At 47.9% G+C, this 243,793-nt stretch overlaps 4 protein-coding genes across 17 annotated transcripts; 2 read left to right on the forward strand and 2 right to left on the reverse strand.

Moving 5' to 3' along the window:
* Positions 1-25,107: 25,107 nt before the first annotated feature.
* CREBBP (CREB binding lysine acetyltransferase) lies at positions 25,108-178,409 on the forward strand. Of its 7 annotated transcripts, none has more exons than XM_084817900.1 (31): positions 25,109-26,011; positions 29,235-29,947; positions 51,026-51,202; positions 72,293-72,542; positions 81,543-81,656; positions 91,616-91,855; positions 97,070-97,166; positions 97,476-97,625; positions 98,025-98,142; positions 100,151-100,343; positions 109,043-109,096; positions 119,060-119,184; positions 119,687-119,875; positions 121,950-122,369; positions 131,542-131,727; positions 131,853-132,027; positions 132,512-132,630; positions 135,479-135,718; positions 137,625-137,713; positions 146,985-147,065; positions 147,924-147,980; positions 149,856-149,933; positions 161,605-161,672; positions 165,971-166,121; positions 166,678-166,824; positions 167,423-167,536; positions 170,873-171,038; positions 171,715-171,882; positions 172,914-173,075; positions 173,310-173,591; positions 175,126-178,409. In XM_084817900.1, exons 1-31 carry the CDS (start codon positions 25,927-25,929, stop codon positions 177,247-177,249), a joined length of 7,332 nt encoding a protein of 2,443 aa, XP_084674026.1. In that variant the 5' UTR covers positions 25,109-25,926; the 3' UTR covers positions 177,250-178,409. The 7 variants fall into 7 exon arrangements, with proteins under 7 accessions (XP_084674023.1, XP_084674026.1, XP_084674024.1 ...); XM_084817898.1 differs by having other exon boundaries at positions 25,110-26,011; positions 121,947-122,369; XM_084817893.1 differs by having other exon boundaries at positions 25,110-26,011; positions 119,090-119,184; positions 121,947-122,369.
* Positions 177,413-207,536, reverse strand: SLX4 (SLX4 structure-specific endonuclease subunit). Of its 5 annotated transcripts, XM_084817903.1 has the most exons (11): positions 206,970-207,211; positions 206,260-206,465; positions 205,610-205,893; positions 204,166-204,418; positions 203,660-203,748; positions 203,177-203,323; positions 201,013-201,182; positions 199,005-200,845; positions 198,315-198,612; positions 197,735-198,169; positions 177,413-181,626 (listed from the first exon to the last, which is right to left on the reverse strand). In XM_084817903.1, the coding sequence occupies exons 1-11, from the start codon at positions 207,113-207,115 to the stop codon at positions 181,296-181,298; spliced, it is 4,200 nt and encodes a 1,399-aa protein (XP_084674029.1). In that variant the 5' UTR covers positions 207,116-207,211; the 3' UTR covers positions 177,413-181,295. The 5 variants fall into 5 exon arrangements, with proteins under 5 accessions (XP_084674029.1, XP_084674028.1, XP_084674027.1 ...); XM_084817902.1 differs by lacking the exon at positions 206,260-206,465 and having other exon boundaries at positions 198,315-198,420; positions 206,970-207,536; XM_084817901.1 differs by lacking the exon at positions 206,260-206,465 and having other exon boundaries at positions 206,970-207,536.
* Positions 207,537-208,418: 882 nt separating this feature from the next.
* On the reverse strand, positions 208,419-230,048 carry TRAP1 (TNF receptor associated protein 1). 4 transcript variants are annotated; one of them, XM_084817906.1, is made up of 17 exons: positions 229,161-230,046; positions 228,926-229,008; positions 218,301-218,441; positions 216,693-216,764; positions 216,034-216,194; positions 214,862-214,971; positions 213,796-213,869; positions 212,798-212,953; positions 212,480-212,600; positions 212,326-212,395; positions 211,522-211,669; positions 211,239-211,424; positions 210,801-210,939; positions 210,391-210,476; positions 209,676-209,821; positions 209,481-209,553; positions 208,419-209,116 (listed from the first exon to the last, which is right to left on the reverse strand). In XM_084817906.1, the coding sequence occupies exons 1-17, from the start codon at positions 229,933-229,935 to the stop codon at positions 209,015-209,017; spliced, it is 2,643 nt and encodes an 880-aa protein (XP_084674032.1). In that variant the 5' UTR covers positions 229,936-230,046; the 3' UTR covers positions 208,419-209,014. The 4 variants fall into 4 exon arrangements, with proteins under 4 accessions (XP_084674032.1, XP_084674034.1, XP_084674033.1 ...); XM_084817908.1 differs by lacking the exon at positions 211,239-211,424 and having other exon boundaries at positions 229,161-230,048; XM_084817907.1 differs by lacking the exon at positions 218,301-218,441 and having other exon boundaries at positions 229,161-230,047.
* FAM234A (family with sequence similarity 234 member A) lies at positions 229,508-241,335 on the forward strand. The gene is made up of 12 exons (XM_084817911.1): positions 229,508-229,568; positions 230,034-230,325; positions 231,389-231,520; positions 231,632-231,811; positions 233,636-233,766; positions 233,889-234,021; positions 234,185-234,326; positions 237,572-237,712; positions 238,109-238,187; positions 239,080-239,232; positions 240,016-240,127; positions 240,205-241,335. The coding sequence occupies exons 2-12, from the start codon at positions 230,067-230,069 to the stop codon at positions 240,414-240,416; spliced, it is 1,674 nt and encodes a 557-aa protein (XP_084674037.1). The 5' UTR covers positions 229,508-229,568; positions 230,034-230,066; the 3' UTR covers positions 240,417-241,335.
* Positions 241,336-243,793: the final 2,458 nt, after the last annotated feature.

The raw sequence follows: 243,793 nt of genomic DNA on the forward strand, positions 1-243,793 counted from the left end.
CCCCCTACAACTACGTTGGGATTGTTCCAAAGCATGAAGCCCGCATGAGAGTGAGGGTCAAATTTCAGTCCCAGTCCCAGTTGTGCCCAAACCTTCCTTGCCTCTGCGATGGTGCGGAACTGGTGATGCTGAGGGCTCACATAAAAGGAGCCCAACGCCTGCGGCGCAGGCATGGGTTCCAACGCCTGCCCCTCCACCACCACCCAGATTGGGGTTTCCGATCCTTTCTGTTCAGCCCAGTGTAATGCCTGTGTTAAAATATGGACAGTGTGGTAAGTGCCCAGGTCTGGCAGATTCTCCTGCGCTGAGAATCTCATTTTTGCAATAGAACACCTGGCCTTTTTTCCTTCCCATAAGAACATCCTAAATAATTTATCCACAAGATTAAAATAAGTTGAGGTATTTTAAAGGGGTTTCCTAGAATCCTAGAATCATAAAATAGTAGGGTTGGAAGGGGCCTACAAGGCCATCGAGTCCAACCCCCTGCTCAATGCAGGAATCCAAGTCAGAGCATCCCTGACAAATGGCTGTCCAGCCTTGTCTTGAACGCCTCCAGTGTGGGAGAGCCCACCACCACCCTAGGTCATTGGTTCCATTGTCGTATTGCTCTAACAGTCAGGAAGTTTTTCCTGATGTTCAGCTGGAATCTGGCTTCCTGTAAATTGAGCCCATTATTCTGTGTCCTGCACTCTGAGATGATCAAGAAGAGATCCTGGCCTTCCTCTCTGGGACAACCTTTCAAGTACTTGAAGAGCGCTATCATATCTCCCCTCAGTCTTCTCTTCCAAGGCTAAACATGCCCAGTTCTTTCAGTCTCTCTTCATAGGGCTTTGTTTCCAGTCCCCTGATTCCTCTTAGCACGTAAATCAGCCTGGGGAAGATATTCATTTTAATGGCATTCACTTTAGCCCACAAACTTAATCCAAGTCCCTTCCATCTTTCAATGTCATAGAATCATAGAATAGTAGGGTTGGAAGGGGCCTACAAGGCCATCGAGTCCAACCCCCTGCTCAATGCAGGAATCCAAGTCAGAGCATCCCTGACAAATGGCTGTCCAGCCTCGTCTTGAAGGCCTCCAGTGTGGGACAGCCCACCACCTCCCCAGGTAATTGGTTCCATTGCCGTATTGCTCTGACACTCAGGAAGTTTTTCCTGATGTTCAGTCGGAATCTGGCTTCCTGTAACTTGAGCCCATTATTCCGTGTCCTGCACTCTGGGATGATCAAGAAGAGATCCTGGCCTTCTTCTCTGTGACAACCTTTCAAGTACTTGAAGAGTGCTATCATATCTCCCCTCAGTCTTCTCTTCTCAAGGCTAAACATGCCCAGTTCTTTCAGTCTCTCTTCATAGGGCTTTGTTTCCAGTCCCCTGATCATCTTTGTTGCCCTCCTTTGAACCCTCTCCAGCTTGTCTGCATCCTTCTTAAAGTGTGGTGCCCAGAACTGGACACAGTACTCCAGATGAGGCCTAACCAGTGCTGAGTAGAGGGGAACTAGTACTTCCCGGGATTTGGAAGCGATGCTTCTATGAATGCAGCCCAAAATAGCATTTGCCTTTTTTGCAACCACATCACATTGTTGGCTCATATTCAGCTTGTGATCGACAACAATTCCAAGATCCTTCTCGCTCATAGTGTGGTTGAGCCACGTATCCCCCATCTTGTAACTGTGCATTTGGTTTCTTTTTCCTAGGTGCAGAACTTGGCATTTGTCCCTATTAAATGTCATTCTGTTGTTTTCTGCCCAGCACTCCAGTCTATCCAGATCACTTTGAATTTTGTTTCTGTCTTCCAAAGTATTAGCTATCCCTCCCAATTTTGTGTCATCTGCAAATTTGATCAGCGTTCCCTGCACCTCCTCCTCCAAGTCATTAATAAAAATGTTGAAGAGCACTGGGCCCAGGACTGAGCCCTGCGGTACCCCACTCGTTACCTCTCCCCAGCTTGAGAAGGTCCCATTGATAAGCACTCTTTGAGTCCGATTCTGTAGCCAACTGTGGATCCACCGGATCGTTGTTTCATCTAGCCCACTTCGAGCAAGTTTGCTCATCAGGATATCATGGGGCACTTTGTCGAAAGCTTTGCTGAAGTCGAGGTATATGATGTCTACAGCATTCCCACGGTCCACAAGGGAGGTGACTTGATCAAAAAATGAGATCAGATTTGTCTGGCAGGACTTGTTTTTGACAAATCCATGTTGGCTTCGAGTAATCACGGCGTTGTTGTCAAGGTGCTTCCAGATGGATTGCTTTATGATCTGCTCCAGAATTTTCCCAGGGATTGATGTCAGACTGACTGGTCTGTAGTTCCCAGGTTCCTCCTTTTTACCCTTTTTGAAGATAGGGACAACGTTAGCCCTCCTCCAGTCATCTGGCACTTCCCCGGTCCTCCATGATTTCTCAAAGAGAATAGACAGCGGTTCTGAGAGTTCTTCTGCCAGTTCCTTTATTACTCTAGGATGCAGTTCATCTGGCCCTGGAGATTTGAACTCATTCAAAGTAATGAGGTGTTCCTTGACCATATGCCTGTCGATCTCAAGCTGCAATCCTGCCCCTTCAGCCTGTACTTCGCCTTTGCCAGGGGGGTCATAGACCCTCTTTTGGGAGAAGACTGAGCCAAAGTAGGAATTGAGCACCTCTGCCTTTTCTTTATCCTCTGTTATCATTTTGCCATCCTTATTTAATAGCTGAACAACCATTTCTTTCCTCTGCCTTTTACTATGCACGTAGCTGAAGAAAGCCTTTTTGTTGTTTTTAGCATCCCTCGCTAACCTCACCTCGTTCTCCGCTTTAGCCTTCCTGACGCCATCCCTGCAATTCTGTGCTACCTGCCTGTACTCTTCCTTTGTTACTTGGCCTTCTTTCCACTTCCTATATGTGTCCTTTTTTGTTTTCAGGTCACCCCTAAGCTTTTTGTGAAGCCACATTGGCTTCTTCTGTTGTCTTCCACCTTTTCTTCTTGTTGGAATTGCTTGTGATTGTGCCTTGAGAATTTCCTTTTTTAAAAGTTCCCACCCATCTTGGACTCCTTTTCTCGCTAGCATTGCTTGCCATGGGACCTTACTGATCATTGTTCTGAGTTTATTAAAATCAGCTTTCCTAAAATCCAGGGTACGCGTTTGAGTACACTCGGCTTTTGCTTCCCTTAGAACCAAGAACTCAAGTACAACATGGTCGCTTTCCCCCAGAGTTCCTGTAACTGCTACTTTCTCCACTAAGTCATCTCTGTTGGTTAGGATCAAGTCAAGGATAGCCGATCCTCTAGTTCCTTCCTCTACTTTCTGTAGGAGGAAGTTATCCGCCACACAAGTCAGGAATTTCCTGGAGGGGCCATGTTTTGCAGAATTTGTCTCCCAACAAATATCGGGGAAATTGAAGTCCCCCATTACTACTACATCATGCTTCCTTAAAACATTGGCTATTTGCTTTTCAAAAGTTTCATCCTTGTCTTCTCCTTGATTGGGTGGCCGGTAGTAGACTCCGACCACCAGGTTCCTTTTATTCTTTGCTCCATTTATTTCAACCCAGATGCTCTCGATGGGGCTACCAAGCTCCTCCTCCTGTATTTCTGTGCAGAGATATGTATTTTTCACATACAGTGCAACCCCGCCTCCCTTTCTGTTCCTCCTGTTCTTTTTGAACAAGTTATATCCTTCAATTGCTGTATTCCAGTCATGAGAGTCATCCCACCAAGTCTCAGTTATACCTATCAAGTCATAATTTCCCTCCTGTATTAAGAGTTCAAGTTCGTTCTGTTTGTTTCCCATACTCTGGGCATTAGTATATAGACATCGAAGACCATGTGCTTCATAGTCTGGCTTTCTTCCTACCTGTGTCTGAAGACTATTATTGGACGCTATCAGAGCTGTTCTCTCCATTGCAGTGCATGCGCCTACGTCCATTGTTACCCCCAACATTACATCTCCCTTCCCCGTAGGATTCAGTTTAAAGCCCTCCTGATGAAGTTCTTCATGCTGTGGCCAAACACATTCTTCCCAGCCTTTGTGAGGTGCAACCCATCCCTAGCCAACAGCCCATCTTCCAGGAAGTATAGCCCGTGGTCCCAGAATCCAAATCTCTCTCGTCGGCACCACCTTCGTAGCCAGTCATTCACCTGGAGTATTTTTCGTTCCCTTTCTATCCCTCTTCTAACTACTGGAAGGATGGATGAGAAAACTATCTGGGCCCCAAAGTTCTTGAGTTTCCTTCCCAAAGCTTCAAAGTCTGACGTGATCTCTTCGTAGCTCCGCTTGGCTACGGATGTGTTCATGTGTTCCATTGGAGGAACTAAGTTATATGGGATTACATTATTTTATAGTTTAGGGATTGTTGTTGTTCAGTCGTTAAGTCGTGTCCGACTCTTCGTGACCCCATGGACCACAGCACGCCAGGCCTTCCTGTCCTCCGCTCTCTCCCGGAGCGTGCTCAAGTTCATATTCTTTGCATCAGTGATGCTATCTAGCCATCTCATCCTCTGCCGTCCCCTTCTCCTTTTGCCTTCAATATTTCCCAGCATCAGGATCTTTTCCAGTGACTTCTCTTCGCATTAGGTGGCCAAAATATTTGAGCTTCAGCTTCAGTATCTGTCCTTCCAATGAGCACTCAGGGTTGATTTCCTTTAGGATTGACTGATTTGACCTCCTTGCAGTCCAGGGGACTCGTAAGAGTCTTCTCCAGCATCACAGTTTGAAGGCATCAAATCTTCAGCGCTCAGCCATAGGTTTGCCATAGGTTTCCTCGCTGGAAAAGGCAAAAGTACAGGCTGAAGGGGCAGGATTGCAGCTTGAGATCGATAGGCATATGGTCAAAGAACACCTAATTACTTTGAATGTGTTCAAATCTCCAGGGCCAGATGAACTGCATCCTAGAGTCATAAAGGAACTGGCAGAAGAACTCTCAGAACCGCTGTCTATTCTCTTTGAGCAATCATGGAGAACAGGTGAAGTGCCAGATGACTGGAGGAGGGCTAAGGTTGTCCCTAACTTCAAAAAGGGTGAAGAAGAAGGAACCTGGGAACTACAGACCAGTCAGTCTGACATTGATCCTGGGAAAATTCTGGAGCAGATGATAAAGCAATCCATCTGGAAGCACCTTGAAAACAATGCAGTGATTACCTGAAGCCAACATGGATTTGTCAAGAACAAATCCTGCCAGACGAATCTGATCTCATTTTTTGATCAAGTCACCTCCCTTGTAGACCGTGGGAATGCTGTGGACATAATATACCTCGACTTCAGCAAAGCTTTCGACAAAGTGCCTCATGATATCCTGTTGAGCAAGCTAGCTCAAAGTGGGCTAGACGAAACAACGATCAGGTGGATCCACAGTTGGCTACAGAATCGGACTCCAAGAGTGCTTCTCAGTGGGACCTTCTCCAACTGGGGAGAGGTCACGAGTGGGGTACCGCAGGGCTCAGTCCTGGGCCCAGTGCTCTTCAACATATTTATTAATGTCTTAGATGAGGAGGTGCAGAGAATGCTGATCAAATTTGCAGATGACACAAAATTGGGTGGGATAGCTAATACCCTGGAAGACAGAAACAAAATCCAAAGTGATCTTGATAGGCTGGAGCGTTGGGCAGAAAACAACAGAATGAAATTTAATAGGGATAAATGCCAAGTTCTGCACCTAGGAAAAAGAAGCCAAATGCACAGTTACAAGATGGGCGATACCTGGCTCAACAATACTACAAGTGAGAAGGATCTTGGAATTGTTGTCGATCACAAGCTGAATATCAGCCAACACTGTGATGCTGCAAAAAAAGCAAATGCTATTTTGGGCTGCATTAATGGAAGTATAGCTTCCAAATCCTGTGTAGTGCTAGTTCCCCCCTGCTCAGCACTGGTGATGTAGCAGCCATATCGGGGGTCAGACTAAGTAGCCTCATGCAGTCTCATGCTTCATGTTCTTGCTGAGCTCTTTCTCCCTTGAATATATTGTTGTAAGCTGACGAGACACAGGAATTCCTTATCTTGTCAAAGGTCATACAATTGTATATCTTGTTCTCTGCTGTTCTCTTCTGTTCTCTCCTTATCATGGCTACCCTATAACCCAGTTCTTGTATTATAAACAATGGTGCTAGGAGAAGAAATGTTGAGGACTGCAACCCCACACGGGAGGGGGAGGAGGAGCTGTTTCATATGTGTCACAATGTCTATAAAAACAATGTGCTGATGTATTTCGGGGCTTCTGGCTCTTTGGAAATGATTCCAGCCTTAAGCCCGCGCGTTAAATAAAGAATCTCTTTTTCCTTCACTCTGTGGTCTCTCTGACTCTGGGTTCTGCAACAGTGAGGCCCCATCTGGAGTACTGTGTCCAGTTCTGGGCAATGCACTTTAAGAAGGATGCAGACAAACTGGAGAGGATTCAGAGGAGGGCAACAAGGATGATCAGGGGACTGGAAACAAAGCCCTATGAGGAGAGACTGAAAGAACTGGGCATGTTTAGCCTTGAGAAGAGAAGACTGAGGGGAGATATGACAGCGCTCTTGAAATACTTGAAAGATTGTCACAAAGGGGAAGGCCAGGATCTCTTCTCCATCATCCCAGAGTGCAGTACATGGAGTAATGGGCTCAAGTGACAGGAAGCAAGGTTTCAGCTGAACATCAGAAAAAACCTCCTGACTTTTAGAGTGACTGTTAGACAATGGAACCAATTACCCAGGGAGGTGGTGGGCTCTCCCACACCGGAGGCATTGAAGACAAGGTTTGACAGCCACTTGTTAGGGATGCTTTGACTTGGATCCCTGCACTGAGCAGAGGGTTGGACTAGATGGTCTTATAGGTCCCTTCCAACCCTACTATTCTATGATTCTATGAAGAATTTCAGGGACTATTTAGTTCATTCTGATAATGATTCACCTAGTTCATATGAATCCTCAGTTCAGGATCACTTTAAATGTAGTGAATGTTCTATATGTCCTTTATCTGTCTAAACCAACATTTTTGAACATCTAATTGATCATCGGCATTTCAAGTTACACCATTTTTCCAGTTGCTCCACTAAGCAGGTTATCTACATTATTATCTGCCCATGCGGATTACTATATGTAGGAAAGACTTTGTGCAGCATCAGAACCCGGATCACTGACCATCAAGCTAAATTACAGAATCAGGTTTTGGACCCTCCCGTGGTGCAGCATTTTGTTGATCATTCTCATCATTATGATGATTTTAATTTTTTGGTAATTGACAGAAAGTATACACATAAGTATACTATGTGACTATGATAATTTGCTTTTATGCAAGGAAGTGGAATGGTTTTTCAGACTGGGTACTGTGATCCTGAAAGGTTTAAATATCTGTCTAGAGTTGGTGTCCTTTCTTTAATATACATTCCAAATGTGTATTGTAATTTTGTGAGAATCTATATTTACCTGTAAAGGGGTGTACTTTATATGGAGAAATTATTGTACCTTTAAGGGAGTTGTTTTATATGGATGAATCAGCAGTACACAACACTGTGAACACACCTGCCTATGCAACTCAGCACCACCAGAGTGAGTCAATTTGCTGCCTGTGGTTTGAGGCTTGTTCTGACTTTTAGCTTCTTATCCTTGGCAGGATTGTACTGCAATTATATTGTTGAAGGTTTTTCTTCTCTTTCTTAGCCTTATCTAGCTTAGGAGACACAAAATGTTTGGCAGTGACTGGTAATGCAGTACATTGAGAGAATGCTCCCTGTTGTTGGCACTGCTCCCACGATGTGAGTTGTTTTTGTGGCACGGAGTTTGCAAAGCTCCTTCTTTCAGTCTTTGTTTAAAGTAATGTTCGGAAATGTGCAACTACGACATGGTGAACATGAATTTTGATATGTATTCAGTAATCAAGTCCTTATACCAATGTTTTAAGATATGTCTTTGTTGTAAATGTGTAACTTTATATGGACAATAAGGCACTTTTCACAGTTTTTCAGTCTAAATTCTGAAGAAGCCATCACTGCGAAACAGGATTCTACCGGGATCCTATAAAGATCAAAGTCATCATCTCTGTGTATATCAAGAGCACTGTCTATATCTTTGTACTCCATATTCATATCTTGGTGTGTAGTATTTTCATCTATGCTTTGTATGTTCTAGTCAGGCCATGTTGGAGTGTCCCCACAATCATCTTCTTGTGACTTTATCATTCTCCAGTTGTGTGCTTTATTAGCATTGCGTTTTTTCTTTTAATCCCCAGCACATGCCAGGCACCATTTCCCTAATTACCTGCCCGGGCATGACTTGTCATGTTATCTGAACCCGGGTGGCATGGCTTGAGGGGGAAACAGCCTTCAAATAGCCCATGGGCTGCTGTTGGGTTATTTGAGGGTCATTTCCCCCTCAAACAAGCCATGCCACCTGGGTTCATATGACACAACTAGCTGAGAAATTGGGGAAACAGTGCCCAGCGCATGCTGGGTATTAAAACAAGCCACCGTGCCTTATTTAAGGCACGGTGGCTTGTTTGATCATGCAAACTGGGTCACAGTCTTAAATAATACACCAATAATGTAATTAAAACTTTTCATTCATCCTCCCTCCCATCATCCAATTGATTTTGGAAAAGCATTGTGTGAGAGCCACCTCTGAAAAGGGTTTTTGCACATGCTCAGTGTGTCTAGTTTGAATTTTCAGAACTCCCAGACCATGCTCTTCATTGGTCAGGACAAAGTGAGCTTTTCCTCCAATTGGGCAGAGCTCAGTAGGGCCTGCCAATGATGTGCCAAGAATGAGTTTTGATTCTAAGCTGTTCTGGGAGACTTTCAGCAGAAGAAATGTGTAAAAATTCTTCAAATAAATAAACCCATGACACGATTCTTCAAGAACTCTGTGCTGATCCAGAGCAAACTTACCACGTACAGCTTAACCATGCATACAATCACTTCTGACAGAATTGTGAAGAGCATTCTGGGTCTTACAGGTTCGTGTGAATTCCCTTTTGTGAACTTTCTGTCAAGGACTTGAGATTTTCCAGACTTGCCAAGACTCCTAGCTTGGCTTTTGGCAGAAGCCCAAGAACGAGGCCAGGCCATCCTGGGCAAAGAGCAACCAGGAGCCTCTGCAGGTTTCGTCTTTGCTGCGGAGGTCCAACTACTGCTCAGGTTCACCTTCCATGCCAGACAGTCTTGCAGAGGCTAAATGGACCATGAAGCCCTGGCCTTTCTAGGTTTTCTACTGGCTAGCGCCACAGAGCTCTTGACAATCAGCAGGAAGGCCTGTGCTGCTGAAAATTCCAAGAACACTTCTGCAAGCTGTCTGAACATATTCTCTGTGCATGTCCAAAGTGGATGCTCAGAGGCTGTTCTGGAATGAAATTCTTCTGGAGAGAAACTAAGTATATCTAGGTTAGTTGATAACTTCCCTCTGCAACACCGTATATTATATAAATGCTACACAACAGCAGCAAAGATGGCCAAGAACCAAAGTTACTACACAACTTTATTCTAGATTCCCAGAAAGCGTTCACAGTGGGCTGTTACCTTTGGTAAGCCATGCTATGCACTTTGTGCTTGGAGCATTTGTGAGGTCACTGGAGAGAGCGACGGTGCCAGAGAAGGTGGTGCAATTGCATGATTCATCCACTAGATGGCAGCAGGGAGAAACCTTGAAAGCAGGCCAAAAAGTTTAGTCTGCTGCAGTCACCTAAGTGCAGGTGCAGCGAGCCTTGCTTCCTCTCCGGGGCCCTGCCAGGGAGTGCATGTCTTCACTAGGCTCTGAAAAATAGAGAGGGAAGGGGCTGGGCAGACCTCCCAAGGAAGGGAGTTCAAAAGTCTGGATGCCACCCCCAAGAAAGCCATGCTCTGCACAGCCACCAGCCATACTCCAGGCGATGGTGGTATAGGGGCTTGCTGCCAGATCTCAGTGGGTACGCAGGACCGTGTGCGTGAGCAAACGTGCCACGGTCTTGGGCAGGGACTACTTGTGCATGTCCAGATCTCACCTGCCATGGTCATCTCCAAACATCTCAGCAGCTATTTGGAAAGGCAACACCGTTTTGCTGGCCATCTGGAGGGTGATGTAAACAAGCAAGCGCTTGCCCCAGCGCCAGAGGTGGTGGCAGCAGCCTGCCTCCGAGCAACGCCTGTGGGGATGCTGCTCTCAGGCTCTGCCTCTGGGCTTTGCCTAGGCGTGGAGTGTGCCACTGTGGGAAACAGACTGCTGGGCGAGAGGCCTTTGGCCCAATACAGGATAGCACTTGGGGCCAGCACTTGGCTGTGGCCATTCTTAAGGTACTGATACATCCGCATCGCTAGGCAGTGCGTCTCCCCGTGAGCATCTGAGTCCTAGGCATGCTTACCAAGAGTCAACTTCAGAGCTTGTTGGGCTTAGTCCCAAGTAAGTAGGCTGCAATCATATGAACTTGCGCACTCAAAAACAACCCTGAGTGAGCTGAGACATATTTCCAAGCAAACATGCTAAAGATTGGGCCCAGGCATTGGGTGGAAACAGACATGAAGCAGGAAATCCACAACTGGAACTTCTGAATTTTGTTTTACTTTAAGGCAGCAATGGGGCGAGAGGCACCAACTGTGATCACCACAGCGGTGATGGAGAAGGAGGTGCAACTATTTCCCCGCTGCACTGTGTTCCCAATTCAAATTCTGCCCTTTACTGAAGCTGCTATTATGCTTGTATATTTTCTGCTGAGGGATTGGGGGTGGTGCAGTGGGGCGTAGCACGCTGTGGTGTAGATTGGGAAGTGTCCCCTAGCACCACTGCTCCAGACAAAGTCACCCCCACCCCCCGCTTAAAGTTTAAAAATAGATGGGGAGCTCGGCTCACACATCTCTTACATCTGTTGCCTACAGACAAGAAGACAGTGTTGCTCATTCACGTCCTGTCAACGAGATAACCACTGAGATTCGCTGTGCGCATTCCCTGTGATTTTGTTCCTGGAAGTACCTATAGTTTGTGACAGTGCAGAGTCCAATTGGCAGAGAAACCAGTCTTGAGTCTGCTGAAAAATGGTTTAGACATATAGTTCCGTCAGGGGTGGAGCATAGCAATTATTCATATTCTGCTCTTCTGCTTCTAAAATCTGAGCTGCTTTCAGCAACACAGAGTACAGCGTAAAGCACAATAGGGTGGATCTGGACTTAGCCATTCTTCAAGCAGACCCATCACTTGAGTTAGTCATTACTCTTCTAGATCCCATTGTTTGTGAATGGTGCACTCTCAGTCTGGATTCAGCCCAATAAAACCACCCTCAGCACTATGCCTGGGAGATTGTGATTGGTGGCTACTAGACACCCATGTAGGCATTTTCATTATTTCCCTTCTCTTAATCAAATTAATTTTCTCTTGTGCATTTTCCCCATGTTTTGAGGCTGGTTGAAGGTAATTTGTTTTCTTAAGCATGCTGGTAGCTTCCAAAGCCACTGTTTGCCATTCTGATGGTGTTACAGTGCCAGCCAAATGCAGGGGCAGGCTGTGCTGGGTGTGCCTGGATGCCGTTTAGCTCACTCATATGGGAAATTTGGAGTTCTCAATGCCTCTTTCAAATTTTAAATGGATCCAGATTTTGTATTCTGATGATATATCCAATGTAATGGTGGGATTATTTTATAATGAAAAGTGGGTAATACAGTTTTAGTATTTATTTTATTTTACCCTGTCTTTGTACCAAAAATGGCACTCAAGGTGGGTTACAAGCAGAACTAAAATCTATTAAAACAATAAAACATTACATTAAAAACATAACAATTATAGAATAAATAAAATAAACAACACCCAACCCAAGGGACCCACCTACAGGCCAAAGGCCTTCTTGACTAAAGCAGTCTTTGCCTGCCGGCAGAAGGATAGCAAGGAGGGAGCCAACCTAGCCTCCTTTGGCAGGGCGTTCCACAGCCTAGGAGTGGCCACCAAACAGGCCCTCTCTCAGGTCACCACCAACCACGCCTTTGAAAGTGGTGGCTTCGAAAGAAGGGCCTCCCCAGAAGATCTTAAGACCTGGGAAGGCTCGTATGGGAGAAGGTGGTCTTTCAGGTAGCTTCGTCCCAAGCTTTACAGGGCCTTATAGGTCATAGCCAGCCCTTTGAACGTGCCTGGAAACAGACCAGTAGCAAGTGAAGCTGCTGTAACAAGGCCTGTAACCAGCCCTGGTCAACTGACTACAGCATTCTGGACCAGCTGAAGTTTCTGAAGTTTTTGAAGGTATGTAGCTCCACATAGAATGCATTATAGTAGTCAAAATGGGACATAACTAAGACATGCATGACAGAACGGATGCAGTTGATTTGATTTAAATCAAACTGATTTAAATCATGATTTAAATTGCTTCTCTGGAGGACTCAGTTTTAATCAGCTTGAGTCACTAATGAGGAAGATTCTATTTAGTCATTTTTTTTGTAGAATAATGTAGTACATTATTGTTTAATATAACCTTAATACATATTCAGAGATGTAGGTTTCATTAGAAAGGTAAGTACACAGTGGAGGATACAAGCAGCAGAAGTTTCCTCAGGAGTCAGGACTGCATGAATACGTTCTGTTCACTTTTGGTTTCACTTTCTATTCCTCTCCCCATCTCTGGCATTTATATCCAGACTCCTCCTCCTCATTCAGATTTACTCCATCTCCCCAGATTCTCTATTCATTGACCTTCTCTGTCTTTGCACGTAGGGAGAGGTGAGGCCTTGAGACAGCGTGTGCAAGAGAGAGCATGCGCCTGCAGTGCAGAATATGACTGATCAGGGAATCTCCCATCTCCATAAACTGCTGTTAACGTATTTATAGAATATAATTAGAAGTTGTGTAATTAGTATTCATGATGATACCTTTGACCTAGGCTCTTTTTTTACTAATAGTTTTAAGAACATTTTGAAATCCACTTGCAATTTAAAAAATCTGAATTTAAAATTTAAAAATCATTTAATTTTTAAAAAAACATGGATTTTTATCAAGCCTGGTTGGCACACTAGCCTAAGCTGTGCAAATGCACTCTGTGCAAATGTCACTGCTGAGACCTAGGTGTCCAGGTTCAGGGCTGAGTCCAAGAGTACACCAAAATAAATAAAAATGTCTGCTCTATTGAAAACCAGTAAAAACATCCTAGCACTCCACCATCACAAGTGGACAGTGTGTGGAGACATGTCGTGCTCATGGAACCTCATATACCTGACAGACTTACTAAGGGTACTAGTAAGGGGTCTTACTAGGGGTCATATCACAGAACACAGCTGCCTCCACAGACTGAACCAGAAAAATCAGGGATCTACTGCCCGTGGGCACAGCCATGGGACAAAGACATGGGTCAGAGGCAGGGATCCTCATGATTTTTACAGGGAAAAGCCCCCCAAACACCATCATATTGCAGAACACATCTATGCCCAGGGAATGAATTACAAAAAACATAGATTTCATAGAATCATAGAATAGTAGGGTTGGAAGGGGCCTACAAGGCCATCGAGTCCAACCCCCTGCTCAATGCAGGGGGTTGGACTCGATTTGGGGCTTCATAGCACCATCATGTTATAAAACCATGGATAAGACGCACAATTCAATACGGATCCTCTGAATTTTTATATTGGTTCCCACCCCCACCCCCAGAACTCATCTTTGTCCAAGTATGTACACTAAGAATCCAAGATCTGCTGCTTCCCAGCAGATCCAAGATCTGCTGCTTCACCTCAAATGGTGTGAACCATTTATGCAGGGCATGGATCCTGATGGACCATCTGGATTTCATATGTAGGGCATCCAAAATCATAGCTGAATCACAAAGCAAGTCCATGTCAGTGGCATGGATCCTATATTTCTCAGATCCAGGATGGCAAGAAAAAAAAATGTTTTCAAGATGCAGTTACTTATGGTTCCCTGGATTTTCATATAGTGTTCCCACAAATGCAACATTACATTACAGATCACATCCATGGCCACAGAGCAAAGTATTAAAATTATTGATCCTGTACTTCATGGAGCAAGCGTGATGTAGAACCACGAATCCATAACAATCACACTCCCATGCTTCATGGAACCACCATGGCATAAAAACATGGATTTGGGGCATGGGTCCTATGGATTTTTTTTTAACATAAGATGCCCACAAAATAACCAGCTAATCACAGATCATTTTTGTGTCCATGGATTGTATTATGAAAATCATGGATCCACTGATTTGTGATGCTGCCATGCCACAAAACATGGATCTGAGGCACAGATACTCATGATTCCCCTGGATTTTTATGGGGATGCGTCCAAAATCTCCATCAAATCACAATCATATCTGTGTCCAGGGACTGAATCATAGAAATCACTGATCCAGAACTTCATGGTGCAACTATGGTGAAAAGTCTGGGTCTGAGTTCTGGATCCTCATGGATGTTCCCGATTTCTTCGTGGGATCCCCCACCATCAAAACACAGATCACATCTATGTCTGTGAAGCTCACCATGAAAATTAGGGATCATTTGTCTCATGGCTCCCCCATAGCACGAAAGCAGGGACTCGTGTGATCCTCACAGGGTCACAAATTAACCACATGATAATTGGCTACATCACTGTTGAGAGACCATATTGAAAAAAACTATGGATACAAAACTTCAGTTAGGTGACTCTTATGATTTTTCTACACAGACCACAAAAATCTTTTCTAAACCATCTCATTGAACTTAAGCCATAAAATTTCCAACTCGCACCATTCTCTTACTTCATTCTCTTCCCATTCCTAAAACCTCTACTCAATTACCATTGTCTTTTTTCTATTGCCTAAAGGCCCCTCACACTTCACAACCATTTCTCTTGCCTGAAGCACGGTGCAGGTTCTATACTATATGCTACGTGATACACACATCGATGTCTGCCGATGCTGGTGGCTGGGAAACGGAGTGTGATGGCTTGATTTCAGGACAGGGGATGGGGTGGAATGCCATGGAAGGCATGCAAAGGCCTATGCCACAGGGATCAGGGTACTGACTCCCTTTTATATTTAGAGGGTTTATTTTGGTGGCAGCAGTTAAAAGATTTTATAGCTGAGGCAGAGAGCTTCGGCTATTGGGTGGTATAGAAATAAATAAATAAATAAATAAATAAATAAATGGTCTCATTGTAAAAGTTATTACAAATTGTGGCTGTTGTTCAGTCGTTAAGTCGTGTCCGACTCTTCGTGACCCCGTGGACCATAGCACGCCAGGCCTCCCTGTCCTGCACTCTCTCCTGAAGCGTGCTCAAGTTCATATTCTTTACATCGGTGATGCTATCTAGCCATCTCATCCTCTGCTGTCCCCTTCTCCTTTTGCCTTCAATCTTTCCCAGCATCAGGATCTTTTCCAGGGAGTTTTCTCTGTGCATTAGGTGGCCAAAATATTTGAGCTTCAGCTTCAGTATCTGTCCTTCCAATGAGCACTCAGGGTTGATTTCCTTTAGGATTGACTGATTTGACCTCCTTGCAGTCCAGGGGACTCCTAAGAGTCTTCTCCAGCACCACAGTTCCAACGCATCAATTCTTCGGCGCTCAGCCTTCCTTATAGTCCAGCTCTCACAGCCATACATTACTACTGGGAAAACCATAGCTTTGATTAGACGGACCTTTGTCGGCAAGGTGATGTCTCTGCTTCTTACTATGCTGTCTAGGTTTGCCATAGCTTTCCTCCCAAGGAGCAAGCGTCTTTTAATTTCATGGCTACAGTCACCATCTGTGGTGATCTTGGAGCCCAAGAAAGTAAAATCTGTCACTGCTTCCATTTCTTCCCCTTCTATATGCCAGGAAGTGATGGGACCAGATGCCATGATCTTAGTTTTTTTAATGCCGAGTTTCAAACCAGCTTTTGCACTCTCCACTTTCACCCTCAACAAGAGGCTCTTTAGATCCTCTTTGCTTTCTGCCATTAGGGTGGTATTGTTTGCATATCTGAGGTTGTTGGTGATTCTTCTGGCAATCTTAATTCTGACCTGTGATTCATCCAACCCGGCATTTCTCATGATGTACTCTGCATATAAATTAAATAAGCAGGGCAACAATATACAGCGTTGTCGTACTCCTTTCCCAATTTTGAACCAATCGGTTGTTCCATGTCTGGTTCTTACTGCTGCTTCTTAACCCTCGTACAGGTAAGGTGGTCTGGTAGTCCCATCTCTTTTGGAATTTGCCAGAGTTTGTTGTGATCCACACAATCAAAGGCTTTAGTGTAGTCAATGAAGCAGAAATAGACGTTTTTCTGGAATTCTCTTGCTTTCTCCATGATGCAGCGAATGTTGGCGATTTGATCTCTAGTTCCTCTGCCTCTTCGAAACCCAGCTTGTACTTCCGGTAGTTCTCAGTTCACATACTGCTGAAGCCTAGCTTAGCATAGTGATCCCCTTCATTGATCACTGCCTTGTTGTGGCGAAGGGGCTTGCGTAACTCAGTGAAGCCATAAGCTATGCTGTGCAGAGCCATCCAAGACGGATAGGTCATGGTGGAGAGTTCTGACAAAATGTGGCCCACTGGAGAAGGAAATGGCAACCCACTCCAGTATTCTTGCCAAGAAAACCCCATGGAACAAATTGTGGTAGAGAGTTCCATAGACCTGAGTCTCAATGTGTAGTAGTATGTGTAGTAGTTGTAGTAGTAATAATAAATGTTCACTACTGCCATAATTGTATGGTTTAATTGACAAACTGCATACCCCTGGGATCCAGAACAAACTTGTCCTAAGTGATACTTTAAAAATGGTCTGTGTATATACACAGAAACCCCTTCTCTCCATTTTATCCTCACAACAACCCTATGAGGTAGGTTTGGCTAAGAGTCAGTGACTTCACAAAAAGCTTAGGGATGCCCTGAAAACAAAAAAGGACACATGTAGGAAGTGGAAAGAAGGCCAAGTAACAAAGGAAGAGTACAGGCAGGTAGCACAGAAGTGCAGGGATGGCGTCAGGAAGGCTAAAGCTGAGAACGAGCTGAGGTTAGCGAGGGATGCTAAAAACAACAAAAAGGCTTTCTTCAGCTACGTGCATAGTAAAAGGTAGAGGAAAAATGGTGGTTCAGCTATTAAATAAGGATGGCAAAACGATAACAGAGGACAAAGAAAAGGCAGAGGTGCTCAATCCCTACTTTGGCTCAGTCTTCTCCCAAAAGAGGGTCTATGACCCCCCTGGCAAAGGCGAAGTACAGGCTGAAGGAGCAGGATTGCAGCTTGAGATCGATAGGCATATGGTCAAGGAACACCTCATTACTTTGAATGAGTTCAAATCTCCAGGGCCAGATGAACTGCATCCTAGAGTCATAAAGGAACTGGCAGAAGAACTCTCAGAACCGCTGTCTATTCTCTTTGAGCAATCATGGAGGACGGGGGAAGTGCCAGATGACTGGAGGAGGGCTAACGTTGTCCCTCTCTTCAAAACGGGTAAAGAGGAGGAACCTGGGAACTACAGACCAGTCAGTCTGACATCAATCCCAGGGAAAATTCTGGAGCAGATCATAAAGCAATCCATCTGGAAGCCCCTTGAAAACAATGCCGTGATTACTCGAAGCCAACATGGATTTGTCAAAAACAAGTCCTGCCAGACGAATCTGATCTCATTTTTTGATCAAGTCACTTCCCTTGTAGACCGTGGGAATGCTGTAGACATCATTTACCTCGACTTCAGCAAAGCTTTCGACAAAGTGCCCCATGATACCCTGATGAGCAAACTAGCTCAAAGTGGGCTAGATGAAACAATGATCCGGTGGATCCACAGTTGGCTACAGAATCGGACTCCAAGAGCACTTATCAATGGGACCTTCTCAAGCTGGGGAGAAGTAACGAGTGGGGTACCGCAGGGCTCAGTCCTGGGCCCAGTGCTCTTCAACATTTTGTGAATGACTTGGAGGAGGAGGTGCAGGGAATGCTGATCTCATTTGCAAATGACACAAAATGGGGCGGGATAGCTAATACCTTGGAAGACAGAAACAAAATTCAAAGTGATCTGGATAGACTGGAGCGCTGGGCAGAAAACAACAGAATGACATTGAATAGGGATAAATGCCAAGTTCTGCACCTAGGAAAAAGAAACCAAATGCATAGTTACAAGATGGGGGATATGTGGCTCAACAACACGACAAGCGAGAAAGATCTTGGAATTGTTGTCGATCACAAGCTGAATATGAGCCAACAATGTGATGTGGCTGCAAAAAAGGCCAATGCTATCTTGGGCTGCATTAATAGAAGCATAGCTTCCAAATCCCGGGAAGTACTAGTCCCCCTCTACTCAGCACTGGTAAGGCCTCATTTAGAGTACTGTGTCCAGTTCTGGGCACCACACTTGAAGAAGGATGCAGACAAACTGGAGAGGGTTCAGAGGAGGGCAGCAAAGATGATCAGGGGACTGGAAACAAAGCCCTATGAAGAGAGACTGAAAGAACTGGGCATGTTTAGCTTTGAGAAGTCTGAGGGGAGATGTGATAGCACTCTTCAAGTACTTGAAAGGTTGTCACAGAGAAGAAGGCCAGGATCTCTTCTTGATCATCCCAGAGTGCAGGACACGGAATAATGGGCTCAAGGGACAGGAAGCCAGATTCCAGCTGAACATCAGGAAAAACTTCCTGTTAGAGCAATACGACAATGGAACCAATGACCTAGGGTGGTGGTGGGCTCTCCCACACTGGAGGCGTTCAAGACAAGGCTGGACAGCCATCTGTCAGGGATGCTCTGACTTGGATTCCTGCATTGAGCAGGGGGTTGGACTCGATGGCCTTGTAGGCCCCTTCCAACCCTACTATTCTATGATTCTATGACCTAAAGTCACCAAAAGGGCTTCATGGCTGAGCAGGGACTAGAACCAGTCCAACACTCTAACCACTACACCATACTGTTATCTCTCATCCCCCCCCCCCTAAAAAAAGAAGTTAAGGTAGAGGAGGAAAACTGACTCCATCTTGCCTGGGGATCAGTACCGTAGTTCTCCAGAAGATACCACCATGTGTGTGTGTTAATTTTTCTCTCCTCCACCACCCCTGTACAAGGGGGCTGCAATCCTCCTATAGTATAGTTACCCAGGACTAAGTCCCACTGAAGTTGATAAGCTTACTTCTTGGTAGACATACATAGGATTGCAATGTAAATAAAAGGGTGCAGGGTTACAATATTCCAGCCTTCCATGCACTGCCAAAAGAGGGTGTGGGTGGGATTCAATTTTGCTGTCAACCCCCCCTCCCCCGGGATACACACAGATGCTGGTGGTTTTGCTGGCTGGAGTGGCTTTGCTTACCCCTAGCTCCTTCTGACATCCAGTGATGCTTGAGAAGAGGGCGATATGGAAAAATATGATGGCATTTTTATTTTTGAAACACAACTTTGGCTTGATACAAATAGGCTCCTCTGCACACAGCACTTCCACCTAGGAAAACATATCTCATCCATATCAAAGGGACATGCATGCAAGAACTAATTTGGATCAGGATTGTTGCTGGGGAGGAATGGGTTAATCCCCTACCCATGAACTGTGGAGGGGAGTAGTAAAATAACCATTGTCATTTGCATCCCAAGTACAAGAACAACAAAAATTCTTTCTATTTTGACAATTGGTGGTACATTAGCAAAACAAGAGAGAGCTGGTGGATGAATGTTTGAGCGGTGGGTGGTTATCCTCTCTCATTCAAAAAGCAATGGAGTACAGATTGAATAAACAAAGGATACCAGCGCAACACAAAGGACCCCTCCCCCCTTCAGTTCATCAAGACAAAAAAGAACTAGATTTCCCAAAGATGGACATCCCTATCAAAAACCCAGACATGGTTGATAAAGATTCATGTACCATCATGTCTATTTTGACCCTTAGACATGAAAAGAAATTTTCTAGGAGAAACTTCTTCCACAAATGCTAGTTGTCTATTATTTGTTTACTAAGGGTGCAAATGGATACAACACGAGCCCCATTTGGGGATTGTCCCTCAGGTGAATACAATTATGAGAGGAGGAAATCAGACGCATGCTTGCTGGTCCTGCCCCCTCTGTTGCATAGTCCATATTGGACTTGGTGGGATTGACTTCTGGGAACATTCATAGGATCATACTACAGTAAAAGCAGCATGATGGCAGCCCTTTTCTTTTTTAGGTTCAACGGTAATGAGTATGGGTTTGTAGTTTAACATGTAAATATTGAAAGATTGTATTGACATGACAAGGTATGGTTAAATAGTAACCTTTTCACATTTCATGATGTTCTCAATGGACACTTAAATGTTTTGGGTTACAGGGTACATTCAGGATGTTTAAAATTCATGTTACATTCCGGGTTAAACTTTGCATTCTATTTGCTTCACACCACATTTGTTACATTTCAAAAGAAGACAAGAGATCATTGTGGCGCCTGAAGTCTACAAGGTTATCTACTAGGAGCAGGGAGAGAAGTTACAGAGGGAAGCAATCTTTATTGACAAAAATCAAGTGAAGAAAATTTAAGAAATGATAGAAATTAATAAAAAAGTTAAGATATTAAAAGTAAGATATAAACTTAACTATTTATGGGAAATATATGTGGATGTAAGGAGATATAGGGAAAACAACATGAACAAATAGGAAAAATAAAATCACACTATGTCAGCCATCCAGTTATATTGGTGGACAGCTCCCAGGCCACTGTCAGGATCCAATTTTCTGGGGCAAATTGCTCCTGTATTTTTTTAATATAGCATTGGCTCCTGGTATGTTTCCGTGCCAAATTCAAAATGCTGGTCTTGATGTTTGAAGCATTACCATCCTCAACCAAATTTATGTGAAGGACCATGCATCTCCATGGGATCAAGCCCGCTTGTTTAAAATCTGGAGGGAGGATTCTGCTTCACATTCTGCCACTGTCAGAGGTTAGATTCATTGGTACAGTGGACAGGACCTTCTCTGTGTTGGCAACAAAGCTTTGAAACTGTCTCCCATGGGAGATGTGTCTGGCCTCCTCTCATTCCACCTTCTGAGAAATATTGAAGAACAACCTTCTTCACCAGGCTTTTAATGATAATTGAAATGTGGTTTTATCCTGAATCTATATATTTGCTCTCTTTACAGACATTGGTGCTGTTTTGTATATTATTTTATGTTGAAATTGTTGATGTTGTATTGCTAATTTATGTTGTATTGCTAACTGACTTGGCGCTTCTTAGCAGGAAATGAGGAGAGAAATAAAACTACATACTTTTAGTTAGGGATGTTGGCAAAATCTGCAATGGATTCAAATGAGTTCAGATGTCTATTTCTCTGACCTGTGGATTCAGCTGCAAACCAGCTTCTTCTGCACAGATTCTGTGGACTTCCAGGCCATTCTTTTCTTTTTGGGGGAGATTTCATAGAATCATAGAATAGTAGGTTTGGAAGGGGCCTACAAGGCCATCGAGGCCAACCCCCTGCTCAATGCAGGAATCCAAGTCAGAGCATCCCTGACAGATGGCTGTCCAGCCTCGTCTTGAACGCCTCCAGCGTGGGAGAGCCCACCACCTCCCTAGGTTATTGGTTCCATTGTCATATTGCTCTTACAGTCAGGACGTTTTTCCTGATGTTCAGCCAGAATCTGGCTTCCTGTAACTTGAGCCCATTATTCCGTGTCCTGCACTCTGGGATGATCAAGAAGAGATCCTGGCCTTCTTCTCTGTGACAACCTTTCAAGTACTTGAAGAGTGCTATCATGTCTCCCCTCAGTCTTCTCTTCTCAAGGCTAAACATGCCCAGTTTTTAGTCTCTCTTCATAGGGCTTTGTTTCCAGTCCCCCTGATGATCTTTGCTGCCCTCCTCTGAACCCTCTCCAGTTTGTCTGCATCCTTCTTCAAGTGTGGTGCCCAGAACTGGACACAGTACTCCAGATGAGGCCTGACCAGTGCTGAGTAGAGGGGGACTAGTACTTCCCGGGATTTGGAAGCTATGCTTCTATTAATGCAGCCCAAGATAGCATTGGCCTTTTTTTGCAGCCACATCACATTGTTGGCTCATATTCAGCTTGTGATCGACAACAATTCCAAGATCTTTCTCGCTTGTCGTGTTGTTGAGCCACGTATCCCCCATCTTGTAACTGTGCCTTTGGTTTCTTTTTCCTAGGTGCAGAACTTGGCATTTATCCCTATTCAATGTCATTCTGTTGTTTTCTGCCCAGCGCTCCAGCCTATCCAGATCACTTTGAATTTTGTTTCTGTCTTCCAAGGTATTAGCTATCCCGCCTCATTTTGTGTCATCTGCAAATGTGATCAGCATTCCCTGCACCTCCTCCTCCAAGTCATTAATCAAAATGTTGAAGAGCACTGGGCCCAGGACACAGCCCTGTGGTACCCCACTCATTACCTCTCCCCAGTTGGAGAAAGTCCCATTGGTAAGCACTCTTGGAGTCCAATTCTGTAGCCAACTGTGGATCCACCGGATCGTTGTTTCATCTAGCCCACTTTGAGCGAGTTTGCTCATCAGGAGATCATGGAGCACTTTGTCGAAAGCTTTGCTGAAGTCGAGGTATATGATGTCTACAGCATTCCCACGGTCTACAAGGGAGGTGACTTGATCAAAAAATGAGATCAGATTTGTCTGGCAGGACTTGTTCTTGACAAATCCATGTTGGCTTCGAGTAACCATGGCATTGTTGTCAAGGTGCTTCCAGATGGATCGCTTTATGATCTGCTCCAGAATTTTCCCAGGGATTGATGTCAGACTGACTGGTCTGTATTTGCCTCACTGCTCATTAGTGCTAATGTGTACTTGTAATAATGTGTTAACGCACATTAGCACTCATGAGCATTAGTGAGAATGTGCATTCGCACAAGTGGAAGTTAATTCTTGTAGAAAGTCATCCAATTCCATCAATGAGTGACCAACGGAATTAAAGTCACCTGACAAACACAGATGGAAAGGATCTAACAAAATCTGTACATCCCTACTTGTATTGGATTACCTGCAGATGGATGTGAACTGTCATTAGATGGTGGGCATGCCTCCAAAAACCATGAGGATCTATTAGATCTTGTGCCTCAGAGATAGATTTTTATATCATTATGATTACACGGTGGGGCTTGTGTGCAAGAATCATGAGGACTGCGCTTCTGAGCAAAGCTTGTGCAGCATGGTGTGGCAGAGCACGCTGGATCCATGCTGATTTTTACGGTGCACTCCAGAGGCAAGGGTGCAAAGTATGACTTAACATTTGATTTTAGGTGTTCCATGTGAAAACTATTAAGATGATTCATGAGGAGCCATTCCTCATATACCTGTTGTTGTTGCTCTGTGGGAACATCTTGCTCCAATGGATACCTCCTTTTTAGAGGACAGCAAGTATAGAAGGATGAGAGCTGATTTAATTATGGATTTGGAGAAAGAGGCCTGGTAAACATATCAAAGCAATCCTGGGTTGTGAGTGTGAAAACGTGCTGGTGAACACTGCCTGACTGCCTCTGCTGTGAGTGGGGGCACTGAAACAACCCAGGGATGTTCTGTCCCCTTGCTAGTTTCTTGTGACGTGAAACCAAGAACTCTGGTTTGTCTGTTCACGGTCAACCCAGAGAAATAAGCCACAGTTTGGTTTGGGGTTATTTCTCAGGCTTGTTCTGGAAGAGACAAGCCAGACTTTCTTGTTTGCACATTACGACAAACAACCCAAGGATGAAACATTCCTGGATTATTTAGCTGCTCAGCGGGAGATCAGGTGGTATGCATCAGCATGCTCACTCACTCCTAAAAACCCAGGGTTTTAAAAAAAGTGATTACAGGATCCATGATTTTTAAGGTTCAGTTCTGAGGATACATGCCTTGAATCAGTCCTTTTGTACTGTAGCGGAATGGTCAAGTAGAGGTTCAGTAATTTGGTTCAGTACATGGGCATCCGTGTGATTTATGGTTTGACCACGGTTTCATGTGAATCTCATATAAAATTCCTATTTTTGTGCCATGCCTGTGTCCACAAGTAGCGGATCTGCAATTCTTCTGGTTCAGTCCGTGGGGGCAGACGTGCTCTGTGATTTTATTGTGGTGTGGGGGGATTTGCTCTGTAAAAATCATACGCAATCAAGAGGATCCCTATTTTTGTGCCATGGCTGTGCTCAGGAGCGGCGGATCTGTGATTTCTCTGGTTCAGTCCGTTGAGGCAGATGTGTTCTTTGATATGATTATGTTTTGCGGTATGTTTCTTGTACACATCATGAGCATTGCTGGGGATCTCTGCCTCGGATTCATTTTTGCGCTGTGGCTGCACCCACGAGTGGCAAATCAGTGATTTTTCTGGTTCGGTCGGGGGAGACAGATGTGCTCTGTGATCGGATGGTACTTTGGGGGATTTGCTTTCAAATGGATCCGCCTCAGAACCCTGTTTTTGCGCTGTGGCTGCGCCCATGAGTGGCGGATCCATGCCTTTTTCTGGTTCAGCCCCTTGAGGCAGATACACTCCGTGGTATGATGGTGGTTTGGGGGATTTGCTCTGTAAAAACCGTATGAAATCAAGCAGACCCCTGCCAAGGACCCCTGTTTTTGCACCCTGGCTGCGCCCAGGAGTGGCACATCCGGGATTTTCCTGGGTCAGTCCACGGAGGCAGATGTGCTCTGACTGGATGGTGGTTTTGGAGGTCTCTCCTTGACAAACCGTATGGAAGCGCGAAGATCCCGTCTTGATTTCATGGACCCGCTTTACTTTCTTCCTCTGCAGACACTGACAGAGCCCCTCTAGGCCGCCTGGGCAGCAGGTCCGCGCGGCGTTTCCCGGAGGACGTCAAGATCTGCCACCCGGAGCCAGGGCGAACGCCCGGCGCCGAGAAGCCCGCGCGCAGAGCGCCTCCGCGCGCGTCCTCCGCGCCTGGCGCCGCTCCGGGGGCCAGAGGGGAAAGGAGCGCGCGGCCGCCCGACGTCTCACCCGGTCGGCGGCGCCAGGGAAGGGCCCGGCCGCAGGGCCCCGCGCCGCTCGACCAGTCGCCTCCCGCAGGGCTCCCGTCGCCCGCGCGGGCGGGCGGCTGCGCAGCGCCGGGGCCCCGCCGCCGGCCTCCTCCGGCTCGGGCGCAGCGGCCGCGGAGGCGCCCGCGCGGGGCCCTCCGGCGCGCGGCGCTCCCCCTGCTCACCTGCTCTCGCGGCGCCGGCAGAGGCGCCGCCGCGGCCCCGCCGGCGGGCGCGGCGGCGCTCGTGCCTCGGGAGGCGCCGACGGGCTCGGCTCAGGCCGCCCGCGCTCGTGCCTTTCCGGCGGAGACGACGAGGCACGTCCGTGCACGGTGACGCAAACGCGCACGCCCCGCCCGGCCCCTCCCCTTCGCCTCTGGAAAAGAGAAGAGAAAAAAAAACTTTTTTTTTAATTGAGGAATCAACAGCCGCCATCTTGTCGCGGAGCCGGAGCGCGTCGCGGTCGAAAGCCGAGCCGGGCCGGACCGGGCTGGCCCGGGCGGGAGTCGAATCGCGCCGCCGCCGGGCGGGGACAGAACCGCGGGGACGCCGCCCCCCTCAGCGGGCCCGCCGCCGCCGGGACGTGAGGAGCTGCCACTGCTGAGGGGCCGCCGAGGCCACCCCGCCCGCCGCCGCCGCCGCCGCCGCCGCCTTCTTCCGCGGGCGCTCGGTCGGCCGGCCGGCCGGCCGGCCAGCCAGCCAGCTGCCGCGCCGGGCCCGACACGAAGCGCCGCGGCGCGCCGGGAGGGGCGGGCGGCGAGCCTGCCTGGGGGGGGCGCTCTGACGGACGGACGGAGCGGAGCGGGCGGCCGCCATCCGGGCACCTCCGCGAGGGGGAGGGGCGCCGGCTCCCTCCTCAGCCGCGCTCGCTCCGGCCTGCCCGCCTGGGCCCGGCCCGGCCCGGCCCGCCAGCGCCGCCGCTCCGTCCCGTCCGCGGCCTGCCCACCCGCCCGGCCGCCGGACATGGGGCATCCGCGGCGGGGGCCGCCGCGCCGGCGGCCGTGAAGCGTTGAGCGGCATTGCCGGCCGCGGACAGGCCAGTCTCCCGGCCGCCAGCACCGCCACGGCGGCGACGCGGAAGGGGTGGCTGGCGGAGCGCGGAGCCCCGGCGGCGGCGGCGGCGGCGGCGGGTGAGCCAAGCGGCGGGAGCCGGAGCAGGAGGAGACCATGGCGGAGAACTTGCTGGACGGGCCGCCCAACGCCAAGCGGGCCAAGCTCAACTCTCCGAGCTTCTCCACCCCCGACACCACAGGTGAGCACCCGCCCCCGGTAGGCCCAGCCGGGCGGCCAGCACCGTGTGGCCTGGTCAGGCTGGGCCGTCATTCAGGGCCTGAGACGCCCCCTCCCCGTGGGCGCCTTGGCGCTTCCCCCCTCGGGGGTGCCGAGCAGCATTGTCCGTAGGGTGAGGAGAAGAGCCTGACCGCGGGGGCCTGTCAAATGTCCAGCCCCTGGACGGTGCCGGGCGGCGAGAGGCTGAGCGGCGGCACCCCCACCCGGGCACCCTGCCTGCCGGCTTTCCGCCGAAAACCCCGTCCGCGAGCGAGCAGACTTGGCTGGCTGGCTGGGAAGCGGAGTGGGAGAAGGCGGGCGCAACTTAGTTGCCGTTGGCAAGGCTGGATTCAGCTTTTCCGTGATGACTTCTCCAAAGTGCTTTTAGCACCTTTGCTATCTTGTCAATTGTCCCTTTTGTAGTAAAAAAGAAGAGTGTTAGTTGTTCCAGCAAGTGTGTTAAAGTGGCTGGTTTTCTTGAATTTGGCTTACGCTTTTAGTAGGTGCCTTTGAGTGAGCAGGTGTTTGCAGTGGGACCTGAGGCACAGGACAGTGCTAATCCACTGTAAGAACATAAGAACTGTGCTGGATCAGACCAAGGGCCCATCTAGGCCAGGCATTCGGTTCACACAGTGGCCAACCAGCTGCCCACGATCCCACCCAAGTTCCCCACAGACTGGTGTACATAGACATAATGCCCCTAATATCAGAGGTGGCATGGAGCCTTCAGGACTAGTAGTCATCGATAGCTTTATGCTCCATGAATTTGTCTAAACCCCTTTTAAAGCCATCCAAATTGATCTTCCTATGGACAGTTCTTTCCAACTGGCAAGGAGGTAGACCATTTGCTGGCATGGACCATACAATTTTGTCACACAAAGTTTGCTTATGTTCTGCAGTGGCTTCTTTGTGAGCTTCTACTCCACGCATCACCACAGTAGGTGGTTTTAATAATTTGGGGTAGTTGGTATATATCAAATAGTATATGTGAACGATGGCTGTTACTATAATATAGAGGGTGAGGGTTGCATCCACGTGGTCACCCACATTTTTTTCTGAGATTCCCTCTTAGCATCTTGCCCCAAACAGCTTTCTAAACTTGGGAGCTTGGTGGTAGGAGGCAGCCCATGAGGGCAGCTTCACTTTTTTTCTAGGATGTTCAGTGTTTTGGAGTGTCTCCAGAGACAGTGTTATTGGAAGCAAAGCTGTGGGCATGTCAGCATATCTAATACAGTCTATAACTTTTTTTTTGCACATGCTGTTCACTTCTCAGTCTTGTGCCCATGAAACAAACACCTGTGCAGTTTTCTGTTTACAGGATGTTACGCAGATGTCAGTCTTGCCTATACAAGAGTTGAGTGTTAAGTATGAAATCCCAGGTCATGGGCTAATATTTTAGCTTGATGCTGAAATATCAGTCTTCTGTTTTCTGGCATTTGGATGGAGTAATAGATTACCTGAGGTGCTTCTCCAGGGAGTCTTTACTGTTATGGTTAAAGGGGTTTCAGTAAATTGTTTCCCTCATACATGGTTGTATAGGGAGCTATACCTATGATAGTTCATGACGTTCCTGCTCCATATTCAAGTAATGTGGCTTTTCAAAAGCCCTAATGCATGGAAATATTTATATTTGTTATGTTTTTCTATTCCCTTCCACCATTGTAATAAGTAGCTTGTATAACTCTCAATAACCTGTATAACTCTTAAATGTAGATGCAGGTTGTTTTATTATTTATTCATTATTTATGTAATAAAGTCATATACTGCTGAACATATTTAAAATATTGCTAGTTATATTCAAACTGGCAAGCTATGGTTTGTGTATCTTGGAAACCACAGTTTGAAGATGGTTTCCAAACCATGGGCTGTGCTGACTATGATTTGGTGTCTTCTCTGAATTCACAAATCATATTTACAGCTACTCCTGTGCTTTTGGAGATTAAAAAGTGGAGCAAATGGAAAAGGAAAACCAGCAAGCATCTATACTCTAGACCATGGTTTGTCTTCATGTTTGGAAGTTCAAGTTCATGGCTTAGATTCCAAAGAATACCTTGGTATGTGATAGATTAGGTAGAGTCATAGTCTGAGTAGCTTTTACAATTTAAATGGCGTTAGCTTGCATTGCCCATATAGAATTTAGGCACTTCTTTTTTGGTATGATAATACAAAATGAGAATACTGCAGATAATACAACATTATATAGTTTGTTGTGCTATGTACAAATCATGCTATTAAAAAGTGGAGCAATTGAGAGAATCAGCCTGTCCAGCTCAGCAGAATGCTCTGTACTTGAGAAGTATCCTTGTGGGTGCCCATTTGAAGATTTTTATGGTGAGGTGATGCATTTTCTGTTCCAACCCCATTTGTCCATTGGTAGTTTTTCTATATAGAAATCATATTATTGATTTTATTTGCGTGCCACCTTGAAATACAATAAAAACAGAGCAACAACAGAATAAAAACGGCACCCAACCCAACAGACCTGCTTATATGCCAAAGGCCTTCTTGAAGGACAGCAAAGATTACTTCACTGAAGTTGATGAGTGCTGCTTCATCCTTGATAGTCCTATTTCTTTTGTTATTACGTGGAAAGTACATCCGTTCTTTCCATTTTTATCTCATGCGTCCTGCAAGCAGCTAGCGTAGCTGGCCTAAGTTCTCCCAGTATCAGTCCAACTGCCCATCCACTCCACTGGCTCTCAAGGTTAACAGGCAGATTTAAGCCCTATGTGCAGTAGTTCAGCTGTGGGGGGAAACTGACAGCTCTTGTGCATGTGGGAGCTATCTTTCAAATCCTTTACTACGGTACAGAAAAATGTTTGACAAATGGGTGTTAAAGATCTTGCTTCTCAGTCATACTTCAGTAGAGATAGTAAAGGGAAGACAATGTAACAATTTTTTTCCTTGCTCCTGCATGTACATAATTCACTGGAATGATATTTCTGGAATACAGTTTACTTTTGCTTTGTGCTGAATTTAAGCCATATGGTGGATGGGACTGCTTAACAGAGTATTGGCATATAGCAGGGCTTCGTGTTTCTCTGGTAACTGCCTTTATCTGTTTGTTAGATAGAGACACTGTAGCCCTTGAAAACAGTTGCACAGTGGTTGCCTTGTGTTAATAGTTCTTACGCAGCTGCATCAAGAAATGAATTAACTGGGTGTGAATGTTTTGTGTCTTATACCAACCTCTGTTAACTTTGCAGATTTTGGAAATTTCTTTGATTTGGAAAATGATCTTCCTGATGAGCTGATCCCTAATGGAGAGCTGAATCTTTTAAACAGCAGCGGGAACCTTGTTCCAGATGCAGCTTCCAAACACAAACAACTTTCCAAACTTCTGAGGGAAGGCAGTGGCTCTTCTGTCAACCCAGGAATTGGGAGCGTGAACTCCAGTAGCCCTGTCCCACAAGGTGTCAGTAGCCAAGTCCAGGGGCAGCCGAACAGCGTGAATATTGGCAACCTGGCTGTGATGGGCACGAGTCCTTTAAGTCAGGGAGACGCTGCTGCATCAAGTCTGGCCAAGCAGGCAGCCAGCACACCTGGGCCCAGCACCCCTGCCACTCAAGCCCTGAACTCTCAAGCACAAAAACAAGTGGGGATGGTGACGGGCAGCCCGGCAGCCTCCCAGGCAGGAGCTGGGATATGTATGAACACTGGCTTCAACCAAGCTCATCCAGGTCTTCTCAATAATAACTCAAGCCACAGTTTAATAAATCAGGCCCAGCAAGGACAAGGGCAGGTAATGAATGGATCCCTTGGGGCAGCTGGAAGAGGACGCGGTACCGGAATACAGTATTCTACCCCCACCATGCAAGGAAATGCAAGCAACGTGCTGGCAGAGCCCTTGACGCAAGTGTCTCCTCAAATGACAGGTCACACAGGCATGAACACAGCCCAGGCGGGAGCCATGGCAAAAGTATGTAGTAATCACTTTAATTCAGATAGTTTTGTTGAAGTGTTGTTTGAACTGATCTTAAGAATGCTATACTGGAAGGCATTTGCATCCTTGGATCTTATTTACATACCTGATTTCAATAAACATCTATCAGAATTTCTGTAAAAAAAGGTTTAATTGAATTGTCTAAGCTGGGGGTAAGCAACCTGGTGTTCTCCAGACATTTTGCACAACAAATGATCCCTGAAGATTGGCCATACTGACTGGGACTGATGGGAATTGTAGTCCAAAACATCTGGGGGGCACCAGGATGCCTGTTCGTGGACTAAGCCATAGAGGAGTTAGCTGGTAACTTTCTTTGGTCATTAAATGACCTCCATTAGTCATTAAATGTTTGGTTGAATGTTGCTTTTGTCCCTCTATAGCTTACCTATTATACCTGATGTATTATTCAGTGTCCTTATAGTACTGCAGTAAAAAAAAAGTATAACAGTACCAATTATTGCCAACTTTACAGCTCAGACTCCTGTCTGAGTCTTGCTTGAGACGTCGCTGCAGCCTCTTATACCTGGTAAACTTATTTTCTTGAAACTGCACTTAATAACCTCAGGCATGATGTTGTCGATGTTTGGTGTAAGAAACCCTTTATTCTGTGGCTGTTAATGACAGGTTTTCGTTGAACTGCTGCCAGTGGCTGGGGAAGAGGAAGGGTTGTATAGATAGAAAGCTTGCAAGCCTGGTTTAATGAATGGCATAGAGCAAACTTTGCTAGGGAACAGAATACTCCAGACAAGCCAGAGCATTCCCTCAAGAAGTTTTGAGAATCATGTCATTACAGCTGAGGGATCAAATGTTAATGTCCACTACTAATATGGGATTGGCGTGTGTGAGTTTGTGTATGCAGGAGTGTGGCTGTACAACAAAATGAGAGTATAACAGCAGGTGGGAGACCTTGTCTTCAGAGGATCTAGGAAATAATCATGTGTACAACTATAACACTGGATTGTTCTTAAAACCAAAAAGCCCCAACGGATCTTTTCTTTCCTATCCAAAACTTTGGAGAGTTGACAACTGAAAATGTAACGCGACTAGTTCCAGATGGTCATGGCTCAGGATCATCATCAGACGTATTACAGAGGTCATGGGTGGGTCAAAAAAGAGTTAGTTCTTAGTTGTCATCTGCCATGAGGGAATGCATCAGTCTCAGATTTCATTGCCTTTTGGTTTTCATGTGGAATTAAAAGTTTTGGCTTTAGGAGATCAAATTAATGTGGCAAAAGTAAGTGTGTGTGCGGTGGTGGTGGTGTGATCTGGTGCCCTTCTTGCACAAAAGAAAATATTTAGTTGACTCTTTTGCCTAATTGTAGCTATTGGTCAACAACTAGTTTTGCTGATAGGCCACTTTGATGGTGGTGTATGACCCAAGTCTCCCCACAGCCTAAGGTTGCTTGCTTGCATGACTGACCAGTCAGATACATGCAGGAGCTAGAGGAAGGAAGACACATGGTGGGAGGCATATTGTGCTTAGGGACAAGCACAGTAATGGTCAGCAACTGCCCTCAAATGTTTTAAAATCTTAATTCAATGTGCAGAGGGAAAGTATGATGGAGGAGAGTATGCTCCTTTACTCAATGGGCAACAAAAGAAAAAAGGTAGCGATGTGTTAGGTTGCTTAAGCTAGTGGCAGAATTAAAATGTGCCAGTATCTGGACACCTGAGGGATAGTGCTACTAAGTTACCAATCCAGAGGCAAATAGTGGGTCGCTTCTGACCATGGTGAGCTAGGGTAACTCTTCTATGTTAAGCAGGGGAGTGGAATCTATTCAAGTACATGCAAAAGAATGAAGTAATGCGCGAAGTTCCAGCTGATGTGAGAAATTCAGTCTTAGTGCAAGTTAGAGCTGTTTCATAGTGACACTTTTTTCTACTTGGGTGTACATGCACATGAGAACACGGGAAATTAGGATGCTGCCTTACACCCAGTCAGACCTTTGGTACACCTAGCTCAGCATCGTCTACAGCAGGGTTGCAGAACCTCAAGCCCGGGGGCGAAATCCAGCCCTCTGAGGGTCTCAATCCAGCCCTCCGTGGTTCCCCAGAAGGCCACACTCCTAACCCCTGGTCCCACCCCCTTTCCCCAAACCACTGGACATTCAGTGGTTTCCTGGTGTTTCTGCAGTTTTTTCCCCATTCTGGAAGTTGAAATCCCTCTCCTGAGGCTTAGTTACTGGCAGTAAGAGCTTTAAGCTAAAATGTGCTGGTATTTTTGGCCCTACCCCTTTTTCCTCTGGCCCAGCCTACCACTGGAATGTGGTCCCTGACAGCTTCTCTGAAATGGACTTTGGCCCTTGAACTGAAAGAAAATCTGGACTCCTGAGAGCCAGTGTGGCGTAGTGGCTAGAGTGTTGGACTGGGAGCCCAGAGATCCGGGTTCTAGTCCCCACTCGGCCATGGAAGCTCACTGGGTGACTTTGGGCCAGTCACAGACTCTCAGCCCAACCTACCTCACAGGGTTGTTGTTGTGAGGCTAAAAGGGAGAGGAAGAGGATAATGTAAGCCGCCTTGGGTTCCTTGCAAGAGGAAAAAAGGCGGGGTATAAATGCAACAAATAAATAAATAAATAAATAATACATTGACAAGCAGTGGCTCTCCAGGGATTCAGACAGGGGTCTTTCCAGGGGATTGAACCTGGGACCTTTTCCATTCAGAGTAGGTGCTCTACCACTGAGTTACAGCCCTTCCCTGATATACACCACTTATGAACAACGTATGAGCACTTTGAGCATCATGTTCACATACAATAGCGTCCATAAGCATATGTGTCTTGGTTTTGCATAATTCACAGAATTTATAGCAGGAGGCATTTTACTTGAAATAAGAAGGTTGTAGGTGTTTCAAAAAGTAGATTAATCAAATCACCCAAATAATAGATGTAGGCCAAGTGGAATTCCTAAATATCAGAGTTAAGGTAAATATTTGTGACGAATTGGGCTTATAACACTGCCAGATTACTCTGTCTCACAAGTGAGAGTAGAACTCTTCAGCCTGGTCTCATCTAATAGTTTAAGGCAACTACCCTCTGCCCAAACAAAAAGTAGCTTGTCTCAAGTATAGCTTTGAGAAGCAATTTGTCTTGGCTTGCAAATGCACATGGGCTTTATGGAAGCATTCCATGTGCGGGCTACCTTCACAATGTCCATTGCCTAGTCACAGATTAAACTTCCTCATTGCTACTTGTAATTTAGTTTTCAGACTCCTGCCCCTAGAATTCTAAAAATTTAGCTGTAAATACATAAGCTGTCACGCTTAGGGGTTACTGTAGAAACAAATGCGGTCTTGTAGTTTGTGCTAGCTAATGTTTGTTTTTATATACACTACAGAATTCTTCTTTGAATAGATTCTGATTCTCCAAAATGTTATAAAACCTTGTGAAATTGTATAAAAAGGGTGAGTAAGAGGGACCATGATGCCTGGTATGGAGAAAGACGTTTTTCTCCCTTTGTCATAATACTAGAACCTGATGTGGTCATCCCATGAAACTGAATGTTGGCAGAGACAGGAGAGAAAAAAGGAAGTACTTATAGAGCATAGGGTTAACTCAGCCTTCCCCTATCTGGTGCCCTCCAGATATGTTGGACTGCAACTCGCATCATTCCCAGTCAGCATGGTTGATGACGGTACTGCCTGGGAATGATGGGAGTTGCTGTCCAATACAACTGGAGGGCGCCAGGTCAAGGAAGGCTGAGTTAAACTGTGGAATTTGCTTCTGTGGGATGTGATGGTAGCCACTAACTTAAAACAGCTTTGAGAGAGAATTACAGAATTTCATGGAAGAGAAGATGGTCAGTGGTGACCAGTCATGATGTCTACATGCTACCTCCAGGATCAGAGGCATGCAGTTGCTGGGAAACAACAGCGAGAGAGGGCAGTTCCCCTCATGTCCTGCTTGGGAGCATCTCATGAGCATCTGGGTGGCCACTGTGAGAAACAGCATACTGGACTAGATAGGCTTTATGTCTGATCCAGCAGGGCTCTTCTTATGTACTTGATATTTTATTTATGGATCTGTCTAAGCAAGCTCTTCCTAGATCTAACTTAATTCTTCTCAAAACTTCTAGAGATGGTTGTGGTGGCCACCAAAATGACAGTGAACAGATCTTTGCTCAGCTACATGCTTTGCTTGGCTCCAGTTGGAGGACAGTAGGGAGGAGATACCACCAGCAGTCAACAGCAGTGCCTGCTGTTGAAAGAAGCTGTTCTCCAAATGAATCCAAAGCACCAGAATTTTTAAACAGTCTGTAACATTTTATTTACTTATTTCTTACATTTCTATCTTGGCTTTCCTCCAAAGATCCTGAGGTGTTGTGTATAGCAGGGGTGGGCACCGTGTGGCTCTCCAGATGTTTTGGACTACAACTCCCATAATCCCATATCATTAGCTATGCTGGCTAGGGCTGATGAGAGTTGTAGGCCAAAACATCTGGAGGGCCACAAGTTGCTGAACTCCTGATATCCTTATTAATCACCTAAAGTTTGTTCTGAAATTTGAAAACATGAGAATATAAAGTGGTCTAAGGACTTATGAATGCAGTTCAGAAAGACAAGTAGATTGGCTGAGTGCTGCCTAATAGGAAACCACCTGTGTAGGGAGGAGTCCCTATTTGTACTGAAAGCATGGTATAAGTGTCATATACAAGCTATTTCATTTAACTGGTTAAATAGATCATTCTATTTAATAGACATTCAGTTCAAATAGACAAAGTCACTTAGGGTTGCTTCACAGCTTCAGCACACACTGATTGACTGACTGAATCTCTTAGGCATGAGTTTAGTGCGTGTCTGTGTGTGTTTTAGGCATGAAGATATTCTTCAAGTGTAACAGAACCGCCCAGAGAGCTTCGCCTATTGGGTGATATAGAAACGAAATAAATAAATAAACAAACAAACACATTTATTTATTTGTTTCATTTCATTTCTATACCGCCCAATAGCCGAAGCTCTCTGGGCGGTTCACAAAAATTAAAACCAAACAACACACAATAAAACAATTTAAAATATATAGAACATTAAAACCACAATATAACAATACAACCACAATAAAACCTAGCAGCAGTGCAGGTGTTTAAAATACAAATTTAAAACAGGAAAGCTAAAAATTTAGAAAACTAAAATGCTAAAATGCCTGGGAAAATAAAAAGGTCTTCACCTGGCACCGAAAGGAATACAATGTTGGTGCCAGGCGAACCACACTGGGGAGCTCATTCTAGAGCCGGGGTGCCACAGCAGAAAAAGCCCTCCTCCTAGTAGCCACCCACCTCACTTCCTTTGGCAGGGGCTCACGGAGAAGGGCCGCTGATGATGATCTTAAGGTCCGGGCAGGCACATATGGGAGGAGGCAATCCTTCAGGTAACCTGGCCCCCAAGCCGTTAAGGGCTTTGAATGTTAACACTAGCACTTTGAATCGGGCCCGGAAATGGACTGGCAGCCAGTGCAGCTGGAAAAGTACTGGCGTAATATGAGCTCGCAGGCCAGTCCCTGTTAACAATCTTGCTGCCCTATTTTGGACCAGCTGAAGTTTCTGGACCGTTTTCAAAGGCAGCCCCACGTATAACGCATTGCAGTAATCCAGATGAGAAGTTATCAGAGCATGGATAACTGTAGCTAGGCTATCTCTGTCCAGATAAGGGCGTAATTGGTATACCAGCCTAAGCTGATAAAAAGTGCTCCATGCCACTGAGTTCACCTGTGCCTCAAGTGACAGTTCTGGATCCAAGAGCACCCCCAAACTACGAACCTGATCCTTTAGGGGGAGTGCAACCCCCTCCAGAACAGGTTGAATATCACCTAGCCGGGCAGACGAACCACCCACTAACAGTACCTCCGTCTTATCTGGATTGAGTTTCAGTTTATTAGCCCTCATCCAGTCCATTACCGTGCCCAGGCACTGATTCAGAACAGTCACTGCCTCACCTGGTTTTGATGAGAAAGAGAGGTAGAGCTGGGTGTCATCCACATATTGATGGCACCTCAGCCCACACCTCCAGATAACCTCCCCCAGCGGTTTCATGTAGATGTTAAACAGCATGGGAGATAAAATAGAGCCCTGTGGAACCCCATGGCACAATTGCTATGGCACAGAGCAATAATCCCCTAGCACCACCTTCTGGAATCGGCCGTCCAAGTAGGAGCAGAACCACTGTAGTGCAGTGCCTCCTACTCCCAACCCAGACAACCTATCCAGAAGGATACCATGGTCGATGGTTTCGAAAGCTCTTGAGAGGTCCAGGAGAATCAACAGGGTCGCACTCCCCCTGTCCCTCTCCTGGCAGAGGTCAAACACATGGTTGAACCAAAGTGGGGACTTGTCTTTTGTTGGAGCATATGAAGCATCCCTTAGTCACATGGTCCAGAGGTAGCCCAAAATATATGGGGTAATTGGATTTGATGCTCATATTCCTTCTTTACTTGCCAAGAAGAAATATGAGAAGCAAAGTGGCTAAGGAGATAAAACTAATTACAGACATTTCTTGAAATATGTCAGAAACAGGGAAACAGTACTAGGACTGCTAGATGACCAAAATCAATGATTCAGGCATAGTTTGGTCTCCAGTACCTGCTTATGCAAAGAATGGATGTAATTTCTCTGCAATTTCCCTGACTTTGGGCAGTGCTTCTGAAGAAGTGTGAAAATTAATGTAGAAATGAAAAAGTGGCATCAACAGGGCCAGATATCAATGTGAAATTGATCTTTTAACCAAAGCATGTTAAAATCAACCTCATCAGAAAATTAGAAGGTAGTCAGTGTGACACCAATGTCTTTAATGCCTACCAGTATCAGGAAATTGGAGACAGCGTAATTAAAGCTTAAATGTTTATACATAAAAGAAAAAGCCTTGTTTAACAAGAATCAGCATGGTTTTTTCTGTGAGGAAATCTTTTCTCAATGCACTTTTAGAATTCCTTGAGGGTATTAGATAGATGGGATGATCTGGTAGAAATGATGGCATTGATCCAAACACCTGTGTAGGCTTGTGCTAGGGAATTGTGTTAGTAGAAATCTGCATTTGATCAAAAAGTATATGCATAATGTTAATGAAATAAAAATTGGGTGTAACTACTAATGAAAGATATCATAGGCATATCAGCTCACAGTAAAATTCAATGTCAGAAGTTATTGGGAAAAATAAATGACCGTCAACATGGATGGCTTTAAAAGGGGATCAGATTCATGGAGGATAAGGCTATCGATGGCTACTAATGATGACTGTATATTACCTCCAGTATCAGAGGCCATATATCTCTAGCTACCAGTTGCTGAGAAACAAGAGCAGGAGGGTGCTGATGCACTCATGTCCTGCTTGTGGGCTTCCCAGAGGCATCTAGTTGGTTGCTTTACAAACAGAACACTAGACAGGCCTGTTGTCTGATCCAGTTCAGTTCTTCTTGAAAAGGTATGATAATCATTGCTTCTAGTAGCGAATGCACTTGGTCAAGTTGCTGTCATTAGTCATACTGAGCTACGCCAGGAAAGGTGGGATATAACTATTTCAAATAAATTTAAACTTGGAATTGGAACAGGGACACTACAAAATAAGGTGTAGTTTCTGGCAGGGTGGATAAAAATCAATGATTTTTTAAAAATCACATTTGTTTGATTTAAATAGATTTATTTTTTTTAAAACATCACAAAATCCTAGATTTCTCTCTCATTTTAAAAATAGCATAGTTACAATTACATCACATAATGAACATGCTGAACCTGCAGTCTATTAAAGAATTAAGTTACCCACCAATCAAACATGGGCAATAATTTCAGTTTTTCATTTCATGAAAATGGCTCTGTTCAGTCTAACAGCTCTTGCTTCTTGAAAGTTCTCATCTTCCAGTTTCTCTGACCAAAATCACATGTGCAGAAACATAGGCCTAGTTCACACGTAACAACAACCCTGAGTATGGGTTGTCATTAAATCGTGGGTTGTCATTACATGCGAGCCCTACGCTATGGTTTAACTATGGATTGTTAACCATGACCAACTCAAGAAGAGAATGTTAACCATGAACAACCCGGGAAGAGAATCCATGGTTTGTTGTTGGGTTGTGAACTCTGGGTTTTCTGTAGTTAACAACCCATAGTTAAACCATAGTGCAGGTTTTGTGCATAACGACAACCCGTGATTCAACAACAACCCACGATTCAATGACAACCCATTCTCAAGCTATGTTCAACCCATACTCTCGGTTGTTGTTATGTGTGTAGGCTAGGTAGGATTGTTGTTCTGTGCTTATTTAGTTAGGCCAGGCAAGGCAGAGGAGTTCATTAAGACAAACACGATGAAAAACAATATAGCAGGGTAATAAAAATAGATGCTTTTAACAATCCACAAACATAGAATCATAGAATCATAGAATAGTAGGGTTGGAAGGGGCCTACAAGGCCATCGAGTCCAACCCCCTGCTCAATGCAGGAATCCAAGTCAGAGCATCCCTGACAAATGGCTGTCCAGCCTCGTCTTGAAGGCCTCCAGTGTGGGAGAGCCCACCACCTCCCCAGGTAATTGGTTCCATTGCCGTATTGCTCTGACACTCAGGAAGTTTTTCCTGATGTTCAGTCGGAATCTGGCTTCCTGTAACTTGAGCCCATTATTCCGTGTCCTGCTCTCTGGGATAATCAAGAAGAGATCCTGGCCTTCTTCTCTGTGACAACCTTTCAAGTACTTGAAGAGCGCTATCATATCTCCCCTCAGTCTTCTCTTCTCAAGGCTAAACATGCCCAGTTCTTTCAGTCTCTCTTCATAGGGCTTTGTTTCCAGTCCCCTGATCATCTTTGTTGCCCTCCTTTGAACCCTCTCCAGCTTGTCTGCATCCTTCTTAAAGTGTGGTGCCCAGAACTGGACACAGTACTCCAGATGAGGCCTAACCAGTGCTGAGTAGAGGGGAACTAGTACTTCCCGGGATTTGGAAGCGATGCTTCTATGAATGCAGCCCAAAATAGCATTTGCCTTTTTTGCAGCCACATCACATTGTTGGCTCATATTCAGCTTGTGATCGACGACAATTCCAAGATCCTTCTCGCTCGTAGTGTGGTTGAGCCACGTATCCCCCATCTTGTAACTGTGCATTTGGTTTCTTTTTCCTAGGTGCAGAACTTGGCATTTGTCCCTATTAAATGCCATTCTGTTGTTTTCTGCCCAGCACTCCAGTCTATCCAGATCACTTTGAATTTTGTTTCTGTCTTCCAAAGTATTAGCTATCCCTCCCAATTTTGTGTCATCTGCAAATTTGATCAGCATTCCCTGCACCTCCTCCTCCAAGTCATTAATAAAAATATTGAAGAGCACTGGGCCCAGGACTGAGCCCTGCGGTACCCCACTCGTTACCTCTCCCCAGCTTGAGAAGGTCCCATTGATAAGCACTCTTTGAGTCCGATTCTGTAGCCAACTGTGGATCCACATGATCGTTGTTTCATCTAGCCCACTTCGAGCTAGTTTGCTCATCAGGATATCATGGGGCACTTTGTCGAAAGCTTTGCTGAAGTCGAGGTATATGATGTCTACAGCATTCCCACGGTCTACAAGGGAGGTGACTTGATCAAAAAATGAGATCAGATTTGTCTGGCAGGACTTGTTTTTGACAAATCCATGTTGGCTTCGAGTAATCACTGCATTGTTGTCAAGGTGCTTCCAGATGGATTGCTTTATGATCTGCTCCAGAATTTTCCCAGGGATTGATGTCAGACTGACTGGTCTGTAGTTCCCAGGTTCCTCCTTTTTACCCTTTTTGAAGATAGGGACAACGTTAGCCCTCCTCCAGTCATCTGGAGGATGCGTGTGTGTTTGTTTTATTTTTTCAGCCCAATAACTATCAAACCTTGCTTGGACGTATCAGTCATTGGCATTTCCTTTTTGTTTGCTACTTTGTGTTTTGTGAGGGCAAGGCTGAGACAAAACAGAATGAGGCAGAAAGGGGCAACACTGGAAAGAAAAGAAGACAAAATTGTCCAGTGTCCATGTTCCTCTATTCTCATATTAAGGCTGCAGTCCTATACTTGCCTCCCTGGGAGTAAGCCCGAACTCAGTGGAACTTATTTATGAGGAGACATGTATAGGATTGTTCTGTTGACCACTGTCATGGGTGCTGGTAATAAGAAAGACCCTGTAAAATAGGGTCTTTCTTATAACCAGCACTGAGACAAAGACCTCATTAGCACGTAGGGGTGGTGTTCAGTGGCAGATTGTGGGTTGCTTAACCTACGAATTGCAGGGATGCATGCTGCATGCGAGCCACTTCCATTTTCCAGCAACAACCTATGAATGCCTCATTTGTAGGTTGTTAACCCAAAGTTAACCCATGGTATGTTCTTGGGTTAACCTTGGATTGTTTAACCCACAAACAACCCAGCCTGGGTTCAGATGTAACTGTAGCTTACGAATGCAGCATTTGTACGTTATTGCTGGAAACCAGAAGCAGCTCATGTGCAGTGCACATTCATGAGTTTCATGAATGTGCACCAATTCCGGGTGAATGACTGGCTACGAAGGTGGTGCCGACGAGAGAGATTTGGATTCTGGGACCACGGGCTATACTTCCTGGAAGATGGGCTGTTGGCTAGGGATGGGTTGCACCTCACAAAGGCTGGGAAGAATGTGTTTGGCCACAGCATGAAGAACTTCATCAGGAGGGCTTTAAACTGAATCCTACGGGGAAGGGAGATGTAATGTTGGGGGTAACAATGGACGTAGGCACATGCACTCCAATGGAGAGAACAGCGCTGATAGCGCCCAATAATAGTCTTCAGACACATGTAGGAAGAAAGCCAGACTATGAAGCACATGGTCTTCGATGTCTATATACTAATGCCCAGAGTATGGGAAACAAACAGAACGAACTTGAACTCTTAATACAGGAGGGAAATTATGACTTGATAGGTATAACTGAGACTTGGTGGGATGGCTCTCATGACTGGAATACAGCAGTTGAAGGATATAACTTGTTCAAAAAGAACAGGAGGAACAGAAAGGGAGGCGGGGTTGCACTGTATGTGAAAAATACATATCTCTGCACAGAAATACAGGAGGAGGAGCTTGGTAGCCCCATCGAGAGCATCTGGGTTGAAATAAATGGAGCAAAGAATAAAAGGAACCTGGTGGTCGGAGTCTACTACCGGCCACCCAATCAAGGAGAAGCCAAGGATGAAACTTTTGAAAAGCAAATAGCCAATGTTTTAAGGAAGCATGATGTAGTAGTAATGGGGGACTTCAATTTCCCCGATATTTGTTGGGAGACAAATTCTGCAAAACATGGCCCCTCCAGGAAATTCCTGACTTGTGTGGCGGATAACTTCCTCCTACAGAAAGTAGAGGAAGGAACTAGAGGATCGGCTATCCTTGACTTGATCCTAACCAACAGAGATGACTTAGTGGATAAAGTAGCAGTTACAGGAACTCTGGGGGAAAGCGACCATTTTGCACTTCAGTTCTTGGTTCTAAGGGAAGCAAAAGCCGAGTGTACTCAAACGCGTACCCTGGATTTTAGGAAAGCTGATTTTAATAAACTCAGAACAATGATCAGTAAGGTCCCATGGCAAACAATGCTAGCGAGAAAAGGAGTCCAAGATGGGTGGGAACTTTTAAAAAAGGAAATTCTCAAGGCACAATCACAAACAATTCCAACAAGAAGAAAAGGTGGAAGACAACAGAAGAAGCCAATGTGGCTTCACAAAAAGCTTAGGGATGACCTGAAAACAAAAAAGGACACATATAGGAAGTGGAAAGAAGGCCAAGTAACAAAGGAAGAGTACAGGCAGGTAGCACAGAATTGCAGGGATGGCGTCAGGAAGGCTAAAGCGGAGAACGAGGTGAGGTTAGCGAGGGATGCTAAAAACAACAAATAGGCTTTCTTCAGCTACGTGCATAGTAAAAGGCAGAGGAAAGAAATGGTTGTTCAGCTATTAAATAAGGATGGCAAAATGATAACAGATGACAAAGAAAAGGCAGAGGTGCTCAATTCCTACTTTGGCTCAGTCTTCTCCCAAAAGAGGGTCTATGACCCCCTGGCAAAGGCGAAGTACAGGCTGAAGGGGCAGGATTGCAGCTTGAGATCGACAGGCATATGGTCAAGGAACACCTCATTACTTTGAATGAGTTCAAATCTCCAGGGCCAGATGAACTGCATCCTAGAGTCATAAAGGAACTGGCAGAAGAACTCTCAGAACCGCTGTCTATTCTCTTTGAGAAATCATGGAGGACCGGGGAAGTGCCAGATGACTGGAGGAGGGCTAAGGTTGTCCCTATCTTCAAAAAGGGTAAAAAGGAGGAACCTGGGAACTACAGACCAGTCAGTCTGACATCAATCCCTGGGAAAATTCTGGAGCAGATCATAAAGCAATCCATCTGGAAGCACCTTGACAACAATGCCGTGATTACTCGAAGCCAACATGGATTTGTCAAAAACAAGTCCTGCCAGACAAATCTGATCTCATTTTTTGATCAATTCACCTCCCTTGTAGACCGTGGGAATGCTGTAGACATCATATACCTCGACTTCAGCAAAGCTTTCGACAAAGTGCCCCATGATATCCTGATGAGCAAACTTGCTCGAAGTGGGCTAGATGAAACAACGATCATGTGGATCCACAGTTGGCTACAGAATCGGACTCAAAGAGTGCTTATCAATGGGACCTTCTCAAGCTGGGGAGAGGTAACGAGTGGGGTACCGCAGGGCTCAGTCCTGGGCCCAGTGCTCTTCAACATTTTTATTAATGACTTGGAGGAGGAGGTGCAGGGAATGCTTATCAAATTTGCAGATGACACAAAATTGGGAGGGATAGCTAATACTTTGGAAGACAGAAACAAAATTCAAAGTGATCTGGATAGACTGGAGTGCTGGGCAGAAAACAACAGCATGGCATTTAATAGGGACAAATGCCAAGTTCTGCACCTAGGAAAAAGAAACCAAATGCACAGTTACAAGATGGGGGATACGTGGCTCAACCACACTACGAGCGAGAAGGATCTTGGAATTGTCGTCGATCACAAGCTGAATATGAGCCAACAATGTGATGTGGCTGCAAAAAAGGCAAATGCTCTTTTGGGCTGCATTAATAGAAGCATAGCTTCCAAATCCCGGGAAGTACTAGTTCCCCTCTACTCAGCACTGGTTAGGCTTCATCTGGAGTACTGTGTCCAGTTCTGGGCACCACACTTTAAGAAGGATGCAGACAAGCTGGAGAGGGTTCAAAGGAGGGCAACAAAGATGATCAGGGGACTGGAAACAAAGCCCTATGAAGAGAGACTGAAAGAACTGGGCATGTTTAGCCTTGAGAAGAGAAGACTGAGGGGAGATATGATAGCACTCTTCAAGTACTTGAAAGGTTGTCACAGAGAAGAAGGCCAGGATCTCTTCTTGATCATCCCAGAGTGCAGGACACGGAATAATGGGCTCAAGTTACAGGAAGCCAGATTCCGGCTGAACATCAGGAAAAACATCCTGAGTGTCAGAGCAATACGGCAATGGAACCAATTACCTGGGGAGGTGGTGGGCTCTCCCACACTGGAGGCCTTTAAGACGAGGCTGGACAGCCATTTGTCAGGGATGCTCTGACTTGGATTCCTGCATTGAGCAGGGGGTTGGACTCGATGGCCTTGTAGGCCCCTTCCAACCCTACTACTACTATTCTATGATTCTATGAGTTAACTAACCCACAATTTGCCGCCAAATGCCAGAGTTACACGAGAACAGCCAGAAAGCGATACAAAGCCTGCTTGTAAGGATGAAACAGTAAATAATACTCTAGTTGCAAATTAACATGGCTTAGTGTTCACATTTGCACCATTGATCAGGAAATATGTGAAAAAGTTTCAATGGGAACCTATTTTCTTGTTGATTTAAATCAACAAGAATCACCTTGATTTAATCACCTTGATTAAAATCAATCTACCTTGCTAAGAAAGGGGTTGACATAAGGCATTGTCATAATGCCATTGTGTAAATCTGTGGTATCTGGAATAATGTGTACATTTCTGGTGTCCCCATATCAAAAAAGCAACTGAAAAGAACGATGAAAATTATTGAGGGTTTGGGTTCCAGCACAATACCTTGGAGGAAAAGCAAAAGTATTTTGAGAAGTTTAGTTTAGAGGAAAATATGACCAAGGGGGACACATTAGAGCAGGGGTAGTAGATATTATGGACTTTATTTTATTTGTACCCCACCTTGCTACCAAAAATGGCACTCAAGGCGACTTTAAGAGACCATTAAAATTGGTTAAAACAACACATTAAAATACAATAAAAACATAACGATTGCAGAATAAAAAACAGCACCCAACCGAAGGGACCCACTTACAGGCCAAAGGCCTTCTTGACTAAAGCGGTCTTTGTCTGCCCGAGGAAGGATAGAAGGGAGGGAACCAACCTAGCCTTCTTTGGCAGGGAGTTCCACAGCCTGGGAATGGCCACCAAAAAGGCCCTCTCTTGGCTAGCCACCAAACACGCCTCTGAAGGTGGCAGCCTCGAAAGAAGGGCTTCTCCAGAAGATCTTAAGACCTGGGCAGGCTCATATGGGAGAAGGCTGTCTTTCAGGTAGCCTGTCCCTATCCATTTAGGGCTTTATGGTCATAACCAGCACTTTGAATTCTGCCCAGAAATAGCCCAGTAGCTAGCAAATCTGCTGTAACAAGAGAGTCAAATGCTCCCTGTAATTGGTCCTGGTCAACTGTCTGACTGCAGCATTTGGACCAGCTGAAGTTTCTGAACAGTTTTTAAGGCAGATCGACATAGAACACGTTACAGTTGTCTGAACTGGATGTAACTAAGGCATGCACGACTGTGGCCAGATCAGACATCTCTCAGAACGGGCATAGTTGACACACTAGCCTCAGCTGTGCAAACACACTCCCAGCTACCACCAAGACCTGCCCCCCCCGCTTTCACACAAGTCATAATTAACTTATAGAGTTCATTAGCACAAGATGTGATAGCCACTAGCATTTCTGAATAATGTGTACATTTACACTAGGCTTTAAAGTTATTTAAAAAATAATGTGGGATAGGGTTCTTGACAAATCCATGTTGGCTTCGAGTAATCACGGCATTGTTGTCAAGGTGCTTACAGATGGATTGCTTTATAATCTGCTCCAGAATTTTCCCAGGGATTGATGTCAGACTGACTGGTCTGTAGTTCCCAGGTTCCTCGTTTTTACCCTTTTTGAAGATAGGGACAACATTAGCCCTCCTCCAGTCATCTGGCACTTCACCTGTCCTCCATGATTTCTCAAAGAGAATAGACAGTGGTTGTGAGAGTTCTGAGAAATACTGCTCTGCTTTGTTGTGTGGGATGCAAAGTACTTAGGGTATATCGAGGAGTTTGACAGTATCACAAACTGCTTTTGAAACTTTGCCCAGTTTCAAAAGTGGTTCACATCATGACGCTATGGTGGGCCAGCTGCTATGTTGAGAAATTTAAGCCCGAAGTCCCTTTCGTCATGTAAAACAGGCTGTAGGGTTTGAAGCCCTACCCTAATTATTAATAATCCAGTTCATATCAAATCATTTCATCTGTTTCTAGCTTTTTCCACTGATTGATTCAAAAGAGAGGCTTATCCATTAACAATTCAATATTTCAGATGATTTTATTCAGGGCTATCTATTAACTGAAATATGAGGTTAGTATTATGATGATTACGTACCGATGAACCACTAATCACTTCAGCATCCAACATTGCAGTGTCAGCAACACTTTTTTCCTTCCTCAAAATCTTCACGTAATTACCCTTGGAGATTAGTAATTAATAAATGAATAGTTAATAAATCAGGTCCATCATGGCAACCATGGACCTGTCCCAATTGGTATCTGGCCCCACACATGCAACAGGGCGCACACTTGATTTTGTAGTCTGTTTAGGTGGAGTTGGTGTTCTGAAGGTGGAGGAGTTTCTTGTGACTCTGTTGTGGTCAGATCTCTTTTTGCTTTGTTTTGGACTGGCTGCCAGTATGAACGTTCGCAGAGGTAGGGGACTGGTTAAAATGGTCTGCTCCAGGCTTCTGATAGTTTCCTGAAAGTGCTTGTGGAGTTTCCTATCTCATTTGTTGGTGGTAGCATCGTAGCCCTGTCTGATCGGTGGAATATGGAAATAACCCAGGCCCAGGTTGACAAATGCCCTCTCCTTACCTGGTGGAGCCAGGTCAGCCCCCTGGTTTAACAGGGAGCTGAAGGCAATGAAATGGGATGACAGTAAGAGCACACATGGAGAAAAACTCTGGATGAATCACACCAAGCATGACCTGGAGGAGACCTACTCCAGGGTGGTGAGGGCAGCAGATAACGTGTACTTCTCTGTTGTCATCATATCCTCACAGAATAAACCAGTGATGCTTTCCCATACTATGCAAGGTGTTCTTCATGAGAATGCTGGAGAGGGGGAGCCAGAGGCTTGGTGTGAACAATTTGCTTCATTCTTTACAGATGGGGCTGATTCTCACAATCACAGCGAGGGAATTGAAGGCACGGCAGCCCATTTCCTCCGCCATGCGTGCTGGCCAAATTTCCATAGTTACCCTCGCTGGAACAGCTTGCCATGTCATCCAAACCCAGGTGGCATGGCTTCTTTGGGGGGGCAGCAACCTTCAGATAACCCATAACAGCCCATGGGGCTGGCACGGGTGGTGGGGTTGACAAGCCACGGTGGCTTGTTAACCACGCTGTGATCCTGTGAACCGGGTCAATCACTGGCTTGGATTTGCCTTAATTTGGCAAAGTGGATGTAACCTTGGTAACCTCATGTCCAGTTGGTTTGGATTCTTCTTTTGGTAGTGCAGCCCCCTCCCCCCTGCTGGCTGGGCCCTGCTCCAATTTATGTCCTTCAGGCCCCATTGTTGCAGGCCTTCAAGTGGGTTCTAAAGACTTAATTATTTATCTTGACCTATGCTTGGGAGGACTTTATTGGGTTCCATTGTGTATATGGTGTTATCTGGTTTTAATGGTTAATTCTAATTTTATTATTTGTTGTGATTTGTTATAAATCTTTAAAATGAATAATACATACATTTTCTGCTTGTAGATCTTGAGAATGTGGACAGGGTGTCTGGGGGTTGAAGGGTACCACCTGCTTACTTGACAATTGCCTTTCTTGGCCAGTTAAATTGGCCAAGGCAAGATTGACCCCATAGTTAAGAAAAGTGGTTAATACCTTCTTGTGTGAGGGCTTGTTCCTCCTTGTTTAAAGGAAGCAGTAATAAGATCTTTATTAAAGAAACCTTCCCTTGACCCAGAAGGCTTGGGAAATTATAGGCCAATCTCAAACATACCAATTTTGGCCAAGGTGATCAAGAAGGTGGTGGCCTCAAAACTCCAGGCACATCTGGTTATCTGGACCCATTTCAATCAGCCTTTTAGGATATTATTATTATTTATTAAATTTATTAATCACCCATCTGGTTGGTCACCCAGCCACTCTGGGTGATGGACAACATTAAAAACCGTTCAAAACAATAAAATTCAACATTAAAATATCACATTTCTAAAATTACCCAAATGCCTGCCTGAACAACTACGGTTTTAGTGCGTGGCAGAAGCTCATTAAAGAGGGGGCATGGCGGAGTTCCCTAGGGAGAGAGTTCCACAGAGTGGGGGCCACCACAGAGAAGACCCTCTCCCTCATCCTCACCAGCCTAGCTGTCCTGGCTGATGGGACAGAGAGAAGGCCATCCGAGGCTGATCTTGTTGAGCGGCCTATCTGGTGTTGCTGGAGGTGCTCCTTGAGATAGGCTGGGCCGGAACCATATAGGGTTTTAAAGGTCAAAACCAACACCTTGAATTTGGCCTGGAAAACAACTGGTAACCAGTGCAGCTCCTTCAGCACTGGAGTGATATGATCTCGCCGGCGGCTGCCTTTAATCAGGTGAGCCGCCGCATTCTGTATCAGCTGCAGCTTCTGAACCATCTTCAAGGGTAACCCCACGTAGAGCGCATTACAGTAGTCTAAACGAAAGGAGACCAGGGCATGTACTACTGATGGGAGCAGATGGGAAGGTAGGGGCGCAGCCGCCGTATCAGATAGAGTTGATACAGCGCTGTCCGGCTCACAGCTGACACCTGAGCCTCCATGGACAGCTGGGAGTCTAAGATGACCCCCAAGCTGCAGACCTGGTCTTTCAAGGGTAGCCGTATCCCATTCAACAACAGGTCACCATCCCCCAACCTCCTCTCGTCTCCCACCGAAAGTACCTCGGTCTTGTCAGGGTTCAGCTTATTCCTCTCCATCCAGCCACTCACTGTCTCCGACATTTGGACAGGGACTCTGTGGCCAACCTTGGTGAAGATTTGAATGAGAGGTAGAGCTGCGTGTCATCTGCATATTGATGACACTGCACCCCAAACCTCCTGATGATAGCCCCCAGTGGCTTCACATAGATGTTAAATAGCATCGGGGAGAGGATGGAACCCTGTGGCATCCCACAAGTAAGTGGCCACGGGTCCGAAACCTCCTCTCCCAGTGCTACCCTCTGGTACCTGCCGGAGAGGAAGGACTGGAACCACCATAATACAGTGTCTCCAATGACCAACCCCTCCAGGCGGTCCAGGAGAATACCATGGTCAACGGTATCAAAAGCCGCTGAGAGGTCAAGGAGAACAAGGAAGGAGCATTCGTCCCTATCCAGAGCCTTCCTCATATCATCCACCAAGGCGACCAAGGCCGTTTCTGTCCCATGCCCAGGCCTGAAGCCCGACTGAAATGGATCTAGATAATCAGCTTCTTCCAAGTGTGCGTTCAACTGCATCGCCACCACCTGCTCAATCACCTTGCCCAAAAATGGCATGTTCAAGACTGGGCGAAAGTTGTTTAGGACTTGGGGATCCAAGGAGGGCTTTTTTAAAAGCAGTCTTATCACTGCCTCCTTGAGGGCTGATGGCATCACTCCCTCCTCAAGTTCACCACCGCCCTGATCCCCTCACCCAGCCTCTCTCTGCAGCTCATAATGAGCCAAGTTGGGCAAGGATCAAGTAAGTAGGTGGTCGGCCTTGTCCACCTCATCAGAAGGAAGAAGCTGGAACCGATCCCACAAAACTGGTTTGCCACAGACCGCCTCTTGCTCACTAACTGTATCCACAGCGCACGGAATCACACTCCTAATCTGATCAATTTTATCTGCAAAGTGCCTTGCCAAGGCCTCACAGGAGGGTTTAGAATGCTCCAGCGGTTCTGTGTATGGGACAAATTGCTTTGATTGCCTTGGTGGATGAACTATGACAGGAACTGTTTGGGGGAAGTGCAGCTCTATTGGTTCTCTTGGACTTCTCAGCACATTTAAATACTATCAGCCATGGTATCCTTCTGCACCGTCTCGAGTGGGTGGGCCTTGGAACAATTGCCAGTGATTCTGGTGCATCCTGTCAGGTCATGTCCAAAAGCTGGTGCTAGGGGACAATTTTTCAGCACCACGGCTGTTGTCCTATGGCACAGGGGGGTGGGGGCAACTTCTCTTGGTCTGGAGGCCATATTGTTCCCTGGACCAAGCCCAGAAGCCTGGATAATATCAAAGGGGTGGGGCCCTGCAGCCTCCTGTGACATCATCAGCACTGCGCCACCCACTTCTTTTTCCATGCAGGCAAAGGCACAGAGCTCCGAGTCTCTCTCTGCATGGAAAGCGACTCAGCCGGTGCTTGCAGGAGTTGGCTCCTTCAAGTGCTGGTTGAGCGCCTCCTTTGTGTCCTGAAGGGTGGGAATCGAGTGGCTGCTTCCCACCCTGCTTTCCTCCCAATCAGGGTGGAAAGAAGAGTTGGAATTGTGCAGGAAGGGATGTGATGTGGGGGAATCCCCAGCTTATCTCTAATCTGATAACAAAGGAATTCCCCTTTGCAGCACTCTGTCTCTGATGGAGGATGAGTGATGCACAGGAGAATCCCTTTATTATCTCCAATGGGGGAGAACATGGGGATTCCTCTCTCCAGGGGGCTTCAGGAGGGTAGGGGCTGGGGCCCACAAAGGGTGCTCAACCCTGCACAGGCCGAATTGGGCCTCTGGGCCAGAGGTTGGCCTCCCATGGCCTATGGTATCTCACAGGGTTCTGTCTTGTACCCTATTAGTATCTACATTTAACCTCTCACAGAGGTCATTGGGAGATTGAAGTGAGGTACCACCAATATACCCCAGCTGTGTTGCTCTTTGTTGGAAGAGCAACAAAGAGCAGCTGATACCCTTGAATGTTACCTAGGCTCGATAATGAGTTGGATGAGGGTGAACAAGCTGAGATTGACCTCTTGCGCCTCATGATGAGCCAGAGTTTCTCCTGTTCCAATTGCTTCTTTGTTTGTTAACAAAGGCACTTACCTTTTAAAATTGTTTTAGTGGGTTTTAAAAGCTCTTTTTAATATTTTATTTTGTATGTTAGCATTGTAATGGTTTATTATGTCATTTTTCTTTTCTTTTTTTACGGTTCTATACCACCTTGGTTTTCAGGAAGGCAGTATATAAATACTTTAAATAAATAATAGTTATTAGGGCATAAATATGAAATACGTTACTGTGACAGCAAAGTTCATCTCAATCAAAACATCCATAAAACTTTTACGATGTGCAACTGTCATTCTGAAGTTCTTTGCTAGCATGTACAGTACTTCAAAATTGACATGGCCACAAAAATGTGGGGCAGTAGCGGGCACCTATCTAGTCACAAGAGCTGTGGACAGCTGGTTTGGGTATTGGTGTGAATCACCAACTCTTAGGAGCATCTCACCAGTGAGTTGGAGAAACTGAGTTGTTCTTTACTCGGTTGCATCCCAAACTATTTGGGTGGAGGTTTAAATCCTATTCATACTTGTGCCATCTTAAAAGGTGCAGTTTGAAAGTGGCAAATCTCACTCCTACAGTGATGCGCAGTATTTCTTGAAAAGAAAGATTTGAAGATGGTAGGTGGCTGGTTACAACAAAAACCATGCACACGGGTAACAAACCTAACTCTTAAGCTAGGAATAGATTATGAATTCAGCCAACTGTACATCTTTATCTGTGACTCAGAAAATTAGCTAACCTTCCTTCCTGTTTGTACCTGCATTTAGTTGAATGCAAGACACTAACAGTCATAATCTTGCTTTCATTCCAGATGGGAATGTCCAGTAACCCAAGTCCCTTCGGGCAGCCATTTAGTCAAACTGGAGGGCAGCAGATGGGAGCAGCAGGCGTCAACCCTCCATTACCAAATAAGCCAGGCATGGCAAATAGCTTGTCACCCTTTCCTTCAGACATCAAGAGTGTTTCCGTTACCAGTGTGCCAAATATGGTGAGTTGACTATAGCTCACTTGAACTTTCTCTGTAGTTCTTGTGCGTTTTCCATTGACACAAACTTTCCAAGTTGGTAAAAAGGGAATTTCTCTGGAAGGGTTTCTTGTATTCAGTTGAAATGATATTAGATCTCTTATATGATCAGAATGGAATATGTAGAAGGATGTACCCTAAATGGCTTTGCTCAGGCACGTGAGTCTATATGATACTCTGGACCATCTCCATCTTATCCAGGCTGCCTGCTAAGAGACAGATGGGCTATCATGCTTGTGCAAAATTCATTTCAGAAATTTTGAAGGAACAGTTCTGATGGATTTTGCCTCTGGGATACATTTATTAGTAACTTTGGGGGAAATTGAGGAAGCTAACTCATCTGAGCAAAGGGCTGGATGCACCCGATCTTGTCTGATCTCGGAAGCTAAGCAGGGTCAGCCCTGGTTAGTACTTGGATGGGAGACTGCATGGGAATCAGGCTTCCTGCACTGAGCAGGGGGTTGGACTCGATGGTCTCGTAGACCCCTTCCAACCCTATGATTCTATGATTCTAAGGACAAAATTTAATTTCTGTGTCACCTTTATGCTCCAAAAAAATGGACTGTGAGACACTTAAAAAAAGGTGTCCCCAACCAGTCGTGTCCGACTCTAGGGTGTGGTGCTCATCTCCATTTCTAAGCTGAAGAGCCAGCACTGTCCGAAGATGCTTCCGTGGTCATGTGGCTGGCATGACTGAACACCGAGGTGCATGGAACGCTGTTACCTTTCCCGATGAAGCGGTACCTATTTATCTACTTGCAATTTCTTGCTTTCGAACTGCTAGGTTGGCAGAAGCTGGGACTGAAGATGGGAGCTCACTCCGTCTCGCAGCACTTGGGTCTCGAACTGCTGTCCTGCTGACCTTCCGGTCTGCAGTTCAGCGTCTTAACCACTTACCAAGTTATAAATGAAGGAGAATTGGACTTTTTTCAAACCTACAGTGCATAGAATCTCTACAGTATGCATGCCAAGGAAGGAAGCTACTTTCTGGAACATGTCGGAGAGCTTGATGTGCTTGTATTTTGAGGAGCACAAACCCTTTTTTTGCTTCTGAAACCATTGAGTTAGCTGACAGTGAAAGACTAATCAGGATTTGGAAATCTCAGATTATTGCCCAAAAGTGCAAATTAGAACCAGCGATCAAAACTTTTGAGTCTTATCTGTCTTCCTTTCTTTCCTCCTCATCTACCAGTTGTCCCTCGGATATCTCCCTCTAATCTTTCCTCCCCCCCCCCCCCGCTTTCTTGCTTGCTGAGTTGACTGCCCTGGTCTACCATCTTCACATGTCCCCTTGATCTTCTCCCCTCAGGTTTCAACCTCTCTTTCTCTATCCTGGTTCTTTCCCTACTAGGAACATAAGAAGAGCCATGCTGGATCAAACCAGGGTCCATCTAGCCCAGCATGCTCTTCACACAGTGGCCAACCAGCTGTCAACCAGGAAACCACAAGCAGGACGTGAGTGCAACAGCACCCTCCCACCCATGTTCCCCAGCAACCAGTGTACATAGGCATATCACTTCTGGTGCTGGAGGTAGCACATAGCCCTCAAGCCTAGTAGCCATTGATAGACTTCTCCTCCAGGAATTTGTCTAACCCCCTTTTAAAGCCTTCCAAGTTGGTGGCCATCACTACCTCTTGTAGCGAATTCCATTGTTTAACTATGTGCTGTATGAAGAAGTACTTCCTTCTATCTGTCGTGAATCGCCCACCAATCAGCTTCATAGGATGACCCCGGGTTCTAGTATTTTGAAAGGGGGAGAAAAAAGTCTCCCTATTCATATTCTTCACATCATGCATAATTTTGTATACCTCTGTCATGTCTCCCCTTACTCCCCTTTTTTCCAAGTTAAACAAGCCCAGCTGTTGTAACCTTCCCTCATAGGGGAGTGACTCCAGCCCCTTGATCATTTTAGTTGCCCTTTTTTGCACTTTTTCCAGGTCTACAATACCATTTTTAGGTGTCGTGAGCAGAACTGTACACAGTATTCCAAGTGAGGTCACACCATAGATTTGTATAGGGGCAGTATGATATTGGCAGTTTTATTCTCAGTTCCTTTTCTAATTATGGAGTTTGCCTTTTTTACAGCAGCCATACACTAGGTTGACATTTTCATTGAGCTGTATACCACAACACCAAGATCTCTTTCTTGGTTGGTCACTGCTAGCTCAGATCCCATCAGGTTATACTTGAAATTGGGATTTTTTGCCCCAGTGTGCATCATAGAATCATAGAATAGTAGAGTTGGGCCTACAAGACCATCAAGTCTAACCCCCTGCTCAGTGCAGGGATCCAAGTCAAAAAATCTCTGACAGATTGCTGTCCGGCTTCATCTTCAGTGCCTCCAGGGTGCAAGAGCTCACCACCTCCCTAGGTAATTGGTTCCATTGTTGTATTGCTCTAATAGTCAGGAGATTTTTCCTGATGTTCAGCTGGAATCTGGCTTCCTGTAAGTTGAGCCCATGATTCTGTGTCCTGCACTCTGGGATGATCGAGAGGAGGTCCTGCCCTTCCTTTCTGTGACAACCTTTCAAGTACTTGCAGAGTGCTATCATGTCTCCCCTCAGTCTTCTCAAGGCTAAACATGCCCAGTTCTTTCAGTCTCTCCTCATAGGGCTATGTTTCCAGTCTCCTGATCATTTTCAGTGCCCTCCTCTGAACCCTCTGCAGCTTGTCTGCATCCTTCTTTAAGTGTGGTGCCCAGAACTGGACACACTACTCCAGATGAGGCCTAACCAGTGCTGAGTAGAGGGGAAGTAGTACTTCCCGGGATTTGGAGGCTAAGCTTCTATTAATGCAGCCCAAAAGAGCATTTGCCTTGTTTGCAGCCACATCACATTGTTGGCTGCTATTCATCTTGTAATCTACAGCAATTCCAAGATCCTTCTCACTTGTGGTATTGTTGAGCCAAGTATCTCCCATCTTGTAACTGTGCATTTGGTTTCTTTTTCCTGGGTGCAGAACTTGGCATTTATCCCTATTAAATTTCATTCTCTTGTTTTCAGCCTAGTGCTCCAGTCTGTCAAGATCTCTTTGATTTTTGTTTCTGTCTTCCAAGGTTTTAGCTATCCCACCCAATTTTGTGTCATCTGCAGATTTGATAAGCATTCCCTGCACCTCTTCATCCAAGTCATTAATAAAAATATTGAAGAGCACTGGGCCCAGGACTGAGTCCTGCGGTACCCCACTCATTACCTCTCCCCAGTTTGAGAAGATCCCATTGAGGAGCACTCTCTGAGTCCAGTTCTGTAGCCAACTGTGGATCCACCGGATCGTTGTTTCGTCTAGCCCACTTTGAGCTAGTTTGCTCATCAGGATATCATGGGGCACTTTGTCGAAAGCTTTGCTGAAGTCGAGGTATGTCCACAGCATTCCCATAGTCCACAAGGGAGGTCACCTGATCAGAAAGTGAGATCAGATTCGTCTGGCAGGACTTATTCTTGACAAATCCATGTTGGCTTTGAGTAATCACTGCATTGTTTTCAAGGTGCTTACAAATGGATTGCTTAATCATCTGCTCCAGAATTTTCCCAGGGATTGATGTCAGACTGACTGCTCTGTAGTTCCCAGGTTCCTCCTTTTTGAAGATAGGGACAATGTTAGCCCTCCTCCAGTCATCTGGCACTTCACCTGTCCTCCATGATTTCTGGAAGATAATAGACAGTGGTTCTGAGAGTTCTTCTGCCAGTTCCTTTATTACTCTAGGGTACAATTCATCTGGCCCTGGAGATTTGAACTCATTCAAAGTAATGAGGTGTTCCTTGACCATATGCCTATCGATCTGAAGCTGCAATCCTGCCCCTTCAGCCTGTACTTCGCCTTTGCCAGGGGGTCATAGAGCCTCTTTTGGGAGAAGACTGAGCCAAAGAAGGATTTGAGCACTTCTGGCTTTTCTTTGTCATCTGTTATCATTTTGCCATCCTTATTTAATAGTTGAACCACTGTTTCTTTCCTCTGTCCTTTATTTATTTATTTCGTGTCCAGATCAAACTTTGCTCTGCCAAAATGTAGCCACCGCCACAGCTTTGTCATAAGCTTGCTGTAGATCGTCAACAGTACGAGACTCCGGCAGTAACTGACACACCATCAAATGCGCTGGGTCTTGGGTTTCTCCACATTCACATAATGTATTTTTACTATGTCTTTTACTATGCACATATCTGAAGAAAGCGTTTTTGTTGCTTTTAGCATCCCTTGCTAACCTCGGCTCGATCTCAGCTTTAGCCTTCCTGACGCCATCCCTGCAATTCTGTGCTACCTGCCTGTACTCTTCCTTTGTAACCTGGCCTTCCTTCTACTTCCTGTATGTGTTGTTTTTTGTTTTCAGGTCATCTCTAAGCTTTTTGTGAAGCCACATTCTTCTGTCAGTTCCTTTATTACTCTAGGATGCAGTTCATCTGCTCCTGGAGATTTGAACTCATTCAGAGTAATGTCTCTAAACGTCTCTAATCCGTCCTCCTAGGAGACAGCATACCTGGCGAGTCTATGGGTCTTCGCGACATATTTGGGTTTCGATCCCATGCAGCAAGGAGTCTCCCACAACTACTACTCTTCTCTTGTTGTTGTTGTAGGCCTTGGTTTCATTGCCTCTACCTGATCATGTGGGGTCCCCTGTAATTCTTCCTCTGCAGGCTGTCCTCGAGTTTCATCCTCAACTACCTGAAAAAGTACAATGGAATGGCATAGTTCCACTGTTGCAGAATGGCTTCTAGTTCTTTTGCTCCTGTCACCCTTTTCCAAGGAGTGTCCTCTACTTCATTTTTCCTCACCTCAGCATTTTCTTTTTCTGCCTCAGCTTGCTGTTCCTCTTCTAACTTCTGTACTTAGCTTTCCTGCTGTATTTTAACCGTTCTGTCTACGAACTCTTCGTCTTCTCTTATTCCCTGGTGGGTTGACACTTGCCGCTCCAGTCCCAATTACTTTTTCTTCCAACAGCGTAATCAACTTGCGTTTGTTGCACATTTAGGCAAGTTGATCTCAGGCAAGAAAATAAACATTGCACAGACCTTGCAGGTCACCATGACTGGAAAGTCTTTTCCTTCCGTAGTCTCAATTCCCTTTATGTTTCTAGCTTTCTGATTGTACTGGGATAGCCTGTGCTTTGTTGTCTCTTCACTGGAGGTTAACAACAGAGTCCCACTGGTATGGAAGTGTGTGTTACAAGAAAGAGCAATTTTAAAAAAATTGTTAGGGCCTCCCCCTTGACCTCCCCTGCTGAACTCCTCTTTGCTCTCCCTGGTTGCTCACTCAGATCACTCTCTCTCTGGGAGCTTGCTTGCTTGTATAGCCCCTGAACCAGCTGGAGCAGCTTCTTGCTCCAGCTTTATACTTCACACTTGCTTTCATTGAATCGCATTTGCCATTTGGATGCCCATTCTCCCCGTTTGGAGAGATCCTTTTTGAGCTCTTCACAATCCCTTTTTGTTTCAACCACCCAAAATAATTTGGTGACATCCGCAAACTTGGACCCTCACTGCTCACGCCTAATTCCAGATCATTTATGAACAGGTTGAAAAGCATTGGTCCTAATACAGATCCCTGTGGGATCCCACTGTTTACTTCCCTCCATTTGGGAGAATTTACCATTTATTCCTCCTGTCTGCTTTCTGTTCTTTAACCTGTTATTGATCCATAAGAGGTCCTGTTCACTCATTCCATGACTGCTAAGTTTGCTCAGAAGTCTTTGTTGAGGGACTTTGTCAATTTAAATACTACCTTCAAACATGCCACTATTTCACATATTCTCAAAAATCCTCACTTGATTCATCTTCCCTCTCTAATTACTGGCCCATTTCACTTCCACCCTTTGCCTCCAAACTCCTGGAACATGCCGCCTACTCCTGCTGTCTCGACTTTCTCTCCTCAACTCCCCTCTCTTCACCCTCCAATCTGGTTTCCACCTCCTGCACTTCACTAAAGCTGCCCTCACAAGAATAACTGATGACTTTCTCAATGCAAAATCTAAAAGGCTTTATTCAGTCCTCATTCTTGTCTCTTTGGTTTCCATCATTCTGTCCTTATCTGGTGGCTCTCTTACCTATTTCTCTAATAGTTTTTCAATGTGTCCATAGGTGGAAGCTCTTCCAGTGCTTTCCATCTCTTTCTTGCGGTCCCTCAGGGATATGTTGTTGGCCATCTGCTCATCTCTTGGCCCTGAGTGACGTCATCAAACCCCATTGGTTTCAGTACCACCCATACACAAACGACACCCTATGTACCCCTGAACTCTTCCCCTTACTCCAATCCTACATCTCCAGTTGTCTCTGATATTTCTGTTTGGAATCTTTGTCATAATCTCAAACACAGTATGTCCAAGAACTGAGCTTCTAATTTTTCCACCCAACCCTCTTCCCCACTTACGCTTTCCTCATCCATTGTCAAAGTTATTACCCACCTTGTTGAGTAGGCATATAGCCTTTTATTTTTGTCTCCTCTTCCCTTTTTTCTGCATCTTCAGGCTGTTGTTAAGTTGTGTTTCTTCTCCTTTTATGACAGGGTGGGCAATCTGTGGCTCTCAGCCTAATTCCCAAATCCCTCTGTGTGTGATCAGTTTACACCTCTGACAAGAGCACTCTGTTCCCTGGTAGCCTGCAGGCTGGGAAGAAAGAAAGAGAGAGAAAAGGGAATGACAGAAAGAGAAAAGGAGGTTGCAGAAAGAGAAAGAGGGTGGTGCACCCACTTTTGGCTCTGTCCTTGCCCATCATGGACATGTGGCCCTGGACTGATTATGTACAAAGGACCACAACAGAGAAAAGGTTTCCCACCCATGCTTTATGTCATTGCAGAAATACGGCCATTTCTTTCTGTCATTTTAGCAAAAATTCTGGCTTGTGCCCTGGTCATCTCTTGCCTATAGTACTGCAATCTTCTCTCTGGTTTTCCATTGTCCCACTGTGGTCTCTTCTTAAATTCCTATGGTTTTTGCTCTTATATCCTGATTCATCTCTGCCTGGGATCTTCGCTTCTCCAGCTTGACTACCCTCTGCTGCCCGAAGGCCTCCTGCTCCCTCAGAAGGCTCCACCATTTCTGACTTGCTGTCCCATATGCTGGAACTGCCTTCTGGAACACTCGCGTGATTTCACCTCTCTGACTTTCTTCTGATCCCTCCTCAAAACCCATCTTTTCCATGAAGCCTTTTGCTCAACATCCTAATTCCCACGTCCTCCTACAACTAAGCCTATAACCAAGCCTGAGCACATGTAAATGTGATAATGGCATATTTGTTCCCTGTTTATCAAGCTCACCCTCCACCCCATTGTTTCCCCTCTGATGGATTTTAGCTTGTAATCTCCTCAGGGCAGGGACCTGACATTTTGTATTCTGTAAAGCACCATAAACGCTGATGGCATGATAGAAATACATAATAACAATGCAAATTTGATCTGTGTTTATTTCTTGAGTTCATATACCTCCAGCTTATTTTTTAGATTGGATAAGTTAAGTAAATCTACATTGCTGAGATTTTGTAAAATGGGATTTAACAAATCAGGTTAGATGAATGAGATTATTGAACCAAGAAATTTAGGTTAGGTCGCTGAGATTCCAAAATATACGGAACCTGGTAAGTGTATAATTCTGCATGCCTCTCAAGAGTGGATATTGCCTCTCATCTGAATAGGTTTTGCTTTAATAATTGCTGTGTGTTACTTTGTAAAAGTGTAGAGTGAAAATGTAGTTGGCACGGGGGGGTAGTAACCTGGTTCGCACAATATGGCAGGCTCATCATGGGTTATTTAATCCATGAAGAACTGCAGTGCGTGCTGGGTGTGTGTGGCTGCTGTTTTGAATACGCATGCCCCGATTGGAGCTTGCGGCATATCATGTGAACCTGGCCCTTGTGGGTTATTCGAGGGTTAAACAAACCTTTGTTAGTAGTAGGATTATGCAAGGGTTGTTTTAACACTCAAATAACCCATGATTGTTCACACAACAAGCCGCAACCTCTGATCGCTGTGATTGGGGATTGCATATTCAAAATGATGGCCACATGCACCACAGCTAAATAATCCACCATGTCGTGCAAACCAGCTCATTTGTGTTACATAGGTTGAATTTCTAGAACATAAGAAGAGCCGTGCTCAATCAGACCAAGGGTCCAGCTAGTCCAGCGTTCTGTTCACACCATGGTCAACCAGCTGTCAACTGGGAACCCACAAGCAGGACACAAGTGCAACAGTACCGTCCTACCCATGTTCCCCAGCAACTGGTGTACATAGGCATACTGCCTCTGATACTTCTAATTTTATTTATTTATTTATTTATTATTAAATTTATTAATCGCCCATCTGGCTGGTCACCCAGCCACTCTGGGCGATGTACAACATACAATAAAAACAGTTTAAAACAATAAAATTCTACATTAAAAACATTTTCTAAAATACCCTAACCCACCCCAAATGCCTGCCTGAACAACAACGTTTTTAATACATGACGGAAGCTCATTAAAGAGGGGGCATGACGGAGTTCCCTAGGGAGGGAGTTCCACAGAGTGGGGGCCACCACAGAAAAGGCCCTCTCCCTCGTCCCCACTAGTCTAGCTGTCCTGGCTGATGGGAGAGGGAGAAGGCCATCCGAGGCTGATCTTGTTAAGCGGCCTGTCTGGTGCTGCTGGAGGCGCTCCTTAAGATAGACTGGGCCGGAACCATATAGGGTTTTAAAGGTCAAAACCAACACCTTGAATTTGGCCCGGAAAACAACTGGTAACCAGTGCAACTCCTTCAGCACTGGAGTGATGTGATCTCGCCGGCGGCTGCCTTTAATCAGGCGAGCTGCCGCGTTCTGCACCAGCTGCAGTTTCCGAACCGTCTTCAAGGGTAACCCCACGTAGAGAGCATTACAGTAGTCTAAACGAGAGGAGACCAGGGCATGTACTACCGATGGGAGCAGATGGTCGGGAAGGAAGGGGCGCAGCCGCCGTATCAGATGGAGTTGATACAGCGCTGTCCGGCTCACAGCTGACACCTGAGCCTCCATGGACAGCTGGGAGTCCAAAATGACCCCCAGGCTGCGGACCTGGTCTTTCAAGGGTAGCCGTACCCCATTCAACACCAGGTCAACATCCCCCAGCCTCCTCTTGTCTCCCACCAAAAGTACCTCGGTCTTGTCAGGGTTCAGCTTCAGCCTATTCCTCCCCATCCAGCCACTCACCGTCTCCAGACACTTGGACAGGGATTCTACGGCCAACCTTGGTGAAGATTTAAACGAGAGGTAGAGCTGCGTGTCATCCGCATATTGATGACACTGCACCCCAAACCTCCTGATGTTAGCCCCCAGCGGCTTCACATAGATGTTAAATAGCATCGGGGAGAGGATGGAACCCTGTGGCACCCCACAAGTAAGTGGCCACGGGTCCGAAACCTCCTCTCCCAGTGCTACCCTCTGGTACCTGCCGGAGAGGAAGGACCGGAACCACCGCAATACGGTGTCCCCAATTTCCAAGCATACAACTGTTGCCATTGTAACGGCCACATTTATTTTCACGTTGGCAGTACTTGAAGATCACTGTCCTAGTTTTGTTCCTTTGAATAATTGATCACTTGAAATTAGGAGCCCTGAAAGTTTTTTACTGTTGGTGAAAAGTTTGAGAGTCCTTGCAAAGGATGTGATTCGACTGAGTGATTGATTAATGTGTGTACTACTTTCTCCAAAAGTATGAAATTACTTCCTTAGTCATTATGAAATTGAGGGCAAAAGATCAGTGGATCATGACAGCCCCTATCCTATCATATAGGGTAGTAATTTTGGCTGGTATTTTAGACGATTTTACACTCCCAGCTTAACTGATAAAAATAACCATTAGGAAGGGAATATTTCTCAATAACCATAATTCTCTGTGGTCTAAATATTCAACTTGGCTTGAATAAGACAAGCTACTTCATTTTGACTGCTTCTAACATTAAAACAAAAGAGGGAAGGGACTGGCCCACAGAGAGATTGCTAGAGGGGTTTGTGTGTGTTGTTAATAGCAGTAAAAACTAGCTGTAGCTCACAGAAGTGAAATCTCTGAGTTTAAGCTAAATGACCAAGGTATTATCCTTGAGAGGATAATAAGAGATGATGAAGAAAGAGGCCTAGTGGAGCAGAAAGCTTGGATATGACTTTTGAGAGGCAAAAAGTGGGGACCTATCTGCCATTCCTTTTGCAGGGCTCATGTGGGGACCTATCTGCCATTCCTTTTGCAGGGCTCATGTGGTTTGTATCCGTAGAATGCCAAATTTCATTATGGATCAGCCATGCGATTCTCTTTTAGTGACGTTGAAATTTCCATGACAGCATGTGCATTTTGTTGGGCAAAAATTATGAATTCACTATATCAAACATTTATGTTAAAGAAATTATGATTATGAATTACCAATAGTTTATCCAAAGAAAAATAGTTACAGGTATTGCGCTACTACTGTGAATCAAGAGCATGGGGGCGGGGGGGGGGGGTTAGACCCTCTCTCAGTCCTAGAGATGTGAAGGCCCAGAAAAAAAACAGAAAATTTTCGGTGAGGGGAATTGTTCTTTTTCTAACGGCTGTTTCCCCCCCCCCCCCAAAATGGAACAGCTTTGGATTATGAAATATTTTCTTTTAGAATGATGAATAAAATATTTAAGACACGGTGTTTATATATTGCTACCCAGCCTGTACTCCCCCCAAAATGATTTCTAAAAACTATGTAATAAAATTTTTATAGGAAGACTAGAGATGTAAAAATTCTGGAATATTGAAGCCATGGGGGATTTCGGCTTGTTCTGGTTAGGTGCTGTAGCAGTCAATTAATGTAGTTCTAATCTAAAACCCATATGTGAAAGAAACATTGTAGGTTATCCCACCACAGCCACCAGATACGATGGAGCACCATGTGGGTTATCCCACCAATTGTTTTTTTAATTAACTTTGAAGTTTGGGTCTGTGGAAGTCACTGCCACAGTTTTTAATAAAGTGCCCAATTAGACCTCACCTCTAATGAGGTCTTACTACCGGCCACCCAATCAAGGAGAAGACGAGGATGAAACTTTTGAAAAGCAAATAGCCAGTGTTTCAAGGAAGCATGATGTAGTAGTAATGGGGGCCTTCAATTTCCCCGATCCTTGTTGGGAAACAAATTCTGCAAAACATGGCCCCTGCAGGAAATTCCTGACTTGTGTGGCGGATCACTTCCTCCTACAGAAAGTACAGGAAGGAACTAGAGGATCGGCTGTCCTTGACTTGATCCTAACCAACAGAGATGACTTAGTGGATCAAGTAGCAGTTTCAGGAACTCTGGGGGAAAGCGACCACGTTGCACTTGAGTTCTTGGTTCTAAGGGAAGCAAAAGCCGAGTGTAGTCAAACGCGTACCCTGGATTTTAGGAAAGCTCATTTTCATTAACTCAGAACAATGATCAGTAAGGTCCCATGGCAAGCGACGCTAACGAGAAAAGGAGTCCAAGATGGGTGGGAGCTTTTAAAAGAGGAAATTCTCAAGGCACAATTACAAACAATTCCAACAAGAAGAAAAGGTGGATGACAACAGAAGAAGCCAATTTTATTTATTTATTTATTTATTTATTAAATTTATTAATCGCCCATCTGACTGGTCACCCAGCCACTCTGGGCGATGTACAACCCACCATAAAACAATTTAAAACAATAAAATTTTACCATAAACATTTTTTTTAAAATAACCTAACCCACCCCAAATGCCTGCCTGAACAACCACGTTTTTAATGCACGACGGAAGCTCATTAAAGAGGGGGCATGACGGAGTTCCCTAGGGAGGGAGTTCCACAGAGTGGGGGCCACCACAGAAAAGGCCCTCTCCCTCGTCCCCACCAGTCTAGCTGTCCTGGCTGATGGGACAGGGAGAAGGCCATCCGAGGCTGATCTTGTTAAGCGGCCTGTCTGGTGTTACTTGAGGCGCTCCTTAAGATAGGCTGGGCCGGAACCATATAGGGTTTTAAAGGTCAAAACCAACACCTTGAATTTGGCCCGGAAAACAACTGGTAACCAGTGCAACTCCTTCAGCACTGGAGTGATGTGATCTCGCCGGCGGCTGCCTTTAATCAGGCGAGCCGCCGCGTTCTGTACCAGCTGCAGCTTCCGAACCATCTTCAAGGGTAACCCCACGTAGAGCGCATTACAGTAGTCTAAACGAGAGGAGACCAGGGCATGTACTACCGATGGGAGCAGATGGTCGGGAAGGAAGGGGCGCAGTCGCCGTATCAGATGGAGTTGATACAGCGCTGTCCGGCTCACAGCTGACACCTGAGCCTCCATGGACAGCTGGGAGTCCAAAATGACCCCCAGGCTGCGGACCTGGTCTTTCAAGGGTAGCCGTACCCCATTCAACACCAGGTCAACATCCCCCAGCCTCCTCTTGTCTCCCACCAAAAGTACCTCGGTCTTGTCAGGGTTCAGCTTCAGCTTATTCCTCCCCATCCAGCCACTCGCCGTCTCCAGACATTTGGACAGGGATTCTATGGCCAACCTTGGTGAAGATTTGAACGAGAGGTAGAGCTGCGTGTCATCCGCATATTGATGACACTGCACCCCAAACCTCCTGATGATAGCCCCCAGTGGCTTCACATAGATGTTAAATAGCATCGGGGAGAGGATGGAACCCTGTGGCATCCCACAAGTAAGTGGCCACGGGTCCGAAACCTCCTCTCCCAGTGCTACCCTCTGGTACCTGCCGGAGAGGAAGGACTGGAACCACCGCAATACAGTGTCTCCAGTGCCCAACCCCTCCAGGCGGTCCAGGAGGATACCGTGGTCAACGGTAGCAAAAGCCGCTGAGAGGTCAAGGAGAACAAGGAAGGAGCATTCACCCCTATCCAGAGCCCTCATCATATCATCCACCAAGGCGACCAAGGCCGTTTCTGTCCCATGCCCAGGCCTGAAGCCCGACTGAAATGGGTCTAGATAATCAGTTTCTTCCAAGTGTGCCTTCAACTGCACCGCCACCACCCGCTCAATCACCTTGCCCAAAAATGGCAGATTTGAGACTGGGCGAAAGTTGTTCAGAACTTGAGGATCCAAGGAGGGCTTCTTTAAGAGCGGTCTTATCACTGCCTCCTTGAGGGCTGATGGCATCACTCCCTCCTCAAGGGAGGCGTTCACCACCGCCTTGATCCCCTCACCCAGTCTCTCTCTGCAGCTCATAATGAGCCAAGATGGGCAAGGATCAAGTAAGCAGGTGGTCGGCCTTAGAGATGAAAGCACCTTGTCCACTTCATCAGGAGGAAGAAGCTGGAACCGATCCCACAAAACTGGTTTGCCACAGGCCGCCTCTTGCTCACTAACTGTATCCACAGTGTGCAGAGTAACACACCTAATCTGATCAATTATATCTGCAAAGTGCCTTGCCAAAGCCTCACAGGAGGCCTTAGAATGCTCCAGTGGTTCCGGAGCCACAGGACCGACCAGGCTCCGGACCACTTGGAACAGCCTCCTGGGGCAGGACTCTGCAGACGCGATGGAGGCAGCATAATATTCCTTTTTTGCTGCCTTCACCGCCACGTGATAGGCTGAAGATACAGCTCTAGCCCGTGTCTGATCGTCTTTGGAGCGAGACTTCCGCCACCGGCGCTCTAGCCATCTCACCTCCTGTTTCAGAGCTCGTAACTGCGGATTGAACCATGGTGCAGTCCGAGCCCTGTTCAGGGGGAGAGGGCGTTTCATAGCCACCCGATCTAATTCCCCAGTGATTGCGGCATTCCAGCCACCCACCAGTGAATTTGGTGAATTTTGTGAATTTGGCTTCACAAAAAACTTAGGGATGACCTGAAAACAAAAAAGGACACATATAGGAAGTGGAAAGAAGGCCAAGTAACAAAGGAAAAGTACAGGCAGGTAGCACAGAAGTGCAGGGATGGCGTCAGGAAGGCTAAAGCTGAGAACGAGCTGAGGTTAGCGAGGGATGCTAAAAACAACAAATAGGCTTTCTTCAGCTACGTGCATAGTAAAAGGCGGAGGAAAGAAATGGTTGTTCACCTATTAGATAAGGATGGCAAAACAATAACAGATGACAAAGAAAAGGAAGAGATACTCAATTCCTACTTTGGCTCAGTCTTCTCCCAAAAGAGGGTCTATGACACCCTGGCAAAGGCGAGGTACAGGCTGAAGGGGCAGGATTGCAGCTTGAGATCGATAGGCATATGGTCAAGGAATGCCTAATTACTTTGAATGAGTTCAAATCTCCAGGGCCAGATGAACTGCATCCTAGAGTAATAAAGGAAGTGGCAGAAGAACTCTCAGAACCGCTGTCTATTCTCTTTGAGAAATCATGGAGGACAGGGGAAGTGCCAGCTGACTGGAGGAGGACTAATGTTGTCCCTATCTTCAAAAAGGGTAAAAAGGAGGAACCTGGGAACTACAGACCAGTCAGTCTGACATCAATCCCTGGGAAAATTCTGGAGCAGATGAGAAAGCAATCCACCTGGAAGCACCTTGAAAACAATGCCGTGATTACTCGAAGCCAACATTGATTTGTCAAAAACAAGTCCTGCAGGATGAATCCGATCTCGTTTTTTGATCAAGTCACCTCCCTTGTAGACCGTGGGAATGCTGTAGACATCATATACCTCGACTTCAGCAAAGCTTTCGACAGATTGCCCCATGATCTCCTAATGAGCAAACTCGCTCAAAGTGGGCTAGACGAAACAACAATCCGGTGGATCCACAGTTGGCTACAGAATTGGACTCCAAGAGTGCTTATCAATGGGACCTTCTCAAACTGGGGAGAGGTCACGAGTGGGGTACCGCAGGGCTCAGTTCTGGGCCCAGTTCTCTTCAACATTTTGATAAATGACTTGGAGGAGGAGGTGCAGGGGATGCTGATCACATTTGCAGATGACACAAAATGGGGCGGGATAGCTATTACCTTGGAAGACAGAAACAAAATTCAAAGTGATCTGGATAGACTGGAGCGCTGGGCAGAAAACAACAGAATGACATTGAATAGGGATAAATGCCAAGTTCTGCACCTAGAAAAAAGAAACCAAATGCACAGTTACAAGATGGGGGATACGTGGTTCAACCACACTACAAGCGAGAAGGATCTCGGAATTGCTGTCGATCACAAGCTGAATATGAGCCCACAATGTGATGTGGCCACAAAAAAGGCCAATGCTCTTTTGGGCTGCATTAATAGAAGCATAGCTTCCAAATCCCGGGAAGTACTAGTTCCACTCTACTCAGCACTGGTGAGGCCTCATCTGGAGTACTGTGTCCAGTTCTGGGCACCATACTTTAAGAAAGATGCAGACAAGCTGCGGAGGGTTCAGAGGAGGGCACTGAAGATGATCAGGAGACTGGAAACAAAGCCCTATGAAGAGAGACTGAAAGAACTGGGCATGTTGAGCCTTGAGAAGAGAATACTGAGGGGACATATGATAGCGCTCTTCAAGTACTTGAAAGGTTTTCACAGAGAGGAAGGCCAGGATCTTTTATTTTTATTTTATTTTTTTAACTAACTTTTTCCCATTTATTTGTCTTGTAACACACACTTTCACACCAGTGGGAGTCTGCTTTTAACCTCTACTGAGTAGAGGAGCAGGCACAGGCTAGTCTAGAACAATCTCAAAGATAGACACAAAAAGGGAAAAGAGGCTATGGAAGGACAAGACTCTCCAGTGGTGGTGACCTGCAAGGTGTGTGCAGTGTTTGTTTTCTTGCCTGAGAACAACATGGCCTACACCTGCAACAAGTGCAAGTTGATCACGCTGCTGGAAGAAAAAGTAAGTGGACTGGAGTGGCGACTGTCGACCCTCCGGGGAATAAGAGAACACGAAGCGTTCTTGGACAGAATGGTGGAACTACAGCAGCAAAGGGAAGACCAGAAGCTTGAAGAGCAACAGCAAGATGAGGCAGAAGTGGGAAATGCTGAGGTGAAGAAAAATGGAGTAGAGGATACTCCTTGGAAAAGGGTGACAGTTAGGGGAAGAAGAACTAGACGCCACTCTGCACCAGTGGAAGCAGTGGAGCTGTGGAACCGATTCCAGGTACTTGCGGATGAGACTGGAGGACAGCCTGCAGAGGAAGAATCACAGGGGAACCTGCATGAGAGTGAGCAAGAGGCTGAAGGTCAGTCAAACAGAGGCGATGAAACCCAGACCTACAACAAGAAGAAGAGAAGAGTGGTAGTAGTGGGAGACTCCTTGCTACGTGGGATCGAGACCCAAGTATGTTGCGAAGAACCGTGGACTCGCCAGGTATGTTGTCTCCCGGGAGGACAGATCAGAGACGTGACTGAAAGGTTGCCTGCACTCATAAAGCCCACCGACAGGTATCCCTTTCTTCTCATCCATGTGGGAACAAATGATACTGCCAAGCGGAGCTACGAAGAGATCACGTCAGACTTTGAAGCTTTGGGAAGGAAACTCAAGAACTTTGGGGCCCAGATAGTTTTCTCATCCATCCTTCCAGTAGTTAGAAGAGGGATAGAAAGGGAACGAAAAATACTCGGGGTGAATGACTGGCTACAAAGGTGGTGTCAACGAGAGAGATTTGGATTCTCGGACCAAGGGCTATACTTCCTGGAAGATGGGCTGTTGGCTAGGGACGGGTTGCACCTCACAAAGGCTGGGAAGAATGTGTTTGGCCACATCATGAAGAACTTCATCAGGAGGGCTTTAAACTGAATCCTACGGGGAAGGGAGATGTAATGTTGGGGGTAACAATGGACGTAGGCGCATACACTGCAACGGAGAGAACAGCTTTGATAGCGCCCAACAATAGTCTTCAGACACATGTAGGAAGAAAGCCAGACTATGAAGCACATGGTCTTCGATTTCTATATACTAATGCCCAGAGTATGGGAAACAAACAGAACGAACTTGAACTCTTAATACAGGAGGGAAATTATGACCTGATAGGTATAACTGAGACTTAGTGGGATGACTCTCGTGACTGGAATACAGCAATTGAAGGATATAACTTGTTCACAAAGAACAGGAGAAACAGAAAGGGAGGTGGGGTTGCACTGTATGTGAAAAATACATATCTCTGCACAGAAATACAGGAGGAGGAGCTTGGTAGCCCCATCGAGAGCATCTGGGTTGAAATAAATGGAGCAAAGAATAAAAGCAACCTGGTGGTCGGAGTCTACTACCGGCCACCCAATCAAGGAGAAGACAAGGATGAAACTTTTGAAAAGCAAATAGCCAATGTTTTAAGGAAACATGATGTAGTAGTAATGGGGGACTTCAATTTCCCCGATATTTGTTGAGAGACAAATTCTGCAAAACATGGCCCCTCCAGGAAATTCCTGACTTGTGTGGCAGATAACTTCGTCCTACAGAAAGTAGAGGAAGGAACTAGAGGATCGGCTATCCTTGACTTGATCCTAACCAACAGAGATGACTTAGTGGATCAAGTAGCAGTTACAGGAACTCTGGGGGAAAGCGACCATGTTGTACTTGAGTTCTTGGTTCTAAGGGAAGCAAAAGCCCGAGTGTAGTCAAATGCGTACCCTAGATTTTAGGAAAGCTGATTTTCATAAACTCAGAACAATGATCAGTAAGGTCCCATGGCAAGCGATGCTAACGAGAATGGGTGGGAGCTTTTAAAAAAGGAAATGTCCAGTTCTGGGCACCACACTTTAAGAAGGATGCAGACAAACTGGAGAGAGTTCAGAGGAGGGCAACAAAGATGATCAGGGGACTGGAAACAAAGCCCTGTGAAGAGAGACTGAAAGAACTGGGCGTGTTTAGCCTTGAGAAGAGAAGACTGAGGGGAGATATGATAGCACTGTTCAAGTACTTGAAAGGTTGTCACCGAGAAGAAGGCCAGGATCTCTTCTTGATCATCCCAGAGTGCAGGACACGGAATAATGGGCTCAAGTTACAGGAAGCCCGATTCCGGCTGAACATCAGGAAAAACTTCCTGACTGTAAGAGCAATACGACAATGGAACCAGTTACCTGGGGAGGTGGTGGGCTCTCCCACACTGGAGGCCTTCGGGGCGAGGTTGGACAGCCATTTGTCGGGGATGCTCTGACTTGGATTCCTGCATTGAGTGGGGGGTTCGACTCAATGGCCTTGTAGGCCCCTTCCAACCCTACTGTTCTATGATTCTATGATTCTATGATCTCTTCTTGATCATCCCAGAGTGCAGGACACGGAATAATGGGCTCAAGTTACAGGAAGCCCGATTCCAGCTGAACATCAGGAAAAACTTACTGACTGTTAGAGCAATATGACAATGGAACCAATGACCTAGGGAGGTGGTAGGCTCTCCCACACTGGAGGCGTTCAAGATGAGGCTGGACAGCCATCTGTCAGGGATGCTCTGACTTGGATTCCTGCATTGAGCAGGGGGTTGGACTCGATGGCCTTGTAGGCTCCTTCAAACCCTTCTGTTCCATTCCGTTCCGTTCCATTCCAGGTGCCTCAGCTACTGCTGCCACTAGAATAAACCCTCTCTATCTGAAAGAGTCTCAGTAGCCTTAGAGGCAACCTTTCAGAAAGAACAAAAAATAAGATGTTTATCAACAGATATTACTTACAGACAAGAATAAAATGCCACTCTTCAATTAATAGTTTTAGATGGCTTGAAGGTTCTTAAATTAAATATGGTTGCTTACCATTCCTAAGCTGAATCTTTCCCAGCTAAATAAAATCTCAATAGCTTTTCCTTCAGATCAGATTTCACTAAGCTCCACCCTGCAAACAGGAACAGGTTTAGGAATTTCCCTAAACTTCCTTACAAACAGGAACAGATACTGTACACCAGTCTTCCACTACCTCCAGTTCTTCTCCCTTCTTCTGGCTTCTAGGGTGATTCAGATGTTTCAGGGACTGCTGAAGTTCCCTCTGGTCAGACATAAAATAGGAACCTAAAAGATATTATGTATAATTTGGTTTGCTTATAAAAAAATGGTTTCATATAATAAATTTCAAAGTATCATTTATTCAGACAGTAATTACATATTTAGTAACTGAGTTTACTTTTTGGCGTTTTTAATTTTAATGATAATTTTATGAGCAAACCAAGTTATGCATAATATTTTTTGTGTGCCTACAGCAGTCTTCCCAAACCTGGTGCCCTACAGATGTTTTGGACTACAACTCCTAGTATTCCTGACCATTGGCCATGCTGCCTAGGCTGATAAGAGCTGAAGTCCAAAACATCTGGAGGGGACCAGGTTGGGAAAGGCTGCCGTAAAGCAACCAAGTAACTTTAGATCTGTAAAGAGTACTACAAAAATAGATATTTGTATTTTTCCATTTTTCCCAACATTCCCATGTTTTTCCAGAAAACCCCTGGAAACAAACCCTTTTTCCCCCTGGCTTCAAAATGTTCAGAAGTGTTACATTTGTACTCAGTCCCCTCCCCTCTCTTAATATTTAGTCCATCTGTTCTACTTTTGATCCAGTCTCATTGCAATGGATCCTGTCAATAATGGTTGGGGGCAAGGCCTGCCTAGAGAGGTTTCCTGAGGAAGGGACTTGGCTTTATACATGGGACCAGAAGCTGTTGAATGAATTCCTGCTGCTTGAAGATGCTGCCCTTTTAGCCGCTGGTGAGCCTCTTTGAAGAGGAGGAGGAAGCTGCTAGAAAAGCTGCTGCTTTTATGGGGTGCTGGAAGAGGGGCATGGAGGTCTTCCTTCTTGCATTTGGGAGAAGAGCATTTTCTTGTCCTGCTGCCACATGATGGGGAGGAGGGAGGTTTGTGCCTCTAGCAGAAAAAGAGCAAGGGGGCAGTTTAACAGATGGTCACTCAGCGCATTAGATCAGTAGTATCTAGTACTGCTGTGGAGCTCATTTCGCATCTCATTTATTTGTCTGTCTGTCTGTCTGTCCGTCCGTCCATCCATCCATCCATCCATCCATCCATCCATCCATCCCATTCCTGTATGGCCCTTTAGCCAAAGCTCTAAGGGTGGTTTACAAGAGACATGGTTTTCATGGTGTTTTTTAAATATATCTTCAGAAATGAAACTGGCAGGCTTCTCATAAAAACTTTGAGTTTTTACTATTTTAACTTTACTATTCTATGATTCTATGACTTCATTTTACAAAGAAAGGTAGGTGATATTGCTTATTGGGCCAATGCCACTTCTTGCAGCCTTTAACGTCATACAGAAAACAAAGTCTTGGGAAATGAAGATTACTAAAACACAGGCATGACGATTATTTCCATTCTGTTGTTTCTGTAACAGCAGTTATCAGCCCCATACAAGCATTGCATTATTTGTTTTCCAGGATCGGCATGGCAGCAACTTTCTCTTTCTTGTACAAATGTGAATGCTTTGCCCATTTTCCAGTACTGCTCCTTCTATAGCAGAAATAGAAAATGATTTTTAATATACTTTTTAAACTGGCATATATGGTATGAAGATGAAAGAACTGAAGTCAACATCTGTGGTGGTACCACCAATTATGCTAGTGCTATTTAGTATTGGGTGCTAATATAGCAGGAGAACAGAGAGGCTGCTGAAATGTTCGCTGCAGAGATGAAAGGAAAGCAGCAAATGCTGAACAAGCCAGCCAGAAATGCTTCCAGGAGTTGGTAAACTAGTTTAGAATGAAAGTCATTCTCATCTAACCTCTGAATATGTTCACTTGGACATAATCTGCAGTGAGATGAGCGGGACTACCATGCATTATGTTTAGGATCATGTGTAACATGTCTGATACGAAGCATTCTTAAGAATTTCTATCGAATCCAATAGCACTTCAGAGCACATGTGTCTAGAACAGAAGTGTAGAACTAGGACTTCTGGATGCGCCTGTGTGGTCTTAAAGTCTTTGAATTTGTTGTTTTTAATCTTTTTGTTTTTAATCTTTTTGTTTTTAAATGCTGAGCCTTTATTCCTAGACAGTATATTGTAAATATTGTAACTTCTCTGGCTAAGTAAATGTTAAAAGTTTACAATGAAAATAGGTGCATTTATAAAGGTGGGTTTTGGGGTGGTGTTTTTTACATGTTCATATCTTAGTAGCAACTTGTCATGGCAAAGAAGTTTGAGTTGATGGTCAAACCACTACTATTTAATAAGCTTACATTGCAATCTGTGCTGCTTTAAGTAAAACGTCATAACCAGGCCTTTTGTTTCATGAAATGCACAAATGTTTTCTTTTCTAGTCTCAAATGCAAACCCAGGTACAGCAGGTGGGAATTGTACCCACACCGGCAATGACAACAGGGCCAACAGCTGATCCTGAGAAGCGCAAACTTATTCAGCAACAATTAGTTCTGCTACTCCATGCTCACAAGTGTCAGAGACGAGAACAAGCCAATGGAGAGGTGCGGCCTTGTGCTCTTCCCCACTGCCGAACCATGAAAAATGTCCTCAATCATATGACACATTGTCAAGCTGGAAAGGCCTGTCAAGGTAAGAGCAGGTGGTTGAAATGTCCCAAAGTCCATTATGCATTCTTTTTTCCCCAGCTTCTGCATGATTGTGTGCCATGCTTGGATCAGTGAAGCTGGGCAGAGGGTGAATGTGAAGCCTCCTTTATGTATGGGTGGCATGGCCAAGGTTCATCATAACAAGAGACACTCCCCTACTTCCAGACTGGGCTGATCAGGGCTTCTGGCTTGGGGATTAAAGTAATATGTGGTTTAGTCCCATATTGCTTTGATAATACTGAAGCTCTCATCATACCTTCTCAGAATAGTCCCAGGTGCTACTCCGGTTAGTGGGAAGCAGGCTGTTTAAAAAATACTGATTTGGAGAGTGCCTCAAGGAATACCATGCAGCCTAAGCAGGAGGCTTTTAGAGTTTCTCTCAGAAGGGTTCAAAGCTAGTAACAAACTTGCAGCTAGAAACAGGTGGAAGATTCATCCAGATCATGTTGGGAATGTTTTGGAAAAATGAGCCAGTTAGGGTGACTCAGCCCCACCCGCCATCACAGAGTTGGAGCGGGGCTTTGGAGGCCATCTGGTCCAACCCCCTGCTTTATGCACTAAATCCAGAGCTAGAGCAAGCTCAGCAGAAGGCTCTCTGGCCTCTGTTTGGAGGCCTTCCGTGAGGGAGACCCCCTCCCCCGTCTAAGTAATTAGCTCCATTGTGGCACTGCTCTTACCATTAGGAAGTTACTCCTGATGTTCAGCTGAAATCTGCCTCCTCTAATTTACTCCCATTAGCTCCAGTCCTGCCCTCTGGAGTAGTAGAGAACAAGTCCTTCCTCTTTTCTTTGTGGCAAACCTTCAGATATTTGAAGAGTGCCATCATGTCCCCTCACCAAGCTAAACATACCCAGTTCCTCCCATTTTTCCTCACAAGACGTGTTTCCCATACCTCTGACCATCTTCATTGCCCTTCTCTGAATTCATTCCAGTTTGTCTATGTCCTTCCTGAAATACAGTGCAGAGAGCTAGATACAGTACTCTAGATCAGAGGTGGGCAGAAGGTAGATGTCCACATGTTTGGGACTTCATCTCCCAGAAGCCCATGCCAACATGGCCAGTGGTTAGGAATGATGGGAGTTGAAATGCGAAACATCTGGGGATCTGCTTTTTGCCCACCCCTGCTGTAGAAGAAGTGTAACTTGTGCAGAATAAAGTGGATCTGTTTGTTACTTTCTGTGACTTGGAAACTATGGTTCTATTAATGCTGCCTAAAATCACATTATCTTTTTTGCAGCTGCATCACACTGCTGACTCATATTCTGCTTGCAATCAACTGCAATCCCATGAACGTTTTCACATATACTACTTATTTTTATTTAGTCATTTATTACATTTCTATACAGCCCAATAGTCGAAGCTCTCTGCAACAGAACTTTACATTTGAGTCTGTTGAATTGCATTTTATTTTATTTTTTTAGTTTCAGTCCAGCTTTTGGTTCCATCACGGTAATTTTAAATTTTATTTGTCTTCTAAGATCTTAGTTATCCTTCCCAGTTTTGTGCTGTCTGCAAATTTGATAAGAATATTAACTAATAAGATAACTTGCAAGCTCTTCCCCCTTTCACAGGAGAAGAAAGATATGTTCTCCATTCAGTATGTATATGCCTGAGCTGGAGGTCTTTTCTGGAAGACTGCAAGATGGAAAGCACTCTTTAAGATAAATTTTGAAGCTCCATCTAATGTCCTAAATTTATATTATATTAATTTATTTGAAATATTAGTAGGCTGCCATTTAAGGTTAAAAAAGTTCCCAGGGCAGCAGGAGGCAAGCCCCCAAGGAAGTCATAAGATAGAATTATAGAATCATAGGGTTGGAAGGGATCTATAAGACCATCGAGTCCAACATTGAGATAGGAGGCTGCAGTGGAAAGCTTTTATGTTGTTAGAGCCATATTATTCTGAATAGGTGACGCTGAAGATCAGACATGAGATGAGAAGAAACTAGCACCAACCCTTGAAATAGTTGAAGGGCTGCTGCACAAATAATGGAGCAACCTTTTCTGTTGCTTCAGAGGGGGCGACCTGAACCAGTGGTTTCAAAGTACAAGAAAGGGGATTTTGTCTCAACATTAGGACAAGCTTTCTGGTGGTATGCACTGTTTGACAGACTGCCTTGAAAGGTGATGGACTCTTCTTCATTAGAGGCTTGATAGCCACCTATCAGAGATGCTGTAGCAGTGGATTTCTTGTGTCAGCACGGGGTTGGACTACATGGCCTTTGAGGTTCCTTCCCACTCTGTTCTAAGCAAGATGTCACTGACATATCTTGCAAGTGGCAGTGGTAATTCTGGTGAAATTTCTGCTCAGCCATTGCTACAAAAATTGCAGCTAGGGGACACCTCTTGCTCAGACGGTGGAGCACTGACTCGTCATATAATAGATAGGCTGCAGGGGTAGCTTTTTCTTTGTTAGAGCCATATTAATCTGAATAGAAGAAGGTGAGGATCAGACATGAAATGAGAACTTCCATCTTTTGTCACCACTATTTGCCTCAGTTCCTCAGACTCCCTTTCTGAAAACATCAGTTCAGGCACAGGTATCTGTCCTGTATCTTCTGCAGTGAAGACAAATGAGAACAACCCATTCAGGTTTCCCTGCAATCCTTTTGTCCTCCTTTAGTACTCCTTTAACTCCATTGTCATCCAAAGGTCCAACTGCCTCCTTAGCTGATTTCCTGCTTCTGATATATTTAAAGAATGTATTGTTGGCCTTGATGTTGTTAGCAATATGCTCCTCAAAAGGGTTTTTTGCGTCTCTTATTGTCTGCTTGCATCTCCTTTGTGCAAGCTTGTGCTCCCTTTTGTTTTCCTTACTTGGGCAAGACTTCCATTTTCTGAAGGAAGACCTCTTTTCCATATTAGCTTCCGTGACACTGTTTGTTAACCATGCCAGTGACCTCTTGGATTTGGTACTACCTTTTCTAACCTGTGGTATACATTTTAGCTGAGCCTCTGTTGTTATGGTTTTGGATAACTTCTAAGCATTTTCAAGGGATTTAACCCTCTTGACTCCCCCTTTCAACTTCCTTTTCACCAGGGGCCTGTCTACATGGGAGGTTTTCCCCAATTCTTCTGTGGCTTAAAGTTGTTAGGGACACATCATCATCATCATCATCATCATTATTATTATTATTATTATTATTATTGCATTTATATCCCGCCATTTTTCCTCTTGCAAGGAACCCAAGGCGGCTTACATTATCCTCCTCCTCTCTGTTGTATCCTCACAACAACAACCCTGTGAGGTGGGTTGGGCTGAGAGTCTGTGACTGGCCCAAAGTCACCCAGTGAGCTTCCATGGCCAAGTGGGGACTAGAACCTAGATCTCCCGGCTCCCAGTCCGTCACTCTCACCACTACACTCACTGGCTCTCCATGATATCATCATGATATCATGATACCATGATATCATCATCATGATATCCACATGATATTGTGGCCAATCCTCAGCCAACCGGCTGCATCTCTCCTGAAAAGCTGCACTTTCTGAAAGTCCTTTTACTCTGTAGTTTTTACTTAAAGCGGCTCCCAAGCAGTTCTCTTGCAGTATGCCCCATCCCGCTGCGTTAAATCCTGGCCATGCCTCTGTGACGTGGCTGTGACCTGGCAGTGAGGTGGTCAAGGGGAGAGGCCGCCCTTTCCCCCTCCCCATTCACTCTTTTTCCCCATCGGCACTACTATCACCAGTTGTATCTACTCTGCCGTTCTCATTCATAAACGCTTCTGGGCTTGCTAGGAGCCAGAAACCCTTCCGCTGTCTGGTTAGGAAAAGAAGAAAAGAGAGAGAGAGAGAGATGGGAGTGGGGCGAAGTGAGACATTGGCACTTCCTTTAGTAGACATAGGAAGCGGAATTTTTTTTTCAGAACTAGTGGTCAAACGTTAAGTAACTCCCCACTTGTATCCACCTCCTTGGAATGAACTTCAGTAACCCCTCGGGGTGCCTGAGGAGAACCACCTACTCCAGACTCTTCTTCCCTCAGCTGCTGCTGCCTCGCTTCCTCCATTCTTCTTGCTCCCATCACAACAGTGCCCACAGCTCTTCTTCCCTTCACCCCCCTCAAAGCAACAACAAACACACCAAAATACATGCTGGCTCCATCTCCTTAAAAAAAAGGGGAAAAAAGGCACCTTTTCTTTGAGAATCTGTAGCGTCTTTTTCCCATTGAGAAAATCGGAGCCATGCTGCTATTTTCTCCCTTAAAGGCACAGTTTCACCATTGTGATGGGTCAGGATAGTGGTTTGACTCATTCATAAAATGCAGGCTGTTTTCTCCATTCATAAAAGCACAGTTTTAATCTTACATATCTCAGTGCTGGATGAGAGTCTCTGTGAAGCCACCACTGTGTGCATGTTCACTCAGAAGTGAGTTTTGCTCCCCAGTAAGAAGTAAAACTCGCTCCCCTGCAGTCTCAAGCAGGGGAGTAAGCCCCACTGAATTCAGTGGGACTTACTTTCAAGTAAGCCTTCATGGGGATCATGCTGCGAGGTTTGCTTTTTCTTGAGATACAGGACAGGATTCACCTCAGTGCTGGATGAGAGGGGAGAGGTGTGTGGTAAACTACAGGGTCTTAATTCAGCACTTCCAGTAAACTTCCCCGAGCAAGGGACCAACTCTCTTATTCGCTGAGCAGCACCTACAAGGTTGATGATATTTTTCTGGATGAAATCAGCTTTGGCTCATCAGGGGCACACAAAGCAAGAAAAGTCAGGGTTTAGGTAGAGCATACATGGCTTTTCTTGCTCCATGTGCCGCTGACGGACCAAAGCCGATTTCATGAAAAACTGGATAATACTCCAGTGTACTTCTCCCCCAGTTCCCTCATTTTCGAGAAGTTTCCTCTTTTGAAGTCAAATGTGACTGTGTTGGACTTCCTTGGCAATTTGCCACTTAAATATATATTAAATTTGATAGCACTGTGGTCACTGTTTCCAATTGGTTCAAGAACATCTACATCTCATACTAGACCTATCCACAGAGACTATGAAGAAGCAGAATAGGGTCCCTATCGCCAACATTTGCTGCATCATGGAGAAAGCAAGAGAATTCCAGAAAAACGTCTATTTCTGCTTCATTGACTACGCTAAAGCCTTTGATTGTGTGGATCACAACAAACTGTGGCAAATTCTTAAAGTGATGGGAGTACCAGACCACCTTACCTGTCTCCTGAGAAACCTGTACGAGGGTCAAGAAGCAACAGTAAGAACCAGACATGGAACAACCGATTGGTTCAAAATTGGGAAAGGAGTACGACAAGGCTGCATATTGTCACCCTGCTTATTTAACTTATATGCGGAGTACATCATGAGAAATGCCGGGTTGGATGAATCAGAGGTCGGAATTAAGATTGCTGGGAGAATTATCAACAACCTCCGATATGCAGACAATACCACCCTAATGGCAGAAAGTGAAGAGGATCTCAAGAGCCTCTTGTTGAGGGTGAAAGAGGAGAGTGCAAAAGCTGGTTTGAAACTCAACATTAAAAAAACGAAGATCATGGCATCTGGCCCCATCACTTCCTGGCATATAGAAGGGGAAGAAATGGAAGCAGTGACAGATTTTACTTTCTTGGGCTCCAAGATCACCGCAGACGGTGACTGTAGCCATGAAATTAAAAGACGCTTGCTCCTTGGGAGGAAAGCTATGGCCAACCTAGACAGCATAGTCAGAAGCAGAGACATCACCTTGCCGACAAAGGTCCGTCTAATCAAAGCTATGGTTTTCCCAGTAGTAATGTATGGCTGTGAGAGCTGGACTATAAGGAAGGCTGAGCGCCGAAGAATCGATGCTTTCGAACTGTGGTGCTGGAGAAGACTCTTACGAGTCCCCTGGACTGCAAGGAGGTCCAATCAGTCCATCCTAAAGGAAATCAACCCTGAGTGCTCATTGGAAGGACAGATAATGAAGCTGAAGCTCCAATATTTTGGCCACCTAATGCGAAGAGAAAACTCCCTGGAAAAGACCCTGATGCTGGGAAAGACTGAAGGCAAAAGGAGAAGGGGACGGCAGAGGATGAGATGGCTAGATAGCATCACTGATGCAATGAATATGAACTTGAGCACGTCCGGGAGAGAGCGCAGGACAGGAAGGCCTGGCGTGCTATGGTCCATGGGGTCACGAAGAGTCGGACACGACTGAACGACTGAACAACAACAACAACTTATAACTGATACTCAAGCGATCGTCGGTCCAGCCACACAAACAGCCCACTTAGTCCGCTGCAGGGGTCCTTATTTTTTCTGCAGAGTATCGTTTTCTGCAACAGTCAAGGAAGGACTGAGTGGGAAGGCACTTGCCTCACTCCTCTCAGCATGTGCACAGTGCAGGAACCTTGAGGGAGAAGGCTGTGAGCAACTGGCGCTCGATTTGTGCAGTAGGAAGTTTCCACCGACCTCAAGATTTGACATGGGCCCTGATTTGGCACTTCAGAAAACAGCCTGATTCAGCGGCTGTCCATTTCAACTTGGGTATCTGTTTGTCAAAGGTGGATGAGGTTTGTATGCATACTACCCCTTGAAGAGGGGATTATGTCTGCCAAATTTCAGAAAATTGCAGTGGTTTTTGCGCTGTGCATCTTTTAGTTTTTTTTCTAAAGGGACTGCCGATAACTTTTTAATCTCTTGGTAGAATTGGGTGAAATTTTCAGGGGTTCTTGCCCCTCCTGAGATGATCAAGCTTGCCAAGTTTCAAATGAATAGGTGCAGGTATTTTTGTGCAAGAGCAGCGTTTACATTTTGAGGATATCCCACAAAGAACTTATCCCCATATGTTCCTTGTGGACTGTTGTTCTGAAAATGACAGCATTTTCAGCGATTTATTAAAAGTAGGTGCAGCCATTTATGTAGAAGGGCAGTCCTCAAATTGTGTGTGTTTGCTTCCCTTTCCCTCCCCCTGTGTTTTTTTGAGAAATTTGTATAAAAATGGCACACATTTTAGAGGTGTCTCCAGGCAAGAACCTGCAAAGTTTCAGAAGGATAGGTAAAACCTGGTAGCATTGGAAGAATGGGTCCCCCAAAGCATAGTGATTGGAGAGCCCCTGGTAAAATGTGCCCTATGATTAGAAGATAGACTGTCATTCAACCCCTCTCCCTGCCATCAGCATTTAAAGAAACAAAAGCAAAAGGCGCTATTTTTTGGAACATGCCTTTCCAAAGCCAAATTGCAAATAAAGCCTTGTGCAGCATCCAGCTTTGTTTCTAGTCACTTTGGAGGGAAGTCTGCTTCACCTTGGGAAGCCTGAGAAATGGTTCAAAGGGGCCTGATTCAGTTGGGCTTGGGCCACATCCAGTGCACATCCTTAGTTTCCCAGTTGTGTTCTGTACAGGCACAGAATTCATAAAAGACCACTTTAGAGAATATAAGTTACAGGTCATCCACCTGCCTTTTCTGTTTCTATTAGCAATAGCAGGATAAATACTGGCAGCAGGAAGGCTTTGAGAACTTCTTCTTCACAGTCTATCTCAAAACCTGATTCTTTTCCCACAGTGCACTTTACAGTCCATCCTTCAAGGGGGACAGAGGGAAGGGGGAAACAGGTCCCTGGCCCTGCATTCCAGGACAGCCTCTTGGGCATAATTTCTTCCTCCTGAGGCATTCCAGAGTAAAACCCCTTGCCTCAGCTGAGGGTGCATTTCCGCATATGTTGTTCTGGACTAAATTGACTTGTTCCATTTGGGAGGCTGTTGGTGAACTTTAATCAGTTCAGTCCTTTTCTTTAATGCAACTTATTGTCCCTGCATGGTGGGGGAGTACTGCTTTGGTATGACCTGTCTTGTGGAGTGGCACCTAAGACAGTTTGGAGCACAGCCAGCTGGGAACTCGTCTGTGAGTTGTCCTTCTCAGATTCTCTCCAGCCTATGCATTTTTAACAGCAGGGTTTGGACTTGTCATAACATCTTGGAGTATTACCCAAGCATAGTGCTTTTCTCTGCACTGTAGTTTTTGGACTTGAAAATGATACTTCTTCCTTCGGGCTATTCCTTGCTCTGGAACTGTTTGTCTAGGAGCATCAAGCTTGGGGATCCTGTGGAGGGAGGAGAGTCTCTCCACGATATCCACACCGTTCTACTTCACAATATTCACCTTCGTTTTCTCAAGTTATACTTATTCAGGAATTAATAGTTAATGCAGGGTGTTTGCTGCTTTGGATGAATGGGAGAGTCAGAGTTTGCAGGAGGGAGCATGGTGTTCTGAGAGATGGCCTCCAGTCACTTTTTGTTGTGCACTCTGCTTTCTGTTGTGCAGCTGCAATTGCAGTATCAGTGGATTTAAGATCAGTTGATGTTTTTATTTATTTTATTTATTAAATTTATTAATCGCCCATCTGGCTGGTCACCCAGCCACTCTGGGCGATGTACAGCATATAATAAAACAGTTTAAAACAATAAAATTCTACAATAAAAACTTTTTCTAAAATACCCTAACCCTAAAGTGTTCTCTTGCTAATAAGTCTGAGGTTTAATTTTTCTGTTGTGGGTGGCATCTCTGGAACTTAAAAGTATATATCTTAGTTCTTCAATGTATAGGAATTAAATGTCTAGACATTTCTGTCCATCATCAAGTTTATGACACAATGATCATGGAGGGTGGGGTTAATGTTAATGATTTTCTTTAATTTTAATTTTGCTATTTAAGTGTCTTTACATGTGATCTTTTCCTCCCACTGCAGCTTTAGAAATTAGTTGTTTTGTGAATTACATACCTCTGCTAGGAGGCCTTTGGGGCACAGGGTCCTTTTTTAGGAAATGCAGGAATTCAGGTCATCTTACCTAGTGTAGCAAGTGAAACTTATGACTTCTGCACCAATGCGGAATGCCTCCTGCTTTATTGTCTTCTGTTTTCTTCTCAGTGATATTCTTTGTTCACAGACATGAGCTTTCCAGCGACTACTGCAACATTTGGTGAATAGGTGACTTGGAACGTGGAATTGAGATTACTGAAATGATAAAAGGGTTAGCTTATGGCTTTTCTCCTTATCCTAGTTGCCCATTGTGCATCATCACGTCAGATCATATCCCACTGGAAGAATTGTACACGGCATGATTGCCCCGTGTGTCTCCCATTGAAAAATGCCAGTGACAAGAGAAACCAACAACGTAAGTAGTCAGTTCAGTTGAAGAACTAATGTACAGAGAGGGAGAAATGCTCTTTAAATGTTTTCCTACAGATTTACGTTGGCAGACATACTTGCGATCTTCTGCCCTGAATAATTCCATTGTAAAGATTTAGTGGGCTAATTCCCCTTCTGAAAATTCTGATTTGGTATGTAGTTAACCTGCTCTAATAAAATGAGGTTATCAGAGCAAGAATGCATAAAACTTGAGTATTTAGAAAGCATTTGTATTGGCCATACATAGCCTTAAATATTATTTATTTATTTATTTATTTAAAGTATTTATACCCCGCTCTTCAGTCAGAAGAGCTCTCCAGGTGACTTACAGATCACAACCCCTGCCCTCAGGCTTACGATCTAAAAAGGAACGACACAAAAGGAAATGGATAATGACCCCATCCCATGAGCAGATGGTCCTGCTGTTCTTCCTCACCAAGCAGTTTGGTTCCAGTGGTCTTGGTGAGGGGGGAAAGATGGCCCCGCCCAGCTGGTGAGAGCAGCAGCAAGTAGAGGTGACAGTTCTTCTTTGTGATCTCTGTCCATCACACAGATGGGCTCTGCGTCGGTGTGGAGCCTCGATTTGGGAAACTTCTAAAGCTGAGAAAGTTTTGGCGGGACCCCTCCCCCACCATTCCATCGCGCATGTCCGGAGGGATTCCCGCCTATTCCCTCAGTTCTTCAACCACCAACTGTGGTGCCTCGTTGGGTCTTCGTCTGTTTTGGACTACATTTTTGGCAAGCATGCGGGCTGAGATTTTATTCTGTCTGTACCTCTTCCTATCGTTCTTTCTTGCTTTTCATTATTATTTTTATTTGCTGTTATTTTTCTTCTTTCTGAAGAGAGTGATCCGTAGATCGCGCACTATCTGCCCCAGGGCGTATGGCCTTGAAAGCACCCTTTCGGAAGTGCTCGCAGTGTGGGAGTAAATTCCCACCTTCAGATTGGCATTCCCTCTATCTTCTCTGCCTTGGAGAGGGGCACGTAGTGGAGGCCTGCTCATTCTGCCAAGGTTTTTCTAAACAAGCCTGTAAAATTGGGCCGACAGGCTGCGAGCAGAACTTTGGAAGCGGATGTTGGCTGCTGTTGAAACCTCTAAAACTATAATGGCGCAACCCTCCACCTTGGGGAAAGTGTTTCACAGGGGAGAGGGGACAGAAAAAGCACAGCCTCCTGTTTCTCCCTCTGTGCCAGCTCTAACCATGGGCAGGACAGAGAAGCCACTTACTCTCGGGAGATCTCTAACGCTGTCTACAGTGGAAAAAGTTGTTGAAAAAGGCTCGAAGGCCTAAGACCACGGAGTCAGAGAAAAAGAAGAGAAAGAAGGTGACAGATGAGAGAACGTTTTTAACGTAGAATTTTATTGTTTTAAACTGTTTCTATGATTGTACATCGCCCAGGGTGGCTGGGTGACCAGCCAGATGGGCGATCAATAAATTTAATAATAAATAAATAAATAAGTCGCATATGAAGCGTTCAGACCTTCTTCCGCCACTGCCTCTGCTGAACTCATCAATACCGATAAGATCCGAGTTGGTGCCAAGACACGGTACAGAGGAAGTGTTGATACTGAGGGTCGACATTGTACAAATAGCCTCAACGTCTGAGGGTGAAATCTACCATTCCACTCCACTGTGTGAGAGACGGCAAGACACTACCCTACCTCCTTACTTACCTCGGCATTGGGACTCACCCGATTCTAGAGCTTCATGCTATCCTTGGGACCATAGGTTGGACTCAGCTTGTGCACCTTGTCATCGATCTTGTTCATCGATGTTGGATTGGGAGAGATGCTCGGAGTGGTTGCTCCCTCCTAGACCTACCTATTACTGGGATGATTGGAGACAGAGACAAGACAACCGCTTCTGTCCTCATATGGACATGGACTCTCGTCGCCCTAGATCCATCCTGACAGCGACTTTATCATGTCCCCCTACGGAGGCAATGCCTCAGGCTCAACACTAAGAAGACTCTGATTCACTTCAGCAAATGCCGCCACCATTACTGCCAAGGCAGACCCAGCTTTTCACCGTTCCACAAGATGCCCTTTCAGCACTTTCTGACAGGCGGGAGGAGGCGGTCCCTTCTCTGCCGGGAACATCACCATATTCTGCTACTGATGACTATCAGTCGGATTCTGCCTCATACTCCTCTATTGCGCCATCAGTTTCTTCTCTGGGTGGAGCAGTAGGATCGCAGTACCCGATTTCACCTTCTGAAGATTTAGGCCATTTCTCTGAATAAATCTTGAGAATGGCGCAGTCTTTAGGGACAGAAACGCAACAACCCGTTGAATGCCTGAAGGACCCGGTATTTGATGTTGTTAATGTTGCGACTGCAATGCCAGTCGCCATCCCTTCCGACATTGTTGCAGACTGTGAAACAACCGTGGAAGACCCCAGCATCTATGACACCCACTTCAAAAAGCTGTAGGTTGGCCAATTTGTCTCTAGAAGCCAGATCGTGTATTGAAGATCTTCCATTTTACAGCACTGGTTTATTTAATGCGACCACGATGAAGCTACGGACTTGGTCCAAAAAGCGAAGGCCACAGCCAAGAAGAGGGGACTTGCTCAAGCCCCAACTTAGTTCAAGCCTCGGCGCTGATTTCGTCAGCCCGTTTTTCAACAGCAGAGGCAACAGGGAGATCAGTACCACAGACAACAAGGCTAACATCCCTCTGTCCTGAGGAGACAATATCCACCATCCAAGTTCTGCTCCACTCGTTGCAAGTCCGATCCGGGTGGCAAGAATCATCTTTGACTTGAGGACAAAATGCCTCCATTCACCGACCACTCCTCAAAAATTTGGGACTCGCCTCTCTGTTTTTCCCAGCATGGACATAAATCACATCAGATTTTTGGGTACTGTCAATAATCAGCAAAGGATACAGGATCAAGTTCAACACCCTCCCTCCCTTCGTTACGGTCAGGTCAATGCCACCATCGGCTGTCTTGGAAGCAGAGGTGGCATTACTACTGGAGAAGGGTGTGATCCAGCTAGTATCACCTCATCAACGTCTCCAGGGTTTTTATTCCCAATACTCTGCAGTACCGAAAAGGGATGGAGGGCTACGCCCAATCCTGGACCTGCGGGACATGAATTCCTTCATTACACCAAGGAAATTCCATATGGCCACGTTGACTACAATACTTCCGATGTTTCAGAGAGGAGACTGGTTTGCACCCGTTGACCTCAAAGACGCATATTTTCACATTGCAGTTGCAAAATCGAGTCAACGTTACCTTCATTTTACCGTTGAAACACAGGCGTACCAGTTCTGCTTCCTCCCCTTCGGCCTCTCCACAGCACCGAGTCTTTACAAAGTGCATGGCAGTGATTTGTGCTCACCTTTGACTGTGAGGAGTGACTCTCTTTCCTTATATTGACGATTGGCTCATAGTGGCACCCTCATGATGGGACCTCCTCCATTCTGTGTCCCTCACTTGCGATCTCCTAGCTGCCCTTGGTCTCTACATACATTTTCAGAAGCCTTCTCTGAACCCAACCCAAACCATTCAGTTTATAGGTGCGGTTTTGGACTCCACTCTAGGTCTCGCATTTCTCTCAAGGAACTGGGCGGACGCACTCATGACCTTGGTAGCAGACGTTCTTTGTTTGGATATTGTAACCGCTTCTTTCATCCAGCGGCTACTGGAATTTATGGTGGCTATTGCTGCAGTGATCCCGTTTGCCCGCCTCCAAATGAGGAATCTTCAGTTGTAGTTCAATGATGCGTTCGATCCCTTAAGTGATGCGAGACGCGTTCACCTTTGCATCCCAGAGAAGGTTCAAGAGTTGCTTTGGTGGTGGATCGCCCACACTCTTCTCCTCCCAGGAGTGCCTTTTCACCGAGCTTTGCCTTCCAGGCTTCTCACGATGGACACCTCCCTACAGGGGTGGGGGCACATTGCAGGTCCCTCAAGGTGCAGGGCCTTTAGACTGCATCGGAGAAAGGAAAACATATCAATTATCTCGAGCTGCTCGCAGTCCAGAAAGCACTGAAGGCCTTCGAAGTCGATGTTTTGGGCAGGGTTGTACAGATCGCATCCGACAACATTACCATGGTTTACTATTTGAATAAGCAAGGGGGAATGAAATCCCCTCCTTTAGTCAGACTTACACTGAACCTCCTCAACTGGTGCATTGCGAAGGGAATCTCCTTGATAGCAGTACATGTGGCAGGATCCAACAACGTTCTGGCCGATATGCTCATTTGGTCATGTCAGGTGTCGCACAAGTGGCAGCTCTACTCCGAAGTACTACAGACTCTAACAAATCAGGGGGGAGACCCCCAAATAGACCTGTTTGTGACACAGGACAACAAAGTATGCCGGAAGTATTGCAGCAGAACAGGCATAGGTCAAGCCTCATTGGGGACGCTTTCCTCCTGACGTGGAGCCAGGGATTCTACTTCCTGTTTCCACCGTTTCCCCTACTAACTCGGGTGTTGACGAAGGTCCTGGATGACAACACAGACTGCATAATTAATATGCCACAGTGGCTGAGGCAGGGATGGTTTGCCCCACTGTTCCGTCGCTGTTGGGGCCAGTATCTCCGGCTCCTGATGAGAGCAGATCTCCTGTCCCAGCAGAACGGTCACATTTGACATCCCGATCTCCAAACACTGAAATTGACAGCATGGAGGCTCCAAACCTGCAGGATCTCTCACACGTTTCGGAACTGATCTGGACAATCTTAGAGGTAGCTAGCAAGCCAGCCACTAGATGTTCCTATGCCCTTAACAGGGGAAAATTTTTGGCATTTGTGATTTCAAGAGAGTTGGACCCTGTTACTTGTTCCATTTCCAATATTTTGCAGTTCTTGTTCCCCTTATTTGAAAGGGGGCTTAAGTTCTCATCTATTAAAGTGTGCTTGGCGGCTGTTTCTGCATCACTTGCTCTCCTACAAGGATTTACTGTTTTCTCACACCCGCACGTTCGACAGTTTCTCCATGGAGTACAGAACCTCCTGCCTCTGGTAAAAACTCCTATTCAGAGTTGGAGTTTGTCAGTAATCCTTCCAGCTTTGACAGTTAAACCTTTTGAGCCTCTCTTCGTCTTTTTTCTTGGAAGGTGGCCTTTTTAGTAGTGATTACTTTAGCCCATCAGGCTAGTGAGTTAGCGGCTCTTAGGGTGGATGGTCCTTCTATGGTCTTCCATAGAGATAAGGTTGTACTCCCCCTAGATGTGCAATTATTGCCAAAGGTGGTTTTGGCATTTCATGTCAATTAAGACGTCGTTCTGCCTGCCTTTTTTCCATCCCCAGCTTTGGAGCTGGAGTCGAGACTGCATGCTTTGGATGTGAGGTGGGCATTGGCCTTCTATAAATCTAGAACAGAAGTTTTTCACAAATCACCAAGACTTTTTGTGTGCTATGGCAGAAGAAAAAAGGGTCTCCCGTTGTCGGCTCAAAGACTAGCCTCCTGGGTTACACAGACCATTTTCCTTGCCTATGAACTGGCAAACCTGGATTTAGGTAGAGTGACGGCACACTCCACAAGGGCTATGGCAACACCGACAGCATTCGACAGGGGTGTCTCCATTGCAGAATTGTGCCATGCTGCCACTTGGGCAACCCCACCGACATTCGTACGGCATTATCATTTGGATGTGAGGTCTCGAGCCGACTGCTCTTTTGGCCGTGCTGTTCTCTCATCTGTATTACATTAGGACACTGACCCACCTCCAGTAAGTGAGCTTGTTACTTGCCCATCTGTGTGATGCACAGAGACCAACAAGAAAGAGGACAGGTTGCTTACCTGTATCTGTGGTTCTTCAAGTGGTCATCTGTGTATTCACACAACCCACCCACTGTCCCCACTTCAGTGTTCATGCTATGATGTTTGTCTGATAATGAAATGATTGCTCATTCAGTTTCCTTCAGTTTCGAGGCCACATGGGGTCTCATCAAACTGAGGGAATAGGTGGGAACCCCTCTGGACATGTGCAATGGGACAGTGGGGGAGGGGTCCCACCAAAATTTTCTCAGCTTTAGAAGTTTCCCGAATTGAGGCTCTGTGCAGGCGCAGAGCCCATCTGTGTGAATGCACAGATGACCACTCGGAGAACCACAGTTACAAGTAAGCTACCTGCCCTTCCTTGCGGTCTCAGTCTGTGGGATTCTTTGGTATGGGGTTCCACAAGGGTTGGTTTTGACCCCCATACTATCTCACATCTACATGAAACAGCTGAGCAGCGTCATCTGGAGTTTTGGAGTGTGTTGTCATCAGTATGCTGATGACACATAGCTCTATTTCTTCTTTTCATCTTCATCAGGTGAGGCTGTGGCAATGGACTTCATGAGGAATAATAAACTGAAATTTAGTCAAGCAAAACTAAGATGGTGTTAGTGGGTGATTCTTCTTACCAGATGGAGAGTGTTCATCCTGTTCTCTATGGGGTTGCAGTCCCCCTGAAGGAGCAGGCTTGTAGCTTGGGGGTTCTCCCAGACTTAGTGTGGTTACTTGAGGCTGACGTGGCCTCAGTAGCAAAGATGGCCTTCTACCAGCTTTGGCTGGTGGCCCAGCTATGCCCCTATGTCTGGAAAGGGATAACTGGCTTCAGTAGTCTGTGGTCTCCAGTAACCTTCAAGTGAGATTATTGCAATGTGCTCTACGCGGGGCTGACCTTGAAGATGGTTCTGAAGCTGCAGCTTGAGTAAAATGTGGCAGCCAAATTGATAGCAGGGACCAGAAGGCCTGAGCATATACTTGGCCTTCACTCATTTTGGCCTGCTTGCCCTGACTGCCTGTATGTTTCCGAGCCCAATTCAAGGTACTGGTTCTGAAAGCCTTACATGGCTTGGGACTACAAAATCTGATGTAGCACCTCTGCTTGTATGAACCTACCCATACACTACAATCAACATCTGAGGCCCTCCTCCGAGGGAGGGTTGGAGGATGGCAACAACAGAGACGGGGGGCCTTCTTGGTGGTGGCTCCCCAATTGTGGAATGCTGTACTCAGTGAGGGCTTTCTGATGCCAACATTGTCATCTTTTTGGCACCAAGTTAAGACTTTCCTCTACTCCCATGCATCTGATGGCATACAATGGGGCTTTTTCGTTTTTTATCAAGTTCTGATCATTGTTAATTATTTTTACACATTACACATTTTAAACATTGTTAATTGTTTTTAACTTGTTTTTAACTTTTCGAAGTATTTTAATTTTTGGAATGTTAAAATGTTTTATATTAAGTTTTATCATGTTATGAACTGCCCAGAGAGTTATGGCTACTGGGCAGTATAAAAAATGAATGAATGAATGAATGAATGAATGAATGGGCTCCTGCGTGATGACAAACAAATGAAAGACACAATTGCTCTTGGTCCGTAAGACTGCAGCACTGGGATTCGGAGCTTAACTTGTGTTGCATGGGGTAGCACACTTCTTGAACCCTGGGTTACATGCAAACAGCCACACACAAACAGAAGAGACACTCATACTCCGGGAGTACTCATGGACCAAGATTTGTTCTTGGATGCTTAGGGGGTGGTCATGGCCAGGACTGCCTTCTCCCTCCCAGCTGAAGCCAGTTGCATCCATTTATAGAAATGGCAGATCTAGTCATGGTGACATCTGCTGCCTTAGTCATATCATGATTGGACTGCTGCAAAATGCTCCACAATGCCCTGCCTTTGAAGAGTGTTCAGAAACTGTGGCTGATCCAAAACGCAGCAGCTAATGTGGCAGCGAAAATGTTGACCAGTGCCAGTTATTGGGATCATGCAATCTCATGGCTCCAGCAGCTTCACTGACATCTGATCCATTTCCAGGCCTAAAGACTATCACTTGTTACCTTCACAGCCCTAAATGGCTTAGGACCAGGTAACAAAAAAAAGAAGCCTCCTCCCATATTGAGCCTGCTTTTGCATCAAGAGCTACTGAGCACTTGAGGCTGAGCACTTGAGGTTCACTTGGCCAGGAGGCAGCCTTTTCAGTGGTCACTCCAGGATGGGAGAACTCCCAGATTAGGGAGGGTCAGTTGGCCGCCCTTGATGGCTTTTGACCAGCTTGTGAAGATCTTTTTATTTCTGTATTCATTTAATATTCCAGGCTGCTGATGTTTTTAGTGTTTTTGTAAAATTGTATTAGCTTGCTGTCTCTACTCTTCAAATCTGTTTTAATGGTTATATTGTTCTATTATTTTGCATTATTCTTTATTGTAAGCTGCCTTGTGTGTCTCTTCTGTTTGCATGTGGCTGTTTGCATGTAATCCATGATTTGCCGGATGTGTGCCACAGCCTTTTTGAATATTCAACCCCCGATAGGCAATCTAACTACTAATTGTAGGTTAACTGTGGGTTGTTTAACCCGCAATTAACCAATAGTGTCCAGGTTTGGACATCATGTAACAAGCTCTGATTGGCTCAGTCTGAAATTATTTGTGGTTTTTGGCTACTTGACAGTCAGCCTCTTAGACCAAAATGCTGGGAAGTAGCTAATACCCTTTAAAAGGGTGGGCATAAAAATGAAAGACCACAATGCCTAACTTTTTACATCAGAATAAAGAACAAACTAGAGGTACCACATCCAGAATAGCTAACAGATTTATTTTACCAAAGGAAGTTGAACCTTGCCAATGAAATATTATTATTTTCGTTTCTATACTGCCCAGTAGCTGAAGCTCTCTGGGCAGTTCACAACAGTTCATAAAAAATACAACAACAGGAATATATAACAATACATTACAATAAAAACATAGTCTAAAATGTTTTTTAACATACACAATTTAAAACAATTTACACAGCTAAAAAAATATCAGTAAACAATTTTTATAGACCTGTTCAAGACAGCAGACATACATGCACCATCATATGTCATTAAATGCCTGGGAGAAGAGGGCAGTCTTAACCTGGCACCAAAAAGATGACAATGTCGGCGCCAGGCTGGCTTCAGTGTGGAGCTCATTGTGGAGTCGGGAGGTCACCACTGAGAAGGCCCTCGCCCTTGTTGCCACCTTCCGAGGCTCCCTTGGAGGTGGCACTCTGAGGAAGGCCTCAGATGTTGATCGTAGTGCCTGGGTACAGTCAGGTTGGGAAAGGCAGTCTGTCAGGTATTATGGTCTAAAGCCATGTAAGGGTTTATGGGTTAAAATCATCACTTTGAATTGGGTTCAGAAACATACAGGCAGCCAATGCAAGCGGGCCAGAATTGGTCTTATATGCTCAGACCTTCTGGCCCCAGTTATTAATCTGGCAGCCACATTTTGCTCAAGCTGTAGTTTCTGAATGGTCTTCAAGGGCAGCCCCACATAGAGTGCATTGCAGTAATCTAACTTGAAGACTACCAGAGCATAGATTACTGAGACCAGGTTATCCCTGTCCAGATAGGGGCGTAGCTGGGCCACCAGCCAAAGCTGTTAGAAGGCACTCAGTGCCACTGAGGCCACCTGAGCCTCAAGTGATAGAGATGGCCCCAGGAGAATGTTCAAGGTTCATTTAATGAACCTCATTTAATAAAATAGCTGGATTTTTGCTGACAGTCTAAAGGGACCTAAAATGTGACTGAAATATATCTTTGATGACAGATGTCCTGAATGAAGACAAACTTGTGTTTTTTTTAATTAACCAAGGAGCAAAGCATTCATGTTGCTCAGTACTGTGTCACATGAGAGCCATTATAGCGCACTGGTTTGACTCTTGGACAAGACCTGGGTGCTTATCCTCACTCAGCAGTGAAGCTCACTGGGTGATCTTGGGCCAGTCACTCACTCTCAGCCACAGGTGGTTGTGAGGATAAGTGGGGTGGAGAACTGTGTGAGCTGCCTTGAGCTCCTGGTAGGAAAGGTGGGATATGAATGTCAGAGCTTCGGCTTTGGGGTGGTATAGAAATGAAACAAATAAATAATTCAACAAGTAATAGTAAAAGTTGATCAGTTCTTTCCTATGTGTTGATTTGTGCTGGAGAAAGTGATTTTGTATGTGTTTCTCTTTTTTGTAGCGCTCCTTGGATCCCCAGGTAGTGGAATACAGAATTCAATTGCCTCTGGAACAGGCCAGCCAGCAACTCCTTCCCTAAGTAACCCTAACCCAATTGACCCCAGTTCCATGCAGCGCGCCTATGCAGCTCTTGGCCTGCCCTATGGCAACCAGCCACAGGCCCAGTTGCAGCCACAAGTGCAAGGCCAGCAACCTGCCCAGCCTCAGTCCCATCAGCAAATGAGGACCATCAATGCACTGGGTATGTGGGGAACTTAAAATAAATTATTTCTTAATGAATGGTAGGTGCTTTAGGCATCCCCCATTTGAGTTAGGCAGGGGAAGTTGCTGGGGAGCATGGGCAGGAGGGTGCTGTTGTACTCGTGTCCTGCTTGTGGGTTCCTGGTCAACAGCTGGTTGGCCACTGTGTGAGCAGAATGCTGGACTGGATGGACCTTTGATCTGATCCAGCAGGGCTCTTCTTATGTTCTTATGAAGAGGCAGGGTATTCAATAACAAATCAGCAACAAATATAATGGCAGCCTTGTTCAGAAACTGGAAAACATTCATTTACTCAAAGGAGTTTGTATTGTGCTCAGTTCATCTAGAACTTTGAGGGACATCGAAAATAGCACATCAGGGCGTCATTCTGAGTAAGTTGGATTGCTATTTATGCACAGGTATGCTGCCATAGGGCTCTGTGAGGTGCACAGTGATAAGTTAGGAAGTTTGGATAATTGTGGGGAGGAGGCAGGTCGGCATCTTATGAAAAATGTGGGCTAACTTTTTGCTTGTGGTATTGGACACCTGCTTTCTAAAATGCGTGTTGCTTACGGAGCCATGTCTGTTTATCAGTTTGTTTTAAGTCACATACTTTAACCATTTATTTGAAAGTGTTCACTTCATTAGGTATTGAATAGAAGTGACTGAATAGTTTTCTCACTATTTTATACTCCCAGATTGGGAACATCTTTGCTGATATTTGTAATAAACATTTGAGCAAAAATCATTACGCTAAGATATGGTTACAGACAACTAATTTACTAATTGTACCTTTTGCTTCATTTATCCTGTTGTTGTTGTTCAATTGTTAAGTTGTGTCCGACTCTTCGTGACCCCATGGACCATTACACGCCAGGCCTTCCTGTCCTCCACTCTCTCCTGGAGTGTGCTCAAGTTCATATTCTTTGCATCGGTGATGCTATCTAGCCATCTCATCCTCTGCCGTCCCCTTTTCCTTTTGCCTTCAATCTTTCCCAGCATCAGTGACTTTTCCAGTGACTTTTCTCTTCGCATTTGGTGGCCAAAATATTTGAGCTTCAGCTTCAGTATCCGTCCTTCCAATGAGCAGTCAGGGTTGATTTCCTTTAGGATTGACTGATTTGACCTCCTTGCAGTCCAGGGGAATCGTAAGTCTTCTCCAGCACCACAGTTTGAAAGCATCAAATCTTCGGCGCTCAGCCTTCCTTATAGTCCAGCTCTCACAGCCATACGTTACTACTGGGAAAACCATAGCTTTGATTATGCAGACCTTTGTTGGCAAGGTGATGTCTCTGCTTCTTACTATGCTGTCTAGGTTTGCCATAGCTTTCCTCCCAAGGAGCAAGCGTCTTTTAATTTCATGGCTACAGTCACCGTCTGCAGTGATCTTGGAGCCCAAGAAAATAAAATCTGTCACTGCTTCCATTTCTTCCCCTTCTATATGCCAGGAAGTGATGGGGCCAGATGCCACGATCTTAGTTTTTTTATTGTTGAGTTTCAAACCAGCTTTTGCACTCTCCTCTTTCACCCTCAACAAGAGGCTCTTAGATCCTCCTCGCTTTCTGCCATTAGGGTGGTATCGTCTGCGTATCTGAGGTTGTTGGTGATTCTCCTGGCAATCTTAATTCTGACCTGTGATTCATCCAGCCCGGCATTTCTGATGATGTACTCTGCATATAAGTTAAATAAGCAGGGCGACAATATGCAGCCTTGTCGTACTCCTTTCCCAATTTTGAACCAATCGGTTGTTCCATGTCCGGTTCTTACTGTTGCTTCTTGACCCTCGTACAGGTTTCTTAGGAGACAGGTAAGGTGGTCTGGTACTCCCATCTCTTTCGGAATTTGCCAGAGTTTGTTGTGATCCACACAATCAAAGGCGTTAGCGTCGTCAATGAAGCAGAAATAGACGTTTTTCTGGAATTCTCTTGCTTTCTCCATGATGCAGCGAATGTTGGCGATTTGATCTCTAGTTCCTCTGCCTCTTTGAAACCCAGCTTGTACTTCCAGTAGTTCTCGGTTCACATATTGCTGAAGCCTAGCTTGTAGGATTTTGAGCATAACCTTGCTGGCATGTGAAAAGAGCGCAGTTGTATGGTAGTTTGAACACTCTTTGGCATTGCCCTTCTTTGGAATTGGAATGTCAACTGACCTTTTCCAGTCTTGTGGCCACTGTCGAGTGTTCCAAATTTGTTGGCATATTGAGTGCAGCACTTTAACAGCATCATCGTTTAGGATTTTAAATGGCTCAGCTGGAATACTGTCATCTCCGCTAGCTTTGTTGTTAGTGATGCTTCCTAAGGCCCACTTGACTTCACTCTCTAGGATGTCCGGCTCAAGTTCAGTGACCACACTATCATGGCTATCAGGGACATTCAGATCTTTCCTGTATAGTTCTTCCGTGTATTCTTTCCACCTCTTCTTAATCTCATCTGCTTCTGTTAGGTCCCTGCCTTCTTTGTCCTTTATCATGCCCGTCTTTGCACAAAATGTTCCCTTGATGTCTCTGATTTTCTTGAAGAGATCTCTAGTCTTTCCCATTCTATTGTTTTCCTCGATTTCTTTGCATTGTTCATTTAAGAAGGCCTTCTTGTCTCTCCTTGCTATTCTCTGGAACTCTGCATTCAGTTGGATATATCTTCCCCTTTCTCCTTTGCTTTTTGATTCCCTTCTTTCATAGAATCATAGAATAGTAGGGTTGGAAGGGGCCTACATGTCAAGGGCTCCTTGGAGGTCTCTCTCTGTCTAAACCAGTAGCCAAGTCCAGACACAGACAAAGGAATTCCTTTCAAAGCTTTATTCTTCTTTTACAACTTAACAACTATACCGATTGCAACTAGATCTGAGCGGCACAGTACCTATGCCCTAAGTTGGAACAGTTGGTCCCCATTTGAAAGGGAATTACTGGCAGACCCCTGATCTTAAGGACTAGGGAGAGTCCCTCCCCTTTTCCCTTGGAGCCTCTGGGCGCAGCTGTTGTTTGCGCGCCAACCTGGCACTTCGCCTCCTTTCTGCGCCCTCCATCTGGCGCCGCTCTCTGTGTCTGCATCGCGCATCCACCAAGTCTGCTATCTGTGCTTGGTCACTCCCTGGACTGCTAACTAAACTAGGAATACTGGTGGGAGGAATCTCCGTCAGCTGTTGGTCCTGGGAAAGAGGAGCGCGCTCCTCTCCCAGGAGCGACTGCTCTTCCTCAGAATCAGAACTACTCTGGGATTCTATGGGCTCAGTGTCCACCCTGACACTACAAGGCCATCGAGTCCAACCCCCTGCTCAATGCAGGAATCCAAGTCAGAGCATCCCTGACATCCCTGTCCAGCCTCGTCTTGAACGCCTCCAGTGTGGGAGAGCCCACCACCTCCCTAGGTCATTAGTTCCATTGTCGTATTGCTCTAACAGTCAGGAATTTTTTCCTGATTTTCAGCCGGAATCTGGCTTCCTGTCACTTGAGCCCATTATTCCGTGTCCTGCACTCTGGGATGATTGAGAAGAGATCCTGGCCTTCTTCTCTGTGACAACCTTTCAAGTACTTGAAGAGTGCTATCATATCTCCCCTCGGTCTTCTCTTCTCAAGGCTAAACATGCCCATTTCTTTCAGTCTCTCTTCATAGGGCTTTGTTTCTAGTCCTCTGATCATCTTTGTTGCCCTCCTCTGAACCTTCTCCAGTTTGTCTGCATCTTTCTGAAAGTGTGGTGCCCAGAATTGGACACAGTACTCCAGATGAGGCCTGAGTAGAGGGGAACTAGAACTTCCCGGGATTTGGAAGCTATGCTTCTATTAATGCTTTCCTCAGCTACTTGTAAAGCCTCATCAGACAGCCACTTTGCTTTCTTGCATTTGTTTTTCTTTGGGATGGATTTAGTTGCTGCCTCCTGAACAATGTTATGGACCTCCGTCCATAGTTCCTCAGGCACTCTGTCTATCAGATCTGATCCCTTAAATCCATTCCTCTCCTCCACTATATATTCATAAGGGATATGATTTAGGTCATACCTGAATGATTTAGTGGTTTTCCCTACGTTCTTCAATTTAAGCCGAAATTTTGCAAGAAGCAGCTCATGATCTGAGCCACAGTCAGCTCCAGGTCTTGTTTTGACTGACTGTATAGAGCTTCTCCATCTTTGGCTGCAAAGGACATAATCTGATTTCGCTATTGACCATCTGCTGATGTCCATGTGTAGAGTCGCCTCTTGTGCTGTTGGAAAATGATCAGCATGTTCTCTTGGCAAAACTCTATTAGCCTTTGTCCTGCTTCATTTTGTACACCAAGGCCATGCTTTCCTGTTATCCCGTTGAGTTCTTGACTTCCTACTTTAGCACTCCAATCCCCTATGATGAAGAGGACATGTTTTTTTGGTGTTAGTTCTAGAAGGTGTTGTAGGTCTTCATAGAACCGATCAACCTCAGCTTCTTCGGCCTCAGTGGTTGGGGCATAGACTTGAATTACTGTGATGCTGAATGGTTTGCCTTGGATTCGCACTGAGATCATTCTGTCGTTTTTGAGATTGTACCCCAGTACTGCTTTTCCCACCCTTTTATTGACTATGAGTGCTACTCCATTTCTTCTAAGGGATTCTTGCCCACAGTAGTAGATATAATGGTCACCTGAATTAAATTTTCCCATGCTTGTCCATTTTAGTTCGCTGATGCCCAAGATGTCAATGTTCAATCTTGCCATCTCATGTTTGATCACCTCCAGCTTACCTTGATTCATTGATCTGACATTCGAGGTTCCTAGACAATATTGTTCTTTACAGCATCGGATTTTCTTTTCACCACCAGACACATCCACAGCTGAGTGTCCTTTCGGCTTTGGCCCAGCCGCTTCACTCTTTCTGGCGCTACTTGGAATTTCCCTCTGCTCTTCCCCAGTAGTATATTGGACACCTTCCGACCTGAGGGGCTCATCTTCCAGCGTCATCTCTTTTAGCCTTGTGATACGTTCCATGGGGTTTTCTTGGCAAGAATATTGCAGTGGGTTGCCATTTCCTTCTCCAGTGGACCACATCTTGTCAGAACTCTCCGCCATGACCTGTCCGTCTTGGCTGGCCCTGCACGGCATAGCTTATGGCTTCACTGAGTTACGCAAGCCCCTTCGCCACAACAAGGCAGTGATCCATTTATCCTACAGTATATATATATTAATGTTGGTAATTTAAAGGTGTGAATTGACTGATAATTACACTGAACTAATGAGGGATAATCTTGTTCCCAAAGGAGCTAATCAAGTGAATCTGGCTTCAGGAGGAATAACAGACCAACAAGCTAGCATGATCCCAGAAACTGGTCTTCCGACTTCACTTGGGGCAGCAAAGTAAGACACACTTAAAGGATGGTTGGGTATTAAGATCGGCTTATAATCTCCAGTTGTAGAAGTAACTCCTTAATAGCACTTTTTCTTATGGTCATTTCATATTCCCTGTTCCCAAATAACTCCCCCATTCTTGGTTTTCATTTTTCCTTCACCAAAGTAATGTAATTGAATTTCATTATCTGTGCTGTTGTAGTCAGTTACTTGATAATTTCTTAACCTTTGTAACAATAAGTAGGGATGCTTAAAAGCAGAAGTAATCTGGAATGCAATCGAGAGCTACAAGAGCTTCCATAATTGCCTTTTCTTTAGCCCCTTAATGAATGATGGCACAAATTCTGGCAGTGTTGGAAATCTCAGTGGCTCTATGCCAACAGCTGCGCCACCTTCAAGTACCGGGGTGAGGAAAACCTGGCATGAGCATGTGACTCAGGATCTGCGCAATCACTTAGTACACAAACTGTAAGTATTAGTCTTGGGTGGGCACAGTTTACTATAGGATTGGGCAAGGTTGTTCCCTGAAATGCAATGCTGATCCTTGTATTTTGTGGCTTGGTGGCTTTGAAGACCTTATTAAAGGTTGGAGGGTTGAAGTAAGAATTGGTGTTCTCTTTACTGTGTGAGAAGATATTTCATTAAAAAAACCTCTTCTCATATTCGCAATTTCCCATTTTTATTCCCCTCCCCCCCATTTTTCCAGGGTGTATCACACATTTCAAATGTGTGATCTTGCGGGGGAAGCTCACTCTCTTTGGGTTTCTTAAGGGCTGGAGTTTTAAAAATCCTTTTGCATGATGTTGGTGGATATGAAAATAAGATTTATATCGCTCATAAGGGGATTTAAATCTTTTCTTTCTGTAGTGTGCAAGCCATCTTTCCAACTCCTGACCCAGCAGCACTGAAAGATCGCCGGATGGAGAATCTGGTGGCTTACGCCAGGAAAGTAGAAGGGGATATGTATGAATCTGCTAACAGTAGGGTATGTTATGTACCAGAAGAGCTTGATTCTGTGAACTGCTGGATAATGTAACATTTCTGAAAATGGCTCTGTTTTAGGTGCACTCCTCCACTACAAGGCTTACCAGTGTTTCCATTGCACATTGCTTTGCTTTCTAGCAAAGTGTCATGGTCCAGGAGCCCGGCCCCCAGCCTCAGGGGACGAGCCTCCTGAGTCAGTGGTTCAGGGAAAGAAATTGGTTACAGAAGGGTGTCATGAGGTCCCTACCTCTATAAGACCTAGTTCTCCAGGAGGACCTCAGGGACCAGCTCCCCTGTGTCCAGAGGAGGTTGTGTTGCCATCCTCGGATTCTGAGGACTCTAGCCATGAAGATATGACCATGCCACAGCCCCCTCTATGTCGTTGCAGCCTGAAGCTACTGAAACAGGCCAGGCCCCTTTAAGGGAGAATATGGAGGTGGAGCTAAAAGAAGCCAAAACCATATTTAAGGCTCAGTCCCAGTCTCCTCCTTTTTGGAGAAACATAGGCAAGCTTGCCTGGCTTCCAGTCCCAGCACCTGTTGGAGCTCTCCATGGCCCTCCACTCCTGTCTCTGGGAAACCCGACTCCTGCTTGGTCTGAATCTGCTGAACATGACTTGCCCCAAGTCCTCTGTGTGAACTGGACCTCATAGTGCCCAATGACGCCAGGCACTCACTGTGACAACAGGGCTTACTGGCTGAAATAGTAGACAAAGTGGTCTGTCAGACTGGAATGATTATATAGCTCCTGAAATCTTGAGTGTTGTGCCTTCTTTATTTAACACACCAGTGACTTCTTAGAAGGCTTCTTGTCCACAGGAAGGAAGAAAATACTCAGACTTATTTGGGGCATCCTGCATAAAGTTATGAAAGCTGGAATCTCAACTTTAGCCTTTTCAGCTTTGTCACTGTAGAAATGTAAAAACCACCACACTTTATTTTATTTTATGTGTCTGGGTGGGAAAATGGGACCTGCCCACACCTTGACCATTTTGATGCTATGCAGTGCTTAAGAGGATGGCCCACACAATCATGAAGGCAGCCCTGCCTAGCCTTCAATATTTATTTGTTCCAAATATTTCTAGGCCACCTTTCAGGGTAGAAGCTCTCCCAAGGCAGTGTACTACAATAAGATTCATATCGTAAAACCGATGTGGTAATAAAAACAGAAAACATTCCAAACCACCCCCACACCCCAAACCAAGCATAAGGCAAAACTTACAACACAATTGCAGCTGCAACCCACAACAGTCTGAGAAAACATAATGACAGGGAGGCCAGAGTAAGTTTTCAGGGCCTTCTTAAAAGGTGGACCCCTGATGGCAACTCTATCCAGAGGTGTAGGGCCAGTGCAGGAAAGGCCCTCTCTTGTGTACTTGCCCACCTAACTGGCCTCAAAGGCAGGCCAGTGAGAAGAGCCTCTGCTGCTGATCTTAATGTACGGGCAGGCTGATATGGTTGAAGGTTTGCCCCAAACTGTGTAAGGCTGTAAAGGTCAAACCCAGCACTTTAAATTGGGCTTGGAAACACATTGGTAACCAGTGCAGCTGGCACAGTGTAGGTGTTATATGATCTGATCACTTTGTCCCCACTAATACTTGGGTGGCTCCATTCAGCATCAGCTGAAGTTTCTGGACTGTCTTGAGAGGCAGCCATTGCAGCACATTACAGTAGTCCAGCTATGCCATCTTCTGTTTTTCCTTATGTCTCCATCCTGAATCGCTGAATCCTCAGCATTGGTGTTATTGCCATTGTCCACCCAGGTCTTGATATTGCCAGCTACGACATTGTTCGTTTTGTTTAGAGCCTTCATCCTGGACAGGTTTCAGGAAATGTCACAGTCATCTCAACCCTGGTACTCGGATTTCTAGATCTCAAGTTTTGAAGTAACTCATTCAAATTGCAAGTGTTCATGTAAAATAAAGTGAAGCCAGTATTAATCTGAGTCATCTGTATTACTTTCTTTTTGAAACATTCTTTAACCTGATCCTAATATTTTCCCCTCTCTAGGATGAATATTACCATTTGTTGGCAGAGAAAATCTATAAAATACAAAAGGAGCTAGAGGAAAAACGAAGGTCTCGTTTACATAAGCAAGGGATCTTGGGTAGTCAGCCAGCCTTACAGGCCCCCGGGACTCAGCCTCCTGGCATTCCACAGGTGGCAGCAACCATGGGACAACCGCAGCCTGTGAGACCTCCCAGTAAGTACTTAACTAAGGGAGTTGACAGATGGAGCAAGGAAATTCTTAGTTGTCTTTTTGTATTTATTTTCCACCCTTCAGGCTTTCTTAATGCCCACAAGGTAGCTTACAATAAAAAGAAAAATATGAAACAACAAAATTGAATATAGCAACAGGAAAACCACCCTATAATTGTTTTACATTATCTATAAAACCACACTTAAGTATTAGCAGCATGCTGGAATCATCCTGCAGCCTCAAAGGTACCCTTGAGACAAAAATATTATCACCACCTTCTAAAATTCTGAAGAGATGATGTCTGCTGTGCCTCCCTTGGAAAGGAAGGTGCCACAAATGAGAATTCCTTGCTCCTTGTAGAGGACCAGCTAATTTCTCTGAATAATATCTGGAGGAGGCTGTCTCTATATGATCTCAGACTCTGGGGAGCTTCATACCGGTGAACGTGCTCATTGAGAGATCCTGAGGTCAGGCTACAGAAGGCTTTAAAGGTCAGCACTGGCACCTTGAATTAACTCAGAAATAAACTGGTAGCTATTGAAGTTCTTCTTGGTGGTTTCTGTACTCACATCCGTGGGCTCTGCACCTGAGCAGAGCCTCCATTGGAACTTTCTAGAGCTGAGACATTTAGGTGGGAAGCCCACCCAGCCCGCTCCCACATCTGCCTAGAGGGCGGCGCTCCCACCTTTCCCCTCAAGTTTCTTTTTGACTGCTGCAGCAGCATTGTCTTTACTAAATTGTCAGCTCTTACTATTCTTCCTTTTGCTTCTTTCTCTCTTTTAAACATGTTCCATTCTCTTTTTTTCAATGCAGTTTGCCACTTAGGTGGCTTCTCTCAGTGGTGTATGGTCCTTTGGGCCCCGTTCCGTAAAGGTGCAGATTGTGTTAACAACTTCCCTCTCACTAATGGCAACAATCTCTGTCTGTTGTGTTTGGGCAAGGGCCACATGGCAGAATCCTGTGCTCGTTGCCAAGGATTTAACAAACAGGCAAGGAAGAACCATTCATGCCTTCGAGCACCACTTTGGGAGTGAGCCTTACAGGCGGCAGATTCTGTCAAGCAATCATAGTCATTTCCACTCTCAGTTTGCTCAAATCAGTCTCTTAAAATGTCCTTGGCAACCTCGTTAGTTTCAGATTTAACCACACCATCTGTACTGACAATGCAATCAGATGTGGGTCCTGACCATAAAGTGCTTGATCCACCAACACTGGGCTGGTCCATCTCAAAGAAGGACAAATCCAAGCATTCTTCAACTGACGAGCACAAGAAGAAAAAGAAATCTAATCAACGGGATGGGGAAAAGTGCCAGACTACTCCCATTCCAACTCCTGTTCCACAGGATGACACAGATGCGCTAGAGTGAGAACCTCCACAACTTCCACCACTGCCAACATTACTGAATCCCAGTGGTGCAGAGGCCTCCACATGACTCTCCTGTGGCCACAGAAGGTATTTGTGTTACAGGGTCAATATTGGAGGGAAAAATAAGAGACTCTTCTCTGGCACCGGTATCTCATTAACAGCTGCCAAGTGTTGCTTCAAGAGGATCTGATTGATTTTACTTGGATAGACGAGGGTGGGATTGTCCTGGCGGGAACTACATACAGGTTGATACTCTTGTTCGCCCTCTTGTTCTTGGACAGAGAGTTTTCACCACACCTAAAAAAAAGATATTGTAGAGCTGGACAAAGTGCAGAAAAGGGCAACTAAAATTATTAATGGGCTGGAGCATCTCCCCTGTGAGAGAAGGTTACAGCAACTGGGCTTGTTTAGCTTGGGAAAAAGGAGGGTAAGGGGAGACATGATAGAGGTCTACAAAACTATGCATGGTGTGGAGAATGAAAGGAAGGACTTCTTCATACAGCGCATAAACTATGGAACTCGCTACCACAGGATGTAGTGATGGCCACCAATTTGGATGGCTTTAAAAGGGGGTAGGACAAATTCTTGGAGGAAAAGGCTATCGGTGGCTACTAGTCTTGATGGCTGTGTGCTACCTCCAGTACCAGAGGCAGTGACCCTTGGTCTGATCCAGCATGGCTCTTCTTATGTTCACCAAGTACTACAGGGAGCAACTCTCGTACTTCGAAATCTATCCCCGTTAGGCTTGAAGAGAGCTGTCAGATTCCAGGAGATCTCCTGAATCTAGATTGGTAGGGTTGTCTAGAGCACACCTCATTACAGCTACCATGTCTCAACCACTGGCATCAGATCCGATCATATTGGTGGTACAAGCACTGGTGATGCTAGCCATGGTGCTTCCAACAGCTCCTGTAGTGTCTGTTCAGCCCCCTCCAGCACCACACGCACCACTGCTGGTTCTGGCTTTGTGGGAACCGGTGCCTGTCCTGTCACTGGTTACAATGCCACAGTTGTCAGTGCTGCTGCCTCATACACAACTTCTGTAGCTTCAGCATCAGTCCCTCACATTTTGAATGGTCCCAGTCCACTACAACCACCAATGCAGCTGGAATTGGACCTGGATGGCTATCAGTCGGATTCATTGGAGTTGGCCCAACCTGGATCAGTTGGTGGGCAAGTATTGGCTGCCATCCCTGACTGAAGATAATTGTCCTTAAACTGAACAACTTGTTTGCATGGCTACATTGTTAGGAGTAGAGATTAAGTGGGTCGATGCTCCAGTGGATGATCCCATCATGGATTTTGTCCAGTCTGATTCTACTGAACCTATTGTCTTACTGGTCCTTCCATCTTTCCTCAGATCAGCCAGAGAGTCTTGGAACAAGCTGTCCTCAACTCCTCTATCATCTAGGAGGGTAGAAGATCCTTATCATGTCCAACCTAATGCTTGTTTTCTGTTCCAGCACCCTGCACTGATGTCCATTATCGCTGAGTTGGGTAAAACAAGGCATCAACAAAGCCACACTCAGTTCCAACACTTCAAGAGGGACGTAAGCTGGACGCTAAAGGCCACAACAGTTACTCTATGGCTGCGTTGGCTTTCCGTATTGCAAACTATCAAGCCTGCATGGCTTAGTACCAGTTTTTCCTGTGGCAAAAGACTGCTTTCCTTTTCAAGTACTTGCCAGAGGACAGAAAAGGAGATTCCAAAGCTCTTTAAAAGAGAGGCCATTAGTCTGACAAAATGATTGTGGAGTGAAAACAATGGTGGGAGCTATCACTTTCATGGAATAGTAGGATTGGAAGGGGCCTATAAGACCATCGAGTCCAGCCCCCAGCTCAATGCAGGAATCTAAGTCAAAGCATCCCTGACAGATGGCTGTCCACCTTCATCTTGAATGCATCCAGTGTGGAAGAGCCCACTACGTCCCTAAGTAATTGGTCCCATTGTCGTATTGCTTTAACAGTCAGGAAGTTTTTCCTGATGTTCAGCCGGAATCTGGCTTCCTGTAACTTGAGCCCATTATTCCGTGTCCTGCACTCTGTGACGATTGAGAAAAGATCGGATACTGGCCTTCCTCTCTGTGACAACCCTTCCAGTACTTAAAGAGCGCTATCATCTCTTCCCTCAGTCTTCTCAAGGCTAAACATGCCCATTTCTTTCAGTCTCTCCTCATAGGGCTTTGTTTCCAGTCCCCTGATCATCTTTGTTGCCCTCCTCTGAACCCTCTCCAGCTTGTCCGCATCCTTAAAGTGTGGTGCCCAGAATTGGACACAGTACTCAAGATGAGGTCTAACCAGTGCTGAGTAGAGGGCAACTAGTACTTCACATGATCTGGAAGCTATACTTCTATTAATGCAGCCCAAAAGAGTATTTGCCTTTTTTGCAGCCACATCACATTGTTGGCTGATATTCAGCTTGTGATCGACAACAATGCCAAGATCCTTCTCACTTGTAGTATTGTTGAGCCAAGTAGTGCCCATCTTGTAACTGTGCATTTGGCTTCTTTTTCCTAGGTGCAGAACTTGGCATTTATCCCTGTGAAATTTCATTCTGTTGTTTTCTGCCCAATGCTCCAGCCTATCAAGATCACTTTGAATTTTGTTTCTGTCTTCCAGGGTATTAGCTATCCCACCCAATTTTGTGTCATCTGCAAATGTGATCAACATTCCCTGCACCTCCTCCTCCAAGTCATTAATAAAAATGTTGAAGAGCACTGGGCCCAGGACTGAGCCCTGTGGTAGGTACCCCGCTCGTTCCCTCTCCCCAGTTTGAGCGGGTACCATTGATAAGCACTCTTCGAGTCTGATTCTGTAGCCAACTGTGGATCCACCAGATGGTTGTTTCATCTAGCCCACTTTGAGCTAGTTTGCTCATCAGGATATCATGGGGCACTTTGTTGAAAACTTTGCTGAAGTCAGGATATAGTATGTCCACAGAATTCCCACAGTCCACAAGGGAGGTCACCTGATAAAAAAAAGTGAGATCAGATTTGTCTGGCAGGACTTGTTCTTGACAAATCCATGTTGGCTTTGAGTAATCACTGCATTGTTTTCAAGGTGCTTACAAATGGATTGCTTAATCATCTGCTCCAGAATTTTCCCAGGGATTGATGTCAGACTGACTGGTCTGTAGTTCCCAGGTTCCTCATTTTTGCCCTTTTTGAAGATAGGGACAACCTTAGCCCTCCTCCAGTCATCTGGCACTTCCCCATGATTTCAGGAAGATAATAGACAGTGGTTCTGAGAGTTCTTCTGCCAGTTCCTTTATTACGCTAGGGTGCAATGCCCTGGAGATTTGAACTCATTCAAAGTCATTAGGTGTTCCTTGACCATATGCCTATCAATCTGAAGCTGCAGTCCTGCCCCTTCAGCCTGTACTTCACCTTTGCCAGGGGGGTCAGAAACCCTCTTTTGGGAGAAGACTGAGCCAAAGTAGGAACTGAGCACTTCTGCCTTTTCTTTGTCATCTGTTATCATTTTGCCATCCTTATTTAATAGTTGAACCACCATTTCTTTCCTCTGTCTTTTACTATGCACGTATTTGAAAGCCTTTTTGTTGCTTTTCGCATCCCTCGCTAACCTCAGCTCATTCTCAGCTTTAGCCTTCCTGACTCCATCCCTGCAATTCTGTGCTACCTACCTGTACTCTTCCTTTGTAACCTGGCCTTCCTTCTACTTCCTGTATGTGTTGTTTTTTGTTTTCAGGTCATCTCTAAACTTTTTGTGAAGCTGCATTGGCTTCTCCTGTTGTCTTCCGCCTTTTTTCTTGTTGGAATTGTTTGTAATTGTGCCTTTAGAATTTCCTTGTTTTAAAACTCCCACCCACTCTTTCCTAAAATCCAAGATACGCGTTTGGCTACACTTGGCTTTTGCTTCCTTTAGAACCAAGAACTCAAGTATAACATGGTCACTTTCCCCAGAGTTCTCATAATTGCATCTTTATCCACAACGTGATCTCTGTTGGTTAGGATCAAGTCAAGGGTAGCCGATCCTCTAGTTCTTTCCTCCACTTTCTGTAGGAGGAAGTTAGCAGCAATACAAGTCAGGAATGTCTTGGAGGGGCCATGTCTTGCAGAATTTGCCTCCCTTTATTCCACCACACATGATTGCGTTCCACTGGGTTCACCAAGGAAGTGCAATCATGTATCGAGAACTTTCCACTTGATAAGCTGGGTTTATTTAATTCGACAGTGGGTGATACGCTCAGTGACATCTATAAGATCAAAATCTCAGTGAAAAAGATGGTTGTGGAATGCGTTTCAGCACCCACAACAATCCCAGTATTCGTTGGGTGATTGCCCCTTTTGGGCGATGGGCACCCAACAGTCCAAATGAACCACGCAGTATCATCAGCAATGGTGTCAGAAGCAAGAAAGTGGACAGAAGCAGCATCTTTGACACACCATGAACCGTGTCTGCTGTATTATCCTCTTTTGGCTCACATCTAAGTATTATGCTGCATGGCACAGTATTACTGCTGATAAGTGGGTGCTTGCTATTGTATATGATAGATTTCCTTTCATTTCTGCCTCTGGGTTTTTCATCCCCCCCCCCCCCCCGAAGAAAGAGGTTGCCTCGATGCTCCAGAAAGGGGCTGTTGAACAAGATGACCTTTCTCAAGCTCCACCAGGTTTCATGTCTCATTACTTTATGGTCCAGAAAATGGATGGAGGCCTCTGGCCTATTTTAGAGACCTTAATGACTTCATCCAGCCTAAAAGCTTCTGTATGGTAACTTTGCCACCATTCTTCCTCTGCTTCAGAAAGATGACTGGCTTGCATCTGTGGACCTCAAGGATGCTTATTTCCACATTTGAATTAGTCCGTGCCATCATTGATACTTACAGTTTGCCATTGGAGACTGATGCTTCCAATTTTGAGTACTACCCTTTGGTAGCCCTCCTAGAATATTTACCAAGTACATGGCCATGGTGGCCACACACCTCCCTTTGCAGGACATTATGGTATTCCCATGTATTGATGACTGGGTCATTGTGGCCTCTTCTCTTCCTTGGTTTAGTGCTCATCTTTGCTCTACTTCTCCTCTCTGACCTAGGTCTCTGTATCAATGTACTCAAATTCTATCTTGTCCCTACTAAAATTTAGTACATCAGGGCAGTTCTGGACTCGGAACAAGCCAGGGCCATTCTCCTGACTGTCAGAACTGTCACTCTTATGTCCATGGCCCACTCTCTTGCATCCCAGAGTTCAGCTTCTGTTTTGGCTACACAACACCTACTTGGACTGATGGTGGCGACCACCTCTGTCATCTGGTTTGCACAACTTCACATGCAGGTACTCCAAGCATGGCTTCTAGATGTATTTTGCCCTGAACTGGACTCTTCTTGAGCGCAGTTACTATTACCCAAGTTGGTGTGGCGCTGTCTTCAGTGGTGGATAATCCTTTTGCATCTTTGTGGTTTTCCCTTCCAACAAAGATGACCATCTCAGATAGTGACTACCGATGCCCCCAACCTAGGCTGGGGAAGCACTTTGTGGTTCATACCAAGTTCATGCTCTCTGGTCTCCAAGGCCTCTAATGTGAATTCGCAATGCAACCTTTCTGCAGCAGAGCAGATTTTGATCGGCAATCCCTTGGCGACGCTTTTCTGTAAGGATGCAACGATCTTCCTGTATGCCTTTCCCTTGGTCCCCCTGACTATGAAGGCACTGGTGAAAATCAGGGGAGATGGTTTGGATGTCATTCTACTAACCCCAAGGTGGCCCTGCTAACCGTGGTTTGCCATGCTACTCTTGAAGTTGGGGAGAGTCAGGGTAATGTTACCCCTATTTCCCTCTGTTAACACAGCAAGACAGTTGGGTATGATACCAGGATCTCACTTCCCACCAGATGACAGCATAGCAAATTTGCCCTCCTCATCCATCCCATCCGATGTTGAACGGGTTCTAGAGGGGGCACATAAGCCCAGTACCCACTGATCCTTTATGCTTAAATGGCGAGTGTTCCAGTTGTATGCTGATTCTTTCAGTTCATCCTATTTCCTGTTCTCTTCACTGTACTCTTCAGTTTTTATTAAGGCTTCATGATTGAGGGCTGGCCTTGTTGTCTCTTCAAGTTTATTGGGCAGCATTATCTGCGTCCCACTCTTGGATTCAAGGGCATACATTTTTCTCCCATCTTATGGCTCAAAAATTCCTAAAAGGACTACAGACCTTATATCCACCCATTTCCAGGCCAGTCCCTACCTGGAGCCCTTCCATGGTTTTGACTGCTTTGATGTCCAAACCCTTTGAACTGCTTGCTATGTTTGACCTCGGTTTGCTTACTTTTAAAGTACTTATCCTTATCATAACCTCCATATGTCAAGCAAGTGAATTGGTGTCTCTCTGGTCTGACACCCCATTAATAGTCACCACAGGGACAACATAGTGCTTAGACTGGATCTGCCCTTTCTGCCTAAGGTTGTGTCTCCTTTTTATTTGAACCAGGATATTCTTCCCTTCTTCTCGAATCCTACCACACCTTTGGAATCCTCCCTTCACACTTTAGATGTGCAAAGGGCTTTGGCCTTACTGTTGTCGTGCTTCATCATTCCGAAGGACCAAAAAGTTCTTTGTCTGCTTTTGGGGTAAGAACAAAGGTTCTCCTGTCTTGACATAGTGGTTATCAGTTTCGTTTTCTGAAGCTATTAAACTTAGTTATGCCCTGTCCCAACTCCCAGTACCCAATTCAGTACAGGGTCATTCTACCCTCTTCTACTGTGTTCTCCAGGGGTATTCCTCTTCAGGGTTTATGAAAGGCTGTTACTTGGTCACAGCCTACAATGTTAATTAAACCCTACAGCCTTGATGTTCAGGTGAAGAAGATGCTTCTTTCTGATGAGAAGTGCTTTCATCTCTTCTAACTTGACCATGAAATTCTCTGCACCTGTGGTAAGTCAGCTAGCTAATCACGCATATATGTGATGCACAGAGACCGTGAAGAAGGACATGTTGCTTACCTGTAAACTGTGGTTCTTCAAGTGGTCATCTGTGCAGTCACACAACCCACCCTCCCACCCCACAACAGGTGTTCTGGTTTTTCTTTCGCCATTTGGGGTTGTCACTGTGGCACCCTCAGAGGAACTGAAGGGAAAGGTGGGATGGGGGTAGGGCAGGCTTCTTGCCTAAACGTCTCAGCTCTAGAAAGTTCCAGTGGAGGCCCTGTGCAGGCGCAGAATCCATATGTGTGACTCTACAGATGACCACTCGAAGAACCACAGTTACAGGTGAGCAACCTGTCCTTCTTTCCATACTGGCGCCTTTTTAGTCAATTAAAAGATTTTGAATCTATAAATCAGTTAAAGGCTGACCACACTTTGGTTCTATTACAGATGGGCCACTGTCCATGCCAAATGTGCCTATGAGCCGCATGCAGGTCTCTCAAGGTATTTAACATCCATTAACTTTCTCCTTTTCTCAGTCTTTGTCTTTGTGAGTTTCATATTCAGGGTATGAAAGTTTGTCCTACCTTTTCTGTACCACACTTTCCTTTATACTTCTGTCCCAAGTACATGGGTGGAAAACAAGTCACTTTTTTGTATCCATAGTCTTAATTTTTGTGTTTAATCAGCCACCTAGATTATACATGTTCAGACTGCTTTAACAGTTGAGGTGGCAGAAAAGGGTCTCATGAAGCAGTGACTATTTCTTAAACTTCCTGAACTCTGGTCCCTATTACTTTACTTTCTGGGGCTTCCCAAACCCAGAGCCAACCAGGAGACCCTGGAATGCAGTTTTGGAACAATATTCGAGCAGGCACAGAGGTATGATGTCCCTCACCAATCAGGAACCACATCACTTATTCCCACCGTAATCCTAACCGACTTGCCTCACATAAACCTCATCATGCTCCAGATGCCATATAAACCGGGACCGGCATGTGTAGATACTTGTTTTCCTTTATGTGTGTCCCCTCTCCACCCCCAGGCATGAGACATCTTTCTGGATAATCTTTCTGTTATTCACAAGAATTAACCCTTCATTTCTCCTTCCCCAACCCTCAGTATAGTCCCAATAAGTTCCATTTTTAACCTAGTAGAGGTAAGGCACTGCGTGACACAGTGAGTGGGAAGGAAGTAACTGAAAACTGTTAGCATTAATTATAATGTGCCCCCAAAGCTATGCATTTATCTTAATTTCATATGCATTCATGCTTCTTAGGGAAAATCATCTGGGAAAAAAGGCTAATGGCAGCTATGAGACTGCTTAGTTTGACTGGTATTGGCTGTGATCAGATGTAACTCCATGAAAACATAGTTCAGTTCAGTGGTCTCCAAACTTTTTTGATCTCCCCCCCATCAGTAAACATTTTTTGAGCACGCACCCCCAATATATGTATATTTATTTATAAATGATATATATGTACTACTATACTAATATATTATGTACATCATAAAACATACACAAAAAATAAAAATTTAAAAAGGTTGAGATAAAGATGAAATAAACATTTTTAAAAACTATTTTACTTTATTTATTAATGGTATAAAAAACCCTTTTTGCTCTCATTAATCCCCATAGGATTGTGCCCTAAGTGTATTTATTTTTTCAGAAATATCTGTTAGGTAGAACACTAATGACAGCCACTTGTCATCACAGAAAAGGTCAGTAAATTTGGAACGAATTTGCTTTCCTTCGGCAGGATTGCAGCTACTCCAGTGTCGCAGCAGAGCAAGCAACTGCTCCTTCCTCTGCTGTGCCTGGCAGAGACTGGTGCAGTTGCTCTTGGTGGCCGTGACAAAGGCAGGATAAGATTGGAGCCAAGAGAGAAATGCCCTGGAGCTTCCCTCTCGGCTCCCATCCCGTCCTGCTGCCTCTGCCATCATTGCACACCATGGCAACTCATTGGGGCAGCAGGAGGCTGCTTAATTATCAGGCAGCTCATGCACCCCAATGGATCATCTTGCGCACCCCACTTTGGAGACCACTGGTTTAGCTGAGTGTTATGAGAATGAGCTGCAGTGAGCTTCAGGCTTATATGCTCCCCTTGCTCTCTGGTGTGGCTTCAAGGAGGAGATTGGAAGCTTCTGCTTCCGTTTTAGATTAACCACAGTTCAGCATGTGGTTTGAACCTTAAGCTGTGGTTAATGTTAACTATTGTTCATTGAAACATGCTAGTGTCATAAATTATGGCTTAAAATTGGGTTGTTTCAACAAACCATAGTTAAGATTAACCATAGTTTGCCCGGGTTCAGATGACCCAACAAGCTGTGGTTAACCTGAAAAGTTTCCAAGCTCCTGTTCACAGCCGCTCCGGAGGAGAAGGGGTAGGGGGCAACACACAAGCCTGAGGCTCACTGTGGCTCATTCTCAAAAGGCTAGACCATATATGGTCAAGGCCATTGTATTCATTCCATTATGTGACTGATTAAGTGGATTTTTAGAAATGGAAAATTTTCCATGGAAAAAAATACAGATGTGGAAAGTGTTCCACTCTAGGATCAGACTTCTCACCATTCATCCAGGGGCTGGCCTGATAGGTAATGTTGTCTCCAGAGGAGGGGAATGGAGGGAATTGTCTGTTCTTTGAAGCCCACTCTCTTGTGTGCTGGCCTGTCCAGGCCCTTCCCAGCGCCCCTCAGCCTCCTTTTACTGCCTGGGGTGACATACACTGCCTGCCTCCCCAAGGCCAAGAGTGCGCAGCTGGGTTGAAGGTGAGAGGCTTCCCACGTGAGCGAGGCAGGGGACATGGCTGCGGCCTGTTTTTGCTCACAGATGGAGCTGCCTGTGTATTGTCCAATGATGCGGTGCTTCGGTGGCCACAGGCAAAGAGGGGGAGGAGGTGAAGCCCTGGGAAGTTAGGCCAGTGCATGAGCAAGCATAAAGGTGAGGCCCCCACAGGCTGCATGCACCGCGGAGCCATCCAAGCTGCAAAAGGCTTCCTGCTCACGTTTCTCTCCTCTGCTCGGAGCCAACAGCCAGGATCTCCCTTTAAAAGAAAGCAATATTGAAGAAGGGCAGCAGCATTGCTATGAGCCACCGTAGATGGGCGGTCTTGACTGTGGACCAGATAGCTAGGTCACTGGAACAGCCAATCCTTTGGGACCTTCCTGGCTCTTTGAGTCTGTGAAGACCCTGGAGGTGGTTTTCTGGGTGTTCCCTGTTGTACTGGGCCACCCTTTCAGGATGCTTCTCTCATCATTCCTTTTGTCCCTTGCCAAATGTGTCTTCCCTTCCCTCATCCCCTATTTCCTCATTGCCCATTCTACAAAACTGCCCTTGAGGCACCTCATCCCCACCCAGGCAAGGGCGGATGGCACTTACTGCCCCTCTCCTTGTTGCAGGAAGATTGACTTCTCAAGAAATGTATCTGTGGGGAAATGTGGGTGCTTCAGACATCATTTTTACAATGAGAGATAAACTGTCGTAAGCAATGTGGGGCCTTCAAAACTTAAGAAGTGTTTGCTATTCTTAATTATGTGCTTGGTATTACTTTTACATTTTTGTTAACTACCTTAGTGGTACCTGGGGCAAGGTGGGGTACACTTTTTTTTTTTTTTTTGAGAAGCTCTAAATTGATACTGTGCACTTCAGCAACATCTAGCAAACAGATCATAGAATCATAGAATAGTAGGGTTGGAAGGGGCCTACAAGGCCATCGAGGCCAACCCCCTGCTCAATGCAGGAGTCCAAGTCAGAGCATCCCTGACAAATGGCTGTCCAGCCTCGTCTTGAAGGCCTCCAGTGTGGGAGAGCCCACCACCTCCCCAGGTAATTGTTTCCATTGTCATATTGCTCTTACAGTCAGGACGTTTTTCCTGATGTTCAGCCAGAATCTGGCTTCCTGCAACTTGAGCCCATTATTCCGTGTCCTGCACTCTGGGATGATCGAGAAGAGATCCTGGCCTTCTTCTCTGTGACAACCTTTCAAGTACTTGAAGAGTGCTATCATATCTCCCCTCAGTCTTCTCTTCTCAAGGCTAAACATGCCCAGTTCTTTCAGTCTGTCTTCATGGGGCTTTGTTTCCAGTCCCCTGATCATCTTTGTTGCCCTCCTCTGAACCCTCTCCAGTTTGTCTGCATCTTTCTTAAAGTGTGGTGCCCAGAACTGGACACAGTACTCCAGATGAGGCCTAACCAGTGCTGAGTAGAGGGGAACGAGTACTTCCCGGGATTTGGAAGCGATGCTTCTAGTAATGCAGCCCAAAAGAGCATTTGCCTTTTTTGCAGCCACATCCCATTGTTGGCTCATATTCAGCTCGTGATCGACAACAATGCCAAGATCCTTCTCGCTTGTAGTGTGGTTGAGCCACGTATCCCCCATCTTGTAACTGTGCCTTTGGTTTCTTTTTCCTAGGTGCAGAACTTGGCATTTATCCCTATTCAATGTCATTCTGTTGTTTTCTGCCCAGCACTCCAGTCTATCCAGATCACTTTGAATTTTGTTTCTGTCTTCCAAAGTATTAGCTATTAGCAGGACTGAGCCCTGCGGTACCCCACTCGTTACCTCTCCCCAGTTTGAGAAGGTCCCATTGATAAGCACTCTTGGAGTCCAATTCTGTAGCCAACTGTGGATCCACCGGATTGTTGTTTCATCTAGCCCACTTTGAGCGAGTTTGCTCATCAGGAGATCATGGAGCACTTTGTCGAAAGCTTTGCTGAAGTCGAGGTATATGATGTCTACAGCATTCCCATGGTCTACAAGGGAGGTGACTTGATCAAAAAATGAGATCAGATTTGTCTGGCAGGACTTGTTTTTGACAAATCCATGTTGGCTTCGAGTAATCATGGCATTGTTGTCAAGGTGCTTCCAGGTGGATTGCTTTATGATCTGCTCCAGAATTTTCCCAGGGATTGATGTCAGACTGACTGGTCTGTAGTTCCCAGGTTTTTACCCTTTTTGAAGATAGGGACAATGTTAGCCCTCCTCCAGTCATCTGGCAATTCCTCTGTCCTCCATGATTTCTCAAAGAGAATAGACAGCGGTTCTGAGAGTTTTTCTGCCAGTTCCTTTATGACTCTAGGATGCAGTTCATCTGGCCCTGGAGATTTGAACTCATTCAAAGTAATGAGGTGTTCCTTGACCATATGCCTATCGATCTCAAGCTGCAATCCTGCCCCTTCAGCCAGTACTTCGCCTTTGCCAGGGGGGTCATAGACCCTCTTTTGGGAGAAGACTGAGCCAAAGTAGGAATTGAGTACCTCTGCCTTTTCTTTGTCATCTGTTATCGTTTTGCCATCCTTATTTAATAGCTGAACCACCATTTCTTTCCTCTGCCTTTTACTATGCATGTAGCTGAAGAAATCCTTTTTGTTATTTTTAGCATCCCTTGCTAACCTCAGCTCATTCTCAGCTTTAGCCTTCCTGACGCCATCCCTGCAATTCTTGCTATCTGCCTGTACTCTTTCTTTGTTACTTGGCCTTCTTTCCACTTCCTATATGTGTCCTTTTTTGTTTTAAGGTCATCCCTAAGCTTTTTGTGAAGCCACATTGGCTTCTTCTGTTGTCTTCTACCTTTTTTTCTTGTTGGAATTGTTTGTGATTGTGCCTTGAGAATTTCCTTTTTTAAAAGCTCCCACCCATCTTGGACTCCTTTTCTCGTTAGCGTCGCTTGCCATGGGACCTTATTGATCATCGTTCTGAGTTTATTAAAATCAGCTTTCCTAAAATCCAGGGTACGCGTTTGACTACACTCAGCTTTTGTTTCCCTTAGAACCAAGAACTCAAGTACAACATGGTCGCTTTCCCCCAGAGTTCCTGTAACTGCTACTTTACCCACTAAGTCATCTCTGTTGGTTAGGATCAAGTCAAGGATAGCCGATCCTCTAGTTCCTTCCTCTCCTTTCTGTAGGAGGAAGTGATCCGCCACACAAGTCAGGAATTTCCTGGAGGGGCCATGTTTTGCAGAATTTGTCTCCCAACAAATATTGGGGAAATTGAAGGCCCCCATTACTACTACATCATGCTTCCTTAAAACATTGGCTATTTGCTTTTCAAAAGCTTCATCCTTGTCTTCTCCTTGATTGGGTGGCCGGTAGTAGACTCCGACCACCAGGTTCCTTTTATTCTTTGCTCCATTTATTTCAACCCAGATGCTCTCGATGGGGCTACCAAGCTCCTCCTCCTGTATTTCTGTGCAGAGATATGTATTTTTCACATACAGTGCAACCCCACCTCCCTTTCTGTTCCTCCTGTTCTTTTTGAACAAGTTATATCCTTCAATTGCTGTATTCCAGTCATGAGAGTCATCCCACCAAGTCTCAGTTATAGCTATCAAGTCATAATTTCCCTCCTGTATTAAGAGTTCGAGTTTGTTCTGTTTGTTTCCCATACTGTGGGCATTAGTATATAGACATCGAAGACCTTGTGCTTCATAGTCTGGCTTTCTTCCTACATGTGTCTGAAGACTATTATTGGGCGCTATCAGAGCTGTTCTCTCCGTTGCAGTACATGCGCCTACGTCCATTGTTACCCCCAACTTTACATCTCCCTTCCCTGTAGGATTCAGTTTAAAGCCCTCCTGATGAAGTTCTTCATGCTGTGGCCAAACACATTCTTCCCATCCTTTGTGAAGTGCAACCCGTCCCTAGCCAACAGCCCATCTTCCAGGAATTGTAGCCCGTGGTCCCAGAATCCAAATCTCTCTCGGCACCACCTTCGTAGCCAGTCATTCACCCGGAGTATTTTTCATTCCCTTTCTATCCCTCTTCTAACTACTGGAAGGATGGATGAGAAAACTATCTGGGCCCCAAAGTTCTTGAGTTTCCTTCCCAAGGCTTCAAAGTCTGACATGATCTCTTCGTAGCTCCGCTTGGCAGTATCATTTGTCCCCACATGGATGAGAAGAAAGGGATACCTGTCAGTGGGCTTTATGAGTGCAGGCAACCTTTCAGTCACGTCTCTGATCCGTCCTCCCGGGAGACAACATACCTGGCGAGTCCATGGGTCTTCGCAACATACTTGGGTCTCGATCCCACGCAGCAAGGAGTCTCCCACTACTACCACTCTTCTCTTCTTCTTGTTGTAGGCCTGGGTTTCATCGCCTCTGTTTGACTGACCTTCAGCCTCTTGCTCACTCTCATGCAGGTTCCCCTGTGATTCTTCCTCTGCAGGCTGTCCTCCAGTCTCATCCGCAAGTACCTGGAATCACTTCCACAGCTCCACTGCTTCCACTGGTGCAGAGTGGCATCTAGTTCTTCTTCTCCTAACTGTCACCCTTTTCCAAGGAGTATCCTCTACTCCATTTTTCTTCACCCCAGCATTTCCCACTGCCTCATCTTGCTGTTGCTCTTCAAGCTTCTGGTCTTCCCTTTGCTGCTGTAGTTCCCCCATTCTGTCCAAGAGCTCTTCGTGTTCTTTTATTCCCCGGAGGGTCGACAGTCGCCACTCCAGTCCACTTACTTTTTCTTCCAGCAGCGTGATCAACTTGCACTTGTTGCAGGTGTAGGCCATGTTGTTCTCAGGCAAGAAAACAAACATTGCACACACCTTGCAGGTCACCACCACTGGAGAGTCTTGTCCTTCCATAGCCTCTTTTCCCTTTTTGTGTCTATCTTTGAGATTGTTCTAGACTAGCCTGTGCCTGCTCCTGTACTCAGTAGAGGTTAAAAGCAGAGTCCCACTTATGTGAAAGTGTGTGTTACAAGACAAATAAAGGGAAAAAAGGTTGTTAAAAAAATAAAAAAATAAAAATGTTAGGGGCCTCCCCCTTGACCTCCCCTGCCGAACTCCCCTGGCCAACTCCTGCTTGCTCCCCCTGTCCGCTCGCTCTGTTCGCTCGCTCTCTGGGAGCTTGCCTTCTTCTGTACAAATGTCTGGCTTTCGGTCATTTCCTTTGGGGTTGGTCTAAAAGTGTTAGGAACATGGTATTCTCCTCTGTGCACCTGCAGATAAGACTGCATGCACAGGCCTGACTGTGGAACTTTCTAGAGCTTGGTGTGTGAAGTGGTTCCCTTGACTAACCCTTTTGGCACCAGCACCTTCGTCCAAGGGCAGGGGTGGTGCCTTATCCGCTCAGCTCCTTTTTCACTGCCACAGCACAGGAGCATCTGGCTGTTTTCTTCAGAGCTAGAGCATTTTTTCTTAGATTGCTCCATGCCCCTTTCAGTTGTTCTGGTATGGGCCGTATCTGTGTGAGTATAACAGGGCCTTGTCAAGAAGCATGAGGGTTGTGTGAGCATAGATGTCCAAGCAAGGCCTCACCTTTACCTTAATGTGTGTTCAGATGAGAGCCAAAACATTGGGGTATACACCATGCCAGACGTTCAAAACAAGAAAAAGCAGTTGGACAGTCCAGATTTACAGCTACCATATGGTGTTGGCAGCTCTAGAACGGTCATCCCTCAAACCACATCAAAAACCTTGGAACCTGAAGAGCCTGCACTGATTTTGGAGTCTGGAAATGTACTGGCCCTGGCCCCTCAACCTATAAGAAACCTTATGAAGATGTGCATAAGGTTTCCTAAGTGTTTTGGATCCAAAAAAGCCAGTCAAAACTCCTAAAGTTAGGATGTCTTTGAAAGCTTTAGCAGTCCTGTCCCCAAGGAGGAGACAAAAGAGGGAAGGGATTATGTACAGCACAAAACCAAGGGAGAAAAGTGCCTAATTTTATGTGTGGACTGACAAGAAATCACCAAAGGCATCAGTAGCAATTTGACCTACTGTCCCTGACAGTAGACATCTTTGCCAGAGGGGAAGCAGATAATGCTGGATGAATTTGAGATCCAGTGGTTGGACGATCTCCTATATGCCTTTCCAAGCTTCTCTTGATAATGAAGACAGTGAAGGTGGAGAGCAGCAAAAGACATTGCATACGCAGTGCAGCAGTGTAGCTGGGACAACTATATGTGGTCCTGATATATCTATATATAGTTGTCACACGTACATATATGTACGTGTGACAACTATATGTGGTCCTATATGTGGAAAGGTACAGGAGGAACCATTGAAGTCGTATGCATGAACTAAGTGGGGAAAAATTCTTGGTCTGTCTTTAAAGAGTCCTTGCTTTCCTCCTCTTGTGGCTATGGTTTATTCTTCGTTACCTCTTGAAACTGAACGCAGGTTTAGCCATTCACCTAATAAAGTCGACTTGCAGCAATCTCTGTGTGTCATGTGCTGAGGGCTGAGCAGTACTGTGGCATCTTTTCATTTGATTCAGCCTCTACTCTCTCCACTAGGTAAAAGCCCTTTCTTCCTCTATAGGTGGGGCTGCACATACAAGCAAAACTAAAGCTGCGCTGACCTTAACCTATTGTTCTTCAAGTGGTCTGTGCGCAGTCCCACCAGGGGCATTGCTAGGCATTTAAAAGATCCAGGGCCCAGGCTCGGAGGAGACAAATTTGCATGAAATCAATATATACTCGTTTGTATCCACGTAGGCTGTATGAGGGGGCAGGGCATGTGGAAAGAGGAGAATTGACCCTTCCCTCCACAGCTGCAATCCCTGTGGAAAATGGTCCTCTGCATGGTAATTGAGGTGAGGAAAAAATCTTCCATTGGCACTAGTACACACTCAGGGCTCTAAGTAATAGATCCTGGCCCCCGAGAAATGGATTTGGGGCTGGAGGCCCATGAGCCCAGGCCCAGTAACGCCCTTGTTCCCCTCTGCATGTACGTTTATGTTTCTACTGATGGGAGAAGTGCTGACTTTGACCAAAGAGCTTGGTGCCAAGTGTTAGTCAGTGGGTGTAGCGAGGAGCACTTCATGCTCCAAGTTAGAAGCATGTGTGTGATTAGGCCTGCACATTCATAGCTCTCCTGTAGGGGACTCCACTGAGAGCTACGTGAACAGTAACTGCAGGTAACTGTTTTCTGTCATCCATGCACAGTGTCTGCTACCTCTGAATAATGAGAGGAAGACAGAAGAGCAGATTCCATTTTAAAAAGCAGGATAGGAAAACGTGGGACAGAGGATTAGAAGGCCATGGGAAAGAAAGCTTTCCACATTTAGAGCTGGGCACCTTCAGTTCTTCTTTGTGGTCTCTCTGCATCACATACGGGCTCTGCACCTGCGCGGAGCCTCAAGTTTCCCAAACTGAGGCTCTGCACAGGCACAGAGCCTATATGTGTGAATGCACAGGGGAGCACTCAAAGAACTACAGTTACGGGTAAGCAATCTGCCTTTCCTCTGTTAAGTTTTTGCCAGGTGTGTTTTGATTTCATAGGGTTTGCTTTCACAGTTTGTCATTTTGCTACTAGTTTACTGTGAATTGTTATCAAGAACAAGGACAAAAGAGTTCTTAGTTACTCTGTTCTCCCATATCACTTGCTCTGCAACACTGTGTGGGTCAGGTTTTACTGTCACTGAGGTTTGAATTCTTACAGGAACTTGGTGGGCTGAGCTGTGTGCCAATCAGTGCATGGGTGAGTTGCTCCTAATGAGCTGTTCTGGGGGTCCATTTTGCAGGAGTGAATCAGTTTAACCCCCTGTCCATAGGGAACGTCCAAATGCCTCCGGCATCGCTAGGACCTCGTGCAGCTTCTCCAATGAACCTTCCTGTCCAGATGAGCAACATGGGCTCTGTTTCAACGGTTTGTATCTATTATTTTTCTCCTCATTGTTTAAAGCTCAGTCTTTAGGATATTTTCAAAAAATACATTATGATGATGGTTGTCTTGTCTTCTTTCCAGTATTGCTACTACCTGAATTTTTGATTAGTTCAATTACTCTGAAAATCTGTCTACATTTACTGTGTCAGGGCAATTTCTAATCTCAAATAAATGTATTCACTAATCCAATATAGTGAAGATCTCAAAGGAATTTTGGAAACTTTGGGAAGGTCTCTCTCTTTCTCTCCCCCCCCCCCCCGCCCCATACACACACACAAACACTATTTCCCTGAAGTACACCAGGAGAGTGTATTCTAATGCATGGAATGTAAAGCATTTTAAGAGCACGTTGCAAACCTCGTTCGATTCAGAGAAAATGTCTAATGTTAAATTCTAGGATATATTCTGTGTGTTCTTCCTCCCTTTTGTAGTCGATACCTCTTGCTGGTGGTTCAGACTCCTACAGGACTGTTTTGTTTTCTAGATGGCTTTGTCTCCTTCCCGGATGCCTCAGTCACAGAACATGACAGGAGCCCATTCCAACAGTCTGATGGGCCAAGCCTCTACCCAAAACCAGTTCCTGCCTCAGAATCCATTTCCTGCCTCCAGTGGAACTCTGAATGTCAACAGTGTAGCCCTGGGGCAATCAGCAACACAGGCAGGAGTATCGCAGGTATGACTTCTTGGGAATCTGGAGGAAACGGAGACATTTTCTGTGTTGTATGTTACCTACTCCACTTCACCACTCCCTTTGAGAGCTGAAGCATACAAGGGAATATATATGCTGTAACATAGGAGCCAAAGCAGTAACTGCTCTGAAAGCGGGGGGGTTGGTATCCCCCCTTTCTGGAGTACCTAGCATTTTAGGGAAGTGTTGAAAAGGTGGAGGACACTGAGAAGTGTCAATTCAACATCTAAAAGCGAGAGGATCACATCCCCAAGGGGGAGATATTCTCCCCTCCCCTTTGGTGCACTTGCTCCATTCACCCTTTTTTTTTCTTTTTTCTCCCAGCCCTTTGCAACTGTGTGCAGATTAGCCAGTATGTCGTCTCATCTTGTCAGTTTCCTTGTATGTTACCTATTCCACTTCACTTCTCCCTTTTGATAGCAGAAACATACAAGGAAAGGCAAGATTACACATATCAGACAGCCGTAAGTGCGCACTTGCAAAAGACCGACGGTGACAACAACAACAATAATTCGACCCCATTTGCACATTTTGAAGCACCAAAAAAAAGCCAGGGAATGAAAAGGGTTAGCGATTGGAGAGGGGAAGGGGGCTGGGATGAGGAGAGAAGACATGTTCTGCCACAAAGGCGCCTGGGATGCATGCTGGAATGAACTGGAAGACTGAGGGGGAAGGAAGAGGAGAACAAGCCCTGGCAAGCCTGATTGTCAGGCGTACCGTGGGTTGTTCTACGAACAACCAACCCATCATGGCATATTCACAGGGTGACTTAGCATGATGTGCGAACCTGCCTATTGACTTGCTTTAAATATGAGCCTGGATCCTGGAATTCAGGTGGCTTCATCATTTCCCTGAATGTCAGAGTCAGGGCATTGCATTATTCTCCTTCTGCCTGTCTGCACATTGGTATACATTAAAACCACAGCAACACAAATCAATATGTAATTACAGAGTCCACCTTGAAGCAAAGTTGTCCTCTTGAGACTGTGTTATAAATTTTGTGACAGCTGTTAGGGAGCCCAGTTTTCCAGTGGGATCTCCTTGATTCTGGATTGTTCCATCAGTAATTCCATGCAGCTCTAAACCTAAAACCTGTGACAGTGTTCCTCCAGCTAGTATGGACTTCTCTTTTTTGGAGAGGCATAGTAAAATAATGGTGGATTTTTCCTATTGAAGATCTGTCATCCATATAATGAAGTTAAAAGCTAATTATTGCACACTACATCGATATCTGAAACTCCTGATTCCCATAATAATCTGGACTGAATGACTTATAAAATTATCCATTAATCAATTTTCCTTAAGCCATTATGGTTCTGATTCATCTTAAACATAGAAACAATTAGTTAAAAATATATTAAGAGCACAGGAAGTGATTCCTTCTCAATCCACATTCAAATTTACAAGTCATTCAAATCAAGACAAAAATGATTCATTCCAAGGGAGATATTAGTTCTGTATGTGCTCAACTAATTAGAATTGGAAAAGTTAATAGAGACATCAAAATATTCCATTCCATTAAGTTAGAAAATGATTAAGTTAGTGGATGAGTAGCAGGTGGGTTAGCAAGGGACGGTTTATTGTTTATTTAATAGATTTATATACTGCTGACCATATTTAAAAATACCTGCAAGCAGTTAGCAGCTGGAGAAAGGTTTTCCAACTGTTCATACTTGCAACTACAGCAATTGAGTCATTTTTTTTTAACTGCTAGGCCTGATTTGTATTCCAAGTTGCATAGAAGGGGCTACCACTTCCTCACATATTTTGCCTTATTGGCTTCCAATGGTTTTTTAAAGGGGGAATCCCTGGACATCCCCTGTGTGTAGCCACTCGAATACCCAGCTTTATCCCTTCTGGGACTGCAGGATCCCAGACCTGCAGATGTGCGGAGGTGGGGAAGGCAGCAATACATCTCAGTCTGACCTGACTGAAGCCATCAGAATTGGATCGCATGATAGTGGCTACTTTTGCAAAGAGGGAGATCCTCTTGGGATTGTCCTATACACAGACTAGATGAGTTTGTGAATGTTATGTTAATAACATTTCTTTCTAGCAGGGGCAGGTTCCTGGTGCTGCTCTTCCTAATCCTGTGAATCTACTAGGATCACAAACGAGCCAGCTGTCCTGTTCTCCGGTGACCCAGCCCCCCCTTCATCAGCCTGCACCTCCTTTATCCACTACGGCTGGCGTTGCACCAATTCCGCATCATACCCCACCAGGAATGACTCCTCCACAGCCAGCAGTGCCTGCCCAGCCGTCCACCCCTGCCTCCTCTTCAGGACAAGCCCCCACTCCAGCAGCTGGCTCGATTCCAAATGCCAGCATGCAGATGCAGAGCACACCTCTGGGGCAAGCGGCAGCAGCACAGGCTCAAGTCATCCTGCAGCAACCTCAGACCCCAGGACAGCCCCCATCTGTGCCAACCCCACAACCATCTCAGCAGCAGCCAATGTCAGCCCAGGCCCCAGGCACTCCAGTAAGTATTAGCGCATTTCACAGAATCATAGAATAGTATGGTTGGAGGGGGCCTGTAATACCATCGAGTCCAACCCCCTGCTCAATGCAGGAATCCAAGTCAAAGCATCCCTGACAAATGGCTGTCCAGCCTCGTCTTGAACGCCTCCAGTGTGGGAGAGCCCACCACTTCCCTAGGTAATTGGTTCCATTGTTGTACTGCTCTAACAGTCAGGACATTTTTCCTGTTGTTCAGCCAGAATCTGGCTTCCTGTCAGTTGAGCCCATTATTCCATGTCCTGCACTCTGGGATGATTGAGAAGAGATCCTGGCCTTCCCCTCTGTGACAACCTTTCAAGTACTTGAAGAGCGCTGTCATATCTCCCCTCAGTCTTCTCTTCTCAAGGCTAAACATGCCCAGTTCTTTCAGTCTCTCCTCACAGGGCTTTGTTTCCAGTCCCCTGATCATCTTTGTTGCCCTCCTCTGAACCCTCCCCAGCTTGTCTGCATCCTTCTTAAAGTGCGGTGCCCAGAACTGGGTGCAGTACTCCAGACGAAGCCTAACCAGTGCTGAGTAGAGGGGAACTAGTACTTCCTGGGATTTGGAAGCTATGCTTCTAGTAATGCAGCCCAAAAGAGCATTTGCCTTTTTTGCAGCCACATCACGTTGTTGGCTCATATTCAGCTTGTGATCTACAACAATTCCACGTTCCTTCTCACTTCTAGTATTGTTGAGCCAAGTATCGCTCATCTTGTAACTGTGCATTTGGTTTCTTTTTCCTAGGTGCAGAACTTGGCATTTATCCCTATTAGATTTCATTCTGTTGTTTTCTGCCCAGTGCTCCAGCCTGTCAAGAGCACTTTGAATTTTGTTTCTGTCTTCCAAGGTGTTAGGTATCCCACCCAATTTTGTGTCATCTACAAATTTGATAAGCATTCCCTGCACCTCCTCAGCCGTCTGTCAGGGATGCTCTGCCTTGGATTTCTGCATTGAGCAGGGGGTTGGACTCGATGGTCTTATAGGCCCCTTCCAACCCTACGATTCTATGATTCTAAGTCATTAATAAAAAAGTTGATGAGCACTGGGCCCAGGACTGAGCCCTACGGTATCCTGCTCGTTATTTGCATTACTGAGCCTGAGTCGAAAAGCACTGATCGTGTTTGAGAGAGAGAGAGAGAGCGCGCGCGCGAGAGAGAGTGCACTTCTCAGATGTCAGGTAGTATCATAAATTGAGAGAGTTGAGGATTGTCATCTAGTGAATAGACTAGCTGCAGGTGTGCAGCCCCAGGGAGATGGAGCAGCATTTGCTCACATTCACCCCTGATTATCCTGGAGTCTCCTCTCTATCACTGTTCCCCTCTCCCTCATTGCTCCCTTGGTAGGAATTTGGATTGTAAAATTCCTTGGAAAAAGAAATCCGTCTTTTCCCTCTTATAAAGTTCTGTGACATGTCCATGTAAAAATGTGTGGAAAATCCTGCCATCACTTAGTCTGGAGGCGTCAGCTTCAGTGGAGCTTGTAGAGAAGGGACTAGGAAGGAGCCATTGTTCAGTGGTGGAGCACTTGCTTTGCATACAAATGCTCCGGGTTTGATCCCTGACATCTCTAGGTCAGATTGAGATAAAACTCCTGTCTGAAGCCACTGCCAGTCAGTCTAGACAAAACGGAGCTAGATGGACCAATGTCTGACTGTGTAGAAGGCATCATCCTGTGTTCCTAATGAGGTGTCAGTTCCCAGCCAGAGTGTTCCAGCAAAGCTTGGACTAGCAGCGAGCAGACACAGCTATGGAAATGCAGGCTGGGTGGGGGGTCTTCAGCCTGCTGGCCAAAACAGCCTGCTGAGGCCTCACCCGTACTCTGAACCCCTTCCCCCACCATTGGGAAGGGAGCGCTCGCTCTGTCAGCAGCCGCTGCTTCTAGGCATCTGGATGACCTCTTGGCAGTGGTTCCCAAAGCTTCCCTCCCTCCTCACTTTTCCCACCGGGAACCTTTCCCGCAGTCTTTTTTGCCACTTCTTTGCCACCTTCTCCACATCCACCATGGGAACCAATTGGGCAGGTGAAGCAGGGGCAGAGTGCCCCCTGTTGGGAGCCAGGTGGACTCTCTGTGTGTGAATGAGTGTGTGTGCAAGAATGGGGGAAGGCAGCCCCTGACAGGTTTTCAATAAGGCAATGTGGCCCTCAGACCAAAGTAGCTTCCCTACTGGCGTAGAGTGACAGTTGAAGTGCTGAAATATTTCTCCAACTTTGACAGGCATACCAACCTGCGTGCTCAGGAGGCTGCTGTGGTTTTTAAGCCCTCAGATTTCAAAACTTGGTACTGGAATATGCATTGCTCAGATATTGCTGTTTCCACAACTAAGACTGCTGTTATAGCTTCTGACACCTTGTTTCTCGATGTTCTTAACTTGGGGTTGGCGATCCACAGTATAAATCATACCGTGACATGTCAGGTTCCAGCCTTGTACTAGCTTGCTTGCTTTCAACAGAGGGCAGTACCATATTTTTGGAGCTTCAAGAGATGGCAGTAATCAAAATGTAATCATTGCACTTGTAAAATATAAAAGGCTACAACACCTTAAAAGACACTACCGGATGAGGGTGGTGGCTAGAAGGAAAAGTAAAGAAAGCCCTAAAAAAAATAGAAATAGAGTATTCATGGAGCTGCTTTGAAAATGTTGCAATGGAAGCTGTAGAGCAATGTGCGCTTCGAACTGTAAAGGCTGTCTGCCTTTTTTGACAGTTAGGAGAACCTAACTGCTGCCAGCACAACTAGGGAGAGACCATAAAGGATTCCAAGGCAAGCACAAAGACAATAAAGGAAAACCATGTTCAGAAAGGCTGAAGGAGGAACTGAATGTACTCAGCCTGGAGAGCACAAGTTTAAGATGGGCTGCAGGAGTCATAGAATCATAGAATAGTAGGGTTGGAAGGGGCCTACAAGGCCATCGAGTCCAACCCCCTGCTCAATGCAGGAATCCAAGTCCAGGTAATTGGTTCCATTGTCATATTGCTCTTACAGTCAGGAAGTTTTTCTTGATGTTCAGCCGGAATCTGGCTTCCTGTAACTTGAGCCCATTATTCCGTGTCCTGCACTCTGGGATGATCAAGAAGAGATCCTGGCCTTCTTCTCTGTGACAACCTTTCAAGTACTTGAAGAGTGCTATCATGTCTCCCCTCAGTCTTCTCTTCTCAAGGCTAAACATTCCCAGTTCTTTCAGTCTGTCTTCATAGGGCTTTGTTTCCAGTCCCCTGATCATCTTTGTTGCCCTCCTCTGAACCCTCTCCAGTTTGTCTGCACCCTTCTTCAAGTGTGGTGCCCAGAACTGGACACAGTACTCCAGATGAAGCCTAACCAGTGCTGAGTAGAGGGGAACTAGTACTTCTCGGGATTTGGAAACGATGCTTCTATGAATGCAGCCCAAAATAGCATTTGCCTTTTTTGCAGCCACATCACATTGTTGGCTCATATTCAGCTTGTGATTGACAACAATTCCAAGATCCTTCTCGCTTGTAGTGTGGTTGAGCCACGTATCCCCCATCTTGTAACTGTGCCTTTGGTTTCTTTTTCCTAGGTGCAGAACTTGGCATTTGTCCCTATTAAATGTCATTCTGTTGTTTTCTGCCCATCGCTCCAGTCTATCCAGATCACTTTGAATTTTGTTTCTGTCTTCCAAAGCATTAGCTATCCCGCCCAATTTTGTGTCATCTGCAAATTTGATCAGCATTCCCTGCACCTCCTCCTCCAAGTCATTCATAAAAATGTGGAAGAGCACTGGGCCCAGGACCGAGCCCTGCGGTACCCCACTCGTGACCTCTCCCCAGTTGGAGAAGGTCCCATTGATAAGCACTCTTTGAGTCCGATTCTGTAGCCAACTGTGGATCCACCGGATCGTTGTTTCATCTAGCCCACTTTGAGCTAGTTTGCTCATCAGGATATCATGGGGCACTTTGTCGAAAGCTTTGCTGAAGTCAAGGTATATGATGTCTACAGCATTCCCATGGTCTACAAGGGAGGTTACTTGATCAAAAAATGAGATCAGAGTTGAATGTGCCAGTATAGAAAACACTGTTGGAGCACAAAGGGAGAAGTTGTTCACCCTTCCCATTGAGGACAGGTCAATAAGGTTTCCACTTAAAAGTCAAGAATTGGGATAAGCAGCTTGGGATCCCCTTCATTCAGAGTTTTCAAGAAAGGATTGCTTGGGTAAACTTGAGGTATGAATTATCTTGCTTAGGGCAAGAAAGTTGGAATGAATGATTTGCTGAGTCAATCTAGCTGCACATTATTTTTTCTGCAGCCAGATGATCTTGAGAAGTTCACAAGATGGGCATACTGGAGATTTCCATTCCTTATTGATTGCCCCTAATATCTGTCAATCAAGAGTTATACTGCCTCAGAACATGGAGGTCCCTCTTTTATCTTTGTAGTGCCCACTAATACAGTTATTGTCCTTAAGGTCATCTGACTTTTAAAGACATCTAAGCTTGTGGGCCAGTCCATCCTGTGGCAGTAGTTTCCATGAGTTAACCATTTTCCTTGCCATCTAGTGCTTCTATGAAGTATAAAAGAGAGTATGTTATTGGATTCAGTTAAAAAAAATGCTGTGTCCAAATGATATGAATGGTGCATATTCTGGGGCAATGATATGTAAATATTATAATTAGACTGGCTATGAAAGACTTTGAGAAAAAAATTATCAGAAGGCAAAGATGGCCCAAGACCTGCAGTGAAGCTAAACTCTACTGATGAACTAGAATTTATCAGCAAGTTTGATTCGATTCATTTAGGACTCAATCAAGCCCAAGATTTTCTCTTCCACTACAGGAAGGTTTGTGTTAATGCTAATTCCTGCTGTTGTTGATGGTCACTGCCTATTTTGCATACATTTGAGCTTTGTAAAGAAATGTCACAATGATAATATCTCTTGCATTCACAACTGTTGGCCCAGCTGTTCACAACTGTTTCTATCTAAACCCATGTATGTGATACACTTCACGCATCTGATAAAGTGGGCTTTTGTCCACAGAAGGCTTTGCCATAATAAATCTGTTACTCTTTAACATGCCTGCCTGCCCTTTCTTTCTTTCTTTCTTTCTTTCTTCCTTCCTTCCTTCCTTCCTTCCTTCCTTCCTTTCTTTCTTCCCTCCCTCCCTCCCTCCCTCCCTCCCTCCCTCCTTTCTTTCTTTCTTTCTTTCTTTCTTATCTGTCAAAAACATCTGTACCCTGCTCTTTGAAAAACTTTCCCAGGGTGGCATACAATAAATAGACAGCACAGTGGTATAACAAAAAAATGACCCAGATTACAATCGTCGTTCAGTCATGTCTGACTCTTCATGACCCCATGGGCCATTACAATCATACACCAACAATAACAAAAACCAAATACTAGAACTCAACTGCCTGGAAAAATAGGTTTGCTTGGCACCAGAATAACAGCAAAGTCAGTGCCAGGTCACAGAATCATAGAATAGTAGGGTTGGAAGGGGTATATAAGACCATCAAGTCCAACCCCCTGCTCAATGCAGGAATCCAAGTCAAAGCATCCCTGACAGATGGCTGTCCAGCTTCATCTTGAATGCCTCCAGTGTGGGAGAACCCACTACGTCCCTAAGTAATTGGTTCCATTGTCATATTGCTTTAACGGTCAGGAGGTTTTTCTTGATGTTCAGCCGGAATCAGGCTTCCTGTAAGTTGAGCCCATTATTCCCTGTCCTGCACTCTGGGATGATCGAGAAGCGATCCCGGCCTTCCTCTCTATGACAGCCTGTCAAGTACTTGAAGAGCGCTATCATCTCTCCCCTCAGTCTTCTCAAGTCTAAACATGCCCAGTTCTTTCAGTCCCTCTTCATAGGGCTTTGTTTCCAGTCCCTTGATCATCTTTGTTGCCCTCCTCTGAACCCTCTCCAGTTTGTCTGCATCCTTCTCACTTGTAGTATTGTTGAGCCAAGTATCGCCCATCTTGTAACTGTGCATTTGGTTTCTTTTTCCTAGGTGCAGAACTTGGCATTTGTCCCTATTAAATGTCATTCTGTTTTCTGCCCAGCGCTCCAGTCTATCAAGATCTCTTTGAATTTTGTTTCTGTCTTCCAAGGTTTTAGCTATCCCACCCAATTTTGTGTCATCTGCAAATTTGATCAGCATTCCCTGCACCGCCTCCTCCAAGTCATTAATAAAAATGTTGAAGAGCACTGATCCCAGGACAGAGCCCTGTGGTACCCCACTCATTACTTCTTCCCAGTTTGAGAAGATCCCATTGATAAACACTCTTTGAGTCTGATTCTGTAGCCAACTGTGGATCCACCTGATCGTTGTTTCGTCTAGCCCACTTTGAGCTAGTTTGCTCATCAGGATATCATGGGGTACTTTGTCGAAAGCTTTGCTGAAGTCGAGGTATAGTATGTCCACAGCATTCCCACCTCCACAAGAGATCAAGAGGAGGCTGGGGGATGTTGACCTGGTGTTGAATGGGGTACGGCTACCCTTGAAAGACCAGGTCCGCAGCCTGGGGGTCATTTTGGACTCCCAGCTGTCCATGGAGGCTCAGGTGTCAGCTGTGAGCCGGACAGTGCTGTATCAACTCCATCTGATACAGCGGCTGCACCCTTTCCTTCCCGACCATCTGCTCCCATCGGTAGTACATGCCCTGGTCTCCTCTCGTTTAGACTACTGTAATGCACTCTACGTGGGGTTACCCTTGAAGACGGTTCGGAAGCTGCAGCTGGTACAGAACGCGGCGGCTCGCCTGATTAAAGGCAGCCGCCGGCGAGATCACATCACTCCAGTGCTGAAGGAGTTGCACTGGTTACCAGTTGTTTTCCAGGCCAAATTCAAGGTGTTGGTTTTGACCTTTAAAACCCTATATGGTTCCGGCCCAGCCTATCTTAAGGAGCGCCTCCAGCAACACCAGACGGGCCGCTTAACAAGATCAGCCTCGGATGGCCTTCTCTCTGTCCCATGAGCCAGGACAGCTAGACTGGTGGGGATGAGGGAGAGGGCCTTTTCTGTGGTGGCCCCCACTCTGTGGAATTCCCTCCCTAGGGAACTCCGCCATACCTCCTCTTTAATGAGCTTCTGTCGTGCATTAAAAACGTGGTTGTTCAGGCAGGCATTTGGGGTGGGTTAGGGTATTTTAGAAAACATTTTTATTGTAGAATTTTATTGTTTTAAACTGTTTTATTATACGCTGTACATCACCCAGAGTGGCTGGGTGACCAGCCAGATGGGTGATTAATAGATTTAATAATAAATAAAATTAAAAAATGAGATCAGATTCATCTTGCAGGATTTTTTCTTGACAAATCCATGTTGGCTTTGAGTAATCACTGCATTGTTTTCAAGGTGCTTACAAATGGATTGCTTAATCATCTGCTCCAGAATTTTCCCAGGGATTGATGTCAGACTGACTGGTCTGTAGTTCCCAGGTTCCTCCTTTTTACCCTTTTTGAAGATACGGACAACATTGGCCCTCCTCCAGTCCAGCATTAGCCCTCCTTCAGTCAAGTAGGAATTGAGCACTTCTGCCTTTTCCTTGTCATCTGTTATCATTTTGCCATCCTTATTTAATAGTTGAACCACCATTTCTTTCCTCTGTTTTTTACTATGCACGTATCTGAAGAAAGCCTTCTTGTTGCTTTTAGCATCCCTAGCTAAACTCAGCTCGTTCTCAGCTGTAGCCTTCCTGACGCCATCCCTGCAATTCTGTGCTACCTGCCTTTACTCTTCCTTTGTAACTTGGCCTTCCTTCGACTTCCTATATGTGTGCTTTTTTGTTTTCTGGTCATCTCTAAGCTTTTGTGAAGCCACACTGGCTTCTTCTGTTGTCTTCCGCCATTTTTCTTGTTGGAATTGTTTGTAATTGTGCCTTTAGAATTTCCTTGTTTTAAAACTCCCACCCATCTTGGACTCCTTTTCTCATTAGAGGCGGTTGCCATGGGACCTTACTTATCATTGTCCTGAGTTTATTAAAATTGTCTTTCCTAAAATCCAGGATATGCATTTGGGTACACTCGGCTTTTGCTTCCTTTAGAAACAAGAACTCAAGTATAATGTGATCACTTTCCCCCAGAGTTCCCGTAACTCCTACTTTATCCACCATGTGATCGCTGTTGGTTAGGATCAAGTCAAGGGTAGCCAATCCTCTAGTTCTTTCCTCCACTTTCTGTGGAGGAATTACCAGCAACAGGTGAGGCGCCTTTGGGAGAGTATTCCATAATTGGTTGCGTCACCACTGAAAAGGCCCTTTCCTTAGTTGCTACCTGCTAGCTCTGACAGTATCTTGATCCCAAGCTATGAAGGGCTTTAAAGGTAAGCGCTATCACCTTGAATTGAGCTTGGAAAGTTCAATGTTTCAGCACCAGCAGATGTGTTACCAGTGCCTAGTTCCAGGTAGTGCACTCTCAGCCATATTTTGTGCTAACTACAATATCTACACAGTCTTCAGAGGCAACTTGAATGTTACCAAGAAATGGATAATTGAGGCTAGGCCATCTTTCAATATTCCTTTTTAGTTTTGTTGTAATGAAATAACACAGCTGCCCCTCTGGCATTTGTCTGCCCTAGTGTATGAGACAGTTCTGAGTCTTCTGCATTTCACACCCTTAAATTTATACCCCACCTTTCAAATACATTATCACGATGCCTTAAAATACTTATGTATTTATTTAATTTACATACTGCCCAACTGGCAAATATTCTCGGGGTGGTTTACAATCATAAAACCTCCAAAACCAACAATAAAATAACAAAAGAAAAAAAACCTATGAAAATATCAAAATAAGACAACATTAAAAGTATTAAAACTGTTAACGAGCCATCAGTAAAATGAATCATCAGAGCAACATAGTAAACATTAAATGCCTACTGGAAAAAGGTCTTAATCTGGCATCTAAATGTATACAGTGAAGAAGCCAGGCAGATCTCCCTGGGAACAGCAGAAGTAGGTTAGAAGATGGAGCATTTCCTGCCTTATGCTAACACCCTGTTAGGCATCAGCTATCAGAGGTTGTGAGTTCTACAAAATGTTGTGGGGTGTACAAAATAAATTACTCAGTGGCATGCTAGGCATTGTGCACCATACAGAGGTAATGCTGTTCCTGTCTAGGTGACCTCTAATCTCACTTTCATTGTGCAAGTTCTGTGCCAGAATGTAAGGCTACTTCAGTGTTCAGCGTTTTCTTTTTTTTCTTGCCAGCTATCCCAAGCAGCAGCAGCAGCAAGTATTGACAACAGGGTGCCTACGCCAGGTTCTGCTGCCAGTGCTGATGCCAGTGCCCAGCAGCTTGGGCACGAGGCACAGATGCAAGAGAGTAAACCAGAAATTAAGACTGAAAAAGCTGAGTCAGAATGTGGAGATGCTCAAGCAGAGCCAAAGCTTGAGGTAACTGAGGGCCAAGTTATTATCCTTAACAAAACATGTGATCTTCTCCCTTGCTTAACTAGAAATTTGATAATCCTGGTTGTTTGCAGTGGAAGTGAATGTTGGTTTTGCCTTGTGCTTTTCAGCTAGAGGAGGACATCCCAAGGCCTACACAAACCAAAGAAGAAACTAATGGGCTAGAGAACAAGCAGGAACCGATGGAGGTAGAAGGGAAGAAACCTGAGATCAAAGAGGACGATGACAGTGGCAGTAATGGCACCACCTCACAATCAACATCACCATCCCAGCCACGGAAAAAGAGTAAGCACTTGTGTTCATATGCCTGCTGCTGTTTGGCACTCCATTTTAATTTGGCTCCTGCCTTTCCAAAGCAAAGCAGGAGGCAAAGAAGTATCTTGGTCAGTCAGACCAAAGCTTCATCTGGTTCACTAGTCCAACCCCAGTAGTAGCCAGCCAGCCACTTGCTCTGGGAAGCTCACAAGCAGGACTTGATGCGTCCCCCCTTGTTTGCTCACAGCCTCTAGAAATAAAGGCATATTTTCTCTGACTATGGTGGCTAGTTTTGCTCATGACGGCTGTTAGCCTTTTATCTGTTCTCCATGAAGTTGTATTTTCCCTCTTAAAGCCATCTCAGTGGGTGGCCCTCACCACATTTATTGAATTTCATCAGTTAGTTATGAATTGATTAAGAGATCACTACTTAATTCCTTCAAGAATAAGGTAACTCCAGATGGAACTCACCTATGCGATTCTTTGCATTAACCAATGTGAAAATCTTCCACAGTCTTTAAACCTGAAGAGCTGCGGCAGGCACTCATGCCCACCCTGGAAGCTTTGTATCGTCAGGACCCCGAATCTCTGCCTTTCAGGCAGCCTGTGGACCCTCAGCTTCTGGGCATTCCGGTGCGTGAGTAAGATGAGGCTTGCTCATTTCTTCAGGCTGACTTGTTATTATTGTAGTTTAAGATTATCTAGGAAAAAGTACCTCAGATGTGGAAACAAAAATCAACAAGAAGGTAGAGGAAGCTGTGAGGAATGTCCACTGTAAACCCTTCGATACTGGAAAAACATAGTGGTCTGTTGTGGCAACTTAGAGAGAGAGGATGATCTCCCTCAGTTCAGAACTTGATACCAAGGGATATTTGTTGAAATCTGTCTTTGAGCTTTCTCCTCAAGAGTTCCATTTATTTTAAGCAACATATTATTTTTAACTTCTTAACTGTTCAAAACCATCTACCATATTTGAGGTAAGTTTGATATCAACTTGTTCCTTTTTATGATGACTGGCGCATTGTAACAACAAACTTGTTAATCATTTAAAACAGGGATTGGCAGCCTGGTGCCCCGCAGATGTTTTTGACTACAACTTGCATAATCCCTATCCAATGGCTATGTTGGCTGGGTCTGATGGGAATTGTAGTCTGAAGCATTGGGGGGCCTGCCTCTGACTTAAAAGATGGAGGTTGTCAGGCAATAGCCTAGACTCATTGTCCTCTCCATCTCCGGCCAATAGGAAGTAGAGTTATGAGAAAAGAGCCTGGGTCTAGACTGGACTAGGAAGCACTGACCCTTCTTCCCAAGAGCCAGTCAGTCATTTTTGGCATCTGGATTTTATCAGGGAAATGTTCTCCTGTGGCTACATGGTGGAGAATGCCTCCTAGCAAGAACAACACCAAGGGAAAGAGGTCTTTTTGCCTACTCTCCCAGACGAGCCTTATCTTGCTAGTATAGTATGGCTTGTATCTGAGCTTTTGTGACAACACTTGGATTTTACTTCAGCTAATTTCATTTATGGGACAAAGTCAACCTTTTAGGCAAGGGTTCAGGCCATTCTTGATTCCACCCCAACCCTGAAGCCTGAGAAAAAGAGTGTTGCTAAGGAAAGAAGAGCATTCCACCTGAGGAGAGATGACCTCTCCTGGCACAGTTTTCTGAGCTTGGTTTCTCTTCCTCCCACACAGAGCAGGAAAGCAGCTACACTGAAGCCAGAGAGCCTGGCCGGCACCACTGTTTTTTCTGCACATATCTCTTCTGTCCAGGAGGGAGGCAAAGGGACAGAGGAGCATTGCATCATGCAGGCATTTCTTCACACTGCAAGCACTTTTCTCCCCATCTTCAGGTGGGGAGAGATCAGGAGGGGAGGCAGAAGGGCCACCCATGGTCCTGGACCGAAGATGAGCCACCCATAAGTGTGCTCCAGGCCTCCATGTGGCTAAGGGAGGGCAGTTGACACTCCAGCCCTCAGTCATTGACTTGCAGCAGCCATAAGGTGGCATCCAGCAAGTAGAGTCCACAGAGGCCAAGAGAGCAATGAAGGGTCTCACCTGTTTTTCTGCCCCTTTGTACCTCAGGAACGTTACCAGCAACAATATAGTTGCCCCAGCCTGCCTTTTCCCTCAGTGCCTCAGAGAGGCAGATTACACATATGGGAGAAGGATGGCTCCTCTTTGTAATTACTCTACTGAGCATGCAGGCCCCCTCTTTCATTTAGGAGTCTGGAGCCTAATAGCAGTACTGAGGCCTAGTAGGTATGGTAATGAATGTGCGAACAATCTGTTGGTTAATACTTGGAGGAGGGTCCCTCTCCCTATTAATAGAGAATGAGAAGAAGCAGAAGCAGCTCCTTGATGGTGATGCTTAAGATGGCTACTGAAGTTAACTACTATGAGAGGCTCTATTGGCTCTCAGTTGTGTTTATATCCAGAATAGTTATTTATTTATTGAATGTCTATGCTCCCCAACTGGCAGATGCCCTCAGGGTGATTTATAATAATAAAAAACCCAGATCAATAATAAAATAATAAGCGAAGGAATAAATACAGTGATGAAAAAAGAGCATCTCACAGGTACGGGGCCACTACAGAGAAGGCTCTTTCCCCCAGCGTATCATTGTGGGTAAACTCAATTTACTAATTGAGTTTACTTTTAAAGGTTTTAAAATGTAATGATAATTTTATGAGCAAACTAAGTCATACATAAAAATAACTTTAGGAACAGAAAAGCTGTGTCATGTTGCTAAAGCCGCCCTCCCCAACCTGGTGTCCTCCATATGTTTTGGACTAGAGTGCCCAACATTCCTAGCCATTGGCCATGCTGCCTGAGGCTGATGGGAGCTGAAGACCAAAATATCTGAAGGGCACCAGGTTGTGGAAGGCTGTCTTAAAGCATCAAAGTGACCTAGATCTGTAAAGAGTGTTAAAAAAAATAAGTATTGCTTATTTTTCCATTTAACCAAAATGTCCAATTTTTCCGGGAAAAACCAGGAAAAACGTTTTTTTTCTATGGCCTCAAAATTTCAGGAAATTGTACATCTCTACCTCCTTGTTTACCCTGGCTTTTCCCAACCATTACATTAATGTTACTATGCTTTTAAAATGATGTATTGTTTTATAATTTCTTGTAAACCACTTCGGGATTTTTTAAAAATGAAGTAGTATATAAATATTTTAAAGAAATAATAAATAAGTAAAGGGACATTTGCAGGAAAGGCCCAATTTTCCACTCTTTTTATGGATTCCTTTTAGGTGAAGGTTTTCTCTCGCTGTCATGGAGTCTCTCTCTACCTTTCCATCTAGCTCAGTATTTTACATCACATTTGTGAGAGATTGGAAGTAATCAGGGCGACTGTTGGCATAAAGTCTCGAGGCCAAGGGTGGTGCCGCAAGCAGCAATGGTTATTGCTGCTCAAGGAGCCTCTGGAATGGAATCCAGTTGCCTAGCTGGTACAGTGTTCTTTTTTTCCATTTTATAGGATTATTTTGACATAGTGAGGAATCCCATGGATCTTTCCACAATCAAGCGCAAGTTGGATACAGGACAGTACCAAGAGCCGTGGCAGTATGTGGATGATGTCTGGCTAATGTTTAATAATGCCTGGCTTTATAACCGCAAGACATCAAGAGTCTATAAATTTTGCACTAAGCTTGCAGAGGTCTTTGAACAAGAAATCGACCCCGTTATGCAGTCCTTGGGATATTGTTGTGGACGCAAGGTGCGTGTGGTTTCTTGACGGCTATAAAGGCTGTATCTTTGAAAGGAATTCTCAGATGTTTTACTTTAAAAAGTTTTCCCTTGTTTTGGTCACCATGTCCTTTTTTAGCCTGGGGGATTCTGGGCATGGGTTGCATACAGAATGACCAAGTACATTTATCAGAATTACTTTATTGAATAGATGATTTCATGAGAAATTTCTTCAAATATCATTTAAATGTAAGTAAGTTTTTCATTTTAGAATAATAGCTTAAACATTTTAAAATTAGTTTTATGTAACACTTTAAAGTTAATTGAATGGAAGTCTCTTCCAGCTACTGGAATTAGATGAGAACCATTCTTTTCTGTTGGTTTGATGTGATCAAGACATCACAGTATATATGGTGTTCAGTTGAGCAAGTAAAGGCCTCTTCTATGTTCAAAGGTCTTCCAGAAAGTGTTCCTGTATCTTAAAATAAATCTGAGCCACTTTCATGTTCTTGGCATACACAGCTCTGTCTAGGGCCTAGACTTGTTTGAACATTCCTGCATTGTGTGTTTTGTCATTAAATTCACCGTGGCACAAATCTCAGGAACAAACATTTTACTACACTATGCTCAAACATGAAAAATGCACTTTTCAACTAAATGTAATAAACTGAAACACAGCTAAATTTAAAAGTATTTTAAATCTGCATGTAAAGATCAGTACACAAAGTATAGAACTTGCAGTATTTTAAAAAGTGTTGTGTCTTGTACGGTTTCTGCATTTGGTGTACCTGCTACTGCAAAAGCTGCTCTGGGGATATTTGGGCTAGCTGCTTAAATAATTAACCATTCGAACAGTGCTGTAGTTATTCCTAAAAGAGAACTAATACCCTTTTACAGGATGGTCCAGAGTTGGTTATTGTCTTTTAAAAAATTACTTTAAAAGCTTATATTGCACCTCTTTCCCAGACAGGGAGTTCAGGCACTGAGCAGACAGAATCAACACTATTTAAAATAACTTTCAGTTCCTTGTTTATACAGCAATCTTAAAAATACAAATTAATAAACAAGAGTTCGTAAGAACAGCAGCTAACCATGATATTTTTATAAGCCACTACGTTTTTGTGAATTAGCATTTGTCTCCTAATGCTTATTTTTAAGTATAATATATTAATTTAACAAAATGTTCCAGTGTATCCTCACCCCCCTGCCATAGGAGTGCCAGCCATGCATTTCTCCAGTGTACTGTAAGCTAGCTATTCTCCCCCCCCCCCATTTTTCTTTCCAAGAGACTAAACACTCCAAAGTTCCTGGAGGCCATTGAGCATGCTCAGTTCTCACTGAGTGTTGAGGGGCGAGGAGTGTTGTTCAGTCATGTCCGACTCTTCGTGACCCCATGGACCATACCACGCCAGGCCTTCCTGTCCTCCGCTCTCTCCCGGAGCGTGCTCAAGTTCATATTCATTGCATCGGTGATGCTATCTAGCCATCTCATCCTCTGCCGTCCCCTTCTCCTTTTGGGGCGAGGAGTACCACCTTTTTTTTTAATAGTTTGTATTTCAGCGTAGCCTTGAGGTTCAACTGAGCATGCCGACACCTCCCTCTTGTTTCTCACTGACTCTGTTTTGGCTCCAGTCCTGCCAGCACTCAACTACCTGTATTTGCTATAAGAGGGAATTCTTCTTTTTATTTTAAAAAAATCTATTCTGTCCTCCAGCAAAAGCTTCCAAGGTGGCTAACTATGGCAGTTTTAAATACAACAATTAACGGTCAGTTTAAAGCTGTAAAATATTAAAAGTCACAAAGTGGTAACCAGCAACAAAAGCTGCAGACAGAAACTTTTCCTGTGTGTACTACATAGAAACAGTCTTGTGTTTGTGTGCACTTGCACATTGAGTTGTTGAATATCGCAAACTGTTATTTCTGGATTTCTTTTGCAGTATGAGTTTTCCCCTCAGACCTTGTGCTGCTATGGCAAACAGCTGTGCACTATTCCCCGGGATGCTGCCTACTACAGTTACCAGAATAGGTGAGTCTGGGCCTTCTGCTGCTCTGGCCAAAACCAGACTAAGAAGGGGGTGTTGAGCGCTTGCCACAATTTCTTCTTAGATCCAGCTCCTGAGCTTAGAAAAAGTCTCCCTTCTCCTGTCCCTTCCTTATACTTATGGATCAGTCTTAAAAGAGTTTCCAGCAAGCTGGAAGGTGCTGTGTGGTTTGAGACTAGCTACTCTTTCATTTATCTATTAAGTATATTTTTGAATCACCTCTCTGTTCAGAGAGTGCCCAAGGTGATGTACAGATAAAATTAATAAAATAGAAATAGATTCTAGAAAGTATATCCCGATGTTTAAAAAAAAAAAATAAAACAATGAAACTTGGGGCATGGAATTAGAGGGGGAAAGATGCATCATTCGTCAGGTTAATTTAGCTGAACTCTGAATGCTGGTTAGTTGCCACCTGGTGCAGTGGCTGGATTCCAAAACCCTCCCCCTATGGCCACACAGAACCATGTTCTGATGTTTGACTCACATAGGGCCTGTACAGCTTGTGACCCAGAAAGCCCAATGCTGTGTCCTTCCTTGGCTCCCTCTCCAAGCATTGAGGCCCACCAGGTGTAGCAAAGGCAGCCCATGGGCGGCTGCAAAGTTTGGCCGATGGGCTGCATTCAGCTTGGGGCATACAAGTGGGATAGACCTGCTCCTTGTCTGGCTGAAACATTGCTCCCTAGTGTTCTGGAAGGCAAGTGTTCTCTTTTGGAGGGAGGGGATGTTGCTAAAAGTATTGGGGTAGTTACTTCAGCAAGTGTAATGGGAGAATGAAGGAAGGGTTGGGGGAGCTGTCAGAAAAGGGGGAGCTGGAAGTGGGGGAAGGAGGGGGTGAGTGAGAGGTTGAGAGATCAGAGCCCATGGATTCAATTTTAGCATAGAAGAAGGAGTCAAAATATTGAGCAGAAGGCAGGGTGGGGGAGGGGTAGGCCAGGCCATACAAGTTAGAGAAGAGGAGCAGCTTGGTATTTCTAGTGCTGGTGTGGGTCGGAGAGGTGGTGTTTTCTTATTTGAATTGATGGCAGAAAAGAAGGAGCAGAGGATAGACTGACAGTGGTTGAAATTAGCCAGAGCTTTTGTTCTCTTCCAGAGGTGTTTAACTGCATGAGAACATGAACAGAGATAGCAAGTGGAGGGAGTCAGCTAGGGCTGGGGATGAGAGGCAAATCATTCATTGGGAGAGTAAGGCAAATGTGTCAAGAATTGAGGAGAGGGATGAATTGTGAAGATGCAAACTGCAGAGTCTAACAGGCAGGCAGAAGCCACAGAAGAGAGAAGAGAGGAGAATGCTTTGGAGAAAGCCAATTGATGAACGGGCTGGAAGTCACAGAAGGAGTGGGATGCAAAACATGGGGAAGGTGGACTGTGAACAGTGCTGAATAGAGGGAATTGTACAGCAGGGAAGCCAGAAAAGAGGCAGAAATCAAGAGAGTGCACAAGGCATTGCGTGGGAGAGTCCATCCAAAGCTGGTCATCAAAGGAGGTGGTTAGGGAGTGGAGGCAGGAGACAGCTGAGTTGGAGAGCAAAGAGTCTGGGACTGAACTGCTGCTTCCTTTCAACAGAGTTCATGTTAAATTGACAGGAACTTTTATTTTGTTTGTGTCTTGAAGATTGAGTGGTACACTGAATGAAGGGAGTCAAAGATATCTAAATCAGGGGTATCTTGGTGGGGGACGAATTGTGCCCTACCGAGCCCTCCATACCCCCCCCCTTCATTTTGTCTTACTCCATGCTGAGGGAGGCATGGCATTCTGTGGAATTCAGTCAGTGCTTGGAGGAGCAACCACTGAGTTCCTTGGCTGCACAGGCCATCCCCATGAGGTTGCTGTATGAAGCCAGTCAGCCGATGCTGGGAGGAGTGGCTGTTCTCCATGCCGGCCCAAGTCCCCCGCCATCCCAGCTGTTATCTCCGATATGAGATGGGCCATATCTCCATGGGGATTCCTCCATGGGACAGGGCTTGGCCTCCAAGGAGGCACCGCATCCCTGATCTAAATGGTCTACATTTGAAAAGCTTTCTGTTCTCCCTGAGTTTCTGTGATGAACCACACTGCCTGTTTTTGTAGGGCCAAAGGGAGTTGCAGTTTCATTTGCTGTACTTTGTGAGGTATTAAAACACATAGTTTTCATACAGTTCAGTTGTACTGAAATGGAAACAAAGAGAAAATTCTGTCATGCCACTCCTGCACTCCTAAAGCGACTGCAACGTGAAGGTGATCCAATTGTCTGGGCACCCCTGATGTGTGGAAAGGGTCACATTCATATATTTCAGTTCTGCATTTCTATTGTGGAATTACTTCAGGACTATAATTCAACTGCAGAATGTGCTGATCACCCTTGCCATGTCCAGTTCCTTGGTACTTGGATGCTTTTCAGGGATTGGACAAAGGAGTCCAGAAGGTCAGTGGAAGGGGGAGCAGTTTTGAGAGGACCAGTGATGCAGCCACATGAAAACAGCCATATTGCAGTTGGTTCTACTTCATAGTCTCTATGCATCACACATACGGGCTCTGTGTCTGCTCAGAGCCTCCGTTCGGGAAGCTTCTGTAGCTGAGGAGTTTTTTTGGAGGGAACCCTCTCCCACCATCTCAGCACACATGTCCCCAGCAGGTTCCCACCTATTCCCTCAGTTCCCTTTCGACTGCCATCGTGGTGACCTCATTTGGGAACTTCTGCAATCAGATCTTATTCTGGTAGCATTTTTTGATGAAAAAGCTGAGGTTTTCTTCTCCCTTTTTCTGTCGTTTTTCTGTCTTATTCTCTACTATATTGTTTTCCGTTATTTTTTTGCGATCCTGCGATCATGGGCGTATGGTACTTCAGGCCCTGTTTAGAAAGTGCTCCCGTTGTGGAGCGAAGTTACCACCCTCAGATGGGCATTCTGTTTGCCTTTTTTGCTTTGGAGAAGGCCATGTAGTTGAAACCTGCCCAGATTGTTAGGCTTTCTCTAAACAAGCCCCTAGAAACTGTGCAGACCACCTCAAAGCCTCACTCTGGAAATGTGCTCTGGAGTCAGTTGATGAGCCAAAAGGAATGGTGTAAAAATTAGCGTCTGCTGCACCTTCACTGGGATCACATTCCCCCCAATGCCATATTCTGCCGAGTACCCGAGATCCCCACACACTGGGCCGATGTTTGGCATTTGCACTAGCAAAGAAACTGTCAAAGAAAGCCAAGACTTTGAAAAAGGTAGGTCTTCCTTCTACTGAATCGAGGAGGAAGAAGATGAAACTGGTCAATAAGCCTGCCACTTTGGCTTGGGATCGAGCACACCCATCAAGGGTCTCCGACTCTCCCGAATAAAGTCCAGGCTTCTCAGGATTGACAGCAGCCCTCTTTCTTGGCAGCATCTCCCACAACTCCAACTCGAGATGAGCCACAGCTGTCGAGTCTGACTTCGCATGTATCTGAGCCTTGGGACTGACAGCTTTCATCAATACCGACTCCACCCATTGCTCCACCAACGTCTTCTACTCGTCCCCTAACACCAGTACCAATGACCATTCCACCTGTTCCACCAATGATGTTTTCACTAACATGTACAGTGAATCCACATCAAACATTAGAGACAGTACCAAATGCCTCTACATCAGAAGGCAAGGTTAGAGACCCATCTCCCTCTGTTCGGTCATTGCACTGGTATCAAAGGGATGATTATGGTCCGAGATATAATTGACATCAACGATCACCAGAGTTGGTATTCTCTGTTGCTTCGTCTTACAGGGATCATGCCCCTAGTTTTTACGAGCGCCCTGTCGACGGGACAGATCCAGATCCCCACATTATCGGTGGGCTGCCCTGCCATCAAGGGATTCTTGATGCATGCGATCACAAGATTGGATGGAGGACTGTGATGATTGTTACAAGTCATGCTATTTGCCCTGCCACCTGGCCCTTCCTGCACTGGAGCCAGTCGGTACAGAGCACAACTGTCAGCTATGGTGTTGAGACCACCCTATCTGACACCACAAGAACAAGTGATACTGATACAGCCATTACTGGCACAAGCCATACACCAACTCTTTGCGCAACTGGAAACAGCTGATGTGGCTAATCAACCAGGTAGAAAGGTGGAAAAACAAAACCCTCTACAGGTTCCACCTCAACCATCTCCTCTCTCTGTTGCAGAGGACTAGTAATTGGACACAACATCACAGTCCTCTCGCCCACTCTCCATTTCATCACTGGATGCATTGGTTGGATCGAATGAGACGTTTCCCCATCTGCGGATATAGGCCAATTTTCCAGCCAGATATTCAGGGTGGTGCAGGCATTAGGGTTGGAGACCCAGCAGGTGGCCTCAACCGTACAAGACCCAGTCTTTAACTCTGTAAACACCATCCATTCCATCTCTCCGAACAAAGAAGATGCCACTCCTCTTCTTCCAGCACTAGAAGAAACAATGAAACAGTCCTGGAAGTATCCCTGTACTATGCCACCAATCTCCAAGTGCTTGGAGGGCAACCTGTCAGGGGGAGTCCCCTTCTTGCAGCCCTCACCATCCTGAGCAGTGACTGGACACCTTGCTCTCTGGATGGGGAGCTCACTGCTTGGATCTTTCAGTCTATGGACAGTGATCAACTGTGGAGGCAACACATCACATCAGTCTGTTAGAGCTCAGAGAGGTGCAGAAAGCCCCTCAGGCATTTGAACTTGATTTAGCTGGAATACTAGTCCAGGTCGCATCAGACAACACAACTGTTGTTGCATACTTGTGCCCCTTCCTTGTTTGAGATCACTCTCTCTCTTAGCTCTAACACTGGAGATTTTCCATTGGTGCCTACCTTGTCGGATTGGACTGGTGGCGACACGTAGCAGGCGTGGTCAATGTCTTAGTGGATCAACTCAGTCAGACTGCGTCAACCTCTCATAAATGGGAGTTAGACAGGTCGGTACTGTGGACTCTGTTGCACAATTGGGGCAAACCCAATCCAAGTTCTGCACCTAGGAAAAAGAAACCAAATGCACAGTTACAAGATGGGGGATACGTGGCTCAACCACACTACAAGTGAGAAGGATCTTGGAATTGTTGTCGATCACAAGCTGAATATGAGCCAACAATGTGATGTGGCTGCAAAAAAGGCCAATGCACTTTTGGGCTGCATTAATAGAAGCATAGCTTCCAAATCCCGGGAAGTACTCGTTCCCCTCTACTCAACACTGGTGAGGCCTCATCTGGAGTACTGTGTCCAGTTCTGGGCACCACACTTGAAGAATGATGCAGACAAACTGGAGAGGGTTCAGAGGAGGGCAACAAAGATGATCAGAGGACTGGAAACAAAGCCCTATGAAGAGTGACTGAAAGAACTGGGCATGTTTAGCCTTGAGAAGAGAAGACTGAGGGGAGATATGATAGCACTCTTCAAGTACTTGAAAGGTTGTCACAGAGAAGAAGGCCAGGATCTCTTCTTGATCATCCCAGAGTGCAGGACACGGAATAATGGGCTCAAGTTACAGGAAGCCAGATTCCGGCTGAACATCAGGAAAAACGTCCTGACTGTAAGAGCAATACGACAATGGAACCAATTACCTGGGGAGGTGGTGGGCTCTCCCACACTGGTGGCCTTCAAGACGAGGCTGGACAGCCATTTGTCAGGGATGCTCTGACTTGGATTCCTGCATTGAGCAGGGGGTTGGACTCGATGGCCTTGTAGGCCCCTTCCAACCCTACTATTCTATGAACCCCAGGTGGACCTGTTTGCCGCTCTGGACAACGCAGTCTGTGGCAAATTTTGCAGCAGAGCAGGCAAGGGCCGAGGCTCACTGGGGGATGCCTTCTTGATTGGACGGAAATGCTATTCTACATCTTCCCACCATTTCCACTAATCACCAGGATCCTGGCCAAGATCAGAAGGGACAGCACCAAATGCATCTTGATAACACCTTAGTAGCTTCACCAGCCATGTTTTGTTTTGGGTGACGGGAGTTGAGGTTGCCCCGACATCGGTACAGAGAATCCCTGACGCTGCATGCAAGCCATCAACACAGCATTCCTATGTGAGGCAGCTTTCACTGCTTTTGCTTGTGCACATTAATTTCACCCTCAACGATGCTCTTTGCTGCAGATAGTGCCATTTCTTTTGTCACTGTTTGACAAAGGGTCAAAGTTGTTACCATGGCAAGTTCATTTGTCTGCTATTTCTGCCTACCACCCTCCTGTTGAAAGTTTTTCTGTTTTCTCATATCCAGTGGCAAAGAGGTTCCCGAAAGGGGTCAGGAATCTTGCACCGCCAGTTCGTCCTACAGTGCCGAGCTGGAGTCTCTCAGTTGTGCTTAAAGCACTTTCATCTAAGCTCTTGGAGCCGCTAGCTGCGAGTGGCTTGCACCTTCTTTTGTGGAAGGTGGTGTTCTTGGTTGCAATTACGTCTGCACGACGAGCCAGTGAGCTCTGTGCACTCAGGGTGGACCAGCCTTACTTAACTTTCCACAAAGAGAAAGTGGTACTTGGACCGGACACAGTCTTTCCTCCAAAAGTTGTGTCTGATTTCCATCTGAATTGGGACATTGTATTGCCTGCTTTCTTTACATCCCCATCTTCACCATTGGAATCGACTCTTGGCGCTGTGGACTTTTGTTGGGTACTGGCTTTTTACAAGACCAGAACTGAGCAATTTAAACTCTCCCCGTTCGCTATGGTGGGAAGCACAAAGGTCAGCCTCTCTCAACTCAGTGCTTCGCGTCATGGATCGTTATGCTGGCTGTACTTTTGGTCATGCTATCCTCTCGTCTATGTTGTAGCTGGACACTGACCCACCTCCATGTACGTTAGCTTGCTACTCGCCCATATGTGTGATGCATAGAGACCATGAAGAAGAAAGACAAGTTGCTATGTGTATCTTTAGTTCTTTGAGTGGTCATCTGTGCATTCACACAAGCTTCCCACCATCCGCTCTTCAGTGTCATACTTGAGTTTGATGTGGGTACTGACGGTATTGTTTTTCTCTCTCGGTTCCCAGGCCACAGTGTTGGTCTCAGGGAACTGAGAGAATAGGTGGGAACCTGCCAGGGACATGTGCACTGAGATGGGGCGGGGGGGTCCCGCCTATATGTGTGAATGCGTAGATGACCACTCCAAGAACTTTGTCATAAGACCTTGGCCTTTTCTCACTCTGTGTTGCTTAGCCTCTCACAGGATCTGAGGCAAGATTCCAAACTAGGTAAAAGAGACTCTCTGGGTCCGGAGTGGTGGTGTGAAGTTTCCAGTCTGACATTCCAGTTAGATAGCCATTAAAATGAGCAGTTTGAGAAGGGGCAGGAGTGAGTTTTACTTACTTTCTTGCATTTCTGTTTTTATGTACTATGTCATCTTTCGCCAACCTGGTACCCTTCAGATGTTTTGGACCACAGCTCCCATCAGCCCCAGCAAGGTCAGTAGCCAGAATGATGGGAGCTCTAGTCCAAAACATCTGGAGGGCATCAGGTTGGGAAGAGCACAAAGTGAATTCTGTCACTATCACATACCAATAAGCATAGTTAGCGCTTAACGGTCAGGTTTGTTTTGTTTAAAGCCTCCAGCAAATAACTGGATCCTCAGGGCTTCAGGCAGGCATCTTTCCCAGCCCCCCTCCCTGGAGATACTGCTGGGGATTGAACCTGGGACTTGCTGCATGCAGAGCAGGGGCTCTACCACCAGCTGCCACTCTTCTGTATATGATCAACCAAAAGAGCATCACCTTGAGCCTAGGCCTTAGTCCTCATTACAATAGCCATGGGTGCTTCCTGCTGCTGCTGGCCCCTCTTGATAAGCATCAGAGGCATCCTGAGGGCCAACATGGGAAAATCATTGGATTGGCCAGGCTTTTTCATGCAACTCCTTGCTGCTGCATGGTTATTCCTCAGGGGAGGTAGTCCAGCTGTTTCAATATGGGCCGCTTTCTTCATGCTTCCAAAATCGGTCTTTGATTTTCCTAGTCGTTCTTGATTACTGGCTTGTCCTCAGTAGTACTCAGTAGGTTTTAATAAAGCCCCCCTCCTCATGAACAGGCAGTTCTGCACAGCTCTCAGCCTGTATAAGTGTGTGTGTGTGTGTGTGTGTGTGTGTGTGTGTGTGTAGGCCAGCCACCATCATACCACATTCTAATCTGCCTGTTGTTGGTTCAGTGTGGTGATCTGAGTTATTTGTATAGCCCATAGCTTTGGAGTTTTGAGTACCAAAACTGCCAGAGCTGCTTATACCCTTTTCTTGTTTGTTTTCAAAAATGTTACTATGTGTTCCTTCTTCTGTTGTTTGCAGTGGCCTGCATTTGTTGCCTTCATGTTTTGGTTTATACTCTTTCCAAACATTTAGCCAGGATTGCCTTGGATTGGCACAATATTTCTTCCAGTTTATCTAAAAGTGCAGATTGTATCTCAAATGCAGATGGTACAAAGCTTGCTTTACTCATCTTGGCTTACCCTAAAGTAGCAAGGCAAGTGGATTGGCTGACTTCCAGGCTACTTAACTAAATTGTAACAAGTTCCTCTTTCAGTTTGCAAAGGCCTAATATATTAGTAGACTATATTGTATATCATTGCAATACAAACAAATGTAGTTTACACACATATGTTTATAAAATATGCATACATGGCTGCAAACTTTTAGCCATTAATGCCTTTCTGTTAAATGTTTATTTAGAGTATGAATTTGGTTTTCTTGGTATTATAATACATTTAACTGAGCAGTTAGTCACATTTAACAAAACGCTTTCTATCTTGAATATTAAATATTGGATATTAAAACTATTCCTACTTCTGTTGTATTAGTAAATAATTGCAGTCTAACCATTTTGGCTACTGTAAGACTATATTCAGGCTTCTTCTCAGTAGTTGCTTGCTTCAAAGGATAGCTGATTATTAAACCAGACATAATGCAGAATCTGATTGTAATGCTTCAGTTGAAAGGATGTACAAATTGTTGCATTTAGAGGCTACTCAGCAAGATGGTCTGGAATCTCATTTGTCACCCATGATAGCCAATGATGACTGAAATGAGACCGAATGGGAACCTGCACTTTGCCTTGGCTTTCTGCTCTGTGTTGTCTTGGTGTTTGTGTCTTACTACTTCTGTCTGTGCTGTTTGTCCCCTACCCTCTTCTCTAATCCTTCCCTCCCCTCTGTTCCTTTTCATTGTCCACACTGACCCATCAATCGACCAACCAACAACGCTCCCCTTTTCGTCGTGGTGATCTGCCCTGCACTGATTGGTGGTTCCATTGCTTGGGTGGCTGTGTGTTTTGATGGACCAGTTCACCCAAATATGGCCTTCTTGCTGACAGGTATCACTTCTGTGAGAGATGTTTCACTGAAATCCAGGGGGAAAACGTTACCCTGGGTGATGACCCTGCCCAGCCGCAAACGTAAGTAATGGCACATTTTTAACTCAGGAGTATAACATAATGAAACAACACTTTCGGGCATGGCCTGGGTACATCATGGTTCGCAAGCAGGAACAGACTGCTGTGCCTTACTCATCATTAGCAGCCCTTTGCCTTAAACTTGATGTGCAGCTTCTGTGTGGATGTGGAGTCTTCTTCACACTGAAGAACGCTGTTTTCTTGCTTGGCTCCATCATCAGAATTAAGCAGCATGGAGAGCTGGTGTCATGTTGTGATTAAGAGCTTGAATGTTGAGCTGAAAAGCCTTGGTTCAAATCCTGCTCAGTTCTGAACACATTGCGTGGCCTTGGGCAAGCCATTGTCCCTCTGTCTCTAGCTCTACATTTGGGAATATGCAGGTAATAATATAGGCCTCCCTTAAAGTCTTGATGTAAAGATTACTAAGAGTGAATTCAGTGTTTTGAGTGCGTAGGCAAAAACCCCAAAGCAAACCCCTGAAAATGTTATTTGTTCATTCTGATGCATAGTTGTGATGCTTGCTAAGGTGAAATTCTCATCTCCAAGCCCCTTCTCTGCCATGTTGATGGTGGTTTAGGACTTGCCTGGTCATGTGATAAGCTGTGACAGCAGCTTTGTGGACAAGTATTTTCGCAAGTTTTGCTTCCATGTATTTGGGTTATCCCGGGGTTATTCTTATTAATTGATGGTGATGGGTTTAGCATGTCAGCTAATGATATACCAGCTTTATTTACTACTCCCTCTGGGAATGCCAGAAGCATAAGCATGCCTGTCTCATGCAGATGCCATTTTAGGGAAAGGTGCTCATTGATTATGGGACCAAAGTGCAAGACTTAATTTGCTCTGTATCTCTGTCTGCAGAACAATATCAAAAGAACAATTTGAGAAGAAGAAAAATGATACACTAGATCCAGAGCCGTAAGTATGAAGCCATCTCAATGGACATGGAACTGCAAGGAAGCATCTTTGCCCTTTTCCATATATTTTTAAAACTATGCTTGGAATTTATATGGGACAGTCTCTGCTCTGTTGATTTGCAGAAATTGCAACTGCATTCATTGGCATCTGTTCCGTAATAAACATCTATGTCTCAAATCTGTTGGTTTCTCTAAAAGTGCGACCTTGCTTTAATTGTATTAATCCATTAGAGGCTGTTAAGGCAGCCCACAAAAATCCTCAGAGTACTACGCTAGTATTTATTTATATAGATCCGTCTGCATATGTGGAACAACCAGAAGATTGCAACAGCAGTTGCAGCTTCACTGAACAAACTCATCATTTTCCCCACAGTTCTTTCTCACCACTGCTTTCCTTTCGCCTCCTCCCTGATTGCCAGCCCCAAATCCAGCTTAGTATTTCCTCTTATAGCTTGAGTGATATATCAATCACTTGGGTAAGAAAACTCGTCTTGCAGTCCCACCCGAGGCCATTTGAGACCTGTCTGTTTTTACACTCTGACCTGTTTGGAGAGAGGTTAAGGCTTTCCCTATCGTGGTTCATGGAGGTCCTGGTCTCTGCCATGTTAGTCTTTAGCCTGGACAGGAAGTTCCTGAGGCTTCCATCTCAGAGCCTTCCCCACCATTCTTTTCTCAGGCGATCACTGCTTCTGCCTTCATTTGCCTCATGGTGCGGGCAGCGCTGTTACTGATATACTCAGCAGAATTGCTCTGTGCTGTTTGTTGTTAATTCTGCCTTTCCTTTACTGATTGGTGTATGTTGAGGCTGCAAAGCCACTTGCAGTTTTAGTAATCTAGGTGGGAAATTATGCTTTAGACTATGAATAATGACAAGATTTATGGGATTTCCATAAAATACTTTTAATGCCTACCATCTTTGAACCTTTCTTTGCTGACTTTATGTATGAGATGCAAAATATAAGCAGCTACTGTAAATGCTGGACAAAATATGTGTTTACACTCAGCACTGTGAAAAGGTTTATTATTGTTAATGCCAAATGTAGCCAATCCATATGATGCATATGATATGACTGATTGAACTTAAGAATATCTGGTCTGTTTAGTATATTACGAACTGGCTTCATGCCTCATATGTATTAAATTTGTAACCTTCTCAGTCCATTGAGGATCCTCAACCTTAATAAACGTATAAAACCAAATTTCAAAAGAACTATTTAAAATATTTCAAAATGCCAGCAATTAAAATACGATATTCTGCTGAAACCTCCCTTTTCTTTTCTTGGTCATAAAATCATTGCTCAAACAAAAGGGTCTGGCAAACTTCAGGAGAAAGAGAGTTACGTGTTCTTAATAGTCATCTACTTGTAACGCTCAGATATTTAAAATATGATTGGTACATGGTGAGCGCAATCCTATGTGGAGAGGCAGCCACCTCCAAACTTAGAGGTGACCACCTATCCATTGCAGGGCGGGAGGACTGCAGAGGGGATCGTCTCCTCTGCACTCCAGCTGCCCTGCATTCGCAGCTAGATGGCCAATTTCGACTGTCTAGCCACAGGATGTCAGAGCACAGGGTGGAGAGGCCAGATGATGCATAGAAAGCGTCATACCAGCACTTACGCACTCCCCTCCCCTCCCTGCTCCTGGGAATGCCCCCTTTTTTGCCCCTCACTGCTCTTCCAAGCGACGATCCACGCTGCCTACAAGGTGGCAGGGAGACAGTTCTCTGGGAACTGACCGATCCATGGTCTTCTAGCTGCTGAATGGCCCTAAGGCATTCAATTTTGTGTCTAGAGGAGTATTCACTGACACTTTGTACTTTCACATTTTGGCTTCAAAGAAAGTAAGGCTTCTCTTCCTTTGTTCCCTTGCCCAGCTTTGTTGATTGCAAAGAATGCGGCCGAAAGATGCACCAGATCTGTGTGTTACATTATGATATTATCTGGCCTTCAGGGTAAGTAAGCTTTGGAAGGTATCAGGTTTTACTGTGGTGAACTACAGTAACTACCATGATTGTTGTCGGCACAATCATCTGCATGTTTACTCAGAAGTCAGTCCCTCCCACTATAATTTATGGGGTGTACATAGCATTGCAGCCACAGTTTTAAAAGAGTGTTTGTTGGCATTACTTTTAAAGTGCCTTATAACATAACTATGTCAATATTATCCACACAGGGCAGCCCCCCCCCCCTTTTTTTTTAAGCAAAGAGATTTGTCACTTGGGTATCTGTGCCTTCTGCTTTGACCCTTTTGATGGTTATAGCAATAGTTACTGTGTGGAACCAGTAATATAGAAAACCAGTGAGTTGTCCAGAAATATATTGGTCCTAAGAAATAATCGTACATAGGGCAAGTGCCTCAGAAATGAAGCCCCTAAATACAGACCATCAGTCCAGTCTACCTCCCAGTTATGCTTCTCCTATCTAAAAAGGGAATGCTTTGCATCAGGATGATCAGCAGCTAAAATGCTTAACCCTAAATCGTTAGTGCAGTCAGAGGGAAAACATAAGTGCAAAGCAGCATATTTTGAATGTCAGGGCCACAGTCTTCCCCAATACAGTGAGATGTATTTATTTATAGTTTTATTTCTAAATTCACATCTGTTCATATAAATGAACATATGCAAATGTTATGCAAGTTTGTATAGTGTGGCTGGTTTATGGGCCCATACCCCAGCTGCGCCCCAGTTGTAATGTTAAAAAAACTAAAATAGAAGAAATCAGTATCCCAGGAAACTCATGTTTTTCCCCCCATGAACCCAAATTATGCTGTTTAAGAAGCGGGGGGGGGGGTGCAGGGGGAGGCAAAACCGTGCTGTCCCTAGGGTGCCAAAATACCTTCCAGGAGCCCTGGTTGATCGGATGGACTGGGGTGAATGCATCCTTGCATGGTGGAAGGCCCTTTGGCCTTGAAGGAGCCAGTGGTGCAGCCTGGCCTCCCTGGATCCAGAGATTTCTGCTAGCTGTCACCTGGTCACAGATACCCTGTTTTTGTGCAAGGTGCTTGACAGAATGGTGGCAATTCAGCTAGAGATGTTTCTGGATGAAACTGATTATGTTGACCCATTCCACTCTGGGTTCTGTTCCAGTTTGAGGACATATCGGCCTTGGTTGCCCTGATTAATGACCACCATTGGGATTGGGAGAGTGTGCCCCTGCTGCTACTTCTCAGTCTCTCAGCGGCTTTTGATACCGTTGACTACGGCATCCTCTGGACCATCTCTGGGAGTTGGGGGTGGTGCAGGGTTGGTTCCGGGGAATAAGATTGGGAGACTGTGCCTTAGGCCCCTGGCAGTTGAATATTATTTATAAATAAACGAATAAACTGAAACCCTAAATCCCCATACATGGGTGGTTCCCAGATCCAGGAACTGATATCCCTGGCCTAGATAGGATTGTACTCCCTCTGAAGGAACAGGTATGTAGTTTGGGGGTGCTCCTGGATCCATCCTTGTCATTTGAGGCCCAGGTGATCTCAGTGGCTTGGAGCACCCAACTTCAGTTTGTGCAACAGCTGCACCCTTTCCAGGATAGGGGTAGCTAAGCACTGTGGTTCATGCACTCGTTACTTCATCATTAGACTACTGTCATGCGCAGTATGTGGGGCCGCCCTTGCACCTTTTAAAAAAAGAAATTCTCAAGGCACAATCACAAACAATTCCAACAAGAAGAAAAGGTGGAAGACAACAGAAGAAGCCAATGTGGCTTCACAAAAAGCTTAGGGATGACCTGAAAACAAAAAAGGAGACATATAGGAAGTGGAAAGAAGGCCAAGTAACAAAGGAAGAGTACAGGCAGGTAGCACAGAATTGCAGGGATGGCGTCAGGAAGGCTAAAGCTGAGAATGAGCTGAGGTTAGCAAGGGATGCTAAAAACAACAAAAAGGCTTTCTTCAGCTATGTGCATAGTAAAAGGCAGAGGAAAGAAATGGTGGTTCAGCTATTAAATAAGGATGGCAAAACGATAACAGAGGACAAAGAAAAGGCAGAGGTGTTCAATTCCTACGTTGGCTCAGTCTTCTCCCAAAAGAGGGTCTATGACCCCCCTGGCAAAGGCGAAGTACAGGCTGAAGGAGCAGGATTGCAGCTTGAGATCGATAGGCATATGGTCAAGGAACACCTCATTACTTTGAATGAGTTCAAATCTCCAGGGCCAGATGAACTGCATCCTAGAGTCATAAAGGAACTGGCAGAAGAACTCTCAGAACCGCTGTCTATTCTCTTTGAGCAATCATGGAGGACGGGGGAAGTGCCAGATGACTGGAGGAGGGCTAACGTTGTCCCTCTCTTCAAAAAGGGTAAAAAGGAGGAACCTGGGAACTACAGACCAGTCAGTCTGACATCAATCCCTGGGAAAATTCTGGAGCAGATCATAAAGCAATCCATCTGGATGCACCTTGACAACAATGCCGTGATTACTCGAAGCCAACATGGATTTGTCAAAAACAAGTCCTGCCAGACAAATCTGATCTCATTTTTTGATCAAGTCACCTCCCTTGTGGACCATGGGAATGCTGTAGACATCATATACCTCGACTTCAGCAAAGCTTTCGACAAAGTGCCCCATGATCTCCCGATGAGCAAACTAGCTCAAAGTGGGCTAGATGAAACAATGATCCAGTGGATCCACAGTTGGCAACAGAATCGGACTCAAAGAGTGCTTATCAATGGGACCTTCTCCAACTGGGGAGAGGTAACGAGTGGGGTACCGCAGGGCTCAGTCCTGGGCCCAGTGCTCTTCAACATTTAGATGAATGACTTGGAGGAGGGGGTGCAGGGAACGCTGATCATATTTGCAGATGACACAAAATTGGGCGGGATAGCTAATACTTTGGAAGACAGAAACAAAATTCAAAGTGATCTGGATAGACTGGAGCGCTGGGCAGAAAACAACAGAATGACATTGAATAGGGATAAATGCCAAGTTCTGCACCTAGGAAAAAGAAACCAAATGCACAGTTACAAGATAGGGGATACGTGGCTCAACCACACTACAAGCGAGAAGGATCTTGGAATTGTCGATCACAAGCTGAATATGAGCCCACAATGTGATGTGGCTGCAAAAAAGGCCAATGCTCTTTTGGGCTGCATTAATAGAAGCATAGCTTCCAAATCCCGGGAAGTACTTGTTCCCCTCTACTCAGCACTGGTGAGGCCTCATCTGGAGTACTGTGTCCAGTTCTGGGCACCACACTTGAAGAAGGATGCAGGCAAACTGGAGAGGGTTCAGAGGAGGGCAACAAAGATGATCAGGGGACTGGAAACAAAGCCCTATGAAGACAGACTGAAAGAACTGGGCATGTTTAGCCTTGAGAAGAGAAGACTGAGGGGAGACATGATAGCACTCTTCAAGTACTTGAAAGGTTGTCACAGAGAAGAAGGCCAGGATCTCTTCTCGATCATCCCAGAGTGCAGGACACGGAATAATGGGCTCAAGTTACAGGAAGCCAGATTCTGGCTGAACATCAGGAAAAACTTCCTGACTGTAAGAGCAATACGACAATGGAACCAATTACCTGGGGAGGTGGTGGGCTCTCCCACACTGGTGGCCTTCAAGACAAGGCTGGACAGCCATTTGTCAGGGATGCTCTGACTTGGATTCCTGCATTGAGCAGGGGGTTGGACTCGATGGCCTTGTAGTCCCCTTCCAACCCTACTATTCTATGATTCTGTGATTCTGTGAAGCTGCAGCTAGCGGAGAACTGCTAAGTGGGGCACCTAGCTCTGTACCTGTTACATATGTGTTAAGCACTGCACTAGCTACCGATTTGGTACCTAGCCATGTTCAAGTTTTTGCTGCTGACATACCAAGCTCTAAACAACTCGGGACCAGGATACCTCGCATACCCCCTTCCTCTGTGTCCTCCCAGTCTATTGTGTTGACTATTCCGCAACCAATGGAATGTTACCGTGTAATGTCATGAAAGTGGGCCTTCTCTCTAGTGGTGGCCACCTCCTGGACCAACCTCTCCCATGAGGTTCTGAAGGCAGAAAATATGCTGAGTTTTAAACACCTTCTGAAAATTTACTTGTTTACACCAGCTTTCCCTAGCTTGTAAGATCATGATGCCGCCCCATTCATTCATTCATTCATTCATTCATTTAATGTTCTAAGTTGTAACAGGTAGTTGTTATATTGTATTATATATGTGTTTTGATAGTGGTTTTGAGTATTTTTTTTACATGTAAACCATTTACAGATTTCATTATATTAAGTGGTGTAGAAGTATTATTTATAACTAAATGGTGAATAAACGCCTATATTCTGATCTGCCAGCCTATCGACCAGAAGCATTTCTGTCTTACCTGAATTAAGCTTCAGGTTGTTTGACTTCACCCAGTTCACTACTGATCCCAGGCATTGATTCAGAACTTTGACAGCTTCTTTGGATTGAAAGGAAACGAGAGAAAGCGATGGTGTCATTAGTATTTTGATAGCGCCATAGCCCAAATCTCTAGAGAGCCAGTGTAGTGTAGTGGTGAGAGTGACGGACTGGGAGCCGGGAGATCCGGGTTCTAGTCCCCACTCGGCCATGGAAGCTCACTGGGTGACTTTGGGCCAGTCACAGACTCTCAGCCCAACCTACCTCACAGGGTTGTTGTTGTGAGGATACAACGGTGAGGAGGAGGATAATGTAAGCCGCCTTGAGTTCCTTGCGAGAGGGAGAAAGGCGGGGTATAAATGCAATAAATAAATAAATAAATAAATAGCCTTCCGTGGTGGTTTTTTGTAGCTCTTGAATAGCATGAGGAACAAGATAGAACTCTGTGGGGCACCATAGGCCTGCCTTCCCTGACCTGGTGCCCTCTAGTGGCTGTGCTAGTTGGGGATGATGGAAGTTGTAGTACAGCACTTTTGGAGGGGTACCCAATTAGGGAAGGCTACCATAGGCCAACGGCCCAAGTATCGAACAGCAGTCTCCCAGTAACACCTTCTGGAAAGGCCCTTCCAGGAAGGAATGGAAGCAAAATGGTGCCCCCAAGCCCCATTCTTGCCAGGTGCTCCAAAAGATCAATGGTTTTGAAAGCCACTGTGAGGTCCAGCAGGACCAACAAGGATACATTCCTCTGACCAATCTGTTTCTGACACATAATCAGACTTGAAACAGACTTGGATCCAAATAACAGCATTCAGAAAAACCTTGAGCTGATACACGTGCGTGTTTTATGGCCTTGCCGTCCATGGAATGGTGGAAACCACCCCATTGCCCAGCAGTCCCCCTACCCTAGCTGCAGAGGAGGTCATAGAATCATAGAATAGTAGGGTTGGAAGGGGCCTACAAGGCCATCGAGGCCAACTCCCTGCTCAATGCAGGAATCCAAGTCAGAGCATCCCCGACAGATGGCTGTCCAGCCTCGTCTTGAAGGCCTTCAGTGTGGGAGAGCCCACCACCTCCCCAGGTAATTGGTTCCATTGTCGTATTGCTCTTACAGTCAGGAAGTTTTTCCTGATGTTCAGCCAGAATCTGGCTTCCTGTAACTTGAGCCCATTATTCTGTGTCCTGCACTCTGGGATGATCAAGAAGAGATCCTGGCCTTCTTCTCTGTGACAACCTTTCAAGTACTTGAAGAGGCTATCATATTTCCCCTCAGTCTTCTCTTCTCAAGGCTAAACATGCCCAGTTCTTTCAGTCTGTCTTCATAGGGCTTTGTTTCCAGTCCCCTGATCATCTTTGTTGTCCTCCTCTGAACCCTCTCCAGTTTGTCTGCATCCTTCTTCAAGTGTAGTGCCCAGAACTGGACACAGTACTCCAGATGAGGCCTCACCAGTGCTGAGTAGAGGGGAACTAGTACTTCCCGGGATTTGGAAGTGATGCTTCTATGAATGCAGCCCAAAAGAGCATTGGCCTTTTTTGCAGCCACATCACATTGTTGGCTCATATTCAGCTTGTGATGGACAACAATTCCAAGATCCTTCTCACTTGTAGTGTGGTTGAGCCACGTATCCCCCATCTTGTAACTGTGCATTTGGTTTCTTTTTCCTAGGTGCAGAACTTGGCATTTATCCCTATTCAATGCCATTCTGTTGTTTTCTGCCCAGCGCTCCAGTCTATCCAGATCACTTTGAATTTTGTTTCTGTCTTCCAAAGTATTAGCTATCCCGCCCAATTTTGTGTCATCTGCAAATATGATCAGCATTCCCTGCACCCCCTCCTCCAAGTCATTCATCAAAATGTTGAAGAGAACTGGGCCCAGGACTGAGCCCTGCGGTACCCCACTCGTTACCTCTCCCCAGTTTGAGAAGGTCCCATTGATAAGCACTCTTGGAGTCCAATTCTGTAGCCAACTGTGGATCCACCGGATCATTGTTTCATCTAGCCCACTTTGAGCTAGTCTGCTAATCAGGATATCATGGGGCACTTTGTCGAAAGCTTTGCTGAAGTCGAGGTATATGATGTCTACAGCATTCCCACGGTCTACAAGGGAGGTGACTTGATCAAAAAATGAGATCAGATTTGTCTGGCAGGACTTGTTTTTGACAAATCCATGTTGGCTTCGAGTAATCACGGCATTGTTGTCAAGGTGCTTCCAGATGGATTGCTTTATGATCTGCTCCAGAATTTTCCCAGGGATTGATGTCAGACTGACTGGTCTGTAGTTCCCAGGTTCCTCCTTTTTACCCTTTTTGAAGAGAGGGACAACGTTAGCCCTCCTCCAGTCATCTGGCACTTCCCCCGTCCTCCATGATTGCTCAAAGAGAATAGACAGCGGTTCTGAGAGTTCTTCTGCCAGTTCCTTTATGACTCTAGGATGCAGTTCATCTGGCCCTGGAGATTTGAACTCATTCAAAGTAATGAGGTGTTCCTTGACCATATGCCTGTCGATCTCAAGCTGCAATCCTGCCCCTTCAGCCAGTACTTCGCCTTTGCCAGGGGGGTCATAGACCCTCTTTTGGGAGAAGACTGAGCCAAAGTAGGAATTGAGCACCTCTGCCTTTTCTTTGTCATCTGTTATCATTTTCCATCCTTTTTTAATAGCTGAACCACCATTTCTTTCCTCTGCCTTTTACTATGCACGTAGCTGAAGAAAGTCTTTTTGTTGTTTTTAACATCCCTTGCTAACCTCAGCTCATTCTCAGCTTTAGCCTTCCTGACGCCATCCCTGCAATTCTTGCTATCTGCCTGTACTCTTCCTTTGTTACTTGGCCTTCTTTCCACTTCCTATATGTCTCCTTTTTTGTTTTCAGGTCATCCCTAAGCTTTTTGTGAAGCCACATTGGCTTCTTCTGTTGTCTTCCACCTTTTCTTCTTGTTGGAATTGCTTGTGATTGTGCCTTGAGAATTTCCTTTTTTAAAAGTTCCCACCCATCTTGGACTCCTTTTCTCGCTAGCATCGCTTGCCATGGGACCTTACTGATCATTGTTCTGAGTTTATGAAAATCAGCTTTCCTAAAATCCAGGGTACGCGTTTGACTACACTCGGCTTTTGCTTCCCTTAGAACCAAGAACTGAAGTGCAAAATGGTCGCTTTCCCCCAGAGTTCTTGTAACTGCTACTTTATCCACTAAGTCATCTCTGTTGGTTAGGATCAAGTCAAGGATAGCCGATCCTCTAGTTCCTTCCTCTCCTTTCTGTAGGAGGAAGTGATCCACCACACAAGTCAGGAATTTCCTGGAGGGGCCATGTTTTGCAGAATTTGTTTCCCAACACATATCGGGGAAATTGAAGGCCCCCATTACTACTACATCATGCTTCCTTAAAACATTGGCTATTTGCTTTTCAAAAGCTTCATCCTTGTCTTCTCCTTGATTGGGTGGCCGGTAGTAGACTCCGACCACCAGGTTCCTTTTATTCTTTGCTCCATTTATTTCAACCCAGATGCTCTCGATGGGGCTACCAAGCTCCTCCTCCTGTATTTCTGTGCAGAGATATGTATTTTTCACATACAGTGCAACCCCACCTCCCTTTCTGTTCCTCCTGTTCTTTTTGAACAAGTTATATCCTTCAATTGCTGTATTCCAGTCATGAGAGTCATCCCTCCAAGTCTCAGTTATACCTATCAGGTCATAATTTCCCTCTTGTATTAAGAGTTCAAGTTCGTTCTGTTTGTTTCCCATACTGTGGGCATTAGTATATAGACATCGAAGACCATGTGCTTCATAGTCTGGCTTTCTTCCTACATATGTCTGAAGACTATGATTGGGCGCTATCAGAGCTGTTCTCTCCATTGCAGTGCATGCGCCTTTGTCCATTGTTACCCCCAACATTACATCTCCCTTCCCCGTAGGATTCAGTTTAAAGCCCTCCTGATGAAGTTCTTCATGCTGTGGCCAAACACATTCTTCCCATCCTTTGTGAGGTGCAACCCATCCCTAGCCAACAGCCCATCTTCCAGGAAGTATAGCCCGTGGTCCCAGAATCCAAATCTCTCTCGTTGGCACCACCTTCGTAGCCAGTCATTCACCCGGAGAATTTTTCGTTCCCTTTCTATCCCTCTTCTAACTACTGGAAGGATGGATGAGAAAACTATCTGGGCCCCAAAGTTCTTGAGTTTCCTTCCCAAGGCTTCAAAGTCTGACGTGATCTCTTCGTAGCTCCGCTTGGCGGTATCATTTGTTCCCACATGGATGAGAAGAAAGGGATACCTGTCAGTGGGCTTTATGAGTGCAGGCAACCTTTCCGTCACGTCTCTAATTCATCCTCCCGGGAGACAACATACCTGGCGAGTCCATGGGTCTTCGCGACATACTTGGGTCTCGATCCCACGCAGCAAGGAGTCTCGCAGTACTACTACTCTCTTCTTCCTGTTGTAGGCCTGGGTTTCATCGCCTCTGTTTGACTGACCTTCAGCCTCTTGCTCACTCTCATGCAGGTTCCCCTGTGATTCTTCCTCTGCAGGCTGTCCTCCAGTCTCATCCGCAAGTACCTGGAATCGGTTCCACAGCTCCACTGCTTCCACTGGTGCAGAGTGGCGTCTAGTTCTTCTTCTCCTAACTGTCACCCTTTTCCAAGGAGTATCCTCTATTCCATTTTTCTTCACCTCAGCATTTCCCACTTCTGCCTCATCTTGCTGTTGCTCTTCAAGCTTCTGGTCTGCCCTTTGCTGCTGTAGTTCCCCCATTCTGTCCAAGAACTTTTCGTGTTCTCTTATTCCCCGGAGGGTGGACATTCGCCGCTCCAGTCCACTTACTTTTTCCTCCAGCAGCGTGATCAACCTGCACTTGTTGCAGGTGTAGGCCATGTTATTCTCAGGCAAGAAAACAAACATTGCACACACCTTGCAGGTCACCACCACTGGAGAGTCTTGTCCTTCCATAGCCTCTTTCCCTTTTTGTGTCTAGCTTTGTGATTGTTCTAGACTAGCCTGTGCCTGCTCCTGTACTCAGTAGAGGTTAAAAGCAGAGTCCCACTGGTGTGGAAGTGTGTGTTACAAGACAAATAAATGAAAAAAAGTTAGTAAAAAAATAAAAAAAATGTTAGGGGCCTCCCCCTTGACCTCCCCTGCCGAACTCCCCTGGCCAACTCCTGTTTGCTCCCCCTGTTCGCTCGCTCTCTGGGAGCTTGCCTGCTTCTGTAGTCCCTGGACCAGCTGGAGCAGCTTGCTCTGCTCTGCTCAGCTGGGAGGCGGGAAACAGCCTTCTGGGATAATTGTCCTGGGACACCTGGATATCCATGCTAAGTTCCCTTTGTCAGAGATGGTTCAGGACTTCCTGGCATTATGACCGCTGTGCGGCTGACCCAACATGCCATCAGCCCTACACATGTGAGAAGTCACTCTCTGGACCTGGTGTTTTTGATGGGGTGGGATGATGGCGGTTTGTTTGGGACAGGGAACTCATCAACCTCTTTGTCATACTCGGACCGCCTCCTTGTGAGGTTGAGGTTGTCACTGGCCACTCCCCTTTGATGAGGCGGTGGATCCTTTAAGGTGGTCCATCCCAGAGGCTAATCTAGTCCGGAGGATTCCTGTGTGCCTTTGGGGAAGTTTTCTGTTCAAGCCCTGTTCTCTGCCTGCAATGTGGAAAAGCCTCAAGCAGTTGACACGATATTCCCAAGTATCCTCTCCCAGGAGACCGAGCCTGAATAGCTCCTGAGTTTAGTGGGGAGCTGGGGATGATGAAGCCAGTTGGGAGATGGCTAGAATAGAGATGGCAGAAGACTCAAAAGAATCATAGGATCATAGAGTGGACGGGACTTTGGAGGTCATCTAATCCAACCGCCAGCTCAGTGCAGGATTTACAGCGTGACCACAGCCTCTCTGGGAGAGGATCCTCCAGTGGCTTTCAAGGTTTCAGACATTGGGCTTTCCCCAGCCCTATCTGACGATACTAGCGATTGGAACTGGCACCTTGTCCATGCAAAGCAGGTGCCCTACCACTGAGCCACAACATAACACCAGCTCTATTTCTCCTTAACATTTGACTCAGGTGAGGTGGTGGAAGTGCTAAACCAACAGCTGGATGAGGGCTCAGTTCTGAGAAGACACTGGTTTTGGGTGTGCAGTTGTTTCCTGGCTTCAGGGAGAGGTTGTTCAACCTGTCCTGGATGGGGCTGCACTGCCCCTGACGGTTCAGCTTCTCCGTTTGGGGGTGCTCCTTGTCACTGGAGGCCAAAGTGCCTTCATTAGACTACTGTCATTTTACAGGGGGCTATTCTTGAAGCTTGCACATAATGTGGGTGTGAGAGTTTTAACTGGAACAGCTCACTGGGAACGTATCTCACCAGTCTTAAAATAATCTCAGCAGTCGTCCATTTGTTTGGAAGTCCAATTCAAGGTACAGATGGTGATTTTTAATGCTCTAATCCAGCCTTTCTAAATCAGCCTGCCCTCCAGATGTTTGGAGCTTCAACTTCCATCAGCCGCAGGAAGCATGGCCAGTGGTCAGGAATGCTGAGAGGCAAAAATATCTGGGGGGCACCAGCTTGGGGAAGGGTGCTCCAAACAGTTTGGATCCCCAGTACCAAAACAAGCACCTCTCTCCATATCTCCCTGGCCAGAGGTTCCAGTAATCCACCCAGGTCCTCTTGATAGTCATAGAATAGAATAGTAGGATAGTAGGGTTGGAAGGGGCCTACAAGGCCAACGAGTCCAACCCCCAGGCCATCGAGTCCAACCCCTTCCAAATATTGGAGGGGAGAGCCCTGTTCTTTGGCTCTGGTGCCCCACTTGTGAGACTCCTCCCCAGTAAGGCTCGCCAGTTGCCTGGTGCCAATTCTTTCATTTTTTTAGGTGTCAGGCAACCCCCTTTTTATTCTCCCAGCCTTGTAGGGATTCCATGTTTCAGTCTGGGGCCCTTTTTGATGAAGGGTGGTATATCATTTCCCCACATTAATTAAATAAACCAATGCTGGATTTAAAGTAAATTCACATGATCACCTGCATAGCACTTTGTGTTGCATATGCAACTGCTGCCCTACTGTATGTCTGGGAAGTGCCCTTAGTGAAGGGTAAGAGCAGCCTGGAGATGTCAGAGTTCTAGGGAATACACACAGCTCATGGGGAGAAGGCCTGTGTTTGGGCTCCTTTCAGGAAAAGCGATACTGGATGCCATGTGTGCTCTTCATTGGGAGCTCACAGGGGTGACATGGTGTGATGGCCAGAGAGTACAAGTCCTTTTTTCAGCTTTTGTAGCCTTCTCAGCTTGGCCATGGTGTTCGTATTGACTAACTCTTTGTTGTATTTTTAGCTTTGTGTGTGACAACTGCTTGAAGAAAACTGGCCGAACACGCAAAGAAAACAAGTTCAGTGCCAAAAGTAAGTTTGTAGCCTTCTTAGTTGTGTATTCATCTGCTTTCTTAGTGCATCCTATTTGCTCCTTTCCACAAACCCCAGTTTCAAACTAAAGGAATATTTTTGGGGTAGGGGTTCACATCTGGCAGAATCCTCTGGGATTCAAAGAGGTATTGGGGGGAGGGGGTGGAACTGAACTTAGAAATGTTGAGTTTTTACCCTTTCCATTTTATCTCGGGATTACAGTTCTCAAGATAAAACCTATCCTTTCTCTCTTTTAAGGGCATACTTTGATGCACTGTTTATCATAGGTCCACCAATTGGACAACTCAGTCATATGAATGCATACATAAACTAGGTACCCAAATCATGCTAATAGTAAGATGTTCAGAGCAGCTTCTTACACATTGCTCACTGTGTGAATAGAGTTGTGACATCATTTAGTTACTAGGTGGCTCTGGACTGAGTGGAGTCAAGGGTTTCCTGTAGCTGTTGTTTTCTTGTTGGAGGGAGATGATCACCTAGCCTCCTGACTGGGGTGTCCTCTAAGCCTTATTTATTTATTTAAAACATTTGTATCCCACCCTATATCATTAAGATCTCAGGGCAGTGTACAGATAAAATCAATTTAAACAATATAAAACAATAAATAATTTAAACAGCTAAAACATATTGAACCATTAAGCAAGCCAATACCAATTTAAAAATCTAAAACAATAAAACAGTTTAAATAGTGTGCAACTTTACAGAATTCAGTTAGCCCTCAAAGGCTTTGGTGAAAAGCCATGTTTTAACTCGGCACCGAAATGAAACCAATGTCTGCACCAATCAGACCTCCAAGGGGAGGGCATTCCACAACCAGGGTGCCACAGCAGAGAAAGCCTTCTCCCATGTCCGACTATAGTGTATGTCTTGCACTGGTGGGAAGCAGAGGAGGGCTTCTCCAACAGATCTCACTTCCTTTAAAACTGGTGTTATGTGAGCTTTATGAGATACTCCGGTCAACAGTCTACCTGCTGCATTTTGCACTAGCTGCAACTTCTGAGTCATCTTCAAGTGCAGCTCCATGTAAAGTGCATTGCAGTAGTCTAATTGGGAAGTTACCAGTGCATGCGCTACTGTGGCTAGGCTATCCCTGTCCAGGAAAGGCTGCAGCTGGCGGATCAGCCGAAGCTGGCCTCAAGTACTCCAGGCCACAGAGTCCACCTGAGGCTCCAGTGACAGGGATGGATCTAGGAGTACTCCCAAGCAACGCGCCTGCTCCTTCAGGAGGAGTGCAGTCCCATCCAGGACAGGTTGCTTACCCAATTCCTGGACTTGGGAACCACCAATCCACAGAACTTCTGTCTTGTCAGGATTTAGCTTCAGTTTATTGGCCCTCATCCAGGCCATTGCAGCCTCTAGGCACTGGTCCAGCACCTTCACTGCCCCAGCTGACTCTGACAGCAAGGAGAAGTAGAGCTGACATGGTGTCAGACGTCTAGTTCTAAGCCAGGGATTGGGAACTGCCTTTCCATCCAACCTGCAGCCCCCTTCCACCAGTTGTTCAAACCTCCCTTCTGCCCACCAGCTCCTCTGCCTCTCCTCCTCCTCGCCATTGCAGAGGGAACGAAAGAGAGGCTTGGAGGCTGGCAGGTGTGTGTGTGAGCTCAGGGGCCCACCACAGAGCATGGCAGCTGGAGCCTCAGAAAGATATTCTAGCCACCCCACTCCACGCTTGTGTGCCTGCCTGCCTGCCTGCCTGCCTGCCTGCCTGCGTCCAGGCCCCCCATGCACCTGTGCTCTCTCACCTGCCACTGCCCTAGCTCCCTGTGCTTCCTCCAGTGCTTCCTTTGTTAGGAGCCTCCTCCTTCAAGTGGCATGGGATGGGGGAACTGCACGCACCACTGGATCAGGGGCGGTGGCAAAGAGGACTAGGTGCAGGTGGCAGTGCCAGCATCATGCCATGCAGGCTGCGTGAGGAGAGGGAGGAGGAGAGAGAAGGGCAGAACAAGAGGCTGCTACATGGGGGAAGGAGGCATGGAGACCTTCCTGCCTCCCTCCTTGCTTCAAGGGTTCAGAGAGCAACCCTGCTTCAGGATCTGGTTGGGTTATTTTCATCCTCCTGTGACCTAATTATAGTTATACCTTCAACATTATGAGAATATGAAATCATGTATTGTCTTTCATAGTTGCCATTTGAGGTGCTCTCTGTGTAGGATATTAATTTGGGGAGGATTAATTGAAGAGGATCTGAGTGGGTAATGATTTGGGGGAAGGGGAAGATTGATTTGGGGTGATCTTGGGGTAGGATATGAATTTGAGGAGATCAGTTAACTGAAGAGGATGTGGGTGGCCGAAAAAAGGGGGTTGGAGAAAGAGAGAGTGAGGGACTGCACATGGTTGGCACGCGGCCCCTGGCAATGTATTCTTGAGGAAGTGCAGCTCCCATAAGAAGAAGATTCCTGAAGCTGGATCAGACTCAGCGGGTCCTCTCTAGCCCAGCATAGTTCTGTTTGCACAGCAGCCAGCTAGATGCAGTGGGACGCACACAGGCAGGAGACGCGTGCAACAGCATAACCCTCCTGCTCATGTTCCCCAGCAACTGGTGTACATGGACCTATGGCCTCTGATACTGGAGGTGGCATGTAGCCGTCAGGACCAGTAGCCATCAATAGCCTTACCCTCCCAAATGCATTGATCCAATCCCCTTTTCAAGCCATTCTAGTTGGTGGCCATCACTCTACTTTGTGGTAACCAATTCCAACTCTGCGGATTTCCCATCCTTCAGCGTCACAGTATGACCAGATCAGTCTGCTTTCTCCACACTAGGCATAATTTTGTACACCTCTGTCATGTGGTTTTTCTAAGCTAAACAGTCCCAAACATTGTAACCTTTCCTCACAGGAGAGTTGCTCCAGCCCTGTGATCAATTTGGTTGGCTTTTTCCAGTCCTCAACAGAAAATGTTCCCCAGCCCATTTTGCATACTCAAATTCCTAACAAGATATAGAACAAGGGTCTACAACGTGGTACCCGGAGGCACTATGGCACCCGTGGGCACCCCCAGTGATGCCTGTGGGTGGGTCCACAGCATGGTGGCCACGGGCAGCCAAAAAAAGATTTTTAAAAAATGATTTTCCCTTTTTTTTAATATACGTACATGGAATTGTATGAAATGCATACAGCTTTGTAATAATTATACATTAATTGCCTTTGTAGCAGATATAGCTATTCACGCTGTGTGAAAAAGTTCTCGCTTTTATCTGTCCTGAATCTCCCACCATTCAGCTTCATGGGATGAACCCTTTGGGTTCTGTTATTATTAGAGAGGCTCCCTATCCATTTTCTCCATACCATGCATAATTTTGCACCTCTATCATGTCGCCTTGCTCACCTTTTCTCCAAGCTCAACAATCCCAGCTGTTGTAACCTTCCCTCATAGGGGAATTGCTCCAGCCCCTTGATCATTGTAGTTGCTGTTTTCTGCACTTTTTCCTACTCTACAATATCCTTTTTTAGGTGTGGTCACCAGAACAGTGCATGGTATTCTAAGTGTGGTTGCACCATAGATTTGCATAAGGGTGGTATGATATTAGCAGTTTTATTCTCAGTTCCTTTCCTAATTATGCCTAAAATTTGCCTTTTTCACAGCAGCCGCACACTATGTTGACATCTTCATTGAGCTGTCTACCACAACCTCAAGATCTCTTTCCTGGTCAGCCACCACTAGCTCAGATCCCATCAGCTTATACTTGAAGCTGGGATTTTTTGCCCCAACATGCATCACTTTACACTTGCTTACACTGAGACACATGATTCCTCCCTTAAATACCTGCCCAGGCCCTAAGATCATCTTCAGAGGTCCTTCCTGGGTGCCCCAGCCTAAAGAGGTGAGGCAGGTGGCTTGTAAGGAAAAGGCCTTTTTGGAGGTGATGCCCCAATGGTGGAAAATGCCCCCCGCCCCCGGCCCACCTGGTGCCTGCATTGCAGTCTTTTTTCTTTTTTCCATTTTATCATGTCGTATTTTATTTTAGGGTTTTAATTTTTATGAACTGTCCAAAGAGCTTTGGCTATTGTGCATTTTAGAAATGTAATACATTCAATAAATAAATGACAAGGAAATGTTTTGCAATAGTTAGCGACTAACCATTTTTATTTGGAAGCAATGCTCACTGATTTCCAAAGGAACAATGCATACTAGGGTTTCAGTCTCAGTTTTATTTCCAAGTCTAATGTAAGTGTGAAGGAATATGGTTGATGGGATCTGGACTGTCTCTTTGTGTCCTGTGGAGTGTCTTGCTCCTGTGACTCATTCTTTGCACTTCCCCCCCCCCCCCGTAGGGTTGCAGACCACCCGCTTAGGAAACCATTTGGAAGAGAGGGTAAATAAATTTTTGCGGCGGCAGAATCACCCGGAAGCTGGGGAAGTCTTTGTGAGAGTAGTAGCCAGTTCAGATAAAACGGTGGAAGTGAAACCAGGAATGAAATCTAGGTGAGTTTTGCTTCCTCCTCCAGTGGAGCCACTCCATTCCCAAGTGATGGGATCAGTTGTCCTCTGCGCACTTCCTTTATTTTGGCAACTGCAATTGCCAAAATTAACTGTATTTAATTAACTGTAATGCCACCTTTAGACGTACTGTTAGCACTTTCTGTCTCAAAACAGAGTATCTTCCATGCTGGGAAACTGAAGGCCCTGTTGTTGCTGTGTATGTGACAGCAGCCCTGCAGATGGAGCGAGGTCTGCTTGGGATACTTTTCCAAGGAGGTGCTGATTCAGCCGCATTTGCACTCTGGGAGGAAGGATCCCAGTCAGTGGGCTGCTTTGTGCCAGGTCCAGCGGCGAACCTGCTTTGCCCATTGGAACCCTTTTTCCAAGGACAGCTGCATGTTTCCAGCCTAAAGGACCCTTTCACCAGTTACACATACCAAGGTTTCCTTGAGACTAACAGAACATCTGTTGTCATTTTTAATGAGCCATACTCCATCTTAATAGTTCCAGTTTAATATTCTTTAATGAACTGGTTTAGTGACTGCTCTTTGTCCTGCAGGTTTGTAGACTCTCGTGAGATGGCTGAGTCTTTCCCCTACCGAACAAAGGCTCTCTTTGCTTTTGAAGAGATTGATGGCGTGGATGTGTGTTTCTTTGGCATGCACGTGCAAGAATATGGGTGGGATTGCCCACCACCAAACACCAGGTACTCAGGCATTGCTTCGTATGGGACTCCAGGAAGGGATGATAGATGATTTGACTTGCCTTGATTTTCCAAGTTTCCTATTTTTGCCATTATTCCTCTCACTCCCTGTCCCCATTTGTTGTGTCTTTGTATCTGTCCCATTTTTGTCTTGTTTCTCTTGTCAATACAATGTTAGTGTTGTTCCCAGATGTCAAAAAATGAGTAACTATGTTCTGTGTGTGCAGTTCATCTCTGTAAACATATAGAGACATGGCCTAAAACTGCAGGTCATTTGCATTCTGATGTTTGGGCCCCTTTCCCAGAGAAACACACTGGAATCTTTCTTCGTTTTGGAGAACAATGACACTGTTCTCCAGTAAAACCCCAGGAACCTCTAAGAACATAGGAAACTGCCTTGTACAGAGACAGACTGTGGGTCCATGGAGCTCAGTGTACACTGACTGGCAGGAGCTCTGCATGGTGTCAGGCAGGTCTTTCCCAGCCCTACCTGGAGAGGCCAGGGATTGAACCTGGGACCTCTTGCATGCCAAGCAGGGGCTCTGCCTCAGAGCTCCAGCCCTTCTGTTTTGTTGAGTCTCTCTCTTCCCTTTTGTCACAGGCGTGTGTACATCTCCTACTTAGATAGTATTCATTTCTTCCGCCCAAGATGCCTCCGGACTGCTGTTTATCATGAAATCCTTATTGGATATCTGGAATATGTCAAGAAATTGGGGTGAGTGTTTTACTGGGACATCTTTGCTGCTGACCATCCTGGTGGCTCTGCCTAATTTATATGGTGCTAAATCCTAGGAGGGGAAGTAGTTGGTTGGCAGTAATTCAGTAGCATCCTTCAACTTCTTCAGGGCCACACACAACATTCCCTTGTGTCTTCTGTAGCTTTCTAGCCACTGGGCCAAGCGTGCCAGTTCTGACGAGGCTGCAGGGCTACTTGGTGCATGATACTTCCTTCTACAGCAGAAACATTCCCCCACCATCCCCCAGTGCCTATTTTAATTTTTCCCACTGGAAAAAGGGTTTTAACAGTCGCAGTTTGCCTCTGAAATTCAGTGGCAAACCACTATGGGGGCATAGAATGGACAAATTTAGCCAGAAAACAAGCTCAATTTGTCCATTCAAAGCCTCCATGGTAGCCATGGAGGCATAAAACTGTCAAATTTAGTTTGTTTTCAAGCTAATATTGTCTATCTTAAGCCTCCGTAGCAACAAACCATGACTTTTTTTACCCCTTTTTTGGTGGCGAGAATGTGGCCTGCAGCAGGTCTGGGGCAGTGGGGAGAGGAATTGGCCCCCTGCAAAATAGTACAGGAAAAGCCATGTACAAAACTATGTACACCACCATGTATAGAAAAAATGTTACTGCCAATTTGGCAGATTTCTGATATGGAAGTGGTTTCCAAAGACATGCTATTGGGACCGAACCCTCGTATCCTTTTCACACACAAGCATAGATACATTTTGTTTGTCTTTCTCCTACACCTGTTGGGAAGTGTCATGTGTGAAAAGCCCTGAGAGTTCAGGACGTAGCTGGAAAACACAACTGTTTCCCTACACATTTTTCCTGAAATCATCAACTGAGAGCAGCATTTCTGTGAAAAGAAGCTCCACTTTTGTAACCAAGTGCGACACTTGGTTACAAAAAAAAAAAAGTCAGGGATGCTCTGACTTGGATTCCTGCATTGAGAAGGAGGTTGGACTCGATGGCCTTGTAGGCCCCTTCCAACCCTACTATTCTATGATTCTACTTGACATTAGCCCACAGTTTCTGAATGGGTAACTCATAGGTGCAAACTGAAAGGACTGATGATTTGATGTAGGAGACACACACGCACACCCCGGTGTTTGCAAGTCCCGGTCTGTGCTCCCGTCGGAAGGGAGGGCGCGTGTTGTGGCTGCCCACGCAGGCTTCTCTATGCGGAATACATCACAGAGGGGTGCGGGGGAAGTGGCTCATGGCCGAGAGCCTGCCTGGCGCCGGAGGTGCTGACGCCGCCGCCGCTGCAGGAGGGTCGAGCGCCACTCGGCTAAGAAACGGTTGTGGTGGCAGCCGTAGGCAAGTGGCGGTCACGCCACCCAGCTGACCTTGGCAGCATCTTGTGTGGTTCACGTGCCCTCTTTGCTTCTTGGGGAAAGAGAGGTAACCGCTATACACACGCACGTCCCCTGAAACAGTCAACTTCTGGACATCAAAACTTGTGACTCTTCAAGCTGAGTGTCGTCCGCAAAGGTTAAACCTCCTCTTTGGAACGGCAAATCATGCCGGGGGCTCTCAAGCCCCTGGCAGGCCACTGGCAGGAGACGGCCAGCTGCTTCAGGCTCCATAGATTGCCGGTTGTTCAGGCTTGCCAGAGATGCTCCCCACCTCCTTCTGAAGCTGGCATGCTCAGAATTAGACCATGACTGAAGAGAGAAAGTGGTTTTCTGGGCAGCCTTTGCTTGTCCTTTGCAAAAGGGCAAGTAGGCTGAGGGGTGTGTAACAGGAGCATGCTTGTTTTATTTTATATCTGCAATATTTACACCCTGACTACCAGCCTCAAATTCTCAAGGCAGCTCCTAGTGTATTAAAGGAAGCTGACAAATTGGATTTATTTATTATTTATGTTTGCATCCCACCTTTCCACCAAATGGTACACAAGGTGGCTAACACTAAAATACAAAACAACAATCAAACCATAAAAAACAGGTAGGTAAATAAAATAAATAAACCCAATAAAAACAGCCAGTTGAACAAACAGTGCCATTTACTCAATGTGAGTCTCCCACAGACCGGGGCTGGCTTGCCCAGGGAGCTGTCAGTGTCTTCTGTACTTCCTGGTTACAGACACAAGAGTTATGGAAAGATTTAACAAGCCTTCCCCAAGCTGGTGCCCTCCAGATGCTTTGGACTATACCTCCCATCATCCCTGGCCACTGGTCATGCTGGCTGGAGTTGGTGAGAGTGTATTTATTTATTGCTAAATTTATTTATTACATTCCTATACTACTTAATAGCCAAAGTTCTCTGAACAGTTCACAACAGTTAAAACTATAAAGTACTACAACACAATAAAACACAATATAAAAGTTTTAATGTGTTTATTTAATTACATTCCCACCTTTTTTCCTCTTGCAAGGAACCCAAGGCGGCTTACATGAGCCACCTCCTCTCCATTTTATCCTCACAACACCCCTGTGAGGTGGGTTGGACTGAGAGTCAGTGACTGGCCCAAAGTCATCCAGTGAGCTTCATGGCTGAGTGGGAACCCAGATCTCCCGAGTTCTAGTCCAACACCCTAACCACTGCACCACAGTCCAACACTCTAACCACAGTACACCAAGCTTAAAACTACATCATAAAGAAAGTAAAAACCAGTGTAAAGATCTAAAAATACAACAACAGATTTAAAACAAAAAAAATTGAAGAACTAAAACACCTGGGAGAATAAGGTCTTCATCTGGTGCGGAAAGGATCACGAATAGGCACCAGGTGAGCCCCTCTGGGGAGGGCCTTCCCCAACTGAGGTGCCACCACTGAAAAGACAGTGGCCTTTCACAGCCACCCACCTCACTTCCGTTGGAGGAGGGCCTCTGCACTGTGGTGAAGAACACCTGAAGGGGCTCCATGTTGGGGAAGGCTGCCTTCAGTGCCTGACCTAGGCAACCTGCCACTCTGCTGCTGACTCTGTGGGCTGTGGAGCCAACCTGGGCCGAAAGCAGCCAACTGTTCAAGGCAGGGCTTGCTCAGCAGGGCTGCTGCTGCTCATGCTCCTCGTGTCGCTTGCAGACGGGGGAGGCACCAGGGAGCCATTGCGAAGCCGTTTTGCAAAACCGCCTGTCTCCCTCCCTCCAGCCCATAGATGTTCCAGCATGGAGATGGCCATGGTGACCCACCTTACCTTGGGGCATCGCTGGGCGATGGATCTTGGAGAAATGTGCGCAGAGGGCTGTGACAGACAGGGAGGAGCTGACCCCTCCCTTTGCTGCCATGGGATCGTTCTCGAACCGGTGGCCTGCCTCTGCCTCTGGCAGCAAACCTTTAACTGGGATGCTTTTGCTTTTGTGGGACATGCAGGTACGTGACGGGTCATATCTGGGCCTGCCCACCTAGTGAGGGAGATGACTACATCTTCCACTGCCACCCTCCTGATCAGAAAATTCCCAAACCGAAACGACTGCAGGAGTGGTACAAAAAGATGCTGGACAAGGCCTTTGCAGAGAGAATCATTCATGACTACAAGGTGAGCCTTGCTGAGGGGTGCCAGAAGCCACCCTTGGAGTGGAAGCAGTTACAGCAGCAGTGGGTGGTCTCTCTCCCAAGAAAGGGGAATGGGCAACTGTTCTGGAAGCAGGTCAGCACCATTTTTTTCTGGATCTTCGCCAGTCCAAAATTAAAGCATTACTACCTAAAGTATAGCTAGATTTCTACATTGGGCTCAGAAGGGTTTAACAAATGCCGATTGAAAATGAGGGCATCTGTCTATATTGGAAATTAAAATGGGCAGCTGCTACGTCAGCTGTTTTTGAGGCAGCTGCCATGTCAGTTTATTTGGCACTGTCAGGCTTGTTTGTTTGTTTTAATGTAAAGGGTGTGCTTATTTTTTATTTTATGACTCTTATCACAAAGGAATTTTGTCAGAAACATCCAATGTGGCTGCAGACATATAGGATGCAATTCTAAACACATTAACTCAAGAGTAAGCCTCAGTAAACATGTATAGGAATGCAGTGCTAATAAGATAAATTGAAACTAGAACCCCCTCTAAAACTACTATAAATGTCCCCAAGGTAAGCCAGAGTTGGAGCGCACTAAAACACTTTCATTCAGCGTGTGCTTTGGCTCCTCCAGGGAGGCGGGGGGGAGATCCCCATATTTAGCCCAGCTAAGTCCAGTGTGGGAAATGTGGCCTTTTGTAGGACATCTTCAAACAAGCAACTGAAGATCGGCTGACAAGTGCCAAGGAACTACCTTATTTTGAGGGTGACTTTTGGCCCAACGTGCTGGAAGAGAGCATTAAGGAGCTGGAACAAGAAGAGGAGGAAAGGAAAAAGGAGGAGAGCACAGCAGCCAGCGAAGCCCCAGAGGTGACTGGCATCTTGAGCACCTTGGAATGTGTTATTCGTGGGCTCCTTGAATGGAGGGGCAAGGGTGGGCGAGCGAGAGAAGGCTCATGTTATTCGTGGGCTCCTTGAATGGAGGGGCAAGGGTGGGCGAGCGAGAGAAGGCTCATGTTCTCCAGCCCAGACAATCCAGATCCATTCTCTGGCCCTGTGGTTTTCTGACAATGGCTACCGCCTGGAGGTTCTGGAGCACAGCACTGAGTGAGAGAAGGAAGCGGCCTCCCCCAGGCACCGGCTGTCCTGTCTCCCCTCCCACCGTCTTGCCTGGGGAGGCAACGGAGGTGGCCAAGGGGTTGTCCTCTGGCTTACCTGCTTTGCTTTCCCAGTCTGGCGACGGTAGTGAGCAGTGGCTCTTCTTCCCAGGCATTCCGTTTGAGCTCTTTAAAGAAGGATGAGGCCCTGGGTGCTTAACACCCGTAGGGAGGAAGGCTGGATTGGCCTCACAGCTGCCCAGACATTTCATGTTCTCTAGCTTGGTCTTGCAGGGGGCTCATGTTCAACAGAGCTGTGTTTGGGGAGGCTGCGGTGAACCTCTTCAGGGGCAGACTCGCTGGAGAATGCAGCCCCCCACCTCTGCCCCTTGGCTGCCTCACATTTGCTCATACTTCAAGATTGCAGCAAGGGGGGGGGGGAATCCAACCTTAGACGTACAGGCAGTGCAGATTCTCTGCACGGGGTCCTGCTGCTAGGTGTGTGTTTTTCTTAAGGAAAATCAAAGCATTTTGGGAGAGGCAATGCTTTTAGCTTGAAAAAGTAATCAAAGATAATCCTTTAAATTCTACACCAGTGTAGTGGGAAACCATAAAAATGGGGGACATTTTACATGAATTCTGAAGTCTGTTTGCATTTTTAAAGAAGTTTGGTGGGTTATATTTTCTGTACTTCTGAGGAATGGATTCTCCCTCCCCAAATCCTGCAGTATATAGCAACAGTGTGTGTCTGATTTGCATGCCTGGAAAGAGGAACAGCTGAGCAGCTTTCTGTTGTCTTGGCAGGGGAGCCAGGGTGACAGCAAGAATGCCAAGAAAAAGAACAACAAGAAAACCAACAAGAATAAGAGCAGCATTAGCAGAGCCAATAAGAAGAAGCCCATCATGCCCAACGTCTCCAATGACCTGTCCCAGAAGCTGTACGCCACTATGGAGAAGCATAAGGAGGTACCGGAGAGAAGCCTACTTTCCTTTGCTTCATGCTTCCTTTCCCACCCCGGCATCTTGAGACAGAAAGGAGAAGGGGAAAGGGGAACCAGGGGCAGAAAGCCTTGGCACCTCTTCTGCAGGGATGGCAGGGTGCTTTCCCAGGCTAGCGGCCATGCCCTTTGGATCAAGGGTGTCTGGCAGCTGGCCCAGGTGTCTTTGTGGTAAGCTGACCCTTTGCCCACACTCCTGCAGGTCTTTTTTGTGATCCACTTGCATGCCGGTCCCGTTGTCAACACCTTGCCCCCCATTGTGGACCCGGATCCATTACTTAGCTGCGACCTGATGGACGGTCGTGACGCCTTCCTCACTTTAGCCAGGGACAAGCACTGGGAGTTCTCCTCGCTGCGCCGTTCCAAGTGGTCCACCTTGTGTATGCTGGTGGAGCTGCACACCCAGGGGCAGGACCGTTTTGTCTACACGTGCAATGAATGCAAACACCACGTGGAAACGCGGTGGCATTGCACCGTCTGTGAGGTGAGTGCTCGTGGCTGCTTTGGAGCATCTCGGGGGCTCTTCTGCCGCTGTCTGGGAAGCTCCACCCTGTGCCAAGGGCTTCATGTGTTCCTTGGTGCAGTGAAATGCTTGTTTGTGCGAGAGGCCCACAGATGCGCAGTGACCTCTGAAAGTAGTGAATAAACTTGTGAGGAGGCTTATTTGTGTGGCTCGTCTGGAGCCTGAGGAGAGCCATCCTAGCACCGAGCATGGACGGGAAGATGCCATCATCTGAAGGATCTGGATGAGGGCAAACAAATGGAAGCTTAGTCCAGACAAGGCAGACGTGCTCCTGGTCAGGCAAAAGGCAGATCGGAAGATTGGAGGGGTTGTGTTCCCTTGAAGATGCAGGTTCCCAGTTTGGCTGTCCTCCTGGATTCAGCCCTGGACCCGGAGGCCCTAGTCTCAGGGGTGGCCAGGAGTGTGTTTTTGCACAGCTACAGCTGGTGTGCCAACTGCTCCCCTTCCTGGAAATGTCAGAGCTGGCCATGATGGCACCTGCCTGAGTTGCATTCTGCTTCGACAGCTGCAGCATGTTCCGTGTGAGGGTGCTTTTGGAAGGGGTTTGGAAACTTTGGCTGGTCCAGAATGCTGTAGCCAGATGGTAGCCGAGGAGTCCGTGATGCCCTTATTACAACAGCCTCCCTGGCTACCAGCCTCTTTCCAGGCAAGTTTCAAAGTGCTGGTTCTGACCTGTAAAGTCCTATAGAACGTGGAACCAGACTCTTTGAGGGAGCAGATGCTCCCATGCCAGCTCGCCCAGGCTGTCAGGGCTTCAGGGGAGGCTCTTCCCACAGTCCCGCCACCATCGGAGGCCTGTTTGGTGGGGATGCAAGACAGGGCCTTCTCGGCAGTAGCCCCAGACTCTGGAAGTCCCTGTTCAGCAAGGCAGGCTGGTTCCCTCTCTGTCCTCCTTCCACCAACGGGCAAAGGCATTCTTATTTAGACAGGCCTTCAGCACTGAAGCTGGCATTTGCTTTTATTTGAATTTCACTATTCTTTGCTGCCTTGAGTGCCATTTTTGGCAGAAAAACGGAGGATATAAATGTAACAAAGAAATAAATTGGGAGATGGTAGAGACTTTCTAGATCATACTTCCCCAAGGTGGTGCTCTCCAGATGTTTTGGGCAACTCCCAGCATTCCCGACCATTGACCGTATTCAAAACATCTGGAGGGCACCAGGTTAGGGGAGGCTGTTCTATATAATCTCATGAACGTATTACTCTCATCAACAGCATTGTTCAGTATACAAAGCCATCTTATTTCTCCTCATGCAAGTCCTATAGCAATGCCTGTGGATGTCTGGACCTTTCCCCAGAACCGACTACTTCCGTATTGGAGGGCGGTTTGTGGTCTCTTGTGTTCTTGTTACTTGAACGCAGGCCGGGGGGCGTGCATGTGCAGTGGCAGGGTTTGAGAACAAGAGTCCCCCCTTCAGAGAAGGTAGGTGGTGGCCTGCAAGACAAGCAGGGCCACGTGTTACGATCTGACGTGTCTCTCTCTCCTCGCCCCAAGGATTACGACCTCTGCATTAACTGCTACAACACCAAGAGCCACGAACACAAGATGGTGAAGTGGGGGCTGGGCCTGGACGACGACAGCGGCAGCCAAGGGGAGCAGCAGTCCAAGAGCCCCCAGGAGTCCCGCCGCCTCAGCATCCAGCGCTGCATCCAGTCCTTGGTGCACGCCTGCCAGTGCCGCAACGCCAACTGCTCGCTGCCGTCCTGCCAGAAGATGAAGCGGGTTGTCCAGCACACCAAGGGCTGCAAGCGCAAGACCAACGGGGGCTGCCCGGTCTGCAAGCAGCTGATTGCCCTGTGCTGCTACCACGCCAAGCACTGCCAAGAGAACAAGTGCCCGGTGCCCTTCTGCCTCAACATCAAGCACAAGCTCCGGCAGCAGCAGATCCAGCACCGACTGCAGCAGGCGCAGCTGATCCGCCGCAGGATGGCAACCATGACCACCCGGAATGTGCCTCAGCAGAGTCTGCCTTCTCCTACCTCAGCAACGCCTGGGACCCCGACGCAGCAGCCCAGCGCCCCGCAGACCCCCCAGCCCCCGCCGCAGCCCTCCCCTGTCAGCATGCCGCCTGCGGGCTTCCCCAGTGCAGCGAGAACGCCGGCGCCCCCTCCCGTCTCCACCGGCAAGCCTGCCGCCCAGGTGGCTGCGCCCCCGCCGCCTGCCCAGCCTCCCCCAGGAGCCGTGGAGGCTGCTCGGCAAATCGAGATCGAAGCTGCCCAGCAGCAGCAGCAGCAGCAGCAGCAGCTCTACCGGGCCAAGAGCAACGGCTTGCCCCCTGGCCGAGCAGGCATGGCGAGCCCCGCAGTAGGAGCGGTGATCCCCATGCAGCAAGTTGGCATGAACGTGCCCCGGGCCAACGCCGTGAGCGGCCCGGCAATGGCCACCCTGCAGCCGGGCCCATGGCAGCCAGCTCCCATGCCAGCCCAGCAGCCAGGGATGGCGAGACCAGTCCTGCCCATGCCAGCCCAGCCAGCCGGGGCTGGCCCAAGAATGCCAGGTGTCCAGCCGCCGCCCCGCAGCATCCCCCCCAATGCTTTGCAGGAGTTGCTACGGACCTTGAAATCGCCCAGCTCCCCGCAGCAGCAGCAGCAGGTGCTCAACATTCTGAAGTCCAACCCGCAGCTCATGGCGGCTTTTATAAAGCAGAGAACAGCCAAATACGTAGCAAACCAGCCGGGCCTGCAGCAGCCCCAGGCCAGCCTGCCGCCGCCGCCAGCAGGGCTGCACGCGCAGCCTGGCCTGCAGAACATGAACGCCATGCAGGCAGGCGTGCAGCGGCCCGGTGGCCCTCCACAGCAGCCAGGACTGGGGGGCTTGAACCCAGCACAGGGCCAGCCCATTGCCATCATGAACACGGCCCACAGCCCCAGCATAGCCAGCATGAGTCCCCAGTACAGGGAGATCCTGAGGAGGCAGTTACTGCAGCAGCAGCAGCAAGGGGGTGCTGGGATGGCAGCTCACAATCAGTTCCAGCAGCCTCCAGGTCCTGGCGGCTACTCCCAAGCCATGCAGCAGCAGCAGCGGATGCAGCAGCAGCATCTCTCCATCCAGGCAGGGGCCCTGGGCCAAATGGCTCAGATGGGACCGCTGAACCCAATGGGGCAGCCTGGCATGGGGGCAGACAGCAGCCCCAGCATCCAGCAAGCTCTGCAGCAGCGGATCCTGCAGCAGCAGCAGCAGCAGCAAATGAAACAGCAGATCGGCTCTCCAGGCCAGGCCAATCCCATGAGCCCCCAGCAGCACCTCCTCTCAGGACAGCCCCCGCCGCCGCACCTCCCTGGCCAGCCAATGAGCGCCTCTCTCAGCAGCCAAGTGCGGTCACCAGCGCCTGTCCAGTCCCCCCGGCCCCAGTCCCAGCCTCCACATTCCAGCCCATCCCCCAGGATACAGCCCCAGCCCTCTCCTCACCATGCCTCGCCCCAGACTGGCTCCCCCCACCCAGGGCTTGCTGTTACTCTGGCAAGCTCCATGGACCAGGGACACCTGGGCAACCCAGAGCAGAGCGCAATGCTTCCCCAGCTCAACCCCCCAAACAGGAACGTGTTACCGAATGAGTTATCCCTGGTTGGCGACACTACAGGAGGAGACACACTAGAAAAGTTTGTGGAGGGCTTGTAGCATTGTGGGAGCATCGCTTTAGTCTCTCTCATGTTCCTGGACATTTTGTACTGCAAACAGAGACCTCTAGCTTGAGTGAAACCCTAAGTGGGACTGGTTCGTCCTACACCCATGGATGAATTGCTGTTTAAAAACAAAGAATATATATTTTTTTGTTAAAGCCAACCAGGTGTGGTTAAACTATCTGGTCTCTTTTTCGTTGTTGTTCTTGTTGTGGGGTTTTTTTAGTTTTGTTGTTACTGTTGACTTTGCTTTTTTAAAGGGGAAAACAAGTCCATTATATTCATATTTTTATTTGTACTTTCAAGACTAAGCATTTGCATTTAACAGAGAAGAAAAATAATATTCAGAAACTATTTCCTGAAATAATGCAACATTCTAATGTACCCTGCTAACTTTCTGACATTTGGCAGAAAGTTTTTTTTCTATTCTATACTGAACTCTGCAGGTATCTGAAGTATTATTACCCCTGGAAAAGATAGGAACTGACTCTTGCACACACAAACACATGTTGGAGATGTAGAGATCGTTGCTTTGTTTCTCTGATAAAACTGGTTTTAGATTTCTCACCCCCACCCCCCCGGGATGATCACTTCTTAGGCCATGCTAATTTTAAGAGGGAAGAAGCATATTCTTTTCTTTCTTTGATGTGAAACTTGAAATGAGGAAAAGCAATTATAGTGTAAATCATGCAAGCTCTATAATTACTATAAATATGAGAAAAAAATCCAGATTCAATCACTGTATAGAATGGGGAAAAACAAACTCATTTCTTACTTCTATAGCATCTTGTTAAATAAACTGTGTGCAACAGACAAAAGGGTGGTCCTTGAATTCATGTACATGGTATTAACTTAGTGTTTGGATTTTTTGTTATGAAAAATGCCGTTTTCAACATTGTATTTGGACTATGCATGACTTTTTCCATTGTATATAAAGTATTGCTTAAAAGTGATATAAATTACTGAAGTTTTTAACATGTATTCTGTTCTTTAAAATTCATGCAAGAATGTTTAAAGGTTTTATTTTATAGACCCAGCCAATGGTACTTGCCATGCAGCATCTCTGGTCTACAAAACCCTTTTGTACAGAAGGGCAATATGTTTCCCGTTAATTTAATATTTGGAGAAGTTCTTAACAGGAATAAATTATTAACTATTGCTCCTTTTAAAAAATGTATTAATTTAGAGAAGAATCACTAATTGGAGGAACTAAGGTATTTTAAGTAATTTTCCTAAGACTAAAGCAAGGTAGACACTTCTGGTAGGAAGTCCAGGGACAAAATTGGGTATCTGTCCAGTAACTGCAAAGAGATCATGCTCCTGTGCGCCGTCTTCACTTCGATGCTGGACAAGACAGTATCTCTTGTAAATTTTGTTTCAGCCTTTCAGCTGGTTTTGTTTCAGCTGGTGCCCTCCAGATATGTTGGGACCAGAACTCCTCATGTAGGCTGGGATGATGGGAGTTGTAGTCCAACACAGCTGGAAGACACCAGGTTGGGAGTAAGTTTGTCTACTTAGTAAAGGTGCAGGTTAAGGCCACAGTGTTCTGCCTCATATATTAAATCCAAATTATAATTTTTTTTGGCTAGAAAATGAGATGCAGTGCTCCACCACTCCTGTACAATAAGCTGGCTGCTGTTGCTGTGTAGAACATCTGACTTGTTTGGGTTCATAAGTGAAATAAGTGCTTCCATCAATATTTTTGTAGTATAGAATCATGGTGGGGGGATGTGTTTCCCAGTACTATGAAAACAGTACCATGAAAACAGTACCATAGCCTCTCTTCAGTTTTCCAAGCTGTAGATGATCTGTGCTTCAACATCAGCATACAGCTTTGGGTCCTCTTCCCTGCAACAGTTCTTCAGCAAGCAAGAGCTCCAGTCTGGGTTGTGGTCTATAAACCCCAAGACAAATCTAAAAGGATGGAAAGCCCTAGCACAGTGTCACACTGTATACTTACAGGGAAAAGCAAAAAACACCACGCACCCTATATTTGTGATCAAAAAGAAGAAACTTGAAATCTGCTGGTGTTTCTAATAAAGCTGGTACAAATGCTTGAAGCATGATTCCTGGTAGCTCAGTACCCTATTAGGTTAAGTGAAAGTTGGTGAGCACTTCTCTCTTCAAAGTGATCTTGTTTTCTTGGCTTCTGAAGTTGGATGGGTGCAGGGTGGGGGCACAAACAAGCGGTTGGCTACCTCCTTTATAAAACTGTCTGTTTATATAAAGCACTTGACAGTTTCTGAAGTATCCAACAGGGCCTGTGAGACAACTGTGGAAAAGAGGTGATGGTCTAATTTAGCACTGGCCAAGCTGCAGCAGCACAGCCATGGTGGTGGTGGGGTTGTGTTGCCTCAGCCTCACATCGCTTTCTCCTATTTTATTTATTTTTTATTTATTTATTTCATTTCTATACCGCCCAATAGCCGAAGCTCTCTGGGCGGTTCACAAAAACTATGATTCTTCCAAGCCTGGCCAAGAGCTCCTTTCCTGCTGCTTGACAATTTGGAAATTTCCTATGGCTTCAATGTATTCTGGCATTGGGGTTTTCATGATTATTTCCAGAGTTTGGCTCATTTTCTCTCAAACGCTACCCCTCTCACTTTTTATTTACTGGGGTGGGGGTGTGAAGACATGTACAGTAATTGTCTAGGCACACTGCCACACAAGCCTTACCTCTTGAAGCACATGTGGACATAATTCGTAATTTGCAGAAACCCTGCTTAAGTACCTTATCAGTTATCAAGCCAGTCTCTGCAGCAGGGATTGGAGGAAGAGGTTCCCACCCCTTGCCTCTTCATTGCCCTCTACACGCATTTACATTGCCATGGCTGCCACATATAAATCACAGTGCATACAGACCACTACTCCGTGCAATGGGCAGCTTAGACAAGACGCAGAGGGAAAGGGCCCACAGGAAGAGCCTGGTCTTGCACTAGAAAGGGTTCCATGATCCCAAATCTACAATGTGTTTCTAAGAAAAAGAACCCTGAAATGGCAATTGAGCCAAACAGCTTTACTGAGTTAACAAGACTCACAAATGGGATAGGATGGCATATACCAAGCCTAAACGAGAGAATGAACAGAAGGGGGAGATGCAGACTAATAAAGATTGCTTTCTAGATTCTTGCATTATAAAGCTCCCAAAGTTTTCACCAAGACTTCCTCTTGGTAAGACTGCTTTTAAATGAGCACAAGGAAGCAAATTGTGTGCTTTTTTAAGAAGTAAAGGGAGAAAGCAGCCATATGGTCCATTACCAAGCCCAACAGATTTTGGCCAAGCAAGGTGTGTGCGGTGTTCTGGCTTATGTGAGAGATGCCAGCTTATGGGTATGCCAAAGTATCATTGTGGGCATGCCCATTTCTATATGTCCAACACACAGCAGACAGAACAGAGTTTCTTGTACCCATCTCTTGGACATGGGCAGCAATTCTCCATCCCCGCACAAGGCCTGGCCTTGTGCTTGAGTCCCTGCCCTGTGGCCTGAAGGAGCTAGGGGTTTCCAGCTACTTCAACACACACTTCAAGCCTCACGTCAACCTTGCAAAACATGTTTATTATATAGATAGGCATGTCAAACTCATCTGTATAAAACCAGCAGTAAAGCAACTGGTGGCGTGGGAGATCTAAGAAAATGAAGTTCTGCATGGTCAAACCTCATCAACCCAAATCTTGGCCAGTGGAAAACAGACACAGACACAGGCAATGGCACAGCTGTAATTAGGAGGCAACCAGAATGAAAAAGAATCAGCAGGTTTCCCTCACTGATCCAGCTGCTCCTGGGAACTGTGTGCACATCTGGGCTGACTACAGGAGAAGGGTCTGTTCTCTCCCAGGGCAAAGCTTAACAGAGTGATCAGACCTCTTGCAAAGCTCTTCTCCAGCACAGAAACTATATGGGGAGGGTGAGAGTCACAACATTAAATGGCCACATACTCTCCCAGGTGAGAAGCAGGCTGGAGCAAAGAAAAAAAATAAGCAAATAAAAGGACAAGAAGCAGCTGCATGAACAAGTAACCAAGACACTGCTGCCTGGAAGGGGCTCAGCACCGCCACCTCCCCTTTTTCTTGGTCCTACGTCGGTGTTGCTTCTCTCGGCGGGCTTCTGCAGTTGTAAAAGTAATGCAGAGAGCATCCAGGAAGTCCAGCAGCTTGCTCAGTGCAATTCTGATACCATTTTGTTTCAAATCTGCCTGCAGCACAGCCAGCTCAATAGGCTGATACAGCAAGATCTGGCGGTAAAGAGCTGGCTTGGAATGAAGATAGAGCTGCAAGGCTACCAGCTTCTGTGCCTCGCTGGTTGCAGCTTGAGAGGCTGGGAAGTGCTCCTCCTCCTCTGCCAGTGTACTGCTCTCAAAGTCAGCTGATGTAGAACTAGGAGGAAGGGAGGAAAGAGGAAGCCTTAGGACAGCCAGAAAACACCGTAACTTTCCCTTGCAAAATCTCATGACACACAATGCAGCGCAAGTCACAGGCCCAAGAGTGAATGTATCTAGGCCCCTCTAGTCCAGCATTCTGTTCCCAGCGGCCAGCCAGATGCCCCAACGGGAAGCCCAGAAGCGGGGGGAGGGGGGAGAATAGCACCCAGCAACTCATGTTCCCCACTGATTGATATTCAGTGGCAGACGAGGAATCAAGACTAGAAACCATTTTGCATCTGAGTTATTTAGGAACTCTAGGATGGATACCATCTGGGCCTGGTGATTTGTTAGCTTTCAATTTGTCAACATCGAGAACTTTGTCTCTGTCACCACTATTTGCCTCCGTTCCTCAGACTTCATTGTGGAAAATATCAGTTCAGGCACAGATATCTGTCCTATATCTTCCGCAGTGAAGACTAATGAAAAGAATTCATTCAGCTTCTTCACAATCTCCTTATACTCCTGTAGTACTCCTTTAATTCCACTGTCATCCAATAGTTCAACCGCCTCCCTAGCTAGCTTCCTGGTGCTGAACTAAACAGCCATAAGCTATGCCGTGCAGGGCCACCCAAGACGGACAAGTCATGGCGGAGAGTTCTGCCAAAATGTGGTCCACTGGAGAAGGAAATGGCAACCCACTGCAGTATTCTTGCCAAGAAAACCCCATGGAACATATCACATGGCTAAAAGAGATGATGCCGGAAGATGAGCCCCTCAGGTCGGAAGGTGTCCAATATACTACTGGGGAAGAACAGAGGGAATTTCCAAGTGGTGCCAGAAAGAGTAAAGCGGCTGGGCCAAAGCCGAAAGGACACTCAGCTGTGGAGGTGTCTGGTGGTGAAAAGAAAGTCCGATGCTGTAACGAACAATATTGTTTAGGAACCTGGAATGTCAGATCAATGAATCAAGGTAAGCTGGAGATGGTCAAACATGAGATGGCAAGATTGAACATCGACATCTTGGGAATCAGCGAACTAAAATGGACAAGCATGGGCGAATTTACTTCAGTAAAAACAAGACCTGGAGCTGACTGTGGCTTAGGTCTTGAGCTTCTTATTGCAAAATTTCGGTTTAAACTGAAGAACGTAGGGAAATCCACTAAACCATTCAGGTATGACCTAAATCATATCCCTTATGAATATACAGTGGAGGTGAGGAATAGATTTCAGGGATTAGACCTGATAGACAGACTGCCTGAGGAACTATGGATGGAGGTCCGTAACATTGTTCAGGAGGCAGCAACGAAATCCATCCCAAAGAAAAAGAAATGCAAGAAAGCCAAGTGGCTGTCTGATGAGGCTTTACAAGTAGCTGAGGAAAGAAGGGAAGCGAAAAGCAAGGGAGAAATGGGAAGATATACCCAACTGAATGCAGAGTTCCAGAGAATAGCAAGGAGAGACAAGAAGGCCTTCTTAAATGAACAATGCAAAGAAATCGAGGAAAACAACAGAATGGGAAAGACTAGAGACCTTTTCAAGAAAATCGGAGATCTCAAGGGAACATTTTGCGCAAAAACGGGCATGATAAAGGACAAAGAAGGCAGGGACCTAACAGAAGCAGATGAGATTAAGAAGAGGTGGAAAGAATACACAGAAGAACTATACAGGAAAGATCTTAATGTCCCTGATAGCCATGACAGTGCGGTCACTAAACTTGAGCCGGACATCCTAGAGAGTGCAGTCAAGTGGGCCTTAAGAACCATTGCTAACAACAAAGCTAGCGGAGATGACAGTATTCCAGCTGAGCTATTTAAGATCCTAAAAGATGATGCTGTTAAAGTGCTGCACTCAATATGCCAACAAATTTGCAACACTCAACAGTGGCCACAAGACTGGAAAAGAGTTGACATTCCAATTCCAAAGAAGGGCAATGCCAAGGAGTGTTCAACCTACCGTACAATTGCGCTCATTTCACATGCCAGCAACGTTATGCTCAAAATCCTACAAGCTAGGCTTCAGCAATATGTGAACTACCGGAAGTACAAGCTGGGTTTCAAAGAGGCAGAGGAACTAGAGATCAAATCGCCAACATTTGGTGGATCATGGAGAAAGCAAGAGAATTCCAGAAAAACGTCTATTTCTGCTTCACTGACGACGCTAAAGCCTTTGATGGTGTGGATCACAACAAACTCTGGCAAATCCTTACAGAGATGGGACTACCAGACCACCTTACCTGTCTCCTGAGAAACCTGTACGAGGGTCAAGAAGCAACAGTAAGAACCAGACATGGAACAACCGATTGGTTCAAAATTGGGAAAGGAGTACGACAAGGCTGCATATTGTCGCCCTGCTTATTTAACTTATATGCAGAGTACATCACGAGACACGCCGGGTTGGATGAATCGCAGGTCAGAATTAAGATTGCCGGGAGAATCACCAACAACCTCAGATCCGCAGACAATACCACCCTAATGGCAGAAAGCAAAGAGGATCTAAAGAGCCTCTTGTTGAGGGTGAAAGTGGAGAGTGCAAAAGCTGGTTTGAAACTCAACATTAAAAAAACCAAGATCGTGGCATCTGGCCCCATCACTTCCTGCCATATAGAAGGGGAAGAAATGTCTGTTTCCCGCCTCCCAGCTGAGCAGAGCAGAGCAAGCTGCTCCAGGGACTATAGAAGCAAGCAAGCTCCCAGACAGCGAGCGACCAGAGCGAGCAAACAGGAGTTGGCCAGGGGAGTTCGGCAGGGGAGGCCAAGGGGGAGGCCCCTAATTTTTTCTTAACTTTTTCTTTTCATTTATTTGTCTTGTAACACACACTTCCACACCAGCGGGACTCTGCTTTTAACCTCTACTGAGTAGAGGAGCAGGCACAGGCTAGTCTAGAACAATCACAAGTCTAGACACAAAAAGGGAAAGAGGCTATGGAAGGACAAGACTCTCCAGTGGTGGTGACCTGCAAGGTGTGTGCAATGTTTGTTTTCTTGCCTGAGAATAACATGGCCTACACCTGCAACAAGTGCAGGTTGATCACGCTGCTGGAAGAAAATGTAAGTGGACTGGAGCAGCGACTGTCGACCCTCCGGGGAATAAGAGAACACGAAGCGTTCTTGGACAGAATGGTGGAACTACAGCAGCAAAGGGAAGACCAGAAGCTGGAAGAGCAAGAGCAAGCTGAGGCAGAAGTGGGAAATGCTGAGGTGAGGAAAAATGCAGCGGAGGATTCTCCTTGGAAAAGGGTGACAGTTAGGGGAAGAAGAACTAGACGCCACTCTGCACCAGTGGAAGCAGTGGAGCTGTGGAACCGATTCCAGGTACTTGCGGATGAGACTGGAGGACAGCCTGCAGAGGAAGAATCACAGGGGAACCTGCATGAGAGTGAGCAAGAGGCTGAAGGTCAGTCAAACAGAGGCGATGAAACCCAGGCCTACAACAGGAAGAAGAGAGTAGTAGTACTGCGAGACTCCTTGCTGCGTGGGATCGAGACCCAAGTATGTCGCGAAGACCCATGGACTCGCAAGGTATGTTGTCTCCCGGGAGGACGGATCAGAGACGTGACTGAAAGGTTGCCTGCGCTCATAAAGCCCACTGACAGGTATCCCTTTCTTCTCATCCATGTGGGAACAAATGATACCGCCAAGCGGAGGTACGAAGAGATCACGTCAGACTTTGAAGCTTTGGGAAGGAAACTCAAGAACTTTGGGGCCCAGATAGTTTTCTCATCCATCCTTCCAGTAGTTAGAAGAGGGATAGAAAGGGAACGAAAAATTCTCCGGGTGAATGACTGGCTATGCAAGTTGTGCCGACGAGAGAGATTTGGAAAGACCACAGGCTATACTTCCTGGAAGATGGGCTGTTGGCAAGGGACGGGTTGCACCTCACAAAGGATGGGAAGAATGTGTTTGGCCACAGCATGAAGAACTTCATCAGGAGGGCTTTAAACTGAATCCTACGGGGAAGGGAGATGTAAAGTTGGGGGTTACAATGGACGTAGGCGCATGCCCTGCAACGGAGAAAACTGCTCTAATAGCACCCAATAATAGTCTTCAGACAAATGGAGGAAGAAAGCCAGACTATGAAGCACATGGTCTTCGATGTCTATGTACTAATGCCCAGAGTATGGGAAACAAACAGAATGAACTTGAACTCTTAATACAAGAGGGAAATTATGACTTGATAGGTATAACTGAGACTTGGTGGGATGACTCTCATGACTGGAATACAGCAATTGAAGGATATAACTTGTTCAAAAAGAACAGGAGGAACAGAAAGGGAGGTGGGGTCGCACTAAATGTGAAAAATACATATCTCTGCACAGAAATACGGGAGGAGGAGCTTGGTAGCCCCATCGAGAGCATCTAGATCAAAATAAATGGAGCAAAGAATAAAAGGAACCTGGTGGTCGGAGTCTACTACCGGCCACCCAATCAAGGAGAAGACGAGGATGAAACTTTTGAAAAGCAAATAGCCAGTGTTTCAAGGAAGCATGATGTAGTAGTAATGGGGGCCTTCAATTTCCCCGATATGTGTTGGGAAACAAATTCTGCAAAACATGGCCCCTCCAGGAAATTCCTGACTTGCGTGGCAGATCACTTCCCCCAACAGAAAGTAAACAAAGGAACTAGAGGATCAGCTATCCTTGACTTGATCCTAACCAACAGAGATGACTTAGTGGATAAAGTAGCAGTTACAAGAACTCTGGGGGAAAGCGACCATGTTGCACTTCAGTTCTTGGTTCTAAGGGAGGGAAAAGCTGAGTGTAGTCAAATGCGTACCCTGGATTTTAGGACAGGTGATTTTAATAAACTCAGAACAATAATCAGTAAGGTCCCAAGGCAAGTGACGCCAACAAGAAAAGGAGTCCAAGATGGGTGGGAGCTTTTAAAAAAGGAAATTCTCAAGGCACAACTACAAACCATTCCAACAAGAAGAAAAGGTGGAAGACAACAGAAGAAGCCAATGTGGCTTCACAAAAAGCTTAGGGATGACCTGAAAACAAAAGAGGACACATACAGGAACTGGAAAGAAGGTCAAGTAACAAAGGAAGCGTACAGGCAGGTAGCACAGAATTGCAGGGAGGGCATCAGGAAGGCTAAAGCTGAGAACGAGTTGAGGTTAGTGAGGGATGCTAAAAGCAACAAAAAGGCTTTCTTCAGCTACGTGCATAGTAAAAGGCAGAGGAAAGAAATGGTGGTTCAGCTATTAAATAAGGATGGCAAAACGATAACAGAGGACAAAGAAAAGGCAGAGGTGCTCAATTCCTACTTTGGCTCAGTCTTCTCCCAAAAGAGGGTCTATGACCCCCCTGGCAAAGGTGAAGTACAGGCTGAAGGGGCAGGATTGCACCTTGAGATCGACAGGCATATGGTCAAGGAACACTTAATTACTTTGAATGAGTTCAAGTCTCCAGTGCCAGATGAACTGCATCCTAGAGTAATAAAGGAACTGGCAGAAGAGTTCTCAGAACTGCTGTCTATTCTCTTTGAGAAATCATGGAGGACGGGGGAAGTGCCAGATGACTGGAGGAGGGCTAACGTTGTCCCTATCTTCAAAAAGGGTAAAAAGGAGGAACCTGGGAACTACAGACCAGTCAGTCTGACATCAATCCCTGGGAAAATTCTGGAGCAGATAAGAAAGCAATCCATCTGGAAGCACCTTGAAAACAATGCCGTGATTACTCAAAGCCAACATGGATTTGTCAAGAACAAGTCCTGCAGGATGAATCCGATCTCATTTTTTTATCAAGTAACCTCCCTTGTGGAACATAGGAATGCTGTAGACATCATATACCTTCAGCAAAGCTTTCGACAAAGTGCCCCATGATCTCCTGATGAGCAAACTAGCTCAAAGTGGGCTAGATGAAACAACAATCTGGTGGATCCACAGTTGGCTACAGAATTGGACTCCAAGAGTGCTTATCAATGGGACCTTCTGAAACTGGGGAGAGGTAACGAGTGGGGTACCGCAGGGCTCAGTCCTGGGCCCAGTGCTCTTCAACATTTTGATGAATGACTTGGAGGAGGAGGTGCAGGGGATGCTGATCAAATTTGCAGATGACACAAAATGGGGCGGGATAGCTAATACCTTGGAAGACAGAAACAAAATTCAAAGTGATCTGGATAGACTGGAGAGCTGGGCAGAAAACAACAGAATGACATTGAATAGGGATAAATGCCAAGTTCTGCACCTAGGAAAAAGAAACCAAATGCACAGTTACAAGATGGGGGATACGTGGCTCAACCACACTACAAGCGAGAAGGATCTTGGAATTGCTGTCGATCACAAGCTGAATATGAGCCAACAATGTGATGTGGCTGCAAAAAAGGTAAATGCTCTTTTGGGCTGCATTAATAGAAGCATAGCTTCCAAATCCCGGGAAGTACTCGTTTGTTTGTTTGTTTGTTTATTTATTTAATTTCTATACCGCCCAATAGCCGAAGCTCTCTGGGCGGTTCACAAAAATTAAATCCAAACAACACACAATAAAACAATTTAAAATATACAGAACATTAAAACCACAATATAACAATACAACCACAATAAAACCTAGCAGCAGTGCAGGAGTTTAAAATACAAATTTAAAACAGCAAAGATAAAAATTTAGAAAGCTAAAATGCTAAAATGCCAGGGAAAATAAAAAGGTCTTCACCTGGCGCCGAAAGGAATACAATGTAGGCGCCAGGCGAACCTCACTAGGGAGCTCATTCCAGAGCCGGGGTGCCACAACAGAGAAAGCCCTCCTCCTAGTAGCCACCCGCCTCACTTCCTTTGGCAGGGGCTCACGGAGAAGGGCCGCTGACGATAATCTTAAGGTCCGGGCAGGCACATATGGGAGGAGGCGATCCTTCAGGTAACCTGGCCCCCAAGCCGTTAAGGGCTTTGAATGTTAACACCAGCACTTTGAATCGGGCCCGGAAATGGACTGGCAGCCAGTGCAGCTGGAAAAGTACTGGCATAATATGAGCTCGCAGGCCAGTCCCTGTTAACAACCTTGCTGCCCTATTTTGGACCAGCTGAAGTTTCCGGACCATTTTCAAAGGCAGCCCCACGTATAACGCATTGCAGTAATCCAGATGAGAAGTTATCAGAGCATGGATAACTGTAGCTAGGCTATCTCTGTCCAGATAAGGGCGTAGTTGGTATACCAGCCTAAGCTGATAAAAAGTGCTCCGTGCCACTGAGTTCACCTGTGCCTCAAGTGACAGTTCTGGATCCAAGAGCACCCCCAAACTACGAACCTGATCCTTTAGGGGGAGTGCAACCCCCTCCAGAACAGGTTGAATATCACCTAGCCGGGCAGACGAACCACCCACTAACAGTACCTCCGTCTTGTCTGGATTGAGTTTCAGTTTATTAGCCCTCATCCAGTCCATTACCGTGCCCAGGCACTGATTCAGAACAGTCACTGCCTCACCTGGTTTTGATGTAAAAGAGAGGTAGAGCTGGGTGTCATCTGCATATTGATGGCACCTCAGCCCACACCTCCGGATAACCTCCCCCAGCGGTTTCATGTAGATGTTAAACAGCATGGGGGATAAAATAGAGCCCTGTGGAACCCCATGGCACAATTGTCATGGCACAGAGCAATAATCCCCTAGCACCACCTTCTGGAATCGGCCATCCAAGTAGGAGCGGAACCACTGTAGTGCAGTGCCTCCTACTCCCAACCCAGACAACCTATCCAGAAGGATACCATGGTCGATGGTACTGAAAGCTGCTGAGAGGTCCAGGAGAATCAACAGGGTCGCACTCCCCCTGTCCCTCTCCCGGCAGAGGTCATCCCACAGGGCGACCAAGGCAGTTTCCGTTCCAAACCAGGCCTGAAGCCCGATTGAAATGGATCTAGATAATCCGTTTCATTCAACAGTGCCTAGAGCTGTCCTACAACCACCCACTCAAGCACCTTGCCCAGGAAGGGGATGTTGGCTACTGGCCTATAATTGTTAACATCCTCTGGGTCCAGGTTAGGCTTTTTCAGGAGTGGTCTAATTACTGCCTCTTTTAAAGCGGCAGGCACCACTCCCTCTCTCAAGGAGGAATTTACAACCTCCTGGACCCAGCCCGACAACCCCTCCTTGTTTGATTTAATAAGCCATGAAGGACAAGGATCAAGCACACAAGTGGTCGATCGGACTTGGCCAAGCACCTTGTCCGCATCCTCAGGCCTCAGTAACTGAAACTCATCCAATAAAACTGGACCAGACGGTACTCTGAACGCCTCTACCAATGGAACTGCATTAATGGTGGTGTCCAATTCATGACGAATCTGAGCGACTTTATCCTCAAAGTGCCATGCAAACTCGTCACAGCGTGCTACCGAGGGTTCCACCGTCTCTCTCCCTGGCCCAGAATGTAACAGGCCGCGAACCACTCGGAAAAGCTCCGCTGGACGACACTGAGAAGATGCAATGCTGGTGGAAAAGAACTGTCTCTTTGCCACCCTCACCGCCACAGAGTAGGCTCGATAGTGGGCTCTTACCTGTGTTTGGTCAGACTCAGCACGAGTTTTCCTCCACCTGCGTTCTAGCCGTCTCCCCTCTTGCTTCATTGCCCTCAGCTCAGGTGTATACCAAGGAGCTGGCCGGGCTCTGCTCAGAGGGAGAGGGCGCTTGGGCGCGATCGTGTCAACCGCCCGAGTCATCTCTGCATTCCACAGAGCGACCTGGGCTTCGACAGAAGCACCAGCCATACCAGCAGGAAAATCCCCCAGAGCCCTCTGGAATCCATCAGAATCCATTAATCTCCGGGGGCGGACCATTTTAATAGGTCCCCCACCCTTGCAGAGGGGAAAGGCCGCCAGGAGTCTAAACCTCAGCAGGAAGTGATCTGACCATGACAAAGGGACAGATGTTAATTCCTCCACTTTCAGATCACCATCCTCCTGCCCAGACGAGAAAACCAGATCAAGCGTGTGTCCTTTTATATGCATTGGGCCAATGACATGTTGGGACAGCCCCATGGTTGTCATGGCGGCCATGAAGTCCTGAGCCGCCCTGGATACAGCGGCCTCGGCATGGAAGTTGAGATCCCCCAGGACCATCATCCTAGGGGTCCTTAACACCAAGTCCGAGACCACCTCCGTCAGCATAGGCAGGGAGTCTGATGGGCAGCGGGGTGGGCGGTACACCAACAGAATCCCCAGTCTGTCCCGGGTACCCAACACAAGGTACAAACACTCAAGATCTGCGCTCAAATGAGCAGGAAGCCTGGAGAGGGAGACTGAATTCCTATAGACCGCGGCAACCCCCCCTCCCCGACCCTCAAGTCGGTGTTGGTGCTGCACCGAGTACCCAGGAGGGCACAGCTGGGAGAGAGTGACCCCTCCCAGTTCCCCCACCCAGGTCTCAGTAATACATGCCAGGTCAGCCCCCTCATCCACAATCAAATCATGGATGAGGGAGATTTTATTTTGGGCCGACCTGGCATTCAGCAGCAGCACCACCAGACCCAAGGGCAGACTGGTAAGGCTGCCAGGAACCATCAGGTTGGGGGAAGAACCAGAAGAGGGGACAGCTGTAAGGTGTCTAGCCCCTCTTCTCCTCAGCTGGCCTGTTAATCCCCCAGTGCCATACCTCCCCCTGCCCGTGACCACAGTTATGGTAGTTCCCCTCTACTCAGCACTGGTTAGGCCTCATCTGGAGTACTGTGTCCAGTTCTGGGCACCACACTTGAAGAAGGATGCAGGCAAACTGGAGAGGGTTCAGAGGAGGGCAACAAAGATGATCAGGGGACTGGAAACAAAGCCCTATGAAGAGAGACTGAAAGAACTGGGCATGTTTAGCCTTGAGAAGAGAAGACTGAGGGGAGATATGATAGTGTTCTTCAAGTACTTGAAAGGTTGTCCCAGAGAGGAAGGCCAGGATCTCTTCTCGATCATCCCAGAGTGCAGGACACGGAATAATGGGCTCAAGTTACAGGAAGCCAGATTCCGGCTGAACAGTAGGAAAAACGTCCTGACTGTAAGAGCAATATGACAATGGAACCAATTACCTGGGGAGGTGGTGGGCTCTCCCACACTGGAGGCCTTCAAGACGAGGCTGGACAGCCATTTGTCAGGGATGCTCTGACTTGGACTCCTGCATTGAGCAGGGGGTTGGCCTCGATGGCCTTGTAGGCCCCTTCCAACCCTACTATTCTATGATTCTATGATCTGTTTGCTAGATGTTGCTGAAGTGCACAGTATCAATTTAGAGCTTCTCAAAAAAAAAAAAAAAAAAAAGGTGTACCCCACCTTGCCCCAGGTACCACTAAGGTAGTTAACAAAAATGTAAAAGTAATACCAAGCACATAATTAAGAATAGCAAGAATAGGCCCCTTCCAACCCTACTATTCTGTGATTTTATGAAATGGAAGCAGTGACAGATTTTATTTTCTTGGGCTCCAAGATCACCGCAGCCGGTGACTGTAGCCATGAAATTAAAAGACACTTGCTGCTTGGGAGGAAAGCTATGGCACACCTAGACAGCATATTAAGAAGCAGAGACATCACCTTGCCGACAAAGGTTCGTATAATCAAAGCTATGGTTTTCCCAGTATGGCTGTGAGAGCTGGGCTATAAGGAAGGCTGAGCGCCGAAGAATTGATGCTTTCGAACTGTGGTGCTGGAGAAGACTCTTACGAGTCCCCTGGACTGCAAGGAGGTCCAGTCGGTCAATCCTAAAAGAAATCAACCCTGACTGCTCATTGGAAGGACAGATACTGAAGCTGAAGCTCAAATATTCTGGCCACCTAATGCGAAAACTCCCTGATGCTGGGAAAGACTGAAGGCCAAAGGAGAAGGGGACGGCAGAGGATGAGATGGCTAGATAGCATCACGGACGCAAAGAATATGGACTTGAGCACGCTCCGGGAGAGAGCGCAGGACAGGGAGGCCTGGCGTGCTGTGGTCCATGGGGTCACCAAGAGTCAGACACAACTGAATGACAAAATTGTCTGTTTGCCTTTCTTTGGGGCTTTTTTCCTCTAATATCTTCCTTGACACTGCTCATTAACCATGCTGGTGACCTCTTGGACTTGGCACTATCTTTCCCGACCTGCGGTATGAATTCTAATTGAGCTATTTTTGTGGTTTTAAGTAACCTGCTGGATCAGACCAGGGGTCCATCTAGTCCAGCATTCGGTACACACAGTGGCCAGCCAGCTGCCTACAAGAGACCCACCGGCAAGGCAGGAGTGCAACAGCACCTTCCTGCCCACGTTCCCCAGCAAGTGGTGTACACAGCCATACTGCCTCTGATACCGGAGGGAGCATAGAGCCCTCAGGACTAGTAGCCAGTGATAGACTTCTCCAGGAGTTTGTCCAATCCCCTTTTAAAGCCATCCAAATTGGCGGCCATCACTATGTCTTGTGGTAGCAAATTCCATAGTTTAACTATGCACTGTGTGACGAAGTCCTGCCTTCTAGCTATCCTGAATCTCCCACCAATTAGCTTCATTTCCAGTATTACGAGGAGAAAAATGTCTTCCTATCCATATTCTCCACACCAGACATAATTCTGTACACCTCTATCATGTCTCCCCTTACCCTTTTTGCAAGCTAAATGGTCCCAGCTGTTGTAACCTTTCTTGATAGGGGAGCTGCTCCAGCCCCTTGATCATTTTAGTTGCCCTTGTCTGCGCTTTTTCCAGCTCTACAGTGTCTTTTTTTAGGTGTGGTGACCAGAACTGTACACAGTATTCCAAGTGTGGTCGCACCACAGATTTGTACAGGGGCAGTTTGACACTGGCCGTTTTATTCTCAATTCCTAATTTCGCCTAACATGGAGTTTGCTATTTTCACAGCGGCTGCACACTGGGTTGACATTTTCATCGAGCTGTCCACCACAACCTCAAGTTCGCTTTCTTGATTGGTCACTGCTACCTCAGATCCCATCAGCTTATACCTGAAGTTGAAGTTGAGGGATTTTTTGCCCCAATGTGCATCATTTTACACTTGTTTACACTGAACTGCATCTATCATTTTGATGACCGTTCTTCCAGTCTGAAGAGTTCCTTTGGAGCTCCTCACAATCCCTTTTTGTTTTAACCATCCTAAATAATTTGGTGTCATTGGCAAACATGCTTAACTCCCCATTTCAACTTCCTTTTCACTAGTTTCCTCATTTTACAGACGTTTCCTCTTTTGAAGTCAAATGTGACTGTGTTGGACTTCCTTGGTAATTTAGCACTTACATATAAGTTACATTTGACAGCACTGTGGTTACCATTTCCAAATTGTTCCACGACACATCTCACACCAGGTCCAGGGTGCCAGTTAAGATCAAGTCCAGGGTCACCTCCCCTCTGGTCAGTTCCACGACTTACTGTTCTACAGCAGTGGTCTCCAAAGTGGGGTGCATGGGGGTGCGTGAGCCCCCTGATCATCGAGCAGCCTCCCACTGCCCCAACGAGCTGCCATGGTGTGCAACGATGGCAGCAGCAGAGGCAGCAGGAGGGGACGGGAGCTGAGGGAAGCTCCAGAGCATTTCTCTCTTGGCCCCAGTCCTACCTGCCTCTGCCGCATCCACGGAGAGCAACTGCGCCAGCCTCTGCCAGGCCCGGCAGAGGAAGGCACAGCCGCTTGCTTGGCTGCGGCACTGGAGCAGCTGCCGTCCTGCCGAAGGAGAGCAAGTCTGGAACAAATCTGCTGAACTTTCCTAGGATGACAAGCGGCCGTCAGTAGCAGGCTCCCTAGCAGATATGTCTGAAAAAATAAACACACTTCATCTGTCCCTTCAAGGTAAAGGTGACGTTTTAACAATGAGTGAGAAAGTAACTGGTTTTCCAAAGAAACTCGTGCTATGGAGAGAACGTTCTGAAAACGGATGCTTGGGAATGTTTCCATTGGTATGTGATTTTGTTGCCGAAAACAATATAAGTGTGTCACCTATAAAAACTCTCATATCTGCATGCTTAAAAAACTTGGAAAAAGGAATTTTATAAAAATCTTCCAAATTAAGACTTTCACTGGGTTTTGAACCCATTTGTAGAAATATAAAAATGCAACACCTTTCAATTAGCTTGCAAGAATAACTGATTGGCATCAGGGAAGATGGAAGTTTACTAGCTGAATTTCAACCTTTACATAATTGGTGGATAGGACTGAAAAATGAGAATCATGATTTAGTAAGTGCAGCCAACGATGCACTTCTTCCATTTGGATCTACGTGTCTTTGAGGGGTGTCTTTTCAGCTAGGACAGCCATTAAAACCAAGTATCAAAATAAACTGAACTTAGAACCAGACCTTCAGATTGCTGTATCACAAAGTGTTAAGCCAAGATTTTCAAAAATAATGAAACACATTCAATCGTGTTGCTCTCTCTAAAAGATTTTTAAAAAATTTAATGACAGCAAAAAGGTTATTTTTAAAATATTGTTTATCTCATCCTTTTTAATTTCTATTTTTCTGTATGTTTTATAATGTACATAATATATTAGTACAGTGGTACATGTATATCATTTATAAATAAATTGCATATATTGGGGTGCTCAAAAAAAATTCACGGATGGGGGGTGCGATCAAAAAAGTCTGGAGATATGCTTTAGAGCATATTTTTTATGGTACCTAGACATCTACGGACTGGGTTCGCACAACGCGACAACATGGGACTGGGGTGGGGAATAGTAGCAAGAGGAAGGAGTGACAGGGGGGTGGGGGAGTCACTGTCTCCCATTTCTGGACAAGCTGGAGACTCTGAGAAGTGTCAGTTCAAGATTTAAAAGCAAGAGGGTCGCATTGCCCAGGAGGAGGTATTGCCCCCCCTGCCCGTTTTGGTTCACTTACTCTGTTCGCCCCCGCCTTTTTGGTGCTTCTGAATTATGCTACTGGGTCCCCCCTTTCTATTACTATTATCCCCCCTCCTTGTCCCTCGCAAGTAGAGGTGTAAAATTTCTGGAAATGTTGAAACTGGGGGGGGGGGGGGGTGTCCTGTTCTTTCAAGGAAAAAATGGAAAGTTGGGGGAAAGTTGAAAAATAACCAATACTTATTTTTAACCACTCTTTACAGATCTACTCGTTATACTCTTTCCAGATTATTCTGGACTTCAGCTCATATCAGCCTCAGGCAGGATGGCCGCTGGTCAGGAATGCTGGCCCTTGTAGTTCAAAACACTGTAGGGCACCACGCTGAGGGAGGCTCTTTCAGGAATGTAAAGCAGCCCTATGTTCCTGAAGTTATATTGGCTATAACATGGTTTGCTCATAAAATTATCTTATTTGAAAACTTCAAAAAGTGAACTCAGTAAATTTGTAATTATTTTCTGAATAAACTATACTTTTAAAATGTGATATACCAAACTTGATTAATTTTATGAGCAAACCAAGTTATGCATAACATATTTTAGATTCCTAGTTTATTTCTGACCAGACAGAACTTCAGCAAGTAGTCCTAGAAGCCAGACAAAGCAAGAAGAATTGGAGGCAGAGGGAGACAAGCCCAGAAACACAGGACTCTGTAGAACAAAACCCAAACTGTCATAAATGTACATTTTCTTCCATATGATATGGTGAATCTAGTCACATGTTGGGGAACGGAGCATAATTTGGAGCATCCCAAAATGTCTATCAGTAAGAGGTACACTGGATCAATAATTTTAATAAAAAATGGAAGAAACAGCTATGCTGAGAATCTTACAGAGAGGATTAAAAACAGTTTTCCCCATGGCTTCATTATTTCAAGACATTTTACATCACTAGTCTTTCTATAACAGTTTTATTACATAGTTTTTAGAAATCATTTGGCAGGGTGTGGGGTAGTAAAGGCTTGGTAACAATATATATATACACCTTATCTTAAATTCTAAAAGAAAATATTTCATAATCCAAAGCTGCTCAATTTTTCAGGGAGGAAAAAGGTCCTTGGAAAAAAACAGAAAAGAAAAAAGGTATTTTTCCGGTTTCTTCCAGGGCTTCACATCTCTATTCGCAAGTGTGTGCAGATCAGCATGTATGCAGCCTTGTCTTGTTGATTTCTTTGTGTGTTACCTATCCGCTTAGCAGCTCCTTTGAAACATACAAGGAAATTCACCAAGCAAGACTATCCATATCAGACAGATGTAAATGCACAGGTGCAAAAGATTAATGAAAAAAAAATGACCCTATCTACACAGTTCTGAGGCAACAACAAAAAAAGCCAGGGAATGCAAAGGAGCAGCAGTCACAGTGGGTACAAGGGGACAAGATGAATTCTCCTGCAAAGGTGTCTGAGATATGTTCTGGAGCCAGCTGGAGGATTGAGGGGAAGGAGAGGGAGCCACGGCATGCCCGATGTTTATGGGCAAACCATGGGTGGCTCTGCAAACAACCCACCCACCACAGCTTATTTGTGGGGTGGTTCAGCGTCACGTGTAAGCCGCCCATTATCTCTGTCTTGACCAAGCACACATTTCCCCACTCTATGCGAGGGTAACTGCAGCCACCCATTAATATAACACATTGCAATGTCTCCCCGATTTTATTTTTCATCCCAAGATCACCTGGAACATTTTGGTGAGGGGAACAATAGTATGCATGCATGCATTCACTCGTTTAATTTGTACCCCGCCTTTCTACAAAGAAAAAGGGTACTCAAGATGACTATGTCCCCAGTCCTACATCTATTTTCATGCTTTGTATAGTCACTCATGGCAATTCTATGGAGGAGTCTGAAACTTTTGATACCTCAAAGAAAAGCAGACCTCCACTGCGAATAAACTCCTTCTGAGACAGCCATACCTTATCCACGCTGGGGGCTGTATATGCCCCACAACTCCACACAAGTGCAAATCAGCCAGCCACCCAAAAGTAAAAAGAAGCCCCAAGGTTCCAGTCCTTGCACCTGCAAAAGATGCTCAAAAGTCCATGGGCAATGGCTGTCATAAGCTCAGAGGCCCGGAGGGCGGGAGGGGGGGCTTCAGAGCCCCTTTCCATGAGTAACAAAACCATACATTATGCAGGAAGAGCACATGCCCATTTTTCAGGTTACATAGTTTCAAGGGCAGAAACTATGGCAGAAGTTGGCTTTCTGGGTGCAGCCCTTTGGAATTGCCTGGGTGCAGAATTCTCCCTAGCATAGAGACCATGCAGTGCTGACTGCAAGTGACAGTTCAAAGGAGGCTGGGCAAGAAGGAAGATGAAGACACTCACACACACACACACACAGCCTGTACCTCTGTGAAGTTGCAGAAGCCTCACTCCCAGCCGCTGAGGACCCAGCTGACTCCTGAGAAGCAGTGAGGGGCGGGCTGTCGACACTGCCTCCAACGTGAGATCTGGCTGCCTGCGAGGTGGTTCCCTTTGGCTGCCCGGACCGAGCCTGCAGACGCCATGGCTCGGCCTCCTGCCCAGGCGGATCGCCCGAGCTGCTGCCCTCTGGGCTCTCCGGAGACATCTGGCAAGACCCTGGCACTTGCTTCTGACGGGTGCTGGAGGCCACTGGCAACTGGGCTGTTCTCAGGACGGCCTTGCCTGGGCCGTGGGGTGGAGGACGCCGGGGGGGCGGGGCCTGCACTGTGCACTCAGCTCCCACCTTTGGGTGAGTGTACTGGAATATTTCCTTCAGCTTTAGCACCATCTGTCGCTTTGGGAGCGCCCTGACGCCAAACCTAAGCCAGAAAAGCAGAAGGAAGGTCCACCCAGGCCACTGCCAAACCCCCATCACCATCCTTCCCCTGCAAGCTGTCTCCTACCCTTGACCTTTCCGCAATTCCAGCTGCAGGAGGACGCGGTTTCCCTCCTGACAGCACCCACCTGCGCAGCTCCTTCTTCAGCTTGGGGGTCTCCATGGTTGAGTAAGAGGGCATGGGCGTCAGCGGAATGCTGCAGGCGAAGATGCCCTTGGTCCTGCCAGCAAGATCTGGAGCATGACAAGTTGGAGACCAGCCCATGAGGCAGCGCCCTGTCTGCTGGGGAGGCAGCACATCCTCATGACGCCAGCAGCAGCGCCACGGGGGCCTCCGCTGCTGCTTGTCCCATGCTGGCAAAGCAGCCCAAGGGCTGTCATGGAGGAGGAGAAGGCAGGAGGCCTTCCATGGCATCAAGCAAATCTCTGTAACATAGAAGCCATTTGGAACGGCCAGGGAGGTACGACAAAAAGCCAGAATAGGGTTTTAGAAACCCTGGTGTAAGAGCTCATTAAAAGGCCACGGCAGGCTCAATCGTTTGAGGCGGTTGCTTGCCATACCCCCAGCCCGGGGGGGAGGCACCCTTGGGAGCTGGGGGCAAGGCCTCCCCACAAGACAGGCTGCTGCTGCACCCAAGGGCTCTGAAGCAGCGTCAAAGCTCCTGGCCCTGCAGTGATGCAGTGGGTCATAGGCAGCAGCGTGCCCAAATCTCTCCCTGTCGCAGCTCACATCGGTTCACCTAACAGAGTTCTTGGCCTAAGTACAAACTAGTCCCATGGCAAGCAGCTCTGATGAGGAATTACAGCTAGTGACTTACCAAGCGTCTCCTCAACAGGCCCCAAAGCAGGCAGCTCCTGAGGGATGGGGCCGCCGCCAGATTCCTCTCCAGTCCTACTGGCCCATTCCCGCTGATGACATGCGGGCTCCAAGGAATCGGCCTCTCCAAAGCCGGGGGCAGCTGCCCTGCCAACCACATCACCCCCAGCTGCGAGAGGGTGGCCTTCCTCTCGTCCTCCCATGGTCCGGGGAGCCATCCAGGGTCGGCTTCCAGCACCCGCTGGTCCCAAGGGCAGGAGGCAGTCAGCAGCATCCTCCCAAACAGGCAGACCCTCCCCTGGGGCAGAGGCGCCCCCCGGAGACGGCGGGGTGGCTCCTTGCTCCTCTTCACTGTCGTCCACCACTACGACCGCCTCAGCCCCCACGGGGGAGGAACTACTGCCAGGCAAGTAGGCAGTTGAGGGCAGCAGGAGGGGCCGGCTGTGCGTGGGGAGCACGCTCCGCAGGGAAGGCCCGTCCAGGGAAGAGCTGGAGGGGGGAGGGACGCCAGCGGCTTGGCTTGCCTGTGCCCATCGCGCTGCAGGCCCAGGCTCCACGCGGGGCTTTGTCCCCACCCTGCTGCCCATGCCAGGCCTGCACAGCGGGGGAGTGTCTGACACCAGCAGCACTCCCCCTTCGCCGCCACCCTCTGTGCCGCTGCACAGCCCCCAAAGCTGCGGGCTCTCACCCTGGGGGCTGCCGGTGTCACCACCAGCAAGTGCTGCCAGCAAAGGGTCCCCAGGCCCCAGAGGTGGGTGGTGGGGTGGCCCCTGGCCCCTACGGAGGTCTGCCCCTGAGCTCCGCCTGCCCTTGGAGGCCCCCAGCTGGGCCCCAGCGACACCTGGGCCCGTCCCATGCTCAAGCACTGCCTCTTCGTCCGAATCCAGCAGCACAACGGGCACAGCCTCTGAGCTCGCCGGAGAAGGGTGTGGAGCACAGAGGGGCTTCTCTGGGCTGCTGCGCGGGGCCCTGATCCTCCTCCTCCTCCTCGCTGCACATTCCTGCCAGTGGCCCCGAGAGCAAGCGAGCTGCCCAGCTGCGCACGACAGCTGCAGAGCGCGGGTGGGGGAGGGGGCTCTGCCGGAGGATGAGTCGCCCATGGGCCAAATGGGCACACGCCGGTCCCTGGGGAACGCCCCCGAGGCCGGCTGGAAGTCCTTCGGGGCCCCCGGAAGAGAATCAGGAGGGTCTCCTGTGGGGGCGTCTGGGCGGGCTGTGCCAGCACGGGACTCTCTGGCACAAGGGCTCTCTGGGGATTCCTCCCATGTCTCTGGGGGATCTTCCTCCCCAGAAGCCTCCGCCAGCCCATGCAGGCCCTCTGTCGGGGACCATCTTCCGGTGGTCCCGCTTGGGGGCCGCACCTCCTGGGCATCTCGCCGGGCCCCCGGAGGAAGCCTTCCCAGGCCCCCTTCACCACAGGCATCGCCGAGAGCTCCTGGCCCCCCATCTCCTTTGCTGTCCACCACAGCTGCGGCAGGGTCCGTCAGCCCCTTCCTTGGGCAGGCCCCTCCAGGGGTCACCTGCCTCCCCCCGCTCTGCTGCGGCCTCTCCCGCCTAATTCGCTTCTCCTCCTCTCCCCCCCCTGGAGCAGCCCTGCGCCGGCTGGCAGCAAACTCGTGGGTCTCGCCGAGCCCCAGTCCACCCGCATCGCCCTGGCAGGCCCGCGTCAGCAAAGCGTCCTCATCCTCGTCCAGCCACATGGACTTCAGGAGCGCCTCAAAGGTCTGCTCTCGGTCTTCCTCTGCAGCAGCGGCAGCAGCAGCAGCTTCTCCTCCTCCATCTCCAGACACCCCCAGACCGGGGTGGCCTCCGCACAGAGCAGCCAGCTCCCCCGCTCCAAACCTGCAACGACACACATCTGCAGGACTGCTTCTGCTTTCCTTGCCGGAGCCCAGCAGGGGAGTGCCCTCCTCACGCTCACCAACCCAGCGCTTTGCTGGGACTGCAGCAGGGCCCGCCCCACCACAGGCACCTTGCTGGGAAACAGCCTCAAGTAGCAACACACAAACCTAGTGGCCAGAGCAGCCACGTCTGGCAGCACATGGCGAGGAATGGCATGGTCGGCCGTGTAGAGGTAGTTCAAGAAGACATGCACTGCCTCCCCTGGCACATCATTCAGCAGCACATGGCAGGTTTCTGCACCCCCTTCTTCAGCCACCGTGAAGCCCTGCCGGTCAGCCTGGCAGAGAAGGGAAGAAAAACCAGAGACTGCAGGAGCAGCAGGTGAAGCTGACCTCTCTGTGCTGACGCAGGGTCGCTTGCTCTGCGCAGAAGCGGCCGGCAAGCAATCCTGAGCACAGGCAACATGTACGACTATTACCTGCTGGACAATAGGCTCGCTGCCTCTGGTTCTGGAGGGAGCACATAGCCACCAGGACTAGTAGCCATCAATAGCCTTTTCCTCCAGGAATTTGTCCAACCCCCTTTTAAAGCCATCCAAATTAGTGGCCATCATTACATCCTGTGATAGTGAATTCCATAGATTAACTCTGCACTGTGTGAAGAGGTCCTTCCTTTTATCTGTCCTGAATCTCCCACCAGTCAGCTTCATGGGAGGACACTGGGTTCTAGTATTTTGAGAGAGGGAGAAAAATGTCTCCCTATCCGCATTCTCCACACCATGCACCATTTTGTACACCTCTATCATGTCTCCCCTTACCTTCCTTTTTTCCAAGCTCAACAATCCCAGCTGTTGTAACCTTCTCTCATAGGGAAGATGCTCCAGCCCCTTGATCATTTTAGTTGCCCTTCTCTGCACTGTTTCCAGTTCTACAATATCTTTTTTAGGTGTGGTGACCAGAATTGGACACAGTATTCCAAGTGTGGCCGCACTATAGATTTGTATAGGAGCAGTATGATATTGGCAGTTTTATTCTCAACTCCTTTTCTAATTATGCCTAACATGGAGTTTGTCTTTTTTACAGCGGCCGGGTTGTAAACTGGGTTGACATCTTCACTGAGCTGTCCACCACAACCCCAAGATCTCTTTCCTGGTTGGTCACTGTTAGCTCAGATCCCGTCAGGCTATACTTGAAGTTGGGATTTTTTTGTCCCAGCGTGCATCCCTTTACACTTGCTTACACTGAACTGCATTTGCCATTTAGATGCCCGTTCTCCCAATTTGGAGAGACCTTTTTGGAGCTCTTCACAATCCCTTCTTGTTTAAACCACCCTAAATAATTTGGTGTCATCCGCAAACTTGGCCACTTCACTGCTCCCTCCTAATTCCAGATCATTTATGAACAGTTTGAAAAGCATTGGCCCTAATACAGATCCCTGTAGGACCCCACTATTTACTTCCCTCCATTGGGAGAATTTACCATTTATTCCTACATGCATGGATTCCTGCATCGAGCAGGGGCTTGGACTCCATGGTCTTGTAGGTCCCTTCTAACCCTACTATTCTACGATTCTCCTCTCTGCCTTCTGCTCTTTAACCAGTTACTGATCCATGAGAGGACCATTCCTCTTATTCCATGACTGCTGAGTTTGCCCAGCAGTCTTTGGTGAGGGACGTTTATCAAAAGCCTTCCTGGAAGTCCAAGTAAACAGTGTCTACTGGATCACCCCATCTACATGGTTACTGACACCCTCAAAGAACTCTAAAAGACTAGTGAGACACGACTTAGCCTGCCTCCCTGGGCTTCCTTCACTTGGCCTTCCTGCCTCTTCTCCATCAACCTCATCAATTCTGCTCCTTCCTGCGATCACGTTGTTCCTTCTGAAAAGGATCCTGGTATGATTAGCTATTTCCTGCTGAAGAGCCTCTCACTGCATGCTGCTCAGCGGGACAGTTCGGGGGGGGGGGGCCCTACCGGCGCCTCCCAGACCCAGGTCTCACAGCCAGGTTTGGAGGCAGGCCGCTCCCATGGCTGCCGCACAGACAGGCCCCGCTGCTGGCACTGACTCTCTGCAGGGTGTTTCTCTGACTGTAGTGGGCTGGGGAGGGGGCAACATTCAGAGGAAATGAAGCAGGGATGTGTTGCCACTTGCCTTATGCACACAAGATGAAGCAGGCCGAGAATCCAGGCCCAGAGCAATTACCAAGCAAATCCCTGTAATCTGGGACATGTAGATCAGCCTCAGGACTGAACCGCGGGGGGGGGGGGGGGGGATGTATGTGCATCTCCCAAAGACAATTTATAAGGAGATCCCCCATAGCCCCTTACTTACCACTTCCATGAGCTGCGGGCACCGTGCATAAAGCACAAACATGTGAGCATAGAAGACCTCTCCGCTGTCTACCTGGAACTGGATGTCACTCAGATGGGGGTTGTTGACCATTCCCCGGAAGGCAGCAGCCAACGAGCCCAGCGGGAACTAGGAGACGGGAAGCAGCGGATGTCTGCTCCTGGGCAATGCCACAGAAGGGCAGCTCTGGGGAAAAGTCTGCTGGTGCACCCAAGCCCCTTCTCCATCACAGTCTGCGCGGGCTGCACTTCCAGCAAATGTTGCCATCGCATTTGGGCTAGAAACACTCAGGAGGGAGGGGGTGCTGAGGATTTCAGGGCCCCGCTCCTGCTCTCTGGCCCTGCCCACAGCGCCACCCACTGCCTTGCCCCTGTCAGAGGCAGGAGCGTTTGAGGGATGCCGCATTTGTTCTGCCACACTTTGCTACAAGCAAAAAATGGGGATTAAATGACCCTCTTCACGTACTGGTCGATGACTGCTTCTTGGGGGCAGCTTCTTCTCCAGGGACTGGACAGAACAGCTCTGAAGGACGTCCCCAGGCTCCGGCCCTTGCCCTCAATGGAGAGAAATGCACAGGCCCTGAAGAAACCATTCAAATACCTGTTCTGATCCAGACCAGCCCCTGCCCTTGCCGGTGAACACACCCCCAGCATGTGGGGTCTAGTGAGTTCCCCTGGGCTCCCCCAGCCCCTCAGAAAAGCCACGGGGCGCCTGACAAGCCCCAGCTGTCTTGCGACTTTGCAAACCTCTCCATGTCTCAGAGCTGGTGGAGACTGTCCCTACTGGGCCTCAACCACAGTGCGAGATTGCAAGCTAGGCCTTGCTTCTCCAAGGGGGGCGCTCCGGTAGTAGGGCCCCCAAAACCTGCCCAGCGACCAAGAACAGCTGATGACAGCAGAGACCTGCGGGCGCGCCAAACACCAAGCTTTGGGAAGCGCTGACCTGCCCCCGTCCACAACAGGAAGCCTCACCTGCCCCCTGCAGCTGCTGAACCTCCAGGTCCCACTGGGTGAGCGTCAGCCCTTCGCTAGCCAGCTCCACCAGTTCCTGCAGCGTCCCAGCATCTTTCTGGCTGCAAGCCAGCTTCTCCCTGGGCTCTCTCATGCTGCCTTGGAGATCTCTGCAGACTCTACCTCGAAAAGGCTCAGAATTACGGGGCACAGGATTCGTCTCCGGGAACCTGACAGGCCCCAACCATGGGGAAAATGTGCTCAGCAGTGGGCTCTGGGGAAGGAAGGTGGTGCATTCACTGGCAGCGCCTGGTGGCTTGATTGAGAGTGACAGGCTCAGCCATCAACTGGGGGTGGGAATCATGTCTGTATAGACATTGCCAGGAAAAATATCACCCACCACCAAACACACACAGACACACACACTATGCAGCTGAACACCAGGCAGCAGCACAAACGGGAAGGTTTCCAGCATTTCTGAAAGATGCTCAGCCTTGGTGCTCCAGGAGCCAGGAATGCCGGAAAGGGCCTCTTGACTGAGCTCATGGCTATGTGGGACATGGCTGCTGGGCTCCAGAGTGCACAGGCCTGGCTGGCACACATATCCACCCCTTAGAGAGGAAACAGAGGCAGTGGGAGGCTGACTGATGCCAAGCGTAGGCCACAGTGGCTGCTGAAAGTCAACGTCTGACACTCAGGCTGAGGTGAGGGACTAGCGGGTCACTGAGGTAGCCGATCAAACCCAACCCTATGCTGCAGCAGGCACGGAATTTGTGCCCACGGAGGCCCCTTCGGCTGTTGAGGGCCATGCCAGATTGAGTTGTTTCCAGACTGCTTTTCCTAGCAGCATCCTTAACATTCTCTTCTTCTGTAGAAATAGATAGGGATAATGCAGACACCCAATGAGTAAAAAGAGCAGAGAGTGAACAGGGAAAGAGCTCATCGACCAAGGGCTATGCAGAGGCCCTGCGCAGGTCTGGCCTGCACTTAGCAGCGAAATGATGTGGCCGTTAACTCTACTGGCATCTCTTGTCGGGCCCTCCACTGGATCTGATTTTTAGTACTGAGCAATCATGCAGCGCTAAGTGGTTCAGGATTGCACGCTTATTCTCTCAGCCATCCCTTCCCAAAAAGCTGGTGTGCCCAAGTTACGATGCCATGCTAAACCACACCTGCAGCTTGACCAAAGGCAGGGAGAGGCCAGTGCAGTTGTTCCTTGGTATGGTGCAGAGGCCTCGGGACTGGATCCTCTGGGCCAGAGACTCCAGAGAACCACGCCAGTCTGACCAGAGTCCAGGGCAAGATGGACCAGTAGCCTGGCTCCACAGAAGACTGTGCCGTGTTCAGCTCAGAGATGCTAAAGGCGGACGGCACGTGGACTCACAAGGGCCCCTCTGCCTTCCCAGCTGACGTGGGCGTCATCTGCCAACCAGGACAGAGGGCTAATCAAGAAGCGGGAACACACCTGGCCTGGTGCCTGCAGTAAAACGGGAAGGGCCAACCCCCCGGCATGAACGCTTCCTGGAGCTGCACACGAATGGAATAACGAACTGGCGTCCCACAAAGATCTCCTCTGCAAGCCTTCAGGTGGGGCCAGGTGGCTGACCGGGAGTGGAGGGGTGCTGGGGAACTCTTCTGCCTCAGAAAGCAGCAATGCCACACGCTGCTCCGTTTCTTGGCGAGCCTTCTCCGGGTCTTGAAGCAGCAGCGGAGGTGGCGAGCAGGCAGATTGTGCACGGCTCTTTTTCCCTACACCACAGCAGGGGAACATGGCACAGTCAGTGCTGCCCACCTGGCAAGAGCCAGTCCCCAGACTGTGCCCAGGGAAGCCCATGCCTGGGAGAAAAAACGGGGAAGAGGCTAGAAAACTCTGGACATAACAACGAAGAATGAATTGGGGGAGAGAGGCCGCTTCTGTGGGCGGGAACCTGTCAGCCTGGAGAATAAGCTCCTCCTCAGACGCCCCCGCGCCCCACGCCAAATCTCACTGAACGAGCAGGAGCCAAAGAGGCACCGGGGCAACAACGCTGCAAGGGAGCGACTTCTCCAGCCAGACGTCCCGCACCTCCCAGGTCCCCCGCCCTTTCCCGGCAGGCGGGCGAGTGCCCGGCCCACCTGCTCCGGAAGGCTGCCCGCCTTGCGACGTGCCGCCCCGCCGCCTCCTGGCCGGCAGTCTGGCTGCTGCCTTCTCTTCCTCCAGGAGAGAGCGCGACATCGCCACCGCGAGCAGCAGGTCCTCGTCCGCGCCGCCCACTCTGGCCGCCGTCTTGGGCTTCTTTGCCAACGGCTCCGCGGAAGAGGCACCTTTGCGCTTCCAGCCGCTGAACGCAGGAGAGGCCCGTCAGCCACGCCAAGAGCCCCCGCCCTCCCCGAGCCAGGCCGCTCGCGCACGAGCGGCGGCGAGGCGGCCCTCCGTCACGGGACCTGCTGCCGCCCGCGGGCAGGGGCCGCTGGCGGCGACCTCAGCCTCGGGGCGCCTCGCTCCGCCCTGCCGGGAAGAGCCCGCCTGGCGCGGCGGGAGGCGGCTCAGAAGGCGCGCCGCGGCCCCTGCGAATCCCGCCGCAGCTCCGCCGGGGCGTCGCCCGCAGCGCCCAGCCGCGCGCCCCCGCCGCGGGCCGGAGGGAGCAGCGCGGCGGGGCCTGCCCCGGGCCGCGCAGCGCTTCCCGTGGCCGCCGCGGCGCCGGAGCCCTTCCGCAGAGGGGCGCTCGGGGCGGCCGCGCCGCCTCCCCAGCTCCTCCAGGCGCGGCGGGGAGCGCAAGCGCGTCCAGCCGCGCGGCCCGGGGGCGCCGAGGCCCGCCGCGGGGGGGGCGGAGGGCGGCCCGCACCTGTCGGCGTGCTGCTCCCGGCGGGCGCCGTCGAGGGCCGCGAGCTCCTGCGGGCAGGCCGGGCCCGCCGCCGCCGCCGGCCGCCCCCCGCCCAGGCGGCGGCGGCCCCCGGGGAGCGGCCGGAACTCGTCCTCGGAGTCGCCCATCGCGGCGCGCCTGGCCCGCGGAGACTCGCCCCGGGGTGCCTGGAGCGGCGCCCGGCCAGGCCGCTCCCGCGCGCCTCCGCCGGCAGCAGGCCCGCAGGGGGCGGCGCCGCCACACGCGCGGGCGCTGCGCCCGCCGCGCCTGCGCGATGAGGCGGCGGGGGCGCGGCCATCGGGCGGCGGCACGCGGGCGCCGTGCCGCGCCGCGGGAAGGCGGGCGGGCGCGCGCGCGCTGGCTGCGTGCCACAGGCCTCGCTCCCCGACGCCGCCGGCCTCCTCCGCAGTCCGGCACACCCGCGCTCGCGTTCAGGGCTGGCTTCGCACAGCGCGGACCAGCCCCAGCGAGGCGCAGCGCCCGCCGCAGCAGCGAACTGAGCGGGACGCCCGAGCACGTTCAGCGCCTTGAGACCGGTATCCATGTATTAATGGCAGAAAGCGAAGAGGATCTCAAGAGCCTCTTGTTGAGGGTGAAAGAGGAGAGTGCAAAAGCTGGTTTGAAACTCAGCATTGAAAAAACGAAGATCGTGGCATCTGGCCCCATCACTTCCTGGCATATAGAAGGGGAAGAAGTGGCAGCAGTGACAGATTTTCTTGGGCTCCAAATTCACCGCAGACGGCGACTGTAGCCATGCAATTAAAAGACGCTTGCTGCTTGGGAGGAAAGCTATGGCAAACCTAGACAGCGTAGTAAGAAGCAGAGACATCACCTTGCCGACAAAGGTCCGTCTAATCAAAGCTATGGTTTTCCCAGTAGTAATGTATGGCTGTGAGAGCTGGACTATAAGGAAGGCTGAGCGCCGAAGAATTGATGCTTTCGAACTGTGGTGCTGGAGAAGACTCTTACGAGTCCCCTGGACTGCAAGGAGGTCCAATCAGTCCATCCTAAAGGAAATCAACCCTGACTGCTCATTGGAAGGACAGATACTGAAGCTGAAGCTCCAATATTTTGGCCACCTAATGCGAAGAGAAAACTCTCTGGAAAAGACCCTGACGCTGGGAAAGACTGAAGGCAACAGGAGAAGGGGACGGCAGAGGATGAGATGGCTAGATAGCATCACCGATGCAATGAATATGGACTTGAGCACGCTCCAGGAGAGAGCGCAGGACAGGAAGGCCTGGCGTGCTATGGTCCATGGGGTCACGAAGAGTCGGACACGACTGAATGACTACAACAATCCATGTATTGCTTTTCTAAACAAAGGGCACCCAAACGATAAACCACTGGGCAACCAAAAGCCCTTCTGCAGCAGCTTCATAAAATAAAGACAGGCAATGAGGTTGTGGACAGAATGCACTGACCCTTAACTTTGCAAGCTAAACTTTATTAAGAGAAGGGAACATCTGATCAATAAATAACGACTGTATTCTCCCCATACAAAAAGAAGTCCCACTGATTCCAAGGAGACTTGCTTTCCAGTGAGAACACATAAGGCTGGAACAGCCTGGAGGCTCACCTCCTGCCCCACCCCTATAGAAGGAATCCATGAACCAGGCACACTGGCAAAACAGGCATCCGAAGACTGCAAGGAGACTTTACTCAAGACAGACTGTCAGCCCGAGGGGCCTGCTAAAATGAGCACAGCCCACAGAAGAGTTCAGGAAGACCCTGACAGCCAGTCACGGACAGCATAGGGACGCCCAGAGCAATCTGGTCTTGTGCATATTTTAAAATTAAATGAAATAAGACATTTCCACATGGCTCTTCTGTTTGTTGTTTTCAACAGGGTAAAAGCCAGATTTAGGACCACTTGCTGACTGAGCCGCCATGCTGCTTCCACAAAACACTGGAAAAGCCAGGCCAGCCACATAGACCAAACCCTCTCTTTGGAGACAAATGGTACCCTGGCAAGCTGTGCGGAACATCACGCTCAGAAGGTGTCAGGGCCACACAGGACGTGGCTCTCATTGCTTCTCCAGGGCTTTGGCGAGGAGCTTATTCAGCCGGTTCACCATTGGCCTGGGGTCATCGTTCAGGCCTGCCGCTATCATAGCATTGTCATAGATCTGCAGGTAAAGGAAGGAGCAGTTCAAGAGCAAGAGGTGGCTGATGTGGGGATAGGGCCAAAAGGACAGAGCCAGGATCCTGGTAGACGGCTCAGCCAGGAGTGGGGAACACAGTGTGGCCATGGATAGCACAGGGAGATGCCTCAATTTACTGCTCTCCTCCAAGGAAAGGAAGAACAGTAGCAAAGAGATCTCTCAGCATCATCCACTCAGTAGTTCTCTTGTAAAATGGAGACAGTGACCACCTGAACAACCACTCCACAAGCATGTATGAACAGCAGTAGCAACGCAAAACATGCCAAGGCTGTTCAGAGCTCTGCTTCTGTCAGCACTTAGTTCAGGGGAGGGGGCAGGTACAACCCACCTGGTCAAGCAGCATTTGGGCCAGGTCAGGCTGGTTCGAGCGCAGCTGGTTGAGTTTCTTGATCAGTGCGTGCCTGCAGAAGAGAGAAGCAGCAAGGGAACTGCAGGATTCTTCTCCCCAGCAGCCCTCTGTCCTTGGAGTGCCTGGTACCATGCCAGGCCCCTAGGCTTGGCCCAGCCTACCCCCTCCTCGTACCCTGTATTTATCTCCAATGTGGGCTGCAGCATCTGGGCTCGCTCCTCACTGGTCTTGGCCAGCTGCTGCATGCGCAAGAAGTGGCGAGCAGCACCCATCTCCAGCACTGTGATCATGGCTGGATGTGTATCCAGACGCGGAGTCACCTGCAGGACAAGAAGTACGGAACTTGTGGCAAATCCCCCGCAGCACCCCACGGAGCTAGCGGGAGGGTCCCTGCCTCTGGCACCCCCCAGCTGCTGAGACTTTTGCACATCTCTCCTTCGTGCTCTCAGCACTTCACACGATCTTCTTCCAGGAGTAGGAAAAGACACGCCAGGTGGCGGGAGGGGGGGCTCTCCTATCACCACCAGAAATGCAATAGTTAACACTCAAGTCTCAGTTCAGCCACTTTGCCTTTGAGCCAAGAGAGATTTGGAAAGGGGGGGGGGGGCTGTTGAGCAGGGACACATGCAAGACCTCTGGGGACTCAGAGCTCCAGGAGAGACTAGGCCCTGGAGATACCAAATGGCACATCTGCAAGGAGCCCCCAGAAAGATCTCCAAGCCAGCTGGCTGGCCTCATCAGGAGGGGCAGGGACAGAAAAGAGGAGTCCCATTTGGAACACTTCTGGGGCACTGAACCCAGCAGCAGCTGCCGCCACCACAGACTGTGCAATGAACCAGAATGCTCCCCCTAGATTGGCCCAGCAAGGCCAGACCTCTTGCCCCCTCACCTTGATCGTGGCCACGTGAGAGCCAAGAGCATTCCTCATCCAGGCCAGGAGGTCCTCTGTGTCCTGGGGACTGAGACACTCTTCCGCTGCAGGGGGAGGTTGGAGGGACAGTGCTGTCATCAGGGGGTGGGGTGGAGGAAGAGGCAGATGGAGAGCCCTGACAAAGCCACCACGTCCTCGCTAAGAGGCCTGTCCCTTCCCTTCAAAGGGAACAGCCAAGCACCTTCTGCAGCTGTTGCTCCACAGGGATCATGGCCATTTCCTCCAGGCTCACAGCCAACTCCATTCATGTTGCCTCCTCCCTGCTGGCTTCTATATCCATTTCCCACCCCAGAGCCCAAGGCAGCAGTTTCTGGCCAAAGCCCACTCAACCAGTTGCAAGCTGCCCTCCTTCCTCTTCAGGCATCTACCTGGGTGACTCTCCTCAAACTTCTCCTCCTTATAGTGGTCAACAACAATGTCTGTCTCCACAGACATCAGCTTCTTCTTGTCAAACTCCCGGAGGTGCAGGAGAGTCAGTTCGTCAAACTGCTCATAGCAGAACAGCACCTAGTAGCCCAAAGGGGAGAAGAGAGGAGCTCAGTGCGGAAACAGCACCAACGCAAAAGGGGCCTCTCTCACACACACCGCTCTTCAGCTCTTTCCCAGCTCAGCAGGCCGTGTCAGCCAAAGGCGAGGCTTCCCAAGGCAGGGCCTGCCTTAAAGGGGGGGGGGGGGGCTTGGTGCCTACAGCAGGACCAGCTGCTGCGACCAACCCCCAAAGCTATGTTGCTGGGAAGCAGACTTCTCATGTTTGGCCAGGCAGGGTGCTGTGCTCCCGCCCTCCTCTGGCCAGGTCACTAGCTCACCTCAGCGTCCTTCTTCTTCATAGCTTCATAGTAAGGCGAGTGCTCAGCCAGGTGGCGATTGGGGGCACACAAGTAATAGATGTTCCTGCTGCCAGCTGGCATGCGGCTCGCATATTCTGGGAGGCTGGTCAGCTGGCCGGCTGGCAGGGCAGAGGACTCGTAACGCAGCAGCTTGGCTATCTCCTCCTGGGAGGGGATATCCCATGAGCCACAAAGGAAAAGGGCCATGCCTGCCTGCAACGTGGCATGGACAACTGTCGCCAAGGCCCCCCTGCAAGCGCACCTTGACCTCCTGCTCGGCAATCGTGACTATCCCCTCGCGCATGAAGAGCCCATAGTCCTCAAAGAACTTGGTGTATTTCTCAGGGTCCCTCTTACTTTGATCGAAGAAAAACTTGATCACCCTCTGCTGCAAGACGTCCCGGAGCTTCCTGCAAGAGAAAGAGCCACACCCAGAGGGAGGAGCAGCACCAGAGGTGAAGCACAGGCCAGGAATGACAAACACAGGCAGAGCAAGAGAGCACAGGACCAGCTGAAATGCCAACACGGGGCAGACTGGAGGTGGGGGGTTGATTCTGCCCCAAGCCCTTCACCAAAAGCATGCCAAGCTTCCACATGAGCAATCAAAATAAAGCAGGAGTCATAGTCCCCACATGAGAAGCCCCACAAGTGCGTTTCACCCATAGAATCATGGAATAGTACGGTTGGAAGGGGCCTACAAGGCCATCGAGTCCAACCCCCCTGCTCACCATGACCACAGCCTCTGTGGTGCACCGGGGCAAGGCCCCTGCTTTCTATACAGGAGCTCCTGGCTCCATCCCCAGTATCTCAGCTAAAATGCTGAGGTAGCGGGAGGCATACAGCAGGCCCGCTCTCTGCCTGCCCCCCCCCCCCCCCAGGGCCATTGCCACCAGTCAAAACAGGCAATGCTGGGCTAGACAGACTCAGGAGAAGGCCGCTTCCTAGAGGCCATCAGCTCAGCGAGCATCACGTGTCCCATCTGAGCTCTGACTTCAAGGACAGCAACAGGTTACTGCTCTGCCCCCACCCCACTCCGTGATGCACTGGGGACAGGCTGCTTTCTGACCTGATCAGGGTGCTCTCCTGAAGCAGCTCCCGGCTGAGATTCAAGGGGATGTCCTCACTGTCCACAACCCCTGCAAGGAATGGGAGGCATCAGAGAGGCGGGCTGTGATCCTGCCCACCCCAGGCACTTCCCGCATCAGAGCTCTCCTGGCTACCTTTTAGGAAGCGCAGCCATTTGGGCAAGATCTCTGTGGCTTTGGTCAGGATCAGGACCTTGCGACTGTAGAGGGCAACGTTAGAGCCCAGCTCACGGCTGACATCAAACATGGAAGGTTTCTGAAGGTACAAGAGAGAAAGCAGAAGAATTCTGAGATGGAGACTGGGGATGGGGGGCTGCTGTGCTGAAACCCAACCCAGCCTCCTGGGGTGGGCTTGCTGCCTTGGCGGATCCTCCTTGCCCCAGCAGTCTTAGATGCCGGACCACCCAAAGGAGATGCTAACCCTCTGCCCACCCATCTGCCCCCCTCACTCACCGTCTCTGGCACATAGAAGATGCTGCGGATATTGAGGGGCGCGTCTGTCTTGTAATGGAGGACGTAGCGAGGCTCGTCATAGGCCTGGGCAACGAAGTGGTAGAACTCCTTGTGCTGCCAGTCCCCAATGTCCTTGGGCTCCATCATCCAGAGAGCCTGAGCAGGGAGAAGGAGCAGGCAAGGCTCAGGCCCCAGCCAAGGAAGGACGACTCCAAGGGGTCATGGCGAGTCACCGCATCCATCACCCCAGTGCCACCTGAGGCCAACCTGTGGCTGCACCTTTTCTTCCCTCTCAGAGCCTGTGGACTGTGAGAAGACCACCCACCCTAGGGCAAAGGGAAGAGATGCTTCTGCAGTACTAGAGAAGCAGCCCCATTTTAAGTGGGCCACCTTGGGGAATCCCTTTCCAGAGCAAGAAGCAGGACAGGAACCAAATCACATCCCACCACCCCCAGATCCAAAATCTGGCTGCTTCTGTCATCAGGGCAGCCCACAAGTGTCCACTGAGCACCAGCAGAGGGGAGAACAGCAAGTTTGCATGAATGGGGAGAAGCAGCCAGTTGGTTCCGCCAGAGCAGCCAGGGCAAGTGCACCGCAAGGCAAGGAAGGCAAAGGCAGAGTGGCCCAGAATCCTCCTCCTCCTCTGCAGACTGAAGCAGCCTCCTCGTTCCCCCTCAAGGCTGGGGTGTGTGGGGGAGGCAGCCAACTTCGCACAAATCCCTATCCCAGCTGCAAGCTGGGAAAACTCCCAAGGTAAAAGTGTTCTCTGCCACCTTTACCGACATGGGAAGTCAGAGCCAACAGCCCCATACTGCACAGGAGAGGGGGAGTGTCAGCTTCTGGCAGAGGAAAAAGGCTGTGCTTAGTGAGTCCACAGGGGAGGCGAGATTTGAACTGGTGCTACCTGAGGATGCTGGAGGAGGACTGCAAGGCCTCTGTATGCTCAAGTGCCATGTGGTTCAAGTCAGGGCCTGACCCATTTCCAGCACATGTCTTACCTGCAAAGTGTTGACACGCTGCCCATTTAGGTAGAGTGGAAAGCTGATGAAGTTGCTATACTTTGTGATGACCTCTGATGGAGGAAAAGGATACACTGAGCGGCTGTGTCAACAGATCTCCCTGAGCCCAAGGGGGGTCCAAACTCACCTGCAGCACAAGCTGGAATGTGGCATTAGCAGCCAAGCAGGGAGGGGGCAGCTGAACCTGGAACAGCACCTGCCCACCAGGTAGCTCATACGGCCCAGAAGGAACGGGAGCGGGACTGCATGGGCTGTGGGGTGATGGGTCTGGAACCAGAGCCCACCGCTGGCTCGTCCTCTTTTGCCACAGGAGATGGTGCGGAGTTGTCCACAAATGCTCTGCTGAAGAGGACTGGGAAGCTTCGAGACCACCCCACAGCCGCTCCCCACTCCCCTTCAGAGCCAGAAGCTCTTGGGAGCATGTTGTCCAGGGGAGGCGCCTGGCGCCGAGCCACGCCATTTGCCTGCCTCGCCCAGGGCTGGAGAACCTCCACCTAGGGGCCAAAGCTGGCCCTCCAGCGGTCTCTACACTCTTCCCCCAACCAATCGCTTGGTGGTTTCCCAGCCTCTGTGCAGTTCTTCCCCCATTCTAAGAAGTTGGACTGACCACATGTGTCTCCTAAAGCTTAGTTGCTGGGGGAAGAACTTTAAGGAGCAAGAGCTTTAAGCGACAAAAGCGCTGGCACTTCTTGTACCTTTGGCCCCTCCCACCCCTGCAGCCCCTGAGAGCTTCTCTGATGTGGAATTCAGCCCCTGAGCCGAAGACGTTCTCCACCCTGACCTAGCCCGACACCTTCTCCTCCGATTCGACGGGGCTCTGTCTCCAGGGCCGCAGGCAGAAAAGGGTCTGGCCTGGTCCTTCCACCAGAGGTGGCAGGGACTAAACCTGGGGCTGTCTGCAGGCAATGCAGGTGGTGCTCCTCCCCACGAGCCAAGCGCGAAGGCCGCAGAAGCACCCCGGGAATCCAAGGGAACGCCGAGTGGGCGTGTGCAGCGCACACATCGGGACAGGGCCGCAGGCAAGCCGCCCGCCCTGCTTTCTCACCTTTGACACGCTCTTCGCTGGCAAACTCCTTGCAGTCGTCCTTGAGATGGAGAACTATTTTGGTCCCAGCTCGAACTCCAGAGGCTTCCGAGATCTTAAATGTCCCTGAACTTGGGAGGGGTGGGGAGTTGTCAGAAACATATGTCCCCAGAAAAGGAACACCCACCCACTGGCAACAGCTCCGTCCTGCCCCGAGCTGTAAAACAGCAACAGCCAGTAGAACATCCACGGGTGCCAAGTGCTGCAGGCCTTTATTCAGCACCATCATGCTGAGCTTAAGCAGCTGGCATTTTCCTTCCTTCCTTTGTTGCGTGTACAATGTATGCCCCTTTGCTTACTAAGCTTTCAAGAAAAGCAGTTATGTGGCTGCCTTTAAAAAGAAATCAGCAAATTGACTATAAGAATGTGGCAACCAAGCAAGGCTGGGCACAAGCTGGGCCTTCTCATTCTTTGAAAAGTGCCACGTACACCGAGAACGCTATATAATGCTCCCCCTACCCCGATATTAGCGGCGCCAATTCCTTCTAACCAAAACACACAAGACTCTCAGCGACGCTCCGCTTCCACACAAGCTGGTCCCCAGCACACAGTGGCCCATCAGGACACACTGCAGGCCATTTCCCACCCCGCCTCCCGTGACTGCGAAGGTGCAGCTTTAAGTGCCCCTGTGCAGGCTGCTGTCCTGAGAAAGGAGGAGGCAAAGGATCGTGCCCAGTGGCTCCCAAGCAGGCTTTCTCAGCAGTGTGACAGATGCCTGTGACCAGCACACAGCAAAGGGTGAAGTACTGTGGCCAACCCGTGCACAAATCTTGCCCTGCCCCAGTGCAAAAGCGGTAGGACCAGCACTCACTTTTGGGAAGTAGCATTCTCGTCACATTCCGTTCCTTGAAAACTAGATGTGGCAAGAGGCTCAGAAGCAGCTTCCAGAGAACAGGCCGCCACTTACTTCCACTCAACTGCAAACCAGCTTGGCGGCAGGGGCATTTGCATTCTGCCCATGCACACATTCTGAGCCCTACATTCAAGCAGCTGAACGCCCAGTGGGCAGGAGCCCCTGAGCTTGGCAGCAGCAAGGCTTCTCCACCATGTCTGGTTTAAGGAGGGTCTCCACAAGCACGCTGGGCCCTCGAGTGCTTCCCGCTGCGCTGGCATGCGCACACTGCATCTCTTACCCATCTGAGCACCAGCAGTATCCGAGGCTGCCTTGCTCTGCTGACTGCGAGAAAACTTCCACCCGATCAGCCACCATGAAGGACGAGTAAAAGCCTACTCCAAATTGGCCAATAATCTTACTGCTGGCCTCCGCCTGGCTCTGCAGCATATCCAGAAAGGTCTGTGACACAGAGATGCGCGCTTGCAGTCAGGCTGCCTGGATGGTGCCTGTCCAAGGGCTCGGGCAGCCGTGCTTGCCTTAGCTAGACAGCACACCCAGGGTCTGATGAGCTGAACCGGAGAGAGAGGGCCCAGCAGGCCACCAGGGCACCCTTCCCCAATTCATTTTTATGTGAGGTCCTTAGATGCCAACACTCAGGACAAAGCCCTCCCAAGGCAGCTCACGAAGCTCAGTTTAAAGAACACAACACATTGTTTTAGAAACATACAAAACAATCCAATTACAAGACTAAAAACAGCAGCACTTTAAAAATGATTTCTACCTGGCACCACCAGTGTGACCAAGGCTCTGCCCAGCCGATCCAAGGTGGGCCAAGGGAGTGTCGGAAGCACGTGGCTGTCCTCGTAACAGCCGAAATTCCCCTCCTGCATAAAAAGGGCAAGCGAAGCCACAGCAGGAGCAGGGCCCCAACTCCCAATGGCCACCCCACCCCCTTACCTTGGAGCCAGACCGAGCTATTGTACCAAGTTCAGACAGAAGCTCCTCCCGGGTCATGCCAATGCCTGTATCCTGCAAAGAACAGAAAGGCAAAGGAGCCCCTTTCATGTCCAGGACACAGACACACACACTATTTGGGAGTGGGTGAGAAGTGGGAAGGGAGATGCTCCTTCTCAGATATCTCCTCATCATTTGCACATTCAGGGACAAGAACAAGTTGAAGTGACAGCTTAAAGTTTGTTTGTGAAAGGTCCCATTCTGAGGATGTCTTTGCACCCAGAGGCACATGTAGGATAATGCTGAGGGCTTAGGGGAAAAGCCAAGGTCAGATCCCCTCCTCAGCCATGATGCTCATCAGTAAAAACATAACAACATAAGAAGAGCCCTGAGGCTGGATCAGACCCAAAGGGCCCATCTCGTCCAGCATCCCATTTCCCACAGCAGCCATCCAGTTGCCCCACTGGGAAGCCCACAAGCAGAACATAAGCACAATAGTATACCAGTTGCTCGAGTTCCCCAGCAACTGGTACACAGAGGCAGACTGCCTCTGATACTGGAAAGCAATATAAAGCCCTAGCAGCCACTGATAGCCTTCTCCTCCCCCATGTCTAATCCCTTTAAAGCCAACCCCCCACCTCAGTGTAGGCTTTCACATATGGCTACTGCAAGGCTAAATCACCACTCTTATGCCCCTTTGCTGAAATACTGGGTATGACTGCAATGAATTCATCAATGCCCAAAAGTCACTCCATTCCTTCGAGGGGCAGCAGCTACCCTGCAGCTACCAGATCACAAGTGGAAGGAAGGGGAAAAGCCACTGGGTGCAAACCGCTGGAGTGGGACCTGTCTGGGCACAAAGGGAGCTCTCCGGCCCATCCTTGCCATCTCTGGCTTGCAACTTCCCTGCCTAGCAGCCTTACACTAAGATGAGGGAACAGGCAGCTTTGCTAAGAAAAGGGCCGCCCCAAGAACACAGCAGCAGAGGGGAAAGGACATGGCAAGAAAGAAGGGGGCACCTCGAGCTTTGCCACCTGGGCGGCTGCCGTGTGAGATTGCAAGGAAAGACTATTCTGAAGACCAACAACCCAAGCCATGTAAGATGCACCTAGCTGGAACAAAGAAGAAAAAACTACCCAAACCCCTGACTTCTGGTACTGGCCGCAAAAGCTCCTCAGTCCTAGTCCGTACAGTAAAGGCCGACGTACTGCAGCAGAAGTGGCAGGGCTGAGTTTGGGAGACAAGGCAGCAGCACTGCCAAACGCACTGCACCTGCTGAGCAAATTTTGGGTTTAGCCAGCCCTCATGGAGGGCCTCCAAATGATGCACATTGCCACAGAACACCCAGGAGCAGCAAGAGCTGTAGAAGGTGGACCCTGAAGATTTCTGCCTGACAGCTGGGATACTGCTGCCAGAGCCAAGATGGTCCCTGTTCCTTGAGACGCTTCCAGGCAAGGAGATGCTCCATGAAGGCAGCAAATGCTTTCCAGCCTAGGGGCTCTGGCAAGCCTGGTCAAGGAGCAGGAAGAAAAGCAGATGTCTTTCAGTCAGGGGAAGCCTGGCAGAAGGTGGCCGCAAAGCCCTATGAGACCTGTCTTCCTGCTGCAATACCTGGATAGTGAGAGTTCCCTCCTTGGAGTCTGTCTCGAGATGAATCTCCAGTTCTGGCAGGTCCTTCCCCTCAGACATCAATTTATGGCGCCGTTTTTCTAGAGCATCACTGCCGTTGGAGATCAGTTCCCGAATAAACACCTGCAGGAAGAGGACATGTTTCCTGTTTCCTGCCTCCCAGCTGAGCAGACCAGAGCAAGCTGCTCCAGCTGGTCCAGGGACTACAGAAGCAAGCAAGTTCCCCAACAGTGAGCGACCAGGGGGAGCAAACAGGAGTTGGCCAGGGGAGGTCAAGGGGGAGGCCCCTAACATTTTTTTTCTTTTTTAACTAACCTTTTTTTAATTATTTGTCTTGTAACACACACTTCCACACCAGCGGGACTCTGCTTTTAACCTCTACCAAGTAGAGGAGCAGGCACAGGCTAGTCTAGAACAATCACAAGTCTAGACACAAAAAGGGAAGAGAGGCTATGGAAGGACAAGACTCTCCAGTGGTGGTGACCTGCAAGGTGTGTGCAATGTTTGTTTTCTTGCCTGAGAACAAAATGGCCTACACCTGCAACAAGTGCAAGTTGATCACGCTGCTGGAAGAAAATGTAAGTGGACTGGAGCAGCGACTGTCGACCCTCCAGGGAATAAGAGAACACGAAGCGTTCTTGGACAGAATGGTGGAACTACAGCAGCAAAGGGAAGACCAGAAGCTGGAAGAGCAAGAGCAAGATGAGGCAGAAGTGGGAAATGCTGAGGTGAAGAAAAATGGAGTGGAGGATACTCCTTGGAAAAGGGTGACAGTTAGGAGAAGAAGAACTAGACGCCACTCTGCACCAGTGGAAGCAGTGGAGCTGCGGAACTGATTCCAGGTACTTGCGGATGAGACTGGAGGACAGCATGCAGAGGAAGAATCACAGGGGAACCTGCATGAGAGCGAGCAAGAGGCTGAAGGTCAGACAAACAGAGGCGATGAAACCCAGACCTACAACAAGAAGAAGAGAAGAGTGGTAGTAGTGGGAGACTCCTTGCTGTGTGGGATCGAGACCCAAGTATGTCGCGAAGCCAAATGCACAGTTACAAGATGGGGGATACGTGGCTCAACCACACTACGAGCGAGAAGGATCTTGGAATTGTCGTCGATCACAAGCTGAATATGAGCCAACAATGTGATGTGGCTGCAAAAAAGGCAAATGCTATTTTGGGCTGCATTAATAGAAGCATCGCTTCCAAATCCCGGGAAGTACTAGTTCCCCTCTACTCAGCACTGGTTAGGCCTCATCTGGAGTACTGTGTCCAGTTCTGGGCACCACACTTTAAGAAGGATGCAGACAAGCTGGAGAGGGTTCAAAGGAGGGCAACAAAGATGATCAGGGGACTGGAAACAAAGCCCTATGAAGAGAGACTGAAAGAACTGGGCATGTTTAGCCTTGAGAAGAGAAGACTGAGGGGAGATATGATAGCACTCTTCAAGTACTTGAAAGGTTGTCACAGAGAAGAAGGCCAGGATCTCTTCTTGATCATCCCAGAGTGCAGGACACGGAATAATGGGCTCAAGTTACAGGAAGCCAGATTCCGGCTGAACATCAGGAAAAACTTCCTGAGTGTCAGAGCAATACGGCAATGGAACCAATTACCTGGGGAGGTGGTGGGCTCTCCCACACTGGAGGCCTTCAAGACGAGGCTGGACAGCCATTTGTCAGGGATGCTCTGACTTGGATTCCTGCATTGAGCAGGGGGTTGGACTCGATGGCCTTGTAGGCCCCTTCCAACCCTACTATTCTATGATTCTATGAAGACCCGTGGACTCGCCAGGTATGTTGTCTCCCAGGAGGACAAATTAGAGACGTGCCTGAAAGGTTGCCTGCACTCATAAAGCCCACTGACAGGTATCCCTTTCTTCTCATCCATGTGGGAACAAATGATACCGCCAAACGGAGCTACGAAGAGATCACGTCAGACTTTGAAGCTTTGGGAAGGAAACTCAAGAACTTTGGGGCCCAGATAGTTTTCTCATCCATCCTTCCAGTAGTTAGAAGAGGGATAGAAAGGGAACGAAAAATACTCTGGGTGAATGACTGGCTACGAAGGTGGTGCCGACGAGAGAGATTTGGATTCTGGGACCACAGGCTCCACTTCCTGGAAGATGGGCTGTTGACCAGGGACGGGTTGCACCTCACAAAGGATGGGAAGAATGTGTTTGGCCACAGCATGAAGATCTTCATCAGGAGGGCTTTAAACTGAATCCTACGGGGAAGGGAGATGTAAAGTTGGGGGTGATTATGGACATAGGCGCATGCACTGCAATGGAGACAACAGCTCTAATAGCGCCCAATCATAGTCTTCAGACACATGTAGGAAGAAAGACAGACTATGAAGCACATGGTCTTCAGTGTCTATATGCTAATGCCCAGAGTATGGGAAACAAACAGAACGAACTTGAACTCATAATACAGGAGGGAAATTGTGATTTGATAGGTATAACTGAGACTTGGTGGGAAGACTCGCATGAATGGAATACAGCAATTGAAGGATATAACTTGTTCACAAAGAACAGGAGAAACAGAAAGGGAGGCGGGGTTGTACTGTATGTGAAAAATACATATCTCTGCACAGAAATACAGGAGGAGGAGCTTGGTAGCCCCATCGAGAGCATCTGGGTTGAAATAAATGGAGCAAAGAATAAAAGGAACCTGGTGGTCGGAGTCTACTACCGGCCACCCAATCAAGGAGAAGACAAGGATGAAACTTTTGAAAAGCAAATAGCCAATGTTTTAAGGAAACATGATGTAGTAGTAATGGGGGCCTTCAATTTCCCCGATATTTGTTGAGAGACAAATTCTGCAAAACATGGCCCCTCCAGGAAATTCCTGACTTGTGTGGCAGATAACTTCCTCCTACAGAAAGTAGAGGAAGGAACTAGAGGATCGGCTATCCTTGACTTGATCCTAACCAACAGAGATGACTTAGTGGATCAAGTAGCAGTTACAGGAACTCTGGGGGAAAGCGACCATGTTGTACTTGAGTTCTTGGTTCTAAGGGAAGCAAAAGCCGAGTGTAGTCAAATGCGTACCCTAGATTTTAGGAAAGCTGATTTTCATAAACTCAGAACAATGATCAGTAAGGTCCCATGGCAAGCGATGCTAACAAGAATGGGTGGGAGCTTTTAAAAAAGGAAATGTCCAGTTCCAGGGCATTGCACCCTAGAGTAATAAAGGAACTGGCAGAAGAACTCTCAGAACCACTGTCTATTATCTTCCTGAAATCATGGGGAAGTGCCAGATGACTGGAGGAGGGCTAATGTTGTCCCTATCTTCAAAAAGGGTAAAAAGGAGGAACCTGGGAACTACAGACCAGTCAGTCTGACATCAACCCCTCGGAAAATTCTGGAGCAGATCATAAAGCAATCCATCTCGAAGCACCTTGACAACAATGCCGTGATTACTCGAAGCCAACATGGATTTGTCAAAAACAAGTCCTGCCAGACAAATCTGATCTCATTTTTGGATCAAGTCACCTCCCTTGTGGACCGTGGGAATGCTGTAGACATCATATAGCTCGACTTTAGCAAAGCTTTCGACAAAGTGCCCCATGATCTCCTGATGAGCAAACTAGCTCAAAGTGGGCTAGATGAAACAACGATCCGATGGATCCACAGTTGGCTACAGAATTGGACTCAAAGAGTGCTTCTCAATGGGACCTTCTCCAACTGGGGAGAGGTAACGAGTGGGGTACCGCAGGGCTCGGTCCTGGGCTCTTCAACATTTTTATTAATGACTTGGAGGAGGAGGTGCAGGGAATGCTGATCAAATTTGCAGATGACACAAAATTGGGAGGGATAGCTAATACTTTGGAAGACAGAAACAAAATTCAAAGTGATCTGGATAGACTAGAGCGCTGGGCAGAAAACAACAGAATGACATTTAATAGGGACAAATGCCAAGTTCTGCACCTAGGAAAAAGAAACCAAATGCACAGTTACAAGATGGGGGATACATGGCTCAACCACAATACAAGTGAGAAGGATCTTGGAATTGTTGTCGATCACAAGCTGAATATGAGCCAACAGTGTGATGTGGCTGTAAAAAAGTCAAATGCTATTTTGGGCTGCATTCATAGAAGCATCGCTTCCAAATCCCGGGAAGTACTAGTTCCCCTCTACTCAGCACTGGTGAGGCCTCATCTGGAGTACTGTGTCCAGTTCTGGGCACCACACTTTAAGAAGGATGCAGACAAACTGGAGAGGGTTCAGAGGAGGGCAACAAAGATGATCAGGGGACTGGAAACAAAGCCCTATGAAGAGAGACTGAAAGAACTGGGCATGTTTAGCCTTGAGAAGAGAAGACTGAGGGGAGATATGATAGCACTCTTCAAGTACTTGAAAGGTTGTCACAGAGAAGAAGGCCAGGATCTCTTCTTGATCATCCCAGAGTGCAGGACACGGAATAATGGGCTCAAGTTACAGGAAGCCAGATTCCGGCTGAACATCAGGAAAAACTTCCTGAGTGTCAGAGCAATACGACAATGGAACCAATTACCTGGGGAGGTAGTGGGCTCTCCCACACTGGAGGCCTTCAAGACGAGGCTGGACAGCCATTTGTCAGGGATGCTCTGACTTGGATTCCTGCATTGAGCAGGGGGTTGGACTCGATGGCCTTGTAGGCCCCTTCCAACCCTACTATTCTATGAATCTATGAATCTATAAATGGAGCAAAGAATAAAAGGAACCTGATGGTCGGAGTCTACTACCGGCCACCCAATAAAGGAGAAGACGAGGATGAAACTTTTGAAAAGCAAATAGCCAATGTTTTAAGGAAGCATGATGTAGTAGTAATGGGGGCCTTCAATTTCCCCGATATGTGTTGGGAAACAAATTCTGCAAAACATGGCCCCTCCAGGAAATTCCTGACTTGCGTGGCGGATAACTTCCCCCTACAGAAAGTAAACGAAGGAACCAGAGGATCGGCTATCCTTGACTTGATCCTAACCAACAGAGATGACTTAGTGGATGAAGTAGCAGTTACAGGAACTCTGGGGGAAAGCGACCATGTTGTACTTGAGTTCTTGGTTCTAAGGGAGGCAAAAGCCGAGTATAGTCAAACGCGTACCCTGGATTTTAGGAAAGCTGATTTTAATAAAACCCAGGGCCAGATGAACTGCATCCTAGAGTAATAAAGGAACTGGCAGAAGAATTCTCAGAACCGCTGTCTATTCTCTTTGAGAAATCCTGGAGGACGGGGGAAGTGCCAGATGACTGGAGGAGGGCTAATGTTGTCCCTATCTTCAAAAAGGGTAAAAAGGAGGAACCTGGGAACTACAGACCAGTCAGTCTGACATCAACCCCTCGGAAAATTCTGGAGCAGATCATAAAGCAATCCATCTGGAAGCACCTTGACAACAATGCCGTGATTACTCGAAGCCAACATGGATTTGTCAAAAACAAGTCCTGCCAGACAAATCTGATCTCATTTTTTGATCAAGTCACCTCCCTTGTGGACCGTGGGAATGCTGTAGACATCATATAGCTCGACTTCAGCAAAGCTTTCGACAAAGTGCCCCATGATATCCTGATGAGCAAACTAGCTCAAAGTGGGCTAGATGAAACAACGATCCGGTGGATCCACAGTTGGCTACAGAATCGGACTCAAAGAGTGCTTACCAATGGGACCTTCTCCAACTGGGGAGAGGTAACGAGTGGGGTACCGCAGGGCTCAGTCCTGGGCCCAGTGCTCTTCAACATTTTTATTAATGACTTGGAGGAGGAGGTGCAGGGAATGCTGATCAAATTTGCAGATGACACAAAATTGGGCAGGATACCTAATACTTTGGAAGACAGAAACAAAATTCAAAGTGATCTGGATAGACTGGAGCGCTGGGCAGAAAACAACAGAATGACATTTAATAGGGACAAATGCCCAGTTCTGCACCTAGGACAAAGAAACCAAATGCACAGTTACAAGATGGGGGATACACGGCTCAACAACACTACAAGCGAGAAGGATCTTGGAATTGTTGTCGATCACAAGCTGAATATGAGCCAACAATGTGATGTGGCTGCAAAAAAGGCCAATGCTCTTTTGGGCTGCATTAATAGAAGCATGGCTTCCAAATCCCGGGAAGTACTCGTTCCCCTCTACTCTGCAGTTAGGCCTCATCTGGAGTACTGTGTCCAGTTCTGGGCACCACACTTGAAGAAGGATGCAGACAAACTGGAGAGGGTTCAGAGGAGGGCAACAAAGATGATCAGAGGACTGGAAACAAAGCCCTATGAAGAGAGACTGAAAGAACTGGGCATGTTTAGCCTTGAGAAGAGAAGACTGAGGGGAGATATGATAGCACTCTTCAAGTACTTGAAAGGTTGTCACAGAGAAGAAGGCCAGGATCTCTTCTTGATCATCCCAGAGTGCAGGACACGGAATAATGGGCTCAAGTTGCAGGAAGCCAGATTCCAGCTGAACATCAGGAAAAACTTCCTAACTGTTAGAGCAATACGACAATGGAACCAATGACCTGGGGAGGTGGTGGGCTCTCCCACACTGGAGGCATTCAAGGCGAGGCTGGACAGCCATCTGTCGGGGATGCTCTGACTTGGATTCCTGCATTGGGCAGGGGGTTGGACTCGATGGCCTTGTAGGCCCCTTCCAACCCTACTATTCTATGATTCTGTAAGAACAATGATCAGTAAGGTCCCATGGCAAGCGACGCTAACATGAAAAGGAGTCCAAGATGGGTGGGAGCTTTTAAAAAAGGAAATTCTCGAGGCACAATTACAAACCATTCCAACAAGAAGAAAAGGTGGAAGACAACAGAAGAAGCCCGTGTGGCTTCACAAAAAGCTAAGAGATGACCTGAAAACAAAAAAGGACCCATATAGGAAGTGGAAAAAAGGCCAAGTAACAAAGGGCCTACAAAGGTAGGCCCCTTCCAACCCCACTATTCTATGATTCTATGACATGTTCACTCCTGCAAATGATTCTCAAACTATGGGGCAGTATCTCATCCCACTCCTGGGGTGGGGGGCAATGAGGCTCTTCGATAGCACATGTGAAAAGTTCCAAAGTAAGATAGGATCCTTAGGCAGTTGGTGCCTAAGTATGAGTAGACTCAACAGCCCCTGGCAGAAGACCCTCATAGACCCACATGTGTTGGCATAACCACACCTCACTGTCCCATCACCCCAGTCCAATATAGGAAGGAGTTCCGAAAAAACTGCTGCTTTGCTTGTCCTGTGCACAGTTCTAGGGGGAAGTGAGGGCAGTCAGGGGTATCCTGCTCTATCCCTCTGCTGATGCCGGCATGGAACTAAACAGAATCGTCACACAATGGCAGGCTGTACGCACCCAAGGACCTCCACATTCTCCTTTTTCCCAATTGGCTAATTGATCAGCTCCTTTAGTAGGCCTTTCCTAGGTCCAACTTGTAGAGCTCTTGTTTTTCACTTTGCATTCTGCTCCTCAAGTATGACCACTTTTCTCTGCTTTTGATTTCTCCTTTTCCTTTTCTGTTACAAATCCAAGTCTTTGTTCTTTACCTCCTGCTTGTTCTCCACCTCAGATCTTGCTGCATTCTCTTCCTTGGCCTTTGCATTCTTCTGGCTCCCTGTTGCTTCAATTCTGTACTTTTCCTCTGTAATGCATCTCGGCACTTTCCTCCTTGTCTGTGGACCTCTAAGGGCACAAGCCTATTGGGTTAGGCGGCCACCTCTGAACTTGGGGGCGACCACCTATCCAATGCAGGGCAGGAGCAGAAGGAAAGGGATCTTCTCTCTGCGCTTCAGCCACCCTGCATTCGCTGGAAGTCGAATGGGGGGGGGAGGCCGGGACGACACATAGGAAGCATTGGAAAGGCACTTCCTCCCGCTCTGCCCCCAGGAACGCTCTGTTTTTGCTGCTCTTATGAGTGCAGAGTGTGAGGCTGATCCATGCTGCCTAGGAGGCAGTGCGGGAGAGGGTGGAGGTTGGTTCCTGGGAACCAACCTATCCTATGGCCGTCTAGCCGCTGAGTAGCAGCCATAGGATTGCGCCCTTGTTCAGTCGTTCCGTCGTGTCCGACTCTTCGTGACCCCATGGACCATAGCACGCCAGGCCTTCCTGTTCTGCGCTCTCTCCCGGAGCGTGCTCAAGTTCATATTCATTGCATCCGTGATGCTATCTTGCGCCCTTAGTCATGCAATATTTGTTCAATTGACTGTCTTTTTCCCAAAGCGCACCTTAAAACTTCTGTTTATCAGCTAGCCTAATTGTTTTAGCCTTCTCTGCTTTTATGTTTTGTTTCTGATACTTTGGTTTCTAAACAACTGTAAGCCTATCAGTTAGTTCAATGCAGAACAGAGCCTGGTTTTCTAGGCATTCCATAGTTAACAGTAATAGCTACAATCAACAATGTATCATATCCTCATAAAAATGGGCAGTTGCAGTTGCAAGCTGCATTATGTTTCACTTTCAGGTGTTTTGCAGTAAGGAAAAGACATGTGGCTTTATTTCTGCTTCCTCCTTCCACAAGGACATCATATCAAAGACCAAAGAAAACAAAAGGTACTCAGGAAGTGATGTGTAGGCCTGCAGATTGCCAGCAGTCTGACAGGTGAGGATTCTCCACCTTTCTTAGCAAACAGCCGGCGTAACTCTTTTGCTGAGCTGGAAATTCAGCCCTCTCTCTGCTTCTTGCTCTCCCCACAGTTATAGGACAGCCCCGCTGCCTTTTAGAGGAGGACTCTTGTAGTGCCAGCACCCTGCTTCCCCCATCTTTACTCAAAGCTTCACCACGGCCTCCAATTCTTTTTAAAAATCTTTTATTGTGAATTTTTACAAAACAAAACAAACTGAAAACAATACAAAACCTAAAAAGAGAAGAATGAAATAAAAATACGACAACATGTTCAAAATCCTGTTTCTAACATTACAATATTCGAGAAAAAAGGAGGGGGAAGGTTACACATAATCTTCAGTGAAAGCAGATCAAATATCTGCATATTTGGAAGTTACGCCTATATACCACTCTTTCAAATGTTGCTAGTGTTGTTAAGTCTTCAGTCCATTGCATTATAGGCAGTGAGCTTTTATCCTTCCAATATCATAGTATCAGTCTTTAAGCAACCAAAAGGGCGTGAAAAATCTATGCTGACCATGTGTTACGTTCCAAGAAGCAGGTAAGCAATTTAAAAGAACTTTTACATCAGTAAATATTAAAGAGCTTTCCAGTACAACATTTATCCATACACTAACTCCCTCCCAAAAGGAGGTGGCCATTGGGCATTTCCAAAACATACGAATAACAGAAGCATTGACTGCATCACACCTCCAACAATTAGCCGAATTTGACAAGCCTTTACTAAAAAGACATTGTGGTGACCAATAGACCTGAAACCAGAGCTTTTGCTGAATAAGGCGTAACCGAAGATCCATTGAAATGTCCGATACAGACGCCAAAACAGCAGTCTGTTGATTAAGCAAAATAGGACGTTCCAATTCCGTTCCATTCCTACTGTAATCCACTTGTGTCATATTTATTCATTGATAATAAATGTTTTTATTAACCTTCGGCTCCAGCTCTTGCAACTTTCTTCAAGCTCTTCAATTTGTTACCTTCCTTGGGAACCTTTTTGAGTGTTTGGGGCACGCTACAGCCCACTTGGCTCCAACATGTGGAAGCTCCCCAAACACATCACAGGCAGGGCGCAGCCAGCGATGTGCTGGTGCCAGGGCTCACAGGGTCAAAGTGCCAGGGCTTCCTGACTAGCAGGGGTGATAACACCATCTACTTCCCTGTTGCCCTCTGAGCTTGGCTGTAATGCTCAGAGCAGCTGAGGGTAAATGGGCTTTCCCTGTACCAATCTACTGCGAGCTATCCTTCTTGTAAAGCAAAGTATGGGGGGGGGGGCTTGGCCTTGCAATTAAGACCAATTCAGAATTAGATGGGCCAAGAGGCAGCTGGACCCTCCTTGGAGGCCATGTCTCTGGGGGTTGTTGTGATCAGCAGCTGCACTTCCAAATGTACCACTGGGGGCAGCGCTGCCCTCACACCATTGGCACTGGGAGCCAAGAGGCAGGTCAGTGTCAGAGGCTGCCCAGGGCTGCAACATGGACAGCCAGTGTGGTGTAGTGGTTAGAGTGTGGGATTAGGACTTGGGAGATGCAGATTCTTGGCCATGAAGTTCACTGGGAGACTTTGGCCCAGTCACTGATTGTCAACCTAACCCACTTCACGGGCTCATTGTGAGTATAAAATGGAGAGAAGGAAGAGGAGACTAATACTGGCTTGGGCTCCTTATTTATTATTTATTGCATTTATACCCCGCCATTTTTCCTCTTGCAAGGAACCCAAGGCGGCTTACATTCTCCTCCTCCTCTTCGTTTTATCCTCACAACAACAGCCCTGTGAGGTGGGTTGGGCTGAGAGTCTGTGACTGGCCCAAAGTCACCCAGGGAGCTTCCATGGCCGAGTGGGGACTAGAACCCGGATCTCCCGGCTCCCAGTCCAGCACTCTCGCCACTACACCACGCTGGCTCCTTGGAAGAAAAAGCGGGATATAAATGTAGCAACTCATCCATCGAGGTGGCCGCCCATCTGCGGGCGGCAGCAGAGCCCTTCAGGGTCCAGGCCACGGAGCCCTTGGGCCGAACACGGCGCCTGCCTACCTCCTTTTCCGAGTAGAGGGATCGGGCCACGACGTCCAGCAGCTTCCGAGTCTCGGCCTGGAACTCGTGTGTGGAGGCGGAACCTGCAAGAGCACCAGGAGGAGGACGCGGCGGTGGGGTGCTGGGCCTTTCGCCGGGCCGCCGCCGCAAGCCCCCGCCCCCTCCCACACCCGGGGACGGGGCCGACTCTGCCCGTCGGGGGGGGGAGGGGGGAGGGGAGGCCCGGCCCGCTCACCTGGGACGCTCTCGGGGTGGCTGACCAGCCTGTGCAGCGGCGGCGGCGCGGCCCCCGCCGCCGCCTCGCCGCCGCCGCGGCTCTGGGCGGCCCGCGCGCCGCACCGGCGCCCGGAGGCCCAGCTCAGCAGCGGCGCCCTCGGCCCTGCGGCCAGGGCGGGGAGGGAGGAGGAGGGGGGCGCTCGGGGCAGGGCGGCGGCTCCCCTCCGCCCCCCGAGCCCGCGCGCGGGGGGGCGGAGGAGGAGGAGGCGGCGGCGCCCGCCGCGCGCCAGCAGCCGCAGCAGCTCGAGCCGCCCCATCGCCGCGCCGGGGCCTGGCGGCTGCTTCCGGCGCGCGGCGGCGCCAGCCAGGGCGAGCGCGCATGCGCCCGCCGCCCGCGCAGCCCGGCGCGGCGGCGGCGGCGGCGGCGGTAAGCCGGGGGGGCGCCGCAAAGGCGGGGGCGCCGAGATGCCCCCGCGGCGCGCGCCGGCCTGACTGGCCGCAGGGGCGGCCTCTGCGCCGGGCCCGCGGACGCCCCGGCCCGGCCCGGCCCGGCCCTCCCGGGCCCGAGCGCCGCGCGGGCAGCCGGCGGCGCCTGCGGCTGCTCGGGAGCGCGCTGGCGGAGCGGCGCTCGCGCGCTCCCCGTCTGTGCCGCGCCGCGCGGCCGCCGAAGCCCTCCGGCGGCTCGCGGAAAGCCCCGCCGCCGTGCCGCGCTCCTGAGCTGCCCTGAATGGCCGGGCTGCCCGGGGTCGGGGCGGCGCGCGCCGAGCCGCGGCTGCCGCGGGGCTCCGGCCCATCGCAGGCCCTGCGCGCAGGCTCCCCCCGGGCCGCGGCCCGGCCTGTGTGGGCGGGAGGCCCTCAGCCGTCTCAGCGGGGCGTTTCTTGTGTGGGGCAGGAGCCGAGCGCCCTTCCGGAGGGCTAGGCCGGGATGGAGAGCCGAGAGTCGGAGGCCGAGATCCGCCCGCTCAAGGAGGAGGAGTGCCGAGCGAGCGAGGGCCCAGCCAGCTGCGCCGAGGGGGCGGCCGGGGCCTTGCGGAAGCCTGGCCGGCTCTCCCGGTGGCGCACGGCGGCCTTTTTCCTCTCGCTCTTCCTGTGCCTGGTGGCGGTGTTCGCCTTCTCTTTCATCACCCCGTGCCCCGTGAGGCCCGTTTCCCAAAGGACGTGGCACAGAACCCATGACAATGCAGGTCAGTTTGTGGGCCCTGCAGAGAGGGCTCTGGTGGCTCCTTGGCACAGGGCTCCCCGGCGCCGCCTCCGCAGGCACCTCCAGTAGCGGCTGCAAAGGGCTCCCCAGTGTGGTGCTCGGGGACACCCGCAAATGTTTTTATTTTTTCCTTTGTTTAATATACTTACATGGATTTGTATGAAATGCATACAGCGTTGTAGCAATTATGCGTAGGCTTCAGCAAAAGCTGACCAAATATCCAAATAAGTATCCATTTGAAGGTGGCGTCTATATTCCACCCGTTCAAATGTTGAAAGCATTGTAAGGTCCTCAGTCTGTTGCATTACAGGAGGGGAGTGTTTGTCTTCCCAGCGTTGTAATGACTTTTAGACAGTGTTCCAATGGTGTCGGAAGGGGGCAGAGAATCCCGGTACCCCAGTACTGGAGGTGCTATGCCTGTGTACACCAGTTGGTGGCAAACGGCGGGGGGGGGGGGGGGGAGGGCTGTTGCACTCCTGTCCTGCTTGCGGTTTCCTGGTCGGCTGCTGTGTGGACGGAATGCTGGACTGGATGGACCCTTCATCTGATCCAGCAGGGCTCTTCATACGTTCATTTATGCTGACCATTCGTTAATCTCCACAAAGCAGGTAAAGTAAAAGAACATGCCCATCCGTGAATATTAAAGACTGTTTCAGTACAAAATTTATCTGTGTAATAACCTCAACCCCCGAAGAAGCAACTACCAGACATTACCAAAACATATATTTCAAAGAAGAATTAGTAGCATTAGCAGTATTGCGCCACCAGCAATTAGCTGAATTAAACAGGTGTTTCAGTGACCAATAGACACGAAGCAAAAGTTTTTGCTGAGTAAGACACAGCCTAAGATCCATAGACACAACAGGTAGACACCAACGTGGTGATGCAGTGATTAGGCATTTTGTGTTGGTGCCCACAGCAGTTTCTGAAATTCTGAAATATCCAGAGAGGTTGGGGACCCCTGCCTTAGTGCCTCACTGGGGTGCAAGTGCTCCATGGGTCCCCCTGAAACACCCACTCCAGCATCTGTTCTGATCCCATTGCAGCCGCTTACGGGTTCCTGGCCGTGGGGGATGTGGACAAGGACAGAGTGCAAGATGTCCTCTTTGCTTTCAAAGCAGCTGCCGCCAGCGGTCTCAACAGCAGCAGCAGCAAGAACAGCTCTTGCTCCAGTGCCGGTAAGGGTTGGGGTTGGGGAGGGTCTGAGACTCAAGGAGGTTCATCAGGGGCGGGGGAGAAAGCAGCATTGGTGCTGGGTGTGCTGATCTTCCCTCCTCCTCTTTCTCCAGGCTTTGCCTCCCCCTGTGCCTTTGTGGCAGCTCATTCAGGCACGAACGGCAGTACCCTCTGGCAGAGGCCTGTGGCTGAAGACCTCCTCTTGATGGACTGCTCGATTGAACAAGAACACTCCCCAGCCTGCCTTATTATAGGGAAGCCAGACTTCCTAGCTGCGCTTGACTTGGAGACAGGTAGGCTCTGCTGGCATCTCTGTGGGGCTGTGGTGGGATCCAGCCATCAGACTTCTAGGGCTGTAGACTCCCAGCCCAAGCCTCGGGGGGGCAGGGGGTGGGGTTCCAGAAACATAGGCAGACACAATTCCTGGCAAGGGACCTGGAAGCAGAGGTCGGTTATTGATCAGAGCAGAGGTTTTACGGAGGGCTGTTCTCGTGGAGTGACAAGGCACACTCGCTATCATTGCGAACACTGAATGGCCATTGTGTGCGGCATGTGGGTTGTGCTACGTCAGTAGAACTCCGGCTTTGCTCCAAGCAGCATCTATGAGGAAGGTGTTCATTTCTGCTCAGATGGACAGTGAGCTGCCGCCTAGGCGTGTGCTGCATGTCGCGGGGAGTCATCCAGCCCAGAGGCCTCCTAGGACACACAGCAGCATGTACAACCTTGACGTTTTGCATGTTTGCCATCACACAAGATGAGCCGGAAAGTCTCCTCTCTGAAGAGCACTCAGGGCAGTCTTTCTGTAGCTGCCGTTCAGCCTTCAGCACTGTCAAGCCATACTTGGGGTTATGGGGCTATTGCACCTTGGTACTATGGCAAACGGAGATGAGCCCTCACCCCCCCGAGGAAGGGGTCGTCATTATTAGCACTCCATGCTCCCAGAGAGCTCCCCTTGTGGCATCGTATGATGCCCTTGCAGGGATGGGAAGGGGCACAGGTACCTCACAGGCAGAGCAGGGGTCCTGCACAAGCGCGGGGCAAGTGGTGGATGTGGTTGTGGGAACAGCTCTTGGTTTCCTGTAAATGACAATTCCAGTTCTCAATTCTATATAGCAGCAAGTTTTCTTGTCCTTCTGGTTGCAAAGAGGTGCGGGGCTGGAGGCGTCTCCCTCAGGAGCCAAATGGTCTCTGTTTGTCCCTCCCCGTGACAAGCTGAAGGGGTTAGAGTTTGCAGAATAAGTAAATTCAAGCTGCCCCCAGAGCATTGTCTGCCAGTACATCCTAGTCTGCAAGGATGATGGGGCAGACCTCAGGCCTCCTCCTCCTGTTTGTTCAGAAGCGCTGCTGCAGCATTTCCACGTCCCTCATAGAACACAAGGGCTGGCATCAGTTATGGTAGCACTGGCCACAGTTGGGTACGCCCAACCTCATCCATGTGGCAGGCAGGCACCAAGGGTGTCCCCTGACCTGGCAGCCTGCCTGGAAGTGGGGCTCCTGGAGAAGTTGTGCTCTGCTGGACACAGCTGCATGGAGCAAACATCTGGAAGAGGGACGGGAGTGGGGAGGGGACTCGATGGCAGCAGCTGGGCCCTTTGAGCCTAATTCCAGGAGCTCCACTTCTGACATCGTAGGATTGGAGCCTTGCCCATTTCGGTCCAATCCATGTTTATGCCCAAACAGAGAGAACCTTTGAGGTGCTGCCTTTTTGTAGCTCTGAGTGACTGGCCCAGGCAAATATTTAGTCTCCAGAACAAAAAGCAGGGGTTGGGGAGAGAGGCCGGGTTTGTTTATTTATTACACTTCTTGACTGCCCAGTAACGAGAGCTCTCTGGGCATCATACAGGTAAATTAAAAACATAAAATACACAACAATAAAAAAAAAAACAGTGACACATTGTTAACCCCACACCCCCACCCCAGATAAAACCAGCAGCAGGGGGTGAAAACAGACTGCACACAAAACCAAAGTAAAGCGAGCAGCAGAACAAAGCCGGGTGAGCTGGTGGTCACAGCAAAGGCCCAGAGGATGCTGGGACTGGGTTCTGTGCTCAGGTGGTCTCCTCCCCCCCCCCCCCGCTTTTTCTAACTCGGCATTGCCTCCTCTGCTTGCTTCTCAGGCCAGACTCTGTGGCAGAAGGTGGCTAACTTTGGAGCTAATTCCACGGTGCTGAGTCCCCTCTTGAAGGTCCCAGACGTCAGTGGGGATGGTGTGTCTGACCTCTTGGTCTTCACCGCCGTGGGAGAGGAGGTGAGGCAGCTGGAGCCCCAGGGCAGCCATGCCACAGGGACTGGCCTCGCACGTTGCAGCATCAGTGCTGCTCCCTCGGGGCATCTCAGGGGGTGCAGTGCTGCTCTCTGTGTTCTCTGCAGATCCAGAGCTTCTTCTATTCGGGGAGGCACGGCACCCAGATTGGCTCCAGCGGGAGCTTGCATCTGCCAGGAAGGGTCAGCCACCTCCTGCAAGTCACTCCCAGCGGCGCCCACTACGTGCTCTTCTGCACTGGTGTGTTCTCTGGCTTCCAGAAATGGGCAGCAGCATGTCAGCCCAAATGCCTCACTGCGGGGGGGGGGGGGGGAGCTGACTGGCCTCTTGGGGTGGGTAGCGGGGGGGTCTGGCTCCTGGGTGCTGCAACCTGGCTCACCCAGCCACCTTTCTCTTGGCTCAGCCAAGGCCCTGTATGGCTACTCCCTGGAGGAGTTCTACCGCATGGCCCTCGGCGCGTCAGAGCACCGACTTCCCGGCCTGAAGAGGGATCTGCGCTGGGAGCTGGCCATGGACAGGCTCACCCACCAAGTCTCCTTGCTCAGGTATGGAGGATTTGCACAGGCCCCAGCACGGGAGGCGCTTTGCGCTCCTGACCGTGCTCTGTCAGGAGAGGCTGGAGCCAGCCAGCCCCCCATTTCCAACCATAGCCACCCGGCGCTTTCCAGAGGCCGACACGTGGGGCGGGAAGTCAGAGCCATGTTGCCAGCACCTGGCTCTGAGCCTGGGGGTTCCACATAGCCAGACTGGCGCTGACGTCTGGGGCCCTGAAGCCCAGCGGGTGCCCCAGTGAGCAGCAGGTGGCCAGTGGGCCCAGTGTCGTGACCTGGTGATGCTGCTCGCCACCACACCCTTGCCTTTTATTTTTTAAAATGGTTTATAGTCGGGGGGTGGAGGTTCAGATATTTACATTGTTACTGATGCTCGTTTTATTATTTTTGCTTTAAAAGTTGCCTTATCCTTTCCTATAACAAAATAGTGTGTATTCCCAAGTAAATGCATTTAGCATCAGAGCAACAGAAGCAAACCCCATTTTGGTGCTCCGATTGGAGTTTGAAATGTGAAACTGCACATGCTGAGGCGTATTTCTTCGTGTGTTTGCTCTCACACTCAGGAGTGTCAAAGCAGGCACCAGCCATGGAACGGGGTGGGAGGCGAAGGGGAGGAGTGTCGCTTGTGTGCTGCATGGCTGGAGGAATATGCATGGCTACCTGGAGGGTGCACAAGACCCTTGAGCCTGGGGTCTCCAGCAAGTAGGGATGTCAGAGAATTCCGCCACGGATCTCGGTGAGGCCGAATGCCAGTGCATTCAGCCCCCCGAAATCCGTGGCGGAACAAAGCACCCCCTCCGCCCCGCGAAATGGGCCCGGAACAGAGCACCTACCTGCTGCCGTCCACGCTGACTTGCGAATGGCAGCCGCATCTGACATATAGCTATGCTGTGATAGGCTACGTAAATACTTACGTAGGCTATCACGGCTAACGCAGGGACGCCGCCATTTGCGTCCCTGCGGAAGCTGTGCTAGGCTACGTAAGTATTTACGTAGCCTATCACGGCTTAACTAAGGAAATGCAAATGGCGGCAGCTGCGGCAGCCACCTTTTGCATTCCCTTTTTTTTTTTGCCGTAATAGCCTATGTAAATATTTACTTAGGCTAAAAAGGCAAAAAAAAAAAAGGGAACGCACATGGCGGCCGCCGTAGCCAACACCATTTGCATCCGCTGTTTTTTGTTTTTGTTTTGCTGTGATAGGCTGTGTAAATATTTACGTAGCCTATCACATCAAAATACAGGAACGCAAATGGCAGCGGCTACGGCCGCCGCCATTTGCGTCCCTGCAGGCTGCCCAGCGGCCAAATGTCCAGCTGCGGGCGGCCCCAGCCGGCAGCTCTGCGGAATCTCCGCGGAGCGGAGCCGGCCGGAGAGAATTTCGGGGGGAAGGGCCGGAGCGCCTCCCTCCCACTGCGAATGTCACCCTTCGAAAAGGTAAGTGACTTTCGTACATCCCTACCAGCAAGCGAGCGGTGGCTGCATCACTGCTCACCTTCATCCATAGATACCAGTCATCCTCCGTGACTTTGCCTCCTCGCCTTCTGAAGCTGTTGACTTTGCTGCTCTCCTCACATCTTGTGGCAGTGAATTCTATGTATCTGACGTGAAGGACTTGCTCTTGTCTCTTCTGAATCTACTGCCAGTCAATTTCATTGACTGATCTTGAGGTTTAGTATCATAAGGAGAAATATCTCTCTCTCCACACTTTCTCCACACCAGGCCCAGTGTAATAAACCTCTGTTATGTGATCCCTTAATCATCATTTTTCTAATCTAAAAATACACTTTCTTCCTCATAGGACTGTCATTGCAGCCCCTTCATCAGATCGTTCTGGGTGCTTTTTTTTTTACATTTTAGTTTTATTTATTTCTTATTATGTTTATATCCTGCCTTTTCCCTCTGACAAGGAACCCAAGGTGGCTTACATGGTCCTCCTCTCCATTTTATTATCTCATTTCTGAGATGGACTGTACCCCATATTCCATCATAGCTTTCTATAAGGGCACTGCTATTTTGGCCCATTTTTCGAATGGGTTTGTCTTTTACTGCCACACACCCTGCATTGCTGTTCTCATGGAGCAATTCAGTCACCACCAGTTTAGACTCAGTGCGTGTAGGGTTAGGATTTTCTGCTCCCGGGTGCATCGCTTTGCACTTATACAGAATCTCTCTTGCCACCTTGTTGCCCCTGCAGCCAATTTGGAGAGATCCTTTCCGTTTTCATCATTCTGAGTAATTTGTCATCCAGAAACTTGGCCACCTCCCTGCTCACCATTTCGCTCTGGGTGGTTTTAATCAGTTAAATAGCCCTGGTGGTCCCAGGTCAGCTCTGTGGGAATCCTCCCTCCCTCCCATGAGAGAATTGCTTGTGGATGCGCACCTCTGCTTCTGCCTATTCTTCACCCAGTCCTGATGCATCAGAGGACCGTCCCCTTATCCTGTGACAGCTAAACTGATGCATGAGCTTTGGGTGAGGGGCTTTGTCAAAATGTGTTTGGCGGTCCAGGCCTGTCATCCCCACTGCAGGGGCAGGGGGCCCTTTCTCCGTTGCAGGCCAGGCCCCTTGCGAGTGATCCATTGGAGCCGCGGCACAGGGGTGGGTGGCCTGAAGGCCAGCCGTGAGCAGGCCCAGAGTCAAAAGCAGCCGGGGCCGCCCCTCTCCTCGCCCAGATCACTCTTGCCAGTGCTCTGATAGAGTGCAGAGAGCTTTGAAATTAGGCCTTGAGCGCCCCCCCCCCCCCCGTCCTGGACGACCTGGACGTGGAGCGGGAGCTGTTTGTTACACTTCCAAAGAATCTGGAAATGTTGGGGAGGCAGGACTTCCCTTTGCCGCAGGGTAGGGGGATGTCGTTGGACTCCAGCTCCCATAATCCCTGACCACTGTACAAGCTGGCTGGGTTGATGGGAGCTACATCAGGGAGGGAGCCCCGATGGGCTCATGGGAGCCAGGCACAGCATCGGAAGGTCCTGCAGATCTTCTCTATTCTGAGCCTTTAGGAGGAGGCTGCAGCAGCAGCTGCATGTCCCCTCTGCATGGACTATAGTCTTTAAAAAGAAAAGACACGAGTCCTCCTTTTTCATGCCCACACTGGTGAGCTTTCGGGGTGGATTTGAAACCGGGTCTGCAAAACCAAGTTCCCAACAGTGAGCTGTGCCACCTCCATTATCGTGGGTGCCTCCTGCAGGGCCCGGCAGGGCTAGAAATCATGGTTGTTCCCTGTTTCTCCTCCTCATGTAGCTCTGGAGAAATCCAGTACCTAACAAAGATGCCTGTGAAATCAGGGACTGACCTCTTGGTTGCAAGATCGGCCATGCTGGAGCTGGTGGACGGGCAGCACCTGGGCTCTGTGTGGGTCGCCGACATCCCGCATGTCCTGAGGTAACGGTGGTCCTGGGCTGCTGGGGTGGCAGTTCCCGCTCCTGGAGCTGCGGCGTCTTGGGCAAGTGCCCATCATGCCTGCGCCTGGGGGCCAGTGCCAGGTGTCTGTCATCCACCCCGCGGGCTCATTCTGCGCACCCTCCTTGTCCTCTGCACGTGCTGAGCTGCAGCGTGGGTCTGAGGGAGAAGGGCAGAGGCCGGCGGGGAGGCCAGCAGCCCTTCGCCCTGCTCTTTCCTTCCCCTTCCTCCGCAGCCATGTGTGATGGGAGGAGGAGCCCAGGGAGCCGCTTCTGGGGGGCTGGCCAGGCTGGGCTGCCCATCCCCAGCGCCTGCCGGGGCCGTTGTGCTTTGGCATGGCTCTGAGGCGTCTGGCCGCCTTCTCGGGTCCTCTTGCAGTGAGCCGGTACTTGGGGCCTACAGCACTGATGCGGTTGATGCTGTCGTTGAGAGCAGAGTGTCGCCCAAGAGGAAGAAGGTTTGTGGGGGAGCTTGTGCAGGCCGGACAGGCCCTGTGCCTTTGGGAGCGCCGGCATCCTGCTCTTGAGCCAGGCTCACGGGGTGGGGTGCCTGCTGGGATGCATCTGCTGGTCCTGCAGGCCTGGCTTCTCATGCTGGAGGCCTTGTGCGGAGTTCCCAGGGCACACTGGGAAGAGGTGCAAGTCTGTCGGGTTCCTTCCGCTGCTTTGTTCATGTCATCTTTGCTCAGGTCACGGCATCAGTTTTCACACCAGGAACCAGGACAAATGATTGCATAGCTTAATGCGAGATCCTTTGATATTCAAGGGTTGATCCTAGCTGCTACATCAGCGAAGCCACTGTGTGTGTGGAAAAACAGGTTCTTCATCACACAGTCTTTTGGGCATCAGAGTGTTCCCAATGAGGCACTCGCCTTTACATCTTAAGCGCTGCGTACAAGGGCACTAGAACAAATTGGCTGGTGGCTCATTTTTACCGCTCTCCTGCCACCTTTGCTCTTAAAGGACAAAGGCCTGCAAGCAAAACTGGGCGTATGCAGAGATGCCCTCCTGCCCATGGGCCTCCTTTCCAGAGCTCCACCCCTTGGCCTCACGGAGCTGCTGGTGGATGCGTCTTTGTTCCGCCCTTGTCAAAGGGGGCCATGAGTGAGCGCTGTCAGTCAGGGAACTTCATTCTGAGGGAGGAGGCCCGGGGAGTGCACCGACCTTTGAAATGTGGCTGCAGCTGCTCGCTGCTTCCTCTGAGAAGAAAAGGGGAGAGACAAAGCAGAAAGGCAGGACTGGCATTCCAGCTGTTGCAGCGCTTGCCTGGCTTCTGCCGGGTGGGATGGCAGTCAGCCCCTTGGGATGAAGGTGAGCCAGCCACAGCTCAGGCAGGCGTGCTCTCTGCAGGTCACAATTGTGGAGGGCGCCTCTGGAGGCATCGAGTGGGAGGTGGAGCTGCTCTCGGGAGTGGGGGCTCCCAGGCCTGCCACCCTGGCCACTGCTGATCACCGGTCCATCTTCCTCTTCTGGGGCGTGTACCAGGGGGACACGAATGCAACCGTGAGTGGGGAAGGGTCTGCAGGCCAAGGGGGGCGGGGGAGGGAGCCTGCCTGGCTTTGCCGTGCTCTCGGTGGCTGTAGCTGTGCCCCAGGCTGCATTCCAGGAGGGCCCCACGCAGTGTTAGCAGGTGAATGCAAGGCTTGCCCTTGTATTGCTAGCTGGTTTGGGAAGGGGGGCAGGGACTGAATCCGAAGCTACAGAGTGGCCGTTAGTGTGTGTGTGTGTGGGGGGCCAGGTGTTCCCACACCATTCCTCGGTGGGTTTCCCTTGGGGATTGGCTCACCCCGGAAAAGCTGCTGTATCCCTGGTGGAGGCTGCAGGAGAGGGGCCCTGCTGCTGGCTGTGTTGCTTGGCCCGGGGTGGAGTGGCTCTGGGGACACCTGCCATTCTCTCAAGGAACGGTGGCCCAATGGCACCTTTTCTGTGGGAGTCATAGGATCAGTCCTAGTGCCGGAAGAGTCCTCGGAGAACATCTAGTCCAACCCCCTGCTCCCCGCAGACTCTGCACCGCAGGGGGCAGCGACAGCGCCCCTGACAGGTGCCCCTCCAGCCTCCGCAGAAGGGGAGGCTCCGCTCTCGCTGCTGGGGAGCCCCTCCTCTGAACGTTCAGCCAGAAGCAGCTTCCCTGCCGCTTCTGGTCCTGCTCTCGGGAGCCATGGAGACCGCGCCCGCGCCACTTCCCCCACCGGGGGAGGCGCTGTGCAGAGTCCGCTGGGTGTGCTCTGCCCGGCCCGGGCTCTTCCTTCCTTGCTGGGCCACAGCTCTGCCCTTGCTTGCCTCTAGGGGCCTGAGGAAGGGGCACAGCGGCGGCAGCACCTGTACCTGTTCCACCCCTCCCTCCCCAGCGTCCTCTTGGAGATGAGCAGTAGCACGGAGCCCGTTGTGGCCTTTGAGGGTGAGTGCCCCCGCTCCGCCTTGCCCCCCCAGCCACGCGGGGAGCTGCGGCGTCACCCCCTCCCTCTTGGGTTGCAGGGGTGCTGTTTGAGCGGAGCCGCCACGCCTGTTACGTGCTGCTGACGGGGGCCCGGGCCGGAGGTGCTCCCGGACACGTGGTGCTGTCGAAGCGGAAGCTGAAGGAGGACGTGGCCAGCAGTCGCGTGATCTGGCTCAGCTCCTTGGCCCAGGACACCGAGCAGAGCGTCCGGGGCCGCTTCCTCCGGATGAGATACCGCAGCCTCCGGTGAGCTCCGGCAGGGCGCGGCAGAGGCCAGCCAGCCCCGGAGGATCTAGGCCCTGCGCCCCAGGCGGAGGCGGCCCTTGCTCCCTAGCCCAAGAAGACCGCCTGGGTGGGAGCTGGAAGTGCCGTGCCGCAGTGTGTGAGAGGGGTCTTTTGTGCACAGGCTGCCTCCCCAGTGCTCTCCTGCCCCCATTCAGGGCCTGCACCCATTTCCCTGGGGGGTGCCCGCTGGGATCCCTGCCCCAGGGTTGGCAGCAAGCCAGGACAGGGCTCCTGACTGGCACAGCAAGTCTTTGAAGCTCATCCCCAATCAGAGGGACGGGGAGGGAGGGAGGCTGGCGTGGCTCCTCCCAGGAGAAGCCCCTTCCGGGGTGGGGTGGGGAGAGAGGGACAGGTTCCCCTTTGGCAGCGATGGACTGGCGTGGAGGTTGTGACCCAGTGTGCCTGCCCCCCCCCCCCCCAGACAGGTTTGCTGCTGCAGCCTCACGAGCTCCCAGGAACAAATCTGTGGAGAGCCCGTTCAGAGGCTCCTGGGGAGGGACCCGGGACACCCTCGGCTCTGCTTGTCTTTGCCTGGAGGGCTTGGGACATCGGGGGCCTCTCTGGGAAGCAGAGGGATGAGGCTCCCACACGGCTGCTGCGCGGTCCAGGCCCCCACGGCCGCACCCTCCCTGTGGCCAGTTCTCCAGTCACTGTGCCGCCCCTCTGGTCCTGGAGCTGCTTCTGCTGCTTTTTGGGTTGTGATTGATTTAAGAGGCGGTGTTTCCTTTGGGTCTTCATTGGTGCTTCCTCGGATGATGGTGGAGGGTTCGTGCAGACAGACAGCCATGGTCTCACAACTGTCTATTCTTGCATCTGGAGCACCCTGGGAGGTGCGCAGGCTGCCTGCTGCTGCGGTTTCAATAAATCCTCCATTTTGTCCACAACTCTGAAATGGTGGCAGTTTGTTTCTCTGGCTGTCATAGAATCCAGGAATCCTAGAATAGCGGGGTTGGAAGGAGTCTGTAAGACCATCGAGTCCAACCCTCTGCTCAATGCAGGAATCCAAATCAAAGCTGCTGCATTATATTACTAGCACAGGCTGGAAGGAGCAGGACAAAAAGGACAAGGGTGGGGGTGGATAGAGGTGAAAGCCTGGGGTTGGGCTGTGCTCCGTCAGAGGGTAACCAAGGCCGGGGGGAGGGGGGGCAAGCGGCGTCCTCTGGCAATGGCCCTCTTAATTGGGGCGGCTTGGAGGGCCGCCTGGGCGGGCGAAGGTCAGCCCAGGCCAGACCAAAGAAGGCTGTTCTTGAGCACAGGCGCGCTCTCCGCAATGAAGGCAGCACTCTGTGCCCAAGCAGGCTGAGGGCCCGCGCGTCTTTGGCTCTGCGAGGAGCGAGGCCCGCAGGGCAGCCTCCTCCCGCCTCCCTTCCCCAGCCAGGGCCTCCCTGCCTGCCTGGCGGGCCATGATCCTGCTGCTGTGGCGGGTGACTAACAGCGGCCTCCTCTCCCCCAGCAGCCCCTGTGCCTTTGCTTGGAGCGGGCCAGGTGTTGGAGCCAGAGCCCTCCCCTTGTTTCCCAGCACCCACTGGCGGCCCCTCCGCTCCCCAGCAGCCCCGGAATGGCCTTTTCAGCCCCTCTCCATGCTTTGGTCAAAAACCTTTCCAAATTCTGGGCAAGTGAGCAAGGGTAGTCACAAAATGCCCGATGGCCACCCACTCCTTGAAACCCTGACAGCGGCAGGCCCGTGCACCTAGGCAGGCGTAACCTTAGCCCAGCCAGCCCCTTGGGCTCTGGAGACTCCACCGCCCAGCTCCATAGGCCAGGCCTGCCCTCAGCCAGAATGGCCACCAGAGGCCCCTGCTTGCCTGGGCGAGCCCAGCTGCTCCCACTATGGCCAGGAGTGGAGCAGGTCCCCATGGGCCCGGGTGGCACGCGCCCTGCTGTGGCTGCCCTCCCCATGGGGCCCTCTTCCTGCTTGCTGGAATGCTCCCCCGCTTGGGATGCTCTTGAGGTCAGGCCCACGCTGCAAATGTGGCAGCCAAGATGTTTCAATCCTGGCCCTGTCTGGTTCTGCTGCTGGCCTTTAACCAGCTCCTGGCCTCTTCCTCGCCGGGGAGCTGGATTGGGTCTTGGGCTGCGCAGTGCTGCCTTCCCGAAGTGTACTGCCCTGCCCGTTCCCCCCGGCAGCCAAAGAACAGGAGAGCCACCCTGAAGTGGGCCCAGACCCACAGGAGCCTCTCTGACCCAGCAGGATTCTCTTCTCAGAGGGGCCACCCAGATTCCCCAGTGGGAAGCGCACCAGCAGGACAGGAGCCCCATAGCCCCCTCCCACGTGTTCCCTAGCAACTGGCATTCAGGGGCAACTGGAAGCCATGGGTGGCCCTCTCCTCTGTTCGTCTGCCCAATCCCCCTTTAAAGCCATCCAAGCTGGTGGCCATCACTCCGTCTCGTGGAAATGAATTCCGTAGTTCCCCCCTGCGCTGTGGGGAGAGGTCCTTCCTTAGGTCTGTCCTGGATCGTGCACCAGTCCCAACAGGATGAGCCCCTTGGGCACTGGGATCCACTTTTGCCACTCCAGGCATCATTTTGCACACCTCATTCCTCTCCCGCCCCCGCCTTGCCTTCTCTAAGCGAACAGCCCCAGCTGTGGTCACTTTTCCTTAGAGGAGAGGAGCTCTGGCCCCTAGAACATTTGGTTGCCCATTCCGCCCCCTTTCCAACCTCCTCCCACTATGAAGCTGCCCCTGCAGTTTCTGCTCCCCTGGGCAGAGTTTTTGGTGTCTTTCTCCAAAAAAGATACCAGCCCAGAGGCTGTCTGGGGCACCATGTGCTTATGGCAGCCCCCCCCCCCCGCTTGTGCAATTGCAGGAGTTGAGGAAATGGTGTGAGCAGACTAGAAGTCACCGCATGAGAGGGAAGGGATCAGCTGCGGTTGCAGAAGCAGCAGCTGGCCCAGCCAGTAGATGGGGGGTGCTGAGCAACGCAGCTCCCCTTGCCTTCCTCAGAACGGCCTGCCTTGCTTCAGGGCCCATCGCCCAACGGCAGGGCCCCGCCTTCTGCCGCCTGTGTTCAATCCTAGCAAGCGGTCAAGGTGCCTTGGGGAGATGCTGCCGCCCCGCCACCAGTCGGAGGACGCAGTCTGAGGCTGGGAGGATCGGTGCTGGGGCGAGGGGGGAGTCTTAAAACACTCCTCTCCCTTCCTTGGCCAGTGCAGCAGCAGACACATCTAAGTGGGCGTGTCCCACCATTGTTTCCCCAGAGCCGTTGGGTGTCCACACCACCTTGAGGAATGCTCCTGTTATCTTGGTTACATATTTCTTTTCACCCTTCTAAATAAATGCCTTGGCCACCTCGTTCTTGGGCAGTTCTTCACAGAGGGCAGGGTTGGCCTTTTCATCGGGC

The sequence above is a fragment of the Heloderma suspectum genome, chromosome 12 (assembly GCF_057233095.1).
Source record: "Heloderma suspectum isolate Gila_16-S chromosome 12, 16-S_ref, whole genome shotgun sequence".
NCBI classification, from domain to species: Eukaryota; Metazoa; Chordata; class Lepidosauria; order Squamata; family Helodermatidae; genus Heloderma; species Heloderma suspectum.

Excerpts from the sequence above, each read along its gene's own strand:
- FAM234A (XM_084817911.1), top strand. The coding sequence starts at position 230,067 with ATGGAGAGCCGAGAGTCGGAGGCCGAGATCCGCCCGCTCAAGGAGGAG. Across the intron at positions 230,326-231,388 it reads CAGAACCCATGACAATGCAG|CCGCTTACGGGTTCCTGGCC; the intron begins GTCAGTTTGTGG and ends ATCCCATTGCAG. Across the intron at positions 234,022-234,184 it reads CTACGTGCTCTTCTGCACTG|CCAAGGCCCTGTATGGCTAC; the intron begins GTGTGTTCTCTG and ends CTCTTGGCTCAG.
- SLX4 (XM_084817901.1), bottom strand. The coding sequence starts at position 207,531 with ATGGATACCGGTCTCAAGGCGCTGAACGTGCTCGGGCGTCCCGCTCAG. Across the intron at positions 203,749-204,165 it reads TCAGCAGCTGCAGGGGGCAG|GGCAAGGGCCGGAGCCTGGG; the intron begins GTGAGGCTTCCT and ends CTCTCCATTGAG. Across the intron at positions 181,627-197,734 it reads GCTTCTGCAACTTCACAGAG|TTCTACATCAGCTGACTTTG; the intron begins GTACAGGCTGTG and ends CCTTCCTCCTAG.
- TRAP1 (XM_084817906.1), bottom strand. The coding sequence starts at position 229,935 with ATGGGCCGGAGCCCCGCGGCAGCCGCGGCTCGGCGCGCGCCGCCCCGA. Across the intron at positions 214,972-216,033 it reads TACTGCTGGTGCTCAGATGG|TTCAGGGACATTTAAGATCT; the intron begins GTAAGAGATGCA and ends ACCCCTCCCAAG. Across the intron at positions 209,117-209,480 it reads CCCAAATGCTGCTTGACCAG|ATCTATGACAATGCTATGAT; the intron begins GTGGGTTGTACC and ends CTTTACCTGCAG.
- CREBBP (XM_084817898.1), top strand. The coding sequence starts at position 25,927 with ATGGCGGAGAACTTGCTGGACGGGCCGCCCAACGCCAAGCGGGCCAAG. Across the intron at positions 147,066-147,923 it reads GACCCTGCCCAGCCGCAAAC|AACAATATCAAAAGAACAAT; the intron begins GTAAGTAATGGC and ends CTCTGTCTGCAG. Across the intron at positions 167,537-170,872 it reads GAATATGTCAAGAAATTGGG|GTACGTGACGGGTCATATCT; the intron begins GTGAGTGTTTTA and ends TGGGACATGCAG.